The sequence below is a fragment of the Pristiophorus japonicus genome, chromosome 19, assembly GCF_044704955.1.
Source record: "Pristiophorus japonicus isolate sPriJap1 chromosome 19, sPriJap1.hap1, whole genome shotgun sequence".
In the NCBI taxonomy this organism is placed as follows: domain Eukaryota; kingdom Metazoa; phylum Chordata; class Chondrichthyes; family Pristiophoridae; genus Pristiophorus; species Pristiophorus japonicus.
In genome coordinates, this window is record NC_091995.1 from 34,790,134 (window position 1) to 35,075,784 (window position 285,651).

At 48.3% G+C, this 285,651-nt stretch overlaps 1 protein-coding gene across 1 annotated transcript; it reads left to right on the plus strand.

Moving 5' to 3' along the window:
* Nucleotides 1-397: 397 nt before the first annotated feature.
* Nucleotides 398-132,750, plus strand: LOC139230428 (CD166 antigen-like). The gene is made up of 13 exons (XM_070862267.1): nt 398-460; nt 5,909-6,018; nt 8,815-9,019; nt 17,813-17,877; nt 19,981-20,068; nt 35,020-35,202; nt 41,483-41,610; nt 45,872-46,004; nt 48,988-49,023; nt 52,113-52,148; nt 53,283-53,409; nt 57,120-57,201; nt 132,308-132,750. Exons 1-13 carry the CDS (start codon nt 433-435, stop codon nt 132,314-132,316), a joined length of 1,230 nt encoding a protein of 409 aa, XP_070718368.1. The 5' UTR covers nt 398-432; the 3' UTR covers nt 132,317-132,750.
* The last annotated feature ends 152,901 nt before the right edge of the window (nt 132,751-285,651 follow it).

The following is a 285,651-nucleotide window of genomic DNA, read 5'->3' on the forward strand; positions in this document are numbered from 1 at the left end:
ATGATCAGCCATGATCTTATTGAATGGTGGTGCAGGCTCGAAGGGCCGAATGGCCTACTCCTGCACCTGTTTTCTATGTTTCTATGTTTCTATGTTTCTTCACTGGTATCATTTGTTTTTAGCACCTCCTCCAGTACCTCTAAAGCCTTTTCATAATATGGAGACTAGAACTGTTCACTGTTTTCAATTCATTAACTCATGTTCGTCAGTGAGCTGTGAGCTGATTGAGCTGGGGAACCAGCAAGGGAGGAGTTAATGTTCATAGAAGTTCCACTTGCAATCGCTGCAGCCTGTAGGAGTTCCCAGCCGACAGGACAGGTGATCCTGTACCTGAGCTGGAAACGGCAGCACTCAGTAAACACTTCTTCAGTTCCACACTTCCCTCTCAGCATGACCATGGCTCCTGCTCTGATCTGCGGACTTCTGATCTCAATGTATGCTCACGTTGCCTCTCCACGAGGTGAGTAAATTGTCTATTTCATAGCAAGTTGATGCTTTTTTATGCTGGGGTCCTAGGGAGGCTCCCAGGAGTTAGTGTTAGTGTTCGGGATCGTATTGGGATCGGGTTAGGGATAGAGTTAGGGTTCGGGGTAGGGTTAGGGTTCGGGATAAGGATAGGGATAGGGATAGGTTAGAGTTAGGGTTCGGAATAAGGATAGGGATAGGATAGGGATAGGGTTAGAGTTAGGGTTTGGGTTAGTGTTCGGATTAGAGATAGGGATAGGGTTAGCGTTAGAGTTAGAGCTAGAGTTAGGGTTTGGGTTAGGTTTAGGGATGGTGTTAGTGTTAGGATTAGCGTTAGGTTCATGGATAGGGCTCAGGATCGGGTTAAAGATAGGATTAGGGTTTGAGTTAGTGTTCAGATTAGGGCTAGGGTTAGGGATCAGGATAGAGACAGGTTTAGGGTTAGAATTAGGGATCGGGTTAGTGTTAGAGTTAGGGTTATGGATAGGGTTAGGATTAGGGTTAGGGTTCGGGTTAGGGTTCGGGTTAGGGATTGGGTTAGGGATAGAGTTAGGGTTATGAATAGGATTAGGATTAGGGATTGGGTTCGGGTTAGGGTTAGGATTGGGATTAGGGTTAGAGTTAGGATTAGGGATAGGGTTAGTGTTAGAGTTAGGGTTATGGATAGGGTTAGGATTAAGGATTGGGTTTGGGTTCGGGTTAGGGATTGGGTTAGGGATAGGATTAGGGTTAAGATTAGGGATAGGGTTCGTGTTAGAGTTAGCGTTAGGGTTAGGATTAGGGTTCGGGTTGGGGTTCGGGTTAGGATCAGGATCAGGGATAAGGTTCGTGTTAGATTTAGGGTTCAGGTTAGGGTTAGCGTTTGGGTTAGGGTTAGGATTGCGGTTAGGATTAGGGATAGGGTTAGTGTTAGGATTACGATCAGGATCAGGGATAAGGTTAGTGTTAGGTTTCGGATTCTCTATCACCGTGTCCCAGGAATGTTTTGCTTGGTAGCATACGAGAGCACGACTGCCCCTTAGCTTGTCAGTACTTAGAATCATGGAATCATAGAACGATTAAAACACAGAAGGAGGTCAGTTCGGCCATCGTTTCCGTGCTGGTCGAAAAAGAGCTACCCAGCCTCGTCCCACTTTCCAGCACTAGGTCCGTAGCCCTGTTGGTCACGCCTATTTGCACGATGTGGATTGCGTTTAAATAGCTTGTCTGAAGGGTTCTATTTGCAACAGTGCCTCTTAAACAATGCGTTAATTCATGAGGATCATCCTGTACCTGTTAGATGGATCTGAAAGTGCTCCCGACATTCCGGCACCTTGCGACCTTCTGATTAGTATAGTGGCTAGTCTCTCCGCCTGTCACATGCAGCCCCAGGGTTCAATTCCCTCACAGCAGGGAGACAGACAACCTGAAACGCTCCCTTGTCACACGCTCTCTGCTGTGAAACTGCTGGTTGGAGGGGAGCAGTGAGTGGTGAATTTTGTCGGAGACTATAAGGGTTTCACCTACGCTGAGCAGTATGGGTACGAACTACCACCATCGAGAGCTGAGGAGCCACAGCAGAACAAGCTGAAAGACAATCAAGTAACAAATCTGAAGGATAGCGGGAGAGGGTGAAAGAAGGTAGACCTGAACTACACTCTAGTCCCCAGACATAGTGATGTGACATGAGGCACAATGCAGTACGCTCATTGGTCAGCACGGTGTCAGCTGTGGCTCAGTGGGTAGCACTCTCTCCCTCTGACTCAGGCGTCTGTGGGCTCAAGCCCCACTCCACAGGGACTCGAACACAAAATCCAGGCTGACACTTCCAGTTCAACCTGAGGGCCCGTCTGCCCTCTCGGGTGGGCGTAAACGATTCCCATGGCCGCCATTCGGGAAGAGCGGGGGAGTTCTCCCCCAATGTCCTGGGTGCAATATTTATCCCTCAACCGTCACCACGCCAAAAAAACCCCACAGATTATCTGTTATCACATTGACGTTTGTGGGAGCTTGCTGTGCGCGAACGGGCTGCGGCGTTTCTCTCCAGAAGAACATAAGAAATAGAAGCAGGAGCAGGTCGTATGGCCCCTCGAGTCTGCTCTGACATTCAAGATCATGGCTGATCATTGACCTCAACTCCACTACCCCATAACCTTGACTCCCTTGTAGTTCAAGAATCTGTCTGTCTTAGCCTTGAAATATATTCAATGACCCAGCCTCTATGGCTCTCTTGGGTAGAGAATTCCAAAGATTCACAACCCTCTGAGAGAGGAAATTCCTCCTCATCTCCATCTTAAATGGGCGGCCCCTTATTCTGAGACTATGCCCCCTAGTTCTAGATTCCCCCACGAGGGGAAATATCCTCTCTGCATCTACCCCGACCAACCGCCTCAGAATCTTATATGTTTCAATAAGGTCACCTCTCATTCTCCTAAACTGCAATGAGTATCGGCCCAACCTGCTCAACCTTGCCTCATAATCAACCCTTTTATCTTCGGAGTCAACCTCGAGAACCTTCTCTGCAAGTGCCTCCAATGCAAGTATATCCCTCCTTAAATACGGAGACCAAAACTGTACGCAGTACTCCAGGTGTGGCCTCACCAATGCCCTGTACAGTTGTAGCAGGACTTCCCTACTTTTATACTCGATCCCCCTTGCAACAAAGGCCACTGCACTTCAAAGCAGAACGCAGTGTTGTTCAAGTCTCTGGAGCAGGGCTCACACCGGCATGCCTCCGCGGCGAGAGTGCCGCCCCTCTGAGCCTCGGTGTTGGTCACCGTTGGGTTAACAGCAGCCAGGTGTTGTGTGGGGAAGGGACAGGAGCCTGTTGTGCGTGTGTGCGGGTGTGTGGCTTCACAGATAACCAGTTTGATTGACGGGGCTCGGTAGACGTGCGGCAAGATGACCTGTGTGGGTCGCTGACGGCACCCCCTGTGACGCAGCGCGGTGCCGGTGTAGGATGGCGCCTGTCTGGGCAAGGGAGAGAGAGAGAGAGAGAGGGGGGGGGGTTGCCGGGGGCTGTTATGACTGACCCAAGTCAGGCCACGATCTCCTTTGATCAGCCTGAAAGAGAATTGCACAAACAGCGTCTGCCGACAAGGCAGAGATCGGGCGCTGATATCTCCCGCAGCTGCCCTCCCACACGGCAGAGAAAACAAACAGTACAGAAACACCCCAGACAGTTTACACCGCGCGCTTTGTGTCTGTCTTGAAAGACCCACGGTTCCCAGGAATCTAATCTGCTGCATTATCGCAGGTTGGGTTTTTTGCTGTTATTCTGACTCACCTTCATCTATTTTTTTCCAACCCTGAGCGAGTTTTCTTCAACATTCTGGGGGTGTGGGTGTGGCTGCCAAGGCTGGCAGTTGTTGCTTGACCCCCTAGCTGCCCTGAGCAGGGCAGCTGAGAGTCAACCATGCTGGTGTGGCACTGGAGTCACCTATAGGCCAGACCGGGTAAGGACGGCAGGTTTTCGTCCTTGAAGGACATCAGTAAACATGTTGGGTTTTTACAAGAATCCAACTGCTTCATGGCCACCTCCGCACCGTATCCCTGCTCTGTATCACCGTATGCCTGCACCGTATCACCGTACCCCTGCACCGTATTCCCGCACCGTGTTACCGTATCACTGCACCGTATCACCGTATCCCTGCACCGTATCACCGTATCCCTGCATCGTATTTCCGCACCGTATCACCGTATCCCTGCGCCGTATCACAGTATCCCTGCACCGTATTCCCGCACCGTGTCACCGTATCACTGCACCGTATCACCGTATCCCTGCACCGTATCACCGTATCCCTGCACCGTATTCCCGCACCGTGTCACCGTATCACTGCACCGTATCACCGTATTCCCGCACCGTGTCACCGTATCACTGCACCATATCACCGTATCCCTGCGCCGTATCCTTGCACCGTATCCCTGCACTGTATCCCTGCACTGTATCACTGCACCATATCCCTGCACCATATCACTGCACCGTATCATTGAACTGTATACCTGCACCGTATCACTGCACCATATCACCGTATCCCTGCGCCGTATCCTTGCACCATATCCCTGCACTGTATCACTGCAACCTATCCCTGCACCGTATCACTACACCGTATCCCTGCACCATATCATTGAACTGTATACCTGCACCGTATCCCTGCATTGTAACACCATATCCCGGCACCATATCACTGCACGTATCACCGTATCCCTGCACCGTATCCCTGCACCATATCACTGCACCGTATCACAGTATCCCTGCACCGTATCACTGCACCGTATCATTGCACCGAATCACTGCACCGTATCCCTGCACCGTATCCCTACACCGTATCACTGCACCATAATCCCTTCACCATATCATCGTATCCCTGCACCTTATCACTGCAACGTATCACCATATCCCTGCACCATATCACCGTATCCCAGCACTGTATCACTGCACCGTATCCCTGCACCCTATCCCTGCACCGTATCACTGTATCACTGCATCGTATCACTGTATCTCTGCACCGTATCCCTGCGCCATATCACCGTATCCCAGCACTGTATCACTGCACTGTATCACTGCACCATATCCCAGCACCGTATCACTGCACCGTATCCCTGCACCGTATCACCGTATCACTGCACCGTATCTCTGCACCGTATCACCGTATCACTGCACCGTATCTCTGCACCGTATCACCGTAACCCTGCACCATATACCTGCACTGTATCACCGTATCACTGCACCGTATCCCTGCAATGTATCACCGTATCCCTGCACCGTATCACTGTATCACCGTATCCCTGCACAGTATCACTGCACCGTATCATCGTATCCCTGCACCATATCACCATATCACCGTATCCCTGCACCGTATCACTGCACCGTATCACCGTATCACTGCACCGTGTCTCTGCACTATATCACCATATCACCGTATCCCTGCACCGTATCAACGTAACCCTGCACCGTATCACTGTATCCCTGCACTGTATCCCTGTACCGTATCACTGCACCCTATCACTGCACCGTATCCCTGCACTGCATTGCTGCACCGTATCACAGTATCACCGTATCCCTGCACCATATCACTGCACCATATTTTACATGTACAGGAGCTGAAAGACAGTCATGTGCCGTCCTGTACCACACGGGAGAGAATCGTTCCCCTTTACCCGCTGTGTGCTGTACATGTATAGGAGCTGACAGTGAAAGACACACGAGCTGTACTGTATCAGGCAGGTGTGATTCATTTCCTTTGACCCTGTGCATACATCTGTTGGAAGTGACATTGAGGCACACACTAAAAAAATTAAACAAAATCTAGAAGGCTTTAAGTAAATGGACTGTGGTTAGAACTCACAGTACTATTTTTGTAAATGGACTGTGATTAGAACTCACAGTATTATTTTTGTAAATGGACTGTGATTAGAACTCACAGTACTATTTTTGTTTCTACGTGATGTTGCTATCAAACAGGACCTGGTGAAGTGGCATCGCAGACAGTCTCAGCTGTATACAGGGAGAGACTGCAGCTGCCCTGTGCTGTACCCCATCGCAGGAATGCGCAGATCGTACGATGGCTTCTGGTAAGTGACTATCTCGCTGGCTTCGGCTGTTTGCTGTTGTGCACTAACATTGTTCTGAGGTTGACACAGTCTGACTTATCTCCAAGGTGTCAGCCGTGGCTTAGTGAGCAGCATTCTACGATAGCATAGTGGTTATGTCACCGGACTAGTAATCCAGCGGCTTGGACTAACGATCCAGAGATGTCAGTTCAAATCCCCACCACGGCAGCTGGAAAATTTAAATTCAGTTCATTAAATTAATCTGGAACAAAAAAAATAGTCTAGTATCAGTAATGGTGACCATGAAACTACCCGATTGTTCTTTAAAAACCCATGTGGTTCACTAATGCCCTTTAGGGAAGGAAATCTGCCGTCCTTACCCAGTCAGACCTATATGTAACTCTTAACTGCCCTCTAGAATGACCTAACAAGCCTCATCACCACCATCCCAATAAATGCTGGCCTTGCCAGTGATGCCCACATCCCATGAACAAACAAAGGAAAAACCTCTGGAGTCAGAAGGTTGTGGGTTCAAGTCCCACTCCAGGGACTTGAGCACATAAATCTAGACTGATGCTCTCCGGTGCGGTGCAGAGGGAGTACTGCAGTGTCAAAGATGCTGTCTTTAAGATGAAACATTAAACTGAGGCTCTCTGAGGTGGATGTAAATGATCCCAAGAGCAGGGAAGGTATTCTGGCCAACATTTATCCCTCAACCAACATCACTAAAAAAAACACAGATTAGCTGGTCATTGCTGTTTGTGGGGCTTTAAGAACATAAGAAATAGCAGTAGGCCACATGGCCCCTCGAGCCCGCTCCGCCATTCATCAACAAGATCATGGCTCATCTTTCACCTCAACTCCACTTTCCCGCCCGATCCCCATATCCCTTGATTCCCCCAGTATGAAAAATCTATCGATAGCAGCCTTGAATATATTCAGAGACATCTCTTTCTCTCAGAGTTGTCCCCATCGCACCTCCTCTCTCTCCCCCATTACCCCCTTTCACCTCCTCTCTCTCCCCCCTCAGCCCTCTGGGGATAGAGAATTCCAAAGAAATCCCTCCTCATCTCGGGTCTTCACTGGAGACTGTGCCCCCTAGCCCTTGCTGTGCGTGAATTAGTCGCCGCGTTTCCTACATTACGACAGCGACTGCACTTCGAAAGTACTTCGTTGGCTGTGAGGCACTTTGGGAGGCCCTGAGGCTGTAAAAGTCACTATATTAACGCCAGTCTTTCTTACAGAAGCCGGGCAGCAAGTGTTGACTGTAAAACCAGTAAAATTCTTGTGGCTCACCCTCCCATCGCTGTTTCTGGTGATGGTGTTTATGCCGCTGGTTTGCTGCATTTCAATCTGGCAGGGGTGGAAGTCTCCCGTTGCTGCTTTGGAATTCCCTCCCTAAACCTCACCGCCTCTCTCTTCTCCTTTTAGACGCTCCTTAAAACCGCCCCCTTTGTCCAAGCTTTTGACCAATTGTCCTAATATCTCTTTACGTGGCTCAGTGTCAAATTTTGTTTGATAATCGCTCCTGTGAAGCACATAGGGGATGTTTTACTACATTCTGTTCACCATATTATAAAAAGGATCTCTGGAGAGGATGCAGGGAAGATTTACAAGGATGATACCGGAAATGCGAGGGGTATCCCTATCAGGAAAGGATGAACAGGCTGGGTCTCTTTTCTCTTGAAAAGAGAAGGCTGAGAGGCGATCTAATCGAGGTCTTTAAAATGATGAAAGGTTTTGATAGAGTGGATACAGAGAGAATGTTTCCACTTGTGGGGAAGAGCATAACTAGAGGCCATCAATATAAGATAGTCACCAAGAAATCCAATAGGGAATTTAGAAGAAATTTCTTTACCCAGAGAGTGGTGAGAATGTGGAACTCGCTATCACAGGGAGTGGTTGAAGTGAATAGTATGGATGCATTTAAGGGGAGGCTAGACAAGTATGTGAGGGAGAAGGGAATAGAGGGTTATGCTGATAGATTTAGATGAGGAAAGACAGGAGGGGGCTCGAGTGGAACATAAACGCCGGCATGGACTGGTTGGGCCGAATGGCCTGTTTCTGTGCCGTTTATCCCATGTGATCCCATATATTCCTCTGTACCGACGCTCAGCTAGTCCCACTCCCCCTGCCCTTTCCCCGTTGCCCTGCAAATTTTTTTCCTTTAGATTCTTATCCAACTCTCTTTTGAAAGATAAGATTGAGTCTGCCTCCAGCACCCTTTCAGGCCGTGCAGTCCAGATTCTAACCACTCTCTGCGTCAAAAAGTTTTAACTTATATTGCCTTTGGTTCTTCTGCCAATCACCTTAAACATGTGTCCTCTGGTTCTTGACCCTTCCATCAATGGGAACAGTTTCTATCTATTCTGTCCAGACCCCTCATGATTTTGAACCCCTCTATCAAATCTCCTCTCAACCTTCTCTGCTCCAAGGAGAACAACCCCAGCTTCTCCGGTCTATCCACGTAACTGAAGTCCCTCATCCCTGGAACCATTCTCGTAAATCTCCTCTGCACCCTCTCTAAGGCCTTCACATCCTTCCTAAAGTGCGGTGCCCAGAATTGGACACAATACTCCAGCTGGGAGTAGGAAAGATGAGGGAAGACAGGAAGAGGCTCGAGTGAAGCATAAACGCCGGCACGGACTGGTTGGGCCGAATGGCCTGTTTCTGTGTCATATATCTGACGTAATCCTGTGTTTAAGGTGCTACATAAATGCAGATTGTTGTTGGTTTTTGTTGTCCTTCAAGCCCCGGTGAAAGAACTTCCATCATCCTTAACTCTCCTTGCGTTCTGCCCCTTTGTTCCTCTACCAGAAAACACGGTCCACGGAGCAGTGGGAGCAGATCGCTGTGGTGAGGGGAGGAGTCGAGACGCCGACGGACGCCGGCCGGTTTGAGACGCTGGGCAACGGGTCGCTGCTGGTCCGATCGGCGGGCGTCGAGGATGAGGGACGGTTCAAATGTGAAGTGGTGAAGAATGGGTCGGTGCAGCACTCCGTGACCAACGTGCTGGTCTTCAGTGAGTCCTGGTCCTCACTCCCTCTGAGGGAAGCTGTTCCCCCACTGACTCGTGAGAGCATAAGAAATAGGAGCAGGAGTAGGCCACAGAGCCCCTCGAGCCTGCTCCGCCATTCAATAAGATCATGGCTGATCCAATCATGGACTCAGCTCCACTTCCCCGCCCGCTCCCCATAACCCCTTATCCCCTTATCGTTTAAGAAACTGTCTATTTCTGTCTTAAATGTATTCAATGTCCCAGCCTCCACAGCTCTCTGAGGCAGCGAATTCCACAGATTGACAACCCTCTGAGAGAAGAAATTCCTCCTCATCTCTGTTTTAAATGGGCAGCTCCTTATTCTAAGATTATGCCCCCTAGTTCCAGTCTCCCCCATCAGTGGAAACATCCTCTCTGCATCCACCTTATCAAGCTCTCTCATAATCGCGTTTCGATAAGATCACCTCTCATTCTTCTGAATTCCAATGAGTAAATAATCTACTCAACATTTCCTCATAAGTCAACCCCCTCACCTCCAGAATCAACCAGTGAACCTTCTCTGAATTGCCTCCAAAGCAAGTATTTCCTTTCGTAAATATGGAAACCAAAACTGCACGCAGTATTCCAGGTGTGGCCTCACCAATATTTTATATAGATGTAGCAAGACTTCCCTGCTTTTATACTCCATCCCCTTTGCAATAAAGGCCAAGATACCATTGGCCTTCCTGATCACTTGCTGTACCTGCATATTATCCCTTTGTGTTTCATGCACAAGTACCCCCAGGTCCCACTGCATTGCGGCACTTTGCAATCTTTCTCCATTCGTGGAATGCTCTTTTACAGCGCTAAATCCTTATTTAAGGAAGGATTATACTTGCATTGGAAGCAGTTCAGAGAAACATAGAAACATAGAAAATAGGTGCAGGAATAGGCCATTCGGCCCTTCGAGTCTGCATCACCATTCAATAAGATCACGGCTGATCATTCACCTCAGTACCCCTTTCCTGCTTTCTCTCCATACCCCTTGATTCCTTTAGCCGTAAGGGCCATATCTAACTCCCTCTTGAATATATCCAATGAACTGGCATCAACAACTCTCTGCGGTAGGGAATTCCACAGGTTAACAACTCTCTGAGTGAAGAGGTTTCTCCTCATCTCAGTCCTAAATGACTTACCCCTTATCCTTAGACTATGTCCCCTGGTTCTGGACTTCCCCAACATCGGGAACATTCTTCCTGCATCTAATCTGTCCAGTCCCGTCGGAATTTTATATGTTTCTATGAGATCCCCTCTCATCCTTCTAAACTCCAGTGAATAAAGGCACAGTTGATCAAGTCTCTCCTCATATGTCAGTCCTGCCTTCCCGGGAATCAGTCTGGTGAACCTTCGCTGCACTCCCTCAATAGCAAGAACGTCCTTCCTCAGATTAGGAGACCAAAACTGAACACAATATTCCATGTGAGGCCTCACTAAGGCCCCTCGCTATAAAGGCCAACACACCATTTGCCTTCTTCACTGCCTGCTGTACCTGCATGCCAACTTTCAATGACTGATGTACCAGGACACCCAGGTCTCATTTCACTTCCCCTTTTCCTAATCTGCCACCATTCAGATCATATTCTGCCTTCGTGTTTTTGCCACCAAAGTGGATAACCTCACATTTATCCACATTATACTGCATCTGCCACTCGTTTGCCCGCTCACCTAACCTATCCAAGAGAAGGTTCACGAGATTGATTCCGGAGAAGAAAGGGTTGTCTCATGAAGAAAGGCTGAGCAGGTTGGGCCTATACTCATTGGAGTTTAGAAGAATGAGAGGTGATCTTATTGAAATGTATAAGATTCTGAGGGGGCTTGACAGGATAGATGCTGAGAGGATATTTCCCCTCATGGAGGAATTTAGAACTAGGGGGCATAGTTTCAGAATAAGGGCCCGAACATTTTGAACTGAGATGAGGAGGAATTTCTTCTCTCAGAGGGTTGTAAATCTATGGAATTCTCTGTCCCAGAGAGCTGTGGAGGCTGGGCCATTGAAGGTGGAGATAGACAGATTTTTGAATGATAAGGGAGTCAAGAGTTATAGGGAGCGGGCGGGGAAGTGAAGCTGAGTCCTTGATCAGATCAGCCATGATCTTATTGAATGGTGGAGCAGACTCGAGGGGCCAAATGGCCTACTCCTGCTTCTATTTCTTACGTTCTCAAAATCTCCGCCAACCTTTAAATACTGCTCCCCATACCTGGGAGGCTCCTCGAACAAAACTATCTCCGACCCCCACCCCCCTAAAAAAAGCTGTTGAGGCCGAGAGTCAATTGAAAATGTAAAAACTGAGATCGACAGATCTTTGTTAGGCAAGAGTATCGAAGGGTTATGGAGTTTAGATACAGGTCTAATTGATCAGAGGATCAGGCTCGAGAGGCTGAATGGCCTTCTCCTGTTCCTATGTTGCTATGTTCCTCTCACACCACAGGCACAATGCAAGAAGCAGCTTATTGTGTGATAGATGAACCCTCTTTCTCCTCTACTCTCTATATTCCCTCCATTGCAACTATTCCTGTCTCTCTCTCTCTCTCTCTGTTTTATTGGTACAATTATTGTCACTATTCCTCTAAGCTTTATTCTCTTATCCTAATTAGGAATTTCGGGACAGGACGAGGCCATCCAGCCCCTCGAGCCTGATCCCCGCTTCGATTAGGTCCTGACTGATCTGTAGCTCAACTCCATTTAGCCATCTTTGCTCCATATGCCTTGATACCCTGAACCAACAAATATGCGCCAAGCTCAGCCTTGACAATTTCAATTCAAATACAGGTACACAGATCCTCCTCCCGACGTCCTCACTGTGTTCCATCACTGACTCCGGTAATGTAGTCCCCAGCCTCATAATCCTCTGATTAGCCATGATCCCATTGAATGGCAGAACAGGCTCGAAGGGCTGAATGGCTTCCTCTTGTTCCTACGTTCTCAGTGTGAAAAAAAATATCTCCTGCTTCTTGTCCTAAATCTCTTACATTTAATCATAAATCTATGCCCCCCCCCCCTCCCTCCCCCCCATCGTCCCCTCCTGACCCCGATTTTAACTCCAGGTAGATTCCCTGCCTGGGCCTGAGTTAAAATTGCAGTTGGGTCTCAATGATGTCATCGGGCCGCAACGTGCGTGTGCAAAGAAGGACCCCATGGGCTCCAGGTGTCTGTCCTTGCTGCCTGCTGAGGAGAGAAGCTGAAAATTGCAGACATTGCGATCATGGCAGCTTTTGGACAGGTAAGAGCCAGAGCGATATTAGTTGCCGACCCGCAAGATTTCTGCTGAGTGAGTAGAGTTAAAATAGCCCGTCCCAACCCTCCATCACACCTCCATCAAACCACTCCGCAATCTTCTCCTATCCAACAAACAGTTCCTATTTTTCTAATCTTTCGTCATACTTGTATTTCCTCACACCAGGCAGCATGCCAGAGAATCTGCACTGTTCTCTCTATTGCCTCTATTGTGTCCCTAACACAGATGAGGCTGCACACATGGAGGTTAAAGTAACCGTGACCTCAGTCTTTATTAAGACACTCCAGAGTGAGGAACAGGCCTTAGGGGCCGGCTTATATACAGTGCTCCCAAGGGATGCATTCCCTGGTGGCGGAACATGGGAGTGCATGCTTTACAGATACACAACAGCCTCAACATCTTTCCTGTAGTGTGGCGCATAAAACTACACACAGTAGATGTTGTGTATGCAATAACTGTTAGACTGAGTACTGTATAACTCCAAGAGGTATGACCTTGGCTCTGTTTTATTAAGGTCCAAAGTAACTAATATACAAAATGGCTGGCCTTTTATACGTGGGCTGCACACACATGCGTGCAGCCCAATGGTCTCCAACAGTGACGCCATCTAGTGGCTGGTGATGCCAAAAGTACATACATGACAATAACCCCCTCTGAGATATTAACACAGTCTTTTACAAATTGAGACGGTCCGGTGTTTTACGCTCCCAGGTTGACCATCTCAGTTCAACTCCAGCCTTGGGTGAGTGTTCAGAGTCTGCTGTGACTGGTGGCTGGGTGGCTGACCTGGTGGGAGTGGCAATGGCCATGTCCGGGATTGAAAGTCCATTTACATTGACCATGTCAGTGATTGAAAGTCCCGATTCACTGATGACCACTGAGTCCTCTGATGACTGGGGGTAGGTTGGTTGGTCGTCGATTGTCTCTTCCTCCGACTGTTCCGGTTCGTCTGTGTGCCACAGCTTTGTCTGATCCAAAAGTTTCCTGCATGTTTGCCCATTTTTGAGCTTGACCATGACAGTACCAGCGATCCACTTGGAACCTGACCATAATTCAAAACATATACAGGATCATTTACAGAAATATCGCGTGACACAGCTGCGCGATTGTGATAACCTTGCTGACTTTGTCTTCTATATTCAACATGATTATTCAAGTCAGGGTGTACAAGAAATAGCTTGGTCTTAAGACATCTCTTCATAATTAGTTCAGCATGTGTGGTCTTGTCCTGTAACTAAGCAGTATGCATGACAGGCGGGTCTGCAGTGACCCTTGGGTTACTCACTTCATACTCTGCTTTATGATTTGGACAGCACGTTCTGCTAGTCCATTGGATGCAGGTTTGAACGGTGCTGACCTTACATGTTTGATACCATTGAGTTTCATGAAGTCTTGAAACTCCTGACTGGTGAAGCACGATCTGTTGTCGCTAACAACGATGTCAGGCAGACCATGTGTCGCGAAGATGTCACTGAGATTCTCAATGGTAGCTGTGGACGTGCTGGATGACATGATTATACACTCTATCCACTTCGAATATGCATCCACCACCACTAAAAACATCTTCCCTGGGAAGGGACCTGCAAAGTCGATATGGATCCTGGACCATGGTTTCGACGGCCACGATCACAGACTCAGCGGTGATTCCGCTGGTGCTTTGCTGAGCTGCATGCAAGTGTTGCACTGATGCACACATGATTCCAGCTCAGAGTCAATTCCCGGCCACCATACATGAGACCTGGCAATGGCTTTCATCATTACAATGCTATGTAGTTCACGTACATATTTCTTTCTCCCTTTCTTGGGCATAACAACACGATTGCCCCACAATATACAATCTGACTGAATGGACAGTTCGTCTTTGTGACGAATGTAAGGTTTGGTCTCCTCGCACATTTGCTTGGGTATGGCAGACCTATCACCTTTGAGGATGCAACTCTTCACCGCCGATAAAATTGGGTCCTGGCTGGTCCAGGTCTTAACTTGTTGAGCCGTGACAGGGGTTCCTTCACTTTCAAAAGCATCCATAACTAACAATAGGTCCGCCGGTTGTGGCGTTTCCATCTCCGGTGTGGGCAACGGCAGATGGCTCAAAGCATCGGCACAATTCTCGGTGCCAGGTCTATGGCAAATGACATAATCATAAGCGGATAATGTCAGCGCCCACTTCTGGGTGCGGGATGAAGCATTGGGATTGATACCTTTGTTTTCGGAGAACAGTGAAATGAGTGGCTTGTGATCTGTCTCCAGTTCAAACCGAAGACCAAACAGGTACTGATGCATCTTTTTAACCCCATACACACAGGCGAGTGCTTCTTTCTTTACCATGCTGTAGGCTCTTTCCACTTTAGACAAATATTTTGAAGCATATGCGACCGGTTGAAGTTTACCCGACTCATTAGCTTGTTGGAGTACGCAACCAATTCCATATGACGAAGCATCACAGGCCAATACTAAATGTTTACATGGGTCATAATGTACCAGCAGCTTGTTGGAGCAAAGCAGATTAGTGGCTTTCTCAAAAACTCTGTCTTGAGACGCACCCCACACCCTGTTGTCGCCTTTTCTTAGCAGCATGTGCAGTGGTTCTAATAAGGTGCTCAATTTAGGTTGGAAATTGCCGAAGTAGTTGAGTCGACCCAGGATCGAACGCAGCTCCGTCACATTCTGTGACTTGGGTGCATTCTTGATGGCTTTGGTTTTCGTGTCCATGGGCCTGATGCCGTCAGCAGCAATTTTCCTCCCCAGGAATTCGACCTCTGGTGCCATGAAGACACACGTCGAGTGTTTCAGTCTGAGTCCCACTTTGTCCAGACGATGTAGAATCTCTTTTAGGTTTTTCAGATGTTCCTCGGAGTCACGACCTGTGATCAGGATGTCATCTTGGAACACGACAGTTCTAGGGATGGACTTCAGTAGACTCTCCATGTTCCTCTGAAATATGGTTGCAGCCAAGCGAATTCCAAAAGGGCACCTGTGATAAATAAACAGTCCTTTATGCGTGTTAGTGCACGTAAGTCTCTTCGACATCTTGACCAGCTCCTGTGTCATGTAGGCCGACGTCGTCCAGTTTGGTGAACGACTTCCCCCTGGCTAGCATTGCAAACAAGTCATCAGCCTTAGGTAACGGGTACTGATCCTGTTTCGAAACCCTGTTGATCGTAGCCTTGTAGTCTCCACAGATTCTGACTGTGCCATCACTTTTCAGCAAAGGAACAATGGGCTGGCCCATTCATTAAATTCAACCAGTGATATGATCCCTTCATGCTGGAGTCTGTCCAGTTCGATCTCGACCTTCTCCCTCATCATATACGGAACTGCCTGAGCTTTATGATGGACGGGTCTTGCATCTGAGTCCACGTGGATCCGCACCTTGGCTCCCGTGAAGTTGCCAATGCCTGGTTCGAACAGCGAGGGGAACTTGCTCAGTACTTAGGCACATGTATCTTTCTCCGATGACAATGCCTTGATGTCTTTCCAATCGCATCTGAATTTTTCAAGCTAGTTCCTGCCGAACAGCGTTGGGCCATTGCCTGGGACAATCCATAGCGGTAACTCATGAACCGCACCGTCATACGACACTTTAATTGTGGCACTGGCAATCACCGTTATGAGTTCTTTGGTGCACGTGCGCAACTTGGCATTGACTGGACTCAGCCTGGGCCTCACAGCCTTAGTATCTCACAGCTTGTCGAATGCCCTCTGGCTCATTATCGATTGACTCACCCCCGTGTCCAGTTCCATCGATACCGGCACCCCATTAAATTTCATGTTGATCATTATCGGTTTGCCCTTAGTTAGGAATGTGTATAGTTCCTCCTCTGATAGCTCGGATGCGTATCCGGATCCGCGCTAGTCTGACCATCATCTTCCACGTGGTGTGTCGCAGCACGCTTGCTCATCTGCGGACACTTATGTTGGAGATGCCCCACTCTCAAACAGCCTTTGCAACTATATTGCTTAAATCGGCACTGCTGGTGCCAGTGATTTCTCCCACAACGCCAACACGGAGAAATCGGATGCATTCCCGCTGGCGGACTTTGGGCTGCCACAGGTTTCGTGTAGGCCCTGCCACCTGCCGCTCTGCCGAACACCGAATCAATCATATTTACAGTACTTGCCAAGTTTTGATCTATCTGCTTTAGACTTCTGTCCATTGTCATGCATGACTGAGTGATGATGATGGGTCTGTTCAAGTCCAACATCTCCACCGCCAGCAGTTTACGCAGGATCACCTCGCATTGATGCCGATTACAAAGAAGTCCCGCATCATGTCTGCCAACACAGCCCCGAACTTACACGGTCCAGCTAGACATCTCAGGTCGGCAATGAATTCCACCGCATTCTGGCCCTCTGAGCGAACGTGTGTGTAAAATCTGTATCTCGAGATGATGATGCCTTCGTCTGGTTTAAGTTGGTCCTGTACCAGTGTACACAATTCTTCATACGTCTTCTCTATTGGACTCACAGGCAGGAGTAGATTCTTTATCAGACCATAAATTTTTTGACCGCAAACTGTGAGAAACAGCGCCTGGTGCTGATCTGCGTCGTCGACCTCCTCCATTTTGTTGGCCACGAACTGGCTCAAACGGCTCACGAAGCCTGCCCAATCTTCTCCTTCCACAACTCACTCCAACAATCCAATTGTGCTCATTTTTGCATGCAAAGGTTCTTGTTGCCTCGTCGCCAAGTGTTGTGTGTGCAATAACTGTTCGACTGAGCACTGTTTAACTCCAAGAGGTATGATCTTGGCTCTGCTTTATTAAGGCCCAAAGTGACTAATATACAAAATGACTGGCCTTTTTTACTTATGCTGCACACACGTACGTGCAGCCCAATGGCCTCCAACAGTGACGCCATCTAGTGGCTAGTGATCCCAAAAGTACATGCATGACAGTACCCCAACTGTTGTCGTGCTCAGGTCTTACATTAATTCACTATTACATCTTGACTTTTATATTCCGTACCTCTTGCCATAAATCAGAGTACTCCGTTAGCTTTCCTATGGCCTTATCCTCTGGATCTAATGTCCCATGAACCTGAACCTCCAAATTCCACATCACCCAACATTCTGCCAGTCAGAGTATATTTATGACTTTGATTTAACCGGAATGTACGAGCTCACACTTTCTGACATTGAATCCCATTTGCAACATGTTTGCCCATTCAACCATCTTATCAATGTCCCTCGGTGCCTTCCTTTGCTCCTCACAGGCATTTACTGAGGTAAGTAGATTGACAGACAGACAGACATAGGAGACAGAGACAGAGACAGAGATAGAGCTCGAGCTAGAGATAGATAGACAGACAGATCGATAGAAAGACAGACATATAGATAGTTAGTAATATATAGACAGACAGACAAGACAGACAGATAGATAGATTGATAGATAGATAGATAGATCGATAGATAGATAGAAGGAAGATCTGCGGTGTTTTTTCTGTTGTTATCTATAATACGTTGGAGAGCTGTGTTAGCGCAGTGGGTAATTGTGACAGACTCTGTGCTGCTGAGGGCTAATGTAACTATCTTCACTTGCAGAGACTCCCACCAAACCTGAGCTAACAGAAACCTACCTGACATTTACCGCTGGAACACATTCTGAGGTAATGATATTTTCAGACGGGCTGGGTTGGGTTTCTGGTTGTGTTGGTGAACTTCAACGTGATCACTTGTGAACTCCCACCCCAGCATGGCTCATTCTTGCAATCGGACCTACCAGTTCTGCTGCTGTGCCACAAGTATGGGAGCTTCTTATAGGGACAGGGAAAGACCTTTAAAACTACGGAACAGGCTCTGTAGAGTGAGGCTGGAAGCAGGTGGTGTTGACTCTTTCAAATGCAAAATAAGATAGATTTCTTTCAGTAAATACCATTTGGGCAGACAGTACATGAGTCAACTGAGGCATGACATGTAGTAAGTATAACATGCTTGGGAGGAACAGGTGACTGTTGACCTATGGTTCCCAAAACTCTCCACCACTGGGGTTTTCCTCACCTCATGTCTGAGTCTGTTGTAAACATAAGAATATTAGAAATAGGAGCAGGAGTAGGCCATACGGCCCCTCGCGCCTGGCTGATCTTCAACATCAACTCCACTTTCCCACCCGCTCTCTATAGCTCTTGATTCCCCAAAGCTCTATCAATCTCAGCCTTGAATATACTCAATGACCCAGCCTCCACAGCCCTCTGGGGCGGAGAACTCCAAAGATTCACAACCCTCTGAGTGAAGAAACTCCTCCTCTTCTCAGTCTTAAATGGCCGATCCCTTATACTGAGACTGTGTCCCCCTGGTTCTAGACTCTCCAGCCAGGGGGAAACAACCTCTCAGCATCTACCCTGTCAATCCCCCTCAGAATCTTATATATTTCAACAAGATCACCTCTCATTCTTCTAAACTTCAGAGAATATCGGCCAAATCTACTCAATTTCTCCTCACAGGACAACCCCCTCATGCCAAGTATTAATTTAGCAAATCTTTGTTGCACTGCCTCCAAGGCAAGTATGTCCTTTCTCAGATAAGGAGAGCAAACTGTGCACAGTATTCCAGGTGTGGTCTCACCAAGGCCCTGTCCAGTTGTAGTAAGACTTCCATTTGCCTTCCTAATTGCTTGCTGTACCTGCATGTTAGCTTTCTGTGTTTCCAAGACGAGGACACCCAAATCTCTCTGAACACCAACATTTAAAAGTTTCTCCCCATTTAAAAAATATTCTGTTTTTCTATTCTTCCGACCAAAGTGGATAATCTCACATTTTCCTACATTATACTCCATCTGCCACCTTACTGCCCACTCACTTAGTCTATCTATATCCCTCTGCAGACACTTTGTGTTCTCCTCACAGTACAGGTTGAGCGTCTGAAATCCGGAAACCTCGGGACCGAGGCCGTTCCGTATTTTTCCGTATTTTGGAACGTCTTTGCCTGGGCCGAGGGAGGTGGGGTCGGCCCGCTGAGGTAAGGGGGGGTGCCGGTGCGAAGTCGGGCCGGGGCAAAGTTGGGCCGGCGCGGCGGGGGGAGTCCGGATGGCGGAACATTTTCCGGTTTCCGGATGACCCCGCCACGGATCGGCCCGGTGTCCGGATTCCGGAGCATTCCGGATTCCAGAACTCCGGATTTTGGACGCGGCACCTGTACATTCTTTTGAAGTCAAACATCCAGTCCCTCGACCACCAGCGCAGTGTGTACCATCTGCAAGATGCAATGTAGCAACTCGCCAAGGCTTCTTCGGCAGCACCTCCCAGACCCGTGACCTCTACCCCCCCTAGAAGGCCCAGGGCAGCAGGCGCATGGGAATATCATCACCTCCACTTCAAGTCACGCACCATCTCGACTTGGAAGTACATCAGCTGTTGCATCAGGGTGACTGGGTTAAAATCCCTAACAGCACTGTGGGAGTACCTTCACCACACGGACTGCAGCGGTTCAAGAAGGCGGTTCACCACCACCTTCTCAGGGGCAACTGGGGACGGGCAATAAATGTCGATCTTGCCAGTGATGCCCCAAATCCCAAGGATTAATTTTTAAAATGGAAAGGTTAATCGGGCGACCAATCCAATACCACTCATTTTGCGCCCAGGCCCATTTGGTTGAGAGTTCTCCACTTCCCTTTGCCAACTTGCTTCACCTAAGTAAGCCCAAAATTAACTCAAAAAGCACTCCTTTTATTTTTTAACTCTGCTTGCCTTTAATTTTGTGCTTATTTTCTCCAGATTGGCACGTGTATCGCGAGGGATGGCTATCCTGTTGGTAAAATTACCTGGTACAAGAATAGCAAAGTGCTGCATGCGAATGGAAATGGTGAGAGACTTACTGGCCCAGTGATACCTTTTATGCGCTAAAGCTGTGTAATGATGAGGAAGACTCGCATTCATACAGCACCTGTCACGACCTCGGGACACTCCAAAGTGCCTCACAGCCACTGTTACAATGGCCCAGAAATCCCGGTTTCTCCTTCCCGCGGAGGTTCGACTGGATTCTACAAAAAAGATACGCACCTACCTGTTCCTGCTGCGCCCATGCGAGTTCTCGATCCTGTGGCCTCCACTGACTGCGCGTCGCAGTGCGTGCACGTCAGGACGTGCGCAAGGCTGGAGCTGCAGTCACATGGCTCTGGGCAGCCAATCAGATAAATTATGTTCTCATTCATAATAATGGGAACACCGTAAGTTGGAGTTCCCATTATTATGAATGAGAAACCCCGCTAAACACACAAAACACTAATGAAAAAATAGTAAAAATACACTACATATTTAACATTAATTTAAATTAAAGTTATTTATGTATTATTAAAAATATATATTTTCCCGATTTTTAAAAAAGTTTTAAAAGTTATGCTTTAAAATAAATTTAACCTCGTGGGTAGGGTTTTTAAAAATAAAATGTGCTTTTAAAATTTAATTTTTTGTTTTAAGTATGTTTTAAAACTCTTACGCCTGTAAAAATAGGCTATGCGCCTGTTTTTATCAGGCGCAAGAGTTTTTAGGACATTTGCTGGGCAAGATATGGGTAAATCCTGCAACCTTGCCCACGCGAATGTCCTCGCTCCCCGAGATATGGAGGATCTGTCAAGCTCCAGCGCATGGCTTTCAGCGCATGCCTATTGTGTGCTGAAAAACGGCTTTTGCAATGGTTTCCCGGGTGCGTACACACTCCGTACGGACATAGGAGGACGGAATTTCTGGACCAATGTTGTAGTTCAGGAGATGAGGCAGTCAATTGGTGCTGGTGTCACATGGAACCAGAACCATGGAACATGTAGAATCATAGAAGCACGCAAGAAGGCCGTTGGGCCTGCCAAGCCCGTGCCGGCTCTCAGCTAGTTCCCAATTCACTTGCCTTTTCCCCAGTAAGCTTGCAATTTTGTTTTTCCTTCACAAACAACTCAATGCCTGATTCACAAATACTTAGAGGCACTACAGAGAAGCACTCCGCTACTTCTGACATGATTATCTGGCTTAAGCACCGGGATGTAAAATTATAATTGTTGCACTACATCTGCATCACACGTATGAAGTGGTAGTCAATGCGGACAGATGCCAGGTGGTCTCCATTGGGGGGGTTGGGGGGCGGCTAGACTACACGACCGGCCAATCCGATAGCCCCAGACACAGCGGATATGGGAAAACCTGCTCCGCTTTGTCAGAAGTCAGTGCCTTTAGGAATCATCTTCTTCGGCATCACCTCCCAAACTTGCGACCTCTCATCTATCAGACCCCCGTCTGTCAGACACTCGTCAGTCAGTCCCCCGTCTATCAGACCCCCGTCTATCAGACCCCCGTCTATCAGTCCCCCTCGGACCCACGTCTACTGGTCCCCCGTCTATCAGACGCCCGTCTATTGGTCCCCCGTCTATCAGTTCCCTGTCTATCAGTTCCCCATCTATCAGAACCCCATCTATCAGAACCCCACCTATCAGAACCCCATCTATCAGAACAGCATCTATCAGAACCCCGTCTATCAGAACAGCATCTATCAGAACCCCATCTATCAGTTCCCCGTCTGTCAGAACCCCGTCTATCAGAACCTCATCTATCAGTTCCCCGTCTAGCAGAACCCCATCTATCAGAACCCCATCCATCAGAACCTCATCTATCAGAACCCCATCTATCAGAACCTCATCTATCAGAACCTCATCTATCAGTTCCCCGTCTATCAGAACCCCGTCTATCAGAACCCCATCTATCAGTTCCCCGTCTATCAGAACCCCGTCTATCAGAACCCCATCTATCAGTTCCCTGTCTATCAGAACCCCATCTATCAGAACCCCATCTGTCAGAACCCCTGTTTATCAGAACCCCATCTATCAGAACCTCATCTATCAGAACCCCGTCTATCAACTCTTTTAGAGTAAACAAAATAAACATTAGATCAAGTGCCCCCCAATCTGGGGGACACTCCAAACATTTCCCAAGGTCCTTTTTTTTGTATTTATGTAGTTTTTTTTTTTGTGTTTATTTTTGGGTCTCTTAAACCATAATTTACAAGTGCCCCCTATAAAAGGGGAGGCCAACAGCTCCCGACAGCTTTACAACTCTTTTAGAGTAAACAAAATAAACATTACATCAAGTGCCCCCACGCCACCCCCCCCCACCCCTCTACCGATCTGGGGGACACTCCAGATATTTTTAACTGCCCTCTTTTTTAATATTTTGTGGGGTTTTTTGTGTTTTTTTGTGATTTTTTGGGGGGCATTAAAATTATATAATTTACAAGTGCCCCCGATAAAAGGGGAGGCCAACAGCTCCCGACAGCTTTACAACTCCTTTGGGGGGGTACAAAATAAACATTAGATCGAGTGCCCCCCGATCTGGGGGACACTCCAGACATTTATAACAGCCCTCTTTTTTAGAACCCCATCTATCAGTCCCCCATCGATCAGAACCCCATCTATCAGAACCCCTTCTATCAGAACCCCTTCTATCAGAACCTCATCTATCAGTCCCCCATCTATCAGTCCCCCATCTATCAGCCCCCCATCTATCAATCTATCAGTCCCCCATCTATCAGAACCCCATCTATCAGTCCCCCATCTATCAGAACCTCATCTATCAGTCCCCCATCTATCAGACCCCCATCTATCAGAACCTCATCTATCAGAACCCCATCTATCAGAACCTCATCTATCAGTCCCCCATCTATCAGTCCCCCTTCGTTCAGAACCTCATCTATCAGAACCCCATCTATCAGAACCCCATCTATCAGAACCTCATCTATCAGTCCCCCATCTATCAGTCCCCCATCTATCAGTCCCCCATCTATCAGAACCCCATCTATCAGTCCCCCTTCTATCAGAACCTCATCTATCAGAACCCCATCTATCAGTCCCCCTTCTATCAGAACCCCATCTATCAGAACCCCATCTATCAGAACCCCATCTATCAGTCCCCCTTCTATCAGAACCTCATCTATCAGAACCCCATCTATCAGTCCCCCTTCTATCAGAACCCCATCTATCAGAACCCCATCTATCAGAATCTCATCTATCAGTCCCCCATCTATCAGAACCCCATCTATCAGAACCCCATCTATCAGTCCCCCATCGATCAGAACCCCATCTATCAAAATCCCATCTATCAAAATCCCATCTATCAAAATCCCATCTATCAGAACCCCATCTATCAGAACCTCATCTATCAGTCCCCCATCCATCAGAACCCCATCTATCAGTCCCCCGTCTATCAGAACCTCATCTATCAGTCCCCCATCTATCAGAACCCCATCTATCAGAACCCCATCTATCAGTCCCCCTTCTATCAGAACCTCATCTATCAGAATCTCATCTATCAGAACCCCATCTATCAGAACCTCATCTATCAGTCCCCCATCTATCAGTCCCCCATCTATCAGACCCCCATCTATCAGTCCCCCATCTATCAGTCCCCCTCCTATCAGACCCCCACCTATCAGTCCCCCATCTATCAGTCCCCCATCTATCAGTCCCCCATCTATCAGTCCCCCATCTATCAGTCCCCCACCTATCAGTCCCCCACCTATCAGTTCCCCATCTATCAGTCCCCCATCTATCAGAACTCCATCTATCAGAACCCCATCTATCAGACCCCCATCTATCAGTCCCTCATCTATCAGAACCCATCTATTAGACCCCCATCTATCAGTCCCCCATCTATCAGACCCCCATCTATCAGACCCCCAACTATCAGTCCCCCATCTATCAGAACCCCATCTATCAGAACCCCATCTATCAGACCCCCATCTATCAGTCCCCCATCTATCAGTCCCCCATCTATCAGAACCCCATCTATCAGACCCGCCTCTATCAGACCCGCCTCTATCACCCACCTCTCTGTCAGACCCTAGCTGTTGGACACGCATCTATGAAATTCCCATCTGTCAAAATCCCATCTATCAGACTTCCATCAATTCACTCCTCTTTGCCCCACCCCATCTATAAAAATGCCATCTATCAAAACCCCATCTGTCAGACCCCCACCTATCGTCCACAGCTGTCAGATGCACATCTATCAAGTTCACCACCTAGAAGTACAAGGGCAGCAGGTGCATGGGAACACCATCACCTCCAGGTTACCCTCCAAGTCACGCACCATCCTGACCTGGAAATATATCGGCCGTTCCTTTATCGTCACTGGGTCACAATCCTGGAACTCCCTCCCTAACAGCACTGTGGGAGCACCTTCACCACACGGACTGCAGTGGTTCACGAAGGCGGCTCACCACCACCTTCTCAAGGGGCAATTGGGGATGGGCAATAAATGCTGGCCTTGCCACTGACACCCACATCCGAGGAATGAATTAAGAAAAAGGAGAGGAGTCGGGGAATACCGGAGCGGGACGGTCCCTGAATTTCCTCGGACTTCCGGTGTAACTTTTTCGATGCACCTGCGGCGAAGTTACAACGGTGCAGCGGCAGTGGGCCTGAGGAAAGTCAAGGGGCTGCAGGTAGTGCCACACCAGCGATCTTGCCCAGTAACCATGCGGGAGCAGGCCTGTTATCTCTGAGGAGTGTTGCATGCATCTATTTCAATTCCATGTAAGAAGAATTCTACAGTGACTCAGTATATGGATGTTTCATCTCAATGCAGGTGTTATCTCGACTTCCTTGATGCCTCTAGGGAGATATATTAGATTAAGAGTTCCAGTTAAAAACACAACCTACTGCCCGATTCCGCTTGGCTGGATTTAAGAAATTCACCTTAGAAGCCTCAATACTACGAACCTACCCAGTGTGGTAAACAACAGCAACTTGAATATATATAGTGCCTTTAACCGAGTAAAACGTACCAAGGTGCTTCACAAGAAAGACAGACTTGCATTTATATAGTGCCTTTCACGACCGCCGGATGTCCCAAAGTGCTTTGCAGCCAATGAAGCACTTTTTGAAGTGTAGCCACCGTTGTAATGTAGGGAAACGCGGCAGTCAATTTGCGCACAGCAAGTTCCCACAAACAGCAAATGTGATAATGATCCAGATAGCCTGTTTTACACAAGAGCGTAATCGAACCAAATTTGACGCGGGAGCCACATAAGGAGATATGAGGACAGGTGACCAAAAGCTGGGGCAAAGGGGTAGCTTTTAAGGAGCATCTTAAAAGTGGAGAGGAGAGGCGGAGAGGTTTAGGGAGGGATGGGGAAGGAGCGCGGGAGTTGGACTAGCTGAGATGCTCCTGCAGAGACCTGGCATGGGCTCGACAGCCTGTATGGCCTCCTGCTGAGCTGTAGCCTTTCTATGATTAGAATTCCAGAGCTTCGGGCCCAGGCAGCTGAATGCACGGCCACCAGTGGTGGTGTGGAAAAGGCCAGAGTTTGAATAGTACAGCGATCTCAGAAGTGTTGTAGGGCTGGAGAAGGTTACAGAGAAGGGTGGATGCCGGGGGGTGGGGGGGGGGGGTGGGTGGAGGGGGGGCGGGGGCAGTGGTTGGCGAGGCGAGAGGGGTATTTGAACACAGGATTAGAATTTTAAATATGGGGCACTGGTGGACCGGAAGCCAATATGATAAGCAAGCACAGGGGGTGATGGGTGAACGGGACTGATGGTGCAAGTTAGCATACGAGCTGCAAAGCTTTGGATGAGCTCGAGTGGATGCAGAGAGGATATTTCCACTCATAGGGCAAACTAAAACGAGGGGACATAGTCTCAGAATAAGGGGCCGCCCATTTAAAACTGAGATGAGGAGGAATTTCTTCTCTCAGAGGGTTGTAAATCTGTGGAATTCTCTGCCCCAGAGAGATGTGGAGGCTGGGTCATTGAACATATTTAAGGCAGAGATAGACAGATTTTTGAGCGATAAGGGAGTAAAGAGTTATGGGGAGTGGGCAGGGAAGTGGAACTAAGTCCATGATCGGATCAGCCATGATCTTATTGAATGGCGGAGCAGGCCCGAGGGGCCAAATGGCCTGCTCCTGCTCCTATTTCTTATGTTCTTATCTTCTAAGTTTACTGAGCCACTCAGAACAGAGCATTGCCAGCCAGGATAGTGGTAAGCACTGACCACACGTAATCAACTCTGCTGGGTAAGCCACATAGTTCGCATGCCAGACACGAGACTCCCAAAGCAAGCGCTCTACTCAGAACTCCTTCATGGCAAACGAGCCAAAGGTGGGCAGCGGAAACGTTTCAAGGACACCCTCAAAGCTTCCTTGATAAAGTGCAACATCCCCACCGACACCTGGGAGTCCCTGGCCAAAGACTGCCCTAAGTGGAGGAAGGGCATCCGGGAGGGTGCTGAGCACCTCGAGTCTCATCGCTGAGAGCATGCAGAAAACAAGTGCAGGCAGCAGAAAGAGTGTGCAGAAAACCAGTCTCACCCTCCCTTTGCTTCAACTACTGTCTGTCCCACCTGTGACAGGGACTGTGGTTCTTGTATTGGACTGTTCAGTTACCTAAGGACTCATTTTTAGAGTGGAAGCAAGTCTTCCTCGATTCCGACAGACTGCCTGTGATGATGAAGTTTATAGAATCATAGAATGGTTATGGTACAGAAGGAGGCCATTCGACCCGTCAAGCCCATGCCAGCTCTCTGGGCAAGAGCACCTCAGCTGGTTCCCCTCTCCCACCCTTTCACAGTAACCCTGCAATTTTTTTCCCTTCAGCTACTTATCCAACTCCCTTTAGAACGCAGTGATTGAGACTGTATCCACCACCCTTTCAGGCCGTGCGTTCCAGATCCTAACCACTCGCTGCGTAAAAAAGTTTATTCTTACGTCGCCTTTGGTTCTTTTGCCAATCACCTTAAATCTGTGTCCTCTGGTTCTCGACCCTTCTGCTAATGGGAACAGTCTCTCTCTATCCACTCTGTCCAGACCCCTCATGATTTTGAACACCTCGATCACATCTCCTCTCAATCGTCTCTCCTCCAAGGAGAACAGCCCCAGTTTCTCCAGTCTATCCAAGTTCGACGAGGGGGTGTATAGAGGGGTGTGTTACACTTAGTCTACAAACACCCCTGGGCTAGCGGGGGTGGGGTGGGGGAACAACGAGTCCTCCTGCTAGTCCAGAAACTCTCTCAAACTGAGTGTTGGATCGGCAAGATAGTGGAGCTCAGTGTTTTAACGCTACTCCTCTGCTCCCATGGTGGATCAGCCAACTGTTACTCGATGCCAAGCCAGTTGTTTTTGGAACCGTGCCGTGCTCCCAACAATGGTCCCTCTCTATGGACTGGATTTTAGGCTTTTGTGTTTCTGGGGTAAGAACGGAGGTGGTGGGGGGGGCGGGAGGGGGGGAGTTTGCACTTTGATAATGAAGAATCATACAATGGCTACGGCACAGAAGGAGGCCATTCGGCCCGTCGAGCCTGTGCCGTCTCTCTGCAGGAGCAAGTCAGCTAATCCCACTCCCCTCCCTTTCTCAGTAACCCTGTGTCAGGGGGCACGGCACGAAGGGAGGCGTAGCACACTTTCGTCGTGCAAGGATGGGAAACTCGTGAACTAAAGTGCCGGGCCGTGTGCACTCTGAGAGAGGCTTGGAGGGGGGGGGGGGGGCGGTGGGGGGGGTGGGGGGACACCTTAAATAAAAACACAAAAACATTCCCAAAAACATTGCCCACGCCACCACAACACAAATCGCTGAAGCAAATTAAAAGAACAAGCCCTGGCACATACCTTGGGAGAACTTGACCCTCCTCACCGCCGGCTGTGCTGGAGCGCTCTGATTTCCCCGGCGGTCATTGCGGGCACACTTGCGGCCGGACGGATCGGGCAAAAGTCCAAACGGCTGCCGGTGTCGGCAACCGAGAGGCGTTGCACAACCGGCACAGCCCTTCCCGGCGGGGCCGCTCAGCGCCGCCGCGAAACCGGGCCGGAGGAACCGCGACGGGGCGCTGGGGACCTGAACGGCGCGTCTCACGCCGCTCCGGGGCGAAACCCCGAGCGCAAAGGAGCGGAAAGTCCAGCCCTTTTGTGTTTCATTCATTCCGGGGATGTGGGCGTCGCTGGCAAGGCCAGCAGGAGAAGGTGGTGGGCTGCCTTCTGCTTGAACCATGTGTTGAAGGTGCTCCTACAAGGCTGTTGTTCTTTGTATCAATTTGATACCACTGACTGACACGCCCCGCCCCTTCAATGAGTCAGCCACGTTGATGTGGGGCATGGAGTCACATATAGACCAGGCTGGGTGAGGCTGGCAGGTTAGAGTCATAGAATAATACAGCACAGAAGGAGGCCATTCGGCCCATCATGCTTGTGCCAGCTCTTTGAAAGGACATATAAATTAGGAGCAGAAGTAGGCCATTTGGACCCTCGAGCCTGCTCTGCCACTCAAGGAAGGAGATACTGGCTTTGGAGGGGGTACAGAGACGATTTACTCGGCTGATTCCGGAGATGAGGGGGTTACCTTATGATGATAGATTGAGTAGACTGGGTCTTTACTCGTTGGCGTTCAGAAGGATGAGGGGTGATCTTATAGAAACATTTAAAATAATGAAAGGGATAGACAAGATAGAGGCAGAGAGGTTGTTTCCACTGGTGGGGGAGACTAGAACTAGGGGGCACAGCCTCAAAATACGGGGGAGCTAATTTAAATGTTGAGAAGGAATTTCTTCTCCCAGAGGGTTGTGAATCTGTGTAATTCTCTGGCCAAGGAAGCAGTTGAGGCTAGCTCATTGAATGTATTCAAGTCACAGATAGATAGATTTTTAACCAATAAGGGATTTAAGGGTTACGGGGATGGGGCGGGTAAGTGGAGCTGAGTCCACGGCCAGATCAGCCATGATCTTATTGAATGGCGGAGCAGGCTCGAGGGGCTAGATGGCCTACTCCTGTTCCTAATTCTTATGTTCTTATGTTCTTATAATAAGATCATGGCTGTTCTTCTACCTCAACTCCACTTTCCTGCATCTACTCAACGTCTGAGCCTCCACAGCCCTCTGGGGTCAAGAATTCCAAAGACTCACCACCCTCTGAGTGAAGAAATTCCTCCTCATCGCAGTTCCTAAATGGCCGACTCCTTATTCTGAGACTGTGACCCCTGGTTCTAGACTCCCCAGCCAGAGGAAACATCTTCCCTGCATCCACCCTGTCAAGCCCTGTAAGAATTTTGTATGTTTCAATGAGATCCCCTCTCATTCTTCTAAACTCTAGAGAATATAGGCCTGGTCCACTCAATCTCTCCTCATAGGGCAATCCCCCCAGAGCTATCCAGTTGGACTCATTCCCTTCCCTAGAGGACGTGAGTTGGGTTTGTGCGACAATCCGACAACTTCATGGTCACTTTTACTGACACCAGGGGGTGGAAATTCGATTCTCTAGCACCTCAGTTAGCGGCCAAAAGGGATATAAAAGCGAGCGTAATAGGCTAGCGACCAGGAGTGCAGCTTTTAGTGCCCCGCTGGAAAATTCGGTTGAGGGCTAACTGGGGCGCAAAACACGAGTGCCTGACCATCACTCCAATCATGACATCAGTCGGATGTGCTAGCTAGCCCCTCTCGCTAAATTCATACCGGCCGCTTCATTTAGCGCCCGCCAATAACAACATCTGAAAAAACAGTCGATATGGCCTTTCACAGTCATTAACTGGTGGCTACTTAAAGGGATGAGAAAGTGCTTCCCTCGGAGGTCACAGTCAGTGCAACGTTTGCAAAGAGCACGGTGCGTGAGCCTCCGAGTCTGCAGCGGCAGGCAGGCATAACAGGACAACTGAATTTGAAAACTTTAATGGGTTGCATTACTAGTCCGACAGCAGGATTTCAAATTGGACTTTGGAGCATGCGCAATGGATTCCAGAATTTAATGCGAGGATTTTGGCTAGCCCCCTCCCCCGCCACCCAGGTCAGGTGTGTAACGGCTGATTTAGCGCCCCCTCCCCCGCCACCCAGGTCAGGTGTGTAACGGCTGATTTAGCGACCCTCCAGGTCAGGTGTGTAACGGCTGATTTAGCGCCCCCTCCAGGTCAGGTGTGTAACGGCTGATTTAGTGCCCCCTCCCCCGCCACCCAGGTCAGGTGTGTAACGGCTGATTTAGCGCCCCCTCCAGGTCAGGTGTGTAACGGCTGATTTAGCGCCCCCTCCAGGTCAGGTGTGTAACGGCTGATTTAGCGCCCCCTCCAGGTCAGGTGTGTAACGGCTGATTTAGTGCCCCCTCCAGATCAGGTGTGTAACGGCTGATTTAGCGCCCCCTCCAGGTCAGGTGTGTAACGGCTGATTTAGCGCCCCCTCCAGGTCAAGTGTGTAACGGCTAATTTAGCGCCCCCTCCAGGTCAGGTGTGTAACGGCTAATTTAGCGCCCCCTCCAGGTCAGGTGTGTAACGGCTAATTTAGCGCCCCCTCCAGGTCAGGTGTGTAACAGCTAATTTAGCGCCCCCTCCAGGTCAGGTGTGTAACGGCTAATTTAGCGCCCCCTCCAGGTCACGTGTGTAACGGCTAATTTAGCGCCCCCTCCAGGTCAGGTGTGTAACGGCTAATTTAGCGCCCCCTCCAGGTCAGGTGTGTAACGGCTAATTTAGTGCCCCCTCCAGGTCAGGTGTGTAACGGTTAATTTAGCGCACCCTGTCAGCTCTTGGCCCGATTCCAGCAAATTTCTCTCTGGGAGGCGCAAACCTTTTCAAGGTGCTATACTTACCACCCCGCCTGGACTAACGTCTCAAAATGGGCGGTAACTCATTTCCACTCCTAGATCTTTATTTCCAGATTTATTCATTTTTAATTCTCAAACTGCCAACATGGAATTTGAACTCACTTTCTCTGTAACATAAGAATATAAGAAATAGGATCAGGATTAGGCCATTTGGCCCTTCGAGCCGGCTCCGCCATTTAATAAGATCATGGCTGAAGCTCCACTTCCCTGCCCGCTCCCCATAACCCTTTACTCCCTTATCTCTCAAATATCTGTCTATCTCCGCCTTAAATATATTCAATGACCCAGCCTTTATGCATGGTCTCTTTTAGTTAGCTGTGTGGCCCAGTCAATTTCTTAATATATATTATTCATTCTTGGCATGTGGGCATTGCTAACGAGGCCAGCATTTATTGCCCATCAGTGGCTTGTTTGGCCATTTCCAAGGGCAGTTAAGAGTCAACTACATTGCTGTGGGTCTGGAGTCACACATAGGCCAGACTGGGTAAGGACGACAGATTTCCTTCCCTGACAGACATTAGTTAACCAGATGGGTTTTTATGACAATCTGGTAATTACATGGTCACCATCACTGACACTCACTTATTATTCCAGATTTATTTAATTAACTGAATTTAAATTCCCCAGCTGCCGTGGTGGGATTTGAACTCACGTCTCCGGATCATCAGTCCAGGCGGCCTCTGAATTACTAGTGACATAACCATTATGCTACCATTCCCATCCTCGTGCGTGTGCAGTTTCTTCCATTACCATAGTGACTACACTTCAAAAAGTATTTCATTGGCTGTAAAGCGCTTCGAGACGTCCGATGGTCGTGAAAGGAGCTATAAAAATGCAAGACTTTCTTTCTTTATGTAGAAGCCTGCGCGGGACCCCCAGAGCGCTGTGCAGCGTGCCGGAACAGTGACTACAATATCCTACTTTAGTAGAGTAGGCAGACAAACAGAGGGAACGTGTAGTAAAAGCAAAGCAATACATGCTGTATTATTACTAAATTGTTTCCAATACCAGTCCACGCCCTCCCTGATTTATGTGGGGAATGTTGATTAGAATTTACTTCTTGGAATTGTAGTACCAGGTAATTCACTATCTCCCTGATTAGTCTCTGATAGCTTGAAACATTGAATGCCAAAAGTCAGTGATTATTATGACTAATACCTGGCACCAACCAAGTTAACCGGTAATTCAACTGGGAATCCAGTGGTAGTTATGTTACTGGACCAATAATCCAGAGGCCTGGACTAATAGTCCAGGGAACGAGAGTTCACAATTGCACTGTGACAGTTGGAGAATTTGAATTAAATTTAAAACAAATAATGACCTTGAAGTAAAAAGCTGGTCTCAGTAAAGGTGGCCATGAAGCTGTCGTAAATGTTGTAAAAAAAAAACATAACTGGTTCACTAATGTCCCTTTAGGGATGGAAATCTGCCATCTATTTTGTTAATTTGGTTGACCTATTATTGATCACGTGGGTTGCAAAGCCGAGATCGATAGATTTTTGGACTCTGAGGGAATCAAGGGATATGGGGATCGGGCGGGTAAGTGGAGTTGAGGTCGAAGATCACCCATGATCTAGTTGAATGGTGGAGGAGGCTCGAAGGGCCGTCTAGCCTACTCCTGTTCCTGATTCATGTGTTCCTTAGTCTTTACTTGGTCTGGCCGATATGTGGCTCCAGTCCCACACCAACATGATTGTCTCTTAACTGCCCTCTGAAGTGATCCAGCGGCCCAGTCAGTCATATCAAATCGCTACAAAGAATAAGAAAATTAAAGCTGGATGGATCACCCGGCTGAGACCCAGGCATCGAATTTGGACACGATGAAGGCCCAATTGTTCCTGAAGCGTCCTCCTCACTAACATCTGGTGTCAAAATTGGGAGAGTTGTCCCACAGACATCGTCATACTCAGAGAATCATATCTTCCAGCCAATGTCCCAGACTCCTCCATCACCATTCCTCGGTCGGTCCTGTCCCACCGGCAGGACAGACCCACCAGGGGTGGCGGCATAGTGGTGTACAGTTAGTGGGAGGTGGCCCTGGGAGTTCTCAACATTGACTCCGGAGCCCATGGAAGTCTCATGGCTTCAGGTCAAACCAGGGCCGAGAAACCCCTGCTGATAACCACCTACCACCCTCCCTCAGCTGATGAGTCGGTACCCCTCCATGTTCAACACCACTTGGAGGAATGACTGAGAGAAACAAGGGCACAGAATGTACTCTAGGTGGGGTAGGCTTCAATGTCTATCAGCAAGAATGGCTTGGTTGTTGTAGTGGAATATTTAAAATGAACACTCAATACCAGGTCTGGGTTCGAAGATTCAAGTCGTCTTTATTTTGCAACGATGGGGAGCCTGCCTGCCTGCTGATTGTCTGTAGCCAAGCAACCTTTTATACACTTAATGATGCATGTCAGCCTTGTGCATGACCCCCCACCGCCCCCCACCCCGTTTAATTGGCCCAAAGCCTGCGTGCACAGTTGCTGATTGACTAATTCCCTTTCGCGTCACACAATCATTCGCCTATGTCTCATATCAGATGGAGTTTCTCCAACGTGTTACTTCTGACCCCTTGCCCTGTTTAACTGCCCCTCTGGGCCTCCTGTGGTTCAACAGTTTGGCTATTTGTAATTGTCCTCAGGTTACACAGCTTGCAACAATTAATCATTCCCACATGTTATTTCCCTTTAAACACCTTTAGAAAGTTGACCACTACAAAAGCCTATGTCAGCTCGTTTTAGTTCAGAGATCCATTCCTAACCTTTTAATTATAACAGAGCTCGATAGCCCCACTTCAGTGGTACTACCACTGGCCGAGTCCCGAAGGATATAGCTGTCAGACTGGGCTTGCTGCAGGTGGTGAGAGAACCGACACTCTACAGAGTATAGAACTGGCCCGGATTCTAGAATACAAAGATAAGCAAAAAGAACTGGCATTTTGAATGGGTGTATCTCCTAAGAACATTCCAAAGAGTTTCACAGTCAATGAATTACTTTTGAAGTGTAGTCACTGTTGTAGAGGCATGTACAGAAGCCAAATAAAAAAATTGACACCCAGCTGCATAAGTAGAAATTAGTACAGGTGACCAAAAGCTTGGTCAAAGAGGTAGGTTTTAAGGAGCATCTTGAAGGAGGAAAGAGAGGTAGAGAGGCGGAGAGATTTAGGCAGGGAGTTCCAGAGCTTGGGGCCTAGGCAACAAAAGGCACGGCCGCCAATAGTTGAGCGATTATATTCAGGGATGCTCAGGAGGGCAGAATTAGAGTGCAGACATCTCGGGGGGTTGTGGGGCTGGAGGAGATTAGAGAGAGAGGGAGGGGCGAGGCAATGGAGGGATTTGAAAATAAGGACAAGAATTGGAATTAATAGGTTCATAGATTCAAGAATTTTGAAATCGAGGCATTACTTAACCGGAAGACAATGTAGGTCAGTGAGCTCAAGTGTGATGGGTGAGCGGGACCTGGAGCAAGTTAGGACACCGGCAGCCGAGTTTTGGATCACCTCTAGTTTACGTAGGGTAGAATGTGGGAGTCAGCCAGGAGTGCATTGGAATAATCAAGTTTGGAGGTAACAAAGGAATGGATGAGGGCTTCAGCAGCGGATGAGCTCAGTCAGGGCTGGAGGCGGGCAATGTTACAGAGGTGGAAATAGGCGGACTTAGTTATGCTGCGGATATGTGGTCGGAAGCTCATTTCAGGGTCAAATATGACACCAAGGTTGCGAACAGTCTGGTTCAGCCTCAGACAGAGGTTGGGGAGAGGGATGGAGTCAGTGGCGAGGGAACGGAGTTTGTGGCGGGGGCCGAAAACAAGGGTTTCGCTCTTCCTGATATTCAATTGGAGAAAATTTCTGCTTATCCCGATCTCGGCCAAGCCCATATTCTGAAGAGTGTTATTGAACTTCGAACTCTAAAATGTATGCAAGCTCTGTATTCTTGTGAATCCCAGCACCCCACAGAATACAAAACTCGCTCAGATTCTGGAATATGGAACTCACCAATGCTCTGTAGAATACAAAGCCAATCCAGACTGCGCAAAATGAAAAGTGATCTCACCCTCTTTCGATTACAGGATCAGACAGTCAATAAAGAGCCCCTTGTCCTGAATTACAATTAAAAGTATGTTTGAGAATTGACTGTACTTTTCATGATGTACTCTATGATTTTTCACCAGTGCCATCCTGGTTTTCAAATGTTGTGCCTCTATATTTACAGAAACACGGGTCCAAATTCATATTATGAAGGACCAGAACACCAGGCTTTACACAGTCGAGTCGACGTTGTATTATACACCGAGCAAGAACGACATAAATGCCCAGTTCTTTTGCGAAGTGGTTTATCCTTCCCGAGAGGGAAGGGCCATGCAGAGCTCTGAACCTGTTAAGATCGACGTGTACTGTAAGTATTGATTCGTACCTCTTCGTGAAGACTAGAATACTGCTCTCGCACGTGGGGAAACTATTCCTGCAAGCCCACTCTCACACGGTTGAACAGTATTAATGAAAAAGCTTGTTGGTTGATAGGTGGCTGTTCCTCCTACAAAGGCTCCAATCACTCCCCACCATCATAGAAACATAGACATAGAAAATAGGTGCAGGAGTAGGCCATTCGGCCCTTCGAGCCTGCACCGCCATTCAATGAGTTCATGGCTGAATATGCAACTTCAGTCCCCCATTCCTGCTTTCACGCCATACCCCTTGATCCCCCTAGAAGTAAGGACCTCATCTGACTCGTTTTTGAATATATGTAGTGAATTGGCCTCAACAACTTGCTGTGGTAGAGAATTCCACAGGTTCACCACTCTCTGGGTGAAGAAGTTTCTCCTCATCTCGGTCCTAAATGGCTTACCCCTTATCCTTAGACTGTGACCCCTGGCTCTGGACTTCCCCAACATTGGGAACATTCTTCCTGCATCTAACCTGTCTGAACCCATCAGAATTTTAAACGTTTCTGTGAGGTCCCCTCTCATTCTTCTGAACTCCAGTGAATACAAGCCCAGTTGATCCAGTCTTTCTTGATAGGTCAGTCCCGCCATCCCGGGAATCAGTCTGGTGAACCTTCGCTGCACTCCCTCAATAGCAAGAAAGTCCTTCCTCAAGTTAGGAGACCAAAGCTGTACACAATACTCCAGGTGTGGCCTCACCAAGGCCCTGTACAACTGTAGTAACACCTCCCTGCCCCTGTACTCAAATCCCCTCGCTATGAAGGCCAACATGCCATTTTCTTTCTTAACCGCCTGCTGTACCTGCATGCCAACCTTCAATGACTGATGTACCATGACACCCAGGTCTCATTGCACCTCCCCTTTTCCTAATCTGTCACCATTCAGATAATAGTCTGTCTCTCTGTTTTTACCACCAAAGTGGATAACCTCACATTTTTCCACATTATACTTCATCTGCCATGCATTTGCCCACTCACCTAACCTATCCAAGTCACTCTGCAGCCTCATAGCATCCTCCTCGCAGCTCACACTGCCACCTAACTTAGTGTCATCCGCAAATTTGGAGATACTACATTTAATCCCCTCATCTAAATCATTGATGTACAGTGTAAACAGCTGGGGCCCCAGCACAGAACCTTGCGGTACCCCACTAGTCACTGCCTGCCATTCTGAAAAGTACCCATTTACTCTTACTCTTTGCTTCCTGTCTGACAACCAGTTCTCAATCCATGTCAGCACACTACCCCCAATCCCATGTGCTTTAACTTTGCACATTAATCTCTTGTGTGGGACCTTGTCGAAAGACTTCTGAAAGTCCAAATACACCACATCAACCAGTTCTCCCTTGTCCACTCTACTGGAAACATCCTCAAAAAATTCCAGAAGATTTGTCAAGCAGATTTCCCTTTCATAAATCTATGCTGACTTGGACCTATCATGTCACCTCTTTCCAAATGCGCTGCTATGACATCCTTAATAATTGATTCCATCATTTTTCCCACTACCCATGTCAGGCTGACCGGTCTATAATTCCCTGTTTTCTCTCTCCCTCCTTTTTTAAAAAGTGGGGTTACATTGGCTACCCTCCACTCCATAGGAACTGATCCAGAGTCAATGGAATGTTGGAAAATGACTGTCAATGCATCCGCTATTTCCAAAGCCACCTCCTTAAGTACTCTGGGATGCAGTCCATCAGGCCCTGGGGATTTATCGGCCTTCAATCCCATCAATTTCCCCAACACAATTTCTCGATTAATAAGGATTTCCCTCAGTTCCTCCTCCTTACTAGACCCTCTGACCCCTTTTATATCCGGAAGATTGTTTGTGTCCTCCTTAGTGAATACCGAACCAAAGTACTTGTTCAATTGGTCTGCCATTTCTTTGTTCCCCGTTATGACTTCCCCTGATTCTGACTGCAGGGGACCTACGTTTGTCTTTACTAACCTTTTTCTCTTTACATATCTATAGAAACTTTTGCAATCCGTCTTAATGTTCCCTGCAAGCTTCTTCTCGTACTCCATTTTCCCTGCCCTAATCAAATCCTTTGTCCTCCTCTGCTGAGTTCTAAATTTCTCCCAGTCCCCGGGTTCGCTGCTATTTTTGGCCAATTTGTATGCCACTTCCTTGGCTTTTATACTATCCCTGATTTCCCTTGATAGCCACGGTTGAGCCACCTTCCCTTTTTTATTTTTACGCCAGACAGGAATGTACAGTTGTTGTAGTTCATCCATGCGGTCTCTAAATGTCTGCCATTGCCCACCCACAGTCAACCCCTTAAGTATCATTCGCCAATCTATCCTAGCCAATTCACACCTCATATCTTCAAAGTTACCCTTCTTTAAGTTCTGGACCATGGTCTCTGAATTAACTGTTTCATTCTCCATCCTAATGCAGAATTCCACCATATTATGGTCACTCTTCCCCAAGGGGCCTCGCACAACGAGATTGCTATTTAATCCTCTCTCATTACACAATACCCAGTCTGAGATGGCCTCCCCCCTAGTTGGTTCCTCGACATATTGGTCTAGAAAACCATCCCTTATGCACTCCAGGAAATCCTCCTCCACCGTATTGCTTCCAGTTTGGTTAGCCCAATCTATGTGCATATTAAAGTCACCCATTATAACTGCTGCACCTTTATTGCATGCACCCCTAATTTCCTGTTTGATGCCCTCCCCAACATCACTACTACTGTTTGGAGGTCTGTACACAACTCCCACTAATGTTTTTTGCCCTTTTGTGTTCTGCAGCTCTACTCATATAGATTCCACATCATCCAAGCTAATGTCCTTCCAACTATTGCATTAATCTCCTCTTTAACCAGCAATGCTACCCCACCTCCTTTTCCTTTTATTCTATCCTTCCTGAATGTTGAATACACCTGGATGTTGAGTTCCAAGCCCTGATCATCCTGGAGCCACGTCTCTGTAATCCCAATCACATCATATTTGTTAACATCTATTTGCACAGTTAATTCATCCACCTTATTACGGATACTCCTTGCATTAAGACACAAAGCCTTCAGGCTTGTTTTTTTAACACCCTTTGTCCTTTTAGAATTTTGCTGTACAGTGGCCCTTTTTGTTCTTTGCCTTGGGTTTCTCTGCCCTCCACTTTTCCTCATCTCCTTTCTGTCTTTTGCTTTTGTCTCTTTTTTATTTCCCTGTCTCCCTGCATTGGTTCCCATCCCCCTGCAATATTAGTTTAACTCCTCCCCAACAGCACTAGCAAACACTCCCCCTAGGACATTGGTTCCGGTCCTGCCCAGGTGCAGACCGTCTGGTCGTACTGGTCCCACTTCCCCCAGAACCGGTTCCACTGCCCCAGGAATTTTAATCCCTCCCTGCTGCACCACTGCTCAAGCCACGTATTCATCTGCGCTATCCTGCGATTCCTACTCTGACTAGCACGTGGCACTGGTAGCAATCCCGAGATTACTACTTTTGAGGTCCTACTTTTTAATTTAGCTCCTAGCTCCTTAAATTCGTTTCGTAGGACCTCATCCCTTTTTTTACTTATGTCGTTGGTGCCAATGTGCACCACGACAACTGGCTGTTCTCCCTCCCTTTTTAGAATGTCCTGCACCCGCTCCAAGACATCCTTGACCCTTGCACCAGGGAGGCAACATACCATCCTGGAGTCTCGGTTGCTGCCGCTGAAACGCCTATCTATTCCCCTCACCATTGAATCCCCTATCACTATCGCTCTCCCACTCTTTTTCCTGACCTCCTGTGCAACAGAGCCAGCCACGGTGCCATGAACTTGGCTGCTGCTGCCCTCCCCTGATGAGTCATCCCCCTCAACAGTACTCAAAGCGGTGTATCTGTTTTGCAGGGGGATGACCACAGGGGACCCCTGCACTACCTTCCTTGCACTACTCTTCCTGCTAGTCTTCCATTCCCTTCCATTCATGGTTTCATTTACTCAATGTTTCTATCGCCATTGCATCTCTTATTCCTCCAAATATACCATCCTTCTTCCACCCTCTATGTTCAGTGTGCTGAAATTGAAACTCATTGATGGCCACCTAATCTAATTATCCTGATCCATGCCTTTGTTATTTCTAGACTTGACTATTCCAACGCACCCCTGGTTGGCCTCCCACATTCTACCCTATGTAAACTTCAGGTCATCCAAAACTCGGCTGCCCGTGTCCGAACTCGCATCAAGTCCCGCTCACCCATCACCTCTGTGCTCGCTGACCTACATTGGCTCCCGGTTAGGCAACGCCTCGATTTCAAAATTTTCATCCCGGTTTTCAAATCCCTCCATGGCCTCACCCCTCCCTATCTCTGTAATCCCCTTCAGCCCCACAACACCCCCGAGATGTCTGAGCTCCTCTAGCTCTTGAGCATCACTGTTTATAATCGCTCGACCATTGGTGGCTGTGCCTTCTCTAGCCTAGGCCCAAAGCTCTGGAACTCCCTCCCTAAACCTCTCCACTTCTCTACCTCTCTTTCCTCCTTTAAATCGCTCCTTAAAACCTACCTCTTTGACCAAGCTTTTGGTCTGCTGCCTAATTTGTCCTTATGTGGCTCGGTGTCAAACTTTTTTGTCTTATATTGCTCCTATGAAGCGCCTTATTACGTTTTACTACGTTAAAGGCGCTATATAAATACAAGTTGTTGTTGTTGTTGTTATTCTTTCCTGGGATCTCAGCTCCTCACATTCTTCAGGCTGGTAAATTCTTCCCACAAAGAGTGATTGACACACGGAATGGGCGTTGGATCGAGTGTCAGAGGCGAGAATCCCTGAAATCGTTTAAGAAATAGTTTGGTGGTGTTAACAGGCACTGTAGTGTTTTTCAGGATGGATGGTCCTACTATCTTGTGTAGGCAGGCAATCCTTCCCTTGCCTGCAGTACTCCTAGGATTACATCGGATATACGGCACAGAAACAGACCATTCGACCCAACCAGTCCATGCCGGTGTTTATGCTCCACTCGAGCCTCCTCCCGTCTTTCCTCATCTAAATCTATCAGCAGAACCCTCTATTCCCTTCTCCCTCATATACTTGTCTAGCTTCCCCTTAAATGCATCGATACTATTCGCTTCAACCACTCCCTGTGGTAGCGAGTTCCACATTCTCACCACTCTCTGGGTAAAGAAGCTTCTTCTGAATTCCCTATTGTATTTCTTGGTGACCATCTTATATTTGAAATTCATGCTGACTATTTATTATATTTTCGGTTTCTAGATGTTCTTCTATTTTCTCCTGTTGTAGGGATTCCATTATCATTCCTACCACCGATGTTAAGCTAACTGATCTATAATTCCCTGGACCTGTTCTATCTCCCTTCTTAAATATAGGTATTACGTTAGCTGTCCACCAGTCCTCTGGCACTACACCTTTTTCTAACGAATTATTAAATATGTGCAGTAATATTTAGCAACTCATACCCAACTAACAATGGCAGTGTTGCATTGTGTCTTACAATACAAGCCTGAAATCTGACCTTGGCTGAAGGCTGGGATCACAGCGACGGATCAATTTGCTTCTGAAAATAAAACACTCTAAAAAATTATAAAAAAGGTGTCTGAGCTGATTTGGAGAGACACTGAAAAACTGTTAATTAACACGGACTTCAAACCAAGCAAAAGAGTGGGGCCAGTCGCTGGAGGACGCATTGCGTCAGTGTTCAGTCTCCGTGTTCAGTGATCACGGTTTCAGACCGATGAACGGATTTACCTCTGGTCTTGTCGGGATGGAGGGGACGCAGTGTCACATCACTGCATCTCCGTCAGAAAGGAGGGTTCTGGGTTTGTTCACTATTTGAAAATACCATTCATAGGTGCATTTAAGGGGGAACTTGTTAAGTACACGAGGGAGAAAGGAATAGAAGGTTATGCTGATAGGATGACATGAAGAGAGATGGGAGGAGGCTCGTGTGGAGCATAAACACCTGTTTCTGTGCTGTAGATTCTATGTAATTCTATGTAATTTCCTTACAATGTACGGGAGTTATCCCCGGTGTCCTGGCCAGTGTTGATCCCTCAACCAACAAACCAAAATGATTATCTGGTCATTATCACACTGCTGTTTGTAGGAGCTTGCTGTGCACGAATTGGTTGCTCTGTTTCCTACATTAAAACAGTGACTACACTCCAAAATTACTTCATTGGCTGTAGAGTGCTTTGGGATGTCCTGAGGTCCTGAAAGGCGCTATTTAAATGCAAATCTTGCTTTCTCCGTACACCTAAGCAGTATTTATTTTCCCCTCCTTCCCGTGTATAGATCCAATAGAGCATGTTACGATAGAAGTGGACCCATCGAATGACGTGATCACGGAAGGTGACAGCATAATGCTGAATTGTACGGCTGACACCAACCCTTCACCAGCAGAATACATCTGGGAAAAAGATGTAAGTGGTAACAATTTAGGTGTCCTCGTAGAGGAAACACAGAGGTACAGCAAGCATTTAGGAAGGCAAATGGCATGTTGGCCTTAATTACTCAGGGGTTAGAGTACAAGAGTAAGGAAGTCTTGCTACAATTGTACAGGGCTTTGGCGAGACCACACCTGGAGTACTGTGCACAGTTTTGGTCTCCTTATCTAAGGAAGGATATACTTGCCTTGGAGGTGGTACAATGAAGGTTTACTCGATTGATCCCTGGGCTGAGAGGATTGTCCTATAAGGAGAGATTGAGTAGATTGGCCTGTACTCTCTGGAATTTAGAAGAATGAGAGGATATCTCATTGAAACATAAGATTCTGAGGGGGATTGACAAGGTAGATGCTGAGAGATTGTTTCCCCTGGCTGGAGTGTCGAAAACTAGGGGTCACAATCTCAGGATAAGGGGTTGGCCATTTAAGACTGAGACGAGGAGGAATTTCTTCACTCAGAGGGTGGTGAATCTTTGGAATTCTCCACCCGGGAGGGCTGTAGATGCTGAGACATTGAGTATATTCAAGGCTGAGATAGATAGATTTTTGGACTTTAGGGGAATCAAAGGATACGGAGATCGGGCGGGAAAGTGGAGTTGAGGTAGAAGATCAGCCATGATCTCATTGAATGGCGGAGCAGGCTCGAGGGGCCGAATGGCCTATTCCTGCTCCTATTGCTTATGTTCTTGTGTTCTTAACAATCCAATGGTTAAACGGTGGTGGTCAACGGTGAACGATGCTGGTCAACTTTCTTAAGGCGTCTGGGTAGGGGGCCTGTTTTTCTGATAATGAAGTGGCTAACTGCTCCCTCAGTGGTTGTGAGGAAGTGGATCTTTTCTTTGTATCGCTGCCCATAGAATCACTATCTACTGCTACTGCTGTCAATCTTCCAAATTAGACCTCGGAGTGCTGGTAGTTTCAAGGAAAATCCAAAATAAAAACAGAAAATGCTGGAAATACTCAGCAGGTCAGGGCAACATCTCCAGAGAGAGAAACAGAGTTAACGTCTCAAGTCGATGACCTTTGGTCAAGACTGGAATAAAGTTTGAGAAGTAACCACACCTTGAGTATTGTGTACAGTTTTGGTCTCCTAATCTGAGGAAGGACATTCTTGCTATTGAAGGAGTGCAGCGAAGGTTCACCAGACTGATTCCCGGGATGGCAGGACTGACATATGAAGAAAGACTGGATCGACTAGGCTTATATTCACTGGAGTTTAGAAGAATGAGAGGGGATCTCATCGAAGCATATAAAATTCTGACGGGTTTGGACACGTTAGATGCAGGAAGAATGTTCTCAATGTTGGGGAAGTCCAGAACCAGGGGTCACAGTCTAAGGATAAGGGGTAAGCCATTTAGGACCGAGATGAGGAGAAACTTCTTCACCCAGAGAGTGGTGAACCTGTGGAATTCTCTACCACAGAAAGATGTTGAGGCCAATTCACTAAATATATTCAAAAGGGAGTTAGATATGGCCCTTATGGCTAAAGGGATCAAGGGGTATGGAGAGAAAGCAGGAATGGGGTACTGAAGTTGCCTGATCAGCCATGATCATATTGAATGGTGGTGCAGGCTCGAAGGGCCGAATGGCCTACTCCTGCACCTATTTTCTATGTTTCAATGTTTCTATGTAATTGGTTTTTCAGCAAGTGTCGAGGCAGGGAAAGGGGGGAGGGGAGGAAAAAACAAAAGGGAAGGTCTGTGATACGGTGGAAATCAGGAGAGATTAAGAGACAAAAGGGATGATGGTGCGAGGCAAAAGGAGATGGTAATGGGACAAGTTCAGAAACAAAAGATGAGTCTAGATAGGGTGTAAATGGAGATGGCAGATTCATCAACAGCTGCCGTGGGAAAGAGAAAAAAACCCAGAAAAATTTTTTAAAAATAGGGGCAGAGAATCCGGTCAGCTTTCTGCTCGCGCACCTTAGGCCCAGTTTTAACCTTACCCCACCCGACAGGAAGCGGGCGAACGCCAGTTTTACGCTCCGCCCAATCTCACTCTCCATCAAAGTGAACAGAGAGTAAAATCAGGCGGGATATAAAACAGGCGTCCGACCTGAACTCGCCCCATTCCCGCCAGAGAGGGTTAGGTTATTGAGTCTGAATCTGGACTCCTCTCCCCTCCCCCCTCTCCCCCCCACCTCCGACTAAACCATTGGGGTAGCAGCATTAATTGTATTGCTTTAAAAAATGTATTTGTTCATGGGATGATGTCAGCCTCGCTGGCAAGGCCGGTATTTATTGCCCTTTCCTTACTGCCCTCGAGAAGGTGGTAGTGAGCCGCCTTCTTCAACCGCTGTTCTTTTTGTAGCGATTTGGTACAACTGAGTGGCTCGCTAGGCAATTTCAGAGGGCAGTTAAGAGTCAGCCACAATTCTGTGGGTCTGGAGTAACATATAGGCCAGACAGGGTAAGGACGGCAGATTTCCTTCCCTAAAGGACATTAGTGAACCAGATGGGTTTGTATGACAATCCGGTAGTTTCATGGTCTGGTACTAGCTTTTTATTCCAGATTTATTTAATTGACTGAATTTAAATTCCCCAGCTGCCATGGTGCGATTTGAACTCATGTCTCTGGATGATTCGTCCAGGCTTACTGGATTACTAGCCCAGGAAGATACCCACAATGCTACCATACCCTAAGTGGTCCCAAAGCAAGCGCTCTACTCGGAACGCCTACATAGCAAGCGAGCCCAAGGTGGGCAGAGGAAACGTTTCAAGGATACTCTCAAAGCCTCCTTGATAAAATGCAAAAATCCCCACCAACACCTGGGAGTCCCTGGCCCAAAGTCCGCCCTAAGTGGAGGAAGAGCATCTGGGAGGGCGCTGAGCACCTCGAGTCTCGTCGCCGAGAGCATGCAGAAAACAAGCGCAGGCAGCAGAAGGAGCGTGCGGCAAACCAGATTCCCCACCCACCCTTTCCTCCACCCACTGTCTGTCCCACCTGTGACAGAGACTGTAATTCCTGTATTGGACAGTTCAGTTACCTAAGAACTCACATTTAAGAGTGGAAGCAAGTCTTCCTCGATCTCGAGGGACTGCCTATGATGATGATGGTGTATAGCAATTGGGTGTTAATTGTATTCAGGTGGTAGACAATGTTCCCTTTCAGCTGCACGGCCAAGCAGCACTCTGGCAGTCCTGTGCAGACCGGCTCACCGGCCTCTCAGTTGAAATAACCGCGCGTGTGCGGACGTTTGAATGGGCCGCACAGCCCCGTTAAATGGGCCACCCATCCCGAAAAAAAATTAAAGGGAACATTGGTGGTAGGTATTAATTGCACACAAATATATATGGGAGTAGGCTGGAGAAGGGTTGCTTGCTTATCTTTAGGCTGCAGGGTATATAATGGCCTAGAAATCCCGGGCAAACGACTGAAACAAGGAAAAAAGATGCGCACTTATCTGAAGCTGCTGTGCCTGCTCGATTTCCCAGTCCTGAGGCCTCCACTGACTGCGCATCGCAGCCCATGCACGTCGGGACATCCGCAAGCTGGAGCTGGGGTTACATGGCTCTGGGCAGCCAATCAGATAAAGTATATACTCATTCATAACAATGGGAACTCCGTAATTAGGAGTTCCCATTATTATGAATGAGAACCCCCCACCCCCCAAACACCCAAAACACTAATAAAAAAATAGAAAATATACACTACATATTTAAGATTAATTTAAATTAATGAATATCTTTATGAAAAAAAAATCCAATTTTTTAAAAAGTTTTTTTAATTATGGGTTTTAAATAAACTTACCATAGTGGGCAGGGTTTTTAACAATAAAATGTGTTTGTTAAATCTCCAGCTTGACAGATCGGAAAAGTCGGTTTTCAGCCCGTGCGCATTGTGCGCTGCAAACCGTTTTTTCCGATGCCTTCCCGGGTCCGTAGACACTTTGTACGGACCTGGGAGGCCGCGATTTCTGCCCCAATGTGCATTCTCTGTAAATGAAGGCTTGTGAGCAACTAAAAGACAAGGCTCTAGTTTTCTCTCCTGGTTACCAGCAGTACCAGGGGGTACTTTGAACCGAACCCACCTGGCGGGAATGGGACGGGTTTGGATTCGGCTACCACTCGCATGCCCGTTTTACACCCCCCCCCCCCCCCCGTCTGATTTTAAGCCCAAACTCGACCCAATCACACTCCGTTCCCACCGGCAGGATTAGGTTAACCTTTCCCCCCGGTGTTTAAAGTGATGCGCTGTGCCACATCAGAACGACATTGACTGTTGGCTCTGAATCTCAGGGGAAGCAGCTGAGTTCCTTGGCCCAGTACAGCTTGCCTACGGTGACTCAGAGGGACGAAGGGGAATACCGGTGCACTGTCTTTGACTTCGACTTCAACAGCCAATCGGCTGTCCGGGTAATCCAAGTGAGAGGTAAGCCGTCCCCTCCTGATAAGGGGGTTGACTTATGAGGAAAGGTTGAGTAGGTCGGGCGTCTACTCATTGGAATTCAGAAGACTGAGAGGTGATCTTATCGAAACGTATAAGATTATGCGGGGGCTTGACAAGGAGGATGTTTTCACTGATGGGGGAGACTAGAACTAGAGGGCACGATCTTAGAATAAGGGGCCGCCCATTTAAAACTGAGATGAGGAGAAATTTCTTCTCTTGGAGGATTGTAAATCTGTGGAATTCGCTGCCTCAGAGAGCTGTGGAAGCTGGGACATTGAATACATTTAAGACAGAGATAGACAGTTTCTTAACCGGTAAGAGGTTATGGGGAGCGGGCAGGGAAGTGGAGCTGAGTCCATGATCAGATCAGCCATGATCATATTGAATGGAGGTGCAGGCTCGAGGGGACGTATGGCCTACTCCTGCTCCTATTTCTTATGTTCTTATGTACACCCAAACCAATGACACTTTGCAGCCAATGAAGTATAGTGTAACGATTGTTGTGGTGTCGGCAAAGCAGCAGCCAAATTGCGCACAGCCAGCTCCCCACAAACAGCAATGAGTTGCGTGACCGGATAAGGGGGGCCGAAATTCAGCTCGGGGATTTTCCTGGCGGAAAGTGGGAGCCGGGTGGCGGAGTCGAGCGGCCGGCGACTTCTGGTCCAATGGGCCGCCGCCAGCGAAATTCAGCTCGGGGATTTTCCTGGCGGTCCGCACTTCCGGTCCCCGCTGCTGCCGACCGTCCAAAGTGTGTCATCAAAGTGCGCACCGCCGATCCCCCGCACCTCCATCGCACCTCCTGTGAAACGTAGCTGCAAAAGTCTTTAACCCGCCGCGCGCGGTGTTCCCCACCCCCCCCCCCCCCCGCCGACAGCTTTTTCCGTCGGTGCACCTTGCTTTTGGCGTGTGAGCCACGGCAGCGTGGCGGCCCTTCAGGGGGAGGGCGCACTGCCACGGCCGCCATGTTTGTTTTTGTCGGCCGATTGTCAGGTCGGGCTGACAATTGTGTCCCCGAGTTCGGATGGACCGCCAACCAGCGGCCGGGCAGCCCCCTTTTGGGAGCCAGACCGCAGGCCCGGCCGAAACCCTCCCTCGTGGCCCAGTGGGCTGAGGTTTCAAAATGACGAAGGCGCTTCGCTTGGTGAAGGGGCGAGCCGTGGTGACACATACGCACAATGACGTCATCTGCTGATTGACAGCAGTGGAGACTCCGCCTGCCTCCACTTCCGCCCCTCCAGAGTACTTACTGCCTCCACTTCCGCCCCTCCAGAGTACTTACTGCCTCCACTTCCGCCCCTCCAGAGTACCTACTGCCTCCACTTCCGCCCCTCCAGAGTACTTACTGCCTCCACTTCCGCCCCTCCAGAGTACTTACTGCCTCCACTTCCGCCCCTCCAGAGTACTTACTGCCTCCACTTCCGCCCCTCCAGAGTACTTACTGCCTCCACTTCCGCCCCTCCAGAGTACTTACTGCCTCCACTTCCGCCTCTCCAGAGTACTTACTGCCTCCACTTCCGCCCCTCCAGAGTACTTACTGCCTCCACTTCCGCCCCTCCAGAGTACTTACTGCCTCCACTTCCGCCCCTCCAGAGTACCTACTGCCTCCACTTCCGCCCCTCCAGAGTACTTACTGCCTCCACTTCCGCCCCTCCAGAGTACTTACTGCCTCCACTTCCGCCCCTCCAGAGTACCTACTGCCTCCACTTCCGCCCCTCCAGAGTACTTACTGCCTCCACTTCCGCCCCTCCAGAGTACTTACTGCCTCCACTTCCGCCCCTCCAGAGTACTTACTGCCTCCACTTCCGCCCCTCCAGAGTACTTACTGCCTCCACTTCCGCCCCTCCAGAGTACCTACTGCCTCCACCTCCGCCCCTCCAGAGTACTTACTGCCTCCACTTCCGCCCCTCCAGAGTACTTACTGCCTCCACTTCCGCCCCTCCAGAGTACTTACTGCCTCCACTTCCGCCCCTCCAGAGTACCTACTGCCTCCACCTCCGCCCCTCCAGAGTACTTACTGCCTCCACTTCCGCCCCTCCAGAGTACTTACTGCCTCCACTTCCGCCCCTCCAGAGTACTTACTGCCTCCACTTCCGCCCCTCCAGAGTACTTACTGCCTCCACTTCCGCCCCTCCAGAGTACTTACTGCCTCCACTTCCGCCCCTCCAGAGTATTTACTGCCTCCACTTCCGCCCCCATTATGACAGACCTCATCTGAAGCGGCGGGAAAAACACTTCAGGAGCGGAGGGCGCAACCCGTTTCGGCCCGAGTCTCTTTTATTGATGAGGGTCGGGGAATAAATATTCGGCAGCTCACTGTAAGAACTCTCTGCTCCTCTGTGACTAGCACCATGGGATCTTTTACATCCACCTTAGCGGGTCTCGGTTTAACGTTTCATCTGAAAGACGGCACCCCCGGCAGTACATCGGTACTGCACTGGCAGAGTCGGCCTGGACTTTGTGCTCAACGACGACAACAACAACTTGCATTTGTATAGCGCCTTTAACGTAGTAAGACGTCCCGAGGCGCTTCACAGGAGGGATTATCAAACATAATTTAATAATGGGCCACACAAGGAGATATTAGGACAGATGGCCAAAAGCGTGGTCAAAGGAGTAGGTTTTAAGGAGCTTCTTAAAGGAGGAGAGAGAGGCGGAGAGGTTTGGGGAGGGATTTCCAGAGCTTGGGGGCCCAGGCAGCTGAAGGCACGGCCACCGATGGTTGAGCGATTATAATCAGGGATGCTCAAGAGGGCGGAATTTGAGGAGCGCAGACATCTCGGGGGGAGGTTGTGGGGCTGGAGGAGATTACAGAGACAGGGAGGGGCGAGGCCGTGGAGGGATTTGTAAACAAGAATGAGAATTTTCAAATCGAAGCGTTGCCGGACCGGGTGCCAATGTAGGTCAACAGATACGTTATTACTTGCAGTTTTCTGACTGGTTGCTTTCTTTTGTGTATTTTTTGCAGCAAACAAGGATAACAATGAGTTAGACGAAGCAAGAGGTAAGATTTCCGTTGGCTTATTCAAGAGCTGCTCGATCTGGTTCCAGTGCGGAGTGGGGTCTCATCCATTGGAATAACAATGAGACAAGTTAAGATCAGAACAAAGGCGATCCCATGCTCCAAGTGGGTCTCCGTGCTCAAAGCCAGAGCACTGTACACTGTGATCATGAGTTCCGCTGCCTTCTTTATCTATTGTAGTTCAACACCCTATTGGGTTTGTTGACTTTTTTTAAATATTTGTTCATGGGCGTCACTGGCAAGGCCAGCATTTGTTGCCCATCCGTAATTGCTGCTCAGCATTGGTTGGACATATGTAATGCTGTGTCCACTGAGACTCGAAGGTCCCTTACAGCGACATCCTTAGTTATTTCATGGAATGATACAGCACCGAAGGAGGTCATTCGACCCATCGTGCCTGTGCTGGCTCTCGAAAGAGCCATACAATTAGTCCCACTCCCCTGACTCTTTCCCCGAAGCCCTGCAATTTTTTTCCTTTTGAAGTATTTATCCAACCCCTTTTGAAAGTTAATATTGAATCTGCTTCCACCGCCCTTTCAGGCCGTGCATTCCAGATCACAACAACTCGCTGCGTAAAAAGAATTCTCCTCATCTCACCCTTTTTTCAATTACTTTAAACCTGGTTACCGACCCTCCTGCCAGTGGAAACGATTTCTCCTTATTTATTCGATCAGAACTTTCATGATTTTGAACGCATCTACTAAATCTCCCCTTAACCTTCTCTGCTCTGAGGAGAACAACCCCAGTTTCTCCAGTCTCTCCACGTAACTGAAGTCCCTCATTCCTGGTACCATTCTAGTAAATCGCTTCTGCATCCTCTCCAAGGCCTTGACATCCTTTCTAAAGTGTGGTGCCTAGAATTGAACACAATACTCCAGCTAAGGCCTCACCGGTGTTTTAAGAGCATAAGAAATAAGAGCAGGAGTAGGCCATACGGCCCCTCGAGCCTGCTCCGCCATTCAATAAGATCACGGCTGATCTGATCATGGACTCAGCTCCACTTCCCCGCCCGCTTCCCATAACCCCTTATCCCCTTATCGCTCAAAAATCTATCTTCACCTTAAATATATTCAATGACCCAGTCTCCACAGCTCTCTGGGGCAGGGAATTCCACAGATTTACAACCCTCTGAGAGAAGAAATTTCTCCTCATCTCAGTTTTAAATGGATGGCCCCTTATTCTGAGACTATGTCTCTTAGTTTTAGTTTCCGCTATGAGTGGAAATATTCTCGCTGCATCCACCTTGTCGAGCCCCCTCATTATCTTATATGTTTCGATAAGATCACCTCTCATTCTTCTGAACTCCAATGAGTATAGGCTCAACCTATTCAACCTATCCTCATAAGTCAACCCCTCCCATCTCTGGAATCAACCTAGTGAACCTTCTCTGAACTGCCTCCAATGCAAGTATATTCTTCCTTAAAAACTGTCGCAATACTCCAGATGTGGCCTCACCAACACCCTGTACAGTTGTAGAAGGACTTCTCTGCTTTTATACTCCATCCCCCTTGCAATAAAGGCTAACATTCCATTGGCCTTCCTGATCACTTGCTGTACCTACATACTAACATTTTGTGTTTCATGCACAAGGACCCCGAGGTCTCTCTGTACTGCAGCACTTTGCAATTTTTCTCCATTTAAATTATAATTTGCTTTTCTATTTTTTCTGCCAAAGTGGATAACCTCACATTTTCCCACATTGTACTCCATCTGCCAAATTTTTGCCCACAGACTTAGCCTGTCTATATCCCTTTGCTGATTTAGCATAACTTCCTTGCTTTTGTACTCCATGCCTCAACATCGGAGAAATTTCTTCACTCAGAGGGTGGTGAATCTTTGGAATTCTCTACCCCAGAGGGCTGTGGATGCTCAGTCATTGAGTATAATCAAGACAGAGGTCTATACATTTCCTGGGAGCAAAGCGAATTAAGGGATAGTGTGGGACGGTGGGGTTGAGGTAGAAGATCAGCCACAATCTTGATAAATGGCAGAGCAGGCCGAAGACTCCTGCTCCTAATTCTTATGTTCTTATTGGCCTTACTGTTTCAGTGTTGGCCTACAGCTCCCCTAGTGGCTTAGTGTGGAAATGTGGCCAAGTGTGGGAGTGAGGCATGGGGAACGGTGCTGAGTTTGGTGATAAGGCACTACTTGAGGCATGAGGATGGTCTTGGTGCCTCCGAATTGGAGGGGGTGATCGCCAACCAGGATCCCTGCTCCTGATCCCTGTGCTGGAATGTTTGCGGGTGTGGGGGTTGAGGACAAAGCTGGGCTGTGATGCCCACATGGTCAAATAGCCTGCCCGCATTCACACGTGAGAAACGGCCTCTTGTGTGAGGTACAAGTTGGTGACCATGCAACTGTGCCTGCCGGGGACAAGGGCAAACTGGGTAAAACTATTTAGGGGAAAAATAAAAAGGAAGACTTGCATTTCTACAGCACCTATCATGACTTTACAGACTATGAAGTACTTTCAGAGTGCAGTCACTGTTGTAATGTGGGAAACGCGGCAGCCAATTTGCGCACAGCAAGCTCCCACAAACAGCAATGTGGCAATGACCAGATAATCTGTTTTAGTGATTTTGATTGAGGGATAAATATTGGGCAGGACACCAGGGATAATTCCCCTGCTCTTCTTCGATACAACACCAATGGAATATATTACAGTCACCTGAGAGGGTGGCCAGGGACTCAGTTTAAGGTGTCATCAGAAAGACAGCACATCCGACAGTGTAGCACTCACAATACTGCTCTGAAGTGTTGGTCTAGATTATGTGCTGACGGCACTGGAGAGTGACTTGAACCCACGATCTTCTGACCCACAGGCAAAAGTGTTTCCCACTGAGCCACAGCTGACACCTTAGTACAAAGGCATAAGAAGAATGGACTAAAATTGCCACTTCTGTGCTCCCTGCTCATGGTGAAATTGCATGCCCCTGAGTGTCTGTCCAAATGTTGCCCATAACACAAGAGGTAAAGTAAAGCAGCTTCCAATGTCGGGGTTGCGGAGTGGGGGTGGGGGGCTGTAGACAAAGGATTTTGCTGTAACATCTTATCATATTCTGTTTCAACAGTCATTGCAGTCATTGCTGAGGAAAGGCATTCAGAAGGTATGGAACATGTCAGCAGTATAGTGCTTGATGTTCGCTGTTAGATTAAATGTTACCTGGGCTGTGATCGCTCGATCCGGGTGAGATTAGCGGAAGGACGGTTAAGGCGATCATGTGACAGTTCTCTCGCCGCCATTTTGGCAGAGGCGTTAGACTACCACCAATTAGAGAGCAGATGGAGGACGATCACTTGATACCGTCCATCCACGAATATCGCCAACAGGGACTTCTAACCCATAGTTTCTGTGATACCATTATTTATTAAGGCAACATTATATTGTGTATCCTCTATATCCCATTGTACCCCACTATGTGCCCTTTATATCCAACTCTCCCCCATTGTGTATCCTCTATATCCCATTGAATCCCACTATGTGCCCTTTATATCCAACTCTCCCCCATTGTGCATCCTCTATATCCCATTGAACCCCACTATGTGCCCTTTATATCCAACTCTCCCCCATTGTGTATCCTCTGTATCCCATTGAACCCCACTGTGTGCCTCTCTATCTGACTCCCCCCCAATTGTGTATCCTCTGTATCCCATTGTACCCCATGTTGTGCCCCTCTATCTGACTCTCCCCCATTGTGTATCCTCTATATCCCATTGTACCCCATGTTGTGCCCCTCTATCTGACTCTCCCCATTGTGTATCTTCTATATCCCATTGTACCTCATTCTATGCCCTCTCTATCCGACTCTATCCATGCTCTGTCCTCTATAAATGACTACACCCTATTATTGATCCACCATATTCCATTGCATATCTATATCCCACTGTCACACATTGTTTATCCCATTGTCATCTATTGTATACCCTCTGTGTCCTGTCATTACTCATTGTGTACCTTCTATATCCCAGTCTATCCCATTGTATATCCTTTGATTCCTGTCGTCACTACACAATAACTTGCATTTATCGGGCACCTTTAACATAGAAAAACATTCGAAAGTAATGGAGAGTTCAGGAGGGGTTGTAAGACTGGAGGAAGTCATGGGGACAAGGAGGGGCAAGGCCATGGTGTGATTTAAAGCCAAGGGGGAGAATTTTATCGGCTGCACGCATTAAGTAGCTTTATTTCCCGCTGGCCTCCTTGATGTATTTCTTCTATATTTTGACTTTGTTGCTCACAGGTAGTATCGGAGAAGTCAGACTGTACAAGGCCGGGATGGTTATTGGAATCATAGTGACACTAATGTTTGTTGCATTCTTTGCCACCATCGGATATTACATGTGCTACTACAGGAAGAAGGAAGAGAAGTAAGTCACCCAATCACATTCTTCCATCAAATTAACATCCCGCCCACATCCTGAAAATTACAGAGGATTACACAGAACGTACAGCCCAAAAACAGGCCATTCAGCCCAACTGGTCCGTGCCAGAGTTTATGCTCCACACGAGCCTCCTCCCATGCCTTCACATTACAGAAAAATTATAAAGGAGCAAAGTGCGTGAAAAAGACAAGCTTGAAGGCTCTGTGCCTCAATGCGAGGAGCATTCGGTATAAGGTGGATAAATTAACTGCGCAGATAGCAGTTAATGGATATGATGTAATTGGCATCACGGAGACATGGCTCCAGGGTGACCAAGGCTGGGAACTCAACATCCAGGGGTGTTCAACATTTAGGAAGGATAGGCAGAGAGGAAAAGGAGGCGGGGTGGCGTTGCTGGTTAAAGAGGAAATTAATGCAATAGTAAGGAGGGACATTAGCTTGGATGATGTGGAATCGGTATGGGTGGAGCTGCGGAATACCAAAGAGCAGAAAACCATAGTGGGAGTTGTGTACAGACCACCAAACAGTAGTAGTGAGGTTGGGGACAGCATCAAACAAGAAATAAGGGAGGTGTGCAATAAAGGTACAGCAGTTATCATGGGCGACTTTAATCTACATATTGATTGGGCTAACCAAACTGGTAGCAATGCGGTGGAGGAGGATTTCCTGGAGTGTATTAGGGATGGTTTTCTAGACCAATATATCGAGGAACCAATGAGAGAGCTGGCCATCCTAGATTGGGTGATGTGTAATGAGAAGGAACTAATCAGCAATCTTGTTGTGCGAGGCCCCTTGGGGAAGAGTGACCATACTATGGTAGAATTCTTTATTAAGATGGAGAGTAACACAGTTAATTCGGAAACTAGGATCCTGAACTTAAGGAAAGGTAACTTCGATGATATGAGGCGTGAATTGGCTAGAATAGACTGGCAAAGGATATTTAAAGGGTTGATGGTGGATAGGCAATGGCAAACATTTAAAGATCACATGGATGAACTTCAGCAATTGTACATCCCTGTCTGGAGTAAAAATAAAAGGGGAAGGTGGCTCAACCATAGCTAACAAGGGAAATTAACGATAGTGTTAAAGCCAAGGAAGAGGCATATAATTTGGCTAGAAAAAGCAACAAACCTGAGGACTGGGAGAAATTTAGAATTCAACAGAGGAAGACGAAGGGTTTAATTAAGAGGGGGAAAATAGAGTATGAGAGGAAGCTTGCAGGGAACATAAAAACTGACTGCAAAAGCTTCTATAAATATGTGAAGAGAAAAAGATTCGTGAAGACAAATGTAGGTCTCTTGCAGTCAGATTCAGATGAATTTATAATGGGGAACAAAGAAATGGCGGATCAATTGAACAAATACTTCGGTTCTGTCTTCACGAAGGAAGACACAAATAACCTTCCGAATGTACGAGGGGATAGTGGGTCTAGTGAGAAGGAGGAACTGAAGGATATCCTTATTAGGCGGTAAATTGTGTTAGGGAAATTGATGGGATTGAAGGCCAATAAATCCCCAGGGCCTGATAGTCTGCATCCCAGAGTACTTAAGGAAGTGGCCCTAGAAATAGTGGATGCATTGGTGATCATTTTCCAACAGTCTATCGACTCTGGATCAGTTCCTATGGACTGGAGGGTAGCTAATGTAAAACCACTTTTTAAAAAAAGGAGAGAGAAAACGGGTAATTATAGACCGGTTAGCCTGACATCAGTAGTGGGGAAAATGTTGGAATCAGTCATTAAGGATGAAATAGCAGCGCATTTGGAAAGCAGTGACAGGATCGGACCAAGTCAGCATGGATTTATGAAAGGGAAATCATGCCTGATGAATCTGCTGGAATTTTTTGAGGATGTAACTAGCAGAGTGGACAAGGGAGAACCAGTGGATGTGATGTATTTGGACTTTCAAATGGCTTTTGACAAGTTCCTGCACAAGAGATTGGTGTACAAAATCAAAGCGCATGGTATTGGGGATAATGTACTTACATGGATAGAGAACTGGTCGGCAGACAGGAAGCAGAGAGTCGGGATAAATGGGTCCTTTTCAGAATGGCAGGCAGTGACTAGTGGAGTGCCGCAGGGCTCAGTGCTGGGACCCCAGCTCTTTACAATATACATTAATGATTTAGATGAAGGAATTGAGTGTAATATCTCCAAGTTTGCAGATGACACTAAACTGATGGCAGTGTGAGCTGTGAGGAGGATGCTAAGAGGCTGCAGGGTGACTTGGACAGGTTAGGTGAGTGGGCAAATGCATGGCAGATGCAGTATAATGTGTATAAATGTGAGGTTATCCATTTTGGGGGCAAAAACACGAAGGCTGAATATTATCTGGATGGCGGCAGATTAGGAAAAGGGGAGGTGCAACGAGACCTGGATGTCATGGTCCATCAGTCACTGAAAGTGGGCATGCAGGTACAGCAGGTGGTGAAGGCGGCAAATAGTATGTTGGCCTTCATAGATAGGGGATTTGAGTATAGGAGCAGGGAGGTCTTACTGCAGTTGTACAGGGCCTTAGTGAGGCCTCACCTGGAATATTGTGTTCAGTTTTGGTCTCCTAATCGGAGGAAGGACGTTCTTGCTATTGAGGGAGTGCAGCGAAGGTTCACCAGACTGATTCCAAGGATGGCTGGACTGTCATATGAGGAGAGACTGGATCAACTGGGCCTTTATTCACTGGTGTTTCGAAGGATGAGAGGGGATCTCATAGAAACGTATAAGATTCTGACGGAACTGGACAGGTTAGATGCGGGAAGGATGTTCCCGATGTTGGGGAAGTCAAGAACCAGGGGACATTGTCTGAGGATAAGGGGTAGGTCATTTCGGACTGAGATGAGGAGAAACTTCTTCACTCAGAGAGTTGCTAACCTGTGGAATTCCCTGCTGCAGAGAGTTGTTGATGCCAGTTCATTGGATATATTCAAGAGGGAGTTAGATATGGCCCTTACAGCTGAGGGGATCAAGAGGTATGAAGAGAAAGCAGGAAAGGGGTACTGAAGGAATGATCAGCCATGATTTTATTGAATGGTGGTGCAGGCTCGAAGTGCCGAATGGCCTACTCCTGCACCTATTTTCTATGTTTCTATGTTTCATCTCACCCCATCAACGTACTTTTCTAATCCTTTCTCCCTCATGTGTTTATCTAGCTTCCCCTTGAATGCATCTGTGCTATTCGCCGCAACCACTCTCATGTGGTAGCTTAAAGTTTCTGGGGTGCACATCGCAAAACTGCGCACACCCAGTTCTCGATACGGCCGCCATTTTTGAGTTAACGGCCATTGGAATGTGTAAGCCCAAGTTACTGCCATGGCAACGAAGAAAAAATAGTCACTAAAGGCAATGTCTCCACTGCTTTAAAATTCTTATCCATGGTCTCGTCCCTCCCTGTCTCTGTAACCTCCTTCAGCCATACAACCCCCCGAGATCTCTGAGCGCTCCTCCAATTCTGGCCTCTTGCGCATCCCCGGATTTCAATCGATCCACCATTGGCGGCCGTGCCTTCAGCTGCCTCAGCCCTAGGCTCTGGAATTCCCTAAACCTCTCCACCTCTCTCACATAGACAAGCCAACTCAGCACATTCTCAGGGCGGAGCCTGGGGCCTTGTGTGTAGCTTAGCAGCTCGCTGCCTTGCCCAGCTGAGTACTGAAACCTTCTTTTATCATGCTTCCAAAATTTAGCTGATATCTGTTTGTTTAAGGAAACCTTTGGAGGATTTAGAGGAGCGGAGTGCTATGGATCCAGGAAATATCCCTTCTACACCTGAAAAGGTTGATGGAAAGGTGGGTCATTTTAATGCACAACAGTATCGTCGCATACTTCATTTCTTTTCTATTTTCCTCTGTATTTTTCCTCACAGATTGAGTTGGTTGCAGCATCCGTGCTCATAAAAGGACCTTTATTTATGCTCCCTCCTCCTTTATTCATGGTCGTTCCCCCTTTATTCATGGTCTCTCCCCCTTTATTCATGGTCTCTCCCCCTTTATTCTGGTCTCTCCCCCTTTATTCATGGTCTCTCCCCCTATATTCATGGTCTCTCCCCCTTTATTCATGGTCGCTCCCCCTTTATTCATGGTCGTTCCCCCTTTATTCATGGTCTCTCCCCCTTTATTCATGGTCTCTCCCCCTTTATTCTGGTCTCTCCCCCTTTATTCATGGTCTCTCCCCCTATATTCATGGTCTCTCCCCCTTTATTCATGGTCGCTCCCCCTTTATTCATGGTCTTCCCCCCTTTTATTCATAGTCTCCCCCCTTTATTCATGGTCTCTCCCCCTATATTCATGGTCTCTCCCTCTTTATTCATGGTCTCTCCCCCTTTATTCATGGTCTCTCCCCCTATATTCATGGTCTCTCCCCCTTTATTCATGGTCTCTCCCCCTTTATTCATAGTCTCCCCCCTTTATTCATGGTCTCTCCCCCTTTATTCATGGTCTCTCCCCCTATATTCATGGTCTCTCCCCCTTTATTCATGGTCTCTCCCCCTTTATTCATAGTCTCCCCCCTTTTATTCATGGTCTCTCCGCCTTTATTCATGGTTTCTCCCCCTATATTCATGGTTTCTCCCCCTATATTCATGGTCTCTCCCCCTTTATTCATAGTCTCCCCCCTTTTATTCATGGTCTCTCCCCCTTTGTTCATGGTCTCTGGAATATTGAGTGAGTTGAGTGTCATCGCTGTTCTGTTTCTCCCTCTCCGGCACCCGCAATTCCCCAATGAGCCACCCACTGGGCGAGAGACCTGGCCTATGGTTCGGGCCTTAGAAACCTCCGCCCGCCGTGGTGTCCCGCCGTGGACCGCCGTGCCTTTTTCTCTTAAAATAGAATTCTGTTTGGTTGCTTGAACAGTAACAAATTCAGTCTTCTGGTTATAATCATTTGATTCCTTAACTTCAGCACGACAAGGCAATTTTCAAGTGGAGTACAGTCACAGATAGAGTGTGCGAACATTGTGGGCCGCCCAGACCTGTGTGAGAACACCACCGCAGGTGTGGACTATAAATAGAGCTGGAGCGTCAGGCCCTGGAACATTGTGGCGGAGGTGCGGTGAATGAGGGTACGGGGCCCAGAAGAGCCGAGGGCCCAGGGGCAGCACAGGCCAGCCTACACTGTGATATGTGAGCGCACTAGGTCCATGCAGTAGAGCAGGTCTCCAGTCGTCCTGGTTAACCCTTGCCACTGGATAAACACCTAGCTCTGTCGAGCCCGTGTGGTGGTTGATGTGCAACGGTACACCACACGTTAAAACAATCCACCCACAGGCATCTTCCACCCCGTCAATTGGAGTTCAGGATTGGAACATCGGGTCCTTCATTGAAACACATGTGAACTCTTGTGGAAGCAAGTTATCCTCATTCGAGGGACCGCCCATGATGATGATGATGTGCGAACCTAGGCATGAGTGTCTCCGAGCTCTCGAACAAAGGAAAAAAGCTTACATTTATACACTGTTTCCCTATCAAACTGAAGCAGGCATTGCCTAATATGATAGTCTTTGGCTACTGCAAAGATCAGAGCCACATCTGCATCTTCTTCAACATACATCAACAACGGTAGACGCACACAAAACATTGTAGCCCTGCTGTGTGAGCATAAACCACTAGCCTCTCTTGACTTTCCCATCCTATCATAATGGGCCCAAGTTTCCCCAGGAGATGCTCCTATTTTTTTGGAGCAACTAGTTTTTTTTGGAGTATCTTAAAAATCGCAATTCTCCCCATTTAGTTTGCTCCAGTTTAAGTGAGTTAGTTCAGTTTCTTTTTCGTTCAGTTTTTTTTTTCAAAAGGGCCACTTACGCCTGTTTTGGCCATTTAAGCAAGTTTAGCCAGCGAAAAGTTACTCCAAACTCACTTAGGCCAGCGTATGTGGCCACTTTTTTACGCTCAGAAAAACCTTGCGGAGACTTAATAAATCAGCGCAGGTAGCCAGAGATTGGGAGGGGGGTGGGGTGGGGAAGGGAAGAGAGAGGATTTTGTAAAGCACTAAACACCTTCACAACAACATTAAAGAAGCATAAGTACATTTAAAGCACTAAGCACTAAACAAAACAGTACATTTAAAGCACCAAGCACTAAATAAAGCATAAAAATAAGCATTCAATAACAAATAAAAAACACAAGGAAGCTGAGAGGACCTGCACCAAGACTTACAAAGCACAAAAGGTAATAAGCAATTAATTAACAAATAAAAAATAGAAGGAACCCTGCACCTAAAGCACCAAGGCCAAAGTAATAAGCAACCAATCAATAACAAATAAAAAATAGAAGTTCTACCTTTATGTGAAGGGAAGGTGTTTCTGTCAGTGTCTCTATCAGTGTCTATCTCTCTGTTTCTGTCAGCCTCTCTCTGTGTTTCTGTCAGTGTCTCTATCAGTGTCCATCTCTCTGTTTCTGTCAGTGTCTCTCTGTGTTTCTATCAGTGTCTCTATCAGTGTCTATCTCTCTGTTTCTGTCAGTGTCTCTCTGTGTTTCTATCAGTGTCTCTATCAGTGTCTATCTCTCTGTTTCTTTCAGTGTCTCTCTGTGTTTCTATCAGTGTCTCTATCAGTGTCTATCTCTGTTTCTGTAAGTGTCTCTCTGTGTTTCTGTCAGTTTCTCTATCAGTGTCTATCTCTCTCTTTCTGTCAGTGTCTCTCTGTGTTTCTGTCAGTGTCTCTATCAGTGTCTATCTCTCTGTTTCTGTCAGTGTCTCTCTGTGTTTCTGTCAGTGTCTCTATCAGTGTCTATCTCTGTTTCTGTCAGCCTCTCTCTGTGTTTCTGTCAGTGTCTCTATCAGTGTCTATCTCTGTTTCTGTCAGTGTCTCTCTGTGTTTCTGTCAGTGTCTCTATCAGTGTCTATCTCTGTTTCTGTCAGTGTCTCTCTGTGTTTCTGTCAGTGTCTCTATCAGTGTCTATCTCTCTGTTTCTGTCAGTCTCTCTCTGTGTTTCTGTCAGTGTCTCTATCAGTGTCTATCTCTCTGTTTCTATCAGTGTCTCTCTGTGTTTCTGTCAGTGTCTCTATCAGTGTCTATCTCTCTGTTTCTGTCAGTGTCTCTCTGTGTTTCTGTCAGTGTCTCTATCAGTGTCTATCTCTGTTTCTGTCAGCCTCTCTCTGTGTTTCTGTCAGTGTCTCTATCAGTGTCTATCTCTCTGTTTCTGTCAGTGTCTCTCTGTGTTTCTGTCAGTGTCTCTATCAGTGTCTATCTCTCTGTTTCTGTCAGTGTCTCTCTGTGTTTCTGTCAGTGTCTCTATCAGTGTCTATCTCTCTGTTTCTGTCAGTGTCTCTCTGTGTTTCTGTCAGTGTCTCTATCAGTGTCTATCTCTCTGTTTCTGTCAGCCTCTCTCTGTGTTTCTGTCAGTGTCTCTATCAGTGTCTATCTCTCTGTTTCTGTCAGTGTCTCTCTGTGTTTCTGTCAGTGTCTCTATCAGTGTCTATCTCTCTGTTTCTGTCAGTGTCTCTCTGTGTTTCTGTCAGTGTCTCTATCAGTGTCTATCTCTCTGTTTCTGTCAGCCTCTCTCTGTGTTTTTGTCAGTGTCTCTATCAGTGTCTATCTCTCTGTTTCTGTCAGTGTCTCTCTGTGTTTCTGTCAGTGTCTCTATCAGTGTCTATCTCTCTGTTTCTGTCAGCCTCTCTGTGTGTTTCTGTCAGTGTCTCTATCAGTGTCTATCTCTCTGTTTCTGTCAGTGTCTCTCTGTGTTTCTGTCAGTGTCTCTATCAGTGTCTATCTCTCTGTTTCTGTCAGCCTCTCTCTGTGTTTCTGTCAGTGTCTCTATCAGGGTCCATCTCTCTGTTTCTGTCAGTGTCTCTCTGTGTTTCTATCAGTGTCTCTATCAGTGTCTATCTCTCTGTTTCTGTCAGCCTCTCTCTGTGTTTCTGTCAGTGTCTCTATCAGTGTCTATCTCTCTGTTTCTGTCAGCCACTCTCTGTGTTTCTGTCAGTGTCTCTATCAGTGTCCATCACTCTGTTTCTGTCAGCCTCTCTCTGTGTTTCTGTCAGTGTCCCTATCAGTGTCTATCTCTCTGTTTCTGTCCGTGTCTCTCTGTGTTTCTGTCAGTGTCTCTATCAGTGTCTATCTCTCTGTTTCTGTCAGCCTCTCTCTGTGTTTCTGTCAGTGTCTCTATCAGTGTCCATCTCTCTGTGTTTCTGTCAGTGTCTCTATCAGGGTCTATCTCTCTGTTTCTGTCAGTGTCTCTCTGTGTTTCTGTCAGTGTCTCTATCAGTGTCTATCTCTGTGTTTCTGTCAGTGTCTCTCTGTGTTTCTGTCAGTGTCTCTATCAGTTTCTATCTCTCTGTTTCTGTCAGTCTCTCTCTGTGTTTCTGTCAGTGTCTCTAACAGTGTCTATCTCTCTGTTTCTGTCAGTGTCTCTCTGTGTTTCTGTCAGTGTCTCTATCAGTGTCTATCTCTGTTTCTGTCAGCCTCCCTCTGTGTTTCTGTCAGTGTCTCTATCAGTGTCTATCTCTCTGTTTCTGTCAGTGTCTCTCTGTGTTTCTGTCAGTGTCTCTATCAGTGTCTATCTCTCTGTTTCTGTCAGCCTCTCTCTGTGTTTCTGTCAGTGTCTCTATCAGGGTCCATCTCTCTGTTTCTGTCAGTGTCTCTCTGTGTTTCTATCAGTGTCTCTATCAGTGTCTATCTCTCTGTTTCTGTCAGCCTCTCTCTGTGTTTCTGTCAGTGTCTCTATCAGTGTCTATCTCTCTGTTTCTGTCAGCCACTCTCTGTGTTTCTGTCAGTGTCTCTATCAGTGTCCATCACTCTGTTTCTGTCAGCCTCTCTCTGTGTTTCTGTCAGTGTCACTATCAGTGTCTATCTCTCTGTTTCTGTCCGTGTCTCTCTGTGTTTCTGTCAGTGTCTCTATCAGTGTCTATCTCTCTGTTTCTGTCAGCCTCTCTCTGTGTTTCTGTCAGTGTCTCTATCAGTGTCCATCTCTCTGTGTTTCTGTCAGTGTCTCTATCAGGGTCTATCTCTCTGTTTCTGTCAGTGTCTCTCTGTGTTTCTGTCAGTGTCTCTATCAGTGTCTATCTCTGTGTTTCTGTCAGTGTCTCTCTGTGTTTCTGTCAGTGTCTCTATCAGTTTCTATCTCTCTGTTTCTGTCAGTCTCTCTCTGTGTTTCTGTCAGTGTCTCTAACAGTGTCTATCTCTCTGTTTCTGTCAGTGTCTCTCTGTGTTTCTGTCAGTGTCTCTATCAGTGTCTATCTCTGTTTCTGTCAGCCTCCCTCTGTGTTTCTGTCAGTGTCTCTATCAGTGTCTATCTCTCTGTTTCTGTCAGTGTCTCTCTGTGTTTCTGTCAGTGTCTCTATCAGTGTCTATCTCTCTGTTTCTGTCAGTGTCTCTCTGTATTTCTGTCAGTGTCTCTATCAGTGTCTATCTCTCTGTTTCTGTCAGCCTCTCTCTGTGTTTCTGTCAGTGTCTCTATCAGTGTCTATCTCTCTGTTTCTGTCAGCCTCTCTCTGTGTTTCTGTCAGTGTCTCTATCAGTGTCTATCTCTCTGTTTCTGTCAGTGGCTCTCTGTGTTTCTGTCAGTGTCTCTATCAGTGTCTATCTCTCTGTTTCTGTCAGCCTCTCTCTGTGTTTCTGTCAGTGTCTCTATCAGTGTCTATCTCTCTGTTTCTGTCAGTGTCTCTCTGTGTTTCTGTCAGTGTCTCTATCAGTGTCTATCTCTCTGTTTCTGTCAGCGTCTCTCTGTGTTTCTGTCAGTGTCTCTATCAGTGTCTATCTCTCTGTTTCTGTCAGTGTCTCTCTGTGTTTCTATCAGTGTCTCTATCAGTGTCTATCTCTCTGTTTCTGTCAGTGTCTCTCTGTGTTTCTGTCAGTGTCTCTATCAGTGTCTATCTCTCTGTTTCTGTCAGCCTCTCTCTGTGTTTCTGTCAGTGTCTCTATCAGTGTCTATCTCTCTGTTTCTGTCAGCCTCTCTCTGTGTTTCTGTCAGTGTCTCTATCAGTGTCTATCTCTCTGTTTCTGTCAGTGTCTCTCTGTGTTTCTGTCAGTGTCTCTATCAGTGTCTATCTCTCTGTTTCTGTCAGTGTCTCTCTGTGTTTCTGTCAGTGTCTCTATCAGTGTCTATCTCTCTGTTTCTGTCAGTGTCTCTCTGTGTTTCTATCAGTGTCTCTATCAGTGTCTATCTCTCTGTTTCTGTCAGTGTCTCTCTGTGTTTCTGTCAGTGTCTCTATCAGTGTCTATCTCTCTGTTTCTGTCAGCCTCTCTCTGTGTTTCTGTCAGTGTCTCTATCAGTGTCTATCTCTCTGTTTCTGTCAGTGTCTCTCTGTGTTTCTGTCAGTGTCTCTATCACTGTCTATCTCTCTGTTTCTGTCAGCCTCTCTCTGTGTTTCTGTCAGTGTCTCTATCAGGGTCCATCTCTCTGTTTCTGTCAGTGTCTCTCTGTTTTTCTGTCAGTGTCTCTATCAGTGTCTATCTCTGTGTTTCTGTCAGTGTCTCTCTGTGTTTCTGTCAGTGTCTCTATCAGTGTCTATCTCTGTTTCTGTCAGCCTCCCTCTGTGTTTCTGTCAGTGTCTCTATCAGTGTCTATCTCTGTTTCTGTAAGTGTCTCTCTGTGTTTCTGTCAGTTTCTCTATCAGTGTCTATCTCTCTCTTTCTGTCAGTGTCTCTCTGTGTTTCTGTCAGTGTCTCTATCAGTGTCTATCTCTCTGTTTCTGTCAGCCTCTCTCTGTGTTTCTGTCAGTGTCTCTATCAGGGTCCATCTCTCTGTTTCTGTCAGTGTCTCTCTGTGTTTCTGTCAGTGTCTCTATCAGTGTCTATCTCTCTGTTTCTGTCAGTGTCTCTCTGTGTTTCTGTCAGTGTCTCTATCAGTGTCTATCTCTCTGTTTCTGTCAGTGTCTCTCTGTATTTCTGTCAGTGTCTCTATCAGGGTCCATCTCTCTGTTTCTGTCAGTGTCTCTCTGTGTTTCTATCAGTGTCTCTATCAGTGTCTATCTCTCTGTTTCTGTCAGCCTCTCTTTGTGTTTCTGTCAGTGTCTCTATCAGTGTCTATCTCTCTGTTTCTGTCAGTGGCTCTCTGTGTTTCTGTCAGTGTCTCTATCAGTGTCTATCTCTCTGTTTCTGTCAGCCTCTCTCTGTGTTTCTGTCAGTGTCTCTATCAGTGTCTATCTCTCTGTTTCTGTCAGTGGCTCTCTGTGTTTCTGTCAGTGTCTCTATCAGTGTCTATCTCTCTGTTTCTGTCAGCCTCTCTCTGTGTTTCTGTCAGTGTCTCTATCAGTGTCTATCTCTCTGTTTCTGTCAGTGTCTCTCTGTGTTTTTGTCAGTGTCTCTATCAGTGTCTATCTCTCTGTTTCTGTCAGTGTCTCTCTGTGTTTCTGTCAGTGTCTCTATCAGTGTCTATCTCTGTTTCTGTCAGCCTCCCTCTGTGTTTCTGTCAGTGTCTCTATCAGTGTCTATCTCTCTGTTTCTGTCAGTGTCTCTCTGTGTTTCTGTCAGTGTCTCTATCAGTGTCTATCTCTCTGTTTCTGTCAGCCTCTCTCTGTGTTTCTGTCAGTGTCTCTATCAGGGTCCATCTCTCTGTTTCTGTCAGTGTCTCTCTGTGTTTCTATCAGTGTCTCTATCAGTGTCTATCTCTCTGTTTCTGTCAGCCTCTCTCTGTGTTTCTGTCAGTGTCTCTATCAGTGTCTATCTCTCTGTTTCTGTCAGCCACTCTCTGTGTTTCTGTCAGTGTCTCTATCAGTGTCCATCACTCTGTTTCTGTCAGCCTCTCTCTGTGTTTCTGTCAGTGTCCCTATCAGTGTCTATCTCTCTGTTTCTGTCAGTGTCTCTCTGTGTTTCTGTCAGTGTCTCTATCAGTGTCTATCTCTCTGTTTCTGTCAGCCTCTCTCTGTGTTTCTGTCAGTGTCTCTATCAGTGTCCATCTCTCTGTGTTTCTGTCAGTGTCTCTATCAGGGTCTATCTCTCTGTTTCTGTCAGTGTCTCTCTGTGTTTCTGTCAGTGTCTCTATCAGTGTCTATCTCTGTGTTTCTGTCAGTGTCTCTCTGTGTTTCTGTCAGTGTCTCTATCAGTTTCTATCTCTCTGTTTCTGTCAGTCTCTCTCTGTGTTTCTGTCAGTGTCTCTAACAGTGTCTATCTCTCTGTTTCTGTCAGTGTCTCTCTGTGTTTCTGTCAGTGTCTCTATCAGTGTCCATCTCTGTTTCTGTCAGCCTCCCTCTGTGTTTCTGTCAGTGTCTCTATCAGTGTCTATCTCTCTGTTTCTGTCAGTGTCTCTCTGTGTTTCTGTCAGTGTCTCTATCAGTGTCTATCTCTCTGTTTCTGTCAGTGTCTCTCTGTATTTCTGTCAGTGTCTCTATCAGTGTCTATCTCTCTGTTTCTGTCAGCCTCTCTCTGTGTTTCTGTCAGTGTCTCTATCAGTGTCTATCTCTCTGTTTCTGTCAGCCTCTCTCTGTGTTTCTGTCAGTGTCTCTATCAGTGTCTATCTCTCTGTTTCTGTCAGTGGCTCTCTGTGTTTCTGTCAGTGTCTCTATCAGTGTCTATCTCTCTGTTTCTGTCAGCCTCTCTCTGTGTTTCTGTCAGTGTCTCTATCAGTGTCTATCTCTCTGTTTCTGTCAGTGTCTCTCTGTGTTTCTGTCAGTGTCTCTATCAGTGTCTATCTCTCTGTTTCTGTCAGCGTCTCTCTGTGTTTCTGTCAGTGTCTCTATCAGTGTCTATCTCTCTGTTTCTGTCAGTGTCTCTCTGTGTTTCTATCAGTGTCTCTATCAGTGTCTATCTCTCTGTTTCTGTCAGTGTCTCTCTGTGTTTCTGTCAGTGTCTCTATCAGTGTCTATCTCTCTGTTTCTGTCAGCCTCTCTCTGTGTTTCTGTCAGTGTCTCTATCAGTGTCTATCTCTCTGTTTCTGTCAGCCTCTCTCTGTGTTTCTGTCAGTGTCTCTATCAGTGTCTATCTCTCTGTTTCTGTCAGTGTCTCTCTGTGTTTCTGTCAGTGTCTCTATCAGTGTCTATCTCTCTGTTTCTGTCAGTGTCTCTCTGTGTTTCTGTCAGTGTCTCTATCAGTGTCTATCTCTCTGTTTCTGTCAGTGTCTCTCTGTGTTTCTATCAGTGTCTCTATCAGTGTCTATCTCTCTGTTTCTGTCAGTGTCTCTCTGTGTTTCTGTCAGTGTCTCTATCAGTGTCTATCTCTCTGTGTCTGTCAGCCTCTCTCTGTGTTTCTGTCAGTGTCTCTATCAGTGTCTATCTCTCTGTTTCTGTCAGTGTCTCTCTGTGTTTCTGTCAGTGTCTCTATCACTGTCTATCTCTCTGTTTCTGTCAGCCTCTCTCTGTGTTTCTGTCAGTGTCTCTATCAGGGTCCATCTCTCTGTTTCTGTCAGTGTCTCTCTGTTTTTCTGTCAGTGTCTCTATCAGTGTCTATCTCTGTGTTTCTGTCAGTGTCTCTCTGTGTTTCTGTCAGTGTCTCTATCAGTGTCTATCTCTGTTTCTGTCAGCCTCCCTCTGTGTTTCTGTCAGTGTCTCTATCAGTGTCTATCTCTGTTTCTGTAAGTGTCTCTCTGTGTTTCTGTCAGTTTCTCTATCAGTGTCTATCTCTCTCTTTCTGTCAGTGTCTCTCTGTGTTTCTGTCAGTGTCTCTATCAGTGTCTATCTCTCTGTTTCTGTCAGCCTCTCTCTGTGTTTCTGTCAGTGTCTCTATCAGGGTCCATCTCTCTGTTTCTGTCAGTGTCTCTCTGTGTTTCTGTCAGTGTCTCTATCAGTGTCTATCTCTCTGTTTCTGTCAGTGTCTCTCTGTGTTTCTGTCAGTGTCTCTATCAGTGTCTATCTCTCTGTTTCTGTCAGTGTCTCTCTGTATTTCTGTCAGTGTCTCTATCAGGGTCCATCTCTCTGTTTCTGTCAGTGTCTCTCTGTGTTTCTATCAGTGTCTCTATCAGTGTCTATCTCTCTGTTTCTGTCAGCCTCTCTTTGTGTTTCTGTCAGTGTCTCTATCAGTGTCTATCTCTCTGTTTCTGTCAGTGGCTCTCTGTGTTTCTGTCAGTGTCTCTATCAGTGTCTATCTCTCTGTTTCTGTCAGCCTCTCTCTGTGTTTCTGTCAGTGTCTCTATCAGTGTCTATCTCTCTGTTTCTGTCAGTGTCTCTCTGTGTTTTTGTCAGTGTCTCTATCAGTGTCTATCTCTCTGTTTCTGTCAGTGTCTCTCTGTGTTTCTGTCAGTGTCTCTCTCAGTGTCCATCTCTCTGTTTCTGTCAGGCTCTCTCTGTGTTTCTGTCAGTGTCTCTATCAGTGTCTATCTCTCTGTTTGTGTCAGTGTCTCTCTGTGTTTCTGTCAGTGTCTCTATCAGTGTCTATCTCTCTGTTTCTGTCAGCCTCTCTCTGTGTTTTTGTCAGTGTCTCTATCAGTGTCTATCTCTCTGTTTCTGTCAGTGTCTCTCTGTGTTTCTGTCAGTGTCTCTCTCAGTGTCCATCTCTCTGTTTCTGTCAGGCTCTCTCTGTGTTTCTGTCAGTGTCTCTATCAGTGTCTATCTCTCTGTTTGTGTCAGTGTCTCTCTGTGTTTCTGTCAGTGTCTCTATCAGTGTCTATCTCTCTGTTTCTGTCAGCCTCTCTCTGTGTTTCTGTCAGTGTCTCTATCAGTGTCTATCTCTCTGTTTCTGTCAGTGTCTCTCTGTGTTTCTGTCAGTGTCTCTATCAGTGTCTATCTCTCTGTTTCTGTCAGTGTCTCTCTGTGTTTCTGTCAGTGTCTCTATCAGTGTCTATCTCTCTGTTTCTGTCAGTGTCTCTCTGTGTTTCTATCAGTGTCTCTATCAGTGTCTATCTCTCTGTTTCTGTCAGTGTCTCTCTCTGTTTCTGTCAGTGTCTCTATCAGTGTCTATCTCTCTGTTTCTGTCAGCCTCTCTCTGTGTTTCTGTCAGTGTCTCTATCAGTGTCTATCTCTCTGTTTCTGTCAGTGTCTCTCTGTGTTTCTGTCAGTGTCTCTATCACTGTCTATCTCTCTGTTTCTGTCAGCCTCTCTCTGTGTTTCTGTCAGTGTCTCTATCAGGGTCCATCTCTCTGTTTCTGTCAGTGTCTCTCTGTTTTTCTGTCAGTGTCTCTATCAGTGTCTATCTCTGTGTTTCTGTCAGTGTCTCTCTGTGTTTCTGTCAGTGTCTCTATCAGTGTCTATCTCTGTTTCTGTCAGCCTCCCTCTGTGTTTCTGTCAGTGTCTCTATCAGTGTCTATCTCTGTTTCTGTAAGTGTCTCTCTGTGTTTCTGTCAGTTTCTCTATCAGTGTCTATCTCTCTCTTTCTGTCAGTGTCTCTCTGTGTTTCTGTCAGTGTCTCTATCAGTGTCTATCTCTCTGTTTCTGTCAGCCTCTCTCTGTGTTTCTGTCAGTGTCTCTATCAGGGTCCATCTCTCTGTTTCTGTCAGTGTCTCTCTGTGTTTCTGTCAGTGTCTCTATCAGTGTCTATCTCTCTGTTTCTGTCAGTGTCTCTCTGTGTTTCTGTCAGTGTCTCTATCAGTGTCTATCTCTCTGTTTCTGTCAGTGTCTCTCTGTATTTCTGTCAGTGTCTCTATCAGGGTCCATCTCTCTGTTTCTGTCAGTGTCTCTCTGTGTTTCTATCAGTGTCTCTATCAGTGTCTATCTCTCTGTTTCTGTCAGCCTCTCTTTGTGTTTCTGTCAGTGTCTCTATCAGTGTCTATCTCTCTGTTTCTGTCAGTGGCTCTCTGTGTTTCTGTCAGTGTCTCTATCAGTGTCTATCTCTCTGTTTCTGTCAGCCTCTCTCTGTGTTTCTGTCAGTGTCTCTATCAGTGTCTATCTCTCTGTTTCTGTCAGTGTCTCTCTGTGTTTTTGTCAGTGTCTCTATCAGTGTCTATCTCTCTGTTTCTGTCAGTGTCTCTCTGTGTTTCTGTCAGTGTCTCTCTCAGTGTCCATCTCTCTGTTTCTGTCAGGCTCTCTCTGTGTTTCTGTCAGTGTCTCTATCAGTGTCTATCTCTCTGTTTGTGTCAGTGTCTCTCTGTGTTTCTGTCAGTGTCTCTATCAGTGTCTATCTCTCTGTTTCTGTCAGTGTCTCTCTGTGTTTCTGTCAGTGTCTCTATCAGTGTCTATCTCTCTGTTTCTGTCAGTGTCTCTCTGTGTTTCTGTCAGTGTCTCTATCAGTGTCTATCTCTCTGTTTCTGTCAGCCTCTCTCTGTGTTTCTGTCAGTGTCTCTATCAGTGTCTATCTCTCTGTTTCTGTCAGTGTCTCTCTGTGTTTCTGTCAGTGTCTCTATCAGTGTCTATCTATCTGTTTCTGTCAGTGTCTCTCTGTGTTTCTGTCAGTGTCTCTATCAGTGTCTATCTCTCTGTTTCTGTCAGCCTCTCTCTGTGTTTCTGTCAGTGTCTCTATCAGTGTCTATCTCTCTGTTTCTGTCAGTGTCTCTCTGTGCTTCTGTCAGTGTCTCTATCAGTGTCTATCTCTCTGTTTCTGTCAGCCTCTCTGTGTGTTTCTGTCAGTGTCTCTATCAGTGTCTATCTCTCTGTTTCTGTCAGTGTCTCTCTGTGTTTCTGTCAGTGTCTCTATCAGTGTCTATCTCTCTGTTTCTGTCAGCCTCTCTCTGTGTTTCTGTCAGTGTCTCTATCAGGGTCCATCTCTCTGTTTCTGTCAGTGTCTCTCTGTGTTTCTATCAGTGTCTCTATCAGTGTCTATCTCTCTGTTTCTGTCAGCCTCTCTCTGTGTTTCTGTCAGTGTCTCTATCAGTGTCTATCTCTCTGTTTCTGTCAGCCACTCTCTGTGTTTCTGTCAGTGTCTCTATCAGTGTCCATCACTCTGTTTCTGTCAGCCTCTCTCTGTGTTTCTGTCAGTGTCCCTATCAGTGTCTATCTCTCTGTTTCTGTCCGTGTCTCTCTGTGTTTCTGTCAGTGTCTCTATCAGTGTCTATCTCTCTGATTCTGTCAGCCTCTCTCTGTGTTTCTGTCAGTGTCTCTATCAGTGTCCATCTCTCTGTGTTTCTGTCAGTGTCTCTATCAGGGTCTATCTCTCTGTTTCTGTCAGTGTCTCTCTGTGTTTCTGTCAGTGTCTCTATCAGTGTCTATCTCTGTGTTTCTGTCAGTGTCTCTCTGTGTTTCTGTCAGTGTCTCTATCAGTTTCTATCTCTCTGTTTCTGTCAGTCTCTCTCTGTGTTTCTGTCAGTGTCTCTAACAGTGTCTATCTCTCTGTTTCTGTCAGTGTCTCTCTGTGTTTCTGTCAGTGTCTCTATCAGTGTCTATCTCTGTTTCTGTCAGCCTCCCTCTGTGTTTCTGTCAGTGTCTCTATCAGTGTCTATCTCTCTGTTTCTGTCAGTGTCTCTCTGTGTTTCTGTCAGTGTCTCTATCAGTGTCTATCTCTCTGTTTCTGTCAGTGTCTCTCTGTATTTCTGTCAGTGTCTCTATCAGTGTCTATCTCTCTGTTTCTGTCAGCCTCTCTCTGTGTTTCTGTCAGTGTCTCTATCAGTGTCTATCTCTCTGTTTCTGTCAGCCTCTCTCTGTGTTTCTGTCAGTGTCTCTATCAGTGTCTATCTCTCTGTTTCTGTCAGTGGCTCTCTGTGTTTCTGTCAGTGTCTCTATCAGTGTCTATCTCTCTGTTTCTGTCAGCCTCTCTCTGTGTTTCTGTCAGTGTCTCTATCAGTGTCTATCTCTCTGTTTCTGTCAGTGTCTCTCTGTGTTTCTGTCAGTGTCTCTATCAGTGTCTATCTCTCTGTTTCTGTCAGCGTCTCTCTGTGTTTCTGTCAGTGTCTCTATCAGTGTCTATCTCTCTGTTTCTGTCAGTGTCTCTCTGTGTTTCTATCAGTGTCTCTATCAGTGTCTATCTCTCTGTTTCTGTCAGTGTCTCTCTGTGTTTCTGTCAGTGTCTCTATCAGTGTCTATCTCTCTGTTTCTGTCAGCCTCTCTCTGTGTTTCTGTCAGTGTCTCTATCAGTGTCTATCTCTCTGTTTCTGTCAGCCTCTCTCTGTGTTTCTGTCAGTGTCTCTATCAGTGTCTATCTCTCTGTTTCTGTCAGTGTCTCTCTGTGTTTCTGTCAGTGTCTCTATCAGTGTCTATCTCTCTGTTTCTGTCAGTGTCTCTCTGTGTTTCTGTCAGTGTCTCTATCAGTGTCTATCTCTCTGTTTCTGTCAGTGTCTCTCTGTGTTTCTATCAGTGTCTCTATCAGTGTCTATCTCTCTGTTTCTGTCAGTGTCTCTCTGTGTTTCTGTCAGTGTCTCTATCAGTGTCTATCTCTCTGTTTCTGTCAGCCTCTCTCTGTGTTTCTGTCAGTGTCTCTATCAGTGTCTATCTCTCTGTTTCTGTCAGTGTCTCTCTGTGTTTCTGTCAGTGTCTCTATCACTGTCTATCTCTCTGTTTCTGTCAGCCTCTCTCTGTGTTTCTGTCAGTGTCTCTATCAGGGTCCATCTCTCTGTTTCTGTCAGTGTCTCTCTGTTTTTCTGTCAGTGTCTCTATCAGTGTCTATCTCTGTGTTTCTGTCAGTGTCTCTCTGTGTTTCTGTCAGTGTCTCTATCAGTGTCTATCTCTGTTTCTGTCAGCCTCCCTCTGTGTTTCTGTCAGTGTCTCTATCAGTGTCTATCTCTGTTTCTGTAAGTGTCTCTCTGTGTTTCTGTCAGTTTCTCTATCAGTGTCTATCTCTCTCTTTCTGTCAGTGTCTCTCTGTGTTTCTGTCAGTGTCTCTATCAGTGTCTATCTCTCTGTTTCTGTCAGCCTCTCTCTGTGTTTCTGTCAGTGTCTCTATCAGGGTCCATCTCTCTGTTTCTGTCAGTGTCTCTCTGTGTTTCTGTCAGTGTCTCTATCAGTGTCTATCTCTCTGTTTCTGTCAGTGTCTCTCTGTGTTTCTGTCAGTGTCTCTATCAGTGTCTATCTCTCTGTTTCTGTCAGTGTCTCTCTGTATTTCTGTCAGTGTCTCTATCAGGGTCCATCTCTCTGTTTCTGTCAGTGTCTCTCTGTGTTTCTATCAGTGTCTCTATCAGTGTCTATCTCTCTGTTTCTGTCAGCCTCTCTTTGTGTTTCTGTCAGTGTCTCTATCAGTGTCTATCTCTCTGTTTCTGTCAGTGGCTCTCTGTGTTTGTGTCAGTGTCTCTATCAGTGTCTATCTCTCTGTTTCTGTCAGCCTCTCTCTGTGTTTCTGTCAGTGTCTCTATCAGTGTCTATCTCTCTGTTTCTGTCAGTGTCTCTCTGTGTTTTTGTCAGTGTCTCTATCAGTGTCTATCTCTCTGTTTCTGTCAGTGTCTCTCTGTGTTTCTGTCAGTGTCTCTCTCAGTGTCCATCTCTCTGTTTCTGTCAGCCTCTCTCTGTGTTTCTGTCAGTGTCTCTATCAGTGTCTATCTCTCTGTTTGTGTCAGTGTCTCTCTGTGTTTCTGTCAGTGTCTCTATCAGTGTCTATCTCTCTGTTTCTGTCAGCCTCTCTCTGTGTTTCTGTCAGTGTCTCTATCAGTGTCTATCTCTCTGTTTCTGTCAGCCTCTCTCTGTGTTTCTGTCAGTGTCTCTATCAGTGTCTATCTCTCTGTTTCTGTCAGTGTCTCTCTGTGTTTCTGTCAGTGTCTCTATCAGTGTCTATCTCTCTGTTTCTGTCAGCCTCTCTCTGTGTTTCTGTCAGTGTCTCTATCAGTGTCTATCTCTCTGTTTCTGTCAGTGTCTCTCTGTGTTTCTGTCAGTGTCTCTATCAGTGTCTATCTCTCTGTTTCTGTCAGCCTCTCTCTGTGTTTCTGTCAGTGTCTCTATCAGGGTCCATCTCTCTGTTTCTGTCAGTGTCTCTCTGTGTTTCTATCAGTGTCTCTATCAGTGTCTATCTCTCTGTTTCTGTCAGCCTCTCTCTGTGTTTCTGTCAGTGTCTCTATCAGTGTCCATCTCTCTGTGTTTCTGTCAGTGTCTCTATCAGGGTCTATCTCTCTGTTTCTGTCAGTGTCTCTCTGTGTTTCTGTCAGTGTCTCTATCAGTGTCTATCTCTGTGTTTCTGTCAGTGTCTCTCTGTGTTTCTGTCAGTGTCTCTATCAGTTTCTATCTCTCTGTTTCTGTCAGTCTCTCTCTGTGTTTCTGTCAGTGTCTCTAACAGTGTCTATCTCTCTGTTTCTGTCAGTGTCTCTCTGTGTTTCTGTCAGTGTCTCTATCAGTGTCTATCTCTGTTTCTGTCAGCCTCCCTCTGTGTTTCTGTCAGTGTCTCTATCAGTGTCTATCTCTCTGTTTCTGTCAGTGTCTCTCTGTGTTTCTGTCAGTGTCTCTATCAGTGTCTATCTCTCTGTTTCTGTCAGTGTCTCTCTGTATTTCTGTCAGTGTCTCTATCAGTGTCTATCTCTCTGTTTCTGTCAGCCTCTCTCTGTGTTTCTGTCAGTGTCTCTATCAGTGTCTATCTCTCTGTTTCTGTCAGCCTCTCTCTGTGTTTCTGTCAGTGTCTCTATCAGTGTCTATCTCTCTGTTTCTGTCAGTGTCTCTCTGTGTTTCTGTCAGTGTCTCTATCAGTGTCTATCTCTCTGTTTCTGTCAGCCTCTCTCTGTGTTTCTGTCAGTGTCTCTATCAGTGTCTATCTCTCTGTTTCTGTCAGTGTCTCTCTGTGTTTCTGTCAGTGTCTCTATCAGTGTCTATCTCTCTGTTTCTGTCAGCGTCTCTCTGTGTTTCTGTCAGTGTCTCTATCAGTGTCTATCTCTCTGTTTCTGTCAGTGTCTCTCTGTGTTTCTGTCAGTGTCTCTATCAGTGTCTATCTCTCTGTTTCTGTCAGTGTCTCTCTGTGTTTCTGTCAGTGTCTCTATCAGTGTCTATCTCTCTGTTTCTGTCAGCCTCTCTCTGTGTTTCTGTCAGTGTCTCTATCAGTGTCTATCTCTCTGTTTCTGTCAGCCTCTCTCTGTGTTTCTGTCAGTGTCTCTATCAGTGTCTATCTCTCTGTTTCTGTCAGTGTCTCTCTGTGTTTCTGTCAGTGTCTCTATCAGTGTCTATCTCTCTGTTTCTGTCAGTGTCTCTCTGTGTTTCTGTCAGTGTCTCTATCAGTGTCTATCTCTCTGTTTCTGTCAGTGTCTCTCTGTGTTTCTATCAGTGTCTCTATCAGTGTCTATCTCTCTGTTTCTGTCAGTGTCTCTCTGTGTTTCTGTCAGTGTCTCTATCAGTGTCTATCTCTCTGTTTCTGTCAGCCTCTCTCTGTGTTTCTGTCAGTGTCTCTATCAGTGTCTATCTCTCTGTTTCTGTCAGTGTCTCTCTGTGTTTCTGTCAGTGTCTCTATCACTGTCTATCTCTCTGTTTCTGTCAGCCTCTCTCTGTGTTTCTGTCAGTGTCTCTATCAGGGTCCATCTCTCTGTTTCTGTCAGTGTCTCTCTGTTTTTCTGTCAGTGTCTCTATCAGTGTCTATCTCTGTGTTTCTGTCAGTGTCTCTCTGTGTTTCTGTCAGTGTCTCTATCAGTGTCTATCTCTGTTTCTGTCAGCCTCCCTCTGTGTTTCTGTCAGTGTCTCTATCAGTGTCTATCTCTGTTTCTGTAAGTGTCTCTCTGTGTTTCTGTCAGTTTCTCTATCAGTGTCTATCTCTCTCTTTCTGTCAGTGTCTCTCTGTGTTTCTGTCAGTGTCTCTATCAGTGTCTATCTCTCTGTTTCTGTCAGCCTCTCTCTGTGTTTCTGTCAGTGTCTCTATCAGGGTCCATCTCTCTGTTTCTGTCAGTGTCTCTCTGTGTTTCTGTCAGTGTCTCTATCAGTGTCTATCTCTCTGTTTCTGTCAGTGTCTCTCTGTGTTTCTGTCAGTGTCTCTATCAGTGTCTAACTCTCTGTTTCTGTCAGTGTCTCTCTGTATTTCTGTCAGTGTCTCTATCAGGGTCCATCTCTCTGTTTCTGTCAGTGTCTCTCTGTGTTTCTATCAGTGTCTCTATCAGTGTCTATCTCTCTGTTTCTGTCAGCCTCTCTTTGTGTTTCTGTCAGTGTCTCTATCAGTGTCTATCTCTCTGTTTCTGTCAGTGGCTCTCTGTGTTTCTGTCAGTGTCTCTATCAGTGTCTATCTCTCTGTTTCTGTCAGCCTCTCTCTGTGTTTCTGTCAGTGTCTCTATCAGTGTCTATCTCTCTGTTTCTGTCAGTGTCTCTCTGTGTTTTTGTCAGTGTCTCTATCAGTGTCTATCTCTCTGTTTCTGTCAGTGTCTCTCTGTGTTTCTGTCAGTGTCTCTCTCAGTGTCCATCTCTCTGTTTCTGTCAGCCTCTCTCTGTGTTTCTGTCAGTGTCTCTATCAGTGTCTATCTCTCTGTTTCTGTCAGTGTCTCTCTGTGTTTCTGTCAGTGTCTCTATCAGTGTCTATCTCTCTGTTTCTGTCAGCCTCTCTCTGTGTTTCTGTCAGTGTCTCTATCAGTGTCCATCTCTCTGTTTCTGTCAGTGTCTCTCTGTGTTTCTGTCAGTGTCTCTATCAGTGTCTATCTCTCTGTTTCTCTCAGTGTCTCTCTGTGTTTCTGTCAGTGTCTCTATCAGTGTCTATCTCTCTGTTTCTGTCAGTGTCTCTCTCTGTGTTTCTGTCAGTGTCTCTATCAGGGTCCATCTCTCTGTTTCTGTCAGTGTCTCTCTGTGTTTCAATCAGTGTCTCTATCAGTGTCTATCTCTCTGTTTCTGTCAGCCTCTCTCTGTGTTTCTGTCAGTGTCTCTATCAGTGTCTATCTCTCTGTTTCTGTCAGCCTCTCTCTGTGTTTCTGTCAGTGTCTCTATCAGTGTCCATCTCTCTGTTTCTGTCAGCCTCTCTGTGTTTCTGTCAGTGTCTCTATCAGTGTCTATCTCTCTGTTTCTGTCAGCCTCTCTCTGTGTTTCTGTCAGTGTCTCTATCAGTGTCTATCTCTCTGTTTCTGTCAGTGTCTCTCTGTGTTTCTGTCAGTGTCTCTATCAGTGTCTATCTCTGTTTCTGTCAGCCTCTCTCTGTGTTTCTGTCAGTGTCTCTATCAGTGTCTATCTCTGTTTCTGTCAGCCTCTCTCTGTGTTTCTGTCAGTGTCTCTATCAGTGTCTATCGCTTTGTTTCTGTCAGTGTCTCTCTGTGTTTCTGTCAGTGTCTCTATCAGGGTCCATCTCTCTGTTTCTGTCAGTGTCTCTCTGTGTTTCTATCAGTGTCTCTATCAGTGTCTATCTCTCTGTTTCTGTCAGCCTCTCTCTGTGTTTCTGTCAGTGTCTCTATCAGTGTCTATCTCTCTGTTTCTGTCAGTGTCTCTCTGTGTTTCTGTCAGTGTCTCTATCAGTTTCTATCTCTCTGTTTCTGTCAGTCTCTCTCTGTGTTTCTGTCAGTGTCTCTAACAGTGTCTATCTCTCTGTTTCTGTCAGTGTCTCTCTGTATTTCTGTCAGTGTCTCTATCAGTGTCTATCTCTGTTTCTGTCAGCCTCCCTCTGTGTTTCTGTCAGTGTCTCTATCAGTGTCTATCTCTCTGTTTCTGTCAGTGTCTCTCTGTGTTTCTGTCAGTGTCTCTATCAGTGTCTATCTCTCTGTTTCTGTCAGTGTCTCTCTGTATTTCTGTCAGTGTCTCTATCAGTGTCTATCTCTCTGTTTCTGTCAGCCTCTCTCTGTGTTTCTGTCAGTGTCTCTATCAGTGTCTATCTCTCTGTTTCTGTCAGCCTCTCTCTGTGTTTCTGTCAGTGTCTCTATCAGTGTCTATCTCTCTGTTTCTGTCAGTGTCTCTCTGTGTTTCTGTCAGTGTCTCTATCAGTGTCTATCTCTCTGTTTCTGTCAGCCTCTCTCTGTGTTTCTGTCAGTGTCTCTATCAGTGTCTATCTCTCTGTTTCTGTCAGTGTCTCTCTGTGTTTCTGTCAGTGTCTCTATCAGTGTCTATCTCTCTGTTTCTGTCAGCGTCTCTCTGTGTTTCTGTCAGTGTCTCTATCAGTGTCTATCTCTCTGTTTCTGTCAGTGTCTCTCTGTGTTTCTGTCAGTGTCTCTATCAGTGTCTATCTCTCTGTTTCTGTCAGTGTCTCTCTGTGTTTCTGTCAGTGTCTCTATCAGTGTCTATCTCTCTGTTTCTGTCAGCCTCTCTCTGTGTTTCTGTCAGTGTCTCTATCAGTGTCTATCTCTCTGTTTCTGTCAGCCTCTCTCTGTGTTTCTGTCAGTGTCTCTATCAGTGTCTATCTCTCTGTTTCTGTCAGTGTCTCTCTGTGTTTCTGTCAGTGTCTCTATCAGTGTCTATCTCTCTGTTTCTGTCAGTGTCTCTCTGTGTTTCTGTCAGTGTCTCTATCAGTGTCTATCTCTCTGTTTCTGTCAGTGTCTCTCTGTGTTTCTATCAGTGTCTCTATCAGTGTCTATCTCTCTGTTTCTGTCAGTGTCTCTCTGTGTTTCTGTCAGTGTCTCTATCAGTGTCTATCTCTCTGTTTCTGTCAGCCTCTCTCTGTGTTTCTGTCAGTGTCTCTATCAGTGTCTATCTCTCTGTTTCTGTCAGTGTCTCTCTGTGTTTCTGTCAGTGTCTCTATCACTGTCTATCTCTCTGTTTCTGTCAGCCTCTCTCTGTGTTTCTGTCAGTGTCTCTATCAGGGTCCATCTCTCTGTTTCTGTCAGTGTCTCTCTGTTTTTCTGTCAGTGTCTCTATCAGTGTCTATCTCTGTGTTTCTGTCAGTGTCTCTCTGTGTTTCTGTCAGTGTCTCTATCAGTGTCTATCTCTGTTTCTGTCAGCCTCCCTCTGTGTTTCTGTCAGTGTCTCTATCAGTGTCTATCTCTGTTTCTGTAAGTGTCTCTCTGTGTTTCTGTCAGTTTCTCTATCAGTGTCTATCTCTCTGTTTCTGTCAGTGTCTCTCTGTGTTTCTGTCAGTGTCTCTATCAGTGTCTATCTCTCTGTTTCTGTCAGCCTCTCTCTGTGTTTCTGTCAGTGTCTCTATCAGGGTCCATCTCTCTGTTTCTGTCAGTGTCTCTCTGTGTTTCTGTCAGTGTCTCTATCAGTGTCTATCTCTCTGTTTCTGTCAGTGTCTCTCTGTGTTTCTGTCAGTGTCTCTATCAGTGTCTAACTCTCTGTTTCTGTCAGTGTCTCTCTGTATTTCTGTCAGAGTCTCTATCAGGGTCCATCTCTCTGTTTCTGTCAGTGTCTCTCTGTGTTTCTATCAGTGTCTCTATCAGTGTCTATCTCTCTGTTTCTGTCAGCCTCTCTTTGTGTTTCTGTCAGTGTCTCTATCAGTGTCTATCTCTCTGTTTCTGTCAGTGGCTCTCTGTGTTTCTGTCAGTGTCTCTATCAGTGTCTATCTCTCTGTTTCTGTCAGCCTCTCTCTGTGTTTCTGTCAGTGTCTCTATCAGTGTCTATCTCTCTGTTTCTGTCAGTGTCTCTCTGTGTTTTTGTCAGTGTCTCTATCAGTGTCTATCTCTCTGTTTCTGTCAGTGTCTCTCTGTGTTTCTGTCAGTGTCTCTCTCAGTGTCCATCTCTCTGTTTCTGTCAGCCTCTCTCTGTGTTTCTGTCAGTGTCTCTATCAGTGTCTATCTCTCTGTTTCTGTCAGTGTCTCTCTGTGTTTCTGTCAGTGTCTCTATCAGTGTCTATCTCTCTGTTTCTGTCAGCCTCTCTCTGTGTTTCTGTCAGTGTCTCTATCAGTGTCCATCTCTCTGTTTCTGTCAGTGTCTCTCTGTGTTTCTGTCAGTGTCTCTATCAGTGTCTATCTCTCTGTTTCTCTCAGTGTCTCTCTGTGTTTCTGTCAGTGTCTCTATCAGTGTCTATCTCTCTGTTTCTGTCAGTGTCTCTCTCTGTGTTTCTGTCAGTGTCTCTATCAGGGTCCATCTCTCTGTTTCTGTCAGTGTCTCTCTGTGTTTCAATCAGTGTCTCTATCAGTGTCTATCTCTCTGTTTCTGTCAGCCTCTCTCTGTGTTTCTGTCAGTGTCTCTATCAGTGTCTATCTCTCTGTTTCTGTCAGCCTCTCTCTGTGTTTCTGTCAGTGTCTCTATCAGTGTCCATCTCTCTGTTTCTGTCAGCCTCTCTGTGTTTCTGTCAGTGTCTCTATCAGTGTCTATCTCTCTGTTTCTGTCAGCCTCTCTCTGTGTTTCTGTCAGTGTCTCTATCAGTGTCTATCTCTCTGTTTCTGTCAGTGTCTCTCTGTGTTTCTGTCAGTGTCTCTATCAGTGTCTATCTCTGTTTCTGTCAGCCTCTCTCTGTGTTTCTGTCAGTGTCTCTATCAGTGTCTATCTCTGTTTCTGTCAGCCTCTCTCTGTGTTTCTGTCAGTGTCTCTATCAGTGTCTATCGCTTTGTTTCTGTCAGTGTCTCTCTGTGTTTCTGTCAGTGTCTCTATCAGGGTCCATCTCTCTGTTTCTGTCAGTGTCTCTCTGTGTTTCTATCAGTGTCTCTATCAGTGTCTATCTCTCTGTTTCTGTCAGCCTCTCTCTGTGTTTCTGTCAGTGTCTCTATCAGTGTCTATCTCTCTGTTTCTGTCAGTGTCTCTCTGTGTTTCTGTCAGTGTCTCTATCAGTGTCTATCTCTCTGTTTCTGTCAGTGTCTCTCTGTGTTTCTGTCAGTGTCTCTATCAGTGTCTATCTCTCTGTTTCTGTCAGCCTCTCTCTGTGTTTCTGTCAGTGTCTCTATCAGTGTCTATCTCTCTGTTTCTGTCAGTGTCTCTCTGTGTTTCTGTCAGTGTCTCTATCAGTGTCTATCTCTCTGTTTCTGTCAGTGTCTCTCTGTGTTTCTGTCAGTGTCTCTATCAGTGTCTATCTCTCTGTTTCTGTCAGCCTCTCTCTGTGTTTCTGTCAGTGTCTCTATCAGTGTCTATCTCTCTGTTTCTGTCAGTGTCTCTCTGTGTTTCTGTCAGTGTCTCTATCAGTGTCTATCTCTCTGTTTCTGTCAGCCTCTCTCTGTGTTTCTGTCAGTGTCTCTATCAGTGTCTATCTCTCTGTTTCTGTCAGTGTCTCTCTGTGTTTCTGTCAGTGTCTCTATCAGTGTCTATCTCTCTGTTTCTGTCAGCCTCTCTCTGTGTTTCTGTCAGTGTCTCTATCAGGGTCCATCTCACTGTTTCTGTCAGTGTCTCTCTGTGTTTCTATCAGTGTCTCTATCAGTGTCTATCTCTCTGTTTCTGTCAGCCTCTCTCTGTGTTTCTGTCAGTGTCTCTATCAGTGTCTATCTCTCTGTTTCTGTCAGCCACTCTCTGTGTTTCTGTCAGTGTCTCTATCAGTGTCCATCACTCTGTTTCTGTCAGCCTCTCTCTGTGTTTCTGTCAGTGTCTCTATCAGGGTCTATCTCTCTGTTTCTGTCAGTGTCTCTCTGTGTTTCTGTCAGTGTCTCTATCAGTGTCTATCTCTGTGTTTCTGTCAGTGTCTCTCTGTGTTTCTGTCAGTGTCTCTATCAGTTTCTATCTCTCTGTTTCTGTCAGTCTCTCTCTGTGTTTCTGTCAGTGTCTCTAACAGTGTCTATCTCTCTGTTTCTGTCAGTGTCTCTCTGTGTTTCTGTCAGTGTCTCTATCAGTGTCTATCTCTGTTTCTGTCAGCCTCCCTCTGTGTTTCTGTCAGTGTCTCTATCAGTGTCTATCTCTCTGTTTCTGTCAGTGTCTCTCTGTGTTTCTGTCAGTGTCTCTATCAGTGTCTATCTCTCTGTTTCTGTCAGTGTCTCTCTGTATTTCTGTCAGTGTCTCTATCAGTGTCTATCTCTCTGTTTCTGTCAGCCTCTCTCTGTGTTTCTGTCAGTGTCTCTATCAGTGTCTATCTCTCTGTTTCTGTCAGCCTCTCTCTGTGTTTCTGTCAGTGTCTCTATCAGTGTCTATCTCTCTGTTTCTCTCAGTGGCTCTCTGTGTTTCTGTCAGTGTCTCTATCAGTGTCTATCTCTCTGTTTCTGTCAGCCTCTCTCTGTGTTTCTGTCAGTGTCTCTATCAGTGTCTATCTCTCTGTTTCTGTCAGTGTCTCTCTGTGTTTCTGTCAGTGTCTCTATCAGTGTCTATCTCTCTGTTTCTGTCAGCGTCTCTCTGTGTTTCTGTCAGTGTCTCTATCAGTGTCTATCTCTCTGTTTCTGTCAGTGTCTCTCTGTGTTTCTATCAGTGTCTCTATCAGTGTCTATCTCTCTGTTTCTGTCAGTGTCTCTCTGTGTTTCTGTCAGTGTCTCTATCAGTGTCTATCTCTCTGTTTCTGTCAGCCTCTCTCTGTGTTTCTGTCAGTGTCTCTATCAGTGTCTATCTCTCTGTTTCTGTCAGTGTCTCTCTGTGTTTCTGTCAGTGTCTCTATCAGTGTCTATCTCTCTGTTTCTGTCAGTGTCTCTCTGTGTTTCTGTCAGTGTCTCTATCAGTGTCTATCTCTCTGTTTCTGTCAGTGTCTCTCTGTGTTTCTGTCAGTGTCTCTATCAGTGTCTATCTCTCTGTTTCTGTCAGTGTCTCTCTGTGTTTCTATCAGTGTCTCTATCAGTGTCTATCTCTCTGTTTCTGTCAGTGTCTCTCTGTGTTTCTGTCAGTGTCTCTATCAGTGTCTATCTCTCTGTTTCTGTCAGCCTCTCTCTGTGTTTCTGTCAGTGTCTCTATCAGTGTCTATCTCTCTGTTTCTGTCAGTGTCTCTCTGTGTTTCTGTCAGTGTCTCTATCACTGTCTATCTCTCTGTTTCTGTCAGCCTCTCTCTGTGTTTCTGTCAGTGTCTCTATCAGGGTCCATCTCTCTGTTTCTGTCAGTGTCTCTCTGTTTTTCTGTCAGTGTCTCTATCAGTGTCTATCTCTGTGTTTCTGTCAGTGTCTCTCTGTGTTTCTGTCAGTGTCTCTATCAGTGTCTATCTCTGTTTCTGTCAGCCTCCCTCTGTGTTTCTGTCAGTGTCTCTATCAGTGTCTATCTCTGTTTCTGTAAGTGTCTCTCTGTGTTTCTGTCAGTTTCTCTATCAGTGTCTATCTCTCTCTTTCTGTCAGTGTCTCTCTGTGTTTCTGTCAGTGTCTCTATCAGTGTCTATCTCTCTGTTTCTGTCAGCCTCTCTCTGTGTTTCTGTCAGTGTCTCTATCAGGGTCCATCTCTCTGTTTCTGTCAGTGTCTCTCTGTGTTTCTGTCAGTGTCTCTATCAGTGTCTATCTCTCTGTTTCTGTCAGTGTCTCTCTGTGTTTCTGTCAGTGTCTCTATCAGTGTCTATCTCTCTGTTTCTGTCAGTGTCTCTCTGTATTTCTGTCAGTGTCTCTATCAGGGTCCATCTCTCTGTTTCTGTCAGTGTCTCTCTGTGTTTCTATCAGTGTCTCCATCAGTGTCTATCTCTCTGTTTCTGTCAGCCTCTCTTTGTGTTTCTGTCAGTGTCTCTATCAGTGTCTATCTCTCTGTTTCTGTCAGTGGCTCTCTGTGTTTCTGTCAGTGTCTCTATCAGTGTCTATCTCTCTGTTTCTGTCAGCCTCTCTCTGTGTTTCTGTCAGTGTCTCTATCAGTGTCTATCTCTCTGTTTCTGTCAGTGTCTCTCTGTGTTTTTGTCAGTGTCTCTATCAGTGTCTATCTCTCTGTTTCTGTCAGTGTCTCTCTGTGTTTCTGTCAGTGTCTCTATCACTGTCTATCTCTCTGTTTCTGTCAGCCTCTCTCTGTGTTTCTGTCAGTGTCTCTATCAGGGTCCATCTCTCTGTTTCTGTCAGTGTCTCTCTGTTTTTCTGTCAGTGTCTCTATCAGTGTCTATCTCTGTGTTTCTGTCAGTGTCTCTCTGTGTTTCTGTCAGTGTCTCTATCAGTGTCTATCTCTGTTTCTGTCAGCCTCCCTCTGTGTTTCTGTCAGTGTCTCTATCAGTGTCTATCTCTGTTTCTGTAAGTGTCTCTCTGTGTTTCTGTCAGTTTCTCTATCAGTGTCTATCTCTCTCTTTCTGTCAGTGTCTCTCTGTGTTTCTGTCAGTGTCTCTATCAGTGTCTATCTCTCTGTTTCTGTCAGCCTCTCTCTGTGTTTCTGTCAGTGTCTCTATCAGGGTCCATCTCTCTGTTTCTGTCAGTGTCTCTCTGTGTTTCTGTCAGTGTCTCTATCAGTGTCTATCTCTCTGTTTCTGTCAGTGTCTCTCTGTGTTTCTGTCAGTGTCTCTATCAGTGTCTATCTCTCTGTTTCTGTCAGTGTCTCTCTGTATTTCTGTCAGTGTCTCTATCAGGGTCCATCTCTCTGTTTCTGTCAGTGTCTCTCTGTGTTTCTATCAGTGTCTCCATCAGTGTCTATCTCTCTGTTTCTGTCAGCCTCTCTTTGTGTTTCTGTCAGTGTCTCTATCAGTGTCTATCTCTCTGTTTCTGTCAGTGGCTCTCTGTGTTTCTGTCAGTGTCTCTATCAGTGTCTATCTCTCTGTTTCTGTCAGCCTCTCTCTGTGTTTCTGTCAGTGTCTCTATCAGTGTCTATCTCTCTGTTTCTGTCAGTGTCTCTCTGTGTTTCTGTCAGTGTCTCTATCAGTGTCTATCTCTCTGTTTCTGTCAGCCTCTCTCTGTGTTTCTGTCAGTGTCTCTATCAGTGTCTATCTCTCTGTTTCTGTCAGCCTCTCTCTGTGTTTCTGTCAGTGTCTCTATCAGTGTCTATCTCTCTGTTTCTGTCAGTGTCTCTCTGTGTTTCTGTCAGTGTCTCTATCAGTGTCTATCTCTCTGTTTCTGTCAGCCTCTCTCTGTGTTTCTGTCAGTGTCTCTATCAGTGTCTATCTCTCTGTTTCTGTCAGTGTCTCTCTGTGTTTCTGTCAGTGTCTCTATCAGTGTCTATCTCTCTGTTTCTGTCAGTGTCTCTCTGTGTTTCTGTCAGTGTCTCTATCAGGGTCCATCTCTCTGTTTCTGTCAGTGTCTCTCTGTGTTTCTATCAGTGTCTCTATCAGTGTCTATCTCTCTGTTTCTGTCAGCCTCTCTCTGTGTTTCTGTCAGTGTCTCTATCAGTGTCCATCTCTCTGTGTTTCTGTCAGTGTCTCTATCAGGGTCTATCTCTCTGTTTCTGTCAGTGTCTCTCTGTGTTTCTGTCAGTGTCTCTATCAGTGTCTATCTCTGTGTTTCTGTCAGTGTCTCTCTGTGTTTCTGTCAGTGTCTCTATCAGTTTCTATCTCTCTGTTTCTGTCAGTCTCTCTCTGTGTTTCTGTCAGTGTCTCTAACAGTGTCTATCTCTCTGTTTCTGTCAGTGTCTCTCTGTGTTTCTGTCAGTGTCTCTATCAGTGTCTATCTCTGTTTCTGTCAGCCTCCCTCTGTGTTTCTGTCAGTGTCTCTATCAGTGTCTATCTCTCTGTTTCTGTCAGTGTCTCTCTGTGTTTCTGTCAGTGTCTCTATCAGTGTCTATCTCTCTGTTTCTGTCAGTGTCTCTCTGTATTTCTGTCAGTGTCTCTATCAGTGTCTATCTCTCTGTTTCTGTCAGCCTCTCTCTGTGTTTCTGTCAGTGTCTCTATCAGTGTCTATCTCTCTGTTTCTGTCAGCCTCTCTCTGTGTTTCTGTCAGTGTCTCTATCAGTGTCTATCTCTCTGTTTCTGTCAGTGGCTCTCTGTGTTTCTGTCAGTGTCTCTATCAGTGTCTATCTCTCTGTTTCTGTCAGCCTCTCGCTGTGTTTCTGTCAGTGTCTCTATCAGTGTCTATCTCTCTGTTTCTGTCAGTGTCTCTCTGTGTTTCTGTCAGTGTCTCTATCAGTGTCTATCTCTCTGTTTCTGTCAGCGTCTCTCTGTGTTTCTGTCAGTGTCTCTATCAGTGTCTATCTCTCTGTTTCTGTCAGTGTCTCTCTGTGTTTCTGTCAGTGTCTCTATCAGTGTCTATCTCTCTGTTTCTGTCAGCGTCTCTCTGTGTTTCTGTCAGTGTCTCTATCAGTGTCTATCTCTCTGTTTCTGTCAGCCTCTCTCTGTGTTTCTGTCAGTGTCTCTATCAGTGTTTATCTCTCTGTTTCTGTCAGCCTCTCTCTGTGTTTCTGTCAGTGTCTCTATCAGTGTCTATCTCTCTGTTTCTGTCAGTGTCTCTCTGTGTTTTTGTCAGTGTCTCTATCAGTGTCTATCTCTCTGTTTCTGTCAGTGTCTCTCTGTGTTTCTGTCAGTGTCTCTATCACTGTCTATCTCTGTTTCTGTCAGCCTCTCTCTGTGTTTCTGTCAGTGTCTCTATCAGGGTCCATCTCTCTGTTTCTGTCAGTGTCTCTCTGTTTTTCTGTCAGTGTCTCTATCAGTGTCTATCTCTGTGTTTCTGTCAGTGTCTCTCTGTGTTTCTGTCAGTGTCTCCATCAGTGTCTATCTCTGTTTCTGTCAGCCTCCCTCTGTGTTTCTGTCAGTGTCTCTATCAGTGTCTATCTCTGTTTCTGTAAGTGTCTCTCTGTGTTTCTGTCAGTTTCTCTATCAGTGTCTATCTCTCTCTTTCTGTCAGTGTCTCTCTGTGTTTCTGTCAGTGTCTCTATCAGTGTCTATCTCTCTGTTTCTGTCAGCCTCTCTCTGTGTTTCTGTCAGTGTCTCTATCAGGATCCATCTCTCTGTTTCTGTCAGTGTCTCTCTGTGTTTCTGTCAGTGTCTCTATCAGTGTCTATCTCTCTGTTTCTGTCAGTGTCTCTCTGTGTTTCTGTCAGTGTCTCTATCAGTGTCTATCTCTCTGTTTCTGTCAGTGTCTCTCTGTATTTCTGTCAGTGTCTCTATCAGGGTCCATCTCTCTGTTTCTGTCAGTGTCTCTCTGTGTTTCTATCAGTGTCTCTATGAGTGTCTATCTCTCTGTTTCTGTCAGCCTCTCTTTGTGTTTCTGTCAGTGTCTCTATCAGTGTCTATCTCTCTGTTTCTGTCAGTGGCTCTCTGTGTTTCTGTCAGTGTCTCTATCAGTGTCTATCTCTCTGTTTCTGTCAGCCTCTCTCTGTGTTTCTGTCAGTGTCTCTATCAGTGTCTATCTCTCTGTTTCTGTCAGTGTCTCTCTGTGTTTTTGTCAGTGTCTCTATCAGTGTCTATCTCTCTGTTTCTGTCAGTGTCTCTCTGTGTTTCTGTCAGTGTCTCTCTCAGTGTCCATCTCTCTGTTTCTATCAGCCTCTCTCTGTGTTTCTGTCAGTGTCTCTATCAGTGTCTATCTCTCTGTTTCTGTCAGTGTCTCTCTGTGTTTCTGTCAGTGTCTCTATCAGTGTCTATCTCTCTGTTTCTGTCAGCCTCTCTCTGTGTTTCTGTCAGTGTCTCTATCAGTGTCTATCTCTCTGTTTCTGTCAGTGTCTCTCTGTGTTTCTGTCAGTGTCTCTATCAGTGTCTATCTCTCTGTTTCTCTCAGTGTCTCTCTGTGTTTCTGTCAGTGTCTCTATCAGTGTCTATCTCTCTGTTTCTGTCAGTGTCTCTCTCTGTGTTTCTGTCAGTGTCTCTATCAGGGTCCATCTCTCTGTTTCTGTCAGTGTCTCTCTGTGTTTCAATCAGTGTCTCTATCAGTGTCTATCTCTCTGTTTCTGTCAGCCTCTCTCTGTGTTTCTGTCAGTGTCTCTATCAGTGTCCATCTCTCTGTTTCTGTCAGCCTCTCTGTGTTTCTGTCAGTGTCTCTATCAGTGTCTATCTCTCTGTTTCTGTCAGCCTCTCTCTGTGTTTCTGTCAGTGTCTCTGTCAGTGTCTATCTCTGTTTCTGTCAGTGTCTCTCTGTGTTTCTGTCAGTGTCTCTATCAGTGTCTGTCTCTCTGTTTCTGTCAGTGTCTCTCTGTGTTTCTGTCAGTGTCTCTATCAGTGTCTATCGCTTTGTTTCTGTCAGTGTCTCTCTGTGTTTCTGTCAGTGTCTCTATCAGTGTCTCTATCAGTGTCTATCTCTCTGTTTCTGTCAGCCTCTCTCTGTGTTTCTGTCAGTGTCTCTATCAGGGTCCATCTCTCTGTTTCTGTCAGTGTCTCTCTGTGTTTCTATCAGTGTCTCTATCAGTGTCTATCTCTCTGTTTCTGTCAGTGTCTCTCTGTGTTTCTGTCAGTGTCTCTATCAGTGTCTATCTCTCTGTTTCTGTCAGCCTCTCTCTGTGTTTCTGTCAGTGTCTCTATCAGTGTCCATCTCTCTGTGTTTCTGTCAGTGTCTCTATCACGGTCTATCTCTCTGTTTCTGTCAGTGTCTCTCTGTGTTTCTGTCAGTGTCTCTATCAGTGTCTATCTCTGTGTTTCTGTCAGTGTCTCTCTGTGTTTCTGTCAGTGTCTCTATCAGTTTCTATCTCTCTGTTTCTGTCAGTCTCTCTCTGTGTTTCTGTCAGTGTCTCTAACAGTGTCTATCTCTCTGTTTCTGTCAGTGTCTCTCTGTGTTTCTGTCAGTGTCTCTATCAGTGTCTATCTCTGTTTCTGTCAGCCTCCCTCTGTGTTTCTGTCAGTGTCTCTATCAGTGTCTATCTCTCTGTTTCTGTCAGTGTCTCTCTGTGTTTCTGTCAGTGTCTCTATCAGTGTCTATCTCTCTGTTTCTGTCAGTGTCTCTCTGTGTTTCTATCAGTGTCTCTATCAGTGTCTATCTCTCTGTTTCTGTCAGCCTCTCTCTGTGTTTCTGTCAGTGTCTCTATCAGTGTCCATCTCTCTGTGTTTCTGTCAGTGTCTCTATCAGGGTCTATCTCTCTGTTTCTGTCAGTGTCTCTCTGTGTTTCTCTCAGTGTCTCTATCAGTGTCTATCTCTCTGTTTCTGTCAGTGTCTCTCTCTGTGTTTCTGTCAGTGTCTCTATCAGGGTCCATCTCTCTGTTTCTGTCAGTGTCTCTCTGTGTTTCTATCAGTGTCTCTATCAGTGTCTATCTCTCTGTTTCTGTCAGCCTCTCTTTGTGTTTCTGTCAGTGTCTCTATCAGTGTCTATCTCTCTGTTTCTGTCAGCCTCTCTCTGTGTTTCTGTCAGTGTCTCTATCAGTGTCTATCTCTCTGTTTCTGTCAGTGGCTCTCTGTGTTTCTGTCAGTGTCTCTATCAGTGTCTATCTCTCTGTTTCTGTCAGCCTCTCTCTGTGTTTCTGTCAGTGTCTCTATCAGTGTCTATCTCTCTGTTTCTGTCAGTGTCTCTCTGTGTTTCTGTCAGTGTCTCTATCAGTGTCTATCTCTCTGTTTCTGTCAGCGTCTCTCTGTGTTTCTGTCAGTGTCTCTATCAGTGTCTATCTCTCTGTTTCTGTCAGTGTCTCTCTGTGTTTCTATCAGTGTCTCTATCAGTGTCTATCTCTCGGTTTCTGTCAGTGTCTCTCTGTGTTTCTGTCAGTGTCTCTATCAGTGTCTATCTCTCTGTTTCTGTCAGCCTCTCTCTGTGTTTCTGTCAGTGTCTCTCTCAGTGTCCATCTCTCTGTTTCTGTCAGCCTCTCTCTGTGTTTCTGTCAGTGTCTCTATCAGTGTCTATCTCTCTGTTTCTGTCAGTGTCTCTCTGTGTTTCTGTCAGTGTCTCTATCAGTGTCTATCTCTCTGTTTCTGTCAGCCTCTCTCTGTGTTTCTGTCAGTGTCTCTATCAGTGTCTATCTCTCTGTTTCTGTCAGTGTCTCTCTGTGTTTCTGTCAGTGTCTCTATCAGTGTCTATCTCTCTGTTTCTGTCAGTGTCTCTCTGTGTTTCTGTCAGTGTCTCTATCAGTGTCTATCTCTCTGTTTCTGTCAGTGTCTCTCTGTGTTTCGATCAGTGTCTCTATCAGTGTCTATCTCTCTGTTTCTGTCAGTGTCTCTCTGTGTTTCTGTCAGTGTCTCTATCAGTGTCTATCTCTCTGTTTCTGTCAGCCTCTCTCTGTGTTTCTGTCAGTGTCTCTATCAGTGTCTATCTCTCTGTTTCTGTCAGTGTCTCTCTGTGTTTCTGTCAGTGTCTCTATCACTGTCTATCTCTCTGTTTCTGTCAGCCTCTCTCTGTTTTTCTGTCAGTGTCTCTATCAGTGTCTATCTCTGTGTTTCTGTCAGTGTCTCTCTGTGTTTCTGTCAGTGTCTCTATCAGTGTCTATCTCTGTTTCTGTCAGCCTCCCTCTGTGTTTCTGTCAGTGTCTCTATCAGTGTCTATCTCTGTTTCTGTAAGTGTCTCTCTGTGTTTCTGTCAGTTTCTCTATCAGTGTCTATCTCTCTCTTTCTGTCAGTGTCTCTCTGTGTTTCTGTCAGTGTCTCTATCAGTGTCCATCTCTCTGTGTTTCTGTCAGTGTCTCTATCAGGGTCTATCTCTCTGTTTCTGTCAGTGTCTCTCTGTGTTTCTGTCAGTGTCTCTATCAGTGTCTATCTCTCTGTTTCTGTCAGTGTCTCTCTCTGTGTTTCTGTCAGTGTCTCTATCAGGGTCCATCTCTCTGTTTCTGTCAGTGTCTCTCTGTGTTTCTATCAGTGTCTCTATCAGTGTCTATCTCTCTGTTTCTGTCAGCCTCTCTTTGTGTTTCTGTCAGTGTCTCTATCAGTGTCTATCTCTCTGTTTCTGTCAGCCTCTCTCTGTGTTTCTGTCAGTGTCTCTATCAGTGTCTATCTCTCTGTTTCTGTCAGTGGCTCTCTGTGTTTCTGTCAGTGTCTCTATCAGTGTCTATCTCTCTGTTTCTGTCAGCCTCTCTCTGTGTTTCTGTCAGTGTCTCTATCAGTGTCTATCTCTCTGTTTCTGTCAGTGTCTCTCTGTGTTTCTGTCAGTGTCTCTATCAGTGTCTATCTCTCTGTTTCTGTCAGCGTCTCTCTGTGTTTCTGTCAGTGTTTCTATCAGTGTCTATCTCTCTGTTTCTGTCAGTGTCTCTCTGTGTTTCTATCAGTGTCTCTATCAGTGTCTATCTCTCTGTTTCTGTCAGTGTCTCTCTGTGTTTCTGTCAGTGTCTCTATCAGTGTCTATCTCTCTGTTTCTGTCAGCCTCTCTCTGTGTTTCTGTCAGTGTCTCTCTCAGTGTCCATCTCTCTGTTTCTGTCAGTGTCTCTCTGTGTTTCTGTCAGTGTCTCTATCAGTGTCTATCTCTCTGTTTCTGTCAGTGTCTCTCTGTGTTTCTGTCAGTGTCTCTATCAGTGTCTATCTCTCTGTTTCTGTCAGCCTCTCTCTGTGTTTCTGTCAGTGTCTCTATCAGTGTCTATCTCTCTGTTTCTGTCAGTGTCTCTCTGTGTTTCTGTCAGTGTCTCTATCAGTGTCTATCTCTCTGTTTCTGTCAGTGTCTCTCTGTGTTTCTGTCAGTGTCTCTATCAGTGTCTATCTCTCTGTTTCTGTCAGTGTCTCTCTGTGTTTCGATCAGTGTCTCTATCAGTGTCTATCTCTCTGTTTCTGTCAGTGTCTCTCTGTGTTTCTGTCAGTGTCTCTATCAGTGTCTATCTCTCTGTTTCTGTCAGCCTCTCTCTGTGTTTCTGTCAGTGTCTCTATCAGTGTCTATCTCTCTGTTTCTGTCAGTGTCTCTCTGTGTTTCTGTTAGTGTCTCTATCACTGTCTATCTCTCTGTTTCTGTCAGCCTCTCTCTGTGTTTCTGTCAGTGTCTCTATCAGGGTCCATCTCTCTGTTTCTGTCAGTGTCTCTCTGTTTTTCTGTCAGTGTCTCTATCAGTGTCTATCTCTCTGTTTCTGTCAGCCTCTCTCTGTGTTTCTGTCAGTGTCCCTATCAGTGTCTATCTCTCTGTTTCTGTCAGTGTCTCTCTGTGTTTCTGTCAGTGTCTCTATCAGTGTCTATCTCTCTGTTTCTGTCAGCCTCTCTCTGTGTTTCTGTCAGTGTCTCTATCAGTGTCCATCTCTCTGTGTTTCTGTCAGTGTCTCTATCAGGGTCTATCTCTCTGTTTCTGTCAGTGTCTCTCTGTGTTTCTGTCAGTGTCTCTATCAGTGTCTATCTCTGTGTTTCTGTCAGTGTCTCTCTGTGTTTCTGTCAGTGTCTCTATCAGTTTCTATCTCTCTGTTTCTGTCAGTCTCTCTCTGTGTTTCTGTCAGTGTCTCTAACAGTGTCTATCTCTCTGTTTCTGTCAGTGTCTCTCTGTGTTTCTGTCAGTGTCTCTATCAGTGTCTATCTCTGTTTCTGTCAGCCTCCCTCTGTGTTTCTGTCAGTGTCTCTATCAGTGTCTATCTCTCTGTTTCTGTCAGTGTCTCTCTGTGTTTCTGTCAGTGTCTCTATCAGTGTCTATCTCTCTGTTTCTGTCAGTGTCTCTCTGTATTTCTGTCAGTGTCTCTATCAGTGTCTATCTCTCTGTTTCTGTCAGCCTCTCTCTGTGTTTCTGTCAGTGTCTCTATCAGTGTCTATCTCTCTGTTTCTGTCAGCCTCTCTCTGTGTTTCTGTCAGTGTCTCTATCAGTGTCTATCTCTCTGTTTCTGTCAGTGGCTCTCTGTGTTTCTGTCAGTGTCTCTATCAGTGTCTATCTCTCTGTTTCTGTCAGCCTCTCGCTGTGTTTCTGTCAGTGTCTCTATCAGTGTCTATCTCTCTGTTTCTGTCAGTGTCTCTCTGTGTTTCTGTCAGTGTCTCTATCAGTGTCTATCTCTCTGTTTCTGTCAGCGTCTCTCTGTGTTTCTGTCAGTGTCTCTATCAGTGTCTATCTCTCTGTTTCTGTCAGTGTCTCTCTGTGTTTCTGTCAGTGTCTCTATCAGTGTCTATCTCTCTGTTTCTGTCAGCGTCTCTCTGTGTTTCTGTCAGTGTCTCTATCAGTGTCTATCTCTCTGTTTCTGTCAGCCTCTCTCTGTGTTTCTGTCAGTGTCTCTATCAGTGTTTATCTCTCTGTTTCTGTCAGCCTCTCTCTGTGTTTCTGTCAGTGTCTCTATCAGTGTCTATCTCTCTGTTTCTGTCAGTGTCTCTCTGTGTTTTTGTCAGTGTCTCTATCAGTGTCTATCTCTCTGTTTCTGTCAGTGTCTCTCTGTGTTTCTGTCAGTGTCTCTATCACTGTCTATCTCTGTTTCTGTCAGCCTCTCTCTGTGTTTCTGTCAGTGTCTCTATCAGGGTCCATCTCTCTGTTTCTGTCAGTGTCTCTCTGTTTTTCTGTCAGTGTCTCTATCAGTGTCTATCTCTGTGTTTCTGTCAGTGTCTCTCTGTGTTTCTGTCAGTGTCTCCATCAGTGTCTATCTCTGTTTCTGTCAGCCTCCCTCTGTGTTTCTGTCAGTGTCTCTATCAGTGTCTATCTCTGTTTCTGTAAGTGTCTCTCTGTGTTTCTGTCAGTTTCTCTATCAGTGTCTATCTCTCTCTTTCTGTCAGTGTCTCTCTGTGTTTCTGTCAGTGTCTCTATCAGTGTCTATCTCTCTGTTTCTGTCAGCCTCTCTCTGTGTTTCTGTCAGTGTCTCTATCAGGATCCATCTCTCTGTTTCTGTCAGTGTCTCTCTGTGTTTCTGTCAGTGTCTCTATCAGTGTCTATCTCTCTGTTTCTGTCAGTGTCTCTCTGTGTTTCTGTCAGTGTCTCTATCAGTGTCTATCTCTCTGTTTCTGTCAGTGTCTCTCTGTATTTCTGTCAGTGTCTCTATCAGGGTCCATCTCTCTGTTTCTGTCAGTGTCTCTCTGTGTTTCTATCAGTGTCTCTATGAGTGTCTATCTCTCTGTTTCTGTCAGCCTCTCTTTGTGTTTCTGTCAGTGTCTCTATCAGTGTCTATCTCTCTGTTTCTGTCAGTGGCTCTCTGTGTTTCTGTCAGTGTCTCTATCAGTGTCTATCTCTCTGTTTCTGTCAGCCTCTCTCTGTGTTTCTGTCAGTGTCTCTATCAGTGTCTATCTCTCTGTTTCTGTCAGTGTCTCTCTGTGTTTTTGTCAGTGTCTCTATCAGTGTCTATCTCTCTGTTTCTGTCAGTGTCTCTCTGTGTTTCTGTCAGTGTCTCTCTCAGTGTCCATCTCTCTGTTTCTATCAGCCTCTCTCTGTGTTTCTGTCAGTGTCTCTATCAGTGTCTATCTCTCTGTTTCTGTCAGTGTCTCTCTGTGTTTCTGTCAGTGTCTCTATCAGTGTCTATCTCTCTGTTTCTGTCAGCCTCTCTCTGTGTTTCTGTCAGTGTCTCTATCAGTGTCTATCTCTCTGTTTCTGTCAGTGTCTCTCTGTGTTTCTGTCAGTGTCTCTATCAGTGTCTATCTCTCTGTTTCTCTCAGTGTCTCTCTGTGTTTCTGTCAGTGTCTCTATCAGTGTCTATCTCTCTGTTTCTGTCAGTGTCTCTCTCTGTGTTTCTGTCAGTGTCTCTATCAGGGTCCATCTCTCTGTTTCTGTCAGTGTCTCTCTGTGTTTCAATCAGTGTCTCTATCAGTGTCTATCTCTCTGTTTCTGTCAGCCTCTCTCTGTGTTTCTGTCAGTGTCTCTATCAGTGTCCATCTCTCTGTTTCTGTCAGCCTCTCTGTGTTTCTGTCAGTGTCTCTATCAGTGTCTATCTCTCTGTTTCTGTCAGCCTCTCTCTGTGTTTCTGTCAGTGTCTCTGTCAGTGTCTATCTCTGTTTCTGTCAGTGTCTCTCTGTGTTTCTGTCAGTGTCTCTATCAGTGTCTATCTCTCTGTTTCTGTCAGTGTCTCTCTGTGTTTCTGTCAGTGTCTCTATCAGTGTCTATCGCTTTGTTTCTGTCAGTGTCTCTCTGTGTTTCTGTCAGTGTCTCTATCAGTGTCTCTATCAGTGTCTATCTCTCTGTTTCTGTCAGCCTCTCTCTGTGTTTCTGTCAGTGTCTCTATCAGGGTCCATCTCTCTGTTTCTGTCAGTGTCTCTCTGTGTTTCTATCAGTGTCTCTATCAGTGTCTATCTCTCTGTTTCTGTCAGTGTCTCTCTGTGTTTCTGTCAGTGTCTCTATCAGTGTCTATCTCTCTGTTTCTGTCAGCCTCTCTCTGTGTTTCTGTCAGTGTCTCTATCAGTGTCCATCTCTCTGTGTTTCTGTCAGTGTCTCTATCACGGTCTATCTCTCTGTTTCTGTCAGTGTCTCTCTGTGTTTCTGTCAGTGTCTCTATCAGTGTCTATCTCTGTGTTTCTGTCAGTGTCTCTCTGTGTTTCTGTCAGTGTCTCTATCAGTTTCTATCTCTCTGTTTCTGTCAGTCTCTCTCTGTGTTTCTGTCAGTGTCTCTAACAGTGTCTATCTCTCTGTTTCTGTCAGTGTCTCTCTGTGTTTCTGTCAGTGTCTCTATCAGTGTCTATCTCTGTTTCTGTCAGCCTCCCTCTGTGTTTCTGTCAGTGTCTCTATCAGTGTCTATCTCTCTGTTTCTGTCAGTGTCTCTCTGTGTTTCTGTCAGTGTCTCTATCAGTGTCTATCTCTCTGTTTCTGTCAGTGTCTCTCTGTGTTTCTATCAGTGTCTCTATCAGTGTCTATCTCTCTGTTTCTGTCAGCCTCTCTCTGTGTTTCTGTCAGTGTCTCTATCAGTGTCCATCTCTCTGTGTTTCTGTCAGTGTCTCTATCAGGGTCTATCTCTCTGTTTCTGTCAGTGTCTCTCTGTGTTTCTCTCAGTGTCTCTATCAGTGTCTATCTCTCTGTTTCTGTCAGTGTCTCTCTCTGTGTTTCTGTCAGTGTCTCTATCAGGGTCCATCTCTCTGTTTCTGTCAGTGTCTCTCTGTGTTTCTATCAGTGTCTCTATCAGTGTCTATCTCTCTGTTTCTGTCAGCCTCTCTTTGTGTTTCTGTCAGTGTCTCTATCAGTGTCTATCTCTCTGTTTCTGTCAGCCTCTCTCTGTGTTTCTGTCAGTGTCTCTATCAGTGTCTATCTCTCTGTTTCTGTCAGTGGCTCTCTGTGTTTCTGTCAGTGTCTCTATCAGTGTCTATCTCTCTGTTTCTGTCAGCCTCTCTCTGTGTTTCTGTCAGTGTCTCTATCAGTGTCTATCTCTCTGTTTCTGTCAGTGTCTCTCTGTGTTTCTGTCAGTGTCTCTATCAGTGTCTATCTCTCTGTTTCTGTCAGCGTCTCTCTGTGTTTCTGTCAGTGTCTCTATCAGTGTCTATCTCTCTGTTTCTGTCAGTGTCTCTCTGTGTTTCTATCAGTGTCTCTATCAGTGTCTATCTCTCGGTTTCTGTCAGTGTCTCTCTGTGTTTCTGTCAGTGTCTCTATCAGTGTCTATCTCTCTGTTTCTGTCAGCCTCTCTCTGTGTTTCTGTCAGTGTCTCTCTCAGTGTCCATCTCTCTGTTTCTGTCAGCCTCTCTCTGTGTTTCTGTCAGTGTCTCTATCAGTGTCTATCTCTCTGTTTCTGTCAGTGTCTCTCTGTGTTTCTGTCAGTGTCTCTATCAGTGTCTATCTCTCTGTTTCTGTCAGCCTCTCTCTGTGTTTCTGTCAGTGTCTCTATCAGTGTCTATCTCTCTGTTTCTGTCAGTGTCTCTCTGTGTTTCTGTCAGTGTCTCTATCAGTGTCTATCTCTCTGTTTCTGTCAGTGTCTCTCTGTGTTTCTGTCAGTGTCTCTATCAGTGTCTATCTCTCTGTTTCTGTCAGTGTCTCTCTGTGTTTCGATCAGTGTCTCTATCAGTGTCTATCTCTCTGTTTCTGTCAGTGTCTCTCTGTGTTTCTGTCAGTGTCTCTATCAGTGTCTATCTCTCTGTTTCTGTCAGCCTCTCTCTGTGTTTCTGTCAGTGTCTCTATCAGTGTCTATCTCTCTGTTTCTGTCAGTGTCTCTCTGTGTTTCTGTCAGTGTCTCTATCACTGTCTATCTCTCTGTTTCTGTCAGCCTCTCTCTGTTTTTCTGTCAGTGTCTCTATCAGTGTCTATCTCTGTGTTTCTGTCAGTGTCTCTCTGTGTTTCTGTCAGTGTCTCTATCAGTGTCTATCTCTGTTTCTGTCAGCCTCCCTCTGTGTTTCTGTCAGTGTCTCTATCAGTGTCTATCTCTGTTTCTGTAAGTGTCTCTCTGTGTTTCTGTCAGTTTCTCTATCAGTGTCTATCTCTCTCTTTCTGTCAGTGTCTCTCTGTGTTTCTGTCAGTGTCTCTATCAGTGTCCATCTCTCTGTGTTTCTGTCAGTGTCTCTATCAGGGTCTATCTCTCTGTTTCTGTCAGTGTCTCTCTGTGTTTCTGTCAGTGTCTCTATCAGTGTCTATCTCTCTGTTTCTGTCAGTGTCTCTCTCTGTGTTTCTGTCAGTGTCTCTATCAGGGTCCATCTCTCTGTTTCTGTCAGTGTCTCTCTGTGTTTCTATCAGTGTCTCTATCAGTGTCTATCTCTCTGTTTCTGTCAGCCTCTCTTTGTGTTTCTGTCAGTGTCTCTATCAGTGTCTATCTCTCTGTTTCTGTCAGCCTCTCTCTGTGTTTCTGTCAGTGTCTCTATCAGTGTCTATCTCTCTGTTTCTGTCAGTGGCTCTCTGTGTTTCTGTCAGTGTCTCTATCAGTGTCTATCTCTCTGTTTCTGTCAGCCTCTCTCTGTGTTTCTGTCAGTGTCTCTATCAGTGTCTATCTCTCTGTTTCTGTCAGTGTCTCTCTGTGTTTCTGTCAGTGTCTCTATCAGTGTCTATCTCTCTGTTTCTGTCAGCGTCTCTCTGTGTTTCTGTCAGTGTTTCTATCAGTGTCTATCTCTCTGTTTCTGTCAGTGTCTCTCTGTGTTTCTATCAGTGTCTCTATCAGTGTCTATCTCTCTGTTTCTGTCAGTGTCTCTCTGTGTTTCTGTCAGTGTCTCTATCAGTGTCTATCTCTCTGTTTCTGTCAGCCTCTCTCTGTGTTTCTGTCAGTGTCTCTCTCAGTGTCCATCTCTCTGTTTCTGTCAGTGTCTCTCTGTGTTTCTGTCAGTGTCTCTATCAGTGTCTATCTCTCTGTTTCTGTCAGTGTCTCTCTGTGTTTCTGTCAGTGTCTCTATCAGTGTCTATCTCTCTGTTTCTGTCAGCCTCTCTCTGTGTTTCTGTCAGTGTCTCTATCAGTGTCTATCTCTCTGTTTCTGTCAGTGTCTCTCTGTGTTTCTGTCAGTGTCTCTATCAGTGTCTATCTCTCTGTTTCTGTCAGTGTCTCTCTGTGTTTCTGTCAGTGTCTCTATCAGTGTCTATCTCTCTGTTTCTGTCAGTGTCTCTCTGTGTTTCGATCAGTGTCTCTATCAGTGTCTATCTCTCTGTTTCTGTCAGTGTCTCTCTGTGTTTCTGTCAGTGTCTCTATCAGTGTCTATCTCTCTGTTTCTGTCAGCCTCTCTCTGTGTTTCTGTCAGTGTCTCTATCAGTGTCTATCTCTCTGTTTCTGTCAGTGTCTCTCTGTGTTTCTGTTAGTGTCTCTATCACTGTCTATCTCTCTGTTTCTGTCAGCCTCTCTCTGTGTTTCTGTCAGTGTCTCTATCAGGGTCCATCTCTCTGTTTCTGTCAGTGTCTCTCTGTTTTTCTGTCAGTGTCTCTATCAGTGTCTATCTCTGTGTTTCTGTCAGTGTCTCTCTGTGTTTCTGTCAGTGTCTCTATCAGTGTCTATCTCTGTTTCTGTCAGTGTCTCTCTGTGTTTCTATCAGTGTCTCTATCAGTGTCTATCTCTCTGTTTCTGTCAGTGTCTCTCTGTGTTTCTATCAGTGTCTCTATCAGTGTCTATCTCTCTCTTTCTGTCAGTGTCTCTCTGTGTTTCTGTCAGTGTCTCTATCAGTGTCTATCTCTCTGGTTTCTGTCAGCCTCTCTCTGTGTTTCTGTCAGTGTCTCTATCAGGGTCCATCTCTCTGTTTCTGTCAGTGTCTCTCTGTGTTTCTGTCAGTGTCTCTATCAGTGTCTATCTCTCTGTTTCTGTCAGTGTCTCTCTGTGTTTCTGTCAGTGTCTCTATCAGTGTCTATCTCTCTGTTTCTGTCAGTGTCTCTCTGTATTTCTGTCAGTGTCTCTATCAGTGTCTATCTCTCTGTTTCTGTCAGCCTCTCTCTGTGTTTCTGTCAGTGTCTCTATCAGTGTCTATCTCTCTGTTTCTGTCAGCCTCTCTTTGTGTTTCTGTCAGTGTCTCTATCAGTGTCTATCTCTCTGTTTCTGTCAGTGGCTCTCTGTGTTTCTGTCAGTGTCTCTATCAGTGTCTATCTCTCTGTTTCTGTCAGCCTCTCTCTGTGTTTCTGTCAGTGTCTCTATCAGTGTCTATCTCTCTGTTTCTGTCAGTGTCTCTCTGTGTTTTTGTCAGTGTCTCTATCCGTGTCTATGTCTCTGTTTCTGTCAGTGTCTCTCTGTGTTTCTGTCAGTGTCTCTCTCAGTGTCCATCTCTCTGTTTCTGTCAGCCTCTCTCTGTGTTTCTGTCAGTGTCTCTATCAGTGTCTATCTCTCTGTTTCTGTCAGTGTCTCTCTGTGTTTCTGTCAGTGTCTCTATCAGGGTCCATCTCTCTGTTTCTGTCAGTGTCTCTCTGTGTTTCTATCAGTGTCTCTATCAGTGTCTATCTCTCTGTTTCTGTCAGCCTCTCTTTGTGTTTCTGTCAGTGTCTCTATCAGTGTCTATCTCTCTGTTTCTGTCAGCCTCTCTCTGTGTTTCTGTCAGTGTCTCTATCAGTGTCTATCTCTCTGTTTCTGTCAGTGTCTCTCTGTGTTTCTGTCAGTGTCTCTATCAGTGTCTATCTCTCTGTTTCTGTCAGCGTCTCTCTGTGTTTCTGTCAGTGTCTCTATCAGTGTCTATCTCTCTGTTTCTGTCAGTGTCTCTCTGTGTTTCTATCAGTGTCTCTATCAGTGTCTATCTCTCTGTTTCTGTCAGTGTCTCTCTGTGTTTCTGTCAGTGTCTCTATCAGTGTCTATCTCTCTGTTTCTGTCAGCCTCTCTCTGTGTTTCTGTCAGTGTCTCTCTCAGTGTCCATCTCTCTGTTTCTGTCAGCCTCTCTCTGTGTTTCTGTCAGTGTCTCTATCAGTGTCTATCTCTCTGTTTCTGTCAGTGTCTCTCTGTGTTTCTGTCAGTGTCTCTATCAGTGTCTATCTCTCTGTTTCTGTCAGTGTCTCTATCAGTGTCTATCTCTCTGTTTCTGTCAGCCTCTCTCTGTGTTTCTGTCAGTGTCTCTCTGTGTTTCTGTCAGTGTCTCTATCAGTGTCTATCTCTCTGTTTCTGTCAGTGTCTCTCTGTGTTTCTGTCAGTGTCTCTATCAGTGTCTATCTCTCTGTTTCTGTCAGTGTCTCTCTGTGTTTCGATCAGTGTCTCTATCAGTGTCTATCTCTCTGTTTCTGTCAGTGTCTCTCTGTGTTTCTGTCAGTGTCTCTATCAGTGTCTATCTCTCTGTTTCTGTCAGCCTCTCTCTGTGTTTCTGTCAGTGTCTCTATCAGTGTCTATCTCTCTGTTTCTGTCAGTGTCTCTCTGTGTTTCTGTCAGTGTCTCTATCACTGTCTATCTCTCTGTTTCTGTCAGCCTCTCTCTGTGTTTCTGTCAGTGTCTCTATCAGGGTCCATCTCTCTGTTTCTGTCAGTGTCTCTCTGTTTTTCTGTCAGTGTCTCTATCAGTGTCTATCTCTGTGTTTCTGTCAGTGTCTCTCTGTGTTTCTGTCAGTGTCTCTATCAGTGTCTATCTCTGTTTCTGTCAGCCTCCCTCTGTGTTTCTGTCAGTGTCTCTATCAGTGTCTATCTCTGTTTCTGTAAGTGTCTCTCTGTGTTTCTGTCAGTTTCTCTATCAGTGTCTATCTCTCTCTATCTGTCAGTGTCTCTCTGTGTTTCTGTCAGTGTCTCTATCAGTGTCTATCTCTCTGGTTTCTGTCAGCCTCTCTCTGTGTTTCTGTCAGTGTCTCTATCAGGGTCCATCTCTCTGTTTCTGTCAGTGTCTCTCTGTGTTTCTGTCAGTGTCTCTATCAGTGTCTATCTCTCTGTTTCTGTCAGTGTCTCTCTGTGTTTCTGTCAGTGCCTCTATCAGTGTCTATCTCTCTGTTTCTATCAGTGTCTCTCTGTGTTTCTGTCAGTGTCTCTATCAGTGTCTATCTCTCTGTTTCTGTCAGTGTCTCTCTGTGTTTCTATCAGTGTCTCTATCAGTGTCTATCTCTCTGTTTCTGTCAGCCTCTCTCTGTGTTTCTGTCAGTGTCTCTATCAGTGTCCATCTCTCTGTGTTTCTGTCAGTGTCTCCATCAGGGTCTATCTCTCTGTTTCTGTCAGTGTCTCTCTGTGTTTCTGTCAGTGTCTCTATCAGTGTCTATCTCTCTGTTTCTGTCAGTGTCTCTCTCTGTGTTTCTGTCAGTGTCTCTATCAGGGTCCATCTCTCTGTTTCTGTCAGTGTCTCTCTGTGTTTCTATCAGTGTCTCTATCAGTGTCTATCTCTCTGTTTCTGTCAGCCTCTCTTTGTGTTTCTGTCAGTGTCTCTATCAGTGTCTATCTCTCTGTTTCTGTCAGCCTCTCTCTGTGTTTCTGTCAGTGTCTCTATCAGTGTCTATCTCTCTGTTTCTGTCAGTGGCTCTCTGTGTTTCTGTCAGTGTCTCTATCAGTGTCTATCTCTCTGTTTCTGTCAGCCTCTCTCTGTGTTTCTGTCAGTGTCTCTATCAGTGTCTATCTCTCTGTTTCTGTCAGTGTCTCTCTGTGTTTCTGTCAGTGTCTCTATCAGTGTCTATCTCTCTGTTTCTGTCAGCGTCTCTCTGTGTTTCTGTCAGTGTCTCTATCAGTGTCTATCTCTCTGTTTCTGTCAGTGTCTCTCTGTGTTTCTATCAGTGTCTCTATCAGTGTCTATCTCTCTGTTTCTGTCAGTGTCTCTCTGTGTTTCTGTCAGTGTCTCTATCAGTGTCTATCTCTCTGTTTCTGTCAGCCTCTCTCTGTGTTTCTGTCAGTGTCTCTATCAGTGTCTATCTCTCTGTTTCTGTCAGTGTCTCTCTGTGTTTCTGTCAGTGTCTCTATCAGTGTCTATCTCTCTGTTTCTGTCAGTGTCTCTCTGTGTTTCTGTCAGTGTCTCTATCAGTGTCTATCTCTCTGTTTCTGTCAGTGTCTCTCTGTGTTTCGATCAGTGTCTCTATCAGTGTCTATCTCTCTGTTTCTGTCAGTGTCTCTCTGTGTTTCTGTCAGTGTCTCTATCAGTGTCTATCTCTCTGTTTCTGTCAGCCTCTCTCTGTGTTTCTGTCAGTGTCTCTATCAGTGTCTATCTCTCTGTTTCTGTCAGTGTCTCTCTGTGTTTCTGTTAGTGTCTCTATCACTGTCTATCTCTCTGTTTCTGTCAGCCTCTCTCTGTGTTTCTGTCAGTGTCTCTATCAGGGTCCATCTCTCTGTTTCTGTCAGTGTCTCTCTGTTTTTCTGTCAGTGTCTCTATCAGTGTCTATCTCTGTGTTTCTGTCAGTGTCTCTCTGTGTTTCTGTCAGTGTCTCTATCAGTGTCTATCTCTGTTTCTGTCAGTGTCTCTCTGTGTTTCTATCAGTGTCTCTATCAGTGTCTATCTCTCTGTTTCTGTCAGTGTCTCTCTGTGTTTCTATCAGTGTCTCTATCAGTGTCTATCTCTCTCTTTCTGTCAGTGTCTCTCTGTGTTTCTGTCAGTGTCTCTATCAGTGTCTATCTCTCTGGTTTCTGTCAGCCTCTCTCTGTGTTTCTGTCAGTGTCTCTATCAGGGTCCATCTCTCTGTTTCTGTCAGTGTCTCTCTGTGTTTCTGTCAGTGTCTCTATCAGTGTCTATCTCTCTGTTTCTGTCAGTGTCTCTCTGTGTTTCTGTCAGTGTCTCTATCAGTGTCTATCTCTCTGTTTCTGTCAGTGTCTCTCTGTATTTCTGTCAGTGTCTCTATCAGTGTCTATCTCTCTGTTTCTGTCAGCCTCTCTCTGTGTTTCTGTCAGTGTCTCTATCAGTGTCTATCTCTCTGTTTCTGTCAGCCTCTCTTTGTGTTTCTGTCAGTGTCTCTATCAGTGTCTATCTCTCTGTTTCTGTCAGTGGCTCTCTGTGTTTCTGTCAGTGTCTCTATCAGTGTCTATCTCTCTGTTTCTGTCAGCCTCTCTCTGTGTTTCTGTCAGTGTCTCTATCAGTGTCTATCTCTCTGTTTCTGTCAGTGTCTCTCTGTGTTTTTGTCAGTGTCTCTATCCGTGTCTATGTCTCTGTTTCTGTCAGTGTCTCTCTGTGTTTCTGTCAGTGTCTCTCTCAGTGTCCATCTCTCTGTTTCTGTCAGCCTCTCTCTGTGTTTCTGTCAGTGTCTCTATCAGTGTCTATCTCTCTGTTTCTGTCAGTGTCTCTCTGTGTTTCTGTCAGTGTCTCTATCAGGGTCCATCTCTCTGTTTCTGTCAGTGTCTCTCTGTGTTTCTATCAGTGTCTCTATCAGTGTCTATCTCTCTGTTTCTGTCAGCCTCTCTTTGTGTTTCTGTCAGTGTCTCTATCAGTGTCTATCTCTCTGTTTCTGTCAGCCTCTCTCTGTGTTTCTGTCAGTGTCTCTATCAGTGTCTATCTCTCTGTTTCTGTCAGTGTCTCTCTGTGTTTCTGTCAGTGTCTCTATCAGTGTCTATCTCTCTGTTTCTGTCAGCGTCTCTCTGTGTTTCTGTCAGTGTCTCTATCAGTGTCTATCTCTCTGTTTCTGTCAGTGTCTCTCTGTGTTTCTATCAGTGTCTCTATCAGTGTCTATCTCTCTGTTTCTGTCAGTGTCTCTCTGTGTTTCTGTCAGTGTCTCTATCAGTGTCTATCTCTCTGTTTCTGTCAGCCTCTCTCTGTGTTTCTGTCAGTGTCTCTCTCAGTGTCCATCTCTCTGTTTCTGTCAGCCTCTCTCTGTGTTTCTGTCAGTGTCTCTATCAGTGTCTATCTCTCTGTTTCTGTCAGTGTCTCTCTGTGTTTCTGTCAGTGTCTCTATCAGTGTCTATCTCTCTGTTTCTGTCAGTGTCTCTATCAGTGTCTATCTCTCTGTTTCTGTCAGCCTCTCTCTGTGTTTCTGTCAGTGTCTCTCTGTGTTTCTGTCAGTGTCTCTATCAGTGTCTATCTCTCTGTTTCTGTCAGTGTCTCTCTGTGTTTCTGTCAGTGTCTCTATCAGTGTCTATCTCTCTGTTTCTGTCAGTGTCTCTCTGTGTTTCGATCAGTGTCTCTATCAGTGTCTATCTCTCTGTTTCTGTCAGTGTCTCTCTGTGTTTCTGTCAGTGTCTCTATCAGTGTCTATCTCTCTGTTTCTGTCAGCCTCTCTCTGTGTTTCTGTCAGTGTCTCTATCAGTGTCTATCTCTCTGTTTCTGTCAGTGTCTCTCTGTGTTTCTGTCAGTGTCTCTATCACTGTCTATCTCTCTGTTTCTGTCAGCCTCTCTCTGTGTTTCTGTCAGTGTCTCTATCAGGGTCCATCTCTCTGTTTCTGTCAGTGTCTCTCTGTTTTTCTGTCAGTGTCTCTATCAGTGTCTATCTCTGTGTTTCTGTCAGTGTCTCTCTGTGTTTCTGTCAGTGTCTCTATCAGTGTCTATCTCTGTTTCTGTCAGCCTCCCTCTGTGTTTCTGTCAGTGTCTCTATCAGTGTCTATCTCTGTTTCTGTAAGTGTCTCTCTGTGTTTCTGTCAGTTTCTCTATCAGTGTCTATCTCTCTCTATCTGTCAGTGTCTCTCTGTGTTTCTGTCAGTGTCTCTATCAGTGTCTATCTCTCTGGTTTCTGTCAGCCTCTCTCTGTGTTTCTGTCAGTGTCTCTATCAGGGTCCATCTCTCTGTTTCTGTCAGTGTCTCTCTGTGTTTCTGTCAGTGTCTCTATCAGTGTCTATCTCTCTGTTTCTGTCAGTGTCTCTCTGTGTTTCTGTCAGTGCCTCTATCAGTGTCTATCTCTCTGTTTCTATCAGTGTCTCTCTGTGTTTCTGTCAGTGTCTCTATCAGTGTCTATCTCTCTGTTTCTGTCAGTGTCTCTCTGTGTTTCTATCAGTGTCTCTATCAGTGTCTATCTCTCTGTTTCTGTCAGCCTCTCTCTGTGTTTCTGTCAGTGTCTCTATCAGTGTCCATCTCTCTGTGTTTCTGTCAGTGTCTCCATCAGGGTCTATCTCTCTGTTTCTGTCAGTGTCTCTCTGTGTTTCTGTCAGTGTCTCTATCAGTGTCTATCTCTCTGTTTCTGTCAGTGTCTCTCTCTGTGTTTCTGTCAGTGTCTCTATCAGGGTCCATCTCTCTGTTTCTGTCAGTGTCTCTCTGTGTTTCTATCAGTGTCTCTATCAGTGTCTATCTCTCTGTTTCTGTCAGCCTCTCTTTGTGTTTCTGTCAGTGTCTCTATCAGTGTCTATCTCTCTGTTTCTGTCAGCCTCTCTCTGTGTTTCTGTCAGTGTCTCTATCAGTGTCTATCTCTCTGTTTCTGTCAGTGGCTCTCTGTGTTTCTGTCAGTGTCTCTATCAGTGTCTATCTCTCTGTTTCTGTCAGCCTCTCTCTGTGTTTCTGTCAGTGTCTCTATCAGTGTCTATCTCTCTGTTTCTGTCAGTGTCTCTCTGTGTTTCTGTCAGTGTCTCTATCAGTGTCTATCTCTCTGTTTCTGTCAGCGTCTCTCTGTGTTTCTGTCAGTGTCTCTATCAGTGTCTATCTCTCTGTTTCTGTCAGTGTCTCTCTGTGTTTCTATCAGTGTCTCTATCAGTGTCTATCTCTCTGTTTCTGTCAGTGTCTCTCTGTGTTTCTGTCAGTGTCTCTATCAGTGTCTATCTCTCTGTTTCTGTCAGCCTCTCTCTGTGTTTCTGTCAGTGTCTCTCTCAGTGTCCATCTCTCTGTTTCTGTCAGCCTCTCTCTGTGTTTCTGTCAGTGTCTCTATCAGTGTCTATCTCTCTGTTTCTGTCAGTGTCTGTCTGTGTTTCTGTCAGTGTCTCTATCAGTGTCTATCTCTCTGTTTCTGTCAGCCTCTCTCTGTGTTTCTGTCAGTGTCTCTATCAGTGTCTATCTCTCTGTTTCTGTCAGTGTCTCTCTGTGTTTCTGTCAGTGTCTCTATCAGTGTCTATCTCTCTGTTTCTGTCAGTGTCTCTCTGTGTTTCTGTCAGTGTCTCTATCAGTGTCTATCTCTCTGTTTCTGTCAGTGGCTCTCTGTGTTTCTGTCAGTGTCTCTATCAGTGTCTATCTCTCTGTTTCTGTCAGCCTCTCTCTGTGTTTCTGTCAGTGTCTCTATCAGTGTCTATCTCTCTGTTTCTGTCAGTGTCTCTCTGTGTTTTTGTCAGTGTCTCTATCAGTGTCTATCTCTCTGTTTCTGTCAGTGTCTCTCTGTGTTTCTGTCAGTGTCTCTCTCAGTGTCCATCTCTCTGTTTCTATCAGCCTCTCTCTGTGTTTCTGTCAGTGTCTCTATCAGTGTCTATCTCTCTGTTTCTGTCAGTGTCTCTCTGTGTTTCTGTCAGTGTCTCTATCAGTGTCTATCTCTCTGTTTCTGTCAGCCTCTCTCTGTGTTTCTGTCAGTGTCTCTATCAGTGTCTATCTCTCTGTTTCTGTCAGTGTCTCTCTGTGTTTCTGTCAGTGTCTCTATCAGTGTCTATCTCTCTGTTTCTCTCAGTGTCTCTCTGTGTTTCTGTCAGTGTCTCTATCAGTGTCTATCTCTCTGTTTCTGTCAGTGTCTCTCTCTGTGTTTCTGTCAGTGTCTCTATCAGGGTCCATCTCTCTGTTTCTGTCAGTGTCTCTCTGTGTTTCAATCAGCGTCTCTATCAGTGTCTATCTCTCTGTTTCTGTCAGCCTCTCTCTGTGTTTCTGTCAGTGTCTCTATCAGTGTCCATCTCTCTGTTTCTGTCAGCCTCTCTGTGTTTCTGTCAGTGTCTCTATCAGTGTCTATCTCTCTGTTTCTGTCAGCCTCTCTCTGTGTTTCTGTCAGTGTCTCTATCAGTGTCTATCTCTCTGTTTCTGTCAGTGTCTCTCTGTGTTTCTGTCAGTGTCTCTATCAGTGTCTATCTCTCTGTTTCTGTCAGCCTCTCTCTGTGTTTCTGTCAGTGTCTCTATCAGGGTCCATCTCTCTGTTTCTGTCAGTGTCTCTCTGTGTTTCTATCAGTGTCTCTATCAGTGTCTATCTCTCTGTTTCTGTCAGCCTCTATCTGTGTTTCTGTCAGTGTCTCTATCAGTGTCCATCACTCTGTTTCTGTCAGCCTCTCTCTGTGTTTCTGTCAGTGTCCCTATCAGTGTCTATCTCTCTGTTTCTGTCAGTGTCTCTCTGTGTTTCTGTCAGTGTCTCTATCAGTGTCTATCTCTCTGTTTCTGTCAGCCTCTCTCTGTGTTTCTGTCAGTGTCTCTATCAGTGTCCATCTCTCTGTGTTTCTGTCAGTGTCTCTATCAGGGTCTATCTCTCTGTTTCTGTCAGTGTCTCTCTGTGTTTCTGTCAGTGTCTCTATCAGTGTCTATCTCTGTGTTTCTGTCAGTGTCTCTCTGTGTTTCTGTCAGTGTCTCTATCAGTTTCTATCTCTCTGTTTCTGTCAGTCTCTCTCTGTGTTTCTGTCAGTGTCTCTAACAGTGTCTATCTCTCTGTTTCTGTCAGTGTCTCTCTGTGTTTCTGTCAGTGTCTCTATCAGTGTCTATCTCTGTTTCTGTCAGCCTCCCTCTGTGTTTCTGTCAGTGTCTCTATCAGTGTCTATCTCTCTGTTTCTGTCAGTGTCTCTCTGTGTTTCTGTCAGTGTCTCTATCAGTGTCTATCTCTCTGTTTCTGTCAGTGTCTCTCTGTGTTTCTATCAGTGTCTCTATCAGTGTCTATCTCTCTGTTTCTGTCAGCCTCTCTCTGTGTTTCTGTCAGTGTCTCTATCAGTGTCCATCTCTCTGTGTTTCTGTCAGTGTCTCTATCAGGGTCTATCTCTCTGTTTCTGTCAGTGTCTCTCTGTGTTTCTGTCAGTGTCTCTATCAGTGTCTATCTCTCTGTTTCTGTCAGTGTCTCTCTCTGTGTTTCTGTCAGTGTCTCTATCAGGGTCCATCTCTCTGTTTCTGTCAGTGTCTCTCTGTGTTTCTATCAGTGTCTCTATCAGTGTCTATCTCTCTGTTTCTGTCAGCCTCTCTTTGTGTTTCTGTCAGTGTCTCTATCAGTGTCTATCTCTCTGTTTCTGTCAGCCTCTCTCTGTGTTTCTGTCAGTGTCTCTATCAGTGTCTATCTCTCTGTTTCTGTCAGTGGCTCTCTGTGTTTCTGTCAGTGTCTCTATCAGTGTCTATCTCTCTGTTTCTGTCAGCCTCTCTCTGTGTTTCTGTCAGTGTCTCTATCAGTGTCTATCTCTCTGTTTCTGTCAGTGTCTCTCTGTGTTTCTGTCAGTGTCTCTATCAGTGTCTATCTCTCTGTTTCTGTCAGCGTCTCTCTGTGTTTCTGTCAGTGTCTCTATCAGTGTCTATCTCTCTGTTTCTGTCAGTGTCTCTCTGTGTTTCTATCAGTGTCTCTATCAGTGTCTATCTCTCTGTTTCTGTCAGTGTCTCTCTGTGTTTCTGTCAGTGTCTCTATCAGTGTCTATCTCTCTGTTTCTGTCAGCCTCTCTCTGTGTTTCTGTCAGTGTCTCTCTCAGTGTCCATCTCTCTGTTTCTGTCAGCCTCTCTCTGTGTTTCTGTCAGTGTCTCTATCAGTGTCTATCTCTCTGTTTCTGTCAGTGTCTGTCTGTGTTTCTGTCAGTGTCTCTATCAGTGTCTATCTCTCTGTTTCTGTCAGCCTCTCTCTGTGTTTCTGTCAGTGTCTCTATCAGTGTCTATCTCTCTGTTTCTGTCAGTGTCTCTCTGTGTTTCTGTCAGTGTCTCTATCAGTGTCTATCTCTCTGTTTCTGTCAGTGTCTCTCTGTGTTTCTGTCAGTGTCTCTATCAGTGTCTATCTCTCTGTTTCTGTCAGTGTCTCTCTGTGTTTCGATCAGTGTCTCTATCAGTGTCTATCTCTCTGTTTCTGTCAGTGTCTCTCTGTGTTTCTGTCAGTGTCTCTATCAGTGTCTATCTCTCTGTTTCTGTCAGCCTCTCTCTGTGTTTCTGTCAGTGTCTCTATCAGTGTCTATCTCTCTGTTTCTGTCAGTGTCTCTCTGTGTTTCTGTCAGTGTCTTTTTTCACTGTCTATCTCTCTGTTTCTGTCAGTGTCTCTCTCTGTTTTTCTGTCAGTGTCTCTATCAGTGTCTATCTCTGTGTTTCTGTCAGTGTCTCTCTGTGTTTCTGTCAGTGTCTCTATCAGTGTCTATCTCTCTGTTTCTGTCAGTGTCTCTCTGTGTTTCTGTTAGTGTCTCTATCACTGTCTATCTCTCTGTTTCTGTCAGCCTCTCTCTGTGTTTCTGTCAGTGTCTCTATCAGGGTCCATCTCTCTGTTTCTGTCAGTGTCTCTCTGTTTTTCTGTCAGTGTCTCTATCAGTGTCTATCTCTGTGTTTCTGTCAGTGTCTCTCTGTGTTTCTGTCAGTGTCTCTATCAGTGTCTATCTCTGTTTCTGTCAGTGTCTCTCTGTGTTTCTATCAGTGTCTCTATCAGTGTCTATCTCTCTGTTTCTGTCAGTGTCTCTCTGTGTTTCTATCAGTGTCTCTATCAGTGTCCATCTCTCTCTTTCTGTCAGTGTCTCTCTGTGTTTCTGTCAGTGTCTCTATCAGTGTCTATCTCTCTGGTTTCTGTCAGCCTCTCTCTGTGTTTCTGTCAGTGTCTCTATCAGGGTCCATCTCTCTGTTTCTGTCAGTGTCTCTCTGTGTTTCTGTCAGTGTCTCTATCAGTGTCTATCTCTCTGTTTCTGTCAGTGTCTCTCTGTGTTTCTGTCAGTGTCTCTATCAGTGTCTATCTCTCTGTTTCTGTCAGTGTCTCTCTGTATTTCTGTCAGTGTCTCTATCAGTGTCTATCTCTCTGTTTCTGTCAGCCTCTCTCTGTGTTTCTGTCAGTGTCTCTATCAGTGTCTATCTCTCTGTTTCTGTCAGCCTCTCTTTGTGTTTCTGTCAGTGTCTCTATCAGTGTCTATCTCTCTGTTTCTGTCAGTGGCTCTCTGTGTTTCTGTCAGTGTCTCTATCAGTGTCTATCTCTCTGTTTCTGTCAGCCTCTCTCTGTGTTTCTGTCAGTGTCTCTATCAGTGTCTATCTCTCTGTTTCTGTCAGTGTCTCTCTGTGTTTTTGTCAGTGTCTCTATCCGTGTCTATCTCTCTGTTTCTGTCAGTGTCTCTCTGTGTTTCTGTCAGTGTCTCTCTCAGTGTCCATCTCTCTGTTTCTGTCAGCCTCTCTCTGTGTTTCTGTCAGTGTCTCTATCAGTGTCTATCTCTCTGTTTCTGTCAGTGTCTCTCTGTGTTTCTGTCAGTGTCTCTATCAGGGTCCATCTCTCTGTTTCTGTCAGTGTCTCTCTGTGTTTCTATCAGTGTCTCTATCAGTGTCTATCTCTCTGTTTCTGTCAGCCTCTCTTTGTGTTTCTGTCAGTGTCTCTATCAGTGTCTATCTCTCTGTTTCTGTCAGCCTCTCTCTGTGTTTCTGTCAGTGTCTCTATCAGTGTCTATCTCTCTGTTTCTGTCAGTGGCTCTCTGTGTTTCTGTCAGTGTCTCTATCAGTGTCTATCTCTCTGTTTCTGTCAGCCTCTCTCTGTGTTTCTGTCAGTGTCTCTATCAGTGTCTATCTCTCTGTTTCTGTCAGTGTCTCTCTGTGTTTCTGTCAGTGTCTCTATCAGTGTCTATCTCTCTGTTTCTGTCAGCGTCTCTCTGTGTTTCTGTCAGTGTCTCTATCAGTGTCTATCTCTCTGTTTCTGTCAGTGTCTCTCTGTGTTTCTATCAGTGTCTCTATCAGTGTCTATCTCTCTGTTTCTGTCAGTGTCTCTCTGTGTTTCTGTCAGTGTCTCTATCAGTGTCTATCTCTCTGTTTCTGTCAGCCTCTCTCTGTGTTTCTGTCAGTGTCTCTCTCAGTGTCCATCTCTCTGTTTCTGTCAGCCTCTCTCTGTGTTTCTGTCAGTGTCTCTATCAGTGTCTATCTCTCTGTTTCTGTCAGTGTCTCTCTGTGTTTCTGTCAGTGTCTCTATCAGTGTCTATCTCTCTGTTTCTGTCAGTGTCTCTATCAGTGTCTATCTCTCTGTTTCTGTCAGCCTCTCTCTGTGTTTCTGTCAGTGTCTCTCTGTGTTTCTGTCAGTGTCTCTATCAGTGTCTATCTCTCTGTTTCTGTCAGTGTCTCTCTGTGTTTCTGTTAGTGTCTCTATCACTGTCTATCTCTCTGTTTCTGTCAGCCTCTCTCTGTGTTTCTGTCAGTGTCTCTATCAGGGTCCATCTCTCTGTTTCTGTCAGTGTCTCTCTGTTTTTCTGTCAGTGTCTCTATCAGTGTCTATCTCTGTGTTTCTGTCAGTGTCTCTCTGTGTTTCTGTCAGTGTCTCTATCAGTGTCTATCTCTGTTTCTGTCAGTGTCTCTCTGTGTTTCTATCAGTGTCTCTATCAGTGTCTATCTCTCTGTTTCTGTCAGTGTCTCTCTGTGTTTCTATCAGTGTCTCTATCAGTGTCTATCTCTCTCTTTCTGTCAGTGTCTCTCTGTGTTTCTGTCAGTGTCTCTATCAGTGTCTATCTCTCTGGTTTCTGTCAGCCTCTCTCTGTGTTTCTGTCAGTGTCTCTATCAGGGTCCATCTCTCTGTTTCTGTCAGTGTCTCTCTGTGTTTCTGTCAGTGTCTCTATCAGTGTCTATCTCTCTGTTTCTGTCAGTGTCTCTCTGTGTTTCTGTCAGTGTCTCTATCAGTGTCTATCTCTCTGTTTCTGTCAGTGTCTCTCTGTATTTCTGTCAGTGTCTCTATCAGTGTCTATCTCTCTGTTTCTGTCAGCCTCTCTCTGTGTTTCTGTCAGTGTCTCTATCAGTGTCTATCTCTCTGTTTCTGTCAGCCTCTCTTTGTGTTTCTGTCAGTGTCTCTATCAGTGTCTATCTCTCTGTTTCTGTCAGTGGCTCTCTGTGTTTCTGTCAGTGTCTCTATCAGTGTCTATCTCTCTGTTTCTGTCAGCCTCTCTGTGTTTCTGTCAGTGTCTCTATCAGTGTCTATCTCTCTGTTTCTGTCAGTGTCTCTCTGTGTTTTTGTCAGTGTCTCTATCCGTGTCTATCTCTCTGTTTCTGTCAGTGTCTCTCTGTGTTTCTGTCAGTGTCTCTCTCAGTGTCCATCTCTCTGTTTCTGTCAGCCTCTCTCTGTGTTTCTGTCAGTGTCTCTATCAGTGTCTATCTCTCTGTTTCTGTCAGTGTCTCTCTGTGTTTCTGTCAGTGTCTCTATCAGGGTCCATCTCTCTGTTTCTGTCAGTGTCTCTCTGTGTTTCTATCAGTGTCTCTATCAGTGTCTATCTCTCTGTTTCTGTCAGCCTCTCTTTGTGTTTCTGTCAGTGTCTCTATCAGTGTCTATCTCTCTGTTTCTGTCAGCCTCTCTCTGTGTTTCTGTCAGTGTCTCTATCAGTGTCTATCTCTCTGTTTCTGTCAGTGGCTCTCTGTGTTTCTGTCAGTGTCTCTATCAGTGTCTATCTCTCTGTTTCTGTCAGCCTCTCTCTGTGTTTCTGTCAGTGTCTCTATCAGTGTCTATCTCTCTGTTTCTGTCAGTGTCTCTCTGTGTTTCTGTCAGTGTCTTTTTTCACTGTCTATCTCTCTGTTTCTGTCAGCCTCTCTCTGTTTTTCTGTCAGTGTCTCTATCAGTGTCCATCTCTCTGTGTTTCTGTCAGTGTCTCCATCAGGGTCTATCTCTCTGTTTCTGTCAGTGTCTCTCTGTGTTTCTGTCAGTGTCTCTATCAGTGTCTATCTCTCTGTTTCTGTCAGTGTCTCTCTCTGTGTTTCTGTCAGTGTCTCTATCAGGGTCCATCTCTCTGTTTCTGTCAGTGTCTCTCTGTGTTTCTATCAGTGTCTCTATCAGTGTCTATCTCTCTGTTTCTGTCAGCCTCTCTTTGTGTTTCTGTCAGTGTCTCTATCAGTGTCTATCTCTCTGTTTCTGTCAGCCTCTCTCTGTGTTTCTGTCAGTGTCTCTATCAGTGTCTATCTCTCTGTTTCTGTCAGTGGCACTCTGTGTTTCTGTCAGTGTCTCTATCAGTGTCTATCTCTCTGTTTCTGTCAGCCTCTCTCTGTGTTTCTGTCAGTGTCTCTATCAGTGTCTATCTCTCTGTTTCTGTCAGTGTCTCTCTGTGTTTCTGTCAGTGTCTCTATCAGTGTCTATCTCTCTGTTTCTGTCAGTGTCTCTCTGTGTTTCTATCAGTGTCTCTATCAGTGTCTATCTCTCTGTTTCTGTCAGTGTCTCTCTGTGTTTCTGTCAGTGTCTCTATCAGTGTCTATCTCTCTGTTTCTGTCAGTGTCTCTCTGTGTTTCTGTCAGTGTCTCTATCAGTGTCTATCTCTCTGTTTCTGTCAGCCTCTCTCTGTGTTTCTGTCAGTGTCTCTATCATTGTCTATCTCTCTGTTTCTGTCAGTGTCTCTCTGTGTTTCTGTCAGTGTCTTTTTTCACTGTCTATCTCTCTGTTTCTGTCAGCCTCTCTCTGTTTTTCTGTCAGTGTCTCTATCAGTGTCTATCTCTGTGTTTCTGTCAGTGTCTCTCTGTGTTTCTGTCAGTGTCTCTATCAGTGTCTATCTCTCTGTTTCTGTCAGTGTCTCTCTGTGTTTCTGTTAGTGTCTCTATCACTGTCTATCTCTCTGTTTCTGTCAGCCTCTCTCTGTGTTTCTGTCAGTGTCTCTATCAGGGTCCATCTCTCTGTTTCTGTCAGTGTCTCTCTGTTTTTCTGTCAGTGTCTCTATCAGTGTCTATCTCTGTGTTTCTGTCAGTGTCTCTCTGTGTTTCTGTCAGTGTCTCTATCAGTGTCTATCTCTGTTTCTGTCAGTGTCTCTCTGTGTTTCTATCAGTGTCTCTATCAGTGTCTATCTCTCTGTTTCTGTCAGTGTCTCTCTGTGTTTCTATCAGTGTCTCTATCAGTGTCTATCTCTCTCTTTCTGTCAGTGTCTCTCTGTGTTTCTGTCAGTGTCTCTATCAGTGTCTATCTCTCTGGTTTCTGTCAGCCTCTCTCTGTGTTTCTGTCAGTGTCTCTATCAGGGTCCATCTCTCTGTTTCTGTCAGTGTCTCTCTGTGTTTCTGTCAGTGTCTCTATCAGTGTCTATCTCTCTGTTTCTGTCAGTGTCTCTCTGTGTTTCTGTCAGTGTCTCTATCAGTGTCTATCTCTCTGTTTCTGTCAGTGTCTCTCTGTATTTCTGTCAGTGTCTCTATCAGTGTCTATCTCTCTGTTTCTGTCAGCCTCTCTCTGTGTTTCTGTCAGTGTCTCTATCAGTGTCTATCTCTCTGTTTCTGTCAGCCTCTCTTTGTGTTTCTGTCAGTGTCTCTATCAGTGTCTATCTCTCTGTTTCTGTCAGTGGCTCTCTGTGTTTCTGTCAGTGTCTCTATCAGTGTCTATCTCTCTGTTTCTGTCAGCCTCTCTCTGTGTTTCTGTCAGTGTCTCTATCAGTGTCTATCTCTCTGTTTCTGTCAGTGTCTCTCTGTGTTTTTGTCAGTGTCTCTATCCGTGTCTATCTCTCTGTTTCTGTCAGTGTCTCTCTGTGTTTCTGTCAGTGTCTCTCTCAGTGTCCATCTCTCTGTTTCTGTCAGCCTCTCTCTGTGTTTCTGTCAGTGTCTCTATCAGTGTCTATCTCTCTGTTTCTGTCAGTGTCTCTCTGTGTTTCTGTCAGTGTCTCTATCAGGGTCCATCTCTCTGTTTCTGTCAGTGTCTCTCTGTGTTTCTATCAGTGTCTCTATCAGTGTCTATCTCTCTGTTTCTGTCAGCCTCTCTTTGTGTTTCTGTCAGTGTCTCTATCAGTGTCTATCTCTCTGTTTCTGTCAGCCTCTCTCTGTGTTTCTGTCAGTGTCTCTATCAGTGTCTATCTCTCTGTTTCTGTCAGTGGCTCTCTGTGTTTCTGTCAGTGTCTCTATCAGTGTCTATCTCTCTGTTTCTGTCAGCCTCTCTCTGTGTTTCTGTCAGTGTCTCTATCAGTGTCTATCTCTCTGTTTCTGTCAGTGTCTCTCTGTGTTTCTGTCAGTGTCTCTATCAGTGTCTATCTCTCTGTTTCTGTCAGCGTCTCTCTGTGTTTCTGTCAGTGTCTCTATCAGTGTCTATCTCTCTGTTTCTGTCAGTGTCTCTCTGTGTTTCTATCAGTGTCTCTATCAGTGTCTATCTCTCTGTTTCTGTCAGTGTCTCTCTGTGTTTCTGTCAGTGTCTCTATCAGTGTCTATCTCTCTGTTTCTGTCAGCCTCTCTCTGTGTTTCTGTCAGTGTCTCTCTCAGTGTCCATCTCTCTGTTTCTGTCAGCCTCTCTCTGTGTTTCTGTCAGTGTCTCTATCAGTGTCTATCTCTCTGTTTCTGTCAGTGTCTCTCTGTGTTTCTGTCAGTGTCTCTATCAGTGTCTATCTCTCTGTTTCTGTCAGTGTCTCTATCAGTGTCTATCTCTCTGTTTCTGTCAGCCTCTCTCTGTGTTTCTGTCAGTGTCTCTCTGTGTTTCTGTCAGTGTCTCTATCAGTGTCTATCTCTCTGTTTCTGTCAGTGTCTCTCTGTGTTTCTGTCAGTGTCTCTATCAGTGTCTATCTCTCTGTTTCTGTCAGTGTCTCTCTGTGTTTCGATCAGTGTCTCTATCAGTGTCTATCTCTCTGTTTCTGTCAGTGTCTCTCTGTGTTTCTGTCAGTGTCTCTATCAGTGTCTATCTCTCTGTTTCTGTCAGCCTCTCTCTGTGTTTCTGTCAGTGTCTCTATCAGTGTCTATCTCTCTGTTTCTGTCAGTGTCTCTCTGTGTTTCTGTCAGTGTCTCTATCACTGTCTATCTCTCTGTTTCTGTCAGCCTCTCTCTGTGTTTCTGTCAGTGTCTCTATCAGGGTCCATCTCTCTGTTTCTGTCAGTGTCTCTCTGTTTTTCTGTCAGTGTCTCTATCAGTGTCTATCTCTGTGTTTCTGTCAGTGTCTCTCTGTGTTTCTGTCAGTGTCTCTATCAGTGTCTATCTCTGTTTCTGTCAGCCTCCCTCTGTGTTTCTGTCAGTGTCTCTATCAGTGTCTATCTCTGTTTCTGTAAGTGTCTCTCTGTGTTTCTGTCAGTTTCTCTATCAGTGTCTATCTCTCTCTTTCTGTCAGTGTCTCTCTGTGTTTCTGTCAGTGTCTCTATCAGTGTCTATCTCTCTGGTTTCTGTCAGCCTCTCTCTGTGTTTCTGTCAGTGTCTCTATCAGGGTCCATCTCTCTGTTTCTGTCAGTGTCTCTCTGTGTTTCTGTCAGTGTCTCTATCAGTGTCTATCTCTCTGTTTCTGTCAGTGTCTCTCTGTGTTTCTGTCAGTGTCTCTATCAGTGTCTATCTCTCTGTTTCTGTCAGTGTCTCTCTGTGTTTCTGTCAGTGTCTTTTTTCACTGTCTATCTCTCTGTTTCTGTCAGCCTCTCTCTGTTTTTCTGTCAGTGTCTCTATCAGTGTCCATCTCTCTGTGTTTCTGTCAGTGTCTCCATCAGGGTCTATCTCTCTGTTTCTGTCAGTGTCTCTCTGTGTTTCTGTCAGTGTCTCTATCAGTGTCTATCTCTCTGTTTCTGTCAGTGTCTCTCTGTGTTTCTGTCAGTGTCTCTATCAGTGTCTATCTCTCTGTTTCTGTCAGCGTCTCTCTGTGTTTCTGTCAGTGTCTCTATCAGTGTCTATCTCTCTGTTTCTGTCAGTGTCTCTCTGTGTTTCTATCAGTGTCTCTATCAGTGTCTATCTCTCTGTTTCTGTCAGTGTCTCTCTGTGTTTCTGTCAGTGTCTCTATCAGTGTCTATCTCTCTGTTTCTGTCAGCCTCTCTCTGTGTTTCTGTCAGTGTCTCTCTCAGTGTCCATCTCTCTGTTTCTGTCAGCCTCTCTCTGTGTTTCTGTCAGTGTCTCTATCAGTGTCTATCTCTCTGTTTCTGTCAGTGTCTCTCTGTGTTTCTGTCAGTGTCTCTATCAGTGTCTATCTCTCTGTTTCTGTCAGCCTCTCTCTGTGTTTCTGTCAGTGTCTCTATCAGTGTCTATCTCTCTGTTTCTGTCAGTGTCTCTCTGTGTTTCTGTCAGTGTCTCTATCAGTGTCTATCTCTCTGTTTCTGTCAGTGTCTCTCTGTGTTTCTGTCAGTGTCTCTATCAGTGTCTATCTCTCTGTTTCTGTCAGTGGCTCTCTGTGTTTCTGTCAGTGTCTCTATCAGTGTCTATCTCTCTGTTTCTGTCAGCCTCTCTCTGTGTTTCTGTCAGTGTCTCTATCAGTGTCTATCTCTCTGTTTCTGTCAGTGTCTCTCTGTGTTTCTGTCAGTGTCTCTATCAGTGTCTATCTCTCTGTTTCTGTCAGTGTCTCTCTGTGTTTCTGTCAGTGTCTCTCTCAGTGTCCATCTCTCTGTTTCTATCAGCCTCTCTCTGTGTTTCTGTCAGTGTCTCTATCAGGGTCCATCTCTCTGTTTCTGTCAGTGTCTCTCTGTGTTTCAATCAGTGTCTCTATCAGTGTCTATCTCTCTGTTTCTGTCAGCCTCTCTCTGTGTTTCTGTCAGTGTCTCTATCAGTGTCCATCTCTCTGTTTCTGTCAGCCTCTCTGTGTTTCTGTCAGTGTCTCTATCAGTGTCTATCTCTCTGTTTCTGTCAGCCTCTCTCTGTGTTTCTGTCAGTGTCTCTATCAGTGTCTATCTCTCTGTTTCTGTCAGTGTCTCTCTGTGTTTCTGTCAGTGTCTCTATCAGTGTCTATCTCTCTGTTTCTGTCAGCCTCTCTCTGTGTTTCTGTCAGTGTCTCTATCAGGGTCCATCTCTCTGTTTCTGTCAGTGTCTCTCTGTGTTTCTATCAGTGTCTCTATCAGTGTCTATCTCTCTGTTTCTGTCAGCCTCTCTCTGTGTTTCTGTCAGTGTCTCTATCAGTGTCCATCACTCTGTTTCTGTCAGCCTCTCTCTGTGTTTCTGTCAGTGTCCCTATCAGTGTCTATCTCTCTGTTTCTGTCAGTGTCTCTCTGTGTTTCTGTCAGTGTCTCTATCAGTGTCTATCTCTCTGTTTCTGTCAGCCTCTCTCTGTGTTTCTGTCAGTGTCTCTATCAGTGTCCATCTCTCTGTGTTTCTGTCAGTGTCTCTATCAGGGTCTATCTCTCTGTTTCTGTCAGTGTCTCTCTGTGTTTCTGTCAGTGTCTCTATCAGTGTCTATCTCTGTGTTTCTGTCAGTGTCTCTATCAGTTTCTATCTCTCTGTTTCTGTCAGTCTCTCTCTGTGTTTCTGTCAGTGTCTCTAACAGTGTCTATCTCTCTGTTTCTGTCAGTGTCTCTCTGTGTTTCTGTCAGTGTCTCTATCAGTGTCTATCTCTGTTTCTGTCAGCCTCCCTCTGTGTTTCTGTCAGTGTCTCTATCAGTGTCTATCTCTCTGTTTCTGTCAGTGTCTCTCTGTGTTTCTGTCAGTGTCTCTATCAGTGTCTATCTCTCTGTTTCTGTCAGTGTCTCTCTGTGTTTCTATCAGTGTCTCTATCAGTGTCTATCTCTCTGTTTCTGTCAGCCTCTCTCTGTGTTTCTGTCAGTGTCTCTATCAGTGTCCATCTCTCTGTGTTTCTGTCAGTGTCTCTATCAGGGTCTATCTCTCTGTTTCTGTCAGTGTCTCTCTGTGTTTCTGTCAGTGTCTCTATCAGTGTCTATCTCTCTGTTTCTGTCAGTGTCTCTCTCTGTGTTTCTGTCAGTGTCTCTATCAGGGTCCATCTCTCTGTTTCTGTCAGTGTCTCTCTGTGTTTCTATCAGTGTCTCTATCAGTGTCTATCTCTCTGTTTCTGTCAGCCTCTCTTTGTGTTTCTGTCAGTGTCTCTATCAGTGTCTATCTCTCTGTTTCTGTCAGCCTCTCTCTGTGTTTCTGTCAGTGTCTCTATCAGTGTCTATCTCTCTGTTTCTGTCAGTGTCTCTCTGTGTTTCTATCAGTGTCTCTATCAGTGTCTATCTCTCTGTTTCTGTCAGTGTCTCTCTGTGTTTCTGTCAGTGTCTCTATCAGTGTCTATCTCTCTGTTTCTGTCAGCCTCTCTCTGTGTTTCTGTCAGTGTCTCTCTCAGTGTCCATCTCTCTGTTTCTGTCAGCCTCTCTCTGTGTTTCTGTCAGTGTCTCTATCAGTGTCTATCTCTCTGTTTCTGTCAGTGTCTCTCTGTGTTTCTGTCAGTGTCTCTATCAGTGTCTATCTCTCTGTTTCTGTCAGCCTCTCTCTGTGTTTCTGTCAGTGTCTCTATCAGTGTCTATCTCTCTGTTTCTGTCAGTGTCTCTCTGTGTTTCTGTCAGTGTCTCTATCAGTGTCTATCTCTCTGTTTCTGTCAGTGTCTCTCTGTGTTTCTGTCAGTGTCTCTATCAGTGTCTATCTCTCTGTTTCTGTCAGTGTCTCTCTGTGTTTCGATCAGTGTCTATCTCTCTGTTTCTGTCAGTGTCTCTCTGTGTTTCTGTCAGTGTCTCTATCAGTGTCTATCTCTCTGTTTCTGTCAGCCTCTCTCTGTGTTTCTGTCAGTGTCTCTATCAGTGTCTATCTCTCTGTTTCTGTCAGTGTCTCTCTGTGTTTCTGTCAGTGTCTTTTTTCACTGTCTATCTCTCTGTTTCTGTCAGCCTCTCTCTGTTTTTCTGTCAGTGTCTCTATCAGTGTCTATCTCTGTGTTTCTGTCAGTGTCTCTCTGTGTTTCTGTCAGTGTCTCTATCAGTGTCTATCTCTGTTTCTGTCAGCCTCCCTCTGTGTTTCTGTCAGTGTCTCTATCAGTGTCTATCTCTGTTTCTGTAAGTGTCTCTCTGTGTTTCTGTCAGTTTCTCTATCAGTGTCTATCTCTCTCTTTCTGTCAGTGTCTCTCTGTGTTTCTGTCAGTGTCTCTATCAGTGTCTATCTCTCTGGTTTCTGTCAGCCTCTCTCTGTGTTTCTGTCAGTGTCTCTATCAGGGTCCATCTCTCTGTTTCTGTCAGTGTCTCTCTGTGTTTCTGTCAGTGTCTCTATCAGTGTCTATCTCTCTGTTTCTGTCAGTGTCTCTCTGTGTTTCTGTCAGTGTCTCTATCAGTGTCTATCTCTCTGTTTCTGTCAGTGTCTCTCTGTGTTTCTGTCAGTGTCTCTATCAGTGTCTATCTCTCTGTTTCTGTCAGTGTCTCTCTGTGTTTCTATCAGTGTCTCTATCAGTGTCTATCTCTCTGTTTCTGTCAGCCTCTCTCTGTGTTTCTGTCAGTGTCTCTATCAGTGTCCATCTCTCTGTGTTTCTGTCAGTGTCTCTATCAGGGTCTATCTCTCTGTTTCTGTCAGTGTATCTCTGTGTTTCTGTCAGTGTCTCTATCAGTGTCTATCTCTCTGTTTCTGTCAGTGTCTCTCTCTGTGTTTCTGTCAGTGTCTCTATCAGGGTCCATCTCTCTGTTTCTGTCAGTGTCTCTCTGTGTTTCTATCAGTGTCTCTATCAGTGTCTATCTCTCTGTTTCTGTCAGCCTCTCTTTGTGTTTCTGTCAGTGTCTCTATCAGTGTCTATCTCTCTGTTTCTGTCAGCCTCTCTCTGTGTTTCTGTCAGTGTCTCTATCAGTGTCTATCTCTCTGTTTCTGTCAGTGGCTCTCTGTGTTTCTGTCAGTGTCTCTATCAGTGTCTATCTCTCTGTTTCTGTCAGCCTCTCTCTGTGTTTCTGTCAGTGTCTCTATCAGTGTCTATCTCTCTGTTTCTGTCAGTGTCTCTCTGTGTTTCTGTCAGTGTCTCTATCAGTGTCTATCTCTCTGTTTCTGTCAGCGTCTCTCTGTGTTTCTGTCAGTGTTTCTATCAGTGTCTATCTCTCTGTTTCTGTCAGTGTCTCTCTGTGTTTCTATCAGTGTCTCTATCAGTGTCTATCTCTCTGTTTCTGTCAGTGTCTCTCTGTGTTTCTGTCAGTGTCTCTATCAGTGTCTATCTCTCTGTTTCTGTCAGCCTCTCTCTGTTTTTCTGTCAGTGTCTCTCTCAGTGTCCATCTCTCTGTTTCTGTCAGCCTCTCTCAGTGTTTCTGTCAGTGTCTCTATCAGTGTCTATCTCTCTGTTTCTGTCAGTGTCTCTCTGTGTTTCTGTCAGTGTCTCTATCAGTGTCTATCTCTCTGTTTCTGTCAGCCTCTCTCTGTGTTTCTGTCAGTGTCACTATCAGTGTCTATCTCTCTGTTTCTGTCAGTGTCTCTCTGTGTTTCTGTCAGTGTCTCTATCAGTGTCTATCTCTCTGTTTCTGTCAGTGTCTCTCTGTGTTTCTGTCAGTGTCTCTATCAGTGTCTATCTCTCTGTTTCTGTCAGTGTCTCTCTGTGTTTCGATCAGTGTCTCTATCAGTGTCTATCTCTCTGTTTCTGTCAGTGTCTCTCTGTGTTTCTGTCAGTGTCTCTATCAGTGTCTATCTCTCTGTTTCTGTCAGCCTCTCTCTGTGTTTCTGTCAGTGTCTCTATCAGTGTCTATCTCTCTGTTTCTGTCAGTGTCTCTCTGTTTCTGTCAGTGTCTCTCTGTGTTTCTGTCAGTGTCTCTATCAGGGTCCATCTCTCTGTTTCTGTCAGTGTCTCTCTGTGTTTCTGTCAGTGTCTCTATCAGTGTCTATCTCTCTGTTTCTGTCAGTGTCTCTCTGTGTTTCTGTCAGTGTCTCTATCAGTGTCTATCTCTCTGTTTCTGTCAGTGTCTCTCTGTATTTCTGTCAGTGTCTCTATCAGTGTCTATCTCTCTGTTTCTGTCAGCCTCTCTCTGTGTTTCTGTCAGTGTCTCTATCAGTGTCTATCTCTCTGTTTCTGTCAGCCTCTCTTTGTGTTTCTGTCAGTGTCTCTATCAGTGTCTATCTCTCTGTTTCTGTCAGTGGCTCTCTGTGTTTCTGTCAGTGTCTCTATCAGTGTCTATCTCTCTGTTTCTGTCAGCCTCTCTCTGTGTTTCTGTCAGTGTCTCTATCAGTGTCTATCTCTCTGTTTCTGTCAGTGTCTCTCTGTGTTTTTGTCAGTGTCTCTATCCGTGTCTATCTCTCTGTTTCTGTCAGTGTCTCTCTGTGTTTCTGTCAGTGTCTCTCTCAGTGTCCATCTCTCTGTTTCTGTCAGCCTCTCTCTGTGTTTCTGTCAGTGTCTCTATCAGTGTCTATCTCTCTGTTTCTGTCAGTGTCTCTCTGTGTTTCTGTCAGTGTCTCTATCAGGGTCCATCTCTCTGTTTCTGTCAGTGTCTCTCTGTGTTTCTATCAGTGTCTCTATCAGTGTCTATCTCTATGTTTCTGTCAGCCTCTCTTTGTGTTTCTGTCAGTGTCTCTATCAGTGTCTATCTCTCTGTTTCTGTCAGCCTCTCTCTGTGTTTCTGTCAGTGTCTCTATCAGTGTCTATCTCTCTGTTTCTGTCAGTGGCTCTCTGTGTTTCTGTCAGTGTCTCTATCAGTGTCTATCTCTCTGTTTCTGTCAGCCTCTCTCTGTGTTTCTGTCAGTGTCTCTATCAGTGTCTATCTCTCTGTTTCTGTCAGTGTCTCTCTGTGTTTCTGTCAGTGTCTCTATCAGTGTCTATCTCTCTGTTTCTGTCAGCGTCTCTCTGTGTTTCTGTCAGTGTCTCTATCAGTGTCTATCTCTCTGTTTCTGTCAGTGTCTCTCTGTGTTTCTATCAGTGTCTCTATCAGTGTCTATCTCTCTGTTTCTGTCAGTGTCTCTCTGTGTTTCTGTCAGTGTCTCTATCAGTGTCTATCTCTCTGTTTCTGTCAGCCTCTCTCTGTGTTTCTGTCAGTGTCTCTCTCAGTGTCCATCTCTCTGTTTCTGTCAGCCTCTCTCTGTGTTTCTGTCAGTGTCTCTATCAGTGTCTATCTCTCTGTTTCTGTCAGTGTCTCTCTGTGTTTCTGTCAGTGTCTCTATCAGTGTCTATCTCTCTGTTTCTGTCAGCCTCTCTCTGTGTTTCTGTCAGTGTCTCTATCAGTGTCTATCTCTCTGTTTCTGTCAGTGTCTCTCTGTGTTTCTGTCAGTGTCTCTATCAGTGTCTATCTCTCTGTTTCTGTCAGTGTCTCTCTGTGTTTCTGTCAGTGTCTCTATCAGTGTCTATCTCTCTGTTTCTGTCAGTGTCTCTCTGTGTTTCGATCAGTGTCTCTATCAGTGTCTATCTCTCTGTTTCTGTCAGTGTCTCTCTGTGTTTCTGTCAGTGTCTCTATCAGTGTCTATCTCTCTGTTTCTGTCAGCCTCTCTCTGTGTTTCTGTCAGTGTCTCTATCAGTGTCTATCTCTCTGTTTCTGTCAGTGTCTCTCTGTGTTTCTGTCAGTGTCTCTATCACTGTCTATCTCTCTGTTTCTGTCAGCCTCTCTCTGTGTTTCTGTCAGTGTCTCTATCAGGGTCCATCTCTCTGTTTCTGTCAGTGTCTCTCTGTTTTTCTGTCAGTGTCTCTATCAGTGTCTATCTCTGTGTTTCTGTCAGTGTCTCTCTGTGTTTCTGTCAGTGTCTCTATCAGTGTCTATCTCTGTTTCTGTCAGCCTCCCTCTGTGTTTCTGTCAGTGTCTCTATCAGTGTCTATCTCTGTTTCTGTAAGTGTCTCTCTGTGTTTCTGTCAGTTTCTCTATCAGTGTCTATCTCTCTCTTTCTGTCAGTGTCTCTCTGTGTTTCTGTCAGTGTCTCTATCAGTGTCTATCTCTCTGGTTTCTGTCAGCCTCTCTCTGTGTTTCTGTCAGTGTCTCTATCAGGGTCCATCTCTCTGTTTCTGTCAGTGTCTCTCTGTGTTTCTGTCAGTGTCTCTATCAGTGTTTATCTCTCTGTTTCTGTCAGTGTCTCTCTGTGTTTCTGTCAGTGTCTCTATCAGTGTCTATCTCTCTGTTTCTGTCAGTGTCTCTCTGTGTTTCTGTCAGTGTCTCTATCAGTGTCTATCTCTCTGTTTCTGTCAGTGTCTCTCTGTGTTTCTATCAGTGTCTCTATCAGTGTCTATCTCTCTGTTTCTGTCAGCCTCTCTCTGTGTTTCTGTCAGTGTCTCTATCAGTGTCCATCTCTCTGTGTTTCTGTCAGTGTCTCCATCAGGGTCTATCTCTCTGTTTCTGTCAGTGTCTCTCTGTGTTTCTGTCAGTGTCTCTATCAGTGTCTATCTCTCTGTTTCTGTCAGTGTCTCTCTCTGTGTTTCTGTCAGTGTCTCTATCAGGGTCCATCTCTCTGTTTCTGTCAGTGTCTCTCTGTGTTTCTATCAGTGTCTCTATCAGTGTCTATCTCTCTGTTTCTGTCAGCCTCTCTTTGTGTTTCTGTCAGTGTCTCTATCAGTGTCTATCTCTCTGTTTCTGTCAGCCTCTCTCTGTGTTTCTGTCAGTGTCTCTATCAGTGTCTATCTCTCTGTTTCTGTCAGTGGCTCTCTGTGTTTCTGTCAGTGTCTCTATCAGTGTCTATCTCTCTGTTTCTGTCAGCCTCTCTCTGTGTTTCTGTCAGTGTCTCTATCAGTGTCTATCTCTCTGTTTCTGTCAGTGTCTCTCTGTGTTTCTGTCAGTGTCTCTATCAGTGTCTATCTCTCTGTTTCTGTCAGCGTCTCTCTGTGTTTCTGTCAGTGTCTCTATCAGTGTCTATCTCTCTGTTTCTGTCAGTGTCTCTCTGTGTTTCTATCAGTGTCTCTATCAGTGTCTATCTCTCTGTTTCTGTCAGTGTCACTCTGTGTTTCTGTCAGTGTCTCTATCAGTGTCTATCTCTCTGTTTCTGTCAGCCTCTCTCTGTGTTTCTGTCAGTGTCTCTCTCAGTGTCCATCTCTCTGTTTCTGTCAGCCTCTCTCTGTGTTTCTGTCAGTGTCTCTATCAGTGTCTATCTCTCTGTTTCTGTCAGTGTCTCTCTGTGTTTCTGTCAGTGTCTCTATCAGTGTCTATCTCTCTGTTTCTGTCAGCCTCTCTCTGTGTTTCTGTCAGTGTCTCTATCAGTGTCTATCTCTCTATTTCTGTCAGTGTCTCTCTGTGTTTCTGTCAGTGTCTCTATCAGTGTCTATCTCTCTGTTTCTGTCAGTGTCTCTCTGTGTTTCTGTCAGTGTCTCTATCAGTGTCTATCTCTCTGTTTCTGTCAGTGTCTCTCTGTGTTTCGATCAGTGTCTCTATCAGTGTCTATCTCTCTGTTTCTGTCAGTGTCTCTCTGTGTTTCTGTCAGTGTCTCTATCAGTGTCTATCTCTCTGTTTCTGTCAGCCTCTCTCTGTGTTTCTGTCAGTGTCTCTATCAGTGTCTATCTCTCTGTTTCTGTCAGTGTCTCTCTGTGTTTCTGTCAGTGTCTCTATCACTGTCTATCTCTCTGTTTCTGTCAGCCTCTCTCTGTGTTTCTGTCAGTGTCTCTATCAGGGTCCATCTCTCTGTTTCTGTCAGTGTCTCTCTGTTTTTCTGTCAGTGTCTCTATCAGTGTCTATCTCTGTGTTTCTGTCAGTGTCTCTCTGTGTTTCTGTCAGTGTCTCTATCAGTGTCTATCTCTGTTTCTGTCAGTGTCTCTCTGTGTTTCTATCAGTGTCTCTATCAGTGTCTATCTCTCTCTTTCTGTCAGTGTCTCTCTGTGTTTCTGTCAGTGTCTCTATCAGTGTCTATCTCTCTGGTTTCTGTCAGCCTCTCTCTGTGTTTCTGTCAGTGTCTCTATCAGGGTCCATCTCTCTGTTTCTGTCCGTGTCTCTCTGTGTTTCTGTCAGTGTCTCTATCAGTGTCTATCTCTCTGTTTCTGTCAGTGTCTCTCTGTGTTTCTGTCAGTGTCTCTATCAGTGTCTATCTCTCTGTTTCTGTCAGTGTCTCTCTGTATTTCTGTCAGTGTCTCTATCAGTGTCTATCTCTCTGTTTCTGTCAGCCTCTCTCTGTGTTTCTGTCAGTGTCTCTATCAGTGTCTATCTCTCTGTTTCTGTCAGCCTCTCTTTGTGTTTCTGTCAGTGTCTCTATCAGTGTCTATCTCTCTGTTTCTGTCAGTGGCTCTCTGTGTTTCTGTCAGTGTCTCTATCAGTGTCTATCTCTCTGTTTCTGTCAGCCTCTCTCTGTGTTTCTGTCAGTGTCTCTATCAGTGTCTATCTCTCTGTTTCTGTCAGTGTCTCTCTGTGTTTTTGTCAGTGTCTCTATCCGTGTCTATCTCTCTGTTTCTGTCAGTGTCTCTCTGTGTTTCTGTCAGTGTCTCTCTCAGTGTCCATCTCTCTGTTTCTGTCAGCCTCTCTCTGTGTTTCTGTCAGTGTCTCTATCAGTGTCTATCTCTCTGTTTCTGTCAGTGTCTCTCTGTGTTTCTGTCAGTGTCTCTATCAGTGTCTATCTCTCTGTTTCTGTCAGCCTCTCTCTGTGTTTCTGTCAGTGTCTCTATCAGTGTCTATCTCTCTGTTTCTGTCAGTGTCTCTCTGTGTTTCTGTCAGTGTCTCTATCAGTGTCTATCTCTCTGTTTCTGTCAGTGTCTCTCTGTGTTTCTGTCAGTGTCTCTATCAGTGTCTATCTCTCTGTTTCTGTCAGTGTCTCTCTCTGTGTTTCTGTCAGTGTCTCTATCAGGGTCCATCTCTCTGTTTCTGTCAGTGTCTCTCTGTGTTTCAATCAGTGTCTCTATCAGTGTCTATCTCTCTGTTTCTGTCAGCCTCTCTCTGTGTTTCTGTCAGTGTCTCTATCAGTGTCTATCTCTCTGTTTCTGTCAGCCTCTCTCTGTGTTTCTGTCAGTGTCTCTATCAGTGTCCATCTCTCTGTTTCTGTCAGCCTCTCTCTGTGTTTCTGTCAGTGTCTCTATCAGTGTCTATCTCTCTGTTTCTGTCAGTGTCTCTCTGTGTTTCTGTCAGTGTCTCTATCAGTGTCTATCTCCCTGTTTCTGTCAGCCTCTCTCTGTGTTTCTGTCAGTGTCTCTATCAGTGTCCATCTCTCTGTGTTTCTGTCAGTGTCTCTATCAAGGTCTATCTCTCTGTTTCTGTCAGTGTCTCTCTGTTTTTCTGTCAGTGTCTCTATCAGTGTCTATCTCTGTGTTTCTGTCAGTGTCTCTCTGTGTTTCTGTCAGTGTCTCTATCAGTTTCTATCTCTCTGTTTCTGTCAGTCTCTCTCTGTGTTTCTGTCAGTGTCTCTAACAGTGTCTATCTCTCTGTTTCTGTCAGTGTCTCTCTGTGTTTCTGTCAGAGTCTCTATCAGTGTCTATCTCTGTTTCTGTCAGCCTCCCTCTGTGTTTCTGTCAGTGTCTCTATCAGTGTCTATCTCTGTTTCTGTAAGTGTCTCTCTGTGTTTCTGTCAGTGTCTCTATCAGTGTCTATCTCTCTCTTTCTGTCAGTGTCTCTCTGTGTTTCTGTCAGTGTCTCTATCAGTGTCTATCTCTCTGTTTCTGTCAGCCTCTCTCTGTGTTCCTGTCAGTGTCTCTATCAGGGTCCATCTCTCTGTTTCTGTCAGTGTCTCTCTGTGTTTCTGTCAGTGTCTCTATCAGTGTCTATCTCTCTGTTTCTGTCAGCCTCTCTCTGTGTTTCTGTCAGTGTCTCTATCAGTGTCCATCTCTCTGTTTCTGTCAGCCTCTCTCTGTGTTTCTGTCAGTGTCTCTATCAGTGTCTATCTCTCTGTTTCTGTCAGCCTCTCTCTGTGTTTCTGTCAGTGTCTCTATCAGTGTCTATCTCTCTGTTTCTATCAGTGTCTCTCTGTGTTTCTGTCAGTGTCTCTATCAGTGTCTGTCTCTCTGTTTCTGTCAGTGTCTCTCTGTATTTCTGTCAGTGTCTCTATCAGTGTCTATCTCTCTGTTTCTGTCAGCCTCTCTCTGTGTTTCTGTCAGTGTCTCTATCAGTGTCTATCTCTCTGTTTCTGTCAGCCTCTCTCTGTGTTTCTGTCAGTGTCTCTATCAGTGTCTTTCTCTCTGTTTCTGTCAGTGTCTCTCTGTGTTTCTGTCAGTGTCTCTATCAGTGTCTATCTCTCTGTTTCTGTCAGCCTCTCTCTGTGTTTCTGTCAGTGTCTCTATCAGTGTCTATCTCTGTTTCTGTCAGTGTCTCTCTGTGTTTCTATCAGTGTCTCTATCAGTGTCTATCTCTCTGTTTCTGTCAGTGTCTCTCTGTGTTTCTATCAGTGTCTCTATCGGTGTCTATCTCTCTGTTTCTGTCAGTGTCTCTCTGTGTTTCTGTCAGTGTCTCTATCAGTGTCTATCTCTCTGGTTTCTGTCAGCCTCTCTCTGTGTTTCTGTCAGTGTCTCTATCAGGGTCCATCTCTCTGTTTCTGTCAGTGTCTCTCTGTGTTTCTGTCAGTGTCTCTATCAGTGTCTATCTCTCTGTTTCTGTCAGTGTCTCTCTGTGTTTCTGTCAGTGTCTCTATCAGTGTCTATCTCTCTGTTTCTGTCAGTGTCTCTCTGTATTTCTGTCAGTGTCTCTATCAGTGTCTATCTCTCTGTTTCTGTCAGCCTCTCTCTGTGTTTCTGTCAGTGTCTCTATCAGTGTCTATCTCTCTGTTTCTGTCAGCCTCTCTTTGTGTTTCTGTCAGTGTCTCTATCAGTGTCTATCTCTCTGTTTCTGTCAGTGGCTCTCTGTGTTTCTGTCAGTGTCTCTATCAGTGTCTATCTCTCTGTTTCTGTCAGCCTCTCTCTGTGTTTCTGTCAGTGTCTCTATCAGTGTCTATCTCTCTGTTTCTGTCAGTGTCTCTCTGTGTTTTTGTCAGTGTCTCTATCAGTGTCTATCTCTCTGTTTCTGTCAGTGTCTCTCTGTGTTTCTGTCAGTGTCTCTCTCAGTGTCCATCTCTCTGTTTCTGTCAGCCTCTCTCTGTGTTTCTGTCAGTGTCTCTATCAGTGTCTATCTCTCTGTTTCTGTCAGTGTCTCTCTGTGTTTCTGTCAGTGTCTCTATCAGTGTCTATCTCTCTGTTTCTGTCAGCCTCTCTCTGTGTTTCTGTCAGTGTCTATATCAGTGTCTATCTCTCTGTTTCTGTCAGTGTCTCTCTGTGTTTCTGTCAGTGTCTCTATCAGTGTCTATCTCTCTGTTTCTGTCAGTGTCTCTCTGTGTTTCTGTCAGTGTCTCTATCAGTGTCTATCTCTCTGTTTCTGTCAGTGTCTCTCTCTGTGTTTCTGTCAGTGTCTCTATCAGGGTCCATCTCTCTGTTTCTGTCAGTGTCTCTCTGTGTTTCAATCAGTGTCTCTATCAGTGTCTATCTCTCTGTTTCTGTCAGCCTCTCTCTGTGTTTCTGTCAGTGTCTCTATCAGTGTCTATCTCTCTGTTTCTGTCAGCCTCTCTCTGTGTTTCTGTCAGTGTCTCTATCAGTGTCCATCTCTCTGTTTCTGTCAGCCTCTCTCTGTGTTTCTGTCAGTGTCTCTATCAGTGTCTATCTCTCTGTTTCTGTCAGTGTCTCTCTGTGTTTCTGTCAGTGTCTCTATCAGTGTCTATCTCCCTTTTTCTGTCAGCCTCTCTCTGTGTTTCTGTCAGTGTCTCTATCAGTGTCCATCTCTCTGTGTTTCTGTCAGTGTCTCTATCAAGGTCTATCTCTCTGTTTCTGTCAGTGTCTCTCTGTTTTTCTGTCAGTGTCTCTATCAGTGTCTATCTCTGTGTTTCTGTCAGTGTCTCTCTGTGTTTCTGTCAGTGTCTCTATCAGTTTCTATCTCTCTGTTTCTGTCAGTCTCTCTCTGTGTTTCTGTCAGTGTCTCTAACAGTGTCTATCACTCTGTTTCTGTCAGTGTCTCTCTGTGTTTCTGTCAGTGTCTCTATCAGTGTCTATCTCTGTTTCTGTCAGCCTCCCTCTGTGTTTCTGTCAGTGTCTCTATCAGTGTCTATCTCTGTTTCTGTAAGTGTCTCTCTGTGTTTCTGTCAGTGTCTCTATCAGTGTCTATCTCTCTCTTTCTGTCAGTGTCTCTCTGTGTTTCTGTCAGTGTCTCTATCAGTGTCTATCTCTCTGTTTCTGTCAGCCTCTCTCTGTGTTCCTGTCAGTGTCTCTATCAGGGTCCATCTCTCTGTTTCTGTCAGTGTCTCTCTGTGTTTCTGTCAGTGTCTCTATCAGTGTCTATCTCTCTGTTTCTGTCAGCCTCTCTCTGTGTTTCTGTCAGTGTCTCTATCAGTGTCCATCTCTCTGTTTCTGTCAGCCTCTCTCTGTGTTTCTGTCAGTGTCTCTATCAGTGTCTATCTCTCTGTTTCTGTCAGCCTCTCTCTGTGTTTCTGTCAGTGTCTCTATCAGTGTCTATCTCTCTGTTTCTATCAGTGTCTCTCTGTGTTTCTGTCAGTGTCTCTATCAGTGTCTGTCTCTCTGTTTCTGTCAGTGTCTCTCTGTATTTCTGTCAGTGTCTCTATCAGTGTCTATCTCTCTGTTTCTGTCAGCCTCTCTCTGTGTTTCTGTCAGTGTCTCTATCAGTGTCTATCTCTCTGTTTCTGTCAGCCTCTCTCTGTGTTTCTGTCAGTGTCTCTATCAGTGTCTTTCTCTCTGTTTCTGTCAGTGTCTCTCTGTGTTTCTGTCAGTGTCTCTATCAGTGTCTATCTCTCTGTTTCTGTCAGCCTCTCTCTGTGTTTCTGTCAGTGTCTCTATCAGTGTCTATCTCTGTTTCTGTCAGTGTCTCTCTGTGTTTCTATCAGTGTCTCTATCAGTGTCTATCTCTCTGTTTCTGTCAGTGTCTCTCTGTGTTTCTATCAGTGTCTCTATCAGTGTCTATCTCTCTGTTTCTGTCAGTGTCTCTCTGTGTTTCTGTCAGTGTCTCTATCCGTGTCTATCTCTCTGTTTCTGTCAGTGTCTCTCTGTGTTTCTGTCAGTGTCTCTATCAGTGTCTATCTCTCTGTTTCTGTCAGTCTCTCTCTGTGTTTCTGTCAGTGTCTCTATCAGTGTCTATCTCTGTGTTTCTGTCAGTGTCTCTCTGTGTTTCTGTCAGTGTCTCTATCAGTGTCTATCTCTCTGTTTCTGTCAGCCTCTCTCTGTGTTTCTGTCAGTGTCTCTATCAGTGTCTATCTCTCTGTTTCTGTCAGTGTCTCTCTCTGTGTTTCTGTCAGTGTCTCTATCAGTGTCTATCTCTCTGTTTCTGTCAGTGTCTCTCTGTGTTTCTGTCAGTGTCTATCTCTCTGTTTCTGTCAGTGTCTCTCTGTGTTTCTGACAGTGATGGGGGGTGGAGAGAAGGAGGGTGGTGGGGTGGGTGGGGGGGGGGGTGCAGGGGGAGAGGGAGGAGGAGAGGGGGGAGGGGGGGAAGAGGGGGTTGGGGGGATTTTTTGAGATCGAGAGATACACACACACACACACGCACGCACGAAATGCATTCGATTTGGTCAACAAAATAACGTCATGAACCGATATTGAATTGGTGCCAGCAGCAGTTGGTTGTTTGCCTTGGTTCGTTCAAAGTTTGCTTTTCTGGCCTCAGCCAGTTTGGTAATTCAGCTCGAACCAGGACCCCATCTGCCTCGCCCCCTCTTGGCCTGTTCGTTCGTTTCACACACTGCATTAAGCCGTCCCCGCTCTCTGAATGCTTCATGTGCCCCGCACGCACATTAACCCTGTTGCCGAGCATCTCCTGCCTTTGACTTGCTGGTTGACAATAATGCTTTCAGCAAGTTATGCTGTAAAGATCCCAATCTTGTCATAAAATATTCAAGATACTTTAAATCAAAACGTGCGCCCACACAGAGGCACAACCACTGAAATAATGCTGCTCGGGCCATTGGGGGCCTGCTCACACGAACGCGGCATCGGGGGAGCCCATTCGGCCAGGGCTAGGGGCGGCGTGCTTCGGGCCCCTCCCCACAGCCTGCAGAGATTCAGGCTGTGAGGAGCTATTGCACATGCGCGTACACTCTGGCGCGCATGTGCAGAGGTCCCGGCACTGTTTTCAGCGCCGGGACCTGTCTCCGCCCCCCTCTCACGCATTCTGCTGCAATGTGCCAAGGGCCTAGATCGATCGGACTGCGGGGAGAATATGAAGGTAAATAATAGGCGCCATTTCTGTTCTAAAAAGTCGCCGCACTTCACGGAGGTGCGCCATTCTAACCGTGGGGGCAAACTTGGGCCCAATATCTCTAATCTAAATATTCTATTCTATTCTATCCAAGGCTGGTTGTTTGCAAACACCAGCTGTTGCCAAGTGAAATCTCTCTCCGATGATACCAGCCACGTTTTCCCCTATATCGAATGAACTAAACATGAACACCATTCACAAGCCGAATTAAGCAAATTCCATATGCCAACCGCGCTCTCTCTCCCAGAGCTTCAAATTTAAAATTCTCATCCTCACATTCAACTTTTATTCACAGTCTCACCCTTCTGAATCTGTGTAACCTCCACTGGCCCTGCAACCCCCGAAACTCCAAACTTTCTGTTCCTCTGATGGACAACCTGGGCTCAGTGGTAGCACTTGGTTCAGAGCACAAAGTCGTGAGTTCAAGCCTCAACTCCAGAGACTTGAACATATAATCTATGATATGCCAACATGCTGTTCTTCAGGTGCGAGGGTCGGTGAGATATTTGACTGTGGGCGGCATCGCGGCCAAGCCCACTCCGCTCCCTCGCCCGCCACTCTGGAGGTGCGCTTTCGAACAGGGCACTGGCTGGCATCGCCCGAGGCTACATGGTTGTGCATGAAACATAAAATGACATAATACAAGTATAGCAAGTACACCAATGGTATCTTGGCCTTTATTGCAAAGGGGATGGAGTATAAAAGCAGGGAAGTCTTGCTACAGCTATATAAGGTATTGGTGAGGCCACACCTGGAATACTGCGTGCAGTTTTGATTTCCATATTTACGAAAGGATATACTTGCTTTGGAGGCAGTTCAGAGAAGGTTCACTAGGTTAATTCCGGAGATGAGGGGGTTGACTTATGAGGAAAGATTGAGTAGGTTGGGTCTCAACTCATTGGAATTCAGAAGAATGAGAGGTGATCTTATCGAAACGTATAAGATTAATAGGGGACTTGACAAGGTGGATGCAGAGAGGATGTTTCCATTGATGGGGGAGATTAGAACTAGGGGGCATAATCTTAGAATAAGGGGCCGCCCATTTAAAACTGAGATGAGGAGAAATTTCTTCTCTCAGAGGATTGTAAATCTGTGGAATTCGCTGCCTCTGAGAGCTGTGGAAGCTGGGACATTGAATAAATTTAAGACAGAAATAGACAGTTTCTTAAATGATAAGGGGTTATGGGGAGCGGGCGGGGAAGTGGAGCTGAGTCCATGATCAGATCAGCCATGATCTTATTGAATGGCGGAGCAGGCTCGAGGGGCCGTATGGCCTACTCCTGTTCCTATTTCTTATGTTCTTATGGTTGAATGCATCATTGGCATCACAGAGTAACTATTCCATGACCAACATGGCCTCCATTCCGCTTGGGTGCACTGAGTCACCAATGGACGTCATTCTTCAACCAGCTCACTTCCGACCATTTCATTCCCATGTCTGTCTCTGCTTTGCAGTGTCAGCCGTGGCTCAGTAGATAGTGCTCTCGCCTCTGAGTCAGTTGGTCATGGGTTAAAGTCCCATTCCAGGGGCTTGAGCATAGAATCCAGGCTGACCCTCCCAGTCATTATCACATGATCATCATCGCAGTGCTGAGGGAGCTCTGCACTGTTGGAGGTGCTGCATTTCGGATGAGACGTTAAACCGAGACCCTATCGATGGGATGTAAAAGATCCCATGGCACCATTTTGAAGAGGAGCAGGGGAGTTCTCCCCGGTGTCCTGGCCAATCATCATCATAGGCAGTCCCTCTAAAAGTGAGTTCTCAGGTGACTGTACAGTCCAAAATGGAAATTACACTCTCTGTCACAGGTGGGGCCGACAATGGTTGAAGGAAAGGGTGGGTGGGGAGTCTGGTTTGCCGCACGCTCTTTCCGCTGCCTGCGCTTGTTTTCTGCACGCTCTCGGCGACGAGACTCGAGGTGCTCAGCGCCCTCCCAGATGCTCTTCCTCCACTTAGGACGGTTTTTGGCCAGGGACTCCCAGGTGTCAGTGGGATTGTTGCAATATTGATCCCTCAATCAACAGCACCAAAAAACACATTATCTGGTAATTAATTTCATTCGGATCCTGCTTGCTGTGTACAAATTGGCTCTTCTGTGTTTCCGACATTTCAAAAGTGACTATACTTCAAAAGTAGTACATTGGCTGTAAAGTACTTTGGGAGGTGCTGAGGTCGCCAAAGACACTATATAAATGCAAATCTTTTTTTCATTTATCCCAGGAATGTTGAGCTGGAAGGATGAATATCCAGCCTAACAGCATCTCCTACGGCAAGAATATAGGACAACATTCGGACACACAGAAGCCAAAGATCAATCAAACCCTTAAGCCTTTGTTGCGTATGTTTTATTTTGTTTTTGCAATGCAATTTAAAATGCAAGCTCCAGTATCTGCAACCTTGTCATAGCGCCAGTCTGTCTGGCCTTCGCGGGACATGACACCCAGCTCACTGCCCAGCTTCTGTTACTGTTTGGGGCGGGGGAGGGGTGTTTAACCTTCTTTCTTTGTTGACTGATGTACAGAATGCTTGTTTTGTTACCTGTTATTGCACCTCTCTTCATTCCGTGTCTTCCGTGTGTTGTTCAGTAAGAGTCCACGTTTCATAAGGGGGCATCCCCATAACAATCGCTGCCTGATAATGTACGAATAGTCAACTGGTTTGATGCCCGACTCCTCCAGCAAGGATTGAAGGTGGAGTTTTTTGTGAGCAGAAGCCAGACTGACTACTTTTAAATCTTAATAAAGTTATTACTTTTTGAAGTTAGCCTTTGATTGCTAAAGCCCTGAAACAAGCTTGGAATGAAAACTATAGCACACCTATTTCTATTGTCTGCCAGTGAGAAATGGACCTTCCACTGTGCTAACGGACTGAGGTTCCACTCAACAGCTCACCCCAATTTACTGGTACCTAAGGTAAAAGATTTCTGCCATAGCCTAGCATGAACTCAATTCGGAGCAACACGGAACACTTTGAACCTAGAGTAACTGGGAAAACAGGTTGCAAGATTCCCTTTAGTGTCACACATATGCTGCAGTACAGAGGGACCTGGGTGTCCTTGTGCATGAAACACAAAAAGTTAGCATGCAGGTACAGCTAGTGATCAGGAAGGCAAATGGAATATTGGCCTTTATTGCAAGGGGGATAGAGTATAAAAGCAGAGAATTCCTGCTATAACTGTACAGGGTATTGGTGAGGCCACATCTGGAGTACTGCTTACAGTATTGGTCTCCGTATTTAAGGAGGGATATACTTGCATTGTTCAGAGAAGGTTCACTAGGTTGATTTCGGAGATGAGGGGGTTGATTTATGAGGATAGGTTGAGTAGGTTGGGCCTATACACATTGGAGTTCAGAAGAATGAGGGGTGATCTTATCGAAACATATAAGTTAATGAGAGGGCTCAACAAGGTGGATGCAAAGAGGATATTTCCACTCATAGGGGAAACTAAAACTCGGGGACATAGGGCCCAAGTTTCCACATGATTTGCGCCTGATTTTTAGGAGCAACTGGTGAAGAACGGACTATTTTAGAAATCGCAATTCTCCACATTTTTTTTTCTGCAGTTCTAGTCAGGTAGAACAGTTCTAGTTTAGAACAGAATTTTTTCTTCAAAAGGGGGCGTGTCCAGCCACTGACGCCTGATTTGAAAGTTTCCACAGTGAAAACGTACTCCAAACTAAAGTAGAATGGAGCCAGTGAAGATTTTTGTAGAACTGAGAAAACCTGTTCTACACATTAAAAAATCAGGCGCAGGTTACAAATTAGGCGCCCAGAACAAGGTGGGGGGGGAGGGGGGGGGAAGGGAACTCATTAAATTCGACAATAAATCCTTATTTATACTTCTACAAATATTATACAAATAAATCCAACCTGAATAAACATTTATAAGCCAAGAAAAGATTAAATAAACCATCTTCCTACCTGTGTGAAAGTGCTTCAGCCAGGGAGAATTCTGCAGCCGTTCGTGCCGCTGAGCGGGAGGGAGGGGGGGGGGGAGGGAGGGGGAGGGAGGGGGAGAGAGAGAGAGAGGGGAAGGGAGGGAGAGGGAGGGGGAGGGAGAGAGAGAGAGGGGGAGGGAGAGAGGGGGGGGGAGCGGGTGTCGGGTCGGGTCTGGTCGCCGGGGGGGGGGGAGGGAGCGGGTGTCGGATCTTGTCGGGGGCGGGAGGGGGGGAGCAGGAGCTGGCCGTGGGAGGAGCCTTATTCACGCAGCCCCAGTGAGGCCATTGGGCCAGGGCTAGGGGCTGCGTGCTTCGGGCCCCTCCCACACAGTTCGGCGCCTGGAGCTACTGCCCTTGCGTGCCGACTGTAGCGTGCATGTGCAGAGGTCCCGGCACTGTTTTCAGCGCTGGGACCTGGCTCCGCCCCCCCCCACAGCTCGTGCTGGCTGCGCTGAGGGCCAGAGGACCTGTAAGTAGGTGGAGAATACCGAGTATTTTTTAGGCGCCGTTTTAGGCGCGAAAAACGGGCGCCCGTTTTTTTTCTTGTGGAAACTTGGGCCCATAGTCTCAGAATAAGGGGCCGCCCATTTAAAACTGAGATGAGGAGGAATTTCTTCTCAGAGGGTTGTAAATCTGTGGAATTCTCTGCCCCAGAGAGCTGTGGAGGCTGGGTCATTGAATATATTTAAAGCGGAGATGGACAGATCTTTGAGCGATAAGGGAGTAAAGGGTTATGGGGAGTGGGCGGGGAAGTGGAGCTGAGCCCATGATCAGATCAGCCATGATCTTATTAAATGGCAGAACAGGCTCGAGGGTCCAGGTGGCCTACTCCTGCTCCTATTTCTTATGTTCTTATATAAGGGCCGAAATTGCCCACCAACTCAAAGTAGACACCATTGGGCAGAGGATCGACAGATATTCTTGACTTGTATTTTTATTTCCGGTCGGGGCGGAAGTGCAGGCGGGTTGGGTCGGCTGGCACAAGGAGTCATCAGTGCCGCTACGCACTTTTTTAAAATTTCAAAATATACTTTATTCATATAAAAATTTGTACAGTACATTCAAAAGCAGTTCAGTACATTTAGCTGCGGTCAGCAATCCCATACACTACATTCGGGTGCTGACGGCAGTTCCTTGCTTTACATTTCAAGTACAATTCGGTACAATACGGGATACATTGTGGTACATTCAACAAATTACATGTGTCACTATACAGTACACGGAATGGGTGACGGTACGTTTACATTTTTTTTTTCTTTTCAACGTGCATTATGAAACAGACCTTACATTGTACATGGCACTACATAGGTGTTGACAGATCATGGTGCTCCATGTACACGAAAAAGATGTTGCACGGACAGCCCGAGGGGAGTTTTATACTGATTCCTGCCCCCGGGTTTTCCGTGGTGGAAGGGCTTTAGACTGTGGCCCTTCCCCACCGTGCCTTTGCGGCGACTGCACCAATTTTAAGTGCGTCCCTCAGCACGTGATCCTGGATCTTGGATTGCGCCAGTCTGCAACATGCGGACGTGGTCATCTCCTTGTTCTGGAAGACCAGCAAGTTTCGGCAAGACCAAAGAGCGTCTTTGACCGAGTTGATGGCCCTCCAGCAGCAGGTGATGTCTGTCTCGGTGTGTGTCCCTGGGAACAGCCCGTAGAGCACAGAGTCCTGTGTTACGGAGCTGCTCGGGATGAACCTCGACAGCAACCACTGCATCTCTTTCCAGACCTGCCTTGCAAAGGGGCAATCCTGAAGGAGATGGGTGACAGTCTCGTCCGCCCCGCAGCCGGCCCGGGGACACCGTGCCGTGCTGCTGAGGCATCGGCTGTGCATGAAGGATCTGACGGGTAGGGCCCTCCTCACCGCCAACCAAGCTACGACTTGGTGCTTGTGTGAAAGCTCTGGCGATGAGACGTTCTGCCAAACGGGTTCTACAGTCCGCTCGGGGCACCACCCGACAGGGTCCACCCTCTCCTTCTTTCGTAGGGAGTCCAGGACGTTACGTGCTGACCACTGTTTTATGGCCTTGTGGTCAAAGGGGTTTTTTGTGAAAAGCTTTTCCACGAAGGACAGGTGGACAGACAGACAGGGGGGCAATTTCCCACGGGGCAGTATCCCACGGGGCAGTATCCCGTGGGGGTTGGCGCCGGGTGGTAAGGGGTTGGCAAGTGCCCGATGAACGACAGCACGGGTGGTGCAGAAACCCGTTTGTGCCGCTCCCAGCCTGGGGGCAATATAGGGTCAGCCTATCCGGCGGTAATGGACTTTAAGGAGGAGGGTAATTTCGGCCTCATAGTGTGAGCTCTAAACTCTGGAATTCCCACCTTAAACCTCTATGTCTCTCTACCTCTATCTCCTCCTTTGTCACTCATGAAAACCTACCTCTTTGACCAAGCTTTTGGTCACCTGTCCTAATATCTCCTTATGTGACTTGGTGTCAAATCTTTGTTTAATAATGCTCCCGTGAAGCGTCTTGGGACATTTTACTACATTAAAGGCGTTGTATGAATTCAAGTTACAGGGCTTGACACGGTTGATGCAGGGAGGATGTTTCCCCTGGCTGGGGAGTCTAGAACCAGGGGGTCACAGTCTCAGACTAAGGGATTGGCCATTTAGGACTGAGATGAGGAGAAACCTTTTCACTCACAGGGTGGTGAATCTTTGGAACTCTCTACCCCAGAGGGCTGTGGAGGCTCAGTCTTTGAGTATATTCAAGGCTGAGATCGATAGATTTTTGGACTCTAGGGGAATCAAGGGATGTGGAGATCGGGCAAGGAAGCGGAGTTCAGGTGGATCTTATTGAATGGCGGAGCAGGCACGAGGGGTCGTATGGCCTACTCCTGCTCCTATTTCTTATGTTCTTAAGTTGTAGTTGCTGTATGAGCATCGAATGCAACACTAAGATATCTTCATATCAATCCCATGATTTTCATGAACAGAAAAGGAAACCTGCCCATTCTATCAGCTGAGTATTGTTTTGCCACAGGAAAAGTGATGAAAGTTCTGCCCTGACAACACGAGTGTTCGGTCACTTACTGGACAACACTTGTGAACTGCTCACTAGATGTGGAAAATGTCAGAATACTGCTGCGCAGCTTCCGGTAGCTTCCAGTTTGTTGCAGGAGTCACTCCTTTTTAAAAATTTGTTCCTGGGATGTGGGTGTTGCTGCCAAGGCCGGCATTTATTGCCCATCCCTAATTTCCCTTGAGAAGGTGGTGGTGAGCCGCCTTCTTGAACCGCTGCAGTCCGTGTGGTGAAGGTGCTCCCACAGTGCTGTTAGGGAGGGAGTTCCAGGATCGTGACCCGGTGACGATGAAGGAACAACCGATATATTTCCAAGTCTGGATGGTATGTAACTTGGAGGGGAACGTGGAGGTGGTGGTGTTCCCATGCGCCTGCTGCCCTTGTCCTTCTAGGTGGTAGAGGTCCTGGGTTTGGGAGGTACTGCTGAAGAAGCCTTGGCGAGTTGCTGCAGTGCATCTTGTAGACGGTGCACACTGCAGCCACGGTGCGCCGGTGGTGGAGGGAGTGAATGTTGAAGGTGGTGGATGGGGTGCCGATCAAGTGGGCTGCTTTGTCCTGGATAGTGTCAAGATGCTTGTGTTGTTGGAGCTGCACTTGTCCAGGAAAATCGGGAGTATTCCATCACACTCCTGACTTGTGCCTTGTAGATGGTGGAAAGGCTTTTGGGAGTCAGGAGGTGAGACACTCACCACAGAATACTCAGCCTCTAACCCGCTCTTGTAACCACAATATTTATGTGGCTGGTCCAGTTATGTATCTGGTCAATGGTGACCCCAGGATGTTGATGGTAGGGGATTTGGTGATGGTAATGCCATTGAATGTCAAGGGACAGTGATTAGACTCTTGCTTGTTGGAGTTAGTCATTGCCTGGCAGTTGTGTGGCGCGAATGTTACTTGCCACTTATCAGCCCAAGCCTAAATGTGTCCAGGTGTATGGACTGCTTCCTTATCTGAGGAGTTGCGAATGGCACTGAACACTGTGCAGTCATCAGCGAACATCCCCACTTCTGACCTTATGATGGAGGGAAGGTCATTGATGAAGCAGCTGAAGATGGTTGGGCCTAGGACACTGCGCTGAGCAATTCCTGCAGCGATGTCTTGGGGCTGAGATGATTGACCTCCAATCACCAAAACTATCTCTCTTTGTGCTAGGTATGACTCCAGCCAATGGAGAGTTTTCCCCGATTCCCGTTGACTTCAGTTTTACTTGGACTCCTTGATGGCACACTCGGTCAGATGCTGCCTTGATGTCAAGGGCAGTCACTCTCACCTCACCTCTGGAATTCAGCTCTTTTGTCTATATTTGGACCAAGGCTGTAATGAGGTCTGGAGCCGAGTGCTCCTGGCGGAACCTTTTAATCTCTTCTGCCTTCCACCCTATCACAGACCATTCCTTTTGTTCTTTCCCTGCCCCTCCACTTGCTTGAAAACCTATCACCTCTCTAACTTTTTCCAGTTCTGACATTGGCCTGAAATATTAACTCTGTTCCTCTCTCTATAGATGCTGCTTGACCTGCTGAGTATTTCCAGCATTTACTGTTTTTATTTCAGATTTCCAGCATCTGCAGTATTTTGCTTTTGTACTGTCATCAGGAATTTCCACTTATATTGTTTCTTATATAAAGGGAAATATTGCAGAGTCTGAAATAAACAGCAACTTCATTTGTATGGCGCCTTTAATGATACCCGGACTTCAAGGATTAAGTTACGAGGAGAGATTACACAAACTAGGGCTGTATTCCCTGGAACTTTGAAGGTTAAAGGGTGATCTGATCAAAGTTTTCAAGGTATTAAGGGGAACAGATAGAGTAGATAGAGAGAAACTATTTGCGCTGTTTGGGGATTCTAGGACTCTGGGGCACAGTCTAAAAATTAGAGCCAGACCTTTCAGAGGTGAAATTAGGAAACACTTCAACGCACAAAGAGCAGCAGAAGTTTGGAACTCTCTTCGCAAACAGCAATTGATGCTAGGTCAATTGTTAATTTTAAATCTGAGATTGATAGCTTTCTGTTAACCAATGGTAATATGGGATAAGGGGCAAAGGCGGGTATATGGAGTTAGGTCGCACATCAGTCATGATCTCATTGAATGGCGGAACAGGCTCGAGGGCTAAATGGCCAACTCCTGTTCCTATGCTCCAACATCAGGTAGCATGGTGGTTATGTTACTAGAGTCGTGAGGCACTCAACCTAGACTAATGATCCGAGAGACATGCGCTCAAGTCCCAGCACGGCATTTGGGGAATTTAAATTCAGTGATTTACCAGACTGATCCCTGGGATGGCGGGACTGACATATCAAGAAAGATTGGATCAACTGGGCTTGTATTCACTGGAGTTGAGCAGAATGAGAGGGGATCTCATAGAAACGTTTAAAATTCTGACGGGTTTAGACAGGTTACATGCAGGAAGAATGTTCCCAATGTTGGGGAAGTCCAGAACCAGGGGTCACAGTCTAAGGATAAGGGGTAAGCCATTTAGGACCGAGATGAGGAGAAACTTCTTCACCCAGAGAGTGGTGAACCTGTGGAATTCTCTACCACAGAAAGTTGTTGAGGCCAATTCACTAAATATATTCAAAAAGGAGTTAGATGCAGTCCTTACTACCAGGGGGATCAAGGGGTATGGCGAGAAAGCAGGAATGGGGTACTGAAGTTGCATGTTCAGTCATGAACTCATTGAATGGCGGTGCAGGCTCGAAGGGCCGAATGGCCTACTCCTGCACCTATTTTCTATGTTTCTATGTTTCTAATTAAGTATCTCTGGAATAAAAGAACTAGTATCATAGGTGGTCAACATTGTCAGTGCAATTTTTTTCAATCGTGTCAGCAATAGTTGGAAATGTCTAAGAGTAGCGAACGGGCTCTAACTGGAGTGAGTTTGTAGAAAGACTGAGGGCTAGACGTTCAGTTGGTTGGCACTAAGGGGACACTTAACACCTCCGGCCCGCGCTCCACACTGTCGGCTCTTGCTGTGAACCTCGGTGAAGGTTTAGCAACGGCGCTGACAGTTTGCGCTGCCCCGCCCACTCTGTGACATCGCCCAGTGTGCAACGCCCCCGTAGTCCTGCCTTTGCTCAATTCACTTTCTCCCCTGCGGTAGCGCCTGGCACGGAGACCGGCCGGGGAAAGCAGTCGGTCCAGCGAGGGTCCAGAGCGCAAGAGCAGTGCTGAAATTTCACTTTTCAACTTTTATTTCCTTGTTACAGTAGTGGGGGAAAAGTGTGGATGAAGTTGATTGGAATTTTCAACAGGATTTTTTTCTTTCATCTTTCGGCGTTCGGATGCCGGCATCCTAGCGACAAAAAATTGAGTCGGCCTCCCGGCGCTATCGTTCCGTTAGCGCCCTGAGAGGAGTGTGCAACGCTTCCCTTCGCGCTCCACTCTCCTCTTGGAGCGATACAACTGAATATGGCACTTTGAGCGGTGTTCAAGGTAGCGCTCTGGCGCTGTCTCCGCTGCAAAGCGGGCGGTGCCAAATTTCTAGCCTTTCGTTATTAATTCGAGGCAAGTTAACTTACCAAACCATGCCAAAAACAAAGACGATTTGCTCACTACCGGACAACCTGCAACAAAGAACATCTGCGCCCAAAACCATTTAGAAACGTAAAAACATCGAAAATAGGAGCAGTAGTAGGCCATTCGGTTAATGTAATATAGAGCTCCCCGAGTGGACTGCTGCTCCACCTAGTGGACTACTGTGGTAATGCAACAACTGATGTCAATAATAAAAGGATCATGTGACAAGGTCACATGATAGTTTGTGTGAAGTGTGCTTAGTGATGTCGCAAAGAACATATCACAATTAAGAATCTGATCACTCGTGATAAAGACAAAACTTAGCAGGAGACAGTCCAAGTGCTCAAAGAACATCTGCGCCCAAAGCCATTTAGAAACATAGAAACATAGAAAATAGGAGCAGTAGTAGGCCATTCGGCCCTTCGAGCCTGCACCGCCATTCAATATGATCATGGCTGATCCTCTATCTCAACACCATATTCCCGCTTTTTTCCCATACCCCTTGATGCCTTGTGACTAGAAATCTATCTATCTCCCTCTTAAATATATTCAGTGACTTGGCCTCCACCAGCCTTCAGGTTCACCACCCTCTGAATGAAAACATTTCTCCTCATCTCGGCCCTAAATTTCCTACCCCGTATCCTGAGACTGTGACCCTTTGTTCTAGACTTCCCAGCCAGGGGAAACATCCTTCCCTATCCAGTCTATCCAACTCAGTCAGAATTTTATACGTTTCAATGAGATCTTCTTTCATTCTTCTAAACTCGAGTGAATACAGGCCTAGTCGACCCAATCTCTCCTCATAGGACAGTCCTGCCATCCCAGGAATCAGTCTGGTGAACCTTCGCTGCACTCCCTCTATGGCAAGTATATCCTTTCTTAGGTAAGGAGACCAAAACTGCACACAATACTCCAGGTGTGGTCTTACCAAGGCCCTGTATAACTGTAGTAAACATCCTTGCTCCTGCACTCAAATCCTCTTGCAATGAAGGCCAACATACCATTTGCCTTCCTAACGGCTTGCTGCACCTGCATGTTTGCTTTCAATGACTGATGTACAAGGACACCCAGGTCCCTCTGTACATCGACATTTCCCAAGCCATCTCCATTTAAATAATACTTTGTTTAACCAGAGGAGGTGAAGGATTGATGAAAATGTTTCTCAGTTCATGGCTGAACTGAGGAAACTGTCCAAAACATGTGACTTTAAAAATATTCATGGGATATGGGCGTGCCGTCCAGGCCGGCATTTATTGGCCATCCCTAATTGCTCCTTGAGAAGGTGGTGGTGAGCCACATTCTCAAACTGCTGCAGTCCGTGTGGTGAAGGTGCTCCCACAGTGTTGTTAGGGAGGGAGTTCCAGGATTTTGACCCAGCGACGATGAAGGAACAGCCGATATAGTTCCAAGTCAGGACAGTGCATGACTTGGACGGTCTCTCGACACGGCACTAGGAGACCAGTGGTTTAAAGGAAGCTTCGATAAACTCATGGCAAAAGACAAACTCATGTCAGCCAAAGCTCTCGAAAAAGCACTTGGGATGCAATCTTTAAAAATGCAAAGCTCTTACTGAGATGAAATGTGGAGATTTGCCTCGATGTCGCGCCAAACAGCGAGGCTGGTGCCCTGATTGGTTGGCGTAGATGCCAATCAAACGTCTCAGCCACCCAGCAGCCAATAAGATTAGAATTGTGGCTGGGAGTTGAGGAACGTTATCAGCAGACGCTTCAGTTCACACATGGAACAGGACAGGCTTTGTCACCGTGGGAACCGGATATGAAGCTGTGGCCAGTCAAGAGAAAATGGGCAGCAATTAAGTGGATTACAATAAAGGTAGACTTGCATTTCTATAGCGCCTTTCACGAACACCGGACATCTCAAAGCACTTCATAGCCACTGAAGTACTTTTGGAGTGTAGTCACTGCTGTAATGTGGGAAATGCGGCAGACAATTTGCGCACAGCAAGCTTCCACAGCAATGTGATAATGACCAGATCATCTGTTGTAATGATGTTGGTTGAGGGATAAATATTGGCCCCAGGACACCGGGGAGAATTTCCCTGCTCGTCTTCGAAATAATGCCGTGGGATCTCTCACCTGAGAGAGCAACCGGTGCCTCGGTTTAACGTCTCATCCGAAAGGTGGCATCTCCGACAGTGCAGCACTCGCTCAGCACTGCACTGGGAGTGTCAGCCTAGACTTAAGCTCTCAAGTCTCTGGAGTGGAGACATGAACCCACAACCTTCTGACTCAGAGGCAAATGCGCGACCCACTGAACCATGGCTGAAAGAAAGGACTTGTATTTATATAGCGCCTTTCACAACCTCAGAACATCCCAAAGCATTTTACAGCCAATAAAGTACTTTTTAAAGTGTAGGCACTGTTCTAATGTAGTAAACGCAGCAGCCAATTGGTGCACAGCAAGCTCCCAGAAACAACAATGTGTTTCTTTTAGTGATGTTAGTTGAAGAATAAATATTTCATCCAGGACACCTAAATATTGGCCAGGTCATAGAATGATACAGCACAGAATGAGGCCATTCGGTCCATCGTGTCTGTGCCGGCTCTTTGAAAGAGGGATCCAGTTAGTCCCACTCCCCGTAGCCTTGCAAATTTTCCCAATTCAAATACTTATCCAATTCCCGATTGAAAGTTACTATTGAATCTCCGAGGTCACCGGGGATAACTCCCCTGCTCTTCTTCGAAATAGTGCCGTGGGATCTTTTACGTCCACCTGTGCGGGCAGACAGGGCCTCGGTTTAATGTCTCTTCCAAAAGACGGCACCTCCGACAGTGCAGCACTCCTTCAGCTGAGATGACATGCACAAGTCAGGAGATTACGTGGCTTTTAAGGTGGGGTTGGGGAGTGTATGTCGTGTGATGTACAAGGCCGTGCAGTTGTGCGGGACAGGCTGAATGAATCCGAGGGCCTTTTCCTGTCCATATGTATAACAACAGCTTACATCCGCTGCCTCAGAGAGCTGTGGAAGCTGGGTTATTGAATAAATTTAAGACAGAGATAGACAGTTTCTTAACCGATAAGGGGTTATGGGGAGAGGGCAGGGAAGTGGGGTGCCACAGGGATCAGTGCTGGGACCCCAACTATTTACAATCTATATTAACGACTTGGAAGAAGGGACTGAGTGTAACATAGCCAAGTTTGCTGACAATACAAAGATGGAGGAAAAGCAATGTGTGAGGACACAAAAAATCTGCAAGAGGACATAGACAGGCTAGGTGAGTGGGCAAAAATTTGGCAGATAGAGTATAATGTTGGAAAGTATGAGGTCATGCACTTTGACAGAAAAAAAATCAAAGAACAAGTTATTATTTAAATGGAGAAAAACTGCAAAGTGTCGCAGTATAGCGGGACCTGGGGGTACTTGTGCATGAAACACAAAAGGATAGTATGCAGGTACAGCAAGTGATCAGGAAGGCCAATGGAATCTTGGCCTTTATTGCAAAGGGGATGGAGTATAAAAGCAGGGAAGTCTTGCTACAGCTATACAGGGTATTGGTGAGGCCACACTTGGAATACTGTGTGCAGTTTTGGTTTCCATATTTACGAAAGGATATACTTGCTTTGGAGGCAGTTCAGAGAAGGTTCACTAAGTTGATTCCGGAGATGAGGGGGTTGACTTATGAGGAAAGGTTGAGTAGGTTGGGCCTCTACTCATTGAAATTCAGAAGAATGAGAGGTGATCTTATCGAAACGTATAAGATTATGACAAGGTGGATGCAGAGAGAATGTTTCCACTGATGGGGGAGACTAGAACTAGAGGGCATAATCTTAGAATAAGGGGCCGCCCATTTAAAACTGAGATGATGAGAAATTTCTTCTCTCAGAGGATTGTCAATCTGTGGAATTCGCTGCCTCAGAGAGCTGTGGAAGCTGGGACATTGAATAAATTTAAGACAGAAATAGACAGTTTCTTAAACGATAAGAGGATAAGGGGTTATGGGAAGCGGGCGGGGAAGTGGAGCTGAGTCTATGATCAGATCAGCCATGATCTTATTGAATGGCGGAGCAGGCTCAAGGGGCCGTATGGCCTACTCCTGTTCCTATTTCTTATGTTCTTATAGGATTACATGGGATATACAGCACAGAAACAGGCCTCTTGATAGATAGACATGTGCATCTGTCTATCTCGCTGTCAGTCGTTCACATATCAGGCCATTCTGAATAAGCACAAAAAGTATAGCACAGGCAGAGATCGGAACATAGGAACAGGAGTGGGCCATTCAACCCCTCGAGCTTGTTACGCTATTCAGGTTTACATGGGATATATGACATAGATACAGCCATTCCACCCAACCAGTCCATGCTGCCGTTTATGCTCCACTCGAGCCTCCTCCCTTCTTTCCTCATCTAAATCTATCAGCATAACCCTCGATTCCCTTCTCCCTCATATACTTGTCCAGCCTCCCCTTAAATACATCGATACTATTCACTTCAACCACTCCCTGTGGCAGCGAGTTCCACATTCTCACCGCTCTCTGGGTAAAGAAGTTTCTTCTGAATTCCCTATTGGATTTCTTGGTGACTATCTTATATTGATGGCCTCTAGTTATGCTCTTCCCCACAAGTGGAAACATTCTCTCTGTATCCACCCTATCAAAACCTTTCATCATTTTAAAGACCTCTATTATGTCACCCCTCAGCCTTCTTTTTTCAACAGAAAATCTTTCCTGATATGTATACCCTCGCATTTCTGGTATCATCCTTGTAAATCTTCTCTGCACCCTCTCCAATGCCTCTATATCCTTTTTATAATATGGTGACCAGAACTGTACGCAGTGCTCTAAGTGTGGTCTAACCAAGGTTCCATACAGGTTTAGCGTAACTTCACTACTTTTCAACTCTATCCCTCGAGAAATAAACCCTAGTGCTTGGTTTGCTTTTTTTTTAAAGCATCTATTTCCTTGCATTTATATAGTGCCTATAATGCAGTAAAATGCTCCAAGGTGTTTCACAGGAGCGTAATCAGACAAAACAAACGCAAAGAAGGTGATATTAGGACAGGTGATCAAAAGCTTGGTCGAAGAGGTAGGTTTTAAGGAGCATCTTAAAAGGAGAGAAAGGTAGAGTGGCGGAGAGGTTTAAGCAGGGAGTTCCAGAGTTTAGGGCCCAGGCGACTGAAGGCACGGTCACCAACGGTGGGGTGAAGGAAGTTGGAGATGTGCAAGAGGGCAGAATTGGAGGAGCGCAGAGATCTCAGGGGGGCTGTGGGAGATTACAGAGATAGGGAGGGGCGAGGCCATGGAGGGATTTGAACACGAGAGTAAGTGCTAGAGTGGAACTTAAACCCACAACCTTCAGACTGAGAGGAGAGCACGGTACATAAGGAGTCAAGCTGCTATTTCAATGGAAAAAAAGTCAAAAGCAAAAAATCTTGGCTCATTATTAGTCACCTTCCACAGTCGGAGAACATCAAGACCAATCCCAGTGCACCACACCAGCCCCGACCAGCTCACGGCAGGGATCTTAAAACTTACATCTCTGCGGTTTAGTAATGTCATTGGCTGTAAAGCGCTTTGGGACGTACGGTGGTCGTGAAAGGTGCTATATTAATCCAGGTCTTTCTTTTTTCTCAGGGATCAGCAAAGCAGCTGTTCTTTGTAAATCTCAGCTTATCTGTCGCTGTCCTCGAGAAGTACAGCAAGTTACAGACAATACATTCTCTCCCAAGGCTGCTCTGAGCAATAACATGTCATAAGGCTCTCTGACTTTGGCCTGGTGTTCAATTATCATCCAGAGGCCTTTGCTCAGTTGGTGTTTCGATACAATGATCCGTTCCTCGGTCAGCTATCGATCGTAAAATTAGTCTACCTGTAATTTCGTATCAAATTTATTGTCTGCTCATGAATTATCTCTCATTTCCTGTTCACACTCGTCTCCAGGTTCTGCTCCTTAACCAGGTATTCACCCTGCTGTTCCAGGGTTTCAAGTCCATGACTTTATCAATCTCACCAATCCCGGGCGAGCATCACCCTGACACTTCCCGGTCCACCGACCTTACTTAGAGTGATCTCCCGGACTCGATTCGATCGCCGAAATGGGTCGGAGAGGAATTTCCCAGATTTTTTCCCCCCCCCACTGCCCCCCAAATTGATCTGGGTTTTATTATCTGTTTTTGTGCCTCTCCCAGGAGATCACATGGTTTTGGGTGGGGAGGAGAGTATAAGTTGTGATTCACAAGATATCGCGATTGTGTGACAGGCTCGCTGGACCAGATGGTCTATACCTGTCCGTCATTGTTCTTTGTTCAGAGTTCTCCTGAAGTCTCTGAGTCAGAAGGTCGTGGGTTCAATTTTCCCACTCCAGCGATTTGAGCACAAAAATCTAGGCGGACACTCCCAGTGCAGTGCTGAGGGAGTGCTGCACTGTCGGAGGTGCCGTCTTTCAGATGAGACATTAAACCGAGGCCCCGTCTGCCCTCTCAGGTGAATGTAAAAGATCCCATGGCACTATTTCAAAGAAGAGCAGGGGAGTTATTCCCCAGTGTCCTGGCCGATATTTCTCCCGCAACCAATCTCACTAAAAACAGATTACCTGGTCATGTTTGTGGGAGTTTGCTGCATGCAAATTGTCTGCTATCGTTCCTAGATTGGTGACTGCACTTCAAAAGGTATTTCATTATGTGTACAGCGCTTTTGGATGTGAAGGCTACTGTATAAATATAAGTCTCCTTTTTTTTGCACTTTTGGGTCCTGGATTTATCTGCAGTTCAAACCTTGTTCCATGATTACAGCTGAAGCCCTCATCCATGCCTTTGTTACCTCCAGACTTGATTATTCCAACGCACTCCTGGCTGACCTCCCACATTCCAACCTATGTAAACTTGAGGTCATCCAAAACTCAGCTGCCCGTGTCCTAACTCGCACCGAGTCCCACTCACCCATCACCCCTGTGCTCGCTGACCGACATTGGCTCCCGGATAAGCAACACCTCGATTTCCAAATTCTCATCCTCATTTTAAAATCCCTCCATGCCTCGCCCCTTCCTATCTCTGTAATCTCCTCCAGCTCCACAACCCCCCAAGATGTCTGCCCTCCTCTAATTCTGCCCTCTTGAGCCTCCCCGAGTATAATCGCTCAACCGTCAGTGGCCGTGCCTTCAGCTGCCTAGGCCCCAAGCTCTGGAACTCCCTGCCTAAACCTCTCCGCCTCTCTACCTCTCTTTCCTCCTTCAAGACGCTCCTTAAAACCTGCCTCTTTGACCAAGCTTTTGGTCACCTGAGCTAATTTCTACTTATGCAGCTCGGTATCAAATTGTTTTATCTCATAATACTCCTGTGAGGCACCTTGGGATGTTTCACTACGTTAAAGGTGCTATATAAATACAAGTTGTTGTTGTTAAATGACCACAGACAAGGAGTTTTAGGAACCTGAATCCGACTCCTAAACTCAGGACTTAGTACAGGTGCAGCGTCCCGAATCAGGAACCCTCTGGACCGAACCTTTCCGGATTCCGCATCTTTCCGGACTTTGGAACGTCTTTCTGACGTTACGAATCCGGAAACACCCGAGTCCAGGTTCGGGTATTTCCGGATTTCGGAACATCAGAAAGCGGGGGTGGGAGGACGGCGTGTTGCCGAACATAAGAACATAAGGATACGTAACAGGAGTAGGCCATCTAGCCCCTCGAGCCTGCTCCGCCATTCAACAAGATCATGGCTGATCTGGCCGTGGACTCAGCTCCACTTACCCGCCCGCTCCCCGTAACCCTTAATTCCCTTATTGGTTAAAAATCTATCTATCTGTGACTTGAATACATTCAATGAGCTAGCCTCAACTGCTTCCTTGGGCAGAGAATTCCACAGATTCACAACCCTCTGGGAGAAGAAATTCCTTCTCAACTCGGTTTTAAATTGGCTCCTCCGTATTTTGAGGCTGTGCCCCCTAGTTCTAGTCTCCCCGACCAGTGGAAACAAACCCTCTGCCTCTATCTTGTCTATCCCTTTCATTAGTTTAAATGTTTCTATAAGATCGCCCCTCATCCTTCTGAACTCCAACGAGTAAAGACCCAGTCTACTCAATCTATCATCATAAGGTAACCCCTCATCTCCGGAATCAGCCTAGTGAATCGTCTCTGTACCCACTCCAAAGCTAGTATATGCTTCCTTAAGTAAGGTAACCAAAACTGCACGCAGTACTCCAGGTACGGCCTCACCTATACCCAGTACAGTTGCAGCAACACCTCCCTGCTTTTGTACTCCATCCCTCTCGCAATGAAGGCCAACATTCCATTTGCCTTCCTGATTACCTGCTGCACCTGCAAACTAACTTTTTGGGAATCATGCACAAGAACCCCCAGGTCCCTCTGCACCGCAGCATGTTGTAATTTCTCCCCATTCAAATAATATTCCCTTTTACTGTTTTTTTTTCCCAAGGTGGATGACCTCACATTTTCCGACATTGTATTCCATCTGCCAAACCTTAGCCCTTTCGCTTAACCTATCTCAATCTCTTTGCAGCCTCTCTGTGTCCTCTACACAACCTGCTTTCCCACTAATCTTTGTGTCACCTGCAAATTTTGTTACACTACACTCTGTCCCCTCTTCCAGGTCATCTATGTATATTGTACACAGTTGTGGTTCCAGCACCGATCCCTGTGGCACACCACTAACCACCGATTTCCAACCCGAAAAGGACCCATTTATCCCGACTCTCTGCTTTCTGTTAGCCAGCCAATTCTCTATCCATGCTAATACATTTCCTATGACTCCGTGTACCTTTATCTTCTGCAGTAACCTTTTGTGTGGCACCTTATCGAATGCCTTTTGAAAATCTAAATACACCACATTCATCGGTACACCTCTATCCACCATGCTCGTTATATCCTCAAAGAATTCCAGTAAATTAGTTAAACATGATTTCCTCTTCATGAATCCATGCTGCGTCTGCTTGATTGCACTATTCCTATCTAGATGTCACGCTATTTCTTCCTTAATGATAGCTTCAAGCATTTTCCTCACTACAGATGTTAAACTAACCAGCCTATAGTTACCTGCCTTTTGTCTGCCCCCTTTTTTAAACAGAGGCGTTCCATTAGCTGCTTTCCAATCCGCTGGTACCTCCCCAGAGTCCAGAGAATTTTGGTAGATTTTCACAAATGCATCTGCTATAACTTCCGCCATCTCTTTTAATACCCTGGGATGCACTTCATCAGGACCAGGGGACTTGTCTACCTTGAGTCCCATTAGCCTGTCCAGCACTACCCCCCTAGTGATAGTGATTATCTCAAGGTCCTCCCTTCCCACATTCTCGTGACCAGCAATTTTTAGCATGGTTTTTGTGTCTTCCACTGTGAAGACCGAAGCAAAATAATTGTTTAAGGTCTCAGCCATTTCCACATTTCCCATTATTAAATCCCCCTTCTCATCTTCTAAGGGACCAACATTTACTTTAGTCACTCTTTTCCGTTTTATATATCGGTAAAAGCTTTTACTGTCTGTTTTTATGTTTTGCGCAAGTTTATTTTTGTAATCTAGCTTTCCTTTCTTTATTGCTTTCTTCGTCATTCTTTGCTGTTGTTTAAAATTTTCCCAATCTTCTAGTTTCCCACTAACCTTGGCCCCCTTATACGCATTGATTTTTAATTTGATACTCTCCTTTATTTCCTTGGTTATCCACGGCTGGTTATCCCTTCTCTTACACCCCTTCTTTTTCACTGGAATATATTTTTGTGGAGCACTGTGAAAGAGCTCCTTAAAAGTCCTCCACTGTTCCTCAATTGTGCCACCGTTTAGTCTGTGTTTCCAGTCTACTTTAGCCATCTCTGCCCTCATCCCACTGTAGTCCCCTTTGTTTAAGCATAGTACGCTTGTTTAAGACTCCACTTCCTCACCCTCAATCTGTATTACAAATTCTACCATACTGTGATCACTCATTCCGAGAGGATCTTTTACTCAGAGATCGTTTATTATTTCTGTCTCATTACACAGGACCAGATCTAAGATAGCTTGCTCCCTTGCAGGTTCTGTAACATACTGTTCTAAGAAACAATCCCGTATGCATTCTATGAATTCCTCCTCCAGGCTACCCCGTGCGATTTGATTTGACCAATCGATATGTAGGTTAAAATCCCCCATGATTACTGCCGTTCCATTTTCACATGCCTCCATTATTCCCTTGATTATTGCCCGCCCCACCATGAAGTTATTATTTGGGGGCCTATAAACTACGCCCACCAGTGACTTTTTCCCCTTACTATCTCTAATCTCCACCCACAATGATTCAACATTTTGTTCATTAGAGCCAATATCATCTCTCACAACTGCCCTGATATCATCCTTTATTAACAGAGCTACCCCACCTCCTTTCCCTTCTTGTCTATCTTTCCGAATTGTCAGATACCCCTGTATGTTTAATTCCCAGTCTTGGCCAACCTGTAACCACGTTTCTGTAATGGCCACCAAATCATACCCATTTGTAATGATTTGTGCCGTCAACTCATTTACTTTATTTTGAATGCTGCCTGCGTTTAGGTAGAGTGTTTTAATAATAGTTTTTAAACCATGATTTTTAATTTTGACCCCTCCTGCAGCCCCTTTATATTCATACATATTGTCCCTTCCTCTCACCTTGTGGTTTACACTTACTCCAGTGCTACTCTACTCTGTTGCCTCCTGCCTTTTGCATTCTTTTTTGGGGCCCTGTTCATCTAAGCTCTCACCCACTCTAACTAGCTCAGAGCCCTCTCCTGGGTTCCGAATACTCCTTGCATTGAGGCACCGAGCTTTCAGGCTTGCCTTTTTATTACACTTTGACCCTTTAGAATTTTGCTGTACAGTGGCCCTTTTGGTTTTTTGCCTTGGGTTTCTCTGCCCTCTACTTTTACTCATCTCCTTTCTGTCTTTTGCTTTTGTCTCCATTTTGTTTTCCTCTGTCTCCCTGCATTGGTTCCCATCCCCCTGCCATATTAGTTTAACCCCTCCCCAACAGCACTAGCAAACACTCCCCCGAGGACATTGGTTCCGGTCCTGCCCAGGTGCAGACCGTCCGGTTTGTACTGGTCCCACCTCCCCCACCTTCCAATGCCCCAGGAATTTGAATCCCTCCCTGCTGCACCACTGCTCAAGCCACGTATTCATCTGAGCTATCCTGTGATTCCTTTTCTGACTAGCATGTGGCACTGGTAGCAATCCCGAGATTACTACTTTTGGGGTCCTACGTTTTAATTCAGCTCCTAGCTCCTTAAATTCGTCTCGTAGGACCTCATCCCTTTTTTTACCTATGTCGTTGGTACCAATGTGCACCACTACAACTGGCTGTTCACCCTCCCTTTTCAGAATGCCCTGCACCCGCTCTGAGACATCCTTGACCCTTGCACCAGGGAGGCAACATACCATCCTGGAGTCTCGGTTGCTGCCGCAGAAACGCCTGTCTATTCCCCTTACAATTGAATCCCCTACCACTATAGCTCTCCCACTCTTTTTCCTGCCCTCCTGTGCAGCAGAGCCACCCACGGTGCCATGAACTTGGCTGCTGCTGCCCTCCCCTGATGAGTCATCCCCCTTAACAGTACTCAAAACGGTGTATCTGTTTTGCAGGGGGATGACCGCAGGGGACCCCTGCATTACCTTCCTTGCACTGCTCTTCCTGCTGGTCTTCCACTCCCTATCTGGCTGTGGACCCTTCACCTGCAGTAAGACCAACTCGCTACACGTGCTACTCACGTCATTCCCAGCATCGTGGATGCTCCAGAGCGAATCCACCCTCAGCTCCAATTCCGCAACACGGACTGTCAGGAGCTGGAGGCGGATACACTTTCCGCACACGTAGTCGTCAGGGACACCGGAAGTGTCCCTGAGTTCCCACATGGTACAGGAAGAGCATATCACGTGACCGAGCTCTCCTGCCATGACTTAACCCTTAGATACACTTAAATTGGCAACAACAATGTTAAAGTTTACTCACTGTTCTCGAAGAGAAAAAAGAAAAACTACTCACCAATCACCAGCCAATCACTTACCCCCTTGGCTGTGACGTCACCTTTCTATTTCTTTCAACTGCTTTTTTGCCTTCTCCCTGTAGCTGCACCGACTGTCACCTCCTCCTCGACACTGCCCGAACTCCTGAACTCACGGCCTTTTTATAGGCCTCCGACCCCGGACTGTCACCTCCTCCTCGACACTGCCCGAACTCCTGAACTCACGGCCTTTTTATAGGCCTCCGACCCCGGACTGTCACCTCCTCCTCGACACTGCCCGAACTCCTGAACACGCGGCCTTTTTATAGGCCTCCGACCCCGGACTGTCACCTCCTCCTCGAGGTTGCCCGAACTCCTGAACTCACGGCCTTTTTATAGGCCTCCGACCCCGGACTGTCACCTCCTCCTCGAGGCTGCCCGAACTCCTGAACTCACGGCCTTTTTATAGGCCTCCGACCCCGAGGAGGTGGTGTTCGGACAGGCCGACGAGGAAATCCCGAGGTAAGGGTAGCGGTGGCGAGGTGAAGCCTGAGGTCGGGCAGCGGTGGGACCTCGAGGTCGGCGGGTCCGGATTCCAGAACATTTTATGGATTCCGGACGACCCTGCCACCAATCGGTTCGGAGTTCGGATTCCGGAACTCCGGATTTTGGACGCTGCGCCTGTACGTCCAAATTGGCAAGCTCACTCGGACAAGCTGATGTGGCAGTCGAAAGAAAAGCTACGCTGATTTATGTACAGAGCACACTTCTGAGACTGTGGCCGAATAGAGAGAGCTTCATTCTACACCTAACCATGCTATTCCTCACTTTGGGAATATTTGATGCTAGCATTGGGAGCTGGAAATGAAAAATAATTCCCATCACAAACACCCTGAGGAGCCGATGATTCACTAAGTAAAAACAAAACACCGGACACACCATGGGCCTTAGGATCCTACAACACAGGAGGCCATTCGGCCCATCGTACCTGTGCTGGCTCTTTAACAGAGCTATCTAATCAGTCCCACTCCTCCTGCTCTTTCCCAATAACCTTTCCTCCAAATGTTTTATTTTTAACTTCCATATCCAATTCCCTTTTGAAAGCTACTCTTGAACCTGCTTGCACCGCTCTTTCAGGCAGTGCAATCGCGATCGGAACAACTTGCATGACTTGAGTATGTTGGCTTTTTATGGGTTTTTTCCTGGTTTAGAATGGCCAGTAAATCCTGGACAGGCCCCACTCGGAATCCTGGGTGAGCTTGCGGACCGTCAGGAGCTGGAGGCGGATACACTTCCCGCACTCGTAGTCGTCAGGGACACCGGAAGTGTCCCTGAGTTCCCACATGGTACAGGAGGAGCATATCACGTGTCCGAGCTCTCCTATCAGGACTTAACCCTTAGATACACTTAAATTGGCAACAACAATGCGAAAGTTTACTCACTGTTATAGAAGAGAAAAAAGAAAAACTACTCACCAGCCAATCACTTACCCCCTTGGCTGTGACGTCACCTTTCTGTTTCTTTCTACTTCTTTTTTGCCTTCTCCCTGTCGCTGCACAAGCCACGCCTCTCCACGCACCTCCTCACGCTGCTCCTGACTCAGCGGCGCACCTCCTCATGCTGCGAGGGGAAGTGTGGGAGAAAGAGCGAGAGGGAGTGTGGGGGAGCGAGAGAGAGGGGGAGTGTGGGGGAGAGAGAGAGAGGGGGAGTGTGGGGGAGAGAGTGAGAGGGGGAGTGTGGGGGAGAGAGTGAGAGGGGGAGTGTGGGGGAGAGAGAGAGGGGGAGTGTGGGGGAGAGGGAGAGAGCGAGGGAGAGTGTGTGGGAGAGAGAGAGATGGGGAGTGTGTGGGAGAGGGAGAGCGCGGAGGGGGGAGTGTGTATTTGTCAGAGAGAGAGAGGTGTTGCGTGAGAGAGAGAGGGGGGTTGCGTGAGGGGGGGGTTACGTGAGAGAGGGGGTGGTTTGCGTGAGAGAGAAGGGGGGGTTGCGTGAGACAGGGGGCGGTTTGCATGAGAGAGAGAGAGAGAGAGGGGGGCTGCGTGAGAGAGAGGGGCTAGTGCGTGAGAGAGGGGGGGTTGCGTGAGAGAAAGGGGGTGCATGAGAGAGAGGGGGGGTTGCGTGAGAGAGGGGAGGTGCGTGAGAGAGAGAGAGAGAGGGGGGTGCGTGAGAGAGGGAGGGGTTGCGTGAGAGAGAGGGGGAGTTGCGTGAGAGAGGGGGGGGTTGCGTGAGAGAGAGGGAGGTGTGCGTGAGAGAGAGAGGGGGGGAGCGTAAAATAGAGAGGGGGGTGCGTGAGAGAGAGGGGTTTGCGTGAGAGAGGGGGGTTACGTGAGAGAGGGGGCGGTTTGCGTGAGAGAGAGGGGGTGTTGCGTGAGAGAGAGGAGGGGGTTGCGTGAGAGAGGGGGGGTTGCATGAGAGAGAGAGGGTGGGGGTTGCGTGAGAGAGAGGGGGGTTGCGTGAGAGAGGGGGGGTTGCGTGAGAGAGGGGGGGTTGCGTGAGAGAGGGGGGGTTGCGTGAGAGAGGGTGGGGGTTGCGTGAGAGAGAGGGGGTTGCGTGAGAGAGGGGGGGTTGCGTGAGAGAGGGGGGGTTGCGTGAGAGAGGGGGCGGTTTGCGTGAGAGAGAGAGGGGGTGCATGAGAGAGGGGGGGGTTGCATGTGAGAGGGGAGGGGTTGCGTGAGAGAGAGAGAGAGAGGGGAGGGGTTGCGTGAGAGAGAGGGGGTGTTGCGTGAGAGAGAGGAGGGGGTTGCGTGAGAGAGAGGAGGCGGTTGCATGAGAGAGAGGGTGGGGGTTGCGTGAGAGAGAGAGAGAGAGGGAGGGGGGGTGCGTGAGAGAGAGGGGAGTTGCGTGAGAGAGAGGGGGGGTTGCGTGAGAGAGGGGGCGGTTTGCGTGAGAGAGAGAGAGAGAGGGGGTGCGTGAGAGAGAGAGGGGGGGGGTGCGTTGAGAGAGAGAGAGAGGGGGGTGCGTGAGAGAGAGAGGGGGGGGTGCGTGAGAGAGAGAGAGGGGGGGGTGCGTGAGAGAGAGAGAGAGGGGGGTGCGTGAGAGAGAGAGAGGGGGGGTGCGTGAGAGAGAGAGAGAGGGGGGTGCGTGAGAGAGAGAGGGGGGGGGTGCGTGAGAGAGAGAGAGAGGGGGGTGCGTGAGAGAGAGGGGGGAGTTGCATGAGAGAGAGGGGGAGTTGCGTGAGAGAGGGGGGGTTGCGTGAGAGAGAGGGAGGTGTGCGTGAGAGAGAGAGAGGGCGGTGCGTGAGAGAGAGAGGGGGCTGCGTGAGAGAGAGAGGGGAGGGTGCGTGAGAGAGAGAGGGAGGGGTTGTGTGAGAGAGGGGAGGTGCGTGAGAGAGAGAGAGAGGGGGGTGCGTGAGAGAGAGGGGGGTGCGTGAGAGAGAGAGAGGGGGGTGCGTGAGAGAGAGGGGGGTGCGTGAGAGAGAAAGGGGGTTGCGTGAGAGAGAGCGGGTGTTGCATGAGAGAGAGGGGGGTTGCGTGAAATAGAGAAGGTGGGGTGCGTGAGAGGGAGGGGGGGTTGCATGAAATAGAGAGGGGGGGGTGCGTGAGAGAGAGAGGGGGTGCGTGAGAGAGAGGGGAGGTTGCGTGAGGGGGGGATTGCGTGAAATAGAGAGGAGGGGGTGCGTGAGAGAGAGAGGGGGGGTGCGTGAGAGAGGGAGGGGGGGAGCGTAAAATAGAGAGGGGGGTGCGTGAGAGAGATGGGGGGTGCGTGAGAGAGCGGGGTTTGCGTGAGAGAGGGGGGTTATGTGAGAGAGGGGGCGGTTTGCGTGAGAGAGAGGGGGTGTTGCGTGAGAGAGAGGAGGGGGTTGCGTGAGAGAGAGAGATAGGGGGGGTGCGTGAGAGAGAGAGAGAGAGGGAGGGGGGTTGCGTGAGAGAGAGAGGGGGGGTGCATGAGAGAGAGAGAGGGGAATTGCGTGAGAGAGAGAGGGGGTTGCGTGAGAGAGAGAGGGGGTTGCGTGAGAGAGGGGAGGTGCGTGAGAGAGAGAGGGAGGGGGTGCGTGAGAGAGAGAGGGGGGGTGCATGAGAGAGAGAGAGGGGAATTGCGTGAGAGAGAGAGGGGGTTGCGTGAGAGAGAGAGGGAGGGGGTGCGTGAGAGAGAGAGAGCGGGGTACGTGAGAGAGAGAGAGGGGGGTTGCGTGAGAGAGTGAGAGACGGCGGGGTGCGTGAGAGAGGATGGGGGGTGCATGAGAGAGGGGGGTGGTTGTGTGAGAGAGGGGAGGTGTGTAAGAGAGAGAGAGAGGGGGGGTTCGTGAGAGGGAGGGTGCGTGAGAGAGTGAGAGGGGGGTGCGTGTGAGAGAGGGGTGGGTGCGTGAGAGAGAGAGAGAGAAGGGGGGTGCGTGAGAGAGAGAGAGGGAGGGTGCGTGAGAGAAAGAGAGAGAGAGAGGGAGGGTTCGTGAGAGAGAGGGGGGGTGCGTGCGTGAGAGAGAGAGAGTGGGGGGGTTGCGTGAGAGAGAGAGGTGGGATGAGGGAGGGAGGAGAGTAGTGCGTGTGAGAGGGGGGAGTGCGTGAGGGGTGAGGGAGGGAAGGGGGGTTGCGTGAGGTATCGGAGGGGAGTGAGTGAGGGATCGGGGGGGAGTGCGTGAGGGAGGGGGAGGGAGGGAGGAGGAGAGTGCGTGGGGGGCGTGGGTGTGGAGGGGAGGGCGTCAGAGGGGGAGGGGGGGTGAGAGAGGGAGTGGGAGAAAGGGGGGTGTGAGAGAGGGAGTGGGAGAAAGGGGGGTGAGAGAGCCGGGAGTGTGAGGGGGTGAAAGAGGGATGTTGGAAAGAGAGGGGGTGTGAGAGAGAGTGAGCGGGGGGGTGCGAGTGTGAGTAAGCGCGGGTGGGGGAGTGTGAGAGAGCGGTGGGGGAGTGTGAGAGAGCGCGGGTGGGGAAGTGTGAGAGAGGGTGGGGAGGGGGGAGTGGGTGCATGAGGGATCGAGGGGGGAGTGGGTGCGTGAGGGATCGGGGGGGTGAGAGCGAGTGGGTGAAAGGGGGAGTGAGTGAGGGTTGAGGGTGAGAGAGCGGGAAGTGAGAGCGGGAGGAGAGAGAGAAGGTGTAAGATTGAGGGAGGAGAGAGACGGAGGGGGGGGTGAGGGAGGAGAGGAGGGGTGTGCGAGAGAGGGACAGAGAGTGGGGAGGGGAGTGGGGGTGGGGGGCGGGGGGAAAGAGTGTGAGAGCGGGTGTTTGGGGGGGGAGGAGAGTATGAGCGGGGGTGGGGGGCGGGGGGAAAGAGTGTGAGAGCGGGTGGGGGAGAGGGGGGAGCATGTGAGGGAGAGGGAGAGGGGGAGAGCGTGCGAGGGAGTGGGAGGGGGGGAGCGTGTGAGGGAGAGGGAGGGGGGGAGCGTGCGAGGGAGAGGGAGAGGGGAGCGTGTGAGGGAGAGGGGGAGCGTGTGAGGGAGAGGGAGGGGGGAGCATGTGAGGGAGGGGGGGAGCGTGTGAGGGAGAGGGAGGGGGGAGCGTGCGAGGGAGAGGGAGAGGGGGGAGCGTGCGAGGGAGAGGGAGAGGGGGAGCGTGTGAGGGAGGGGGAGAGCGTGCGAGGGAGAGGTGGAGCGTGCGAGGGAGAGGGAGAGTGGGGAGCGTGCGAGGGAGAGGGAGGGGGGAGCGTGCGAGGGAGAGGGAGGGGGAGAGCGTGCGAGGGAGAGGGAGGGGGGGAGCGTGTGAGGGAGAGGGAGGGGGGGAGCGTGCGAGGGAGAGAGAGAGGTGGAGCGTGCGAGGGAGAGGGAGAGGGGGGAGCGTGCGAGGGAGAGGGAGGGGGGAGCGTGCGAGGGAGAGGGAGGGGGAGAGCGTGCGAGGGAGAGGGAGGGGGGAGTGTGCGAGGGAGAGGGAGAGGGGGAGCGTGCGAGGGAGAGGGAGGGGGGAGCGTGTGAGGGAGAGGGAGGGGGGAGCGTGCGAGGGAGAGGGAGAGGGGGGAGCGTGCGAGGGAGAGGGAGAGGGGGAGCGTGCGAGGGAGAGGGAGAGGGGGGAGCATGCGAGGGAGAGGGAGGAGCATGCGAGGGAGAGGGAGAGGGGAGCATGTGAGGGAGAGGGAGAGGGAGGAGCGTGTGAGGGAGAGCGAGAGGGGGGAGCGTGCGAGGGAGAGGGAGAGGGGGAGCGTGTGAGGGAGGGGGAGAGTGTGCGTGGGAGAGGGAGAGGGGGGAGCATGCGAGGGAGAGGGAGGGGGGAGCGTGCGAGGGAGAGGGAGGGGGGAGCGTGCGAGGGAGAGGGAGAGGGGTAGCGTGTGAGGGAGGGGGAGAGCATGCGAGGGAGAGTGAGAGGGGGGAGCGTGTGAGGGAGAGGGAGGGGGGAGCGTGCGAGGGAGAGGGAGAGGGAAGAGCGTGCGAGGGAGAGGGGGGAGCGTGTGAGGGAGAGGGAGAGGGGGAGCGTGCGAGGGAGAGGGAGAGGGGGGAGCATGCGAGGGAGAGGGAGGAGCATGCGAGGGAGAGGGAGAGGGGAGCCTGTGAGGGAGAGGGAGAAGGGGGAGCGTGTGAGGGAGAGGGAGGGGGGAGCGTGTGAGGGAGAGGGAGGGTGGAGATTGCGAGGGTGAGGGAGAGGGGGGAGCGTGCGGATGAGAGGGAGAGCGTGCGAGGGTGAGGTGGAGCGTGCGAGGTAGAGGGAGAGTGGGGAGTGTGCGAGGGAGAGGGAGGGGGGAGCGTGTGAGGGAGAGGGAGGGGGAGAGCGTGCGAGGGAGAGGGAGGGGCGGAGCGTGTGAGGGAGAGGGAGGGGGGAGCGTGTGAGGGAGAGGGGGAGCGTGTGAGGGAGAGGGAGGGGGGAGCGTGTGAGGGAGGGGGGGAGCGTGTGAGGGAGAGGGAGGGGGGAGCGTGCGAGGGAGAGGGAGAGGGGGGAGCGTGCGAGGGAGAGGGAGAGGGGGAGCGTGTGAGGGAGGGGAAGAGCGTGCGAGGGAGAGGTGGAGCGTGCGAGGGAGAGGGAGAGTGAGGAGCGTGCAAGGGAGAGGGAGGGGGGAGCGTGCGAGGGAGAGGGAGGGGGAGAGCGTGCGAGGGAGAGGGAGGGGGGGAGCGTGTGAGGGAGAGGGAGGGGGGGAGCGTGCGAGGGAGAGGGAGAGGTGGAGCGTGCGAGCGAGAGGGAGAGGGGGGAGCGTGCGAGGGAGAGGGAGGGGGTAGCGTGCGAGGGAGAGGGAGGGGGAGAGCGTGCGAGGGAGAGGGAGGAGGGGAGCGTGTGAGGGTGAGGGAGGGGGGGAGCGTACGAGGGAGAGGGGGAGCGTGTGAGGGAGGGGGAGAGCATGCGAGGGAGAGGGAGGGGGGAGCGTGTGAGGGAGAGGGAGGGCGGAGCGTGCGAGGGAGAGGGAGAGGGGGGAGCGTGCGAGGGAGAGGGAGAGGGGGAGCGTGCGAGGGAGAGGGAGAGGGGGAGCGTGTGAGGGAGGGGGAGAGCATGCGAGGGAGAGGGAGAGGGGGGAGCGTGTGAGGGAGATGGAGGGGTGGAGCGTGCGAGGGAGAGGGAGAGGGGGGAGCGGGAGAGGGAGAGGAGGAGCATGTGAGGGAGAGGGGGGAGCGTGTGGGGGAGAGGGAGAGGGGGGAGCGGGAGAGGGAGAGGGGGAGCATGTGGGGGAGAGGGAGAGGGGGGAGCGGGAGAGGGAGAGGGAGGGGGAGAGCGTGCGAGGGAGAGGGAGAGGGGGAGCGTGCGATGGAGAGGGGGGAGCGTGTGGGGGAGAGGGAGAGGGGGAGCGTGTGAGGGAGAGGGAGGGGGAGAGCGTGCGAGGGAGAGGGAGAGGGGGAGCGTGCGAGGGAGAGGGAGGGGGGGAGCGTGCGAGGGAGAGGGAGAGGGGGAGCGTGCGAGGGAGAGGGGGGAGCGTGTGAGGGAGAGGGAGAGGGGGAGCGTGCGAGGGAGAGGGGGGAGTGTGTGGGGGAGAGGGAGAGGGGGGAGCGGGAGAGGGAGAGGGGGAGCATATGAGGGAGAGGGAGAGGGGGAGCGTGCGAGGGAGAGGGGGGAGCGTGTGAGGGAGAGGGGGAGGGGGAGCGTGTGAGGGAGAGGGAAGAGCGTGTGAGGGAGAAGGGGAGGGGGGAGTGTGCGAGGGAGAGGGAGGAGCGTGCGAGGGAGAGGGGGGAGCGTGTGAGGGAGAAGGGGAGGGGGGAGTGTGCGAGGGAGAGGGAGGAGCGTGCGAGGGAGAGGGGGGAGCGTGTGAGGGAGAAGGGGAGGGGGGAGCGTGCGAGGGAGAGGGGGGACCGTGTGAGGGAGAAGGCGGAGCATGCGAGGGAGAGGGTGGAGCATGCGAGGGAGCGGGGGGAGCGTGCGAAGGAGCGGGGGGAGCGTGCGAGGGAGAAGGGGGAGCGTGCGAGGGAGAAGGGGAGGGGGAGCGTGCGAGGGAGAGGGAGGAGCATGCGAGGGAGAGGGGGGAGCGTGCGAGGGAGAGGGAGGAGCATGCGAGGGAGAGGGGGGAGCGTGTGAGGGAGAGGGGGGAGCGTGTGAGGGAGAAGGGGAGCATGCGAGGGAGAGGGTGGTGTGGGAGAGGGAGAGGGAGAGGGAGGAGGGTGTGTGGGAGAGGGGGGAGCATGGGGGGGAGAGGGGTGGAGCGCGAGGGAGGGGGAGGGGGGAGCGTGAGGCGGAGGGGAGGGGGGAGTGTGAGGCGTTAGAGAGGGAGTGTGAGTGAGGAAAGAGGGAGAGGGAAGGGAGAAACAGAGGGAGAATGGGGGAATGGGAGAAAAGATTGGGGGGAAAGGGGGATGGTGGAAAGGATTGAGAGAGGGACAAAGTGGGATGGAAGAACGGGAATAGGAGTGGAAGGGAACGGAAAGACTGCTGTTGCCAGCGAAGAGGAACTGGAGGAGAGTGGGGTGGGGGAGAAGGAGAACACGGGAGCGGGGGTAGAGAGAAAGGGAGGGGAGGAGCGAGACAGAGGGGGAAAGAGAGTTGAGAGAGAGTGGGGGTGAGAGAGGAAGCTTAGGGGGAGGGGGAGAGAGAGGAACGAATGAGGGAGGGAGACGAGCAAAAGTGAAGGAGATGAGAGAGAGGGAGGGAGAGTGGGGGAATAGAGGGAGGTGGGTGAGGAGAAGGGTAGAGACGAGGGAGAGAGGAGAGGGTGGGAAGAGAGTGCTTGGGGAGAGGGGAGCGAGGGAGAGATTTGAGGGAGAAAGAGTGTGAGAGGGAAAGAGAGAGATGGGGGAGAGAGGGGAGTGAGGAAAAGAGTGAAAGAGAAGAGGGAGAGAGTGAGTGCTGGAGGAGAGGAAAGAGAGGGGGGAGTGAGTGGGAGAGAGAGGGGAATGAGAGTGGGTGAGGGGGGTGGAGAGAGGGGGAGGGGGGTGGGTGGAGAGAGATGGGAGAATGGGGGAAGAGAGGGGGAAAGGGTGGAAAGAGCAGAGGGGGAGAGGAAAGTGGGTGAGAAGGGAGGGAAGGTGGGAGGGAGAGGTGGGTGGGGGGAGGTGGGAGGGAGAGGGGGGGAAGGTGGGAGGGAGAGGGGAGGGAGAAGGGGAGGGTGGGAGGAGAGAGAGGGGAGTGGGGGAGAGACGGGGATTGAGTGCAAGAGGGAGGGAGAAAGTCTTAGGGAATGTCAGAGAGGCATGAGAGATGGAGGGGGAGAGAGAGAGAGAGAGAGAAGAGGGGAGAGGTGAATGGGGAGAGGAAGAGTGGGGGATAGAGAATGGGGGAGAGAGTATGGGGAAGGCGAGAGAGACGAGAGGAGAAGAATAGAGAAAGGTAAGAGAGAGGGAGGAGAGAAAGAGAAAGGGGGAAAGAGCCAGAAACAGAGGGGGAGAGAAGGAGCGGGAGTGAGTGAGCGAGAGCAGGAGCAGGTGGAGAGAGATGAGCGAGGGAGGGACAGGCAGAGGAGATGGGGAGTGAGGTAAGGAAGGGTCGAGAAAGGGGGGAGGTGATGGAGGGAGACGGGGGAGAGAGGAGAGGTTGGGGAGGGAATGCCAGGGTAGAGGAGAGAGGGCGGGGAGAGGGGGTAAAAAGAAAAGGGGGAAAGAGCGTGGATTGGAAGGGAGGAGAGGAGTTAAAAAGGAGGAACGAGGGAGGGAGACAGGGTGGAGAGTGAGCGGGTGAGAGAAGTAAGAGGGAGTAAGAGAAAGAGGGGGAAAGAGAGAGTGGATTGGAAGAGAGGTGAGGGAGAGGAGTTAGAGGAGGAACAAGTGAGGGAGATAGAGAGTGTGGGGTGAGAGTGTGGGGTGAGAGTGAGGGGGGAAAGAGAGGGAATGAGTGTGTGAGACGGAGAGGGAGTGGGAGAAGGGAATAGGAGGGAAAGTGACAGAGGGAGGGAGAGAGAGAGGAGGCGAGGGGGAGAAAGGATTGGGAGAGGGAGGATGGGGGAATGGGAAAGGGAGGATGGGAGGAATGGGGGAATGGGAGAAAAGATTGGGGGAGAGGGAGAATGAGAGAAAGAATTGAGAGGGAGACAAAGGGGAATCGAAAAATGGGAATAGGAGAGGGAGGGAGCGGAGGGACTGTCTGTAGCCAGTGAAGAGGGAGGGGTGGGGGAGAAGGAGACCGGGATTGGGGGGGGGGGGATGTTAGAGAGAAAGGAAGAGAGGGAGGGGAGGAGCGAGAGAGATGGAGAGGGGGAAAGAGACTTGAGAGGGGAATGGAGGAGGGAGAGAGAGTGGGGGAGAGAGGAATGGGATTGGTTGGGAGAGAGTGAGGAAGGGGGAAGAACTCAGAGCTGGAGGAGGGGGGAGAGAGGAGTGAATGAGGGAGGGAGACGAGAAGAGATGGGGAGAGAAGGGAAGGCGATGGGGGGGCGGGGGTGAGAGAGAGGGAGGGAGATCGGGGAGAGAGGGAGGTGGGGAGAGAGTGGGTGAGGAGAAGGTGGGAGAGACAAAGGAGAGGAGAGGGTGGGAAGGGAGTGCTTGAGAGGGGAGTGAGGGAGAAAGAGGGAAAGGGGATGAGAGAGGCAGGGGAGAGGGGAGTGAAAGGGAAAGAGTGAAAGAGAAGAGGGAGGGAGGGAGGGAGGGAGTGCTGGAGGAGAGGAAAGCGGGGGAGGGGGGAGTGAGAGAGTGGGTGAGGGGAATGGCGAGAGAGAGAGAGAGGGAGGTGGGGTGGGTGGAGAGAGATTGGGAGTGGGATGGGGAAAGAGTAGTGGGAGCGAGTGAGGGGAATAGGGAGCAGAGGGGGATGGTGTGGAAAGAGCAGAGAGCAGGAACGTAGAGAGGAGTGTGGGAGGGGAGAGAGGGAAGGTGGGAGGGGGAGGGAGAAGGAGGAGAGATGGGGAGTGAGTGCGAGAGGGAGGAGGGAAAGAGGGTCAGAAGCAGGGGGGAGGGGAGTGGGAGTGAGTGAGCGAAAGCAGGAGGAGGTGGAGAGAGACGTCCGAAGGAGGGAGACAGGCAGAGGAGATGGGGAGAGAAAGGGGGGAGACGGGGGAGAGAGAGGAGAGGAGAGGGTGGGGAGGGAGTGCTAGGGTAGAGGAGAGAGTGGGTGAAAGGTGAGAGGAGTTAGAGAATGAGGAGAAACAAGCGAGGGAGATAGAGAGCGGTGCAGAGGGAGCGGGTGAGAGTGAGGGGGGAAAGAGAAGGAGGGAATGAGGGAGTGGGAGAAGGGAATAGGAGAGAGGGGGAGAGAGAGAGAGAGAGGAGGCGAGGGGGAGAAGAATTGGGAGAGGGAGGAAAGGGGGAATGGGAAAAAAGATTGGGGGGAAGAGGGGTAATGGGAGAAAGGATTGAGAGAGGAAGTAGGGGAGAAGGAGGAAGGGGGATGGAAGAACGGGAATAGGAGAGGGAGGGAGGGAGGGGATGAAGCCAGTGCATCAGCCCAGAGACAGAGAGGCGGCTGCTGAGACCATCACCCCCTCATCCCCCACCCGTGTCCCATGCCCAACTGCATAATTTTCCAGTGCATTCTGCATCTGATACAAAAACTGTACTGTGACATCTCTACATGGATGTTGTAAGGAAAGGGTTAATCAGATCCGAAGCAGAATCTTACAAGCTGACCTGAAGTCGTTTGATGTTAATATGTCACTGCTGGTTACACAGGGTTACATCGGATATACGGCACAGAAACAGGCCATTTGGCCCAACCAGTCCATGCTCCACTCGAGCCTCCTCCCGTCTTTCATCATCTAAATCTATCAGCATAACCCTCTATTCCCATCTCCCTCATATAGTTGTCTAGCCTTCTCTTAAATACATCGATACTATTCACTTCAACCACTCCCTGTGGCAGCGAGTTCCACATTCTCACCACTCTCTGGGTAAAGAAGTTTCTTCTGAATTCCCGATTGGATTTCTTGGTGACTGTCTTATATTGATGGCTTTCATAATTTTTTTAATCCTCCATTAGGTCACACCACAGCATTTTTTCAAGTGAACCTTTCCTGATATGTCTACCCTCACATTTCTAGTATCTTCCTTATAAATCTTCTCTGCACCCTCTCCAGTGCCTCTATATCCTTTTTTATAATATGGCGACCAGAACTCTTAAGTGCGGTCTAACTAAGGTTCGATATAGGTTTAGCATAACTTCCTTACTTTTCAATTCTATATCCCTGGAAATAAACCCTCGTGCTTAGTTTGCATTTTTATGGCCTTGCTAACCTGTATTGCAACTGTTAGTGATTGGTGTATCTGTACTCCGAGATCCCTTTGTTCCTCTACCCCACCCAGACTCGCATTTTCCAAGCAATGTGACCTCCCTATTCTTCCTACCAAAATAGAATACCTCACATTTATCTGCGTTAAATTTCATTTGCCAATTATATGCCCATTCTGTAAGTTTATTAATGTCCTGTAATTTGTTGCAGTTCTCCACAATATTGACTTTCCCCAACAGCCCCCCCACCACCCGCAAATTTAGAAATTGAGTTTTTGATTCCAAAGTCTAAATTGTGAACATCAATGATTGCCTTTTTATTGTAGTAATGTTGACTTTTAAACTTTGTTTAAAAGGATGATTAGATTTGTAATACCTTAAAAGAACTCATTAATGCTAAAATTGTACAGCAGTTTCAAGATGGTGACCAATGAACTGTTGAACTGAGAATTAACCCTGACAGCACCACAGTGTTAAAATGCCTCGGTGAGGTCATCACCCGAGAGAGAATAGGCAATAACAGGATAAGCTCATTGGTGACGTGCCAGTGTGTTATGGCTCCCGAGGTCGAGGGTACTGTAATCACTGATATATAAGGGACCTAGATAAAGTGGATAGGAAGGACCTATTTCCCTTATTTCCATTATTGGAGGGAACAACGTGCGGTGGCCCGGCCCGGAAATTGGCTCAGTCCCGGCCTGCAAGACCATCAGCAGGCCGGGCCATTGGAGGGAGCAGCGTGCTGCGGTATACCACTGCAGAGAGCAGCGCGTGCTGCTGCAGGAGGGCGACGGCTGCGAAGCCAGGTCGCCTGATTGCAGTGCGGGCAGGCACAGCAGGAGGGGCGAAGGAGCGGCAAGAGTCCATAGAGGAAAGTGACCGGGGCTCAGGAGAGGTGTGAGTCTGGGCCCAGGGGCAGCACGGGCCAGCCCACACTGCTGTATGTGCGCGCGCTCGGTCCGTGCAGCAGAGCTGGTCTCCAGTTGTCTTGGGTAATCCTTGTCATTGGACCAAGACCGAGCTCTGTCAAGCCCATGTGGTGGCTGGTGTGCAACGGTCACCACACGTTAAAAAAATCCACGCACAGGCATCTTCCTCCCTCCCAAGATGTAGTTCAGGACCTGGAATATTAGGTCCTTCATTGAAACATCTGTGAACTCATCGAACTCATCCCTTTTTGGCATGGAAGCAAGTCATCCTCACTTTGAGGGGCCTATGATGATTTCCCTTAGCAGAGGGGTCAATAACCAGGGGGCATAGATTTAAAGGATTAGAGGGGAGACGAGGAAACATTTCTTCTCCCAGAGGGTGGTGGGGGTCTGGAAATCACTGCCTGAAAGGGTGGTAGAGGCAGAAACCCTCACCACATTTAAAAAGTACTTGGATGTGCACTTGAAGAGCCGTAATCTACAGGGCTACGGACTTAGTGCTGGACGATGGGATTAGGCTGGAAAACACTTTTTTTCGACCGGCACGGGACGAATGGCCTCCTTCTGCCTCATAATTTTCTATGATGGCTGTGAGGATGTTTGTTAGTTCTGCATAAGTTACAAATCTACAGTGTCAGTTGTGGCTCAGTGGGGAGCACACTCGCCTCTGCCTCAGAAGATTGTGGGTTCAAATCCCACTTCAGGGACTTGAGCACAAAAATCTCGGCTGACGCTGCAGTGCAGTGCTGAGGAAGCGCTGAACTGCTGGAGGTGCTGTCTTTTGGATGAGGCGTTAAACCGAGGCCCCGTTTTCTCTCTCAAGTGGACGTAAAAGATCCCATGGCATTATTTCGAAGAAGAGCAGAGGAGTTATCCCCGGTGTCCTGGGGCCAATATTTATCCCTCAACAGAACCAAAAATAGATTATCTGGTCATTATCACATTGCTGTGGTGCAAATTGGCTGCTGTGTTTCCTACATTACAACAGTGACTACACTTCAAAGCCTCCCTGATAAAGTGCGACATCCCCACTGACACCTGGGAGACCCTGGCCATAGATCGCCCTAATTGGAGGAAGTGCATCCGGGAGGGCGCTGAGCTCCTCGAGTATCGTCGCCGGGAGCATGCAGAAAACAAGTGCAGGCAGCGGAAGGGGCGTGCGGCAAACCAGGCTCCCTGCCCACCCTTCCCCTCAACCACTGTCTGTCTCACCTGTGACAGAGACTGTAGTTCTCGGACTGTACAGCCACCTGAGAACTCCATGCTAAGAGTGGAAGCAAGTCTTCCTCGATTCTGAGGGACTGCCTGTGATGACACTTCAAAAGTACTTACAAAGTGCTTTGAGACGTCCGTGAGACGCCTTTGCTCGTGAAAGGCGCTGTATAAATCCAAGTTTTTCTTTATGAAGACAGTGGGGGTTCATTTTAACAGAATTGGCCAGACTAGAATCCATGGGATGGGTGGAATGCTGGTTTCACATCCCGCCCAATAGCGACTTGAATGGAGAGTAAAGTCAGGTGGAGTGTAAAACCAGTCTTCCCGTTGGGACGGGTTAGGTTACAATTGCCCCCTGTTTGTATCACTTTAATGAAGGTTTGCATAGGAGGGGATGCAGAAATCAAAGCAAGAGATTCACGTGGTTTATTAAGACTTTTAAATTTGTGGATTGTCATATGAGCGGATAGTCAATAAACTACCTTGTTTCGCTCATGTATAAAAGTTACTGCCGAACCAGTGCAGGAAGCTGAAGATGCCGTTGGTGAGCACCAGCCGCCACTCCCACCGGCTGCCAGATCTCTGCGGCTCCAACTCAGCCAGGAGCGTTTCAGTTAAATAATCTTCCCCCTCTCCAATAAGAAAGAAAGGTTTTATACGGCATCTTTCACGACCTCAGGATGTCCCAAAGCGCTTTATAGGCAATAGAGTACTTTTTGTTGTCATGTAGGAAATGCTTGTTGAGTGTGAGTTGAGTTGAGTCATACAGGAGGGCGCTGAGCACCTCGAGTCTCGTCGCCGAGAGCAAATGCAGGCAGCAGAAGGAGCGTGCGGCAAACCAGACTCCCCACCCACCCTTTCCTCCAACCACTGTCCCACCTGTGACAGAGACTGTAATTCCCGTATTGGACTGTTCAGTCACCTGAGAACTCACTTTTAGAGTAGAAGCAAGTCTTCCTCGATTTCGAGGGACTGCCTATGCTGATGTAGGAAATGCACCAGACAACTTGCTCACAACAAGCAACGTGATAATGACCAGATAATGCGGGGGCTGCACAAGAGGCCAGAATTGGAGGAGCGCAGATATCGCAGAGGGTTTTAGGGCTGGAGATTGTTAGATAGGGGAAGGGGCAAGTCCTGGGAGGGATTTGAAAACAAGGATGAGAATTTTAAAATTGAGATGTTGCCGGACCCGAAGCCAATGTACGTCAGTGAGCTCAGGCTTTTTATTTTATAAATAAGGAAACGCACAAGGGCAAAGAAAAAAGTTTAAAAAGCAAACTGTGAAATTAAGAAGTGAAAGGAATCCCAAGAAGAATATAGGAGCAATTTAAAAGTGGAGAAGCGAGGGGTTTGTGTGGACAGTAGGTTCACACACTGGTCTGTCAATGCAGACATTGGGACAGGTGTAGGCCATTCGGCCTTTCGAGTCTGTCCCAGCACCCACGGCTGATCTCCACCTCAACTCCACTTACCTGCCTTTGCTCCATATCCCTCGATACCCTTACCTAACAAAAATCTGTTGCTCTCCGTCTTGAAAATCTCAATTGACCCCCTGCATCCACAGTCGTTTGGGGAAGTCTCCTCTCTCTGGCTGTAAGAATCCTACATGAAATGGAGGGGCGGATTTTCCTGTTCCTGCACCTCTGATTATTGACACAGTGATTAACATAAGAAATAGGAACAGGAGTCGGCTATACAGCCCCTCGAGCTTGCTCCGCCATTTAATAAGATCATGGCTGATTTGATCATGGACTCAGCTCCACTTCCCCGCCTGCTCCCCAGAACCCTTGACTCCTTTATTGTTCAAAAATCTGTCTCTATCTCCACCTTAAATATATTCAATGATCCAGCCTCCATAGCTCTCTGGGGCAGAGAATTCCACAGATTCACCACGCACAGAGACGAAATTCCTCCTCATTTCCATTTCAAATGGCAACCCCTTATTCTGAAACTATGCCCCCGAGTTCTAGATTCCCCCACGAGGGGAGACATCCTCTCTGCAACTACCCTGTCAAGCCCCCTCAGAATCTTGAACGTTTCAATATCACCTCTAATTCTTCTAAAGTCCAATGAGTATAGGCCCAACCTTTCTTCATAAGATAGCCCGTTCATCTAAGGAATCAGGGGAACCAGTACGGTGATGTATCCAAAAGACATAAATGCACAAGATAAAGAGCTCACGGGGTTGGGGTAATATATTAGCATGGATAGACGATTGGTTAACAGAAAACAGAGATTCAGGATAAATTGGTCATTATCAGGTTGGCAAACTGTAACTAATGACGTGACACAGGGACCAGTGCTGGGGCCTCAACTATTTACAATCTATATTAATAACTTGGATGAAGGGACCAAGTGTATTGTAGTCAAATTTGCGCCCGATACAAAGATAGGGGGGGATAGGAAGTTGTGAAGAGGACACAAAGAGTCTGCAAAGGGATATAGATAGGTTCGGTGAGTGGGCAAAAATTTGGCAGATGGAGTATAATGTGGGAAAATGTGAGGTTGTCCACTTTGGTAGGAAGAATAGAAAAACAGAATATTATGTAAATGGAGAGTAACTACAGAATGCTGTGGTCCAGAAGGATCTGAGTGTCCATGTTGACTGTCCTTGATTAATTTGTGTCTTTCTAAATGAAGATTTATCCTGTCCCTCAGAATTTTCCCCAATAATTTTCCCACCACCGAGTTTAGGCTGACTGGCCTGTAATTACTTGGTCTATCCCTTTCTCCCTTTTTAAACAAAGGTACGACTTTAGCAGTCCTCCAGTCCTGCGGCATCACACCTGTAGGCATAGAGGATTGGAAAATGATGGTCAAATCCTCTGCTATTTCCTCTCTTGCTTCTCTTAACAGCCTGGGATAAATTTCATCTGGGCGTGGGGATTTGTCCACTTTCAAAGCTGCTAAACCCTTTAATACTTCTTCTCTCACTATAGAATCATAGAAGAATCATAGAAACATAGACATTTACAGCATGGAAGGAAGCCATTTCGGCCTATCGTATCCATGCCTGCTGACAAAGAGCTATCCAGCCTAATCCCAATTTCCAGCTCGAGGTCCATAGCCTTGTAGATTACAGCACTTCAGGTGCACATCCATGTATTTTTTAAATGTGGTGAGGGTTTCTGCCTCTACCACTCTTTCAGGCAGTGAGTTCCAGACCCCCACCACCTTCTGGGTTGAAACACCTTCAAATCCCCTCTAAACCTCCTATCAATTACTTTAAATCTATGCTCCCTGGTTGTTGACCCTCTGGTAAGCGAAAAAGGTCCTTCCTATCCACTCTATCTAGGCCCCTAATAATTTTATACACCTCCAAAGAAAACAACCCCAGCCTATTCAATCTTTCCTCATTGCTAAAATTTTCCAGTCCAGGCAACATCCTTGTAAATCTCCTCTGTACCCTCTCTAATGCAATCACATCTTTCCTGTAATGTGGTGACCAGAACTGCACTCATACTCTAGCTGTGGCCTAACTAGTGTTTTATACAGTTCAAGTATAACCTCCCTGCTCTTGTATTCTATGCCTCGGCTAATGAAGGCAAGCATTCTGTATGCCTTCTTAACCACCTTATCTACCTGGCCTGCTGCCTTCAGGGATCTGTGGACCTGCACTCCAAGGTCCCTTTGTTCCTCTATACTTGCCAGTGTCCTACCATTTAATGTGTATTCTCTTGCCTTGTTAGCCCTCCCCAAATGCATTACATCACTCTTCTCTGGATTGAATTCCATTTGCCAGTGTTCTGCCCACCTGACCAGTTCATTGATACTTTCCTGCAGTCTGCAGCTTTCTTCTTCACTATCAACTACACATCCATTTTTTGAATCATCTGCAAACTTCTTAATCATACCCCCTACATTCAAGTCTGAGTCATTGATATATACCACAAAAAGGAAGGCACCTAGTACTGAGCCCCGCGGGACCCCACTGGAAACAGCCTTCCAGTCACAAACACACCCATCAACCATTGCCTTTTGCTTCCTGCCTCTGAGCCAATTTTGAATCCAACTTGCCAATTTGCCTTGGATCCAATGAGCTTTTACTTTTGTGACCAGTCTGTTATGTGGGACCTCGTCAAAAGCCTTGCTAAAATCCATATACACTACATAAAATGCACTATCCTCATCGACCCTCTTTGTTACCTCCTCAAAAAATTCGATCAAGTTAGTCAGACACGACCTTCCCTTAACAAATCCGTGCTGACTGTCCTTGATTAATTTGTGTCTTGCTAAATGAAGATGTATCCTGTCCCTCAGAATTTTCCCCAATAATTTTCTCACCGCCGAGTTTAGGCTGACTGGCCTGTAAATACTCCGTCTATCCCTTTCTCCCTTTTTAAACAAAGGTACAACTTTAGCAGTCCTCCAGTCCTCCGGCATCACACCTGTAGGCATAGAGGATTGGAAAATGATGGTCAGAGCCTCTGCTATTTCATCTCTTGCTTCTCTTAACAGCCTAGGGGTGGGGATTTGTCCACTTTCAAAGCTGCTAAACCCTTTAATACCTCCTCTCTCACTATGTTTGTTATGTATGCAACCCTATGTAACCAGCATTCTACCGCCACCAGAGGGCGGACCTGTTGGAGTCCCAAGGGATCCCAGCATCCCTTGGGAGCACTGTATATAAGCAGGCCTCCCATGCTGCACTAACACTCTGGAGTTAGAATAAAGAGACTAAGGTCACACTTACTCACTTCGACAGTATAACAATGTTTATTTCATCTAATATTTCACACCTCTCCTCCCTGATTACAATGACTGATTCGTTCCTCTGTTTTGTGAAAACATAAGCAAAGTATTCATTAAGAACCATACTCATGTCTTCCGCCTCCACACACACATTTCCTTTATGGTCTCGAATAGGTCCTACCCTTTCTTTAGTTATCCGCTTGCTCTTACGTATTTATAAAACATCTTGGGGTTTTCCTTGATTTTACTTGCCAAGATTTTTTCATGCTCTCACTTTGCTTTCATAATTTCCTTTTTAATTTCACCCCTCCACTTTCTATACTCCTCCAGAGTTTCTGCAGTATTGAGCCCTCGGTATCTGTCATAAGCCTCCCTTTTTTTCTTTATCCTACCCTGTATGTTCCTATCCAGGGCACTCTAGATTTGTTAGTCCTGCCCTTTTTTTTAAGGGAATATACTTGCTCTGAACCCTCACTATCTCCTCCTTGAATGCCTTCCACTGCTCTGACACTGATTTACCTTCAAGTAGCTGTTTCCAGTCCACTGTGGCTAAATCCCATCTCAGCTTAGTAAAATTGGCTTTCCCCCAATTAAGAACTTTTATTTCTGTTCTACCTTTGTCCTTTTTCATAACTACCCTAAATCTAACTGAATTATTATCACTAGCACCAAAATGCTCTCACTGATACCCCTTCCACCTGCCCAGCTTCATTCCCTAAAACTAAATCCAGAACCGGCCCCCTCCCGTGTTGGGCTTGCTACATACTGTCGAAAAAAAGTTCTCCTGAATGCATTGTAGGAATTCTGCCCCCTATATACTTTTCATGCTAATTCTATCCCAGTTAATATCAAGGTAGTTGAACTCCCCTACCATTACTGCCCTATACATTTTGCACCTCAGAAATTTGCCTACATATTTGCTCTTCTATCTCCCTCTGACTGTTTGTGGGTTTATAGTGCACTTCAGCAGTGTGATCGCCCCTTTTTTGTTCTTCAATTCAACTCATATGGCCTCATTTGATGATCCCTCTAACATATCATCCCTCCTCACAGCTGTAATTATTTCTTTAATCAATAATGCGCCCCCCCCGTGATATCTTCACAGAACACAGCACACACAGCTTCCTAACATGGCAGGCAGCTCTCTCGGATGTCTCCGGAAATCTGCCTGGTTCTGTTTATTATTAACCCTGCACTTGCAGTACACAATACGTCCACATCCACAGTGTGGCGCTACAAACATTACAAGCTTACAGACATAACATAAGAACATAAGAATTAGGAACAGGAGTAGGTCATCTAACCCCTCGAGCCTGCTCCGCCATTCAACGATCATGGCTGATCTGGCCATGGACTCAGCTCCACTTACCCGCCCGCTCCCCGTAACCCTTAATTCCCTTATTGGTTAAAAATCTATCTATCTGTGATTTGAATACATTCAATGAGCTAGCCTCAACTGCTTCCTTGGGCAGAGAATTCCACAGATTCACAACCCTCTGGGAGAAGAAATTCCTTCTCAACTCAGTTTTAAATTGGCTCCCCCGTATTTTGAGGCTGTGCCCCCTAGTTCTAGTCTCCCCGACCAGTGGAAACAACCTCTCTGCCTCAATCTTGTCTATCCCTTTCATTATTTTAAATGTTTCTGTAAGATCACCCCTCATCCTTCTGAACTCCAATGAGTAAAGACCCATTCTGCTCAATCTATCATCATAAGGTAACCCCCTCATCTCCGGTATCAGCCTCGTGAATCGTCTCTGTACCCCCTCCAAAGCTAGTATATCCTTCCTTAAGTAAGGTGACCAAAATTGCACGCAGTACTCCAGGTGCGGCCTCACCAATACCCTGTACAGTTGCAGCAGGACCTCCCTGCTTTTGTACTCCATCCCTCTCGCAATGAAGGCCAACATTCCATTCGCCTTCCTGATTACCTGCTGCACCTGCAAACTAACTTTTCTATCTCTCTTTCTATCCCGTCTGAAAACCCTGTAACCAGGACTGTTGAGCTGCCATACCTGCCCTTCTTTCAGCCATGTCTCAGTAATAGCTGTAATATCAGACTTCCAAGTGTCTATCTGTGCTCTCAGCTCATCTGCCTTATTCCCCAGACTCCTTGCATTGAAGTATATCCCATTTAGGAGTGCTAAACTCCCTTGTTGTCTATTTCCTAGCCTTTGTTTCCTCTGTCTTCCAAATTCACGTTCTAATTTTCTGCTTTCCAATTCCAGCTTTGCTCCCCCCCACCACCACTTGTGAATCTACTCTCAGGTTCCCATCCCCCTGCCAAGCTAGTTTAAACCGTACCCAACAGCACTGGTAACCACCCCCCATTTCACGAGGATATTGGTCCCGGCTCCGTTGAGGTCCAACCGATCTGGATGGTACAGGTCCCACCTCCCCCCAGAAGCGGTCCCAAGGCCTCAGGAATCTAAAGCTCTCCTTCCTGCACCACCTCTCCAATCACGTTTTCATCTGCTCTATTCTCCTATTTCTGTACTCACTAGCTCGTGGCACCGGGAGTAATCCGGAGATTACTACCTTTGAGGTCCTGCTTTGTAATCTTCTAGCGCTTTAAAATCTTCCTGCAGGACCTCATCCCTCTTCTTACCTATGTCATTGATACCGATATAGTCCATGACCTCTGGCTCTTCACCCCCTCTCCACAGAATGCCCTGCAGCTGCTCGGTGACATCCTTGACCCTGGCACCAGGGAGGCAACATAACATCCTGGAGTCACGTCTGCGGCTGCAGAAATGCCTGTCTGGTCACCTAACTATAGAATCCCTGACCACTATATCTCTTCCATTCTTCTTCCTCCGCCCCTCCCCTCCCCCCCGTGCAGCTGAGCCACCCGTGGTGGTGCCGTTGACTTGGCTCTGGTTGTACTCCCCAGAGGAACCATTGCCCATCATCCCCACCAGTACTCAGAACAGAATACAGGTTGGAGAGTGAAATGCACTCAGAGGACTCTTGCACTACCTGCCTGGTCCTCCTCCTCTGTCTGGCGGTCACCAATTCTCTCTCTGCCTGCACACTCTTAAGCTGCGGGGTGACCGCCTCTAGAAGGGTGCTATCCACAAAGTTCTCAGCCTCGCGGATGCACCGCAGTGACTCCAGCCGCCGCTCAAGCTCCGAAACATGGATCTCGAGCTGTTGTAGCTGGCGACATTTCCTGCACACGTGGTCGTCCAGGCCACGAGAAGCATCCAGGACTTCCCGCATGGCACAAGATGTGCATTCCACAGCCTTGCTATGCCTCTATTTACTAGATTAATGAACTAAAAGTTTTTAGTATACCCCTCTGCCCTTCGATAAAGACTACAAGACAAACAAGGAAAAATATAGAGTGATACTCACCGGCCCCAAACCTGAAGCAAAGAAAAATTATGTGACCTTTACCAATTAATCAGTTACCAGCTATCCTGTGACATCACTCCTTGTGTTTTTTCTTGTGTACATGAAACACAAAAGGTTAGTATGCAGGTACAGCAAGTAGTTAGGAAGGTAAATGGAATGTTGACCTTTATTGCAAGAGAAATCTTACAACAACTTTACAGGATGTTGGTGAGACCACACCTGGAGTACTGCGTACAGTTTTCGTCTCCTGATTTAAGGAAGCATATACTTGCATTGGCAGTTCAGAGAAGGTTCACCAGGTTGATTCCAAAGATGAAAGGGTTGTCTTATGAGGGAAGGTTGGGCTTATACTCATTGGAGTTTAGAAGAATGAGAGGTGATCTTATTGAAACATATAAGATTCTGAGGAGGCTTGACAGGGTAGATGCAGAGAGGATGTTTCCCCTCGTGGGGAATCTAGAACTAGGGGCATAGTTTCAGAATAAGAGGTCGCCCATTTAAGACGGAGATGAGGAGGCATTTCGTCTGTCAGAGGGTCGTAAATCTTTGGAATTCTCTACTCCAGAGAGCTGTGGAGGCTGGGTCATTGAATATATTCAAGGCAGAGATAGACAGATTTTTGAACTACAGGGGAGTCGAGGGTTATGGGGAACAGGCAGGAAAGTGGAGTTGAGCCCAAGATCAGATCAGCCATGATCTAATTGAATCAAGAGGCCAAATGGCCTACTCCTGCTCCTATTTCTTATGTTCTTATGTGCCACAGATATGGAAAGGGATAGACCGAGTAATTACAGGCCAGTCAGCCTAACCTTGGTGGTGGGAATATTATTGGAAAAAATTCTGAAGGACAGGATAAATCTTCATTTAGAAAGACATGGATTAATCAAGCACAATCAGCACGGATTTGTTAAAGGAAGAGCGTGTCTGACTAACTTGATTGAATGTTTTGCGGAGGTAACCAGGAGTGTCGATGAGGGTAACACATATGATGTCGTGTATATGGATTTTAGCAAGGCTTTTGATAAGGTCCCACATGGCAGACTAGTCACGAAAGTAAAAGCCCGTGGGATTCAGGGCAAAGTGGCAAGTTAGATCCAAAAATTGGCTCAGAGGCAGGAAGCAAAGGGTAATGGTTGATGGGTGTTTTTGTGACTGGAAGGCTGTTTCCAGTGGGGTCCCGAGAGGCTCAGTACTAGGTGCCTTGCTTTTTGTGGTATATATCAATGATTTAGACTTGAATGTAGGGGAAGGGCTAACAAGGCATCGGAATACACATTAAACGGTAGGACACTGGAGTGCATGTCCACAAATCCCTGAAGGTAGCATGCCAGATAGATAAATTGGTTAAGAAGGCATAAGGAATGCTTGCCTTTATTAGCCGAGGCATAGAATACAAGAACAGGGAGGTTATGCTTGAACTGTATAAAACACTAGTTAGGCCACAACTAGAGTACTGTGTGTCATTCTAGTCACCACATTACAGGAAAGATGTGCTGGCACTGGAGAGGGTACAGAGGAGATTTACGAGGATGTTACCTGGACTGGAGAATTTTAGCAATGAGGAAAGATTGGATAGGCTGGGGTTGTTTTCTTTGGAACAGAGAAGGTTGCGGGGAGATCTTATGAGGGGCCTGGATAGAGTGGATAGGAAGGGCCTGTTTCCCTTAGCAGTGGGATCAACAACCAGGGGGAATAGATTTAAAGTAATTGGTAGAAGGTTTAGAGGGGATTTGAGGGGACATTTTTTCGCCCAGAGGGCGGTGGAGGTCTGGAACTCACTGCCTGAAAGGGTGGTAGAGGCAGAAACCCTCAAACATTTAAAAAGTACTTGGATGTGCACTTGAAGTACCATATCCTGCAGGGCTACGGACCTAGAGCTGGAAAGTGGGATTAGGCTGGATCATCATCATAGGCGGTGTGTCAAGAGCCCAGAGGGAGAGCAGAGAGTCGCTTTCACAACCTCAGGTTGTTGACTTCCGAGAGCGAAAGCGCCTCGACGCGATTGCCTGACGAAACGAAACCGATGGTTTGCTTCCTGCTCGGATAAAAGCCCAGGGAAGCTTCCGCAGCGGTTTCAGTGCTGGCAGGGGGCGGGGCGGGGGACTCGCTGGGAGAGGTGTCGGTGGAACCAGCAGGTTTGTTGTTGAGTCAAAACATCCAGCCTTCGGCACCATGGGTTGCTGCGGTAGTAAGGACGAGGAATCGTCTCCGGAAGATGCCTACCGCGCCAGCACGGGCAGAGTGCAGCCGCCAGTTGCGAGCGCCTACCGCCACGAAGCTTACCGCAGCGCCCCGCACAGCAATGCTGCGAGCGCCTACCGCCCCGAAACTCCCAGCGCCCAGAGATACCCCGGGGGCTGGGTCCAGCCGGTACTTGTTGTGGCCAAGGTGCCCTCATCCAACCACCAGCAGCAGCAGGACGCGATCGCTCACAGCGCCCACCACAACGAGGAGAGACACTTCTTCCAGATCTTCTTCTCGGTACTGGACCACCTCCCCGGCTTCCAGGGCATCCTGCGGCGCTGGGAGAGGGAGGATCAGCAAGCCCAGCACAACGACGGCGGCCGCTGCCAAATGGGCAAGGTCTGGCTGGACAAGTTCGGCTACATCAAGACCCTGCAACGCGTGCAAACCCTCGTCACCAACAAGAGGTTCAGCTCGGCCGACCGCCTGAAGTTGACCGAGTGGGCGATGAAGGTGGTCAGACGCCGGGAGGCAGAGTACAACGCCGCCAAGGGGAAGGGCAAGGCAGACCCCAAACACCTGAAGGTACTGGAGGCGTGGCGAGGCGTGAAGAACACTCTGCAAAAGCTACCTTAGCAAGTGGGTGGGTTGGCAAAACAACCACAGCCCGAGAGACTTTGGGGACCATTGCCTGATGTTTACACGAAGCCAGGGGCCACTGTACTAGAAGGAATTTGGGGGATTCCCAGTCCCGTTTTCTGCCTCCACCCGGAAGGATGTGAACTGATGTGATCCAAATTCTCTCCTTTGTTCCCTCCATGGCCTCGCCCCTCACTATCTCTGTAACCTCCTCCAGCCCCGCAACCCCTCCCCAGATGTCTGCGTCCTCTAATTCTGCCCTCGCCAGCATCCCTGATTATAATCGCTCAACCATCGGTGCCTTCTGTTGCCTGGGTCTCAAGCTCTGGAACTGCCTCCCTAAACCTCTCCGCCTCTCTACCTCTCTTTCCTCCTTCAAGACGCTCCTCAAAACCTACCTCTTTGACCAAGCTTTTGGTCACCTGCCCTAATTTCTACTTGTGCGGCTCGGTGTCAATTTTTTTATCTCATAATATTCCTGTGAAGCGCCTTGGGATGTTTCGCTATGATAAAGGCGCTATATAAATGCAAGTTGTTGTCATGAAGCGGGGATCAGCAAAGAAGCCTTCAAACTTACACCTGACAGAGTTGTGTTTATATAGCGCCTTTCACTATCCCAGGACGTGACACAGCGCTTTACAGCCAATGAAAGATTTTTGAAGTGTAGTCACTGTTGTAATGTGGGAAACGCTGCAGCCAAATTGCACACAGCAAACTTCCACGAACAGCCAGGAAATCAATGACAAGATCATCTGTCTCAGCCAATATTGGCCAGACACCGAGGAGAACCCCACCCTCCCACCAACCATCTTCAAAATAGTGCCCTGGGATCACTTGCGTTCACCTGAGAGCCCAGATGGGGCTCCAGTTTAACATCTCATCCGAAAGATGGCACCTCCCTCACTACTGCATTGTCGGCCCAGATTATGCGCCCAAGTCCCTGGGGTGGGGCTTTAACCCACAACCACTACTGACCCAAAGACGAGAGTGTTACCCACTGAGCCACGGCTGGCACTTGATAGTTGACTGATAGGAAGTCCCTGTGCCGATGGACTAATTTAGGACATTTTTAATTCCTTTTTATGCGAATACCTGATCATTGTGGACCATCGGTTTATGGTTAGCCAATATGTCAGTTTACGTTGCTCATTGTAAAGTACAAGATTCTGAAGGGGATTGACAGGGTAGATGCTGAGAGGTTGTTTCCCCCTGGCTGGAGTGTCTAGAACTAGGGGGGCACAGTCTCAGGATAAGGGGAAGGCCATTTAAGACAAGAGATGAGGAGGAATTTCTTCACTCAGAGGATTGTGAATCAGAGGGCTGTGGATGCTGCATCTCTGAATATATTCAAGGCTGAGATAGATAGATTTTTGTAGTCTCGGGGAATCGAGGGATATGGGGATAGTGCAGGAAGGTGGAGTTGAGGTTGATGATCAGTCGTGATCTCATTGAATGGTGGAACAGGCTCGAGGAGCTGTAGGGCCCACACATGCTCCTATTTCTTATGTTCTTATTACATGGATTGGCGAGATTGTTCTGGTCATTCCATCTTTTTCTCATGTAAGTGTAAAAATAGTGGCAGTGCCTTTTAATATACAAAGGGGCCGAAATTGCCCCTCCCGATAAGGCCACTGACCGCGGGGCAGCACGGAATGGCCTCCGACTCTCCGTGGAGGGGCCACCATTTAAAAAATTGCCCTACCTCATGAGCGGAGCGATGTCTGGGATCGCTCTGTCCATTTTCCCGCCACGGCGTGCACGCGGCAACCGCTTTCCGACCAGCGGGGACCCCCTTGTGAAATTGCCCTTCGCGAAATTGCACCGTACCCGAAACTGCTCCGCTGGAGAGGCCCTGCCACTGGCCGGCGTCACCGGACAGCGTTTTGCTGCGGGCGCATTCTCTGTGAAATGGTGGCATGGCCGCCCTTACAGGCGAGGGCGCACAGCTGCAGCCGCCATGTTTATTTTTTTTTGCCGGCCGACTGCCAGGTCGGCCCGACAATTATGCCACCCCCCCGGGTTCGGCCGGGCCGCCAACAGGCAGCCTGGCACACCCGCCGGCCCGGCCGAAACCCTCTCCTGGGGGCCCAGTGTTTGCCACTAAAGTGGCTGCAGAGTTCGCAGCGGCCCTCCCCTTTAACTGAAGGGGAGGGGCGTTGTGACCCGTTTCGGGCAGAGGGAAATTTCTACCTCGATATCGGGTCTGCTATTCCGTGAACTCAGCTCCACTAATGAAGTAAAATTCTGTTTTTATTATAAGAGATTCAATTATTTTTTGGGGGGGTGTTTTTGTACAATTCCATTATTAATCCACAATTATTAAATGTGAAAACTGAAACCCGTGCTCTCCCTGATCAACTTGCACTTCAATGGGCGTCCTGGCCGATTCAGTCAGTCACTCAGTTGGTACCACGCTCACTGCTGCGTCAGAAGTTGCGGGTTCAATGTGACTTCCCTATTCTTCCTACCTGACGTTTATCTGCGTTGAATTTCATTTGGCAATTATATGCCCATCCTGCAAGTTTATTAATGTCCTCCTGTCATTTGTTGCAGTCCTCCTCCACATTGATTATCCCCCCACGCCCCAATTTGGTGTCATCCGCAAATTTAGAAATGTTTTTTTTGATTCCAAGATCTAAATCATTAATATAAATTCTTAATATATATTGTGAACAACAATAAGAACGTAAGAAATAGGAGCAGGAGAAGGCCATATGGCTCCTCGAGCCTGCTCCGCCATTTGATACAATCATGGCTGATCCAATCCACTTCCCCGCCCGCTCCCCATAACCCCTTATCCCCTTATCGTTTAAGAAACTGTCTATTTCTGTCTTAAATTTATTCAATGTCTCAGCTTCCACAGCTCTCTGAGGCAGCGAATTCCACAGATCCACAACCCTCTGAGAGAAGAAATTTCTTCTCATCTCAGTTTTAAATGGGCGGCCCCTTATTCTAAGATCATGCCCTTTAGTTCTAGTCTCCGCCATCAGTGGAAACATCCTCTCTGCATCCACCTTATCAAGCCCCCTCATAATCTTATACATTTCGATAAGATCACTTCTTATTCTTCTGAATTCCAATGAGAAGAGGCCCAACCTACTCAATCTTTCCTCATAAGTCAACCCCCTCATCTCTGGAGTAAACATTGTGAACTTTCTCTGAACTGCTTCCAAAGCAAGTATATCCTTTCGTAAATATGGAAACCAAAACTGCACGCAGTATTCCAGGTGTGGCCTCACCAATACCCTGTACAACTGTAGCAAGACTTCCCTGCTTTTATACTCCATCCCCTTGTCTTTTTATTGTAGTAATATCAACTTTTAACCTTTGTTTATAAAGATTCTAAGATTTGTAATACCTTAAAATAACTCATTAATGCTAAAATTGTACAGCGACACACAGCAGTTTCAAGATGGCGACCAATGAACTGTTGAACTGAGAATTAACCCTGACAGCACCACAGTGTTAAAATGCCTCGGTGAGGTCATCACCCGAGAGAGAATAGGCAACAAGGATAAGCTCATTGGTGACGTGCCAGTGTCGAGGGTATTCTAATCACTGATATATGGCTGCAAGGATGTTTGTTAATTCTGCACAAGTTAAAAATTTTTACAGTGTCAGCTGTGGCTCAGTGGGTAGCACTCTCACTTCTGGTTAAATTAAGAACATAAGAAATAGGAGCAGGAGTAGGCCATTTGGCCCCTCGTGCCTGCTCCATCATTTAATAAGATCATGGCTGATCTGATCATGGACTCAGCTCCACTTTCTTGCCCGCTCCCCATAACCCTTGACTCCCTTCTCGCTCAAAAATCTCTCTATCCCCAGCCAGGTGACCCAGCCTCCATAGCTCTCTGTGTTAGAGAATTCCACAGATTTACCACCCTCTGAAAGAAGAAATTCCTCCTCATCTCAGTTTTAAATGGGCGGCCCCTTATTCTAAGACTATGTCCCCTAGTTTTAGTTTCCCCTATCAGTGGAAATATCCTTTCTGCATCCACCTTGTCGAGCCCCCTCATTATCTTATAAGTTTCAATAAGATCACCTCTCATTCTTCTGAACTCCAATGAGTATAGGCCCAACCTACTCAACCTATCCTCATAAGTCAACCCCCTCATCAGAAGGTTGTGGGTTCAGGTCCCACTCCAGGGACTTAAGCACATGAATCTAGGTCTGACAGTCCAGTGCAGTGCTGAGGGAGCGCTGCACTGTCAGGGGTGCTGTTTTTCGAATGAGACGTTAAACCGAGGCCCTGTCTGCCCTCTCAGGTGGTCGTAAGAGATCCCATGGCACTATTTCGAAGAGGAATATTTATCCCTCAAACAACATCTGTAAAGCAGATTACCTGGTCATTCTCATATTGTTGTGCAGATTCACATCGCTCAGTACTGCACTGTGCCAGCCTAGATATTGTGCGCAAATTGGCTGCCTTGTTTCCTACATTACAACAGTGACTACACCTCAAAAAGTTTCCCAGGGCCACTGGTTAACGGTGACCGAATAGTTCAAATTCGCTTTTTATGAATAGAAATGCAAAGATTTTGGGACATGGTTTTGTTAAGTTATTTTTGATATTAAATGTGAAATCTGAAACTCGTGTTCTCCTTGAACTTCAATGGGTGTCATGGCCTATTCAGAGAGTTTATGAACTGTTGAATTCATAGAATATACTGTTTGAAATATTTGTACTTAAAACATGTATTGTAATACTGTAACGTGGTTTTACATTGTTTCCAATAAACCTTCATCTGAAATGATCGATGAATTGTGGACAGCAGTTGATCAATAGTCTTTGCTTACCAACAGTTGGTAGGTAACATTGTTTTCTTTACATTGTTTACTGCAGCATTCTGTAGTCTCTCTCCATTTAAATAATATTCTGCTTTTCTATTCTCCCTACCAAAGTGGATAACCTCACATTTTCCCACATTATACTCCATCTGCCAAATCTTTGCCCATTCACTTAACCTATCTATATCCCCTTGCAGACTCTTTGCGTCCTCCTCACAACTTGCTTTCCCACCTATCTTTATATCATCAGCAAATTTGGCTACAGTACACTCAGTTCCTTCATCCGTCATTAATATAGATTGTAAATAGTTGAGGACGCAGCAATGATCCCTGTGGCACCCCACTAGTTACAGTTTGCACACCTAAAAAAAGTCCCATTTATCCCGACGATGCTTTCTGTTAGTTAGCCAAACCTCTATCCATGCTAATATATTATCCCCAATGCCATGAGCTCTTTATATTGTGCAGTAGCCTTTTATGTGGCATCTTATCGAAGGCTTCAGTTTAACATCTTATGGGAAAGATGGCACCTCTGACAATGCAGCCCTCCCTCAGTACTGCACTGTGCCAGCTTAGATATTGTGCTCAAGTCTCTGGAGTGGGGTTTGAACCCCCTCAACCTTCTGATGCAAAATTGCCATCCACGAAGTCAAGACTGTCTCCTGATAAATGGTCAATTGGAGATCTCCATTTTGATGGACTAATATAGGAATTTTTTTAACTGAATAATGAATTAATTCCTTAAAATGGGGGGCACCAGTTTATGGTGAGCGTATAAGTAACACTCTGTTTTTATTTTGTCGAGGTGTGAGATTGATCCAGTGTATTGGGAACATTTTCTGTAATTTCTTCTATCTGTCAGTGAAAATGGATAAACAGAGGCATTGGGTACAACAACAAGGAAGTCATGCTAATCCACTGGTTAGACCGCTGCTGGAGTATTGTGTTCAATTCTGGGCATCACTCTCTAGGAAGGATGTCAAGGCCTTGGAGAGGGTGCAGAGGAGATTTACTAGAACGGTACCAGTGATGAGGAACTTCTGTTATGTGGGGAGACTGGGGAAACTGCGATTGTTCTCCTCGGAGCAGAGACGGTTCAGGGGAGATTTAACAGCGGTGTTGAAAATCATGAAGGATTTTGATAGAGTAGGTAAGGACAAACTGTTTCCAGTGGCAGGAGGACACAGATTTATGATAATTGGTCATAGAACCAGAGGGGAGATGAGGAGAATTATTTTTATTCAGCGAGTTGTTATGATCTAGGATGCACTTCCTGAAAGGGCGGTGGAAGCAGATTCAATAGTAACTTTCAAAAGGGAAATTCAATATATGTGTCATGTATTCAACCAGCATTGTAACCCATGTATAATCTGACCTAAGTTGTACACTGTGAGAACACTGACCACTAGGTGGGAGACACTTCTAACCTGGACCTTCAGGTATAAAAGGGGAAGCTCCACCCACCTTCATCACTTGAGTACTAAGGAATAAAGGACAGGTCACAGACTGACCTTCTCTCAAGCATGGGCCTCGTGTGCATTTATACTGTATAGTAAGGACATATTAATGGCGACGAGAAACTGGGATTTAAACCACGCGAGCGTGGCCACTAGCAGAACAGACGAGAGGTACTGTGTTAAGGAATGGTTGGGACAGAGATTCAACATTATTAAAGCAGCACACAGCTCTCCAGGCAGACAAAGGCAGTCGGGCATGCCCCAACATGTAGTCGAACCCAGAGGGAGAGTTCGACAGAGAAAATGGCAAGTTGAACAGCGATTCACGCCTTTGCAAGGGACAATGCGGCCAGTAATCGGGCCATCAACACCTGTTAATGGCGCATTCAAGGACAGTCACAGGGGCAGTCAGGTATGATCGACTGGCAAGGGACCTTTTGTTTCAAACAACAGCTCATGTTGGCGGCGTGGAGGCACACACTCAGCCGGAGTTTGCAGAGGTGAGCAAAATACCTGCAGAAATTGCAGAAGTGAATGTTGGGGGAAATCGCTGGAAGCTGAAGTTCAGCAAGTTCATGTGGAGCACGTATACAGTTCATACACCTGGACGCCACCGATAATGATGAAAGTGCTCCTCAATGGCATCCCAGTATCAATGGAGCTAGACACGGGGGGCCAGCCAGTCCCTGATGGGTATCAAACAATTCGAAAATTTGTGGACGACCAAGGCCAGGAGGCCAAAATTATCGCCGATTGACGCACAGCTACGAACTTACACAAAGCAGATCATTCCGGTGCTAGGCAGCGCCACGGTAGTCGTGACCCACAAAGATTCGGAGAATAGGTTGCCACTCTGGATTGTCCCAGGGGACGGTCCCACACTACTGGGGAGGAGTTGGCTTGCTGTCATGAACTGGAAATGGGACGATGTCAATGCAATTTCCTCTGTGGAGCGAGTATCCTGGACAAATTTGACTCATTATTTCAACCCAGCATCGGCACTTTCATGGGGGCCAAGGTTGTGATTCACATAAACCCGGATGCCAGGCCAGTACACCACAAGGCCAGAGCGGTGCCGTACGTGATGCGGGAAAAGATAGAAGGCGAATTGGACTGCCTGCTGAGGGAAGGCATCATCTCGCCAGTCGAATTCAGTGACTGGGCGAACCCGATTGTGCCGGTGCTCAAGGCGGATGGGTCGGTCAGGATATGTAGTGATTACAAGGCCACCATCAATCGGGTGTCACTCCAAGACCAGTACCCGCTACCGAGAGCGGAGGACCTCTTTGTGACGCTATCCGGTGGCAAACTTTTTTCAAAATTGGACCTGACCTCAGCTTACATGACCCAGGAGCTGGCGAGTGAGTCAAAGAAGCTGACCACCATCACGACACACAAGGGGGTGTTTGAGTACAACAGATGTCCGTTCGGGATTCGCTCGGCCGCCGCGATCTTCCAACGAAATATGGAAAGCCTCCTCAAGTCAATTCCAGGGACGATGGTTTTTCAGGACGACATCCTCATCACGGGTTACGATACTGAACAACACCTCCACAACCTGGAGGAGGTGCTACGCAGACTGGACCGGGTAGGGCTGCGACTGAAAAAGGCAAAGTGCGTCTTCCTAGCTCCAGAGGTAGAATTCCTGGGGATGAGGGTAGCAGCAAACGGGATCAGCCCTACTGCGTCCAAGACGGAAGCGATCCAGAGAGCACCCAGACCCCGTAACATGACGGAGCTGCGTTCGTTCCTGGGGCTCCTGAACTATTTTGGTAACTTTCTTCCCAAATTGAGCACGCTGCTAGAGCCGCTACACGTGCTCCTATGCAAAGGTCGCAAATGGGTCTGGGGCGACAACCAGGAAAGGGCTTTTAATAAAGCACGCAATTTGTTATGTTCCAACGCTCTGTTAACTCTATACGACCCATGTAAGAAATTTGTGTTAACATGCGATGCGTCGTCCGATGGTGTCGGGTGTGTGTTGCAGCATGTCAATGTCAAGGGTCAGTTACAGCCAGTAGTTTATGCCTCCAGGAGTTTGTCCCAGGCAGAAAGGGGTTATGGGATGGGAGAAAAGGAGGCGTCGCATGTGTATATGCGGTAAAGAGAATGCACCAGTACCTGTTTGGCAGGAAATTTGAGCTGGAGACAGATCACAAACCCCTAATGTCCCTTTTGGCCGACAACAAGGCCATAAATGCAAACGCATCGGCCCACATACAGAGGTGGGCACTCACGTTAGCCGCCTATGACTACACAATTCGGCACAGACCGGGCACCGAAAACTGCGCCGATGCACTCAGCAGGCTCCCACTAGCCACCACTGAGGGGGCTACCGAGCATGCTGCTGAGATGGTCATGGCTGTTGAAGCTTTCGGAAGCGAAGGCTCACTCGTGACAGCCCGTCAGATTAAAGTCTGGACAAATAGAGACCCGCTATTGTCTCTCGTCAAGAAATGTGTCCTGAATGGGGACTGGGCAGTCACGTACAGGGCATGCCCTGAGGAATTTAAACCATTTCACAGGCGCAGGGATGAACTCTCGATTCAGGCCGATTGCCTACTGTGGGGAAACTGCGTAGTCATGCCCCAGATGGGCAGAGAGGTGTTCATCAGAGAACTGCAAAATGAGCACCCGGGCATTGTCATGATGAAGGCAATTGCCAGGTCACACGTTTGGTGGCCAGGGATAGACGCAGATCTGGAACTTTGTGTTCGCAGGTGCAACACGTGTGCCCAGCTGGGCAATGCGCCCAGGGAAGCCCCCCTTAGCCCCTGGCCATGGCCCGCCAAGCCTTGGTCACGCATCCATGTGGACTACGCAGGTCCTTTCATGGGAAAAATGTTTTTGGTTGTAGTAGACGCCTACTCCAAATGGATCGAATGTGTCATTTTAAATTCAAGCACAGCCTCTGCCATGGTAGAAAGTCTACGGGCAATGTTCGCCGCCCACGGTCTACCGGACATCTTGGTCAGCAACAATGGCCCGTGCTTCACAAGCACTGAATTCCAGGGACCTCATGGCAGGCAATGGAATTAACCATGTCAGAACGGCACCGTTCAAGCCGGCCTCAAACGGCCAGGCAGAACGAGCAGTGCAGATAATCAAACAGGGGATGCTCAGAATCCAAGGGGGTTCCCTACAAACCAGCTTGTCACGCCTCTTGTTGGCCTATAGATCCCAACCACACTCACTCACAGGGGTTCCATCCGAAGAGCTGCTAATGAAAAGGACGCTCAAAACCCGGCTATCCTTATACACCCCACCATGAAAGAAATTGTCGAGAGCAGGCGCCAGCCACAATATGACTACCATGACAGGAATGCGAGGGCGCGATGTATTGATGTAAATTATCCTGTTTTTGTCCTCAACTGCGCTGCAGAGCCCAAATGGCTCGCAGGCACTGTGATTGCCAAAGAGGGAAATAGGATTCTGGTAGTTAAACTTTCCAATGGAAAAATCTGCCGCAAACACGTGGATCAAACAAAAAGGAGGTTCAGCAACCCCATAGAAGAAGCAGAGGAAGAACACGACGTAGAGTTTACTCCACCACAGGTGACCGAACACAGGAACCAAAGGGAGGAGAGCCCAGTCACTGTGGGCAGTCCGGACAGGCCTGAGGCACTGCAAACAGCAGACACTCAAGCCAGCGCCCAACAACCGGAGCCCCAACTCAGGCGCTCTACAAGAGAGCGTAAACCACCAGAGAGACTCAACCTGTGATCCCAATAAGACTTTGGGGGGGAGGTGATGTCATGTATTCAACCAGCATTGTAACCCATGTATAATCTGACCTAAGTTGTACACTGTGAGAACACTGACCACTAGGTGGGAGACACTTCTAACCTGGACCTTCAGGTATAAAAGGGGAAGCTCCACCCACCTTCATTACTTAGAGTGGTAAGGAATAAAGGACAGGTTACAGACTGACCTTCTCTCAAGAATGGGCCTCGTGTGCATTTATACTGTATAGTAAGGACGCATTAATATGCTTGAACATGAAAAAAATTAACGGGTATTGGGAAACAGCTGGAGAGACCCAGAGGCAAATGTGACTTTCAAGAATCTGCATCTCTTCTGGTTTTACCCACCAGATTTTGGTCCTATGATTGACATTTTAAAAAAGGGAAGGGAGGGGGGAGAGAGAGGAACATAAGAACATAAGAAATAGGAGCAGGAGGAGGCCATTTGGCCCCTCGAGCCTGCTCCACCATTCAATAAGATCATGGCTGATCTGATCCTGGCCTCAGCTCCACTTCTCTGCCTGCTCCCCATAACCCTTGACTCCCATATCGATCAAAAATCTGTCTATCACCCCCCCCCCCCCTTAAATATATTCAATGACCCAGCCTCCACCGCTCTCTGAGGCAGAGAATTCCAACGATTCACGACCCTCTGAGAGAAGAAATTCCTCCTCATTTCCGTTTTAAATGGGCGACCCCTTATTCTGAAACTATGCCCCCTAGTTCTAGATTCCCTCACAAGGGGGAACATCCTCTCTGCATCTACCCTGTCAAGCCCCCTCAGAATCTTATACGTTTCATAAGATCATCTCTCCATCTCCTAAACTCCAACGAGTATAGGCCCAACCTGCTCAACCTTTCTTCATATGATAACTCCTTCATCTAAGGAATCAGGTTTGTCATATGAAGTTGGCCAGGGAGGGAGCTAGAAAAGGAGAGGGATGGAATGAAATAGATAGATAGAGAATGAGAAATTGCATAAATGAGAAACAGAAATGTTGAATGAGCAAATGACAAACTGAAAATGAAGAGTTAAAGAGATAGCTAGGTGGGAATGTAAATTGTGAAGAAGATGCAAAGAGGTTTTAAGGGGATATAGACAGGCTACATGAGTGGGCAAAACATGGCAAATGGAATATAATGTGGAGAAATGTGAAGTTATTCACTTTGGTAGGAAAAATAGAATAGCAGAGTATTTTTTAAATGGTGAGAGATTGGGAAATGTTGGTGTACAGAGGGACCTGGGTGTCCTTGTAAACAAATCACTGAAAGTTACCATGCAGGTACAGCAAGCAATTAAGAAAGCAAATGGTGTGTTGGCCTTTATTACAAGAGGATTTGAGTATAAGAGTAAAGATGTCTTACTGCAATTATATAGGGCCCTGGTGAGACCACACCTGGAGTATTGTGTACAGTTTTGGTCTCCTTACCTAAGGAAGGATATACTTGCCATAGAGGGAGTGCAATGAAGGTTCATCAGACTGATTCCTGGGATAGGGAGACTGTCCTATGAGGAGAGATTGAGTAGACTAGGCCTATATTCTCTACAGTTTAGAAGAATGAGAGGTGATCTCATTGAAACATATAAAATTCTTACAAAGCTTGACAGGGTAGATGTAGGGAGGATGTTTCCTCTGGCTGAGGAGTCTAGAAGCAGGGGTCACAGTCTCAGAATAAGGGGTCAGCCATTTAGGATTGAGATGAGGAGAAACTTCTTCACACAGAGAGTGGTGAATTTTTGCAATTCTCTACCCCAGAAGGCTCAGTATTAAAGGCAGAGATCGAGAGATTTTTGGATACTAAGGGAATCAAGGAATATGGGGATTGTGCAGAAAGTGGAGTTGAGGTAGAAGATCGGCATTGAATCATTCTTCAAGAGGGAGTTAGATTTGGCCATTACGGCTAAAGGGATCAAGGGGTAGGGAGAGAAAGCAGGAAAGGGGTACTGAGGTGAATGATCAGCCATGATCTTATTGAATGGTGGTGCAGGCTCGAAGGGTCGAATGGCCTACTCCTGCACCTATTTTCTATGTTTCTACAGACTATTATCTGAATGGTGACAGATTAGGAAAAGGGGAGGTGCAATGAGACCTGGGTCTCATGGTACATCAGTCATTGAAGGTTGGCATGCAGGTACAGCAGGCGGTTAAGAAAGCAAATGGCATGTTGACCTTCATAGCGAGGAGATTTGAGTACAGGGGCAGGGAGGTGTTACTACAGTTGTACAGGGCCTTGGTGAGGCCACACCTGGAGTATTGTGTACAGTTTTGGTCTCCTAACTTGAGGAAGGACATTCTTGCTGTTGAGGGAGTGCAGCGAAGGTTCACCAGACTGATTCCCGGGATGGCGGGACTGACCTATCAAGGAAGACTGGATCAACTGGGCTTGTATTCACTGGAGTTCAGAAGAATGAAAAGGGATCTCATAGAAACGTTTAAAATTTTGACGGGCTTAGACAGGTTAGATGCAGGAAGAATGTTCCCAATGTTGGGGAAGTCCAGAACCAGGGGTCACAGTCTAAGGATAAGAGGTAAGCCATTTAGGACCGAGATGAGGAGAAACTTCTTCACTCAGAGAGTGGTGAACCTGTGGAATTCTCTACCACAGCAAGTTGTTGAGGCCAATTCACTAAATATATTCAAAAAGGAGTTAGATGTAGTCCTTACTACTAGGGGGATCAAGGAGTATGGCGCGAAAGCAGGAATGGGGTACTGAAATTGCATGTTCAGCCATGAACTCATTGAATGGCGGTGCAGGCTCGATGGCCTACTCCTGCACCTATTTTCTATGTTCTTTTGCTCTTACAGATATAGAAATGACGAGGCTGTAAGAGCGAATGAAAAAGAGAGTTGGGAGAGATTAAATCATAGAAATTTACAGCACTGGAGAAGGCCATTCGGCCCATCGTGTCCGTGCCGGCCGACCAAGAGCTATCCAGCCTAATCCCACTTTCCAGCTCTTGGTCCGTCGCCCTGCAGGTTACGGCACTCCAAGTACTTTTTAAATGCTGTGAGGGTTTCTGCCTTGACCACCCTTGCAGGCAGCGAGTTCCAGACCCTCACCACCCTCTGAGTGAAAAATATTCCCCTCAAATCCCCTCTAAACCTACCAATTACTTTAAATCTATGCCCCCAGCTTGTTGACCCCTCTGCTAAGGGAAATAGGTGCTTCCTGTCCAATCTGGGGCCCCTCATAATTGTATAGACCTCAATGAGGTCTCCCCTCAGCCTCCCTCTCTTCCAAAGAAAACAACCCCAGCCGAGTCAATCTTTCCTCTTGGCTAAAATTCTCCAGATGAACAATAATTAGAGAAGCGGGGAGTGAGAGATAAAGAGATGGGACCGTGAGCCACAGGTGTCAAGGAGGAACCCTGAGCTGTTGTGGATAGCGAGAGCCCAGGGGAAAAGGGAGGAGGCCTGGGGCGGGAAAGAGAAGAGGATGGTAGGGAGGGACTGGAACGACAGAGGTGAAAGGGGAGAGTGAGCGACACAGATAGCAAGGGAAAGGGGAACTCCAGATGGAGAAAGGAAAGGGAAGAGAGAGAGAGAGAGAGAGAGAGTTGAAGGAACAGGAAAATGAAACAATGATAAATCAAAAGAGCCCAGTGAAAGGGGAAAGGAGACGGGAACAGGCGAGGTTGGCAACGATAGATTGCACAATGTTCTGCTTTTTGGCATTTTCCTGGATGAGATCGCCGTGACGGCACAAGCGGGGCTCAAAGAGACACGGGCGACTCATCCCCCCGCTCTCTCCAAAGCCTCAAGAATGCTCAAGCACCGAGAAATGGGACTCGCTGACAGCCGACTTGAATTGGGCTGGTGCCACAGTGCAGGAGGAGCGGCCGAGAAGGAAGGCGAGAGCGAGCCAGTTTCACAACGTCAGTTACTGACTGTTGAATCGCGAGGTCTGAAGAAACGAAACTCAAATCAGACCCGCTTCCTGGTCCAGTTAAACAAAGCCCACGGCACTGCCCCCAGCCACTGCAGTGCCGAGGGGAGACTCAGCTGGCCGAGGGTTTGGTTCCTCGTTGTGAGACCCAACAAGCCAACCCCATCACCCCAACACCATGGGCTGCTGTGGGAGCAAGAAGAGATCAGACCAGCACTTTGAGCTGGAGCGTATTGAGGTTCATGGTGCCAAGGTTTGGAGTCCAGCTCCGGCACCTGCGGTGCAGGTCTACCACTATGAAGTGGACCAGACCGGCCGGAGCGCTCACCACGACGACGAGAGCCAATTCTTCTGGCTCTTCTTCTCGGTGATGAACCATCACCCAGACCACCAAGGCACCCTGAGGCGCTGGGAGAAGGCGGATCAGCAAGCGGGGTACAACGGCGGCAGATGTGAAATGCGGCAGGTTTGGTGGGACGGCGTTGGGTACGTCAAGACCTTGCAGCGGGTGCAATTGTTTGTCACCGATAAGAGGTTCAGCTGGGCGGTTCGCAAAAAGTTGGCCGAGTTGGCCAAGAAAGTGGTGAAACGGAGGAATGCAGCGTACTATGTGGCAAAGGACAACGGCAGGGCAGATTCCAAACACCTAAAGGTACTGGAAGAATGGCGGTGTGTGAAGAACATTCTGCAAGATCTAATTTAAAAGGGGAAGAGCAACATCCGGAAAGACTTTGGGGACCATTGCCTGGTGTTCACGACCTGAAATGAGTTTCCGGCCACATATCCGCAGCATGACTAAGACCACCTACTTCCACCTCCGTAACATCGCCCGCCTCCGCCCCTGCTTCAGCTCATCCGCTGCTGAAACCCTCTACCTCTAGACTTGACTACAACAGCACCAGCTTATATTTATATAATGCCTTTAATGTAGTGAAACATCCCAAGGTGCTTAAATTAAACTACTTTTCCAACGCACTCCTGGCTGGCCTCCCACATTCTACCCTACGCAAACTTGAAGTGATCCAAAACTCGGCTGCCCGTGTACCTACATTGGATCCCGGTTAAGCAACGCCTCGATTTCAAAATTCTCATCCTTATTTTCAATTTCCTCCATGACCTGACCCCTCCCTTTCTCAGTAATCTCCTCCAGCCCCACAAACACCCACCCCCCCACCCCCGAGATATCTGCGCTCCTCTAATTCTGCCCTCTTGAGCATCCCTGATTATAATCGTTCAACCATCGGTGGCCGTGCCTTCAGCTGCCTGGGCCCCAAGCTCTGGAACTCCCTCCGTAAACCTCTCCACCTCTCTACCTCTCTTTCCTCCTTCAAGATGCTTCTTAAAACACACCTCTTTATGCCCTAATTTCTCCTTATGTATACTGGTGTCAAATTGTGTTGCTCAGGCTGGATGCACTGTCCAGGTGGTCGTTACCTGTCCATCATTGTCCGTATGTTTGTAATAGTTAATACTGCATTACATTGTAATTCCAATGAATATACTTTTCGTTCAAAAATATAAATGAAAGGCCCTGAAATACTACTAGTTTACGTTGCTCCTTTGGGGCTTCTGCCAGTCTGCTGCCAGAGTTATAGAATCATAGAATCATAGAAAATTACAACAGAGAAGGATTCCATTCAGTCCATCGTGTCCGTGTCGGTCGAAAAAGAGCTATCCAGCCTAATCCCACTTTCCAGCTCTTGGACCGTAACCCTCTCAGATACAACTCTTTAAGTGCCCTGCTACCTTTAAGGATCTGTGGACATACACACCAAGGTCCCTCTATTCCTCCACACCATTCAGTAACCTCCCATTTATTGTGTATTCCCTTGCCTTGTTGCCCCTCCCCCAAATGCATTACCTCACTCATCTCCGAATTGAATTCCATTTGCCAGTTATCTGCCCACTTGACCAGTCCATCGATATCTTCCTGCGGTCTACAGCTTTCCTACTCACTGTCAACCACACGGCCAATTTTTGTATCATCTGAAAACTTCTTTATCATGCCCCCGACATTTAAGTCTAACTCGTTGATATATACCGCAACAAGTATACATGTATGGCATTCTTTTGGCAACTATTTGTTTCTAGATTCAATCCTATTCTTTTATTTTTCTTTAAATGCCTGCTAAAGCATGGTGACTTATAATTGTGTTACACAGGCTGGATGGACCGATCAGAGGGTCTTTACCTGTCCATCAGGGCCCAGGGGCAGCACAGGTCAACCCACACTGCGATATGTGTGCGCACTAGGTCCGTGCAGTAGAGCTGGCCTCCAGTCGTCTTGGTTAATCCTCGTCACTGGACCAAGACCTAGCTCTGTCAGGCCCGTGTGGTGGCTGGTGTGCAACGGCCACCACACGTTAAAAAAATCCACGCACAGGCATCTTCCACCCTTCTGGATGTAGTTCGGGATTCAGAATATTAGGCCCTTCATTGAAACACCTGTGAACTCATCCCTTTTTGGCGTGGAAGCAAGTCATCCTCGATATGAGGGACTGCCTATGATGATGATTGTAGTTATCATTGCATTGCATTGTATTTCCATTGAATATGCTTTTCGTTTAAAAGTATAAAATGAAAAACGACTAGTTTGCGTTACTCCTTTGGGGCTCCGGCCAGAGTTAAGGCAGAAGGCTGGTAGAAAGCCTGTGGAATTTCAGGGGCCGATATACAGAGCCTCCCCTGGGCCCAAATGTTATTCTTCGGCCCCTCCCGGCACGCACGATGGGGCTGCACAGAGGGAGAGTGCGGCCTCCAGCCCGTGGTTCTCCAACAAGCAGTCACGGGCTGGAAGTGCGCAGTTTCCTGATGTGCGCCCCCGGGCAATGCGGCAGGATCGCGGAAACGAAGAATCCGGGCCCAGCTGTCACAGTGCAGTAGCTCTACCGAACTTTGTTTTCCGTTGCCGGTACTTTTTAAGTCCATTTCTGCCTCTCCGATCCTCGCCCCACCCTGCCCACACCCCCCCCCGCCCGCCCCAAGACCCCTCGGCCCCTCCAACTAGCCACAGCCATGATAAACACTGGCTTCAGGTTATTGCCGACTATTGTGACGCAGAATTAGACGGAGGCCGAGAAAGTAATCTTGTCCGGCGGCACGAACTGGCTGTTATCAGATCGGCCGCTTGTTCTACGCAGTGCCTGATAATCCGTTCCACTGGAGTCAATCAGGGGGATAGGGTAGCACAGTGGTTATCTTACTGGGCTGGCAATTCAGAGACCTGGAGTAAAGATCCAGAGACATTAGTTCAAATCCCACCTGAGGAATTTAAATTCAGTTAATGAAATAAGACCTGGAATAAAAAGCTTGTGTCAGTAATAGTGACCATGAAATTACCGGATTGTTGTATAAATCCATTTGGTTCACTAAGAACATAAGAATTAGGAACAGGAGTAGGCCATCTAGCCCCTCGAGCCTGCTCCGCCATTCAATAAGATCATGGCTGATCTGGCCATGGACTCAGCTCCACTTACCTGCCCTCTCCCCGTAACCCTTAATTCCCTTATTGGTTAAAAATCTAAAAAACTAATGTCCCTTCGGGAAGGAAATCTGTCATCCTTACCCGGTCTGGCCTATATGTAACTCCAGACCCACAGCAATGTGGTTGACTCTTAACTGCTCCTCTGAAATGGCCAAGCGAGACACTCAGTCGTACCAGCACTGTGGGAGTACCTTCACCACATGGACTGCAGCGGTTCAAGAAGGAAATTAAGGATGGGCAATAAATGCTGGCCTTGCCAGCGACGCCCACATCCTGTCAGTGAATTTTTAAGAAATGGAACTGAATGTGAGGCGCTGGGTATAACGGGCGGTCGATCCGATAACGCCCGTCTTGCTCCACTGCCCGAGGTGAAAATTTAGGCCGGTGGTGGTAGACGGCCTGCTGGAAGAGGTAATGGAGAGAGTGAGGATGAAAGCAGGGGGAAAGAGCGAGAGAGAGAGTCGCTGAAATATCACGCTGAGATTTTTTCATTCTTAATCCTTGGTGCCAACTCTGTCCAAGTAACCTGTTTGATTGTAGCTGATTTCACAAACAGTGGCTCCGCTGGCAAAAAAAACCCCAAACTCTTTGACACGTCTTCCGTTCATTCCCAAGGTGCAGTTAAAGATGCTGCTTCTTTGCGGTTTTCAAACACTCACGGTGCAAATGTCCAACCCTTTCCGAGTTGCATTGTCCAGTGCAGGGAAAGGGAGTGGTATGATGAGAGAGGTCGGAATGCATAGAATGAGTAAGATGATGGTGGAAGAGGGGAGGGGCGCAACGAGCGGGGTATTAGATGGAGAAGAAGGGCCCAGACAGGATGAAGAGAGTGAGCCAAGGAGAGGAATAGAGATAGAAAGGGAGAGGATGCAGAGAATATGCAGCGTGATGGGGAGAATGGGCGATAGACATTAGGGAAAGGAATGGGTAGAGTAGAGGCAGTGGACCAGCCAGATAGGATGAGCAGAGCGAGGAACGGGGATAAATATGGCCTGGATTTGTGGGCGGAAGCTCATTTCAGGGTCAAATACTGTAACCTCAGTGTCATATTTCACCCTGAAATGAGCCTCTGACCACACATCCGCACCAGAACACCTAGTTCCACCTCCATATCATTGCACTTCTCTAACCCTGCCTCAGCTCATCTGCTGCTGAAACCCTCATCCATGCCTTTGTTACTTCTAGACTTGACTACTCCAACACACTCTTGTCTGGCTTCCAACATTCCACCCTACGTAAACTTGAGGTCATCCAAAACTCAGCTGCCCGTGTCCTAACTCGCACCAAGTCCCGCTCACCCATCACCCTCTGTGCTCGCTGACCTACAGTGGCTCCCGGTTAAGACTCGATTTCAAAATTTTCATCCTTGTTTTCAAATCCCTCCATGACCTCGCCCCTCCCTATCTTTGTAATCTCCTCCAGCCCCACAAACTCCCTGAGCTGTCTGCGCTCCTCTAATTCTACCCTCCTGAGCATCCCTGATTATAATCGCTCAACCATTGGTGGCCGTGCCTTCTGTTGCCTGAGCCCCAAGCTCTGGAACTCCCTCCCTTAACCTCTCCGCCTCTCTACCTCTCCTTCCTCCTTCAAAATGCTCCTTAAAACTATTGGTCAATTTCTCCTTATGTGACATGACACCTCAGTAATACACCGCGGGATGTTTTACTAGTGTAAAGGTGCTATATAAATATAAGTCATTGTTGTTGCTGATTAATGTGATGGGAGGTGTGGGGATGGACAGAATGTGTACGGTGATGGGAGGAGTGCAGATGGACAGAATGTGTACGACGACGGGAGGAGTGCGGATGGACAGAATGTGTACGGTGATGGGAGGAGTGCGGATGGACAGAATGTGTACAACGATGGGAGGTGTGCGGATGGACAGAATGTGTCAGGCAATGGGAGGAGTGCGGATGGACAGAATGTGTCGGGCGATGGGAGGAGTGTGGATGGACAGAATGTGTACGACGATGGGAGGTGTGTGGATGGACAGAATGTGTACGGTGATGGGAGGAGTGCGGATGGACAGAATGTGTATGGTGATGGGAGGAGTGCGGATGGACAGAATGTGTACAACGATGGGAGGTGTGCGGATGGACAGAATGTGTCAGGCAATGGGAGGAGTACGGATGGACAGAATGTGTACGGCGATGGGAGGAGTGCGGATGGACAGAATGTGTAGGACGACGGGAGGAGTGCGGATGGACAGAATGTGTACGGCGATGAGAGGATTGTGGATGGACAGAATGTGTACGGCGATGGGAGGTGTGAGGTTGGACAGAATGTGTACGGCGATGGGAGGAGTGCGGATGGACAGAATGTGTACGGGGATGGGAGGAGTGCGGATGGACAGAATGTGTACGGCGATGAGAGGAGTGCGGATGGACAGAATGTGTACGGTGATGGGAGGAGTGCGGATGGACAGAATGTGTACGGCGATGGGAGGTGTGAGGTTGGACAGAATGTGTACGGCGATGGGAGGAGTGCGGATGGACAGAATGTGTACGGGGATGGGAGGAGTGCGGATGGACAGAATGTGTACGGCGATGAGAGGAGTGCGGATGGACAGAATGTGTACGGTGATGGGAGGAGTGCGGATGGACAGAATGTGTACGGCGATGGGAGGAGTGCGGATGGACAGAATGTGTACGGGGATGGGAGGTGTGAGGTTGGACAGAATGTGTACGGTGATGGGAGGAGTGTGGATGGACAGAATGTGTACAACGATGGGAGGAGTGCGGATGGACAGAATGTGTACGGCGATGGGAGGAGTGCGGATGAACAGAATGTGTACGGCGATGAGAGGATTGTGGATGGACAGAACGTGTATGGCGATGGGAGGAGTGCGGATGGACAGAATGTGTACGGTGATGGGAGGAGTGCGGATGGACAGAATGTGTACGGTGATGGGAGGAGTGTGGATGGACAGAATGTGTACAACGATGGGAGGAGTGCGGATGGACGGAATGTGTACGGCGATGGGAGGAGTGCGGATGAACAGAATGTGTACGGCGATGAGAGGATTGTGGATGGACAGAATGTGTATGGCGATGGGAGGAGTGCAGATGGACAGAATGTGTACGGTGATGGGAGGAGTGCGGATGGACAGAATGTGTACGGCGATGGGAGGAGTGCGGATGGACAGAATGTGTACGGCGATGGGAAGAGTGCGGATGGACAGAATGTGTACGGTGATGGGAGGTGTGCGGATGGACAGAATATGTACGGTGATGGGAGAATTGTGGATGGACAGAATGTGTACAGCGATGGGAGGTGTGCGGGTGGACAGAATGTGTCGGGCAATGGGAGGAGTGCGGATGGACAGAATGTGTACGGTGATGGGAGGAGTGCGGATGGACAGAATGTGTACAACGATGGGAGGATTGCGGATGGACAGAGTGTGTACGGTGATGGGAGGAGTGTGGATGGACAGAATGTGTACAACGATGGGAGGAGTGCGGATGGACTGAATGTGTCAGGCGATGGGAGGTGTGCGGATGGACAGAATGTGTACGGCGATGGGAGGAGTGCGGATGGACAGAATGTGTACGGCGATGGGAGGTGTGTGGATGGACAGAATGTGTCGGGCGATGGGAGGTGTGTGGATGGACAGAATGTGTCAGGCGATGGGAGGTGTGCGGATGGACAGAATGTGTACGGCGATGGGAGGAGTGCGGATGGACAGAATGTGTACAACGATGGGAGGAGTGTGGATGGACAGAATGTGTACAACAATGGGAGGAGTGCGGATGGACAGAATGTGTACGGTGATGGGAGGAGTGTGGATGGACAGAATGTGTACAACGATGGGAGGAGTGCGGATGGACAGAGTGTGTACGGCGATGGGAGGTCTGGGGATGGACAATATGTGTACGGTGATGGGAGGAGTGCGGATGGACAGAATGTGTACAGTGATGGGAGGAGTGCGGATGGACAGAATGTGTAATGTGATGGGATGAGTGCGGATGGACAGAATGTGTACGGCGATGAGAGGATTGTGGATGGACAGAATGTGTATGGCGATGGGAGGAGTGCGGATGGACAGAATGTGTACGGTGATGGGAGGAGTGCGGATGGACAGAATGTGTACGGCGATGGGAGGAGTGCGGATGGATAGAATGTGTACGGTGATGGGAGGATTGTGGATGGACAGAATGTGTACAGCGATGGGAAGAGTGCGGATGGACAGAATGTGTACGGTGATGGGAGGAGTGTGGATGGACAGAATGTGTACAGTGATGGGAGGTGTGCGGATGGACAGAATGTGTATGGCGATGGGAGGATTGTGGATGGACAAAATGTGTACAGCGATGGGAGGTGTGCGGGTGGACAGAATGTGTCGGGCAATGGGAGGAGTGCGGATGGACAGAATGTGTACGGTGATGGGAGGAGTGCGGATGGACAGAATGTGTACAACGATGGGAGGATTGCGGATGGACAGAGTGTGTACGGTGATGGGAGGAGTGTGGATGGACAGAATGTGTATGTTGATGGGAGGTATGGAGATGGACAGAATGTGTATGGCGATGGGAGGTGTGTGGATGGACAGAATGTGTACGGCGATGGGAGGAGTGCGGATGGACAGAGTGTGTACGGCGATGGGAGGTGTGTGGATGGACAGAATGTGTACGGTGATGGGAGGTGTGGAGATGGACAGAATGTGTATGGCGATGGGAGGAGTGCGGATGGACAGAGTGTGTACGGCGATGGGAGGTGTGTGGATGGACAGAATGTGTATGTTGATGGGAGGTATGGAGATGGACAGAATGTGTATGGCGATGGGAGGTGTGTGGATGGACAGAATGTGTACGGCGATGGGAGGAGTGCGGATGGACAGAAAGTGTCGGGCGATGGGAGGAGTGCGGATGGACAGAATGTGTACAGCGATGGGAGGTGTGTGGATGGACAGAATGTGTATGGTGATGGGAGGTGTGGAGATGGACAGAATGTGTACGGTGATGGGCGGTGTGGGGATGGACAGAATGTGTATGGTGATGGGAGGTGTGTGGATGGACAGAATGTGGACGGCGATGGGAGGAGTGCGGATGGACAGAATGTGTACGGTGATGGGCGGTGTGGGGATGGACAGAATGTGTATGGTGATGGGAGGTGTGTGGATGGACAGAATGTGGACGGCGATGGGAGGAGTGCGGATGGACAGAATGTGTACGGTGATGGGAGGTGTGGGGATGGACAGAATGTGTATGATGATGGGAGGAGTGCGGATGGACAGAATGTGTACGGCGATGGGAGGTGTGCGGATGAACAGAATGTGTACGACGACAGGAGGAGTGCAGATGGACAGAATGTGTACGGTGATGGGAGGTGTGCGGATGGAAAGAATGTGTACAGCGATGGGAGGTGTGTGGATGGACAGAATATATACCACGATGGGAGGAGTGCGGATGGACAGAGTGTGTACTGTGATGGGAGGAGTGCGGATGGACAGAATGTGTACGACGATGGGAGGAGTGCGGATGGACAGAATGTGTACGGCGATGGGAGGAGTGTGGATGGACAGAATGTGTACGGCGATGGGAGGAGTGCGGATGGACAGAATGTGTCGGGCGATGGGAGGAATGCGGATGGACAGAATGTGTACAGCGATGGGAGGTGTGTGGATGGACAGAATGTGTACAGCGATGGGAGGTGTGTGGATGGACAGAATGTGTACGGCGATGGGAGGAGTGTGGATGGACAGAATGTGTATGGCGATGGGAGGAGTGCGGATGGACAGAATGTGTCGGGCGATGGGAGGAATGCGGATGGACAGAATGTGTACAGCGATGGGAGGTGTGTGGATGGACAGAATGTGTACAGCGATGGGAGGTGTGTGGATGGACAGAACCTGTCGGGCGATGTGAGGTGTGGGGATGGACAGAATGTGTATGGCGATGGGAGGAGTGCGGATGGACAGAATGTATACAGCGATGGGAGGAGTGCGGATGGACAGAATGTGTCGGGCGATGGGTGGAGTGCGGATGGACAGAATGTATACGGCGATGGGAGGAGTGCGGATGGACAGAATGTGTCGGGCGATGGGTGGAGTGCGGATGGACAGAATGTGTACAGCGATGGGAGGTGTGTGGATGGACAGAATGTGTCGGGCGATGGGAGGTGTGCGGATGGACAGAATGTGTATGGCGATGGGAGGAATGTGGATGGACAGAATGTGTGCGGCGATGGGAGGAGTGTGGATGGACAGAATGTGTACGGCGATGGGAGGATTGTGGATGGACAGAATGTGTCGGGCGATGGGAGGAGTGCGGATGGACAGAATGTGTACGCCGATGGGAGCAGTGCGGATGGACAGAATGTGTATGGCGATGGGAGCAGTGCGGATGGACAGAATGTGTATGGCGATGGGAGCAGTGCGGATGGACAGAATGTGTACGGCGATGAGAGGAGTGCGGATGGACAGAATGTGTACGGCGATGGGAGGAGTGCGGATGGACAGAATGTGTACAGCGATGGGAAGATTGTGGATGGACAGCATGTGTACGGCGATGGGAGGAGTGCGGATGGACAGAATGTGTACGGTGATGGGAGGAGTGAGGATGCACAGAATGTGTGCGGCGATGGGAGGTGTGTGATGGACAGAATGTGTACGGTGATGGGAGGAGTGCGGATGGACAGAATGTGTACGGCGATGGGAGGAGTGCGGATGGACAGAATGTGTACGGCGATGGGAGGAGAGCAGATGGACAGAATGTGTACAGCGATGGGAGGGTGTGGAAAGTATTTTTATCTAAGCTGATACCATACGGTATTTGTGTGCATTTTGATTAAAATGGAGTCCTGGCCCTTCCAGAACTTTCTGCATTTTAGCAGTCAGCTTGCATAAACAGCTAAACCTGCTGTTAGATGGCTGATGGCCATCAGTCAGCTAGGAGACAAGTCATGCTGAGACAAGTAACCCCCCCCCCCGGCCATGGTGCTCTCCTATTGTCTACACTACAGGAGTTCCATGTCACCCCACCCTAATCTTCTAGCCATTATCTCTTTCCGAGACCACATCCATTTGATGCAAACAGATAAACTGACCAGGAAATTGAAACAATCCTGACACAATACAAGACAGGTGATAGCCCATTACCTATGACTCATGGAGTAATGGCCGTTTGGCTTCCTGATTACCCTGACAAACGGAAATATCTGGATACCATGTCAGGACCAGGATATAGTAATTAACTCTTTATCTGTATTCACTGACTGTGAGACAGAGCAATACACAGGGAGAGGCCAGACCTTTGGTTTTACTGTATAAATATCTTGTTAAACTGAACCATTTCGGAGGTGTTCAGTTAGCCCTTGACTGAGTGTGACCTACCCCTTGCGAGCAAGTAAATTAAAGAAACTTCTACCGGAGCTGTAAGTGTCGGAGTCATTCTTTTCGGAGGTCGAGATTTCGACAGTTATAACTTGGAGGTTCCACCGAGATGCATACTCTCTGTCCTGTGAGTAAAACGGATACAGGCATAGTGCCTCTCCAGTGAAAGGCTTCAGTGGCCAAACAAGGTGAGCCTTTTGCTCACAAGAGGTTTCTTCACTGTTGAATCGCATATGTAATCTGTTGTCCACAGCGGAGGTACTGCATCTACAAGACTCGGCATTTAAAAGCTAAAGGTATTTTTTATAACCATTTCTTTCTCAGCTCGCCAGCAGAAGAGAACAGGTTCTGGAAAAAATCTCGAGACAGCCCGGGGAAGGTTTCAGTAGGTAAGGGAGCGCTAGTCGATCGAAAAGGGTTCCAGGTTCTTATGTGATAAGATTTTTATTGTTTTTAATTCGGAAGGGGTTCTTATGTGATAAGACTATTAAAAAAAAAGAGAAAAAAGAAAGCGCTAATCGATCGAAGGTTCTTATGTGATAAGATTTTTATTGTTTTTAATTCGGAAGGGGTTCTTATGTGATAAGACTATAAAAAAAAAGAAAGCGCAATCGATCAAAGAGTTTGGGTATGGAACCTTAAGTTTTATCAGTTTTTATTAGGATAAGTTAAGGACTCGGTCTGTAGTGGCGTACAACGCAGACTGAGAATTTGTTTAGAGGTTATGATTTGTGTACTCGCGGGAATATTGTTTGTTGTCCTTGTATTACTGTCGTGTGCAATACCTTTGTGAGTCATTGCCATTAGAGAAACGGGAAGAGTCACTAGGGAAAGTTGTGATTCGGGAAAAAAAAACACAAGGATTGATTAGGAAAAGAAACAGTAACTGATTGATCAACTACGATTGGTTCGTGCCAACATATCTCACACACCCAGACTGAGCCCGAATTAAGAGCCTTTTCAGGCCACGTAATGGCCAGGAGAAGTGGGCGTAGAGAACTCGGTTGGCCGAAAGGATTGTGAGATCAGAAACTGTGGAAAAATCTTAAATCATCCAGAATGGGGGCTGGAGCAAGTAAACCACCACCAAAAGGGACCCCAGCCCATTTTATGCTCCAGAATTGTGGTCAGTCTTCAATTGACCACCTAAGAGAATGGGTAAAATGGACTACGGGTGAAAACAGGCCATTTCCACCCGATGGTTCATTCAATTTAGAGAGAATAACCTGTCTAGAAGAATGCCTTATAGACAGAGACCCAGGTAGAAGAGGGAAAAAAAAAGTGAATTGGTCAGCGTTTGGAGATTGGAAAAGGGAACGACACGAGAAGAGCCTAAGAGTTAGCAAGCAGTGTACTAGAGGGAGAAAGCAGGGGGATGAACGGGTAGAGCAGGTGAATCGCCCTCGACATAACAAACACCCATCCGTTATGGTTGCTAAAGAGACAAAGGCACACTCACCTAGGGCTCCTGAGGGTTGGGATAAGGATGAGGATGAGGACTGGGATGAGGATTGGACTCCCTACAGCCATCGACCACCGCCGTATGTTCCATCCCCGGGGGGTGCTCCAGGCCAAGGAGGAGACGATCCTCGGGCCGGAGTACAGGGAAACGGGGTAACACCCGCTCCCAACAATACAGGTGCGGCTGCAGGAAATATAAGTCAGTCACAAGGGAATCAATACCGTGACGGCCCTGCAGGGGGCACACAAAGTCTTACCCGTGGACCAGAGCCCGTTGCCCTGGAGCCATCATCATCTGCATACCCAGTAAGACTTTTTCCCAGTCCACTCTCTGGGGGGGCTCCGGTCCCTATTTATCGACCATGGTCACCAAGTGAATTAAGAATAATTGTGGAAGGATTGGCAGACCCCAAAACCAATATTGAAAAGGCCATAGACCAGTTAAAAGTAATCATCTTGTGCCACGAACCCAATATATTAGATGGTCAAATCTTACTGAAAGCATGGTTAAAGGACACGAAATTTGCCGAACTTGAGATAAAATTCAAAGATTTTAAAACCCATCGAGAGGCTCCGGATGCAGATCCCAGCACGAAGCCAGGAGAGGGGTTCTGGGGAAGATGTTGGGAAGCCTTACATTCGGTGTTCCCGAGGAAAACGAATTGGTCCAAAATTATGGAAACTACACAAAGAAAGGAGGAGGATGTTGAGGATTATGTAGAAAGAGTGCGAGAGATCATGAACCAATGTTCAGGCATGAAAATGGAGGAGGTAGAAGCTCCTATGATCAGCGCCGTGGTAAACGGGCTACGACCCGAACTCAGAGATCCCTTTAAACTAGTTTGTCTCGGATGGCGACAGGAATCGCTATCCAAGGTTGTATCTATGTTAAAGGACATACAAGAGCGAAATAGAGAATCTAGAAGCAAGGTCACCATGTTTGTAGGACAAGCAGCTCCAATAACACCCACCCCGGTGACACCGTCCTACGCCCCCCCCTCCCCAGGGTAGAGGAAGAGGGCGAGCCAGAGGAGGATATTACAGGGGAAGAGGGAGAGGAGGTGCAGGGCAGGAACAATATGATACCTGTCACAATTATGGTCAGATTGGACACTGGGCTAGAACTTGCCGGGCAAAACAGCAACAACCAATCATGATTGGACTCAACAGGCAGGTAATAGAGCACACTCTCCCCCTTCAGAACCCAACCCGTATGCGACCCAAGTCCAGGTACATGCTAGACCTCAGACTAATTTCTCTGTGCAAGATCCATTTGGATCACAGAATCAAAAGCAATTCGGCCAACCACCAAATTGCCCGTATAATGATCAATGACGCCCAATCCCAGACCCGAGTGCTGCGAACAAACAGCTACCCGTCGTTTCGTTAAATGCCATAGGAGAACCTGAAGTAAAAATACGAATACAAGGAAAGGATATCCCATTCCTAGTGGATACTGGTGCCACCTATTCGGTCCTTTCAAGGGAAGATACGAGGGGAATTCCCACTTCCACTAATCAAACCTCAGTGATTGGACTATCTGGACACGCACAGCAAATGTTTTTCTCCAACCCTATCAATGTACAATTAGAGGATTACGAAGATAATCATTCATTCCTACTGTCTAAGGAGGTTCCAGTGAATCTGTGTGGACGTGACCTGTTATGTAAAATGAATGCCACGATCCTCTGTTCCCCAGCTGGTATGGAGGTTCGAGTCCCCATAGATAAATGTGGCGCATATCCACTACTTCAACCCACAACTCCCATATTGTATGCCTGGAAAAATTTGGACCCCACACTAAGCAAAACCCTATCCTATTTGGTTGGTTCATATTGGTGTGTAACAAGGTTAATCACAGACTACCTCAAATCTCAAACCTTGGGAAATTGGTACGAAACATTACACTGCACAGCATATTGTGACAACACGGGATCAGACGCTACAGCACAAATCTTTTATCAACCATTCCTGCACCAGAAACATCAATTGATGATCGAAAAAATCTTTATCGGACCCGAAGGGATAGCGGCAGGGGTTGAATTATCCTCCCACAGTCAGAGCTTGTTTAGGGTTAAAGGGAGCGTTCCACACTGCACCCTTGCGGTTGCAGGCACACATAAACCCCAGGATTTAGGACGAATGGTTAAAAGAATGCAAGGATCCCCAGTACAAGAGGAATGGCACACATGTAATGGAACTTTGGGGCAACATGAAAGGGGGGGAGGCTATTCTGTCAAGTTGAATGGGAAAATATACTTCGATACTGTCTTAGAAGAAAGGATGCTCTCAGCCACTAGCTTCCCAGTACGACAAAGCACAGCAGAGCTTCTTGCTAAAGTTCCAGAACAACTATGGTCTACACACGCTAATGAAGTAGGAAGGATGCTCACCGCACAACCCTATAAGGTAGCGATCAATTCAACCGCCCCGCTCCCCAAGAAGCCCCAATACCCCTTGTCCCCAGCCGCAGAACAAGGTATTGAGCCAGTCATTAAGTCCCTGCTGGCCCAGGGAGTAATCGTTCCAACTAGAAGTCCATGTAACACACCGATCTTTCCGGTGCAGAAGCCCAATAGTGACAAATGGAGATTTGTCCAAGACCTACGAGCCGTGAATCATTCGGTATTCCCAACTTATCCAGTGGTACCCAACCCGGCAATTATACTTGCCAGTATTCCGGCATTATCAACGTATTACACAGTAGTTGATCTGTGTTCAGCATTTTTCTCAATACCCATTCACCCAGAGTCCCAATTCCTGTTTGCCTTCACGTATAAAGGACACCAATATACGTGGACAAGACTCCCGCAGGGATTTACCGAGAGCCCTACCATATTCTCACAATGCCTAAAGAGGGATCTGGAAGATGTAATTTTACCAGCAGGTTCTACACTTGTGCAGTATGTTGACGAATAATTGCTCGCCTCACCCTCCAAATTGGCCTGCGAAACGGACTCCCTTGTGTTATTAAAAGCTCTGGCCTCGAAAGGACACAAGGTGTCAAAGGCAAAGTTACAATTTGTCTCAGAAAAGGTTCGGTATCTAGGGCACGAATTGGTCAGAGATACGAGACAATTGACACAAGACCGAGTAAAAGCAATCTGCTCTGCCCCACTACCAGTAACCAAGAGAGAAATGAAACACCTCCTCGGCATGACAGGATACTGCCGGCAATGGGTTACGAGTTATTCCGAGATCGTTAGACCACTGTTAGACATGTCCATGCCCGCACTACCAGAGAGGTTGATTTGGAATGAGGTATCCCGGAATGCTTTGCAGAACCTTAAACAGTCCCTCACTTCAGCACCCGCCTTGGGATTACCAGATTACACTAAGCTATTCAACTTATTTGTGCATCACAAGTCGGGTTTTGCACAATCTGTTTTGACTCAGTTACATGGGGACAGGCAGCGACCGGTAGCGTATTTCAGTACCCAACTAGACCCAGTGGCACGCGGACTACCAGGATGTCTTCCTTCGTTGGCAGCAGCTTATTATGCTATGCAACAAGCTCAGACAATAACTCTAAATCATCAGACCATTTTGTATATCCCACACTCTGTCGAGATTTTACTTACTAAATGTGCCACCCAACACCTAATCTCCGCAAGAACCACTAAATACAAGGTCGAACTGTTATCAAATCCGAAACTTATCATCAAAAGATGTACTACCTTAAATCCAGCCACTCGACTCCCCACGGAAGACGACGGCGAACCCCATTCATGTGAAATGGTAACCGAATTAGTGACTAAACCACGTATCAATTTAACAGATGTACCAATGTGTAACCCTGATCTAGTGTACTATGTTGACGGATCAGCCTTACGAAATGATAGGGGCCAACCTAGAGCGGCTTATGCAATTGTAACTCAGTTTAATGTTGTCGAAATAGCCTCTCTTCCAGACTCCTTTTCAGCCCAACAAGCCGAATTGTTTGCGTTAACTCGAGCCTGTATTCTGGCTGAAGGACACACAGTTAATATCTACACTGACTCCAGGTATGCTTTTGGGGTATCACATGACTATGGACAAATTTGGAAGATTCGCGGGTACCTGACTTCTTCAGGAACCCCTATCAAAAATGCAGAACAAGTGGAAAATCTCCTGCGAGCCATTCAATGCCCTTTGAAACTTGCCATTATCAAATGCCAAGCACATACAGGCCAGTCGAATGAGGTGGCACTTGGGAATGCCAGAGCTGATAATGCAGCTAAGTCAGCAGCTCTGTCGAAAGGGGGGATGCAGGTGTCATTGTTCCCACTAAGGAAAAATAATTGCTCAGACCCGCCACCCACTATTAATGACGTGCTGGCCTTTCAGACACAGGCCAGTACGGAGGAGGTGGTGACCTGGACGAAGGATCAATGTTATAAAAATCCAGAAGGAATATGGGTTCACCATGACGGCCGCGTGGTGGCCCCTAGATCCTTACTTCCATGGATTGCCCGATATGTTCATACATTCACACATGCAGGCAAAGAGGGATTGGCAGATTATATTTTGGCAACTTGGTATGCACCAGGTATTTCGGCAATTGCAAAACAAATCTGTGAAAATTGTGTTACCTGTCAGACAATGAATCCGGGTAAGACGGAAAAAGTAGAATCTGCCTCCCACCCAAATCCAGTCGGGCCTTTTGTACATTTACAAATGGATTTTATTGAATTACCTATGTGTATGGGATTCAAGTATGTATTAGTTATTGTAGATGTGTTCTCTAGATGGATTGAAGCCTTTCCATGTAAAAAGGCCGATGCCACTACTGTTGCTAAATGTTTGTTAAAAGAAATTGTACCGCGCTTCGGAATCCCTGCTAAGCTTTCCAGTGATAACGGGTCACATTTCACGGGAACTGTTATAAGAGAAATGTGTAAAGCTTTACAGATTAATCAACGTTTTCATTGCAGTTATCATCCACAATCAGCTGGACTTGTTGAAAGATATAATGGAATGCTTAAAAATAAGCTGGCAAAACTATGCAATGACACTGGACTGAAATGGACAGAACTGCTGCCCTTAGCTTTGATGGTAATGCGATCTGCAACCAACAGAACAACAGGCCTGTCACCGCATGAGATAGTTATGGGACGTCCCCAACGACTACCTTTTACAGCACCATTTACTGCAAAACAGATGGACATCCACAAAATGGAGGAAAATATGTTGAATTATTGTATTGCACTAACCAAATGTATTTCCAGCTTTCATTCACAGGTAAAGGAAGCCCAAGTCAAGCCAGCGGAAGGGAAGTGTCATAACCTGGAGCCAGGGGAATTCGTTTACATCAAGATTTTTAAAAGGAAAAGCAGTCTACAGCCAAGATTCGAAGGACCATACCAGGTCTTGCTGGCGACCAATACTGCAATCAAGGTAAAGGAAAGACCAACATGGATCCACGCATCCCATTGCAAACGGGCACCCGACCAGGAGGAAGGGACGAAGGAATCAGAGGAACAGAAAAAGGAAGACTGAATAAGGAACTGTATGGACTATGGGGACTGATGGTGTTGGGCTTGACAGGGTTTTACTTCACATTATTGATTACACCAGAAGTACAGACCCGCCACCGAAGGGAATTGCACGTAAACGTATTTATGGCTCTGAGTCATAGGTATGCTCAAGAAAGAAACTTGTCGAGTTGTTGGATATGTTCCCATGTACCTGTCCACTCCAGGGGGGGTATTCCCCTGAGATCTGTCCCCTTCAACGAATCAGAAATGGTAGAATGGTTGACAGTGCAAAACAGGACAAAACTAACTAAGGGGCCAGAAACGAAGGAGCAAACAGAATGGAGGTCGGCAGGGTATAAACTTACAGCCTTCCAGGGATGGTACCAGCCCAATTATGATAATAACCATCAGCCTCCCTTCCTAAGCATTACTCCCAGAATAAGAAATCCTGAAGGTATAATATGCCTAGTGAGTAATGAGACTAAAGGACCAGAAATGGGACGCAGCAAGTGTTCCCAAATGACTAAATGACAAGCCACAACTAATCCCACTGAGAGAAAGATAGCAACCGTTGGCTGGACAACGGTCCATAACAAAGCCCCAGGTGAAAGGTGGGAAGGTGAGACCACTCGAGTAGGGATAGTGCGAAAGGACCAGGAGCTGACGCCCTATAATTGCACCTACTTTATTTGTGGCCATAAAGCCTACCCATGGTTACCAGCCAACTGGACAGGGTCCTGTTACTTAGGATATGTGGTACCCCTTATCAGATCAGTAAGGACTCTAAGGGAGGCCTATGGAAGCCACAGATTTAAACGGGATTTGACGTGGCTAAACGGAATATTCAAGGTAATGGTGCCACCCTATGGAATAGCATCGACCGAATGGCAGTTACGGGAACTGGCTAACTTAGTAGAATCAGTAGCCAACGTAACTTCCCAAGCCTTTGAAGGGATAAATGACGAAATGGTAGCTATTCGAACAGTGGCTCTCCAAAATCGTATGGCCTTAGATTATCTCCTAGCCAAGGAGGGAGGAACATGCGTATTAATAGGTGAAGAATGCTGTACGTATATCCCAGATAAATCAGAAGATATCGGCAGTCCAGCTGAAAACATCAGGAAAAAGGTAATAGAGTATAAACAGACAGTTGGCCAGGACGGTATCACCTTGTGGGGTTGGGCATCAGGATGGTTGGGAGCCCTGGGGAAATCTGTGGTACAGGGTTTGATCATATTCCTGCTGATAGTCTTCGCCCTGTATCTATTATTTGTCGTCATTAAGTGTTGCTGTGCCAGGGTGGGAGAAACTATGTTACCTACCGAGACCACGGCTAGAGTTATGGTAGCAACAACTGCTGAAGGCTCTTGTGTGGAAATGGAAATGGAGAGACTGTACAAGATCAGAATGGATTGAGTTGTCCTTGTGAAGGACAAAATGGGGGAATGTGGAAAGTATTTTTATCTAAGCTGATACCATACGGTATTTGTGTGCCTTTTGATTAAAATGGAGTCCTGGCCCTTCCAGAACTTTCTGCATTTTAGCAGTCAGCTTGCATAAACAGCTAAACCTGCTGTTAGATGGCTGATGGCCATCAGACAGCTAGGAGACAAGTCATGCTGAGACAAGTAACCCCCCATGGTGCTCTCCTATTGTCTACACTACAGGAGTTCCATGTCACCCCACCCTTATCTTCTAGCCATTATCTCTTTCCGAGACCACATCTATTTGATGCAAACAGATAAACTGACCAGGAAATTGAAACAATCCTGACACAATACAAGACAGGTGATAGCCCATTACCTATGACTCATGGAGTAATGGCCGTTTGGCTTCCTGATTACCCTGACAAAAGGAAATATCTGGATACCATGTCAGGACCAGGATATAGTAATTAACTCTTTATCTGTATTCACTGACTGTGAGACAGAGCAATACACAGGGAGAGGCCATAACTTTGGTTTTACCTTATAAATATCTTGTTAAACTGAACCATTTCGGAGGTGTTCACTTAGCCCTTGACTGAGTGTGACCTACCCCTTGCGAGCAAGTAAATTAAAGAATCTTCTACCGGAGCTGTAAGTGTCGGAGTCATTCTTTTCGGAGGTCGAGATTTCGACAAGGGATGCGGATGGACAGAATGTGTACGGCGATGGGAGGAGTGCGGATGGATGGATTGAGCAGAGTGTCAGCTGTGGTTCAGTGGGCAGCACCCTTGCCTCTGAGTCAGAAGGCTCTTGGTTCAAGTTCCGCACCAGAGAGTTGAGCTCAGAAATCGAGGCTTTCTCTCCCAGTGTAGCACTGAGGGGAGTCCTTAGAGCAGAGAAGGTTAAGGGGAAAATTGTCACGTGTTTAAAATTATGACAGATTTTGGTTCGTGTAAATAAGGAGTAACTGTTCCCACTGGCAGGAAGGTCAGTGACCAGAGGACACAGATTTAAGATCATTGGCAAAAGAACCAGAGGGGGAGATGAGGAGAATTGATTATGATCTGAAAAGTATGATATAAGCAGATTGAATAGTAACTTTCAAAAGGGATTTGAAAGTAGACTTGAATGGGAAAAAACGCAGGGCTGTCGGGAAAGGACAAAAGGAAATGGGAACGAGCGAGAGTTGGAGGAACAGGAAAATGAAGAAAGAAGGACCAAGCAGCCCGGTGGGAGAGGAAAGGAAAGTGAGAGGGGAGTTCAGACTGGTGCTAGAGTTCCCTCTGCTGGAGAAGAGGAATTGCTAAATGCTCTGCCTTTCCCATTTCCCTGATTGAGATCACCCATCATCGTACTGTGTCACCTTTACACCATAGGCTGGGGGCAGAGAGCTACTTCCCCTTCCCAACGCCACAAGTCGCTAAAATACCGAGCAATGGGATGAAGAGCAGCTCCCGCTAACACCGCCGAACTTAGTACAGAACAGAAACTGCTGAAAACGCCCAGCAGGGTCAGGGCAGCAGCTGTGGAGAGAGAAACAGAGTTAACGTATTTGCTCGATTCGTCAGAAATGGAAAAAGTTAGCGATGGAACAGATATAAGCAAGTGCAGAGGCGGTGAAAGGGGAAGGGCAGGGAAGTACGAAAGGGAAGGTCTGTGATAAGGCGGAGAGCAGTAGAGATTAGAGAGACAAAAGGGATGGTGGTGCAGGGCAAAATGAGATGGAAATGGGACAAGTTAAGAAACAAAAGATGGGTCCAGCGGAGGTGTCAATGGGAATATCAGAATCGTCAGCAAGAGCTGCTCTCTGAAGAAATGGGGGCAGAGGATATGGTCTGAAGTTGTTTAACTCGATGTTGAGCCCAGAAAGCTGTAAAGTGCCTAATCAAAAAATAAGGTGCTGTTCCTGGAGCTTACCTCGACTAACTTGATCCTGAATGGGGTGTGTCACGGTACAGGGGCAGTGACCAAGGATGAATGTGAGCCCGAATTACTTTCACAACGTCAGTTGTTGACTGTTGAATCATGAAGTCTTGACATCGCTGCCAAGGAGAAACAAAACCTATCGGCTGCTTCCTGGTCCAAAAAAAGCCAACCGATCTCTCCAGAAACTCCAGTGCCGAAGGAACTCTGGTGCGGAGCAATGGTTACCAAAGAGTTTGGTTCCTCGTTGTGAGACCCAACACCCCAACACCATGGGCTGTTGGGGGAGCAAGAAGAAATCAAACCAGTACTCGGAGCTCGAATGCGTTGAGGTTGATGGTCCCAACAATTGGAGAGAAGGTAAGCTCCCAGTTGGGGCGGACTACCAGGATGAAAAGGACGGGATCGATCGCAGCACTCGTAACAACTGGAGTCAAGTTCAGGTGGAGGTCTACCATGATAAAGTGGACGGGATCGGCCACAGTGCCCGCTACGACGCAGAGAGACACTTCTTCCGACTCTTCTTCTCGGTGATGGTCCATATCCCGAGATACCAAGGAATCCTGAGGCGCTGGAAGAGAGAGGCTAAGCAAGCAGAGCAGAATGGCGGTAGATGTGAAATGGTCACGATCTGGCCAGATAAATCTGGGTATGTCAAGACCTTACATCAAGTGAAAGTATTCGTCTCCAATAAAAGGTTCAGCTGGGCTGATTGCCTGACGTTGACCGAGTGGATGAAGAAAGTGGTGGAACACAGGGAGAAAGAGTACAAAGCCGCAATGTGCAAAGGCAAGGCAGATCTCAAACACCTAAAGGTACTGGAAGAATGGCGCGGTGTGAGGAACACTCTGCAAAATCTAGCTCAGCCGGGGACGAGCAACATCTGGAGAGACTCTGGGGACCATTGTCTGATGTTTACATGCGACCACTGTAATGTATGGAACTTGGGAATCCAGAACCGTTTCTGTCTCCATCTACAGGAATGTTGACCGATGCCGTTGGGAAGCCGGGATCAGCAGGAACAAGCACCTTTTCCAATTATCAAAGAAAGACTTTCAGCACCTCAGGGCCACCCAGAGAGCTTCACAGCCCATGAATTACTTGAAATAAAAACAGAAAATGCGAAAAACGCAATTGATGCCCCTCCATCAGAAGTACTTTCGAAGTGTCGTCGCCGTGTTCGTGTAAGGCAGGCAGCAGCTAATTGATGCACAGCAAGATCTCACAAGTGATGTTGGTCATGAGATGCATATTGGCCAGGACATATCCTGCGGTCTTCGTCAATGAATGCTGTTGGATCTTTTAAGTCCACCTGAGAGGGAAGGCAGGCTCCTGTTCCAAAAGCTGGCATTTCAGCACTGCACTGGGAGTGTCAGTCTCGACTGTTAGGCTCAAGCCTCGTGGAGTGGGACTTGAACCCACAACTTTCTGATGCTAGAGGCGGGAGTGCTACCCACTGAGCCACACATCCTGATAATTGAAAGGAAAGGAAGACTTGGATTTCACGACCACTGTACGTCTCAAAGTGCTTTACAGCCAACAAAGTACTTTTGGAGTGTAGTCACTGTTGTAATGTAGGAAACGCGGCAGCCAAATTGCGCACAAGCAAGCTCCCATAGACAGCAATGTGATAACGACCAGATAATCTGTTTTGTTTGTTATGTTGATTGAGGAATAACTATTGGCACCAGGACATCGGGGATAACTCCCCTGCTCTCCTTTGAAATAGTGCCACGGGATCTTTTACATCGACTTGAGAGAGCAGACTGGGCCTCGGTTTAATGTCTCATCCGAAAAACGGCACCTCCAACAGTACAGTGCTCTCTCAGCACTGCACTGGGAGTGTCAGCCTGGATTTTGGTGCTCAAGTCTCTGGGGTGAGATTTGAACCCACAACCTTCTGACTCAGAGGCGAGTGCGCTACCCACTGAGCCACAGCTGACACTGTGGGGGGGGGGGGGTGTCACGGGTTTATGGGGAGCCAATAAGTCACACTCTATTTTCATTCCATAGTATTGTGAGATTTGATTCGGTGTTTTGGGATCACTCTCCACGGTTCCAGCTATTTTTCTGTGAAAATGGAAAAAATAGCAGTGTTGCCTCTCGATTTACAAAGGGGGGGGCTGCTCTTCCGTTAACCCAGCGACACTGGTTTAGGGTGACCGAGTGAGTCAAATTCTGTTTTTATTGTAAGAGATTCAGTGATTTTTGAGGGTGGCTTTTGTACAATTCTGTGTACTAGTCAATGTGAACACTGAAAACTCATGCTGTTCTTTATTAGCTTGTATTTCAAGAGGTGTCATAGCCTATTCAGAGAGTTGATAAGCATTTGCTTTTCTAGACTAACCGGTTTGTGCTGATGTTCTTGTGTCCTGTGTTATTGTAATGTGGTTTTACATTGTTTCCAATAAACCTTAATCTGAAATGATCGATGAATTGTGGACAGCAGTTGATCATTCTTCGCTTACCAACAGTTGGTAGATCACGGTTCCCTTTTATCAGGAGTAACTTACCCCTACAGGACCCTCGGGCCTCAGTTTAAGCTGAGAGGCGGGAGCTCTGAAACTGCAGCCCTCCCTCAGTACTGCACCATCAACAACTAGGATTTATATAGCGCCATTAACACAGTGAAACATCCCTAGGTGCTTCATCAAACAACATGTGACACTGAGCCACGTAAGGTGATAATAGGACGGGTGACCAAACAAGGGGAGAAATTCTGCTGTTTAACGCCACCATTAGCGCCGGAGACCAGTAACCTGTTTGAATGTAGCTGATTTCCCCAGCAGTGCCTCCGCTGGCAAAAAAAAATCACAAACTCTTTGACACGTCTTCCGTTCATTCCCAAGGTGCAGTTAAACATGTCGCCTCTTTACAGTTCTCAAACATACACGGTGCGAATGTGCAACCCTTTCCGAGTTGCATTGCCCGGTGCAGGGAAAGGGAGTGGTATGATGAAAGAGGTCGGAATGTATAGAATGAGTAGAGTGATGGGAGGAGAGGGGAGGGGCGCAATGAGTGGGGTATTACAACAACAACTTGCATTTATATAGCACCTTTAATGTAGTAAAACATCCCAATATGTCCCAATATGTTGACACCGAGCCATTAGGGCAGATGACCGAAAGCTTGGTCAAAGAGGTCGGTTTTAAGGAGCGTCTTAAGGGAGGAGAGAAAGGTGGAGAGGTTTAGAGAGGGAGTTCCAGAGCTTGGGGCCCAGGCAACAGAAGGCACCAGGGAGGCTCAAGAGGGCAGAATTAGAGGAGCGCAGACATCTCGGGGGGTGGTGGGGCTGGAGGAGATTGCAGAGATAGGGAGGGGCGAGGCCATGGAGGGATTTGAAAATAAGGATGAGAATTTTATTCAAGACATTGCTTAACTGGGAGCCAATGTAGGTCAGCGAGCACAGAGGGTGATGGGTGAGCGGGACTTGTTGCGAGTTAAGACATGGGCTGCAGAGTTTTGGATGACATCAAGTTTACATAGGGTAGAATGTGGGAGGCCAGCCAGGAGGGAGTTGGAATAGTCAAGTCTAGAGATATCAAAGGCATGGATGAGGGAGGAGTGTGGATGGACAGAATGTGTACAGTAATGGGAGGAATGCAGATACTTAAAATCTCAGCTGGCACTCCCCGTGCACTCCTGAGGGAATGCTGATCTGTTGGGGGTGCCGTCTGTTAGATGAGACGTTAAACAGGGTTCCAAATGTACTTCAAAAGTACTTAATTAGCTGTAAAGAACTTTGAAAGAAAGATAGACTTGCATTTATATAGCGCCTTTCATGACTACCGGATGTCTTTACAGGCAATGAAGTACTTTTGACGTGTAGTCACTGTTGTAATGTAGAAAATGTGGCAGCCAATTTGCGCACAGTAAGCTCCCACAAACAGTAATGTGATAATGACCCAGATAATCTGTTTTTTGTATGTTGATTGAGGGATAAATATTGACCCCAGGACATCAGGATAACTCCCTTGCTCTCCTTCGAAAGAGCGCTGTGGGATCTTTTACGTCTAACTGAGAGGGCAGACGGGGTCTCGGTTTAACGTTTCATCTGAAAGACGGCACCTCCGACAGTGCAGCACTCCCTCAGAGCTGCACTGGGAGCGTCCTGCTGTATTTCTGTGCTCCAAGTACATGCTGTGGGTTCTGGAACCCACAACCTTCTGGCTCAGAGGCGCATGTGCTAGCCACTGAGCCACAAGTTGTGGCCGGTTGGTTGTAAAAGTCGCTATGTAAATGCAAGTTTCCAAGGGGGCTATCAACCGGTCCAGGCAGTGGGTGGACGAGGGGCTCATTCAGCCTGACTGCCTGCCTCTCTTCCACGGTTACATCCGAGCCAGGGTGTCCCTGGAGATGGAGCACGCGGTGTCCACCGGTACGCTCGCGGCCTTCCGCGAGAAGTGGGCGCCGGAGGGACTGGAGTGCATCATCACCCCCGGGAACAGGATTTTAATTTGATTTAAGTTGACTGTCTAAAATTTAATTTGTTTAAGTGTGTGGGTTTTAGTGCCCCCTCTTTGATCAGGGGGCACTTGTATTAATGCTCAAAAAAATAGTTGTAAATGCAAGTTTGGAAGGGCGGAGCGAGGGTGTGATGAATAAACGGTGGGTGTGAGGGGGAGAGCTGGTAGGTGCAGAGAGCAGGCGCGTTAACTCTGGCAAGTCCGCCCTCTCAGCCCAGTCGAAAACGACAAGCGAGCGAGCTCAGTGGGGAAACCGAAAGTGAGTGCCCGGGCAATGGGAGGGAAGTCCCCCCGTGTCCACACGTCAGTCAGCGACTGGGCAGGTCCCGGACTGCAGCACGGCTGAGAGGCGAGGACATAAACAAATATAAGCAGTCTGGTTGCTGATCGCCACACACACCATGGGCTGCAAGTGGAGTCATCCGTGCGCCGGCTCTCCGTCCGAGTCCGAGCCCCAGCCCATTGCTGTTGTTGCTGCGGACACTGGGAGTCTCAGCCCCACATCGCCGCCACTTGTAGAGAGTCCTGTGGGGGAGGGGGAGAAGGAGAGCTGGGACTGCTTCTTCCAACTATCTGCTATTGACTTGGGACCGACTGATCAATACAAGGTGAATAGTTATGTGAAGAATGGGACATCTAGTTCCCAGCTACCTGCTAACTTGCGACCGACTGATCAATACAAGGTGAATAGTTATGTGAAGAATGGGACATCGAGTTTCCAGCTACCTGCTAACTTGGGACCGACTGATCAATACAAGGTGAATAGTTATGTGAAGAATGGGACATCTAGTTTCCAGCTACCTGCTAACTTGCCACCGACTGATCAATACAAGGTGAATAGTTATGTGAAGAATGGGACATCTAGTTTCCAGCTACCTGCTAACTTGCGACCGACTGATCAATACAAGGTGAATAGTTATGTGAAGAATGGGACATCTAGTTCCCAGCTACCTGCTAACTTGCGACCGACTGATCAATACAAGGTGAATAGTTATGTGAAGAATGGGACATCTAGTTTCCAGCTACCTGCTAACTTGGGACCGACTGATCAATACAAGGTGAATAGTTATGTGAAGAATGGGACATCTAGTTCCCAGCTGCCTGCTAACTTGCGACTGACTGATCAATACAAGGTGAATAGTTATGTGACGAACGAGAGATTCAGCTTCCAGCTACCTGCTAACTACATTTGTCGAGTGAAGCAAGGGCACCCGAGGTTGCAGCTGACTGATAGCTGGCAACAGAGCGATTGTTACAGCACCCACGGTTGTGTGGAGGAGAGCGACGATGAGGAGGACGGTAGTGACGAGGAGGACGGTAGTGATGAGGAGTACAGTAGCGAGGAGGAGGACGAAAGCTCGGGGTTCCAGCCTGCCGACAGATGGCGAGGGACTGTTCATTGCATCGCCGGCGGTTACGTGAAGCCGAGCAGGGAACACGAGCACTGTTTCTTCCGCAGCTTCTTTTCGGTGCTGGACCGTGTGCCGGGCTATCACGGGACCCTGCAGCGCTGGAAGAACGATGTCCAGCGGGCAGAGAGGGAGGGCAACCACTTCTTGAGGTGGCATTATGTTTGGTGGGAGGACAGGGTGGGCTACGTCGAGACGTTGAGGCGCGTGCAGGGCTTGACGCTGCTGGAAGAGTTCACCGACGCGGATCTGGTCCTGCTGGTGGACAGTGCGGAGAAGGTGATGGAGCAGAGGCAGAGTGAGTACCAGCACGCCGAGCGTCAGGGCAGAGAGAATTACAGTCACCGCTTGGTCTTGGAATCCTGGGCTGAGATCGTGGCCGTCCTCCAGGAGCTTATCGACTAAGCTAATAAAATTAAAACCCCCGATAACGTCTGGAAATCCAGCGATAACGGAAAATGAAAGACCGTCAGGATTTCCACCCGCCCACTTTCAGGCCTCAGGACGTCCCAAGCCAATGAAGTCACTTTTTGAAGTGCCGTCACCGCTGTCATGTCGCGAGGTGCGGCAGCCAAATGTGCACAGCAAGCTCCCACATGTGATCATTGTTGGGCTGCATTCTTGTTCTTTTCCTTGCTTTAAGCATCAGACGACACACACACACACACACACACCGCCCCCCGTTGATGAAGAAGACTTGGATTTACATAGCGCCGTTCACAACCACCGGACGCCTCAAAGCGCTTTACAGCCAATGAAGTAACTTCGGAGTGTAGCCATTGTTGTAAAGTGGGAAACACGGCAGACCAACTTGCACACAGCAGGCTCCCACACACAGCAAAGCAGAGCTGCAAGGGAACAGCTAATGGCCAACACGTTCACGGAGTGATGATACTGTTGCCTCCTCCCTGCTCCTGCCCCAGCGAGCCACAGAAAGATCACACCCAATTTAAAGTGAAACACTGAACTTTTATTGCAGCAGCAAAGACTTGATTTATTTTATTGAAGTTTTTTGTCTTTAAAAGCAAATTGTAAGATAGCCATCTTCTGCTTTGTAAACATTTGCAGTTATAATGTGTTTGATAAAAACGTGCAAACAGTTTGAAGTGACTTTGTTGGTTTCTTTGTGGAATAAAGACTTAACAATCAAGATCTTATTTTCTGGTGTCGGTGGTCTGGGTGCGACATCACCACTGACACCTGGGAGACCCTGGCCGCAGACCGCCCGAGGTGGAGAAAGTCCATCCGGGAGGGCATTGAGCTCTTTGAGTCTCAACGCAAGGAGCATGAAGAGGCCAGGCGCAGGCAGCGGAAGGAACGCGCAGCAAACCGGCCCCACCCACCCCTTCCCCCAACGAATGTCTGTCCCACCTGTAACAGACTGTTCAGCCATCAAAGAACTCACTTTGGGAGTGGAAGCAAGTATTCCTCGATTCCGAGGGACTGCTTATGATGATGATGGATTTTCTATTTTTCAAACCTTAAATTGTAACCTTAAATTGGTTGTTAATAAAAAAGTTGGGGACATTTTTTAAAGTGACTACAGATTATAAATATTAAATGAAATAGTTAAATAAGAAATAACACAACAATTAAATAGGAGATTAAAGAACATGTTTTTTATCGAGAGATCACTCACTTGCTTTGGAGACAGGGTACCTCAGATAAGGGGTTAGAAATTGCTCCCCTCCCGAAATGGTGCGCTCCCATCCCGATGTTTTTTTACCGCGACTGTGGTCAGGTCGCCTCTTGAGTGAATTTCGGCTCTTTGTTTTTTTCTTTTGTTTTGATCCGTAACTCGGTCATAATGGGGGGCGGTGACTACACACCTGAGGGGCAAAAACCGGGGCGGTGACGGCAACTGAGGGGCAAAAACCGGGGCGGTGATTACACACCTGAGGGGCAAAAACCGGGGCGGTGACAGATGGATGGACAGAATGTGTACGGCGATGGGAGGAGAGCGGATGGACAGAATGTGTACGGCGATGGGAGGTGTGTGGATGGACAGAATGTGTACGGTGATGGGAGGTGTTGGGATGGACAGAATGTGTATGGTGATGGGAGGAGTGCGGATGGACAGAATGTGTACGGCGATGGGAGGTGTGCAGATGAACAGAATGTGTACGGCGATGGGAGGTGTGCGGATGGACAGAATGTGTACGGCGATGGGAGGTGTGCGGATGGACAGAATGTGTACGGCGATGGCAGGTGTGCGGATGGACAGAATGTGTATGGCGATGGGAGGTGTGTGGATGGACAGAATGTGTACGACGACAGGAGGAGTGCGGATGGACAGAATGTGCACGGCGATGGGAGGTATGTGGATGGACAGAATGTGTACGGTGATGGGAGGAGTGTGGATGGACAGAATGTGTACAACGATGGGAGGAGTGCGGATGGACAGAGTGTGTACGGTGATGGGAGGACTGCGGATGGACAGAATGTGTACAACGATGGGAGGAGTACGGATGGACAGAGTGTATATGGCGATGGGAGGTGTGGGGATGGACAGAATGTGAATGGTGATGGGAGGAGTGCGGATGGACAGAATGTGTATGGCGATGAGAGGATTGTGGATGGACAGAATGTGTACGGTGATGGGAGGAGTGCGGATGGACAGAATGTGTATGGCGATGGGAGGAGTGTGGATGGACAGAATGTGTATGGTGATGGGAGGAGTGCGGATGGACAGAATGTGTACGACGACGGGAGGAGTGCGGATGGACAGAATGTGTACGGCGATGGGAGGAGTGCGGACGGACAGAATGTGTACGGCGATGGGAGGAGTGCGGATGGACAGAATGTGTACGTCGATGGGAGGAGTACGGATGGACAGAATGTGTACGGCGATGGGAGGAGTGCGGATGGACAGAATGTGTACGACGACGGGAGGAGTGCGGATGGACAGAATGCGTACGGCGATGGGAGGAGTACAGATGGACAGAATGTGTACGGCGATGGGAGGAGTGTGGATGGACAGAATGCGTACGGTGATGGGAGGAGTGCGGATGGACAGAATGTGTACGGTGATGGGAGGAGTGCAGATGGACAGAATGTGTACGGTGATGGGAGCTGTGCGGATGGACAGAATGTGTACGGTGATGGGAGGAGTGCGGATGGACAGAATGCGTACGGCGATGGGAGGAGTGCGGATAGACAGAATGTGTACGGCGATGGGAGGAGTGCGGATGGACAGAATATGTACGGTGATGGGAGGAGTGCAGATGGACAGAATGTGTATGGTGATGGGAGGAGTGCGGATGGACAGAATGTGTACGGCGATGGGAGGTGTGCAGATGAACAGAATGTGTACGACGACGGGAGGAGTGCGGATGGACAGAATATGTACGGCGATGGGAGGTGTGCAGATGAACAGAATGTGTACGACGACGGGAGGTGTGCGGATGGACAGAATGTGTATGGCGATGGGAGGTGTGTGGATGGACAGAATGTGTACGACGACGGGAGGTGTGCGGATGGACAGAATGTGTACGGCGATGGCAGGTGTGCGGATGGACAGAATGTGTACGGCGACGGGAGGAGTGCGGATGGACAGAATGTGTACGGCGATGGGAGGTGTGTGGATGGACAGAATGTGTACGACGACGGGAGGTGTGCGGATGGACAGAATGTGTACGGTGATGGGAGGTGTGCGGATGGACAGAATGTGTATGGCGATGGGAGGTGTGTGGATGGACAGAATGTGTACGACGACGGGAGGTGTGCGGATGGACAGAATGTGTACGGCGATGGCAGGTGTGCGGATGGACAGAATGTGTACGGCGATGGGAGGTGTGTGGATGGACAGAATGTGTACGACGACGGGAGGAGTGCGGATGGACAGAATGTGTACGGCGATGGGAGGTGTGTGGATGGACAGAATGTGTACGACGACGGGAGGTGTGCGGATGGACAGAATGTGTACGGCGATGGCAGGAGTGCGGATGGACAGAATGTGTACAACGATGGGAGGAGTGCGGATGGACAGAATGTGTACGGCGATGGGAGGAGTGCGGATGGACAGAGTGTGTACGGGGATGGGAGGATTGCGGATGGACAGAGTGTGTACGGTGATGGGAGGAGTGTGGATGGACAGAATGTGTACAACGATGGGAGGAGTTCGGATGGACAGAGTGTGTACGGCGATGGGAGGAGTGCGGATGGACAGAATGTGTATGGCGATGGGAGGACTGCGGATGGACAGAGTGTGTACGGCGATGGGAGGAGTGTGGATGGACAGAATGTGTACAACGATGGGAGGAGTGCGGATGGACAGAGTGTGTACGGCGATGGGAGGTGTGAGGATGGACAGAATATGTACAACGATGGGAGGAGTGCGGATGGACAGAATGTGTACGGCGATGGGAGGAGCGCGGATGGACAGAATGTGTACGACGATGGGAGGAGTGCGGATGGACAGAATGTGTACGACGATGGGAGGAGTGCGGATGGACAGAATGTGTACGGCGATGAGAGGATTGTGGATGGACAGAATGTGTACAGCGATGGGAGGAGTGCAGATGGACAGAATGTGTACGGCGATGGGAGGAGTGCAGATGGACAGAATGTGTACGGTGATGGGAGGAGTGCAGATGGACAGAATGTGTACGGTGATGGGAGGAGTGCGGATGGACAGAATGTGTACGACGACGGGAGGAGTGCGGATGGACTGAATATGTACGGCGATGGCAGGTGTGCGGATGGACAGAATGTGTACGGCGATGGGAGGTGTGTGGATGGACAGAATGTGTACGACGATGGGAGGTATGTGGATGGACAGAATGTGTACCGTGATGGGAGGAGTGTGGTTGGACAGAATGTGTACAACGATGGGAGGAGTGCGGATGGACAGAGTTTGTACGGTGATGAGAGGAGTGCGGATGGACAGAATGTGTACAACGATGGGAGGAGTGCGGATGGACAGACTGTGTACGGTGATGAGAGGAGTGCGGATGGACAGAATGTGTACGGCGATGGGAGGTGTGCGGATGGACAGAATGTGTACAACGATGGGAGGTGTGTGATGGACAGAATGTGTACGGTGACGGGAGGTGTGGGGATGGACAGAATGTGAACGGCGATTGGAGGAGTGTGGATGGACAGAATGTGTACGGCGATGGGAGGAGTGCGGATGGACAGAATGTGTACAGTGATGGGAGGTGTGCGGATGGACAGAATGTGTACGGCGATGGGAGGATTGTGGATGGACAGAATGTGTATGGCGATGGGAGCAGTGCGGATGGACAGAATGTGTACAACGATGGGAGGAGTGCGGATGGACAGAGTGTGTACGGTGATGGGAGGAGTGCGGATGGACAGAATGTGTACGGCGATGGGAGGAGTGCGGATGGACAGAATGTGTACGGCGATGGGAGGATTGCGGATGGACAGAATGTGTACGGCGATGGGAGGAGTGTGGATGGACAGAATGTGTACGGTGATGGGAGGAGTGCGGATGGACAGAATGCGTACGGCGATGGGAGGAGTGCGGATAGACAGAATGTGTACGGCGATGGGAGGAGTGCGGATGGACAGAATGTGTACGGTGATGGGAGGAGTGCGGATGGACAGAGTGTGTACCTGTGATGGGAGGAGTGCGGATGGACAGAATGTGTACGGTGATGGGAGGAGTGCGGATGGACAGAATGTGTACAGCGATGGGAGAAGTGCAGATGGACAGAATATGTACGGCGATGGGAGGAGTGCGGATGGACAGAATGTGTACGGTGATGGAAGGAGTGCGGATGGACAGAATGCGTATGGCGATGGGAGGAGTGCGGATAGACAGAATGTGTACGGCGATGGGAGGAGTGCGGATGGACAGAATGTGTACGGTGATGGGAGGAGTGCAGATGGACAGAATGTATACGGTGATGGGAGGAGTGCGGATGGACAGAATGTGTATGGCGATGGGAGGTGTGCGGATGAACAGAATGTGTACGGCGACGGGAGGAGTGTGGATGGACAGAATGTGTGCGGCGATGGCAGGTGTACGGATGGACAGAATGTGTACGGCGATGGGAGGTGTGTGGATGGACAGAATGTGTACGACGACGGGAGGAGTGCGGATGGACAGAATGTGTACGGCGATGGGAGGTATGTGGATGGACAGAATGTGTACGGTGATGGGAGGAGTGTGGATGGACAGAATGTGTACGGCGATGGGAGGTATGTGGATGGACAGAATGTGTACAACGATGGGAGGAGTGCGGATGGACAGAATGTGTACGGTGATGGGAGGAGTGTGGATGGACAGAATGTGTACAACGATGGGAGGAGTGCGGATGGACAGAGTGTGTAAGGTGATGGGAGGAGTGCGGATGGACAGAATGTGTACGGCGATGGGAGGTGTGCGGATGGACAGAATGTGTACAACGATGGGAGGTGTGTGATGGACAGAATGTGTACGGTGACGGGAGGAGTGCGGATGGACAGAATGTGTACAACGATGGGAGGAATGCGGATGGACAGAGTGTGTACAACGATGGGAGGTGTGGGGATGGACAGAATGTGAATGGCGATTGGAGGAGTGTGGATGGACAGAATGTGTACAGCGATGGGAGGAGTGCGGATGGACAGAATGTGTACAGTGATGGGAGGTGTGCGGATGGACAGAATGTGTACAACGATGGGAGGAGTGCGGATGGACAGAGTGTGTACGGCGATGGGAGGTGTGGGGATGGACAGAATGTGAACGGCGATTGGAGGAGTGTGGATGGACAGAATGTGTACGGCGATGGGAGGAGTGCGGATGGACAGAATGTGTACAACGATGGGAGGAGTGCGGATGGACAGAGTGTGTACGGCGATGGGAGGTGTGGGGATGGACAGAATGTGAACGGCGATTGGAGGAGTGTGGATGGACAGAATGTGTACGGCGATGGGAGGAGTGCGGATGGACAGAATGTGTATGGCGATGGGAGCAGTGCGGATGGACAGAATGTGTACAGTGATGGGAGCTGTGCGGATGGACAGAATGTGTACGGCGATGGGAGGATTGTGGATGGACAGAATGTGTACGGCGATGGGAGGTATGTGGATGGACACAATGTGTACGGTGATGGGAGGAGTGTGGATGGACAGAATGTGAATGGTGATGGGAGGAGTGCGGATGGACAGAATGTGTATGGCGATGACAGGATTGTGGATGGACAGAATGTGTACGGTGATGGGAGGAGTGCGGATGGACAGAATGTGTATGGCGATGGGAGGACTGCGGATGGACAGAATGTGTACGGCGACGGGAGCAGTGCGGATGGACGGAATGTGTACGGCGACGGGAGGAGTGCGGACGGACAGAATGTGTACGGCGATGGGAGGAGTGCGGATGGACAGAATGTGTACGGCGATGGCAGGTGTGCGGATGGACAGAATGTGTACGGCGATGGGAGGTGTGTGGATGGACAGAATGTGTACGGCGATGGGAGGTATGTGGATGGACAGAATGTGTACGGTGATGGGAGGAGTGTGGATGGACAGAATGTGTACAACAATGGGAGGTGTGCGGATGGACAGAATGTGTACGGTGACGGGAGGAGTGCGGATGGACAGAATGTGTACAACGATGGGAGGAGTGCGGATGGACAGAGTGTGTACGGCGCTGGCAGGAGTGCGGATGGACAGAATGTGTACGGCGATGGGAGGATAGTGGATGGACAGAATGTGTACGGCGATGGGAGGAGTGCGGATGGACAGAATGTGTACGGTGATGGGAGGAGTGCGGATGGACAGAAAGCGTACGGCGATGGGAGGAGCGCTGATGGACAGAATGCGTACGGCGATGGGAGGAGTGTGGATGGACAGAATGTGTACAACGATGGGAGGTGTGTGATGGACAGAATGTGTACGGTGACGGGAGGAGTGCGGATGGACAGAATGTGTACAACGATGGGAGGAGTGCGGATGGACAGAGTGTGTTCGGCGATGGGAGGTGTGGGGATGGACAGAATGTGAACGGCGATTGGAGGAGTGTGGATGGACAGAATGTGTACGGCGATGGGAGGAGTGCGGATGGACAGAATGTGTACACTGATGGGAGGTGTGCGGATGGACAGAATGTGTACGGCGATGGGCGGATTGTGGATGGACAGAATGTGTATGGCGATGGGAGCAGTGCGGATGGACAGAATGTGTACGGCGATGGGAGGAGTGCGGATGGACAGAATGTGTACGGCGATGGGAGGATTGCGGATGGACAGAATGTGTACGGCGATGGGAGGAGTGCGGATGGACAGAATGTGTACGGCGATGGGAGGAGTGCGGATGGACAGAATGTGTACGGCGATGGGAGGAGTGCGGATGGACAGAATGTGTACGGCGATGGGAGGATTGTGGATGGACAGAATGTGTACGGCGATGGGAGGAGTGCGGATGGACAGAATGTGTACGGTGATGGGAGGAGTGCGGATGGACAGAATGCGTACGGCGATGGGAGGAGTGTGGATGGACAGAATGTGTACGGCGATGGGAGGAGTGCGGATGGACAGAGTGTGTACGGTGATGGGAGGAGTGCGGATGGACAGAGTGTGTACGGTGATGGGAGGAGTGCGGATGGACAGAATGTGTACGGCGATGGGAGGTGTGCGGATGGACAGAATGTGTACAACGATGGGAGGTGTGTGATGGACAGAATGTGTACGGTGACGGGAGGAGTGCGGATGGACAGAATGTGTACAACGATGGGAGGAGTGCGGATGGACAGAGTGTGTACGGCGATGGGAGGTGTGGGGATGGACAGAATGTGAACGGCGATTGGAGGAGTGTGGATGGACAGAATGTGTACGGCGATGGGAGGTGTGGGGATGGACAGAATGTGAACGGCGATTGGAGGAGTGTGGATGGACAGAATGTGTACGGCGATGGGAGGAGTGCGGATGGACAGAATGTGTACACTGATGGGAGGTGTGCGGATGGACAGAATGTGTACGGCGATGGGCGGATTGTGGATGGACAGAATGTGTATGGCGATGGGAGCAGTGCGGATGGACAGAATGTGTACGGCGATGGGAGGAGTGCGGATGGACAGAATGTGTACGGCGATGGGAGGATTGCGGATGGACAGAATGTGTACGGCGATGGGAGGAGTGCGGATGGACAGAATGTGTACGGCGATGGGAGGAGTGCGGATGGACAGAATGTGTACGGCGATGGGAGGAGTGCGGATGGACAGAATGTGTACGGCGATGGGAGGATTGTGGATGGACAGAATGTGTACGGCGATGGGAGGATTGTGGATGGACAGAATGCGTACGGCGATGGGAGGAGTGCGGATGGACAGAATGCGTACGGCGATGGGAGGAGTGTGGATGGACAGAATGTGTACGGCGATGGGAGGAGTGCGGATGGACAGAGTGTGTACGGTGATGGGAGGAGTGCGGATGGACAGAGTGTGTACGGTGATGGGAGGAGTGCGGATGGACAGAATGTGTACGGCGATGGGAGGTGTGCGGATGGACAGAATGTGTACAACGATGGGAGGTGTGTGATGGACAGAATGTGTACGGTGACGGGAGGAGTGCGGATGGACAGAATGTGTACAACGATGGGAGGAGTGCGGATGGACAGAGTGTGTACGGCGATGGGAGGTGTGGGGATGGACAGAATGTGAACGGCGATTGGAGGAGTGTGGATGGACAGAATGTGTACGGCGATGGGAGGAGTGCGGATGGACAGAATGTGTACGGCGATGGGAGGAGTGCGGATGGACAGAATGTGAACGGCGATGGGAGGTGTGCGGATGGACAGAATGTGTACGGCGATGGGAGGATTGTGGATGGACAGAATGTGTATGGCGATGGGAGCAGTGCGGATGGACAGAATGTGTACGGCGATGGGAGGAGTGCGGATGGACAGAATGTGCACGGCGACGGGAGGATTGCGGATGGACAGAATGTGTACTGCGATGGGAGGAGTGCGGATGGACAGAATGTGTACGGCGATGGGAGGAGTGCGGATGGACAGAATGTGTACGGCGATGGGAGGAGTGCGGATGGACAGAATCTGTACGGCGATGGGATGTGTGCAGATGGATGGGTTGAGCAGAGTGTCAGCTGTGGTTCAGTGGGCAGCATCCTTGCCTCTGAGTCAGAAGGCTCTTGGTTCAAGTACCGCACCAGAGAGTTGAGCTCAGAAATCGAGGCTAACTCTCCCAGTGCAGCACTGAGGGGAGTCCTTAGAGCAGAGAAGGTTAAGGGGAAAATTGACACGTGTTTAAAATTATGACAGATTTTGGTTCGTGTAAATAAGGAGTAACTGTTCCCACTGGCAGGAGGGTCAGTGACCAGAGGACACAGATTTAAGATCATTGGCAAAAGAACCAGAGGGGGAGATGAGGAGAATTGATTATGATCTGAAAAGTATGATATAAGCAGATTGAATAGTAACTTTCAAAAGGGATTTGAAAGTAGACTTGAATGGGAAAAAACACAGGGCTGTCGGGAAAGGACAAAAGGAAATGGGAACGAGCGAGAGTTGGAGGAACAGGAAAATGAAGAAGGACCAAGCAGCCCGGTGGGAGAGGAAAGGAAAGCGAGAGGGGAGTTCAGACTGGTGCTAGAGTTCCCTCTGCTGGAGAAGAGGAATTGCTAAATGCTCTGCCTTTCCCATTTCCCTGATTGGGATCACCCATCATCGTACTGTGTCACCTTTACACCATAGGCTGGGGGCAGAGAGCTACTTCCCCTTCCCAACGCCACAAGTCGCTAAAATACCGAGCAATGGGATGAAGAGCAGCTCCCGCTAACACCGCCGAACTTAGTACAGAACAGAAACTGCTGAAAACGCCCAGCAGGGTCAGGGCAGCAGCTGTGGAGAGAGAAACAGAGTTAACGTATTTGCTCGATTCGTCAGAAATGGAAAAAGTTAGCGATGGAACAGATATAAGCAAGTGCAGAGGCGGTGAAAGGGGAAGGGCAGGGAAGTACGAAAGGGAAGGTCTGTGATAAGGCGGAGAGCAGGAGAGATTAGAGAGACAAAAGGGATGGTGGTGCAGGGCAAAATGAGATGGAAATGGGACAAGTTAAGAAACAAAAGATGGGTCCAGCGGAGGTGTCAATGGGAATATCAGAATCATCAGCAAGAGCTGCTCTCCGAAGAAATGGGGGCAGAGGATATGGTCTGAAGTTGTTTAACTCGATGTTGAGCCCAGAAAGCTGTAAAGTGCCTAATCAAAAAATAAGGTGCTGTTCCTGGAGCTTACCTCGACTAACTTGATCCTGAATGGGGTGTGTCACGGTACAGGGGCAGTGACCAAGGATGAATGTGAGCCCGAATTACTTTCACAACGTCAGTTGTTGACTGTTGAATCATGAAGTCTTGACATCGCTGCCAAGGAGAAACAAAACCTATCGGCTGCTTCCTGGTCCAAAAAAAGCCAACCGATCTCTCCAGAAACTCCAGTGCCGAAGGAACTCTGGTGCGGAGCAATGGTTACCAAAGAGTTTGGTTCCTCGTTGTGAGACCCAACACCCCAACACCATGGGCTGTTGTGGGAGCAAGAAGAAATCAAACCAGTACTCGGAGCTCGAATGCGTTGAGGTTGATGGTCCCAACAATTGGAGAGAAGTTAAGCTCCCAGTTGGGGCGGACTACCAGGATGAAAAGGACGGGATCGATCGCAGCACTCGTAACAACTGGAGTCAAGTTCAGGTGGAGGTCTACCATGATAAAGTGGACGGGATCGGCCACAGTGCCCGCTACGACGCAGAGAGACACTTCTTCCGACTCTTCTTCTCGGTGATGGTCCATATCCCGAGATACCAAGGAATCCTGAGGCGCTGGAAGAGAGAGGTTAAGCAAGCAGAGCAGAATGGCGGTAGATGTGAAATGGTCACGATCTGGCCAGATAAATCTGGGTATGTCAAGACCTTACATCAAGTGAAAGTATTCGTCTCCAATAAAAGGTTCAGCTGGGCTGATTGCCTGACGTTGACCGAGTGGATGAAGAAAGTGGTGGAACACAGGGAGAAAGAGTACAATGCCGCAATGTGGAAAGGCAAGGCAGATCTCAAACACCTAAAGGTACTGGAAGAATGGCGCGGTGTGAGGAACACTCTGCAAAATCTAGCTTAGCCGGGAACGAGCAACATCTGGAGAGACTCTGGGGACCATTGTCTGATGTTTACATGCGACCACTGTAATGTATGGAACTTGGGAATCCAGAACCGTTTCTGTCTCCATCTACAGGAATGTTGACCGATGCCATTGGGAAGCCGGGATCAGCAGGAACAAGCACCTTTTCCAATTATCAAAGAAAGACTTTCAGCACCTCAGGGCCACCCAGAGAGCTTCACAGCCCATGAATTACTTGAAATAAAAACAGAAAATGCGAAAAACGCAATTGATGCCCCTCCATCAGAAGTACTTTCGAAGTGTCGTCGCCGTGTTCGTGTAAGGCAGGCAGCAGCCAATTGATGCACAGCAAGATCTCACAAGTGATGTTGGTCATGAGATGCATATTGGCCAGGACATATCCTGCGGTCTTCGTCAATGAATGCTGTTGGATCATTTAAGTCCACCTGAGAGGGAAGGCAGGCTCCTGTTCCAAAAGCTGGCATTTCAGCACTGCACTGGGAGCGTCAGTCTCGACTGTTAGGCTCAAGCCTTGTGGAGTGGGACTTGAACCCACAACTTTCTGATGCTAGAGGCGGGAGTGCTACCCACTGAGCCACACATCCTGATAATTGAAAGGAAAGGAAGACTTGGATTTCACAACCACTGTACGTCTCAAAGTGCTTTACAGCCAACAAAGTACTTTTGGAGTGTAGTCACTGTTGTAATGTAGGAAACGCGGCAGCCAAATTGCACACAAGCAAGCTCCCATAGACAGCAATGTGATAACGACCAGATAATCTGTTTTGTTTGTTATGTTGATTGAGGAATAACTATTGGCACCAGGACACCAGGGATAACTCCCCTGCTCTCCTTTGAAATAGTGCCACGGGATCTTTTACATCGACTTGAGAGAGCAGACTGGGCCTAGGTTTAATGTCTCATCCGAAAAACGGCACCTCCAACAGTACAGTGCTCTCTCAGCACTGCACTGGGAGTGTCAGCCTGGATTTTGGTGCTCAAGTCTCTGGTGTGAGATTTGAACCCACAACCTTCTGACTCAGAGGCGAGTGTGCTACCCACTGAGCCACAGCTGACACTGTGGGGGGGGGGGGGTGTCACGGGTTTATGGGGAGCCAATAAGTCACACTCTATTTTCATTCCATAGTATTGTGAGATTTGATTCGGTGTTTTGGGATCACTCTCCACGGTTCCAGCTATTTTTCTGTGAAAATGTAAAAAATAGCAGTGTTGCCTCTCGATTTACAAAGTGGGGGGCTGCTCTTCCGTTAACCCAGCGACACTGGTTTAGGGTGACCGAGTGAGTCAAATTCTGTTTTTATTGTAAGAGATTCAGTGATTTTTGAGGGTGGCTTTTGTACAATTCTGTGTACTAGTCAATGTGAACACTGAAAACTCATGCTGTTCTTGATTAGCTTGTATTTCAAGGGGTGTCATAGCCTATTCAGAGAGTTGATAAGCATTTGCTTTTCTAGACTAACCGGTTTGTGCTGATGTTCTTGTGTCCTGTGTTATTGTAATGTGGTTTTACATTGTTTCCAATAAACCTTAATCTGAAATGATCGATGAATTGTGGACAGCAGTTGATCATTCTTCGCTTACCAACAGTTGGTAGATCACGGTTCCCTTTTATCAGGAGTAACTTACCCCTACAGGACCCTCGGGCCTCAGTTTAAGCTGAGAGGCGGCAGCTCTGAAACTGCAGCCCTCCCTCAGTACTGCACCATCAACAACTAGGATTTATATAGTGCCATTAACACAGTGAAACATCCCTAGGTGCTTCATCAAACAACATGTGACACTGAGCCACGTAAGGCGATAATAGGACGGGTGACCAAACAGGGGGAGAAATTCGGCTGTTTAACGCCACCATTAGCGCCGGAGACCAGTAACCTGTTTGAATGTAGCTGATTTCCCCAGCAGTGCCTCCGCTGGCAAAAAAAAATCACAAACTCTTTGACACGTCTTCCGTTCATTCCCAAGGTGCAGTTAAACATGTCGCCTCTTTACAGTTCTCAAACATACACGGTGCGAATGTGCAACCCTTTCCGAGTTGCATTGCCCGGTGCATGGAAAGGGAGTGGTATGATGAAAGAGGTCGGAATGTATAGAATGAGTAGAGTGATGGGAGGAGAGGGGAGGGGCGCAATGAGTGGGGTATTACAACAACAACTTGCATTTATATAGCACCTTTAATGTAGTAAAACATCCCAATATGTCCCAATATGTTGACACCGAGCCATGTAAGGAGAAATTAGGGCAGATGACCGAAAGCTTGGTCAAAGAGGTCGGTTTTAAGGAGCGTCTTAAGGGAGGAGAGAAAGGTGGAGAGGTTTAGAGAGGGAGTTCCAGAGCTTGGGGCCCAGGCAACAGAAGGCACCAGGGAGGCTCAAGAGGGCAGAATTAGAGGAGCGCAGACATCTCGGGGGGTGGTGGGGCTGGAGGAGATTGCAGAGATAGGGAGGGGCGAGGCCATGGAGGGATTTGAAAATAAGGATGAGAATTTTATTCAAGGCTTAACTGGGAGCCAATGTAGGTCAGCGAGCACAGAGGGTGATGGGTGAGCGGGACTTGTTGCGAGTTAAGACACGGGCTGCAGAGTTTTGGATGACATCAAGTTTACATAGGGTAGAATGTGGGAGGCCAGCCAGGAGGGAGTTGGAATAGTCAAGTCTAGAGATATCAAAGGCATGGATGAGGGAGGAGTGTGGATGGACAGAATGTATACAGTAATGGGAGGAGTGCAGATACTTAAAATCTCGGCTGGCACTCCCCGTGCACTGCTGAGGCAATGCTGATCTGTTGGGGGTGCCGTCTGTTAGATGAGACGTTAAACAGGGTTCCAAATGTACTTCAAAAGTACTTAATTAGCTGTAAAGAACTTTGAAAGAAAGATAGACTTGCATTTATATAGCGCCTTTCATGACTACCGGATGTCTTTACAGGCAATGAAGTACTTTTGACGTGTAGTCACTGTTGTAATGTAGAAAATGTGGCAGCCAATTTGCGCACAGTAAGCTCCCACAAACAGTAATGTGATAATGACCCAGATAATCTGTTTTTTGTATGTTGATTGAGGGATAAATATTGGCCCCAGGACACCAGGATAACTCCCTTGCTCTCCTTCGAAAGAGCGCTGTGGGATCTTTTACGTCTAACTGAGAGGGCAGACGGGGTCTCGGATTAACGTCTCATCTGAAAGACGGCACCTCCGACAGTGCAGCACTCCCTCAGAGCTGCACTGGGAGCGTCCTGCTGTATTTCTGTGCTCCAAGTACATGCTGTGGGTTATGGAACCCACAACCTTCTGGCTCAGAGGCGCGTGTGCTAGCCACTGAGCCACAAGTTGTGGCCGGTTGGTTGTAAAAGTCGCTATGTAAATGCAAGTTTCCAAGGGGGCTATCAACCGGTCCAGGCAGTGGGTGGTCGAGGGGGTCATTCAGCCTGACTGCCTGCCTCTCTTCCACGGTTACATCTGAGCCAGGGTGTCCCTGGAGATGGAGCACGCGGTGTCCACCGGTACGCTCGCGGCCTTCCGCGAGAAGTGGGCGCCGGAGGGACTGGAGTGCATCATCACCCCCGGGAACAGGATTTTAATTTGATTTAAGTTGACTGTCTAAAATTTAATTTGTTTAAGTGTGTGGGTTTTAGTGCCCCCTCTTTGATCAGGGGGCACTTGTATTAATGCTCCAAAAATAGTTGTAAATGCAAGTTTGGAAGGGCGGAGCGAGGGTGTGATGAATAAACGGTGGGTGTGAGGGGGAGAGCTGGTAGGAGCAGAGAGCAGGCGCGTTAACTCTGGCAAGTCCGCCCTCTCAGCCCAGTCGAAAACGACAAGCGAGCGAGCTCAGTGGGGAAACCGAAAGTGAGTGCCCGGGTAATGGGAGGGAAGTCCCCCCGTGTCCACACGTCAGTCAGCGACTGGGCAGGTCCCGGACTGCAGCACGGCTGAGAGGCGAGGACATAAACAAATATAAGCAGTCTGGTTGCTGATCGCCACACACACCATGGGCTGCAAGTGGAGTCATCCGTGCGCCGGCTCTCCGTCCGAGCCCCAGCCCATTGCTGTTGTTGCTGCGGACACTTGGAGTCTCAGCCCCACATCGCCGCCACTTGTAGAGAGTCCTGTGGGGGAGGGGGAGAAGGAGAGCTGGGACTGCTTCTTCCAGCTACCTGCTATTGACTTGGGACCGACTGATCAATACAAGGTGAATAGTTATGTGAAGAATGGGACATCTAGTTCCCAGCTACCTGCTAACTTGGGACCGACTGATCAATACAAGGTGAATAGTTATGTGAAGAATGGGACATCTAGTTTCCAGCTACCTGCTAACTTGGGACCGACTGATCAATACAAGGTGAATAGTTATGTGAAGAATGGGACATCTAGTTTCCAGCTACCTGCTAACTTGGGACCGACTGATCAATACAAGGTGAATAGTTATGTGAAGAATGGGACATCTAGTTTCCAGCTACCTGCTAACTTGCCACCGACTGATCAATACAAGGTGAATAGTTATGTGAAGAATGGGACATCTAGTTCCCAGCTACCTGCTATTGACTTGGGACCGACTGATCAATACAAGGTGAATAGTTATGTGAAGAATGGGACATCTAGTTCCCTGCTGCCTGCTAACTTGCGACCGACTGATCAATACAAGGTGAATAGTTATGTGAAGAATGGGACATCTAGTTCCCTGCTGCCTGCTAACTTGCGACCGACTGATCAATACAAGGTGAATAGTTATGTGAAGAATGGGACATCTAGTTCCCTGCTGCCTGCTAACTTGCGACTGACTGATCAATACAAGGTGAATAGTTATGTGACGAACGAGAGATTCAGCTTCCAGCTACCTGCTAACTACATTTGTCGAGTGAAGCAAGGGCACCCGAGGTTGCAGCTGACTGATAGCTGGCAACAGAGCGATTGTTACAGCACCCACGGTTGTGTGGAGGAGAGCGACGATGAGGAGGACGGTAGTGACGAGGAGGACGGTAGTGATGAGGAGTACAGTAGCGAGGAGGAGGACGAAAGCTCGGGGTTCCAGCCTGCCGACAGATGGCGAGGGACTGTTCATTGCATCGCCGGCGGTTACGTGAAGCCGAGCAGGGAACACGAGCACTGGTTCTTCCGCAGCTTCTTTTCGGTGCTGGACCGTGTGCCGGGCTATCACGGGACCCTGCAGCGCTGGAACAACGATGTCCAGCGGGCAGAGAGGGAGGGCAACCACTTCTTGAGGTGGCATTATGTTTGGTGGGAGGACAGGGTGGGCTACGTCGAGACGTTGAGGCGCGTGCAGGACTTGACGCTGCTGGAAGAGTTCACCGACGCGGATCTGGTCCTGCTGGTGGACAGTGCGGAGAAGGTGATGGAGCAGAGGCAGAGTGAGTACCAGCACGCCGAGCGTCAGGGCAGAGAGAATTACAGTCACCGCTTGGTCTTGGAATCCTGGGCTGAGATCGTGGCCGTCCTCCAGGAGCTTATCGACTAAGCTAATAAAATTAAAACCCCCGATAACGTCTGGAAATCCAGCGATAAAGGAAAATGAAAGACCGTCAGGATTTCCACCCGCCCACTTTCAGGCCTCAGGACGTCCCAAGCCAATGAAGTCACTTTTTGAAGTGCCGTCACCGCTGTCATGTCGCGAGGTGCGGAAGCCAAATGTGCACAGCAAGCTCCCACATGTGATCATTGTTGGGCTGCATTCTTGTTCTTTTCCTTGCTTTAAGCATCAGACGACACACACACACACACACCCCCACCGTTGATGAAGAAGACTTGGATTTACATAGCGCCGTTCACAACCACCGGACGCCTCAAAGCGCTTTACAGCCAATGAAGTAACTTCGGAGTGTAGCCATTGTTGTAAAGTGGGAAACACGGCAGACCAACTTGCACACAGCAGGCTCCCACACACAGCAAAGCAGAGCTGCAAGGGAACAGCAAATGGCCAACACGTTCACGGAGTGATGATACTGTTGCCTCCTCCCTGCTCCTGCCCCAGCGAGCCACAGAAAGATCACACCCACTTTAAAGTGAAACACTGAACTTTTATTGCAGCAGCAAAGACTTGATTTATTTTATTGAAGTTTTTTGTCTTTAAAAGCAAATTGTAAGATAGCCATCTTCTGCTTTGTAAACATTTGCAGTTATAATGTGTTTGATAAAAACGTGCAAACAGTTTGAAGTGACTTTGTTGGTTTCTTTGTGGAATAAAGACTTAACAATCAAGATCTTATTTTCTGGTGTCGGTGGTCTGGGTGCGACATCACCACTGACACCCGGGAGACCCTGGCCGCAGACCGCCCGAGGTGGAGAAAGTCCATCCGGGAGGGCATTGAGCTCTTCGAGTCTCAACGCAAGGAGCATGAAGAGGCCAGGCGCAGGCAGCGGAAGGAACGCGCAGCAAACCGGCCCCACCCACCCCTTCCCCCGACGAATGTCTGTCCCACCTGTAACAGACTGTTCAGCCATCAAAGAACTCACTTTGGGAGTGGAAGCAAATCTTCCTCGATTCCGAGGGACTGCCTATGATGATGATGGATTTTCTATTTTTCAAACCATAAATTGTAACCTTAAATTGGTTGTTAATAAAAAAATTGGGGACATTTTTTAAAGTGACTACAGATTATAAATATTAAATGAAATAGTTAAATAAGAAATAACACAACAATTAAATAGGAGATTAAAGAACATGTTTTTTATCGAGAGATCACTCACTTGCTTTGGAGACAGGGTACCTCAGATAAGGGGTTAGAAATTGCTCCCCTCCCGAAATGGTGCGCTCCCATCCCGATGTTTTTTTTACCGCGACTGTGGTCAGGTCGCCTCTTGAGTGAATTTCGGCTCTTTGTTTTTTTCTTTTGTTTTGATCCGTAACTCGGTCATAATGGGGGGCGGTGACTACACACCTGAGGGGCAAAAACCGGGGCGGTGACTACACACCTGAGGGGCAAAAACCGGGGCGGTGATTACACACCTGAGGGGCAAAAACCGGGGCGGTGACAGCAACTGAGGGGCAAAAACCGGGGTGGTGACAGCAACTGAGGGGCAAAAACCGGGGTGGTGACAGCAACTGAGGGGCAAAAACCGGGGCGGTGACGGCAACTGAGGGGCAAAAACCGGGGCGGTGACTACACACCTGAGGGGCAAAAAACCGGGACGGTGACTACACATCTGAGGGGCAAAAATCGGGGCCGTGACTACACAACTGAGGGGCAAAAACCGGGGTGGTGACAGCAACTGAGGGGCAAAAACCGGGGCGATGACTACACACCTGAGGGGCAAAAAACCGGGACGGTGACAGCAACTGAGGGGCAAAAACCGGGGTGGTGACAGCAACTGCAAGGCAAAAACCGGGGCGGTGACAGTAAATGAGGGGCAAAAACCGGGGCGGTGACAGATGGATGGACAGAATGTGTACGGTGATGGGAGGAGTGCGGATGGACAGAATGTGTACGGCGATGGGAGGTGTGTGGATGGACAGAATGTGTACGGTGATGGGAGGTGTTGGGATGGACAGAATGTGTATGGTGATGGGAGGAGTGCGGATGAACAGAATGTGTACGGCGATGGGAGGTGTGCGGATGGACAGAATGTGTACGGCGATGGCAGGTGTGCGGATGGACAGAATGTGTACGGCGATGGGAGGTGTGTGGATGGACAGAATGTGTACGACGACGGGAGGAGTGCAGATGGACAGAATGTGCACGGTGATGGGAGGTATGTGGATGGACAGAATGTGTATGGTGATGGGAGGAGTGTGGATGGACAGAATGTGTACGGTGATGGGAGGAGTGTGGATGGACAGAATGTGTACAACGATGGGAGGAGTGCGGATGGACAGAGTGTGTACGGCGATGGGAGGCGTGAGGATGGACAGAATGTGTACAATGATGGGAGGAGTGCGGATGGACAGAATGTGTACGGCGATGGGAGGACTGCGGATGGACAGAATGTGTACGGCGATGGGAGGAGTGCGGATGGACAGAATGTGTACGACGATGGGAGGAGTGCGGATGGACAGAATGTGTACGACGATGGGAGGAGTGCGGATGGACAGAATGTGTACGGTGATGGGAGGAGTGCGGATGGACAGAATGTGTACAGCGATGGGAGAAGTGCAGATGGACAGAATATGTACGGCGATGGGAGGAGTGCGGATGGACAGAATGTGTACGGTGATGGGAGGAGTGCGGATGGACAGAATGCGTATGGCGATGGGAGGAGTGCGGATAGACAGAATGTGTACGGCGATGGGAGGAGTGCGGATGGACAGAATGTGTACGGTGATGGGAGGAGTGCAGATGGACAGAATGTATACGGTGATGGGAGGAGTGCGGATGGACAGAATGTGTATGGCGATGGGAGGTGTGCGGATGAACAGAATGTGTACGTCGACGGGAGGAGTGTGGATGGACAGAATGTGTGCGGCGATGGCAGGTGTACGGATGGACAGAATGTGTACGGCGATGGGAGGTGTGTGGATGGACAGAATGTGTACGACGACGGGAGGAGTGCGGATGGACAGAATGTGTACGGCGATGGGAGGTATGTGGATGGACAGAATGTGTACGGTGATGGGAGGAGTGTGGATGGACAGAATGTGTACGGCGATGGGAGGTATGTGGATGGACAGAATGTGTACAACGATGGGAGGAGTGCGGATGGACAGAATGTGTACGGTGATGGGAGGAGTGTGGATGGACAGAATGTGTACAACGATGGGAGGAGTGCGGATGGACAGAGTGTGTAAGGTGATGGGAGGAGTGCGGATGGACAGAATGTGTACGGCGATGGGAGGTGTGCGGATGGACAGAATGTGTACAACGATGGGAGGTGTGTGATGGACAGAATGTGTACGGTGACGGGAGGAGTGCGGATGGACAGAATGTGTACAACGATGGGAGGAATGCGGATGGACAGAGTGTGTACAACGATGGGAGGTGTGGGGATGGACAGAATGTGAATGGCGATTGGAGGAGTGTGGATGGACAGAATGTGTACAGCGATGGGAGGAGTGCGGATGGACAGAATGTGTACAGTGATGGGAGGTGTGCGGATGGACAGAATGTGTACAACGATGGGAGGAGTGCGGATGGACAGAGTGTGTACGGCGATGGGAGGTGTGGGGATGGACAGAATGTGAACGGCGATTGGAGGAGTGTGGATGGACAGAATGTGTACGGCGATGGGAGGAGTGCGGATGGACAGAATGTGTACAACGATGGGAGGAGTGCGGATGGACAGAGTGTGTACGGCGATGGGAGGTGTGGGGATGGACAGAATGTGAACGGCGATTGGAGGAGTGTGGATGGACAGAATGTGTACGGCGATGGGAGGAGTGCGGATGGACAGAATGTGTATGGCGATGGGAGCAGTGCGGATGGACAGAATGTGTACAGTGATGGGAGCTGTGCGGATGGACAGAATGTGTACGGCGATGGGAGGATTGTGGATGGACAGAATGTGTATGGCGATGGGAGCAGTGCGGATGGACAGAATGTGTACGGCGATGGGAGGAGTGCGGATGGACAGAATGTGTACGGCGATGGGAGGATTGCGGATGGACAGAATGTGTACGGCGATGGGAGGAGTGCGGATGGACAGAATGTGTACGGCGATGGGATGAGTGCGGATGGACAGAATGTGTACCGCGATGGGAGGAGTGCGGATGGACAGAATGTGTACGGCGATGGGAGGAGTGCAGATGGACAGAATGTGTACGGCGATGGGATGTGTGCAGATGGATGGGTTGAGCAGAGTGTCAGCTGTGGTTCAGTGGGCAGCATCCTTGCCTCTGAGTCAGAAGGCTCTTGGTTCAAGTACCGCACCAGAGAGTTGAGCTCAGAAATCGAGGCTAACTCTCCCAGTGCAGCACTGAGGGGAGTCCTTAGAGCAGAGAAGGTTAAGGGGAAAATTGACACGTGTTTAAAATTATGACAGATTTTGGTTCGTGTAAATAAGGAGTAACTGTTCCCACTGGCAGGAGGGTCAGTGACCAGAGGACACAGATTTAAGATCATTGGCAAAAGAACCAGAGGGTGTGATGAGGAGAATTGATTATGATCTGAAAAGTATGATATAAGCAGATTGAATAGTAACTTTCAAAAGGGATTTGAAAGTAGACTTGAATGGGAAAAAACGCAGGGCTGTCGGGAAAGGACAAAAGGAAATGGGAACGAGTGAGAGTTGGAGGAACAGGAAAATGAAGAAGGACCAAGCAGCCCGGTGGGAGAGGAAAGGAAAGCGAGAGGGGAGTTCAGACTGGTGCTAGAGTTCCCTCTGCTGGAGAAGAGGAATTGCTAAATGCTCTGCCTTTCCCATTTCCCTGATTGAGATCACCCATCATCGTACTGTGTCACCTTTACACCATAGGCTGGGGGCAGAGAGCTACTTCCCCTTCCCAACGCCACAAGTCGCTAAAATACCGAGCAATGGGATGAAGAGCAGCTCCCGCTAACACCGCCGAACTTAGTACAGAACAGAAACTGCTGAAAACGCCCAGCAGGGTCAGGGCAGCAGCTGTGGAGAGAGAAACAGAGTTAACGTATTTGCTCGATTCGTCAGAACTGGAAAAAGTTAGCGATGGAACAGATATAAGCAAGTGCAGAGGCGGTGAAAGGGGAAGGGCAGGGAAGTACGAAAGGGAAGGTCTGTGATAAGGCGGAGAGCAGGAGAGATTAGAGAGACAAAAGGGATGGTGGTGCAGGGCAAAATGAGATGGAAATGGGACAAGTTAAGAAACAAAAGATGGGTCCAGCGGAGGTGTCAATGGGAATATCAGAATCGTCAGCAAGAGCTGCTCTCCGAAGAAATGGGGGCAGAGGATATGGTCTGAAGTTGTTTAACTCGATGTTGAGCCCAGAAAGCTGTAAAGTGCCTAATCGAAAAATAAGGTGCTGTTCCTGGAGCTTACCTCGACTAACTTGATCCTGAATGGGGTGTGTCACGGTACAGGGGCAGTGACCAAGGATGAATGTGAGCCTGAATTACTTTCACAACGTCAGTTGTTGACTGTTGAATCATGAAGTCTTGACATCGCTGCCAAGGAGAAACAAAACCTATCGGCTGCTTCCTGGTCCAAAAAAAGCCAACTGATCTCTCCAGAAACTCCAGTGCCGAAGGAACTCTGGTGCGGAGCAATGGTTACCAAAGAGTTTGGTTCCTCGTTGTGAGACCCAACACCCCAACACCATGGGCTGTTGTTGGAGCAAGAAGAAATCAAACCAGTACTCGGAGCTCGAATGCGTTGAGGTTGATGGTCCCAACAATTGGAGAGAAGTTAAGCTCCCAGTTGGGGCGGACTACCAGGATGAAAAGGACGGGATCGATCGCAGCACTCGTAACAACTGGAGTCAAGTTCAGGTGGAGGTCTACCATGATAAAGTGGACGGGATCGGCCACAGTGCCCGCTACGACGCAGAGAGACACTTTTTCCGACTCTTCTTCTCGGTGATGGTCCATATCCCGAGATACCAAGGAATCCCGAGGCGCTGGAAGAGAGAGGCTAAGCAAGCAGAGCAGAATGGCGGTAGATGTGAAATGGTCACGATCTGGCCAGATAAATCTGGGTATGTCAAGACCTTACATCAAGTGAAAGTATTCGTCTCCAATAAAAGGTTCAGATGGGCTGATTGCCTGACGTTGACCGAGTGGATGAAGAAAGTGGTGGAACACAGGGAGAAAGAGTACAAAGCCGCAATGTGGAAAGGCAAGGCAGATCTCAAACACCTAAAGGTACTGGAAGAATGGCGCGGTGTGAGGAACACTCTGCAAAATCTAGCTCAGCCGGGGACGAGCAACATCTGGAGAGACTCTGGGGACCATTGTCTGATGTTTACATGCGACCACTGTAATGTATGGAACTTGGGAATCCAGAACCGTTTCTGTCTCCACCTACAGGAATGTTGACCGATGCCGTTGGGAAGCCGGGATCAGCAGGAACAAGCACCATTTCCAATTATCAAAGAAAGACTTTCAGCATCTCAGGGCCACCCAGAGAGCTTCACAGCCCATGAATTACTTGAAATAAAAACAGAAAATGCGAAAAACGCAATTGATGCCCCTCCATCAGAAGCACTTTCGAAGTGTCGTCGCCGTGTTCGTGTAAGGCAGGCAGCAGCCAATTGATGCACAGCAAGATCTCACAAGTGATGTTGGTCATGAGATGCATATTGGCCAGGACATCTCCTGCGGTCTTCGTCAATGAATGCTGTTGGATCTTTTAAGTCCACATGAGAGGGAAGGCAGGCTCCTGTTCCAAAAGCTAGCATTTCAGCACTGCACTGGGAGTGTCAGTCTCGACTGTTAGGCTCAAGCCTCGTGGAGTGGGACTTGAACCCACAACTTTCTGATGCTAGAGGCAGGAGTGCTACCCACTGAGCCACACATCCTGATAATTGAAAGGAAAGGAAGACTTGGATTTCACGACCACTGTACGTCTCAAAGTGCTTTACAGCCAACAAAGTACTTTTGGAGTGTAGTCACTGTTGTAATGTAGGAAACGCGGCAGCCAAATTGCGCACAAGCAAGCTCCCATAGACAGCAATGTGATAACGACCAGATAATCTGTTTTGTTTGTTATGTTGATTGAGGAATAACTATTGGCACCAGGACACCGGGGATAACTCCCATGCTCTCCTTTGAAATAGTGCCACGGGATCTTTTACATCGACTTGAGAGAGCAGACTGGGCCTCGGTTTAATGTCTCATCCGAAAAACGGCACCTCCAACAGTACAGTGCTCTCTCAGCACTGCACTGGGAGTGTCAGCCTGGATTTTGGTGCTCACGTCTCTGGGGTGAGATTTGAACCCACAACCTTCTGACTCAGAGGCGAGTGTGCTACCCACTGAGCCACAGCTGACACTGTGGGGGGGGGGGGGGGTGTCACGGGTTTATGGGGAGCCAATAAGTCACACTCTATTTTCATTCCATAGTATTGTGAGATTTGATTCGGTGTTTTGGGATCACTCTCCACGGTTCCAACTATTTTTCTGTGAAAATGGAAAAAATAGCAGTGTTGCCTCTCGATTTACAAAGGGGGGGGCTGCTCTTCCGTTAACCCAGCGACACTGGTTTAGGGTGACCGAGTGAGTCAAATTCTGTTTTTATTATAAGAGATTCAGTGATTTTTGAGGGTGGCTTTTGTACAATTCTGTGTACTAGTCAATGTGAACACTGAAAACTCATGCTGTTCTTGATTAGCTTGTATTTCAAGGGGTGTCATAGCCTATTCAGAGAGTTGATAAGCATTTGCTTTTCTAGACTAACCGGTTTGTGCTGATGTTCTTGTGTCCTGTGTTATTGTAATGTGGTTTTACATTGTTTCCAATAAACCTTAATCTGAAATGATCGATGAATTGTGGACAGCAGTTGATCATTCTTCGCTTACCAACAGTTGGTAGATCACGGTTCCCTTTTATCAGGAGTAACTTACCCCTACAGGACCCTCGGGCCTCAGTTTAAGCTGAGAGGTGGCAGCTCTGAAACTGCAGCCCTCCCTCAGTACTGCACCAACAACAACTAGGATTTATATAGTGCCATTAACACAGTGAAACATCCCTAGGTGCTTCATCAAACAACATGTGACACTGAGCCACGTAAGGCGATAATAGGACGGGTGACCAAACAGGGGGAGAAATTCGGCTGTTTAACGCCACCATTAGCGCCGGAGACCAGTAACCTGTTTGAATGTAGCTGATTTCCCCAGCAGTGCCTCCGCTGGCAAAAAAAAATCACAAACTCTTTGACACGTCTTCCGTTCATTCCCAAGGTGCAGTTAAACATGTCGCCTCTTTACAGTTCTCAAACATACACGGTGCGAATGTCCAACCCTTTCCGAGTTGCATTGCCCGGTGCATGGAAAGGGAGTGGTATGATGAAAGAGGTCGGAATGTATAGAATGAGTAGAGTGATGGGAGGAGAGGGGAGGGGCGCAATGAGTGGGGTATTACAACAACAATTTGCATTTATATAGCACCTTTAATGTAGTAAAACATCCCAATATGTCCCAATATGTTGACACCGAGCCATGTAAGGAGAAATTAGGGCAGATGACCGAAAGCTTGGTCAAAGAGGTCGGTTTTAAGGAGCGTCTTAAGGGAGGAGAGAAAGGTGGAGAGGTTTAGAGAGGGAGTTCCAGAGCTTGGGGCCCAGGCAACAGAAGGCACCAGGGAGGCTCAAGAGGGCAGAATTAGAGGAGCGCAGACATCTCGGGGGGTGGTGGGGCTGGAGGAGATTGCAGAGATAGGGAGGGGCGAGGCCATGGAGGGATTTGAAAATAAGGATGAGAATTTTATTCAAGACATTGCTTAACTGGGAGCCAATGTAGGTCAGCGAGCACAGAGGGTGATGGGTGAGCGGGACTTGTTGCGAGTTAAGACACGGGCTGCAGAGTTTTGGATGACATCAAGTTTACATAGGGTAGAATGTGGGAGGCCAGCCAGGAGGGAGTTGGAATAGTCAAGTCTAGAGATATCAAAGGCATGGATGAGGGAGGAGTGTGGATGGACAGAATGTGTACAGTAATGAGAGGAGTGCAGATACTTAAAATCTCGGCTGGCACTCCCCGTGCACTGCTGAGGGAATGCTGATCTGTTGGGGGTGCCGTCTGTTAGATGAGACGTTAAACAGGGTTCCAAATGTACTTCAAAAGTACTTAATTAGCTGTAAAGAACTTTGAAAGAAAGATAGACTTGCATTTATATAGCGCCTTTCATGACTACCGGATGTCTTTACAGGCAATGAAGTACTTTTGACGTGTAGTCACTGTTGTAATGTAGAAAATGTGGCAGCCAATTTGCGCACAGTAAGCTCCCACAAACAGTAATGTGATAATGACCCAGATAATCTGTTTTTTGTATGTTGATTGAGGGATAAATATTGGCCCCAGGACACCAGGATAACTCCCTTGCTCTCCTTCGAAAGAGCGCTGTGGGATCTTTTACGTCTAACTGAGAGGGCAGACGGGGTCTCGGATTAACGTCTCATCTGAAAGACGGCACCTCCGACAGTGCAGCACTCCCTCAGAGCTGCACTGGGAGCGTCCTGCTGTATTTCTGTGCTCCAAGTACATGCTGTGGGTTCTGGAACCCACAACCTTCTGGCTCAGAGGCGCGTGTGCTAGCCACTGAGCCACAAGTTGTGGCCGGTTGGTTGTAAAAGTCGCTATGTAAATGCAAGTTTCCAAGGGGGCTATCAACCGGTCCAGGCAGTGGGTGGTCGAGGGGGTCATTCAGCCTGACTGCCTGCCTCTCTTCCACGGTTACATCTGAGCCAGGGTGTCCCTGGAGATGGAGCACGCGGTGTCCACCGGTACGCTCGCGGCCTTCCGCGAGAAGTGGGCGCCGGAGGGACTGGAGTGCATCATCACCCCCGGGAACAGGATTTTAATTTGATTTAAGTTGACTGTCTAAAATTTAATTTGTTTAAGTGTGTGGGTTTTAGTGCCCCCTCTTTGATCAGGGGGCACTTGTATTAATGCTCCAAAAATAGTTGTAAATGCAAGTTTGGAAGGGCGGAGCGAGGGTGTGATGAATAAACGGTGGGTGTGAGGGGGAGAGCTGGTAGGTGCAGAGAGCAGGCGCGTTAACTCTGGCAAGTCCGCCCTCTCAGCCCAGTCGAAAACGACAAGCGAGCGAGCTCAGTGGGGAAACCGAAAGTGAGTGCCCGGGTAATGGGAGGGAAGTCCCCCCGTGTCCACACGTCAGTCAGCGACTGGGCAGGTCCCGGACTGCAGCACGGCTGAGAGGCGAGGACATAAACAAATATAAGCAGTCTGATTGCTGATCGCCACACACACCATGGGCTGCAAGTGGAGTCATCCGTGCGCCGGCTCTCCGTCCGAGCCCCAGCCCATTGCTGTTGTTGCTGCGGACACTTGGAGTCTCAGCCCCACATCGCCGCCACTTGTAGAGAGTCCTGTGGGGGAGGGGGAGAAGGAGAGCTGGGACTGCTTCTTCCAGCTACCTGCTATTGACTTGGGACCGACTGATCAATACAAGGTGAATAGTTATGTGAAGAATGGGACATCTAGTTCCCAGCTACCTGCTAACTTGGGACCGATTGATCAATACAAGGTGAATAGTTATGTGAAGAATGGGACATCTAGTTTCCAGCTACCTGCTAACTTGGGACCGACTGATCAATACAAGGTGAATAGTTATGTGAAGAATGGGACATCTAGTTTCCAGCTAGCTGCTAACTTGGGACCGACTGATCAATACAAGGTGAATAGTTATGTGAAGAATGGGACATCTAGTTTCCAGCTACCTGCTAACTTGCCACCGACTGATCAATACAAGGTGAATAGTTATGTGAAGAATGGGACATCTAGTTCCCTGCTGCCTGCTAACTTGCGACCGACTGATCAATACAAGGTGAATAGTTATGTGAAGAATGGGACATCTAGTTCCCTGCTGCCTGCTAACTTGCGACTGACTGATCAATACAAGGTGAATAGTTATGTGAAGAATGGGACATCTAGTTCCCTGCTGCCTGCTAACTTGCGACTGACTGATCAATACAAGGTGAATAGTTATGTGACGAACGAGAGATTCAGCTTCCAGCTACCTGCTAACTACATTTGTCGAGTGAAGCAAGGGCACCCGAGGTTGCAGCTGACTGATAGCTGGCAACAGAGCGATTGTTACAGCACCCACGGTTGTGTGGAGGAGAGCGACGATGAGGAGGACGGTAGTGACGAGGAGGACGGTAGTGATGAGGAGTACAGTAGCGAGGAGGAGGACGAAAGCTCGGGGTTCCAGCCTGCCGACAGATGGCGAGGGACTGTTCATTGCATCGCCGGCGGTTACGTGAAGCCGAGCAGGGAACACGAGCACTGTTTCTTCCGCAGCTTCTTTTCGGTGCTGGACCGTGTGCCGGGCTATCACGGGACCCTGCAGCGCTGGAAGAACGATGTCCAGCGGGCAGAGAGGGAGGGCAACCACTTCTTGAGGTGGCATTATGTTTGGTGGGAGGACAGGGTGGGCTACGTCGAGACGTTGAGGCGCGTGCAGGGCTTGACGCTGCTGGAAGAGTTCACCGACGCGGATCTGGTCCTGCTGGTGGACAGTGCGGAGAAGGTGATGGAGCAGAGGCAGAGTGAGTACCAGCACGCCGAGCGTCAGGGCAGAGAGAATTACAGTCACCGCTTGGTCTTGGAATCCTGGGCTGAGATCGTGGCCGTCCTCCAGGAGCTTATCGACTAAGCTAATAAAATTAAAACCCCCGATAACGTCTGGAAATCCAGCGATAAAGGAAAATGAAAGACCGTCAGGATTTCCACCCGCCCACTTTCAGGCCTCAGGACGTCCCAAGCCAATGAAGTCACTTTTTGAAGTGCCGTCGCCGCTGTCATGTCGCGAGGTGCGGCAGCCAAATGTGCACAGCAAGCTCCCACATGTGATCATTGTTGGACTGCATTCTTCTTCTTTTCCTTGCTTTAAGCTTCAGACGACACACACACACCCCCACCGTTGATGAAGAAGACTTGGATTTACATAGCGCCGTTCACAACCACCGGACGCCTCAAAGCGCTTTACAGCCAATGAAGTAACTTCGGAGTGTAGCCATTGTTGTAAAGTGGGAAACACGGCAGACCAACTTGCACACAGCAGGCTCCCACACACAGCAAAGCAGAGCTGCAAGGGAACAGCTAATGGCCAACACGTTCACGGAGTGATGATACTGTTGCCTCCTCCCTGCTCCTGCCCCAGCGAGCCACAGAAAGATCACACCCAATTTAAAGTGAAACACTGAACTTTTATTGCAGCAGCAAAGACTTGATTTATTTTATTGAAGTTTTTTGTCTTTAAAAGCAAATTGTAAGATAGCCATCTTCTGCTTTGTAAACATTTGCAGTTATAATGTGTTTGATAAAAACGTGCAAACAGTTTGAAGTGACTTTGTTGGTTTCTTTGTGGAATAAAGACTTAACAATCAAGATCTTATTTTCTGGTGTCGGTGGTCTGGGTGCGACATCACCACTGACACCTGGGAGACCCTGGCCGCAGACCGCCCGAGGTGGAGAAAGTCCATCCGGGAGGGCATTGAGCTCTTTGAGTCTCAACGCAAGGAGCATGAAGAGGCCAGGCGCAGGCAGCGGAAGGAACGCGCAGCAAACCGGCCCCACCCACCCCTTCCCCCAACGAATGTCTGTCCCACCTGTAACAGACTGTTCAGCCATCAAAGAACTCACTTTGGGAGTGGAAGCAAGTATTCCTCGATTCCGAGGGACTGCTTATGATGATGATGGATTTTCTATTTTTCAAACCTTAAATTGTAACCTTAAATTGGTTGTTAATAAAAAAGTTGGGGACATTTTTTAAAGTGACTACAGATTATAAATATTAAATGAAATAGTTAAATAAGAAATAACACAACAATTAAATAGGAGATTAAAGAACATGTTTTTTATCGAGAGATCACTCACTTGCTTTGGAGACAGGGTACCTCAGATAAGGAGTTAGAAATTGCTCCCCTCCCGAAATGGTGCGCTCCCATCCCGATGTTTTTTTACCGCGACTGTGGTCAGGTCGCCTCTTGAGTGAATTTCGGCTCTTTGTTTTTTTCTTTTGTTTTGATCCGTAACTCGGTCATAATGGGGGGCGGTGACTACACACCTGAGGGGCAAAAACCGGGGCGGTGACGGCAACTGAGGGGCAAAAACCGGGGCGGTGACAGATGGATGGACAGAATGTGTACGGTGATGGGAGGAGAGCGGATGGACAGAATGTGTACGGCGATGGGAGGTGTGTGGATGGACAGAATGTGTATGGTGATGGGAGGTGTTGGGATGGACAGAATGTGTATGGTGATGGGAGGAGTGCGGATGGACAGAATGTGTACGGCGATGGGAGGTGTGCAGATGAACAGAATGTGTACGGCGATGGGAGGTGTGCGGATGGACAGAATGTGTACGGCGATGGGAGGTGTGCGGATGGACAGAATGTGTACGGCGATGGCAGGTGTGCGGATGGACAGAATGTGTATGGCGATGGGAGGTGTGTGGATGGACAGAATGTGTACGACGACAGGAGGAGTGCGGATGGACAGAATGTGCACAGCGATGGGAGGTATGTGGATGGACAGAATGTGTACGGTGATGGGAGGAGTGTGGATGGACAGAATGTGTACAACGATGGGAGGAGTGCGGATGGACAGAGTGTGTACGGTGATGGGAGGACTGCGGATGGACAGAATGTGTACAACGATGGGAGGAGTACGGATGGACAGAGTGTATACGGCGATGGGAGGTGTGGGGATGGACAGAATGTGAATGGTGATGGGAGGAGTGCGGATGGACAGAATGTGTATGGCGATGAGAGGATTGTGGATGGACAGAATGTGTACGGTGATGGGAGGAGTGCGGATGGATAGAATGTGTATGGCGATGGGAGGAGTGTGGATGGACAGAATGTGTATGGTGATGGGAGGAGTGCGGATGGACAGAATGTGTACGACGACGGGAGGAGTGCGGATGGACAGAATGTGTACGGCGATGGGAGGAGTGCGGACGGACAGAATGTGTACGGCGATGGGAGGAGTGCGGATGGACAGAATGTGTACAACGATGGGAGGATTGCGGATGGACAGAGTGTGTACGGTGATGGGAGGAGTGCGGATGGACAGAATGTGTACGGCGATGGGAGGAATGCGGATGGACAGAATGTGTACGGCGATGGGAGGAGTACAGATGGACAGAATGTGTACGGCGATGGGAGGAGTGTGGATGGACAGAATGCGTACGGTGATGGGAGGAGTGCGGATGGACAGAATGTGTACGGTGATGGGAGGAGTGCAGATGGACAGAATGCGTACGGTGATGGGAGCTGTGCGGATGGACAGAATGTGTACGGTGATGGGAGGAGTGCGGATGGACAGAATGCGTACGGCGATGGGAGGAGTGCGGATAGACAGAATGTGTACGGCGATGGGAGGAGTGCGGATGGACAGAATGTGTACGGTGATGGGAGGAGTGCAGATGGACAGAATGTGTATGGTGATGGGAGGAGTGCGGATGGACAGAATGTGTACGGCGATGGGAGGTGTGCAGATGAACAGAATGTGTACGACGACGGGAGGAGTGCGGATGGACAGAATATGTACGGCGATGGGAGGTGTGCAGATGAACAGAATGTGTACGACGACGGGAGGTGTGCGGATGGACAGAATGTGTATGGCGATGGGAGGTGTGTGGATGGACAGAATGTGTACGACGACGGGAGGTGTGCGGATGGACAGAATGTGTACGGCGATGGCAGGTGTGCGGATGGACAGAATGTGTACGGCGATGGGAGGTGTGTGGATGGACAGAATGTGTACGACGACGGGAGGAGTGCGGATGGACAGAATGTGTACGGCGATGGGAGGTGTGTGGATGGACAGAATGTGTACGACGACGGGAGGTGTGCGGATGGACAGAATGTGTACGGTGATGGGAGGTGTGCGGATGGACAGAATGTGTATGGCGATGGGAGGTGTGTGGATGGACAGAATGTGTACGACGACGGGAGGTGTGCGGATGGACAGAATGTGTATGGCGATGGCAGGTGTGCGGATGGACAGAATGTGTACGGCGATGGGAGGTGTGTGGATGGACAGAATGTGTACGACGACGGGAGGAGTGCGGATGGACAGAATGTGTACGGCGATGGGAGGTGTGTGGATGGACAGAATGTGTACGACGACGGGAGGTGTGCGGATGGACAGAATGTGTACGGCGATGGCAGGTGTGCGGATGGACAGAATGTGTACGGCGATGGGAGGTGTGTGGATGGACAGAATGTGTACGAAGACGGGAGGAGTGCGGATGGACAGAATGTGTACGGTGATGGGAGGTATGTGGATGGACAGAATGTGTACAATGATGGGAGGAGTGCGGATGGACAGAATGTGTACAACGATGGGAGGAGTGCGGATGGACAGAATGTGTACGGCGATGGGAGGAGTGCGGATGGACAGAGTGTGTACGGGGATGGGAGGATTGCGGATGGACAGAGTGTGTACGGTGATGGGAGGAGTGTGGATGGACAGAATGTGTACAACGATGGGAGGAGTGCGGATGGACAGAGTGTGTACGGCGATGGGAGTTGTGAGGATGGACAGAATGTGTACAACGATGGGAGGAGTGCGGATGGACAGAATGTGTACGGCGATGGGAGGACTGCGGATGGACAGAATGTGTACGGCGATGGGAGGAGTGTGGATGGACAGAATGTGTACAACGATGGGAGGAGTGCGGATGGACAGAGTGTGTACGGCGATGGGAGGTGTGAGGATGGACAGAATGTGTACAACGATGGGAGGAGTGCGGATGGACAGAATGTGTACGGCGATGGGAGGAGCGCGGATGGACAGAATGTGTACGACGACGGGAGGAGTGCGGATGGACAGAATGTGTACGACGATGGGAGGAGTGCGGATGGACAGAATGTGTACGGCGATGAGAGGATTGTGGATGGACAGAATGTGTACAGCGATGGGAGGAGTGCAGATGGACAGAATGTGTACGGCGATGGGAGGAGTGCAGATGGACAGAATGTGTACGGTGATGGGAGGAGTGCAGATGGACAGAATGTGTACGGTGATGGGAGGAGTGCGGATGGACAGAATGTGTATGACGACGGGAGGAGTGCGGATGGACTGAATATGTACGGCGATGGCAGGTGTGCGGATGGACAGAATGTGTACGGCGATGGGAGGTGTGTGGATGGACCGAATGTGTACGACGATGGGAGGTATGTGGATGGACAGAATGTGTACCGTGATGGGAGGAGTGTGGTTGAACAGAATGTGTACAACGATGGGAGGAGTGCGGATGGACAGAGTTTGTACGGTGATGAGAGGAGTGCGGATGGACAGAATGTGTACAACGATGGGAGGAGTGCGGATGGACAGAGTGTGTACAGTGATGAGAGGAGTGCGGATGGACAGAATGTGTACAACGATGGGAGGAGTGCGGATGGACAGAATGTGTACAACGATGGGAGGTGTGTGATGGACAGAATGTGTACGGTGACGGGAGGTGTGGGGATGGACAGAATGTGAACGGCGATTGGAGGAGTGTGGATGGACAGAATGTGTACGGCGATGGGAGGAGTGCGGATGGACAGAATGTGTACAGTGATGGGAGGTGTGCGGATGGACAGAATGTGTACGGCGATGGGAGGATTGTGGATGGACAGAATGTGTATGGCGATGGGAGCAGTGCGGATGGACAGAATGTGTACAACGATGGGAGGAGTGCGGATGGACAGAGTGTGTACGGTGATGGGAGGAGTGCGGATGGACAGAATGTGTACGGCGATGGGAGGAGTGCGGATGGACAGAATGTGTACGGCGATGGGAGGATTGCGGATGGACAGAATGTGTACGGCGATGGGAGGAGTGTGGATGGACAGAATGTGTACGGTGATGGGAGGAGTGCGGATGGACAGAATGCGTACGGCGATGGGAGGAGTGCGGATAGACAGAATGTGTACGGCGATGGGAGGAGTGCGGATGGACAGAATGTGTACGGTGATGGGAGGAGTGCGGATGGACAGAGTGTGTACGGTGATGGGAGGAGTGCGGATGGACAGAATGTGTACGGCGATGGGAGGTGTGCGGATGGACAGAATGTGTACAACGATGGGAGGTGTGTGATGGACAGAATGTGTACGGTGACGGGAGGAGTGCGGATGGACAGAATGTGTACAACGATGGGAGGAGTGCGGATGGACAGAATGTGTACGGCTACGGGAGGAGTGCGGATGGACAGAATGTGTACGGCGATGGGATGTCTGCAGATGGATGGGTTGAGCAGAGTGTCAGCTGTGGTTCAGTAGGCAGCATCCTTGCCTCTGAGTCAGAAGGCTCTTGGTTCAAGTGCCGCACCAGAGAGTTGAGCTCAGAAATCGAGGCTAACTCTCCCAGTGCAGCACTGAGGGGAGTCCTTAGAGCAGAGCAGAGAAGGTTAAGGGGAAAATTGACACGTGTTTAAAATGATGACAGATTTTGGTTCGTGTAAATAAGGAGTAACTGTTCCCACTGGCAGGAGGGTCAGTGACCAGAGGACACAGATTTAAGATCATTGGCAAAAGAACCAGAGGGGGAGATGAGGAGAATTGATTATGATCTGAAAAGTATGATATAAGCAGATTGAATAGTAACTTTCAAAAGGGATTTGAAAGTAGACTTGAATGGGAAAAAACGCAGGGCTGTCGGGAAAGGACAAAAGGAAATGGGAACGAGCGAGAGTTGGAGGAACAGGAAAATGAAGAAGGACCAAGCAGCCACAGTGGGAGAGGAAAGGAAAGCGAGAGGGGAGTTCAGACTGGTGCTAGAGTTCCCTCTGCTGGAGAAGAGGAATTGCTAAATGCTCTGCCTTTCCCATTTCCCTGATTGAGATCACCCATCATCGTACTGTGTCACCTTTACACCATAGGCTGGGGGCAGAGAGCTACTTCCCCTTCCCAACGCCACAAGTCGCTAAAATACCGAGCAATGGGATGAAGAGCAGCTCCCGCTAACACCGCCGAACTTAGTACAGAACAGAAACTGCTGAAAACGCCCAGCAGGGTCAGGGCAGCAGCTGTGGAGAGAGAAACAGAGTTAACGTTTTTGCTCGATTCGTCAGAAATGGAAAAAGTTAGCGATGGAACAGATATAAGCAAGTGCAGAGGCGGTGAAAGGGGAAGGGCAGGGAAGTACGAAAGGGAAGGTCTGTGATAAGGCGGAGAGCAGGAGAGATTAGAGAGACAAAAGGGATGGTGGTGCAGGGCAAAATGAGATGGAAATGGGACAAGTTAAGAAACAAAAGATGGGTCCAGCGGAGGTGTCAATGGGAATATCAGAATCGTCAGCAAGAGCTGCTCTCCGAAGAAATGGGGGCAGAGGATATGGTCTGAAGTTGTTTAACTCGATGTTGAGCCCAGAAAGCTGTAAAGTGCCTAATCAAAAAATAAGGTGCTGTTCCTGGAGCTTACCTCGACTAACTTGATCCTGAATGGGGTGTGTCACGGTACAGGAGCAGTGACCAAGAATGAATGTGAGCCTGAATTACTTTCACAACGTCAGTTGTTGACTGTTGAATCATGAAGTCTTGACATCGCTGCCAAGGAGAAACAAAACCTATCGGCTGCTTCCTGGTCCAAAAAAAGCCAACCGATCTCTCCAGAAACTCCAGTGCCGAAGGAACTCTGGTGCGGAGCAATGGTTACCAAAGAGTTTGGTTCCTCGTTGTGTGACCCAACACCCCAACACCATGGGCTGTTGTGGGAGCAAGAAGAAATCAAACCAGTACTCGGAGCTCGAATGCGTTGAGGTTGATGGTCCCAACAATTGGAGAGAAGTTAAGCTCCCAGTTGGGGCGGACTACCAGGATGAAAAGGACGGGATCGATCGCAGCACTCGTAACAACTGGAGTCAAGTTCAGGTGGAGGTCTACCATGATAAAGTGGACGGGATCGGCCACAGTGCCCGCTACGACGCAGAGAGACACTTCTTCCGACTCTTCTTCTCGGTGATGGTCCATATCCCGAGATACCAAGGAATCCTGAGGCGCTGGAAGAGAGAGGCTAAGCAAGCAGAGCAGAATGGCGGTAGATGTGAAATGGTCACGATCTGGCCAGATAAATCTGGGTATGTCAAGACCTTACATCAAGTGAAAGTATTCGTCTCCAATAAAAGGTTCAGCTGGGCTGATTGCCTGACGTTGACCGAGTGGATGAAGAAAGTGGTGGAACACAGGGAGAAAGAGTACAAAGCCGCAATGTGGAAAGGCAAGGCAGATCTCAAACACCTAAAGGTACTGGAAGAATGGCGCGGTGTGAGGAACACTCTGCAAAATCTAGCTTAGCCGGGGACGAGCATCATCTGGAGAGACTCTGGGGACCATTGTCTGATGTTTACATGCGACCACTGTAATGTATGGAACTTGGGAATCCAGAACCGTTTCTGTCTCCATCTACAGGAATGTTGACCGATGCCGTCGGGAAGCCGGGATCAGCAGGAACAAGCACCTTTTCCAATTATCAAAGAAAGACTTTCAGCACCTCAGGGCCACCCAGAGAGCTTCATAGCCCATTAATTACTTGAAATAAAAACAGAAAATGCGAAAAACGCAATTGATGCCCCTCCATCAGAAGTACTTTCGAAGTGTCGTCGCCGTGTTCGTGTAAGGCAGGCAGCAGCTAATTGATGCACAGCAAGATCTCACAAGTGATTTTGGTCATGAGATGCATATTGGCCAGGACATATCCTGCGGTCTTCGTCAATGAATGCTGTTGGATCTTTTAAGTCCACCTGAGAGGGAAGGCAGGCTCCTGTTCCAAAAGCTGGCATTTCAGCACTGCACTGGGAGTGTCAGTCTCGACTGTTATGCTCAAGCCTCGTGGAGTGGGACTTGAACCCACAACTTTCTGATGCTAGAGGCAGGAGTGCTACCCACTGAGCCACACATCCTGATAATTGAAAGGAAAGGAAGACTTGGATTTCACGACCACTGTATGTCTCAAAGTGCTTTACAGCCAACAAAGTACTTTTGGAGTGTAGTCACTGTTGTAATGTAGGAAACGCGGCAGCCAAATTGCACACAAGCAAGCTCCCATAGACAGCAATGTGATAACGACCAGATAATCTGTTTTGTTTGTTATGTTGATTGAGGAATAACTATTGGCACCAGGACACCGGGGATAACTCCCCTGCTCTCCTTTGAAATAGTGCCACAGGATCTTTTACACCAACTTGAGAGAGCAGACTGGGCCTCGGTTTAATGTCTCATCCGAAAAACGGCACCTCCAACAGTACAGTGCTCTCTCAGCACTGCACTGGGAGTGTCAGCCTGGATTTTGGTGCTCAAGTCTCTGGGGTGAGATTTGAACCCACAACCTTCTGACTCAGAGGCGAGTGCGCTACCCACTGAGCCACAGCTGACACTGTGGGGGGGGGTGTCACGGGTTTATGGGGAGCCAATAAGTCACACTCTATTTTCATTCCATAGTATTGTGAGATTTGATTCGGTGTTTTGGGATCACTCTCCACGGTTCCAACTATTTTTCTGTGAAAATGGAAAAAATAGCAGTGTTGCCTCTCGATTTACAAAGCGGGGGGCTGCTCTTCCGTTAACCCAGCGACACTGGTTTAGGGTGACCGAGTGAGTCAAATTCTGTTTTTATTGTAAGAGATTCAGTGATTTTTGAGGGTGGCTTTTGTACAATTCTGTGTACTAGTCAATGTGAACACTGAAAACTCATGCTGTTCTTGATTAGCTTGTATTTCAAGGGGTGTCATAGCCTATTCAGAGAGTTGATAAGCATTTGCTTTTCTAGACTAACCGGTTTGTGCTGATGTTCTTGTGTCCTGTGTTATTGTAATGTGGTTTTACATTGTTTCCAATAAACCTTAATCTGAAATGATCGATGAATTGTGGACAGCAGTTGATCATTCTTCGCTTACCAACAGTTGGTAGATCACGGTTCCCTTTTATCAGGAGTAACTTACCCCTACAGGACCCTCGGGCCTCAGTTTAAGCTGAGAGGTGGCAGCTCTGAAACTGCAGCCCTCCCTCAGTACTGCACCATCAACAACTAGGATTTATATAGCGCCATTAACACAGTGAAACATCCCTAGGTGCTTCATCAAACAACATGTGACACTGAGCCACGTAAGGCGATAATAGGACGGGTGACCAAACAGGGGGAGAAATTCGGCTGTTTAACGCCACCATTAGCGCCGGAGACCAGTAACCTGTTTGAATGTAGCTGATTTCCCCAGCAGTGCCTCCGCTGGCAAAAAAAAATCACAAACTCTTTGACACGTCTTCCGTTCATTCCCAAGGTGCAGTTAAACATGTCGCCTCTTTACAGTTCTCAAACATACACGGTGCGAATGTGCAACCCTTTCCGAGTTGCATTGCCCGGTGCATGGAAAGGGAGTGGTATGATGAAAGAGGTCGGAATGTATAGAATGAGTAGAGTGATGGGAGGAGAGGGGAGGGGCGCAATGAGTGGGGTATTACAACAACAACTTGCATTTATATAGCACCTTTAATGTAGTAAAACATCCCAATATGTCCCAATATGTTGACACCGAGCCATGTAAGGAGAAATTAGGGCAGATGACCGAAAGCTTGGTCAAAGAGGTCGGTTTTAAGGAGCGTCTTAAGGGAGGAGAGAAAGGTGGAGAGGTTTAGAGAGGGAGTTCCAGAGCTTGGGGCCCAGGCAACAGAAGGCACCAGGGAGGCTCAAGAGGGCAGAATTAGAGGAGCGCAGACATCTCGGGGGGTGGTGGGGCTGGAGGAGATTGCAGAGATAGGGAGGGGCGAGGCCATGGAGGGATTTGAAAATAAGGATGAGAATTTTATTCAAGGCTTAACTGGGAGCCAATGTAGGTCAGCGAGCACAGAGGGTGATGGGTGAGCGGGACTTGTTGCGAGTTAAGACACGGGCTGCAGAGTTTTGGATGACATCAAGTTTACATAGGGTAGAATGTGGGAGGCCAGCCAGGAGGGAGTTGGAATAGTCAAGTCTAGAGATATCAAAGGCATGGATGAGGGAGGAGTGTGGATGGACAGAATGTATACAGTAATGGGAGGAGTGCAGATACTTAAAATCTCGGCTGGCACTCCCCGTGCACTGCTGAGGCAATGCTGATCTGTTGGGGGTGCCGTCTGTTAGATGAGACGTTAAACAGGGTTCCAAATGTACTTCAAAAGTACTTAATTAGCTGTAAAGAACTTTGAAAGAAAGATAGACTTGCATTTATATAGCGCCTTTCATGACTACCGGATGTCTTTACAGGCAATGAAGTACTTTTGACGTGTAGTCACTGTTGTAATGTAGAAAATGTGGCAGCCAATTTGCGCACAGTAAGCTCTCACAAACAGTAATGTGATAATGACCCAGATAATCTGTTTTTTGTATGTTGATTGAGGGATAAATATTGGCCCCAGGACACCAGGATAACTCCCTTGCTCTCCTTCGAAAGAGCGCTGTGGGATCTTTTACGTCTAACTGAGAGGGCAGACGGGGTCTCGGATTAACGTCTCATCTGAAAGACGGCACCTCCGACAGTGCAGCACTCCCTCAGAGCTGCACTGGGAGCGTCCTGCTGTATTTCTGTGCTCCAAGTACATGCTGTGGGTTCTGGAACCCACAACCTTCTGGCTCAGAGGCGCGTGTGCTAGCCACTGAGCCACAAGTTGTGGCCGGTTGGTTGTAAAAGTCGCTATGTAAATGCAAGTTTCCAAGGGGGCTATCAACCGGTCCAGGCAGTGGGTGGTCGAGGGGGTCATTCAGCCTGACTGCCTGCCTCTCTTCCACGGTTACATCTGAGCCAGGGTGTCCCTGGAGATGGAGCACGCGGTGTCCACCGGTACGCTCGCGGCCTTCCGCGAGAAGTGGGCGCCGGAGGGACTGGAGTGCATCATCACCCCCGGGAACAGGATTTTAATTTGATTTAAGTTGACTGTCTAAAATTTAATTTGTTTAAGTGTGTGGGTTTTAGTGCCCCCTCTTTGATCAGGGGGCACTTGTATTAATGCTCCAAAAATAGTTGTAAATGCAAGTTTGGAAGGGCGGAGCGAGGGTGTGATGAATAAACGGTGGGTGTGAGGGGGAGAGCTGATAGGAGCAGAGAGCAGGCGCGTTAACTCTGGCAAGTCCGCCCTCTCAGCCCAGTCGAAAACGACAAGCGAGCGAGCTCAGTGGGGAAACCGAAAGTGAGTGCCCGGGTAATGGGAGGGAAGTCCCCCCGTGTCCACACGTCAGTCAGCGACTGGGCAGGTCCCGGACTGCAGCACGGCTGAGAGGCGAGGACATAAACAAATATAAGCAGTCTGGTTGCTGATCGCCACACACACCATGGGCTGCAAGTGGAGTCATCCGTGCGCCGGCTCTCCGTCCGAGCCCCAGCCCATTGCTGTTGTTGCTGCGGACACTTGGAGTCTCAGCCCCACATCGCCGCCACTTGTAGAGAGTCCTGTGGGGGAGGGGGAGAAGGAGAGCTGGGACTGCTTCTTCCAGCTATCTGCTATTGACTTGCGACCGACTGATCAATACAAGGTGAATAGTTATGTGAAGAATGGGACATCTAGTTCCCAGCTACCTGCTAACTTGCGACCGACTGATCAATACAAGGTGAATAGTTATGTGAAGAATGGGACATCTAGTTTCCAGCTACCTGCTAACTTGGGACCGACTGATCAATACAAGGTGAATAGTTATGTGAAGAATGGGACATCTAGTTTCCAGCTACCTGCTAACTTGGGACCGACTGATCAATACAAGGTGAATAGTTATGTGAAGAATGGGACATCTCGTTCCCAGCTATCTGCTATTGACTTGGGACCGACTGATCAATACAAGGTGAATAGTTATGTGAAGAATGGGACATCTAGTTCCCAGCTACCTGCTAACTTGCGACCGACTGATCAATACAAGGTGAATAGTTATGTGAAGAATGGGACATCTAGTTCCCAGCTACCTGCTAACTTGCGACTGACTGATCAATACAAGGTGAATAGTTATGTGAAGAATGGGACATCGAGTTCCCAGCTACCTGCTAACTTGCGACCGACTGATCAATACAAGGTGAATAGTTATGTGAAGAATGGGACATCTAGTTCCCAGCTACCTGCTAACTTGCGACTGACTGATCAATACAAGGTGAATAGTTATGTGACGAACGAGAGATTCAGCTTCCAGCTACCTGCTAACTACATTTGTCGAGTGAAGCAAGGGCACCCGAGGTTGCAGCTGACTGATAGCTGGCAACAGAGCGATTGTTACAGCACCCACGGTTGTGTGGAGGAGAGCGACGATGAGGAGGACGGTAGTGACGAGGAGGACGGTAGTGATGAGGAGTACAGTAGCGAGGAGGAGGACGAAAGCTCGGGGTTCCAGCCTGCCGACAGATGGCGAGGGACTGTTCATTGCATCGCCGGCGGTTACGTGAAGCCGAGCAGGGAACACGAGCACTGGTTCTTCCGCAGCTTCTTTTCGGTGCTGGACCGTGTGCCGGGCTATCACGGGACCCTGCAGCGCTGGAAGAACGATGTCCAGCGGGCAGAGAGGGAGGGCAACCACTTCTTGAGGTGGCATTATGTTTGGTGGGAGGACAGGGTGGGCTACGTCGAGACGTTGAGGCGCGTGCAGGGCTTGACGCTGCTGGAAGAGTTCACCGACGCGGCTCTGGTCCTGCTGGTGGACAGTGCGGAGAAGGTGATGGAGCAGAGGCAGAGTGAGTACCAGCACGCCGAGCGTCAGGGCAGAGAGAATTACAGTCACCGCTTGGTCTTGGAATCCTGGGCTGAGATCGTGGCCGTCCTCCAGGAGCTTATCGACTAAGCTAATAAAATTAAAACCCCCGATAACGTCTGGAAATCCAGCGATAAAGGAAAATGAAAGACCGTCAGGATTTCCACCCGCCCACTTTCAGGCCTCAGGACGTCCCAAGCCAATGAAGTCACTTTTTGAAGTGTCGTCGCCGCTGTCATGTCGCGAGGTGCGGCAGCCAAATGTGCACAGCAAGCTCCCACATGTGATCATTGTTGGGCTGCATTCTTGTTCTTTTCCTTGCTTCAAGCATCAGACGACACACACACACACACACACCGCCCCCCGTTGATGAAGAAGACTTGGATTTACATAGCGCCGTTCACAACCACCGGACGCCTCAAAGCGCTTTACAGCCAATGAAGTAACTTCGGAGTGTAGCCATTGTTGTAAAGTGGGAAACACGGCAGACCAACTTGCACACAGCAGGCTCCCACACACAGCAAAGCAGAGCTGCAAGGGAACAGCTAATGGCCAACACGTTCACGGAGTGATGATACTGTTGCCTCCTCCCTGCTCCTGCCCCAGCGAGCCACAGAAAGATCACACCCAATTTAAAGTGAAACACTGAACTTTTATTGCAGCAGCAAAGACTTGATTTATTTTATTGAAGTTTTTTGTCTTTAAAAGCAAATTGTAAGATAGCCATCTTCTGCTTTGTAAACATTTGCAGTTATAATGTGTTTGATAAAAACGTGCAAACAGTTTGAAGTGACTTTGTTGGTTTCTTTGTGGAATAAAGACTTAACAATCAAGATCTTATTTTCTGGTGTCGGTGGTCTGGGTGCGACCACTCACCACTGACACCTGGGAGACCCTGGCCGCAGACCGCCCGAGGTGGAGAAAGTCCATCCGGGAGGGCATTGAGCTCTTCGAGTCTCAACGCAAGGAGCATGAAGAGGCCAGGCGCAGGCAGCGGAAGGAACGCGCAGCAAACCGGCCCCACCCACCCCTTCCCCCAACGAATGTCTGTCCCACCTGTAACAGACTGTTCAGCCATCAAAGAACTCACTTTGGGAGTGGAAGCAAGTCTTCCTCGATTCCGAGGGACTGCCTATGATGATGATGGATTTTCTATTTTTTAAACCTTAAATTGTAACCTTAAATTGGTTGTTAATAAAAAAGTTGGGGACATTTTTTAAGGTGACTACAGATTATAAATATTAAATGAAATAGTTAAATAAGAAATAACACAACAATTAAATAGGAGATTAAAGAACATGTTTTTTATCAAGAGATCACTCACTTGCTTTGGAGACAAGGTACCTCAGATAAGGGGTTAGAAATTGCTCCCCTCCCGAAATGGGGCGTTCCCACCCCGATGTTTTTTTACCGCGACTGTGGTCAGGTCGCCTCTTGAGTGAATTTCGGCTCTTTGTTTTTTTCTTTTGTTTTGATCCGTAACTCGGTCATAATGGGGGGCGGTGACTACACACCTGAGGGGCAAAAACCGGGGCGGTGACGGCAACTGAGGGGCAAAAACCGGGGCGGTGACGGCAACTGAGGGGCAAAAACCGGGGCGGTGACGGCAACTGAGGGGCAAAAACCGGGGCGGTGACTACACACCTGAGGGGCAAAAACCGGGGCGGTGACAACACACCTGAGGGGCAAAAACCGGGGCGGTGACAGCAACTGAGGGGCAAAAACCGGGGCGGTGACGGCAACTGAGGGTCAAAAACCGGGGCGGTGACGGCAACTGAGGGGCAAAAACCGGGGCGGTGACTACACACCTGAGGGGCAAAAACCGGGGCGGTGACAGCAACTGAGGGGCAAAAACCGGGGTGGTGACTTCACACCTGACGGGCAAAAACCAGGGCGGTGAATACACACCTGAGGGGCAAAAACCGGGGCAGTGACAGCAACTGAGGGGCAAAAACCGGGGCGGTGACGGCAACTGAGGGGCAAAAACCGGGGCGGTGACAGCAACTGAGGGGCAAAAACCGGGGCGGTGACGGCAACTGAGGGGCAAAAACCGGGGCGGTGACAGCAACTGAGGGGCAGAAACCGGGGCGGTGACAGCAACTGAGGGGCAAAAACCGGGGCGGTGACAGCAACTGAGGGGCGGAAGTTGGGGGCGGAGCGGAGTCACCGCCGCGATGACATCATCATGGTGCCGTGTCACCTCGCCTCTCCCCTTCACTTAAAGGGGAGAGCCTTTGCGATTTTAAACTTCAGCCAACTGCACCACCAAGGAGGGGTTTCAGCCAGGCCAGTGGTCAAAGACCCAAGAGGGGGTGCCAGGCTGCCTGTTGGCGGCCCGGCCGAACCCGTCTGCATAATTGTCGGGCCGACATGGCAGCCGGCCGACAGAAAAAGCACATGGTAGCCGCATAAATCGGCCCTCCCCGTTACTGGAAGCCGCACCGGCGCTGCAGTAGGCCCCAGCCTCACTGGACCACCGGGGTGAAAGCTTGTTTTGGCATCGCCGGGCGGGCCGAGGATTTTCCGAGGGGAGTGTCGCCGTCGGGGCGTTAGGTCGACAGCGCGCACGGCGATGACGTGCTTACGGCGGATCGGCAGCAGTGGAGTGGTAAGGGAGGGACATTGGGACAGCGCCGGGAACGCTCGGCAGGGCAATTGGGCTACCAGTGGTCGTTCCACTAAACGTCGGCGGCCACTAAACTCCGCAGCATGGCCACCAATTTTTGGGGGTAACAAGCCTTCAGGAAAGGGGGGCAACGTCGGCCCCAAGATGTTCACAACGACTTTTTTTTGACTGCGATCAGCTAACAAGCCATAACATTTTATCAGCTCAGCTGCCTGGATAACAAAGTCACTTCACAATGGCCTTGAATAATTCAAAAAGAAATCAGAACAGCAGAAAAGAGACATGATGTGGTGGGGGGGGGGGGGGGTGCGGCTGGGGGAGAGGCAGGGGGGGGGTGAAAATGGGTTATGACCCATTTGGGGGTGCGGTCACTGAGGAGGGCAGGAGACTTCCTGTGGCCGGTGCGGAAGTCCCGCCCAGGCCCCAAAATTTGTGTTAGCGCCCCTCACAGGCAGCGGAGCGCAATGTCACTTGCTCCACTTCCTATTGGGGTGGTGTCCCGGGCGCTAGGCGGGCGGGATCGGCAACGCTGCACGGCTTCTCCGCGTGGCGCTGACGCGTTTCAACGCCCCTGCCACCCCCCCCCTCCACTTCTCTCAAAGCGGAGGGCCGCTGCTAACTCCTCAGGCCCTTTTGACGGTCCTCCACGTGGACCGTCAGGGTCACGTGAATCCGTGTACCGCAGATCAGTTTGCCTAAACGGATTGCCGGGTGGGGGAGGGGGGGCTGCACGATAGGGTGGCGGACCATGCGATATCAATGGAGCGTGGGCCGCCCGGCGAGTCGGCCCAAAAAAAATGGCGCTGCGCGGCACCGCGGCAACTCCCCTTTAACTTCCGTCTACCCCCCTGCCCCGCCCCCGGAGCAGAGATCAGCCTAGTTCTCGACTCGCGATGGCGCTGGGCAATTTCTGCCGCGGGCGGAAAGGGGTCACCATGGGATCCAACGGGGTCGTCGCGCACGCCGATGACATCACCGCGAAAGGCGCAGCAGCCCGGGGCGCTACTGGTGGAGCGCGCGATACCGTGTTGGTGCCTCTGCTAACTCTCACACAATTGGGCCGGAGCTGGTCGCTTCTCCCCCCACTCCCCTGGGCGAAAACAATTTCGCGCACTGTTAACGCCCCCCGGAGGCACTAACAGGAGGTGCAGAACAGGGCAATTTCAGCCACGTGACCTTCCCTTTTAGAGACATAGAAATTTACAGCGCCCGCTACGGCCGACAAAGAGCCACACGGCCCTCGGTCAGCAGCCCTGAAGGTTCTCCTTTATGAAACTATTTTTTTTCATCCTGTTTCCCTTAAATCAATTTTCAATTTCTGATGTTTTCGACTGAATCCCATTCTGCGTTGATTCAAAACCTGAACCTCACAGTCCGTGTCCGCAACCAAGTCTGTTACTCCTGCACAGTTTTGAACACTTTCCTCTGGTGTGTGGGAGGAGTGTAACGGCAGAGTAAAGGGTGACGGAAACGCTGAAGATTCAGTCAAGGGTCCCAGTTCTTCTCTCAGTCCACCTTTCAGAATTGTTGTAGTTGCCTTTCAGGGGTAGGAGAGATGTGGAGGTAACTGTATACTTACCGGAGAGGTGAGCCTTGAGTTTCGGTCGGTCGGTCGATCTTCCTGCTTGAGACCTGATGTACGTTTCACCATTTCATGTATGTACTTTCTGTTTGTAGTTACCAGATGGCGTCATTGTTGGAGGCCCATGGTGCTGCTCAGGTATAACAGGCCAGCCATTTTGAGAGTCAGGCACTCTGGGACTAAATAAAGCAGAGCCAAGGTTGTACCTTGCTTAGTTAAACAGTACTCAGTTTGAACCTTTATTGCTACATAACACACCAACATTATGGCTTCATCGGAGGTCTGTGAGGAAAGGAAGAAAGGGAAGGAGGGGGAGATGGGGTCGGGCGGGGGAGCTAAAAGATTCCTCTGGATGATCACAAGGGCAAGGCTGAATCCTCCCATATTATATGTTAATACATGAGACCTGTGCGCCCTCTCCCAGTTAGCTAAGGTGCCATAGCCACAGCGTTGTTTGGGTGTCTGTGTGTGCACTCAGCCAGGTGTATGCAGCAAAGGCATATGCGCCAGCCCACACTGCTGTATGTGTGCGCACTAGGTCCGTGCAGCAGAGCTGGTCTCCAGTCATCTTGGATAACTCTAGCCACTGGACCAAGACCTAGCTCTGTCAAGCCCGTGTGGTGGCTGGTGTGCAACGGTCACCACACCTTAAAAAAATCCACGCACAGGCATCTTCCACATGTAGTTCAGGACCTAGAATACCGCATTGAAACACCTGTGAACTCATCCCTTTTTGGTGTGGAAGCTAGTCATCCTCGATATGAGGGACGGCCTATGATGATGAGCTGCCTCACTCAACATTCTCAACACTCCAGCTTCCATTTCGCTGATAACACCCACAGTTTAGCTTTTCACTGAACCATCTCATCAGTTCTGAGAAAGCCCATTCCCACAGAAACTTTGGGCTAGACTTTCCACTTCACATCGTCCATCTATGGCCTATCTATCGCCCATTCATTTGGCTGATTCTGGAGATGAGGGGGTTACCTTATGATGATAGATTGAGTAGACTGGGTCTTTACTCGTTGGAGTTCAGAAGGATGAGGGGTGATCTTACAGAAACATTTAAAATAATGAAAGGGATAGACAAGATAGAGGCAGAGAGGTTGTTTCCACTGGTCGGGGAGACTAGAACTAGGGGGCACAGCCTTAAAATACGGGGGAGCCAATTTAAAACCAAGTTGAGAAGGAATTTCTTCTCCCAGAGGGTTGTGAATCTGTGGAATTCTCTGCCCAAGGAAGCAGTTGAGGCTAGCTCATTGAATGTATTCAAGTCACAGATAGACAGATTTTTAACCAATAAGGTAATTAAGGATTACGGGGAGCGGGCGGGTAAGTGGAGCTGAGTCCACGGCCAGATCAGCCATGATCTTGTTGAATGGCAGAGCAGGCTCGAGGGGTAGATGGCCTACTCCTGTTCCTAATTCTTATGTTCTTATGTTCAAAATGGACCTCTATCGCCCATTTTGAGCAAAAAGTGGAAACTATTTCCAAAATATCGCCTGAAAAATAGGCCCCCAAGTTTCCACTTTGATCGCTGAGATGATCGCCCAAATGATCGCCCACACGAGGCCCATCCCAAGTTTCAGCACTTAGCATGCACTTCGCTGGGCCGATGCAAGGCCCAAAAGCGTGCTCAAAAATAGTTGCTTTTTCAGGGCCTTAGAGAGGGAAATGGGCACTACGGATGCCATTTTTAGCCTCTGAGGAAGGCTAGAGAATTGTTCTGAGTTATTTAGAGAGAGTAAAATTGATGCAAATTGTACTCAGAAATTTGGGACAGGGAATATAAATAGGTATTATCACATTATCTATGCTAAATAGATCTCATGATATATTGGAATTATTTAATAAACAGTTTTTACACACTGAAGTTATGTAATGATATTCCGTGGTGAAACAGAATAAACAAACAAATCTGCATGAAGAACTGTGTATTGTAAAACTTATGTAAATAATAGAGAAGGTACAAAAGTTGTAGAAAGTTTTTTTATTAACAAAAATATATATTTTTTAAGAACTAATGAACAACACCCTCCCTCCAACCCCCCATCCCCCGTATCAACCCACCCTTCCCTCAAAATCCCCAAAACATTAGAAGAAGAATAAATTGAACATTTTAAAGAACAAGTGACCATTTCAGTCATGCTATCAAGTGACCATTTCAGTCATGATAACAAGTGACCATTTCGGTCATGCTAACAAGTTATCATTTCAGTCATGATAACAAGTGACCATTTCAGTCATGCTAACAAGTTATCATTTCAGTCATGACAACAAGTGACCATTTCAGTCATGATAACAAGTGACCATTTCGGTCATGCTAACAAGTTATCATTTCAGTCATGACAACAAGTGACCATTTCGGTCATGACAACAAGTGACCATTTCGGTCATGAGAACAAGTGACCATTTCAGACACGTTAACAATACCATTTCAGTAACGCTAAAAAGTAACCATTTCAGAAAGAATGGAAAGTGAACAGTTAAGTAATGATAAAAAGTGAACAAGTGAACATTTAACTATTGAATACAATTGGCCAATTTAGTAACAATAACAATAACACGAGTATAATAAATTGATAACAGCAAGTGAATATTTTAAAACACGTGAACTACATAGAAAAGGACTCCCCCCACCCTACCTGCGGCCATGTTTCCCTCCAGATCCTGTCCCACCCCGTGGTCGTACCCTCCCGCCCGTTTTGGTCTTCGCAGACCGACACCAAGACGTTGTGCAGAGTGGGATGTGAAGACTTCCTGCCGTGGTGGAGGTGATGGAGAGGAAGCAGAAGCCTGAGGCTCTACTTCCGAGTCAGGAGGAGCTGTGCCCTCCGTACTCGCTTGCATGCTCGGAGTTTCGCTGCGAGCAGACAAGACACCTTGGGATGCAGCACCGTGTCCAGCCAGCAACGCATGCCGTAGGGCATTGGTTGCGGCTGTCTGCTGCCGAAAAGCCTCCAAGGTCTCCCTTGAAGTTTGTGACTGCTCAGAAGACCAGTTGGAGAAGTTCTGGCAGAACTCGCTCCAGCATGCTGGAAACTGGCTCCAGTTCGCAGAGAATCCCTCGAACCTGTGGATAATGTCGCGACCGTCTCCCTGCACAGGGAAATCAAGCTCTCTTTCTGGCCCTCCAAGGCAGGCGATTTCTCGCCACGCTGACCAGACCTCCATGGGGTCGGCATTTGCAATGTGACGCGCCTTGGCGTCGCCACCTGCAAACCGTTTGGTCCCAGTGCTTCTTCCGTCTCAACCAAGATGGCCGCAGGTTGTTCCACCCCCGCAAAAAAAATCTCTTCTTCTTCCGTCTCCGTCTCCTCCTCTTCCTCCTGCTGAAGCACAGCAGCAGGAGTCTGCAGTGGCTCCTCTTCTTCTTCAGCCTCCTGCGATGTTTGAGACGGTTCAGTGGTAGTGGACTCCACTGACTCAACGACCACTTGACCTTTAATTTGATAAACAACGATTAACTATTCAAATCATTGCATTACAATTTTTCTCAAAGTCAAAACATTGCAATGCTTTCATTTACCCCATATGCACAGGTGATCACAAACTTTAACATGACCTAACATGACCTCATTCGAACATCTATTGTACATCACCATCATAGAAACATAGAAAATAGGTGCAGGAGTAGGCCATTCGGCCCTTCGAGCCTGCACCGCCATTCAATGAGTTCATGGCTGAACATGCAACTTCAGTATCCCATTCCTGCTATTATATATCAGATTATATTATAATTGCATAACATTACATTGTAATTGCATAACATCAAATTACATTTTAATTGCATAACATTACATTGTAACAACGATATTTTCAGTATTTACTAATGATTCACACATTGAACAATGCACATTTCTCATTACTCACATGTCTCAAGGGTGGCTTCGGCCATACCACGGGATGTGACCGAACGGCTTTCTGGCCCCACCAAGGCTACCGCAAGCTCCTCATAAGCACTTAAACTGTGCAACATGGCAGAGCCCTCACCTGTCCTGCGCTGCTCCCGGTTATTGATTGAGATCTTCTTCTGTAAATGATACGATAACATTGCACGACATAAGCAAATGGATCAGGCGATTTAAGACATTTAAGACTGACAGATTAAAATGTTCTGTTACAAATTAGCATTACGTTGCATATTTCACATTACAACATAAATTTGTTGGGTTGCATAAATTTATTCATAATTTAGTTATGTTTAAATCTAACCAAATAACATTGCAGATTCTTGTTGCTATTTAGATCATTCTAAATTTCAACTTACTCTCACAGCTGCCAGTGGGCTGTTCCAACGTTTGCGGCATTGGTCCGGTGTCCGGGCTTCATTTGATGCTGACCTGACCACGTCGGCAATCTCCGCCCAAATCCTCCGATATGCACGGGGTGGAGGTTTCCCATGCCCACCCCGTGTCAGATCCTCCCACCTGGTGCTGACAACATTCACGAGGGCCTCAGTGGCCTCCTCGCTGAAAGGCTTGGCCCCACGCCTCTCAAGTGTTGCCTCCATGTCGATTATTACGAGTTGATTCAGACCACAAAATACCTTCTCCGCTCTCTCTCTCTCTCTCTCTCTCTCTCCCCCACCCTCACAGAGCTTCTGAGCATGTGTGATGAACCTTGACCTCCCAAAATGCGGGAAGGAGCATCAACCTGAAAAAAAAAATCAACCTGCACATGCGCAGTGATGTGATGCTCGGGAAGCTTTTTTTTTCATTCACTTCCGTTTTCTTTGGCCGATCGTGAGATCGCCGAGAGATCACATCGCCCATTTGACATCGCTGGGGTAAGGCCGAGTGGAAAATCGCAAAAAAAAAAAAATGGGCCTTGAGCCGGCGATCAGCACGGGCAATAGGTCCCGCATCACTGGAACAAGGCCCATTTTTTTGGGCCTTAGCCTGAAAGTGGAAAGTCTCGCCCTTTATGTACTTCTGAGCAAGCTTCTCCCACTGCTTTCATCTCTTAACTGTTCAGTAATTACACCTCGCGTGTCCGGTGTGAAGGGGTACCATCCCTTGCTCCAGGACCACCCGAACCTTCATTTGTCCGGCGGACCCTGTGTCAAACGAAGCTATTCCCCACTGCCCTTCCACACAAGCCTCGATGAGGGGACGGACATCCCCATCCTGAAGGAAGGGTCCTAAAGAAATGACATGTGGCACAGCGTACCTCCCCTTTAACCTCCGCCCCCCCCAGAAGTTAAATTCCACATCACTTTGATACTTTTATATTGAAGGCCCCAGTATATAAAAGAGATGAATGAACGGGTGGGAGTGAGGGGGAGAGCTGGTGGGAGCAGAGGGCAGGCGCGGTTACTGCCATCCTCTGGCAACCCCGCCTCCTCAGGCCAGTCGAAAGCGACAAGCGAGCGAGCTCAGGGGGGGGGGGAAACCGAAAGTGAGTGCCCGGGGAATGGGAGGGAAGTTCCCCCCTCGTGTCCACACGTCAGTCAGCGACTGGGCAGGTCCCGGGCTGCAGCACGGCTGAGAGGCGAGGACATAAACAGATCTAAGCAGTCTGGGTGCTGATCGCCACACACACCATGGGCTGCAAGTGGAGTCATGCGTGCGCCGGCTCTCCGCCCGAGCCCCAGCCCATTGCTGTTGTTGCTGCGGACACTGGGAGTCTCAGCCCCACATCGCCGCCGCCTGTAGAGGGTCCTGTGGGGGAGAGGGAGAAGGAGAGCTGGGACTGCTTCTTCCAGCTATCTGCTGTTGGCTTGCAAGCGACCAACGAGCGCGCTGGCCGTGCGAACAACAGGAATGGGAACTTCGCAGTGCCTGGCAAGCGGCAGCGGCAGCGGCAGACTGACCGTCCCAGGCCCCGCGGTCGTGCGGAGGGCAACACCGAGGGGATCCCCGTAGTCCGGCGAGAGGCACATAGCTTCTTTTTCACCTTCTTCTTCGCGCTGCAAGGCGCCCCGCTCTACGAACGGACGCTCGACCGCTGGCGCAGGGAGTTGCGGTGGGCGAGGCGGGCGGGACAGGGGCACTATCTGGATTGGCAGCGTGTCTGGCCCCGGGGCGGCGGGGGCTACGTCGACACGCTGAGCCGAGTGCAGGGATTGGTGCGCGTGTTCAGCGACGACGTTGTGGACGGACTGCTGGATATAACGCAGGGGCGTGGAGACGCGCAGGAGGAGGCAATGCGACGAAGCCCAGGATCGGCGGGGATCAGAGTCACCGACTGGTCTTGGACTTGTGGAGAGACATAGTGCGTACCCTCGAGCGCCTGAGCCAGCAGCGGAGGGGTCGATGAGGCAAGCCCACCCCGCTGACTCTGTGTGGTGCCGAGCAGTAGGATCTGTGCATCCGACACTCTTCCCCACCCCCCCCCACCCAGCCTCTCCCTCTCTCTCCCCCCCCCCAGCCTCTCTCTCTCCCACTCCCCAGCCTCTCTCTCTCCCACTCCCCAGCCTCTCTCTCCCCCCCCTCCCCAACCTCTCTCTCCCCCCCCTCCCCAACCTCTCTCTCTTCCCCCCCCAGCCTTTCTCTCTCCCACTCCCCAGCCTCTCTCTCCCCCACTCCCCAGCCTCTCTCTCCCCCCCTCCCCAGCCTCTCTAACTCCCACTCCCCAGCCTCTCTCTCCCCCCCCTCCCCAGCCTCTCTCTCCCCCCCTCCCCAACCTCTCTCACTCCCACTCACCAGCCTCTCTCTCCCCCCTCCCCAGCCTCTCTCTCCCCCCTCCCCAACCTCTCTCTCCCCCCCTTCCTCAACCTCTCTCTCTCTCCCACTCCCCAGCCTCTCTCTCCCCCCTCCCCAACCTCTCTCTCTCTCCCACTCCCCAGCCTCTCTCTCCCCCCTCCCCAGCCTCTCTCTCCCCCCCTCCCCAACCTCTCTCCCCCCCCCTCCCCAAACTCTCTACCCCCCCTCCCCAACCTCTCTCACTCCCACTCACCAGCCTCTCTCTCCCCCCTCCCCAGCCTCTCTCTCCCCCCTCCCCAACCTCTCTCTCCCCCCCTTCCCCAACCTCTCTCTCTCTCCCACTCCCCAGCCTCTCTCTCCCCCCTCCCCAGCCTCTCTCTCCCCCCCTCCCCAACCTCTCTCCCCCCCCCTCCCCAACCTCTCTACCCCCCCCTCCCCAACCTCTCTCTCCCCCCCTCCCCAGCCTCTCTCTCTCCCACTCCCCAGCCTCTCTCTCTCCCACTCCCCAGCCTCTCTCTCCCCCCCTCCCCAACCTCTCTCTCCCCCCCCCTCCCCAGCCTCTCTCTCCCCCCCTCCCCAGCCTCTCTCTCCCCCCCTCCCCAGCCTCTCTCTCCCCCCACTCCCCAGCCTCTCTCTTTCCCACTCCCCAGCCTCTCTCTCCCCCCTCCCCAGCCTCTCTCTCCCCCACCTCCCCAGCCTCTCTCTCCCCCCTCCCCAGCCTCTCTCTCCCCCCACTCCCCAGCCTCTCTCTTTCCCACTCCCCAGCCTCTCTCTCCCCCCTCCCCAGCCTCTCTCTCCCCCACCTCCCCAACCTCTCTCTTTCCCACTCCCCAGTCTCTCTCTCCCCCCCTCCCCAGCCTCTCCCCCCCCTCCCCAGCCTCTCTCTCCCCCCCTCCCCCTCCCCAACCTCTCTCTCTCCCACTCCCCAGCCTCTCTCTCCCCCCCTCCCCAGCCTCTCTCTCCCCCCCCCCTCCGTCCCCAGCCTCTCCTCCCCCCCCCCCCCCGTCCCCAGCCTCTCTCTCCCCCGCCCTCCCCAGCCTCTCTCACTCTCCCCCTGTGTTATATTCACAGAGCACAGCACACAGCTTCCTAACATGGCAGGCAGCTCTCTCAGAAGAGGGAACTGAAGTAACCCTAAATAGCCCCAAAGTAAGGTGCATAGCCTGGGATCATTTAAACCTATGTATGGAAGCTGGGCTGGAGAAAGCTCTGTATCAACCCACATATAATTATGCTAACTTGCAAAATCCAAGGCGAGGGTGAAGAAAAACACTGTATAATGTAATTATGCTAACTTGCAAAATCTAAAAGCACTGTATTATATAATTATGCTAATTTGCAAAAACTAAAACCGAAGTAGCAAGACAATTAGTGATATATAATCACGAAACATCCAAGCAGATGAGGCCTTGAGAAGCACACGGTTACTATCTGTACAAGATAAAATGTAATTCGAAAAGAATGTTCAAGACACAATGCTTTAATTAAGAAAAATGATGAGATGCAGGCTTTGTCTGCGGGATTAGCTTGTACTAAAAATATATATAATGCTGTAACTTAATTTTAAACTTCGGCGTTGTATCCGAGAAGCGATCTCGGAAGGTTCTCCCCAGGCCTGCGAATAAACCGTTTTGAATCACGACTGGAGTTTGTCTTCTCTGCCTGAGCTTCGACCCTGTATATATCACTTGGACCACACTTCGGTCACCATAGAGCCCGTAAAAACAGAGTTCCCATTATTATCAATGAGAATATTAGACAGTGATTGATGGTCCAGGTCCACGTGATTGCAGCATATACTTCCGTACGTGGAAAACATCACCCCATATGCTGCACAGTAAATGAAGGCCTCTGACCGGAATCGCACGTTCCTCCGGGACCACCAGGTATTTTCGTAGAGTTTTTGGGGGGTCCGAAGGAAGCCTCCGGCCGCGATTTTCGGCCCAAGATGTTTGCAAGGACATTTTTTTTTATACCCCAATCAGCCAACAAACCATGACATTTTACGAGCTCAGCTGCCTGGATAATGACGTCACTTCACAATGACGTTGACAATTTAAAAAATAAATAAATAGTAAAGTTACATTTTTACCAAACTGTACATTTGACATTTCTAATAACTGTGCAAACCTTGGCCGGTCGCATCAAATCATTCAATTTTTCGGCAGTGTGGAACGATGGAGAAATCGCTAACAGCCAGTGCTATTTCTGTCCATGCTGCCATTTGTCCTTTGCACGGTGCTTTCGACTGTGTGGTCCCAGTGAGCCGCAGGCGTTTCGCCTCAACCTCATTGAGGAGTGTGGTGAGATCATCGTCGGTGAAATTCTGAGCTTTTCTCATGTGGACGATGTTTGATGCTTCCATTTCACTCATCTGTTTCATTATAATTATTGCTGATTATTTCAAGGTTCTTAAATGTCTTCAAATTGCTTTAAATCTCTTTGGAACTATTTAAAACTTTTTACATCAATTTGAATCCTTTAAAACTTACAAGATACTGAGGGGGCTCGACAAGGGTAGATGCAGAGAGGATGTTCCACCTTATGGGGGAATCTAGAACTAGGAGGCATAGTGTCAGATTAAGGGGTCGCCCATTTAAGACGGAGATGAGCAAGAAGTTCCTCTCTGAGAGGGTCGTAAATCTGTGGAATTCACTACCTGAAGTGGGACATTGCATTCTTCAGGAATTAAGGGGCTAACAATGCAACTGCACACTAGCAGACACGCTTTAGCTAACGTAAATCCCCTGAAATAGCGTCTGAAGCACGAGCACAGGATGTGGTTTGAGAAAGGTGCAGTTTGCCAGTTTCACGATGCAAGAACGGCTTTGAATGTACAAGCCACAAACTTCATGTGAACTTTGAACAGATTTACTGCTGGCCGAAAATAGAGGCGGTACTTTAATGTTACGCGAGCTGGTCAGGAAACTGACGAGTGATTATGTGACGCGTAAGGAAATTAACCAATCAGTCACTGTGCACGTGGGCTTTAAACTAACCAAATTGTGCCAAAAGATCATGCATGAGGTTGAGTATGTATGTTTAAGTGTATAAAAGGTTGTTTGAAACTATGTATCGTTGGACATTTCTCCATCGTTGTCTCTGCAAGATCCTGCAAATCGCCTGGGAGGACAGACGCACCAACATTAGTGTCCTCGATCAGGCCAACTGACCACATTCGACCAGCTCCGTTGGGCGGGCCACATTGTTCGCATGCCTGATACAAGACTCCCAAAGCAAAAGCTCTACTCGGAACTCCTACACGGCAAGCGAGGTGGGCAGAGGAAACATTTTAAGGACACCCTCAAAGCCTCCTTGATATAATGCAACATCCCCACCAACGCCTGGGAGTCCCTGGCCAAAGACTGCTCTAAGTGGAGGAAGAGCATCCGGGAGGGCGCTGAGCACCTCGGGTCTCCTCACCGAGAGCATGCAGAAAACAAACGCAGGCAGCGGAAGGAGCGTGCAGCAAACCAGACTCTCCACCCACCCTTTCCTTCAACGACTGTCTGTCCCACCTGTGACAGTGATTGTAATTCCCATATTGGACTGTTCCGTCACCTAAGAATTCACTTTTAGAATGGAAGCAAGTCTTCCTGGATTTCGAGGGACTACCTATGATGATAATGATCGTTGGACAGTGACCTGGCTAAACCTGTAATGGGTCACCTCCCCATCGGTGCAAATAAAGACTGCTTGAATCGTCGAACACAGACCTGGCGTCGAGTTTGTATTTTAAATTCTCCACTGCCCCAGAGAGCTGTGGAGGGTGGGTCATTGAATATATTTAAGGTGGAGATAGACAGATTTTTGAACGATAAGTGGGTCAAGGGTTATGGGGAGTGGGCGGGGAAGTGGAGTTGAGGCCAGGATCAGATCAGCTGTGATCTTATTGAATGGCGGAGTAGGCTGATGGCCTACACCTGCTCCTATTTCTTATGTTTTTATGAAAGTCTTTAAATGCTCTAAAAGATTACAATAGTCTTTAAAAACTATAAAGAAACATCTTAGCTTAAAAGTTTCCCAGCCACTTTCAAAGCTGCAGTCTGCAAATAATGCAAAAAAAATTTGGGGCGTGGCCTATTCAAATGAGCTTTTGTGGGCGGGTCTATTTTCCGAATGAAGTCAGCGGCTTCGCGCGTGCAGTGTCCCTGGGCAGCGAGACATCATGCGCTGACCAGGACTCTGCTGCTTCAAAACAGAATTCTTTGCATGCGCAGGGACTTCAGCTAGGTGTGCATCGTATTCAGTGGTCGGAGGCTTGCGGGAATCACCGGGGGAAAGGTGGTCGGTTTTGAAACAAACCCCAGGTCCCTGCTTGGTAAAGAAAGGCTTGGATTTATATCGCGTCTTTCATGACCATCGGACATCTGAAAAGCGCTTTACAGCCGATGAAGTACTTTTGGAGTGTAGTCACTGTTGTAATGTGAGGAACGCAGCAGCCAATTTGCACACAGCAAGCTCCCACACATAGCAATGTGGTAATGACCCAGATAATCTGTTTTAGTGATGTTGATTGAATGATAAATATTGGCCAGGACACCGGAGATAACTCCCCTGCTCTTCTTCGAGACAGTGCCGTGGGATCTTTTACGTCCACCTGAGAGAGCAGACGTTTTAACGTCTCATCCGAAAGATAGCACCTCCGACAGTGCAGCACTTCCTCAGTACTGCACTGGGAGTGTCAGCATAGATTTCTGTGCTCAAGTCCCTGGAGTGGGAAGAAGAGCATCCGGGAAGGTGTTGAGCACCTTGAGTCTCGTCGCCGAGAGCATGCAGAAAGCAAGCACAGGCAGCGGAAGGAGCGTGCGGCAAACCAGACTCCCCACCCACCCTTTCCTCCAACCACTGTCTGTCCCACCTGTGACAGAGACTGTAATTCCCGTATTGGACTGTTCAGTCACCTGAGAACTCACTTTTAGAGTGGAAGCAAGTCTTCCTCGATTTCGAGGGACTGCCTATGGTGATGATGATCTCTTGTCTCAGCCTGTTCTAACTTTTGAATCCCCAGCATTAGACACCGTAATGCTAGTGCTTTCCGCTTTCTATCACTTTTTAACCCCAACACTTTAATCTTTCTTAACCCAACACTCTCCACTGAGGACTGCCATGTCTCACTCCATCCTCCTGTCATTGTTTCCTGCCCTATCCTGTAAGGTCCCACTTTAGGCTCAATCCACTCATTAAGAAATGACCGGACCCTCATCTGAAATATTCCCTGATCCTTCCATTGCTGACTAAAGATCCCTTTAAGTCACGCCAACTCAGAGAATACTCGCCCCTCGACCAGTCGTGTGGGAAACACGTCTCCGAATTGACTTCGACTTTAAGGAGCTTCACATCGCACCAACGTTGACTAACAAAACTCAAAAATATCACGTCGGGGTCACCAAGATGTTCGATTGCTTTCTTGTTCATTCTCATTTCGTTGCTTTAAACGTCAGATTACACACACACACTTAGTTGTAGTAATGGCAGGATTAGATCTTTATTGAAACATCGCACAATCCACAACCAGTGTGAGTGCACAAGTCTTTTCATACTTCACAAACGAAAGAAAGACTTGCATTTATATAACACCTTTCACGACCACCGGGTGTCTCAAAGTGCTTTACAGCCAATGAAGTACTTTTGGAGTGTAGTCATTGCTGTAATGTGACTACATTCGGCAGCCAATTTGCGCACAGCAAGCTCCCAAAACCAGCAGTGTGATAATGACCAAATCATCTGTTTTTGTTATGTTGATTGAGGGATACATATTGGGCCGGACACCGGGGAAAACTCCCCTGCTCTTCTTCAAAATGGTGCCATGGGATCTTTAATGTCCACCTGAGAGAGCAGACGGGACCTCGATTTAACATCTCATCCAAAAGATGACACCTCCTACAGTGCAGCACTCCCTCGGTACCCGGAGGGACAGCAATGGCGGCGGTGAGCTCTTCTGGCCGTCCAGCTTCCGATGCCCCGCCGGGGTTTTCGGGGCCGGTTTCGATGTGGGGGAGGGTGCAGAGCATCACCGCCCGGGAGAGGCGAGCCGGTGTGCAACGCCCCTGGTTGTGACACCGGCTCGATTTTCGAGTCCCGCCCGACCCGTAGCGCCGCGTAGTGCGTCCTGCTGGGACCGCCTGTGAAAGCGGGCGGTCCGACCTATACCGGCTGCAGTGAGGGAAGTAATGTCCACCTCAGGACAGCGTGATTGTTTTTTTTTTTTGCGATTTATGTTGTGGTGGCGTGGGTTATGTATTGGGAATCTTTTTGGTGGGGTTTATTCCAGTTTTTTTTCCCCTCCCCAGGCCTCTCAGCGCACTCCCAACCCGGCTGTTTAGCTCGGGATTTTCACTTGCCCAGACGGCCTAGCGCCCTAAGAGAGATGTGTAACACCTCCCTTACCGCTCCGCCCCACACTCAGGGCCCAGCTGTCCAATTTTGCTGACTGAGGCCCAAACTGTTCCCGGGCAGTATCAGGACCTGCCCTGCCCTCATTAACGCCCCAAAATCCTAAAAGCCGAAAATCCTGCCTCCTTATGTTGATGCACTTATTGGCCCAGATATCCCAGCCTCTCCGGGTCTGTACGGAGTGTGTACGGACCCGGGAAGGCATCGCAAAAGCCGGTTTGCAGCGCACAATGCGCATGCGCTGAAAACCGGCTTTTCCGATCTGTCAAGCTGGAGCTCGACAGATCCTCCGCATCTCGGTGAGCGAGGACATTTGCAAGGGTGAGATTGCGGGAGTTACCCATATCTTGTCCAGCAAATGTCCTGAAAACTCTTGCGCCTGATAAAAACAGCCACATAGCCTACTGTTGCAGGCGTAAGAGTTTCAAAAACACTATAAAATAAAATTTAAAAACAAATGTTATTGTTAAAATCCCTCCGCACTCCGGTAAGTTAATTTTAAAGCATAATTAAAAAACTTTTTTAAAAACTGGAAAATATATATTTTTTATATAATACATAAATAACTTTAATTTAAATTAATAAAAATATCTGTGGTGTATTTTTTCAATTTTTTATTAGTGTTTTGTGTGTTTGGGAGCTGTTTCTCATTCATAATAATGCGAAGTCCAACTTACGAAGTTCCCAATATTATGAATGAGAACATACTTTACCTTGATTGGCTGCCCAGAGCCATGTGACTGCAGCTCCAGCCCTGCGCATGTCCCGACGTGAACATGCTGCGATGTGTAGTCAGTGGAGGCCTCAGGACCGGGAACTGGCGTGGGCACAGCAGGAACAGGTAGGTGTGCTTCTTTTTAACCTTTTCCCTCGATCGCCAGCGGGAAGCAGCCGGCAGAGATTTCTGGACCATTATGTTCTGACCACTCTCTGGGAAAAGACATTGCTCCTGAAATCCCTATTGGATTTATTAGTGACTATCTTATATTGACGGTCCCTAGTTTTAGACTCCCCACAAGCGGGAATCATCTCCTCTACGTCTACCTTATCGAACCCCTTCATAATTTGACACACCTCCATTGGGTCATCCCTCGGCCTTCTCTTTTTCTAGCGGAAAGAGCCTCAGCCTGTTCGGTCTCTCCTGATAATTATGGGAAAGTTGGGGGCTGGATGGCTGCAACAATCCCCGGATTCATAACACGGCAAATGCCAGCACCTCCAGGAGAATAAAAGGTGGGTGAAAGTCGACTGAGGTTCAGACAGTGGCTGTGGACCCAAGCCCAGTGTTAGGTGTCGGCTGGGTCACGCATCATACCGTGATGTGGACGCGTTTGTTTCCTCCACATGGCGCACTAGTCCCATGGCGTTGCTTCAGTGACCTTCAGCCAAGACCATCCTTCAGGCTGGTTACATTACTTGGTTGGCAATAATGCATAAAACCCGTTTCACATTCTCCTGGGCAGAGAGCCTGTGAGTTCGCCTGACTCTGTGCTCACCATAACCTGTGATTGTGCCCCCCGCCCCCGCCGCCTCCACTACTCATTTTAACATCTGCGAAACTACCTTCTTCTTCGACAGTCCCTCGGAGTCGAGGATGACTTGCTCCCACACTAAAGTCAGGTGACTGAAGAGTCCAATGTGGGACCTGCAGTCTCTATCACAGGTGGGGCAGACGGTGGTTGGAAGGATGGGCGGCTGGGGTGCTTGGCTTGTCGCACGCTCCTTCCGCTCATTGCTCTTGGCCTCCATGTGCTCCCGGCGAAGAGACTCGAAGTTTCTGGCCCCCTCCCGGATGCTCCTCCTCCACTTTGAGCAGTCTTGGGCCAGGCATCCCAAGAGTTGGTGGGGATGATGCATTTTTTTCAAGAAGGCTTTGAGGGTGTCCCTGAAGCGTTTTCTCTGCCCCCACCCCCCCACCCCCTCCTGGGACTCGCGTGCCGCGACGTAGCTTGGAGTTGAGCGTTTGTTTCGGGAATCTCGCACCGGGCGTGCAGAAATAGAAAACCCCTGTCCGAACCCCTTGCGAGTCGGGGACGCGCCTCCAGGAGATGGCCTCCACACCAAGATGTCTTCCGATCACTTAGTTGGAGGAAGTTTAACATTGTTCCCCGCCACCAAACTCCATCCCTCTCCCCGACCTCTGTCGGAGGCTGAACCAGACTGTTCGCAATGTTGGTGTCATATTCGACCCTGAAATGAGCTTTCGACACCATATCCGCAGCATAACTAAAACCGCCTACTTCCGCCTCCATAACATCGCCCGTCTCTGCTCCTCTGCTGCTGAAGCCCTCATCCGTGCCTTTGTTACCTCTAGACTTGACTATTCCAACGTACTCCTGCCCAGCATTCTACCCTACGTAAACTAGAGGTGATCCAAAACTCGGCTGCCCGTGTCCAAACTCGCACCAAGTCCCGCTCACCCATCACCCACTGTGCTCGCTGACCTACATTGGCTTCCGGTTAAGCAAGGCCTCGATTTTAACATTCTCATCCTTATTTTCAAATCCCTCCATGGCCTCGCCCCTCCCTATCTCTTTAATCTCCTCCAAACCCACAACCCTCCGAGATGTCAGCGCTCCTCTAATTCTGCCATTTTGAGCATCCCTGATTATAATCGCTCAACCATCGGTGGCCGTGCCTTCTGTTGCCTGGGCCCCAAGCTCTGGAACTCACTCCCTAAACCTCTCCGCCTCTCGACCTCTCTTTCCTTCTTTAAGTCGCTCCTTAAAACCTACCTCTTTGACCCAGCTTTTGGTCACGTGCGCTAATTTCTACTTGGGCGGCTCGGTGTCAAATTTTTAATCTCATAATACTTGTGTGAAGCACCTTGGGACATTTCACTCTGTTAAAGGCACTATATAAATACAAGTTGTTGTTGCTGTCCTAACTGTTGTACAGCTTGCTTGCTCTTTTCGCTTCGTTGCTTTAAACGTCGAATTGCACTCAGTTGTAGTAAATGCAGGATCAGGTCTTTAATTTAGACATTCATACTGTTAGCGTTAGTGTTTTCTCAGAAGAATCACTCAATACTCAGAGTCGGTTCCAATGCTGATGCGGCTTTTATTACGCTCAGCGGGGAGGAAAAACTCAGGACCGTATCCAGGTTTCTCTCCACCGAACAAAGGGTTACATGCACCTTTATATGTTTCACAACAGTTACAAAACAGTTTACTACAGCTACACAGCCTATCACGGCTGGACACAAGCCAATCACAACGATTATAGATTACATATAGGTTCTTTTAACCCAATAGAATTCCCCTAGTATCCAGGGAACCATATGTTCGGTTATTGTCAGCTTGGGCTGATCGATGACTTTATAGGTTCTCTCCCTAGTTCTTTCATCTGGGAGAAATAATTGGTTTATAACCTTGTTTACAGGAGATGGTTTCCCTCTTATCTTTCTTCCTGGGGAATTAATTGGTTTATGACCTTGTTCACAGGAGATGGTTTCCTTCTTATCTCTGTCTTCCTGCATCCCAGGCATTCCTACAGTGGGCCTCACAGGGTTATTGCTTGGTCATTGAACGTTCAACAGTTCACAGCTTGACTACCTGATTTCCCATCATGCCTGGGCAGCCATTTTATGTGTGTGTCCATTTTAAACTTATATGCATTTAGATATATCTAGCAGGTGCCTAATGCCTAGTATTCTGGTATATTCTAACGGTGCCTACCTCCTACAACAACTCCCCCTTTCAGTAAAGGGACTAGTCCTAGTCCCCTTTTAACCGACCATTCGACCTTTATTAGATTTTGTGCACGGCCCGGTACTCCCTGCCTCAACGTGCTGGCCAGTCACGCGGTTTCAGGAGTCCCGGTTGCTTAAATCGAATTGACAAAGGCCAAATCCTCCTGCCCCCTTATAAAACAGGCTTGTTTAGTATCCGGGGAACGGTGATTTGTCCGTCTTCGTTGTGCGTGGTGTCTGCATGCCTGGCAGGCCATTACGCCCCATGTTATTGCTAAGATCCCGACCAGTATATGTGAAATTATTCGAATCCATGGGTGAATGTTCACATTTATTCCCCAGTCCCAGACCTTTCTCCACCAACTCTGACTTTGTAAGTCTACCTCGGTATCTTCTTCCAGTACTTTGATTTTAGTTTGTAGTTGGTGGTAGAGCTTTACGGATTGACCCACTCTGAGCCTCAACTCTCGTAATACTTCGGTTAGATGTGGGATAAGGACCTGATCTGGTTCATCATAAGCCTGTAAATGACCATGGAGCTGATCGGTTACCTCAATAACTTCGGACTTCCGGCGCTGGCCGTGCGAACAACAGGAATGGGAACTTCGCAGTGCCTGGCAAGCGGCAGCGGCAGCGGCAGACTGACGGTCCCAGGCCCCGCGGTCGTGCGGAGGGCAACACCGAGGGGATCCCCGTAGTCCGGCGAGAGGCACATAGCTTCTTTTTCACCTTCTTCTTCGCGCTGCAAGGCGCCCCGGTCTCTCTCTCTCCCACTCCCCAGCCTCTCTCCCCCCCACTCCCCAACCTCTCTCTCCCCCCCTCCCCAACCTCTCTCTCCCCCCTCCCCAACCTCTCTCTCCCCCCCTTCCCCAACCTCTCTCTCTCTCCCACTCCCCAGCCTCTCTCTCCCTCCCACTCCCCAGCCTCTCTCTCCCCCCTCCCCAGCCTCTCTCTCCCCCCCTCCCCAACCTCTCTCCCCCCCCCTCCCCAACCTCTCTCTCCCCCCCCTCCCCAGCCTCTCTCTCCCACCCTCCCCAGCCTCTCTCTCCCCCCTCCCCAGCCTCTCTCTCCCCCCACTCCCCAGCCTCTCTCTTTCCCACTCCCCAGCCTCTCTCTCCCCCCTCCCCAGCCTCTCTCTCCCCCCCCTCCCCAACCTCTCTCTTTCCCACTCCCCAGTCTCTCTCTCCCCCCCTCCCCAGCCTCTCTCTCCCCCCCTCCCCAGCCTCTCCCCCCCCTCTCCAGCCTCTCTCTCCCCCCCTCCCCAGCCTCTCTCCCCCCTCCCCAACCTCTCTCTCTCCCACTCCCCAGCCTCTCTCTCTCCCCCCCTCCCCAGCCTCTCTCTCCCCCCCTCCCCAGCCTCTCCCCCCCCTCCCCAGCCTCTCTCTCCCCCCCTCCCCCTCCCCAACCTCTCTCTCTCCCACTCCCCAGCCTCTCTCTCCCCCCCCCCGTCCCCAGCCTCTCTCTCCACCCCCCGTCCCCAGCCTCTCTCTCCCCCCCCCGTCCCCAGCCTCTCTCTCCCCCCCCCTCCCCAGCCTCTCGCACTCTCCCCCTGTGTTATATTCACAGAGCACAGCACACAGCTTCCTAACATGGCAGGCAGCTCTCTCAGAAGGGGGAACTGAAGTAACCCTAAATAGCCCCAAAGTAAGGTGCATAGCCTGGGATCATTTAAACCTATGTATGGAAGCTGGGCTGGAGAAAGCTCTGTATCAACCCTCATATAATTATGCTAACTTGCAAAATCCAAGGCGAGGGTGAAGAAAAACACTGTATAATGTAATTATGCTAACTTGCAAAATCTAAAAGCACTGTATTATATAATTATGCTAATTTGCAAAAACTAAAACCGAAGTAGCAAGACAATTAGTGATATATAATCACGAAACATCCAAGCAGATGAGGCCTTGAGAAGCACACGGTTACTATCTGTACAAGATAAAATGTAATTCGAAAAGAATGTTCAAGACACAATGCTTTAATTAAGAAAAATGATGAGATGCAGGCTTTGTCTGCGGGATTAGCTTGTACTAAAAATATATATAATGCTGTAACTTAGTTTTAAACTTCGGCGTTGTATCCGAGAAGCGATCTCGGAAGGTTCTCCCCAGGCCTGCGAATAAACCGTTTTGAATCACGACTGGAGTTTGTCTTCTCTGCCTGAGCTTCGACCCGGTATATATCACTTGGACCACACTTCGGTCACCATAGAGCCCGTAAAAACAGAGTTCCCATTATTATCAATGAGAATATTAGACAGTGATTGATGGTCCAGGTCCACGTGATTGCAGCATATACTTCCGTACGTGGAAAACATCACCCCATATGCTGCACAGTAAATGAAGGCCTCTGACCGGAATCGCACGTTCCTCCGGGACCACCAGGTATTTTCGTAGAGTTTTTGGGGGGTCCGAAGGAAGCCTCCGGCCGCGATTTTCGGCCCAAGATGTTTGCAAGGACATTTTTTTTTATACCCCAATCAGCCAACAAACCATGACATTTTACGAGCTCAGCTGCCTGGATAATGACGTCACTTCACAATGACGTTGACAATTTAAAAAATAAATAAATAGTAAAGTTACATTTTTACCAAACTGTACATTTGACATTTCTAATAACTGTGCAAACCTTGGCCGGTCGCATCAAATCATTCAATTTTTCGGCAGTGTGGAACGGTGGAGAAATCGCTAACAGCCAGTGCTATTTCTGTCCATGCTGCCATTTGTCCTTTGCATGGTGCTTTCGACTGTGTGGTCCCAGTGAGCCGCAGGCGTTTCGCCTCAACCTCATTGAGGAGTGTGGTGAGATCCTCGTCGGTGAAATTCTGAGCTTTTCTCATGTGGACGATGTTTGATGCTTCCATTTCACTCATCTGTTTCATTATAATTATTGCTGATTATTTCAAGGTTCTTAAATGTCTTCAAATTGCTTTAAATCTCTTTGGAACTATTTAAAACTTTTTACATCAATTTGAATCCTTTAAAACTTACAAGATACTGAGGGGGCTCGACAAGGGTAGATGCAGAGAGGATGTTCCACCTCATGGGGGAATCTAGAACTAGGAGGCATAGTGTCAGATTAAGGGGTCGCCCATTTAAGACGGAGATGAGCAAGAAGTTCCTCTCTGAGAGGGTCGTAAATCTGTGGAATTCACTACCTGAAGTGGGACATTGCATTCTTCAGGAATTAAGGGGCTAACAATGCAACTGCACACTAGCAGACACGCTTTAGCTAACGTAAATCCCCTGAAATAGCGTCTGAAGCACGAGCACAGGATGTGGTTTGAGAAAGGTGCAGTTTGCTAGTTTCACGATGCAAGAACGGCTTTGAATGTACAAGCCACAAACTTCATGTGAACTTTGAACAGATTTACTGCTGGCCGAAAATAGAGGCGGTACTTTAATGTTACGCGAGCTGGTCAGGAAACTGACGAGTGATTATGTGACGCGTAAGGAAATTAACCAATCAGTCACTGTGCACGTGGGCTTTAAACTAACCAAATTGTGCCAAAAGATCATGCATGAGGTTGAGTATGTATGTTTAAGTGTATAAAAGGTTGTTTGAAACTATGTATCGTTGGACATTTCTCCATCGTTGTCTCTGCAAGATCCTGCAAATCGCCTGGGAGGACAGACGCACCAACATTAGTGTCCTCGA

Excerpts from the sequence above, each read along its gene's own strand:
- LOC139230428 (XM_070862267.1), top strand. The coding sequence starts at position 433 with ATGTATGCTCACGTTGCCTCTCCACGAG. Across the intron at positions 9,020-17,812 it reads GACCAACGTGCTGGTCTTCA|AGACTCCCACCAAACCTGAG; the intron begins GTGAGTCCTGGT and ends CTTCACTTGCAG. Across the intron at positions 46,005-48,987 it reads CCGGGTAATCCAAGTGAGAG|CAAACAAGGATAACAATGAG; the intron begins GTAAGCCGTCCC and ends TATTTTTTGCAG.